Genomic DNA, 288,358 nt, shown 5'->3' with positions numbered 1-288,358 from the left:
ACCCAGCAATCCCATTACTGGGTATATATCCAAAGGACTATAAATTGTTCTACTATAAGGACACATGCACATGAATGTTCATTGCAGCACTGTTTACAATAGCAAAGACCTGGAACCAACCCAAATGCCCATTGATGATAGACTGGACTGGGAAAATGTGGCACATATACACCATGGAATATGATGCAGCAATCAAAAACGATGAGTTCATGTCCTTTGTAGGGACATGGATGAATCTGGAGAACATCATTCTCAGCAAACTGACACAAGAACAGAAAATGAAATACTGCATATTCTCACTCATAGGCAGGTGATGAAAAATGAGAACACATGGACACAGGGAAGGGAGTACTACACACTGAGGTCTATTGGGGGGAATAGGGGAGGGACAGCATGGGGGGAGCTGGGAAGGGATAGCCTGGGGAGAAATGCCAAATGTGGGTGAAGGGGAGGAAGGCAGCAAAACACACTGCCATGTGTGTACCTATGCAACTATCTTGCATGTTCTGCACATGTACCCCAAAACTTAAAATGCAATTAGAAAAAAGAAATTAAATAAATAAATAAATCTTGGGAAAAAAAAAGATATATATATATTCCTTAAAAAAGAGTAGTGGGATATTCATAATGAAGCACAGGTTTAAAAAAAAAGACTTCTGGCCTCCAGAACTGTGAAAAAAATAATTACTATTGCTTAAGGTATCCAGTCTGTGGTACTTTTTATGGCAATTCTAGCCAACTAATACAATCAATAACAACAAAAAACCCATCATTAAATAATGTAAAATTTAAAATGTCTAGCATTCAATCAAAACCTAAGAGCATAATAACCAGCTAACCACATGATGGCAGGAACAAATTCACACATATCAATACTAATTTTGGTAAATAGGCGAAATGCCTCCAATTAGAAGGCACAGAGTAGCAAGTTGAATAAAGAAGCAAGACCCAAAGATACACTGCCTTCAAAAGACCCATCTCACGAGCAATGACACCCACAGGCTGAAAGGATGAAGAACAATCTACCAAGACAACAGAAAAAAACAAGGATTGCTATTCTAATTTCAGACTTTAAACAAAGATCAAAAAAAGACAAAGGGTATTACATAATGGTAAATGACTCATTTCAACAAGAAGACCTAACGATCCTAAATACATATGCACCCAACACAGAAGCACCCAGATTCATAAAGCAAGTTGTTTGAGACCTACAAAGAGACTTAGATGATAAGTCTTAGATAACAATAACAGTGGGAGAGTTCTACACCCCACTGACAGTATTAAACATATCATCAAGGCAGAAAACTAACAAAGATATTCAGCACCTGAACTAGACATTTGACCACATTAACTTAATATGTCTACAAAACTCTTCACCTAAGAACAGAACACACATTCTTTTCATTTGCCCATGCCACATACTCTAAAATAAACCACACAATCAGACATAAAACAGTCCTCAGAAAATTCAAAGAAACAAAATCATACCTACCACCCTCATACCACAGTGCAAAAAAACAGAAATCAATATTAATAAAGTTGCTCAAAATTATATAATTACATGGATATTAAACAACCTGCTCCTGAGTGACTTTTGGGTAAATAAAATTAAGGCAGAAATCAAGAAATTATTTAAACGTATGAGAACGTAAATACAACATATCAGAATCTCTGGGACACAGCTAGGGCAGTGTTAAGAGGAAATAGTACTAAACAACCACATCACAAAGAAAGATCTCAAATTAACAACATAATGTTACAACTAGAGGAACTGGAGAAACAAGAGCAAACCAACCCCAAAGCTAGAAGAAGACAAGAAAAAAACAAAATCAAAGCTGAACTGAATCAAATTCAGATACAAAAAAAATACAAAAGATCAACAAATTCAGGAGTTGTTTAAAAAAATCATAAGACATATAGACCACTAACTAGACTAATAAACAAAAAAAAGATCCAAATACACACAATCGAAAATGGCAATGAGAACCCTACAGAAATACAAAAAAACCTCAGAGACTATTACGAACACTGCTATGCACACAAGCTAGAAAACTTAGAAGAAATGAATATGATTCCTGGACACACATAATCTTCCTGAACCAGGAAGAAACTGAATCCCTAAATTGACCAATAATGTTTTCCAAAATTGAATCAGTAATAAGAAGCCTGTCAATCAAGAAAAAAAAGCCTCAGGAATGACAGAATTCTATCAGATGTTTAAGAAGAGCTGGTATCATTCCCACTGAAACTATTCCAAGAAATTGAGGAGGAGAGACACCTCCCTAACTCATTCTGTGAGGCCAGCATCATCCTGATACCAAAACCTGGTAGACACACAACAGCAGCAAAAAAAAAAAGGAAACTACAGGTCAATATCCTTAATGAACATCTGCAAAAATACTCAACAAAATATTGGCAAACTGAATCCAGCAGCAAATCTAAAGCTAATCCATCATGATCACATGGGCTTCATCCCTGGGATGCAAGGTTGGCTTAACATACACAGATCAATAAATATGACTTATCACACAAACTGAACTAAAAACAAAAACCACATTATTATCTCAATAGATGCAGAAAATGCTTTCAATGAAATTCAATATTACTTCATGTTAAAAAAGCCTCAACAAACTAGGCACTAAAAAATCAAACTTCAAAATAATAAGAGCCATCTATGAGAAACCCATAGCCAACATCATACTGAATGGGCGAAAGCGGAAGCACTTCCCTTGAAAACCACAAAAGACCAGAATGCCTTCTCTCACCACTCTTACTCAACCTAGTACTAGAAGTCCTGATCAGAGCAATCAGGCAAGAGAAAGAAATAAAGAGCATCCAAATAAGAAGAGAGGAAGTAAACTATCCCTGTTTGCAGACAGTATGATTCTGTGCCTAGTAACTCCATAGTCTCTGCCCAAAAGCTCCTTGATCTGATAAACAACTTCAGCAAAGTTTCAGGATACAATACAAAATCATTATGCAAAAGTCAATAGCATTCTTATATACAAATAATGTTCAAGCTGAGAGCCAAATAAAAAATATAATCTCATGCACAATAGCTACAAAAAATAAATAGGAATACAATTAACCAGGGATGTGAAAGAGCTCTATAACAAGAATTACACAACACTGCTCAAAGAAATCAGAGATGACACAAACAATGGAAAAATATCCCATGCTCATGGATAGGAATAATCAATATTGTTAAAATGGTCATACTGCTCAAAGCAATTTAGAGATTCAATGCTATTCCTATGAAACTACCAATGACATTCTTTGCAGAACTAGGAAAAAAACTATTCTAGAAGGAATACGGAACCAAAAAAAAGAATCCAAATAGCCAAGGCAATCCTAAGCAAAACACAAACACACACACACACACACACACAAAACTAGAGGCGTCATACTACACAACTTTATACTACAAGGTTACAATAACCAAAACAGCATGGTACTATTACCAAAACAGACACATAGACCAACTGAACAGAATAGAAGGCCCAGAAATAATGCCACACACATACAACCATCCAATCTTTGACAGTCAGCAAAAACAAGCAATAGAGAAAGGGCTTTCTATTCAATAAATGGTGCTGGAATAACTGGCTAGTCATATGCAGAAGATTGAAACTGGATCTTTTCTTTACACTATATGCAAAAATCAACTCAAGAAGGATAAAGACTTAAATGTACAACCTAAAATTATAAAAATTTTGGAAGATAACCTAGAAAATACCATTCTGGACATAGGCCCTGGCAAAGATATTATGACAAAGATGGGAAAAACGATTGCAACAAGAATAAAAACTGACAAGTGGGACCAATTAAACTAATGAGCTTCTGCACAGCAAAAGAAACTATCAACAGAGTAAACAGAAAACCTAGGGAATGGGAAAAAATATTTGCACTCTATGCATCTAACATAAGTCTATTATCCAGCATCTACAAGGAACTTGAACTAATCTACAACCAAAAAACAAACAACTCTATTAAACAATAAAGTAAGCAAAGGACATAAACAGACACTTTTCAAAAGAAGACATACATGCAAGCGACAAGCATGTGAAAAAAAGATCAACATCACTAATCATTTTAAAAATGTAACTTAAAATTACAGTGAGATACCGTCTCACATCAGTATGAATGGCTAGTATTAAATAGTCAAAAAAAAAAAAAACACATCCTGGCTAGGTTGCAGAGGAAAGGGAACTCTCATACAGTGCTGGTAGAAATGTAAATTAGTTCAGCATTGTGGAAAGAAGTTTGGCAATTTCTGAAAGAACTTAAAACAGAATTACCATTTGACCCAGCAATCTCATTATGGGGTATATACCCAAAAGAATATAAATCATTCTATCATAAAGATACATGCATATAGATATTCATTGTAGCCCTAGTCACAATAGCAACATACAGAATCAACCTAATTCCCATTAACAGTATACTGGATAAAGAAAACGTGGCACACATACAACATGGAATACTATGCAGCCATAAAAAAGAATACGCTCATGTTCTTTGCAGCAACATAGATGGAGGTGGAGGCCATTATCCTAAGTGAACTAACACAGGAACAGAAAACAAAATAGTACATATTCTCACTTATAAATGGGAAATCAGCCTTTTTTTCTATTGAGGCTTCTGACTGACTGGATAAGGTCCATGCACGTTATGGAGGACAATCTGCTTTCCTAAATCCACCAATTTAAGCATTAATCTTATCCACAAAAAAAATAAACAAAACAAAAAGCCTCACAGAACATCAGAATAATGTTTTACAAAATATGTAGGCACCATGGCCCAGTCAAGCTAACACATAAAATTAACCACACACTGTTAAAAGTACATTAGGCACTACATTTAAAAGATCAAAGAACTGGAAGATTTAGTAATACAAACTACCTAAACTGAAGCAGAGAGAGAGAAGACAGGGAAGGGATTTTTTTTTTTTTTTTTTACAAAATTAAGTGATTTGTGGGACAACATTGAGCAGTATATAATTATAGTCTTAGAGGCAGGAGGATAAGAGCATGTATATATATATTTGAAGAATAATGGTCAAAATTTTTCTAAATTTGACAAAAACTGTAAACTTGCCAATTCCAAATGCTCAGTATATCCCATGCAATATAAACATAAAGAAAACCACACCAAGGTATACAACAAAATTGCTTAAGAGACACTGATAAGAAAATATAAAAGCAATAAAGGATGGGGGAGGGAAACATTACATACAGATAAACATGATAAGAATGATGTAAACTTCTAGTCATACATAATACAAGCCACAGTGACAGCTTTAAGGTAATTTTGAAAAAATAAAAACCTGTAAACTTAAAATTGCATTTGAATCTATTCAAAAATGATGGTAAAACAATGACTTTTTCACACAAATATAAGTTGTATTATTTTGTCTACAGTAGACCTGAAGTGCAAGAAAAGTTGTAAAAAGTTCTTCATACAGAAAATATATGAAATATGGAAATTGGAGAACTAATTTTCATATGGAAATTTTAATCTAACCCAAAGGAATTAAGAACTCCAGAAAAGGTAAATATATGGATAAGTATAAAGTCATTTCTCTCATTCTAAAAAAAAGTATTTCAAAATTATTTGACTTTTTAAAGCAAAAATAATACAATGTGTTGTGGGATTTATAATATATGTAGAAGTAAAATGCATGACCACAATAGAAAAAGGGAGGGGACTGAAGCATACTGAGAAAGTTTCTTATACACAAATTTGCAAATCCAAGAGCAACCACTAAAATACAAATTAAGGCTAAGATATTTCACTGCGAGGCCAATGGTGGTAAAAATAGAATATGAAAAACAATCCACAAGAAAGCAGGAAATAAGGAAAGAAGAATATATCAGACAACTAGAAAATAACTAGTAATATGGCAGATTTAAACATAACCATATTGATCATCATATTACATGTAATTAGTCTAAACACTTCATTTAAAACTCAGACTGCCAAGCAGGAAAAAGTGCAAGACCAATGATTTGCTGCCTACAATAAATCCAATTTTAATATAGAAACACAGGTAAATTAAAAGTACAAAAAAAGATGAACTATGCAAACACTAACCAAAGGAAAGCTTGAAATGATTATCTTAATCTCAGTCCAAAGAAACTTTAGCAGGAACATTGCTAGGAATAAAAAGGGGTATTTTGTAAAGATAAAGGAGGTATTTTATTGAGAAGATATCATCTTTTTTTTTTTTATTTTTGAGATGCAGTTTCGCTCTTGTTACCCAGGCTGGAGTGCAATGGCGCAATCTCAGCTCACTGCAACATCCGCCTCCTGGGTTCAGGCAATCCTCCTGCCTCAGCCTCCTGAGTAGCTGGGATTACAGGCACGCGCCACCATGCCCAGCTAATTTTTTTGTATTTTTAGTAGAGACGGGGTTTCACCATGTTGACCAGGATGGTCTCGATCTCTTGACCTCGTGATCCACCCGCCTCGGCCTCCCAAAGTGCTGGGATTACAGGATTGAGCCACTGCACCCGGCCTGAAGATATCATCTTAAATGCATATGTACCCAATAAGAAATCTGGAAAATACATGAACCAAAATGTAACAGACCAGAAGAAAAACAGATAAAACTAAAACTATCATTAGTGGTTTCAACACTCCTCTCTCATTAATTAAAATAGAAAAAAATTCTAGGGATATAGAATTTAAACAGCACTTTGAATCAATTTGACCTAATTGACATTTATAGACACATCAGCTAACAAAAAAAAATATATACATTGTTTCCAAGTGCTCATGGATCCAGATAGATCATCTGATCATAAAATAAATTTCAGTAAGTTTAAAGGAATTCAAATCATGCAAAGTATGCTTTTCTGACCACAGTGAAATTAGGTTAAAAATAAATCAGAGAAAATATCTGAGAAATCCTCAAACATTTAGAAGTTAAACAAATGTACTTCTAAGTAACCCAGGTGTCAAAAAAGAAATACCAAGGGAACTAAAAAATATTTAGAACTGACTGGATCTAAAAAAAATGAACATATCAAAATCTATAGGATATAGCTAACGGCAGTGCTTAGAGGGATATTTATCACTTTAAATACATATACAGGAAAAACAGAAAGGTCTAATATCAAAGATTTAAGCTTCCACCTTAAGAAACTAGACAAAGAACAGAAAAATTACACCCAAATTAAGTAGAATAAATGAGACTAAAAATGAAAATTAATAAAATACAAACTAACAAACAATAGAGAAAATCAATAAAACAAAAAGCTGGTTCTTTGAGATGATTAAGAAATAAATGGGTAAAAAGATGAAACAACAAAAATAGAAAGAAAACAACACTCAAAATGTTAACGGCTATTTCGTTTGGACAGTCAGATTATATGTGTTTAATTTTATTATTTATATTTGATTTTTATAAATATTTTTAAATATTATGCTCATAACTTAAGTCAAAATCCTATTTTTTTTAATTAGCACTCCTATGTTTTTGTCAGGAAAGCTGCAGTGTCTTGCTTTCCAATGAAAGCCGTAGGAAGCCTAAAGCTTATGGATCAGGTGAAGTTGCTGTTAGAGAGGGAACACTTCCCACTCGGGTTTCCATTTAAGGGAAGAGATCCCCACTCCTCTCCAGATGGCAATAGTACTGAAATGAATACCAGAGTTTCTGCCCATCACACCCACTTACCTCCTAGAGAGCCAGATAGCCACCTGGTCCTTGTAACCCACAGGCCCTTCAAAACTTAAGCTGATCTCCTTTCTCTGCCCTGTGCCTCTCATCCCACTCGCCCGCGTTCTCTAAACAGAGTGTATATTATCCCTCACTTTCTGCTTACTCTACCCCACTGCAAGTCAGATTTGCTGCTGTCTACCTCTGCCTCAGAACAGTTAAGTTCTGCTTGAGAGGAGCATACCCTGATGTATTCTGCAATTTATCTTTGTCAGTAACAAGGGTAATACTATGATCTGATTCCCACTTGGCATTGTGTGCTTCTTCCAAATGGTTAGAATCTTGAGAAAAGGAGAGGGGAGTTCTGACCTGGCCTAACTTCCTTTTAAGTATATTATTGGATTCATAATCTGCTCCTCTCAGATAACAGAAGATTTATCCTGGTTAAAGTTTACATGAGTGACAAATGAATTCACCAAATTAAAAATGTACAGCATAACCTTACTGAAGGGAAGGGGGAAGAATGGAGCTGATCTAAGTCACTCTAAAAAACAATGTTTTGTCTAGCTACTGAAGGGCTAAAGACATAAAGAACTGTACAATAACAAAGCACTCTAGTTGATAAATTTCCTTCTCACAAGAGCACAGGTTAGCAAGTTTAAAACTACATATATAACTAGGGTTGAACAATAAATATATGGTACATAATAAGAGCCAGCTTTTCACTATCGGAGACAAAAACAAACAAGCAAAGGTGGAGAGGGGGGTCAAAATGAGCCCTGTGGTGCTGGATTTGAGTCAGAGATATCAATAGAAATTCATGTTTTATTCAAGCATATATAAATGGATTCAGAAATAAATTTAGACATTGAATATTACATATATGTGCATATACGTGTGTGCTTTTATATATTTTCTAATATAAATTCCATATAATATTTAATTGTACATTTATAATATATATAAACATTCACTAGCTTTGTCCACTGAGAGGAACCAGTGGCCATCCCAGTAGCAACGAGCAAAACTAGCAGCAGATCTTGGCTTCTAACTACCATTTTGCTATAAAAGGAAATGGCTGGTTCCTAGTCTCAGGTCTGAAACACCCAAAAGCACAGAGAGAGAGAATATCAGTCAAAAGGGCACAGGAGCCAACCTGAAAGAGTTCCCAATGGCCACAGCTCAAAAAAATTGAGCAACAAGATAAGTAATAGCAGTAAGGAATTATAACCAAAAGAGTAACTGTTCATGAGTCCATAGTGATTAAGCGAATGAATGAGTGAATAAATGAGGGAAAAGAGACCATTTTTTATAGAAAAAAAATGTCCAATTTTTTTAAAATTGGAAGGAATGAGAGAAGTAAAAAATCACTATCAGACCATGCCACAGCAATAGTTACTGTGGGCAATCTCCACTGACGCATGCTAAGATTAATGGGTGAACTTTGAGAAACAGGATATTTGCAGAGCTTTCCACCAGCATTTATTGATTACAGTGAAGGTGTTAAAATGTTCACAAACTTTTTGCTACTCCTCCCTCCAGGGGACAGAGCTTACTTTCCCTCACCTTGAGTGAGGGCTGGACTTAGCAGCTGTTTTTTGATGAACAGAATATAGAAAGGGAGAAATCATCACTTTATAAGAGAGAAACCTGACAGACACCGCCTTAACTAAGTGATCCAAGTTAATATCAGTACTACCAGTACTACCTCATATTGATATTATATAACCCTTGATAGGAGGTAATGAGAACGAGCCATCATCTCTGAGGCATCCTTCCCCAGTCCATAACCTCAGTCAAATCATGAGAAAATAGCAGACAAAACCAAACTGAGGGACACGCTACAGAACACTGAACCAACATGCATTAAAAGTGGCAAGGCCATGAAGAAAAAAGGAAATACCAAGAAACAATCACAGACTGGAGAAGACTAAGGACATATCACAACTAAAGGTAGTGTGATATCTTACATTGGCTCCAGAGCAAAAAAAAAAAAAAAAAGGACATTAGTTGAAACCACTTGTGAGGATGGAAATAAAGCCTGCAGTTTAGTTAATAATATTTATTACACCAATGCTAGTTTTTTAGTTTATAGAAATGAATCACAGTTGTATAGGATGTTAACATTAGGGGAAGCCAAATAAAAAATATGTGGGAACTCTCTGTACTATCTTCAATTCTTCTAACTCTAAAATTATTTCAAAAGAAAACTTCTGAAGAAAAATATTTTTCCAAATATATATATATATATATATGGCTTCAATCAACAAAGCGTTCGAAGTTGGGACATTTAAAGATTAATAAAATGGATGAACTCGTAGGACAACTGATTAATAATAAAATAAATTAACAAATAGAAGATGTCTACACTAAAAACTACAAAACATTATTGAAATAAATGAAAGAAAATGCAAATAATGGAGGAATAGATCATGCTTATGAATTAGAAGACTCAATTTTGGAAAGATGTCACATTCCCATAGTGTGTAATCCTATTCTAAATCCTAGAAGGTTTTCCTTTCAAAAGTGACACGTGATTCTAAAATATATATAGATGCACATAACGCAAAATGTGGTGTTGAAGAATAGCAATAAAGAACTTACACCACCTGATATCGAATTTCCAGTGAGGTATTGGAATAAGCACAAAATGGCCAACAACACAGAAGGTTATCCAGAAACACAGAAAGATGGCATTCATCTGATCTGTGACAAAAGTGGAAACACAGGGCAGCAGGAGAAAGATGACCTTTTCAATAATGGACGCTGACTCGCTTAGCTATCTGTATGGGGAAACAATTAGTCTTGACCTCTACTACACACATACACAAACAGGAGTTTCAGATGAACTGTAGAACTAAATGCTAAAGACAATACCATAAAACCTTCAGAAGAAACCATGAGACTATTTTTAGTACATTAGAGTAGACAAAGATCTTGTCAAGAAACCACGAAATACACTAGCCAGAGAGGAAAGAATTGGTAAATCGGACCACATTAAAGTTAAGAACTTCCATACATCAAAAGATAGTATGAAGAGGATTTTTTTTAAAAAGAACTTGCCCAAAAATATATAAAACATTCTTACCATTAATAAGTAAAAGTCAGACAATCCAATAAAACAACGGGCAAAAGTCTTGAACAAGTGCTTCACGAAAGAGGATATCCAAATCAGCTAACAAGTAAATGAAAAGGTGCTCGACTTCATTAGTCATCAGGACAATGCGAAATTAAAACACTGCAATCACAGATACCACTACATCCCCAAGAGAACAGCTAAAATGAAAAAGGCAAGCATCAGCAAGTGCTGGACACAATGTGAAGCAGCCAAGGCTCTCATACACTGCACTGGTGGGAGTGTTTATTAGTACAAGTCCATTGAAACTATCTAAATTGCCACTAAAATTGCACATATGCATTCCCTATAATCCATAAATTTTATCCCTGCAATGTAACCAGCAGATACGTATATATATGTTAACCTACAGACATGTACAAAAATGTTTATAGCAGCATTACTTATAATATCCTGAAATTCAAATAACCAAACATCCAGCAATAGGATACATATTCATAAAAATACTACACAATTAAAATGTTTAAACTACAAATAAATGCAACAACAGGGATGAATCTCATAAACACAAAGTTGAACCAGAGAAACCAGAGACACACAAAATATGATTCTATATTTGTAGGTTAAAAACAGACAACCTGAACGATGGCATTAGAAGTTAGGATAGTGGGTCTCTTGGGGGTGGTGGGTGACAAGTATTGACTGGAGGAAATTGCAAGGGTAGCTTCTCGGGTGCTAGCAATATTCTGTGTTCATCTGGCTGTTGACTAGAAAGGCGTGTTCTGTTTCTGACTCTTCATCAAGCAATATACTGATGACTTGTGTGGTTTTCAAAATTTATATTATGTACTATAAAATTGCTGGGAAGGGGGGAAGAAAACCATATACATTGCTCTAAAAGATCCTCAGGAGCACTGCAAGGGAGGACGGTAGTAGGAGAGGAATATGAGCACCCTCAGAGCCTGCTTTACAGATTAAAGGGGAGTCCAGAGGCTATGTATGGGGCCAGGCAGTGCGAAAAAAATCGACAGGAAATAGGCTCCCACTCAGCATGGATTAAATCTCTGATCATGTATAGTTCCTTTTAGACAAGCAGTTCTTGACCCAGCTCTCTCATCTTTCCCACCAAATTGCCTATTTCTCTCTTTCCCTCTTCCTAACTCTTCAGCATAAGAATCGGGTCGGAGAGAGACTGCTCACTTTCCTCTTCCTCAACTGCCTTCCCTAATGACCTCACCAAGTCAGGATGCCAAGGTCAAGCAAGAAGGTTTCCAGATAGTTGTGACACCAGAGTCCAACTCTAAAGGCCAGAAAAAATGGAAGCAGGTCTCCGAAGTGTCCACTAGAACCCTCCATGGGATAAAAGAATGTGAGGACACCATGAAAAATGTAGAGTTCTTTTTGTCAGCAAGAAACTCGAAGCTCTGTGCTTCATTCTGCCATCAATCAAAGTAGCTCAGCGATTTCATCTCTAGATAAATATTCACTCTGATGACATTTGCATCTTGCCTCTGGACCATCAAGTCAAGATTTAAGAACAATGTGCTACGGGAAGCTTGGGGGCTAATTAGAATTGTCTGGAATTTGTCCTTAGATCACCAACTGAGCCTGATTTAATGCCAAGTTCTTCCAAGAGAGGGAAAAAGCAGTATCACGTGGCTGGTCAGTAGAAAATTTGAGCTGACCCTCTGTTCCTCTTGGACCATCTGTCTCTAAATGTCCCCTGCACCGTCTGGCCTCCCGTGGCATTTCATGAGTCAGAATGTCCCAGGGACTGAGCCACTTTCCGAGTTACTAACATGCTTGTGACCGTTTTGAATCTTTACTTGGCATAGAGCCGCCTTGTCATGGTCACTCTCTATGTGTCCTTCCAGACCACACTCACATCACCTTCTCTGCTACACCCTTCTATCCTCTACCCCACCCTGGCACAATGCTGCTGTGCCCCTTGTACATGGTTCTATCATTGCATACTCACATGGTGGTACAACTTGTTTGTGGCTTTCTCCCCTACTAGACTTTAACCTTTACAAGGGTGGGGTCTATAACCTATGCATTCTGCTCTCCCCAGCTCCCCACACAGTGCTTAATATCTTTATTGCTTTCTATGATAACACATGTAATAATAGGCAATATAAAATTGAAATCTATGGAAATACAAAGTGTAGGCTCCGAAATGTCCCCAGATTCTCACTGTCTCAAGATAACCACTGTCAGTTGGGTACATATTCTGCCAACAACTGGTACATTAAAAATACATAAGTTGGCCAGGCATAGTGGCTCACACCTGTAATCTCAGCACCTTGGGAGGCCAAGGCAGCCAGATCATCTGAGGTCAGGAGTTCGAGACCAGTCTGACCAACATGGTGAAATCCTGTCTCTACTAAAAACACAAAAATTAGCAAGGCATGGTGGCAGGCACCTATAATCACAGCTACTCAGCAGGCTGACGCAGGAGAATCACTTGAACCTGGTAGGCAGAGGTTGCAGCGAGCTGAGATTGTGCCACTGCACTCCAGCCTAGGCAACAGAGCAAGACTCTGTCTCAAAAAAATAAAAATAAAAAATAAGTTATCAATGTTGAGATTTTTCCTAAGGATGGAATCACTGTCTACATGCTGTTTTGCAACTTTTTTTTATCACTAAACAAAGTAGAATAGGAGCACAATTCCTTGATGAAACACATGGCTCTATCTTGTTCTTTTTAATAGCTGCATAGTATTCCATGTTAGGGAGGATTGTGGTTCATTTAACTACTTCCATATTGATGAGCTTTTATATACATTATGTTTGCTATACAAACTATACCACCATGAATTTTTGTGCACATCTCTTTGTGCCCATGAGGGGGTCTTTTACTGAGATAAAGTCTAGAAATTGGAACATTGGGTCCTTACAGCCTTCCTTCACCTCTGCACGCAGAACTGGTGCAGTGTCTATGACCAACGGTGACCCAAAAGCAATTGTTGACTGACCAAACAATGGGATTCAAGAAAAGAAATTATTCTGCAAAGACAATTCCTGATTTGGGATAACAGCTTTTGGAGACAGGCCCCTTCTTTTGTACTTGGTTCCTTACACAACGGTTCACATAATAAACTCTTCCCCTACTAGGCTGAGAGCAAGGATCATGTCTCATTTGTGTTTCTTCAGTTTACCCAATAGTTTCTGAGCCTACCCTAAGTTAGAAACTTGGGTAAAATTATCAGCAGTAATTGCTGGTGAAACACTGATGGTTTCTGATAAAATGCTGAGCATCTTTTACTCACTAATTTCCCTTTATGCCCTGTCTATACTCAGTGCTGGGTAGGAACTTCCTCTGGCCTAGAGCTTCGCTATCCGAAGGTGCTCTTCTGTCTTCTGCATTCTATTGCATTGCTTTGTTACTTTTTTTAACACATATTTCTACAGCTCTATTGTATATGAGTTTTATTACAAACTACCTCAAATTCCCAGTAAAGGTAATAACAATAACTAAGTTCTCTTTAAGGAATTCACACGTTATTTTATTTAATCTCTATTTTTTTAATTGTCATGAAGGTAGGATAGGGATTATCACTGTCATCTGAAATTTGTGGTAAAATCAATGAAGAGCGGGAAGATTAAGTGGCGCACCCAACATGATACAGTTAGGGAAAAACAGACTCACAAATCTAACTGGGTGTCATGACTTTATAACTTAAAGAAAAAAAAAGCAAATGAGAATGAACTGATTGCACTGAGTCAAATAAACACCTGCCTCTCCTCCCCTCCCCTCCCCTCCCCTCTTCTCCCCTCTCCTCCCTTCCCCTCCCCTCCCCTCCCCTCTTCTCCCCTCTTCTCCCCTCTCCTCCCCTCCCCTCTCCTCCCCTCCCCTCTCCTCCCCTCCCCTCTCCTCCCCTCCCCTCTTCTCCCCTCTCCTCCCCTCTCCTCCCCTCTCCTCCCCTCTCCTCCCCTCTCCTCCCCTCTCCTCCCCTCTCCTCTCCCTTACAGCTAAGTAAACTTGCCTCCTCTAACCTGGGGTCCCACATTCTCAAAGTAAACAAATAAGACATTCCTAGAGGAGGGATGGGGAAACAGAACCTGTCTTAGCATCAGTCCTGCGGCCAGATTTAAATTGCTGCTCCATCACCAGCACCACACACCTGGCACTGTCTTCCACCCAGATTTCATACTTTGCTTTATGACACAGTTATTTCTCCATTGTTTCTTTGGTATCCTAATTCTTCTGGAAATGTGAAACCATAAGACAAAAGGGATGAAGGAGGAGGGAGGTTAGGGTATAGGAGTGGAGGAGGAAGAGAGGGAGACAGAAAGAGAGAGAGAGAAGAGAGAGAATGTAAGAAAACAGGACTGCTGGATAGAACAGCTCATCAGAAAGCAATTCGAATATAAACAAAAGCCCTTGTTTTTCTTCTTAGCTGTTCTCTGCTTCTATTTTCCATTTTGATGGGGGTAGAGAAGATGGCGTTTTTATGCTATTGCTAAACAAATAGGACTATGGGCTACCTTTCACAACTTCTGCAGTGATTTCATGTCATTTTGGCACTCTACTCAAGTTCCAACAATTACGGTTTTTTTCCTCCCCTGGGAAGCCCTGCAGCATGGGCCTCCACCCTTCCCAGCACCACAAATTTGTTTATGGCCCCATGACCTGGGCATTCCAGAGTCTGGTTTCTACCGATTTTCCCACCAACCTCTCTGGACTCAAGGCTTTTCCCTGACCCCTGGTGTCCTTGATCTCCTTCCTTGGAGTTTGCTTACCTGACTCTCCATTGGCTTTTAAAACTCATGGGTTGTTCTCTAGCCTAGACATTCAGTTGTGCTATTCCTATCTGCTTCCTAGCTGATGACAAGCATGATACCACTGTGCCCGCTGCCATAGTTCTCTACACACTAGACTCCCAGCTGACCCACAAAAGTTGTAGAAATAGAACAGTGATAAGAGGCTTCCACTTTGAAGGGGTTTCATATACCAATTATTCAAAATGCAAGTTGGTAGAACAAACATCTGGCATTTTCGTGCATCCTGCACAGCAGCTGAATGTTCTCTAAGCAAGAGTCACTCAAAATCAAGAAAAATTTGTGCTAGCAAATGGTGAAATTTTAAAAATGTGTCTCTGGGGCAGAGTTGCTTTCTTGATGACTCACAGGCAGCTTCAACTTCAGAAGTGCAAAACTGAAGTGGTCATCTTCTCCCTCCCCAGCCCTCTCCAGGCTCCACATCTCAGGTGAAAAAAAGCACTTCTGTGTGTTCAAAAGAGAATTGCTGCAATCACTCTCACACCTCCTTCTCCCTCATTCATCAGTAACTACCTCCCAGACATTCCTCCAATATATTCATTACTCTCCAACTTCACTTCCATTATACCTTTCAAACCACCATGATCTTATTGGTAGAATATTTCTGTGGCCTCCTGGCTGGTCTTCTTGTCTCTTCAATTAATTTCAACACTAGAGGAGATTTAAGAACTAAGGCATCACATAAACACCAATGGCTTTCTTCTGCTTTTGAAATTAAGTACACTGACTTGGCTTTGGTGAAAGATGAGATTGGAAGATTGGCTACGTATCTTCCAATCTCATCTCTCACCATTCTGCACCATATTTGCCTTCCTTTAGTTGCTCAAATGCACCATGCTCTTCCCTACTCCAGGGCCTTTGCACATGCTTCTGGTCCATATTCCCATGGATGCTCAGTCCCTGCTCAATCTCACCCAGCCGACTCTTCCTCATCTCTCTTGTCTCAGCTTTAATGCCACCATCTCAGGGGCACCTTCTTGACCCTCTATACTCAGCTCCCACAGTACCCTGTATTTTTCATATTATTTAGGAAAATAGTAGTATTTTTATTATTATCTGTTGAATGCCTATCTCCCCATTTCTCATTTCAGTCCCAAAACTGCAAAGCTCAGTGAGGACAAAGACTATACAAGCTGCTATCCTACATTCTGGGGATGCAAATGTGAGTAAGACAGACTCAAAACAAATGCCCAGTAAAGGTCTGTGGAAGGAGACAGATGAAAAATGAAAGGGGAGAAAAGAAGACGATGGTTGGTTTCTTTTTTTTTTTTTTAACTGATTTCTCCTTTATGTTTGGAATAGAGAAAATAAGTTTCCTGTATGACTTGAAGGAAAGCTGTTTTTGAAAAATTGTGTGTATGTATATGTATAAATATAGTTTTTTCATTAGTAAAGGAAGTCCATAAAATCCAAGCTTAGACTTACACACAAAAACTTGGTAAAAAATGGATTCATTTGAAGAAGAGGTGTCAATTACAAACAAAAACTCTGTGTGGGGGAAAACTCAACTCAGTATGGCAAAATTCCATTTTCCTGGATTTGAAATGAGCAAAGAACTGAAGGCATCCCCTAGCGGTTATTTTGCTTTACCCTTTCTTTCCTCTTTCCAAAAATTGCACAAATCCCTTGGGGATAGTCAAGATTTCCAAATCTTTGCCAAAATCAGTGTAGCTCTAGAATCCATGGCTCTGGGACACCATCAACTCTCTCAAATGAAAATGGAAAGTGTCTAACCCAAAATGCTCTGCAGTGAAGCTCAGCACAAGCACCCCTCACATCAGTCGAGCTTTCCCTGGGCTCAGGGCTGCTGCAGAATAGAGACTACAGAGCAGACGTCTCCATTTCCCACAGGCAACATCCCAACCACAGCAGTCCCCCGGGAGACTGACCATGGATTCTAAACACAAAACTGTTACCCAAATTAATTTTGCAACTACCTTTTCCAGATATTTAGTGGTGGCAACTTTTCCTACTGAGATTCAAAGAATGACACATTTGGGGCTAAGCCTCATACACAACTGGAGAACCAAGCTGAGAAATGAGTTATTGGTTTTCAAAATACCTGCTGCTCTTATCATGGACATAGAAAGTCTCAAATCTCATTCAACCTTTCTGTAGGGCTTCCTGAAAAACTGTCATGAGCTGTAGCAGCACATCAGAAAACTGTCCTATGTGTTTCCCATGGCAGCGCAGGCTGCGGATCAGCTGCATCGGAATCCCAGGGTCGGGAGAGCTTGCTAAAAATGCAGATTTCTGAGCCCTGCCCTAAACCTATGAGGAAATCAAGCTGAATCCACGGACGGTGAATCACAAGGGAAACTGACAAGACCTAACAAATACAAGGAAGGATCATAGGAGAAGCAGGAGGCAGAGCACTCCAGACAGGGGGAACCACACAGGAAGCCTCATGCATGGGGAAATGCAGCATGGGGGTGTCCTTCAGAGACTGGAACAGAGTCCTGTGTGATGGGGTGGAAGGGAGGACTGGGAATGGGGAGCCAGTGGAGAATGCTAAGTGGGCCAGTGCCCTGGTGACTGGTGTTTTATAAAGACTGCTCAGATGCTATGTGAAGGAGACATTTGGAGGAGCAAAAGAAACGAGAAGACAATTCAGGTTTGAACTAGGCTGGTAAAGGTGGGATCGAGAGATGTATGAATTCAAGGTATAAGGTAAAATGGCACAAATTTATGGGCTGAAGGCCTGGAGTTGGGAGGGGAGATCATCTGGGATGAGCAGGTTTGTAGCTTCTACATGGTGGAGAACAGTGCTATTTGCTCTGATGGGCAAGCCTGGGAAGGAACAGGGGGATCCAAGAGCATCCCTTTGGACATGCTTACTGTAGTGTGTCTTTTCTTTACATTGGGAATAATTCCGCTTGCCTGCATGGGCATGGTTGTTGTGATGATTGGAGATAATATATGCACAGCACCTCAAAAAACATGCTAACAGCTCAATGAATGGTATCTATTTGTAATTACCGGTGTTGTTATGACAGATACAATGTGTTGGCACACTGAACATGTTTAAGTCAGTACTCATTTTTTACTGTTGTTATTGTTCTCCTGAAACGCCATTTGTTGAAGCAGGACTGAATGACAGCCTCCATGCAAACTCAAACTCAGAGACATCTTGCATAGAGATTTTCCCTGCCTCCCCTTAGCCCAGCAGAGGATATCTGACACTGCACAATTGATCCACTTTGTTCTGCTTAGTTAACAATAAACATCCAGAACTGTAGGAATGATGGTCTTAAGGACTTGTATGTAAAGGCAGTTTGTAAATTCTCAGTCTCACATGCCAATGCTTCTTTTCCTCTTGGATCCCACCTTTGCACCCTCAAGCCCATGAACATTCTCAAGCTTTCCCAGGACTGATCCAACCACAGCAATTTCACCACTCCTGAGAGTCAAAGATGTTGCAAAGAGAATTAATCTCACCCTGAAAATCCACAAGTCAAAGCAGCCCTCACTTGGTGAGGAGAGGAGGTGGGTGACAGCTGGGGAAATCAAATCCCTTAAGTATATTTTCAGTGCCTTAATGTGATCAAGGATGCAGCCATGTGGGCACAAGAATTCTGATGGGCCTCAAGGAATTAAGTGATTCTGGAAATCATTGCTGGAGGAATCCGAAAAGCTACTGGGGAAGCAAACAAAACATCACATCGAATAAACTGCTCCCCAACATCAGGTGACAGCTCAGCCTCTGAAGCCATTTATCATGTCTCATTGGGGGGTTGGGTGGAGCTAACATTAAAAATCTTATGTTTCCAGAGGTACAGGAAACTGACAAATGTGGCTAAAGGGACAAGTAAGCTGGGAAGTGAAAATTATTCAATAACCACAAAGTACCTACAGAACATGAATGAGGACACATTTGGAGCTCACCACACCAGCCTCAGCAAGGGAAAGTCAAGCCTGTCTGTGCCAGGACCACAAGCAGAGCGGGAGAGGGCTCACAGTAACAGTATCAGGAAATCTCAGGAACTGGAGAGCTCAATTTAAAGGCAGGAGCAGTCCTTACCAAGGGACACCATTACAGCCCAGCATTTCTGTTGAGTTATGGTAAAAACAATTCAATGCAAAGGAAAGGGGTGGTAAGGGGCAGAAAGCAGGCAAGCTGAGATGGTGTTGATGCAGTTGTCAGTCCCTCCCCATTTATCCTGGTAGAACCGGGCTTCCCCCAGCTCTCCAGACAGATTGCCTGCATGCTAGCCTCTCTAACAAGGGAGAAGGCAATCATCAGCTTGAAAAACTTTCAACATTACTGGGACTGGTACAAATGTCTGTCTATGGCTGCATTCACTGGCTAGTGGAATGTGAGAGTACATCACCCTCTCCCAGAAACTTTGTTCAAAGGGCATTTTTTTTTTCTTGAGATGGAGTCTCACCCTGTTGCCCAGGCTGGAGTGCAATGACATGATCTTGGCTCACTGCAACCTTTGCCTCCCAGGTTGAAGAGATTCTCCTGCCTCAGCTCCCAAAGAGCTAGGATTACAGGCATGCACCACCACGCCCAGCTAATTTTTCTTTTTCTTTTATCTTTTTTTTTTTTTTTTTTTTTTGGTATCTTTTAGTAGAGACTGAGTTTCACCATGTTGACCAGGCTGGTCTCGAACTCCCAACTTTATGATCCACCCACCTCAGCCTCCCAAAATTGCTGGGATTACAGGCACAAACCACCACACCTGGCCTCCAAAGGGCATTTCATTCAGGCCTTGACCCAGAATATTGCATCAACAGCACCAAACTAAACACATGGACACAGGGAAGGGAGCATCACACACTGGAGCCTATCAGGAGATGGGGGCAAGGGGAGGGAGAACATTAGGAGAAATACGTAATGCATGTGGGGCTTATAACCTAGAGGGTGGGTTGATAGGTGCAGCAAACACCATGGCACGTGTTTACCTACCTAACAAACCTGCACGTTCTGCACATGTATCCCAGAACATACAGTAAAATAAAAAATAAATACAACTTTTAAAAATTGAAAAAATAAGCTATATTCTAGCCATAGGCCATTCAAACAATCAATAATCTTGCCTATCCCTGTCAGGATTTCAAGGGAAGTAGATGAGCACCCAGGAGAGTGATGGTAGACACGAGCCTTTCTATTTACAGAGCTATTACCAAAGGATCAGGACTTACATCTCCTGAAAGGGAAGTTCTAAAGAGGTAGGGTCGAGGAGTGTTTAGTTTATTTTTCCTTTTATTTTTTTTAGAAACAGCAGGAAGTAACTTGCTTATGAATTAAATAGAGACACTTGTGTGGCTCTACCTGAGATCTCCCAGCTTGCTGTACAGAGCCCAGATTGCTTTTAATAAAGCAATAGGATAAAAAAGTATAAATACCACACCCACACATGAAATCGAGCAGCAAACCAGCTCTTCCTGCTGCCCTCCCATACCGCCCCTGCATGCTTGATTTTCTGCTACTCAAGAAGAGAAGCACTGCACTCTCAGACAGGTGCTTCTGCCTGCAGCCAGACTTGACCTACCTACATGCCACAGCGTCTGGAGGGGCAGGGAAGGGCAGCTTCAAAGAAAAAAATATCCTTCAAGATTGAAGTCTTCCCTGTAGTTCCCTGGCTGTGAATTCCCAGTGCCGGTGAAAATGAGCACAAACAGGTGCATAAAGAAATGAGCATGGTAATCCAAACAAAAAAGGAAAAGGGTGAGAGGGAGTCAGGGGGTGGGCACCTGCTATGAATATCAAGGAGGGCCACTCTGAGGGTACAACACTTGGGCCAAAACCTGGAGGATATGTGCAAGGCAGCTTCCAGCAAAGGGAGCAAAAAAGGCGGCATCAGCTGCCCACACCGCATGAGGCTGTTCCCAACCAGGTAAGGGGAAAGGAGAGAGTGGACCTTGGTAAGGAGCAGAGCACAAGGCAGTTCCGCCTCATCCGCGTGCCTGACATGGCAGGTGTGCATGCACATGTGTAGTTGTATGGAAGATGTTCCATGTTCCTTTCCCAGCCAGAGCTTCCCATCTGACTTTATTTAGCAAGCTCAAGGCAAGCCGAGAGCAGGGAAATAAATGACCAGATGGACATGTCAGCTGGTTCAGCAGGCCATGTCAACAGGCCGTAGAAAACAAACCATTCCTCACCAACATCAACTCTTGCTTTCCTTTTCACTCTGAGTGTAGCATTCCTCGGCTTTTCCTCTGTGCTCTGGGGAAACCTTCTATCAGTCACCCACAGAGTGCAAGGCACCTTTCCTTCCAAATGGTTTGGAGCAGACAGAACTCCCTCACATTTCACAATCAGCTCAGGCTGAGCTCAGGCGGGATTTGTGTTAGGTCATTGAGCTCCATTAACGTTACCATGGTTACCCCAGGCCTGTATTACCTGGACTTCTGATGTGCTGGATGCAGGGGCAACAATGCTTTGCTTCTTCTATAATTTGCCAGAAAGGTGGCAGAGAGACTCAAAAGGTAGAAATGCTGGACAAGAAAGGTGCTAGAGAGTTTAGAGAGATGGTTGGTGGAGAGAACACATCATCCACCAATGGGAAATGAGGCTCTTTCCTAAACCCACCAACCTGTGAGCTCCACCAGGGTAGGCCCTCAGATAAATCTTGGCATCCCCCAGCACCTAGAACAGGGCCTAGCACATAATAGATTCTCAATAAACGTGGTTGATTCATTTTGTGGCAAGAAAAACAAAAGTAGCCTAAGTATTCAAACAAAGAATCCATCTTGGACACGCCTGTTTAAGAAGTGAGGGGATGAGATTACAGGTAAAACTATGCCCCTCTCATTGCAAATTGAAGATCACAGACATGGAAAATTCTCCAGGTAAGAAAAAGGACATGAATATGTCCGAAGGAAGGCATGTCAGTTTCAGTCCTCCAAGAAGTAAACATCAACAGAGCACTAGATATGCAGGACCTTTATTTGGGGAAATATCTGTAAAAGATAAAAAGAGAAGGAGTGGAAGAGGAGAACACTTGGACCACGATGCAGGTCTAACACCAATGAGAGGAGACAGGGAAAAAGAAAGATTGGCTAGGAAGAGCCTAAAGTGCAGAGCAGCTCTGGTAAAGTCTCTGCCAGGTGGATCAAGAGGCTTTGAGCAAAGGTTGCCCATTCCAGGAGTCCCCTGAGCAGGAATGGCCAACTCTAGTGTCCTCACCATCTCAGTCACTGGCTGGGTGGGCCCCACAGGAAATATGGTCTCCGCGTGAACATACAGTGGACCCAAAGCTGGGCAGCTAGGCTCTTCATCAACTGTGCTCCCCACGGTGAGGAGATCTGAGCAGAGCATCTCCATGACTACCCAGGGGCTGCAGGAGTAGGAGGAGGTTGGGGAGGAAGGAGAGGAAGATCCTTGGGAGGCTGCAGGCTGGAAGGAATGTGGCTGGAGGCATAGGGAATGTCTTCAGGGCACAAGAGCAGGGCAACAGGTGGCTGTGCTTATCCCTGCTGGTTGTCTACCCAATGTCTGTTCTGCCTTTCTTGCTTAAGCACAAAACCTCTCTAGATCCCCTTGCATTTAGAAGCAGCCATGTGACTCAATTCTGGCCAGAGGTACAAACATGGAAATAGAATTCTGCTGGATGTTCCTGATAAAAAGAGACTGGCAAATGCCTGATGCCCTCCCTTCCTCTCCTCCTTCCTACCTGGACCATCAATCTGAAGCCAACAGGGAAATGTTATCTCATTTTCTACCATGAGATAACAAGCAGGGGAATAAAAACCACGTGCTAGAGATGGTGGCGTGCAAAGCTAGGTCACACCTGGAAAACGGACAGCAAGGCAGAGCTGCTGCTTGTGGCAATCCCACCTCCAGAATTCTTGTTAGGTGAGAAAAATAAACCCACGTGGACTTAAGCCATGGAATCAAGCTAGCGTACCATGCAGACAAATGCAAATCCTAAATAATCCAAAGGCGACTCAGGTGGAGGGCTGCTTCGAGGTAGCCACGAACCTACCTCCCCATCTTTCAGAAAAATCAGTCTTACTCATCACTACAGCTGAATATCCTTGGCAGGATCAGAGCTCTGGGAGGGGAGTGGGCGTGACAAAGTCACTCTTTCTTACGAAAGGACAAGTCCCAAACTCTGCCCTCAAGTAGTCTGCAATCTAATTGAGGAAACTGAGCAGAGAAATTCTACATTGGTCTTAGTATTAAACTTTACCTTCTACAGTTTCATCACTATCAGGTTGGCATTGCATTCCTGTGCCAGTCTTACCCACAGGCACACTGCCCCGTGACAGGCTTCAGTATGAGCGGCATCATCCTTTCCCGTTTCCACCCAGGAAAGGCTTGGTATCCTCCCTGCCCTCCAGGCCTCCCCTACCGCTCAGTTAAGGTCAGCCCTTGAAATGAGACCTATTTACCTGGCTTGATGTCATCTGCAAACTTGAATATTTCAGACCACAAAACAATAGAGTTAAAACATACCTTTTCCCATCTCAACAGACTTGCAACAGTTTACCTCTAGAGACCCTCAGAAAAGTATTTGCCTCCCAGATACCAGTGATAGCAAAGAGGCTTCCAAACCCACCCATCCCCCATCACTAACAATAGAAATTGATCAAATCTCTCAACTCCTCTAACAGCAGGAACTCCTGCTTCCAAAGCTCCAGGAGAGGCCTGGCATAAAGCAATTACCCTGCATCTAGAAGCAGTCATGTGACCCAATTCTGGCCACTGAGGTATAAACATGGAAACAGAATTCTGCTGGATGTTCCTAATAAAAAGAGACGGGCAAGTGCCTGATGCCCTCCCTTCCTCTCCTCCTGCCTACCTAAACCATGGATCTGAGGCCAATAGGGAAGGCAGTCATCTTGCTACCATGAGATAACAAGCAGGGGAATGAAAACCACGTGCTAGAGATGGCGGCATGCAAAGCTAGGTCACACCTGGAAAACTGACAGCATGGTGGAGCTGCTGCCCATGGCAATCCCCCGCCAGAGCTGCATCTTTCTTTCTCCTTTCCACCCAAGGAAGGCTTGGAATCCTCCCTGCTCTCCAGGCCTCCCCTACCGCTCAGTTAAGGTCAGCCCTTGAAATGAGACCTATTTACCTGGCTTGATGTCATCAACAAACTTGAAGATTTCAGACCATAAAAACAGAGAGTTAAAATATACCTTTTCTCATATCAATGGACTTATGACAATTTACCCCTAGAGACCCTCAGAAAAGTATCTGCCTCCCGGATATCAGTGATATTAAAGAGGCATCCAAACCCACCCATCCCCTATCGCCCCTCACTAGCACTAGAAAGTGATCCAACCTTTCAACTGGTCTACCAGCAGGAACTCCTGCTTTTAAAGCAGAGAAAGAGGCCTGGCACAAAGCAATTACGCTAACAAACAACTGTACAGTTGGCATTCATGGAAAAGAGATTTCCAGGCCACATTTCACCTGTCAGCATGTCAATCTCAGATGTCAGCAGCAACGTTGGCTTACCACCATCACTCTAAGGTCAGGCACTAGAAGTCTGATCAGCCCTCTGTGTTTCACGAAGACACAGCTCACAGTCCAGAAAATTAATTAAGGTCTCCATAGGAAACAGAAAATTCTAGCGTTTAAAAAGTAAAATCAACTTCTCTTCCCTCCACCTCCTGTCCCCAGGAGACTTGCGCAAAGTCAATCTTCTCAGCACAAGTTCTGTGTCCCTTTGTAATTGCCTTCACAGAAAAATTCCCTCTGGACCTTCCTAGTTGTTCCTTCAATCCAGAGAAAAAACATTTGATTAATAATTATGTAATTACATTTCCAATTCAGTGACCACTATCATTGGATGAGGTGACCTCAGAGCTGCAAAAATGAAGTCCATCAATAATTCTGACATCTAAGTCTTTGGTAAAGGGGGTACCATGGGAGATAGGGTGGGGTTGGGAGCATTGCAGTCACTGTGTGGTTAAATTATTGGAGTTCACTTTTTCAGGGACTTTAGCTTTTTCAGAGACTAAGAATAAACTTACCTCTATTAAGTAGAACAGATACTGGTGATGAAATCAGGACGATAGAAGCAAGCAAAAGCTGGTCCCTTGGAAAAGGGGCTGAAGAAGGGGAGGCAGAAAAGGCAGGATGATGTGTTCTGCTCCCTCCACTTCATCTCCATCCCCTACTGCCAACCCCAAGATTGCTGAAATATTCATTACCCAACATAGAAAAAGCCTCATTCTCAGGCAGACCTCAAACTTCTAGCTCCTTCACTCACAATCTAACATCTTAGCCATTCACCCTGCCTGCTGGGCTCAGGTTTGCCAGCTGCCCATCATTTACTAAACTCCACAGCCTCGGCCAGATGCTGTATCAGCTGCTATTATATAATGAGATGGTTTACAGGTTGACTTAGCTATCTACAGTTCCCAGTTATTCCATCAAACACCAATCTAGGTGTTGCTGCGAAGGTATCTTGTAGATGCGATTAAGGCCCATGATGAGCTGCATTTAAGTAAGAGTTTATCCTAGGTAATGTGGGCGAGACTGATTCAATCAGCTGAAAAGCCTTAAGAGCTAAAGTGAGGCGTCCCTGATGAAGAAGAAATGCGACCTGCAGACTCAGGATTCAGCCCATGCTTAGGAGTTCCAGACTGCCCTTCCAGACGGTCTGCAATGTGGATTTTGGAGCTGTCTAGTCAGACCCTTCACCCACCACCGGCCACATGAGCCAATTCCTCACGATAACTTTCTTCCTATATATATATCTCCTACTGCCTCTGATTTTTCTGGTAGGAAGAACTCTGACAGATACATATGATTAGAAAGTTTGCTTTCAATCCACTCACCTAATTTTACTAAAATAAATAAATTTTACACCCAAAATATACCTCCTTACTATAAGTAGAAAACTAGTACCACCTTCCATAATAGAAGGAAGCCGTAAAGAGAAATACAATAAAATCCAAAGCAACGCCATGGAATTCCAATCGGATGCTCCTGCCTGCCACAGGCCCCAAGCATTTGAAGCTGGCTCATCCTGCTAGTGTCAGAAAAAAAATGAAATTTGTTCTGGTGCTGGCAGGTATATACATCAAGGATGAAGTCTCAGGGAGATGCTTATCAGAGGGAGTGATGGAGAATTGAGAAGAGAATATGTTTCCCACCACGTGACCCCTGTTATTTCATGCTATACCCAGGTATGTCCCACCTGAAATCAGCTCAGGTGCAACCAGAGGTTTCCATCCAGCACTTGCAGATACAAGACTCCAGGGTTGCAGGCAAGTAAGTAGCCAGGGAGCAAATGAAAGGACTTCGTTCTCAGTATCTGGCGCAATTGCCTTGATATAACTGCAGGGAGCTGCTACTGCCAGAACAGACCAAACCCACGTCTTTACAATGCGCCCCGAGAACACTGCCCAGCAGAAGGCTTTTTCCTGACATATCAGTGTGGCAAGTTCATTCCCCTCCCTCAGTAAGGGAAGCAGCAGAAGCCACAATCGTGGCATCCCTTCCTGAGCAGTGGTAGGATGCCTCGCCTCAAAACTCTCGGGTTGGGGCTTCTGGGTCTCCCTGTACCACAGGAAAGGCAGGCCCCAGGAAGTGGTGTTCAGGAGGGAGAAGCCATTGATGACTTCCCTGCCTCCTGAGAAACACTGGCTCTGCGCCTATCTGCCATGACACTGTTCTTTGGGCTCCACTCCCCGTGAACAGGAACTGGATGAGTAGCACGTCCTTCAGAGCTCTTTTCTAATCCCCTGCCTGTGTTACTGGCTAACTTTTTGTTTCATAATTAGCTCCAGTTGCTCACAAGTTTACTTGTAGGAATCCAAGCCAACAGAAAGCCACAGTAGATACATCTGAGGCAGAAATTGGAATATCTTTGGAAACTCCGAAAATAAGCCAGATAATGGAAAGGAGATGAGTTTTAGGATACAACAGATGAGGGTTCAAATCCCAGCTGTGGCATTTTCCAGTGGTGAGATCTTGGAGCAAATTACATAAATCCTCTGACCCTCAATCTCTTCATCTGTGAAATGGTCCCAATAATAAGACAATGGTAGATGTCTGACATTTGTCTTCTTTGGGTTAAGTGGCCTCAGTTAACTCTCTGTATCCACTGAGAGTGAACGCTGGAGCCACTGGGCAAAAAGCACGTTCTCTCTACTTGGGTTTCTAAGCTGGTAGAGTAGAAGCTGGAGCTACTGGTAAACATGTCAGTCACTTCTTAGGGAATTCCTACTGAGAACAAAGACAATTTAAAAGAAGGCTAAGTAGTATGAGGAAAGAAGGAAGGGAGGAAGGGAGGGAGGGAGGGAGGAAGGGAGGAGGGAGAAAGGAAGGAAGGGAGGGAGGGAGGGAAGAAGGAAGGAAGGGAGGGAGGGAGGAGAGGAGGAATGGAAGGAAGGGAGGGAGGGAGGAAGGGAAGGAAGGGAAGGAAGGGAAGGAAGGGAGTCCTGATCTTATCATTTGAGCACCTGGATCCAGACAAGTCTAAAGTCATTAAGATCTAACCCAAGGACTTGTTTTTCATTCCATCAACCAATAAAATGAGTGTGAGCATCACAGAAATTGAGTACTGACTGTCTCTTCCATCCTAAACAAGTAACTGCATCTCACAAGAAAATATGAATGTCAAATAAAAATGCCATAAAATCACGTAGCATAACTTAGCCCACAGTGAGCTCTCGATTAATACTAGCTGTTGTTTAGGGAGCCTAAATGAAATAATGTATGGAAGCACGTTTCCAGTTGCCCCCACAGGGTAATCAGGTATTCAACACACGACAGTTGTTACTCCTCAGTGGCAGCCACCTTGAGCCCCAATTCATTCGTCCAAGAGCCCAACCAGCCAGTACGCTCAAATGAGCATGTTTTTAAACCTCACATTTTAGGCTCCAGAGATGTTAACAAACCTAAAAAACTTATTTTGGAAGCAGCAAAACTCCTTTCAGTAACCATTCAGCCCTGTGTGGTTCGATGGAGCTCAGCAGGGCTATTCAGATGGGAAAATGGGGGGAAATCTTTTCATTACCGGTTAAGTCAGGAAAGTCTCTGAAAAGAAACCATTAGGTTGCTGCAGAAGCTGAACCTTTTCAAAAGGAAGAAGTAAAATTAAAAGGCCAAGGGAAAAATGTATCTTGTTTCTAAAATCCAGATTTAGATGCTGCCAAGAGTCGTGCATGACACACAACCCCGCTACATCTTTAATAATTACTTTCTTTTTTTTTTTTTTTTTTTGAGACGGAGTTTCGCTCTTGTTACACAGGCTGGAATGCAATGGCACGATCTCGGCTCACCGCAACCTCCACCTCCTGGGTTCAAGCAATTCTCCTGCCTCAGCGTCCCGAGTAGCTGGGACAACAGGCGCACGCCACCATGCCCAGCTAATTTTTGTATTTTTAGGAGAGGCGGGGTTTCACCTTGTTGACCTCGTGATCCACCCGCCTCGGCCTCTCAAAGTGCTGGGATTACAGTGTGAGCCACCACGCCCGTCCGAATGATTACTTTCTTTAAAGGTTGATATACTTAACCATTCTTAACCAAAAATACTGCTGTGGGGTGGGGAGGAGAGGGGAGAGGGAAGGTGACAGATGGAAAGGGACAAAATGTGCCAATCGCTCGCATCACTTCACACCAGCGGTCAGAAGGGGAAGTCAGTCAGCAATAATGGAACTGCCATCTATGGATTCCACTACCTTTTGCAGAGTTCATGTGTACCCACTGCAGACAAGCCTTGGCCTACAAAAAAATGAAAATAAAAACAAATCTGATAAGAGGAAACATTATAAGGATAGATATTCCTGGTAAACTCTTTAAAAAATGATATTTTGATGACTTCCAAATTCTTCCAAAGTCTGTATCGGGGCAGGCAATTTATGACACTGGTTGTATCATGCTGGGGTAAGGGCAGGAGGGAGGTAAGAAATTAACACTTATTGAGTAGCTACCATATGAATATCCTCCTTTAAGCCTCACCCCCACACCGTAAGATAGGTGATTAGTAAGACCATTTTATAGATCTTGAGTTCAAAACGGCAAATGAACTTAAGCTCACACTAGAAATGATGAGGTCAGATCTGTCAGACTCCAAAATTTGTGTGTAATCCAATATTTCACGCACCACATCAATCTCCACTCAATGAATCATTCATTTCTCCCTCCCTCTCCCGTTTCTTTATTTTATCTATAATTAGGAGCCAGGTCTCTCTTGCTCAAAAAACACTTGAGGAAGGACACAGGAAAGAAGGAATAAAAACGGGTCCAGGCAGGCCATGGGTCTTCCAGGACTTGGTACTTGGAAGCTCCTAAAAACTAGTATGGGAACTCACACCTGCAATTATTATAATATTTATGTAATACCATTTTTTATTCTCTTTTATTCTTTCAACTCTTTGGAGTCCACGAAGAGTATATGCAGATTAGAACTTACCAACCAACCAAAGTCTAAATGAACAGGAGAATGAATCTGAAGTCACCATAATCATGGCTAACATTTTTTCTTGTTTTTTGACCTACATGTCAACTCTCTGCCTGGCATTCATCTAATCATTTCATGTAAATTAACTCAGAGAATCTCCATAGCAACGATATGAGGCAGATACTGTTATCCCCACAATACATATGAGCACCAAGGCTCAGAGATGAAGTCATGTGGCCGGCCAGGATCACTCAGCCGATGCAAACTGAAGCAGCTAGCTCCAGAGCTCATGCTCACATCTATCATGTTAGTCCCCAGCAGTTAAGGACGTCCCATAAACTATGTCTATACTAGACTTCAGCCACATCTGTCTGAGAAGGCTTTGCCTGAAGAAATAAGGAGTCCAGAAAAAAAGAGGAGTGGAGTTATCCAAGTCCTGTCCAAACACGACAAGTCAGTGTCAGGAAGGGGTAGAAGCTTCACATACAGCTGTCCATGAAACCGTATTCCAGCCCAGCCCTCAAAGACCCACGTGCACCCTGTCACTGGAGGGTAAAAAATGGCAGACTCATTTGTTACCGCAGGCAGCACCTTGATGATGCAGACATCATCCTCCTCCTCATGGGTGCTGGCCAGCTGGGCACAGACAGCAGATGGCAGGAACAGCCACGGAACTGGAGGCAGAGCTGCTGTTGTCTGCATCCCCTGAGTTGAGAAAGCCGGAGCTAGAGCAGCAGAGACAGCAGATGCCTTGGGTTACCAGCAGGAGAGCAGACATGCTCACCAGTCCTTTAAGGAGGGCTGACATTGCCATAGAATGCATGAGGTAGACACAGAGAAGTTCTTATTTTTCCTCTATCGTCAAGACCCTACTTTTAGCTCAGGCTGGTGTAATCTGGAAAGCACAGTGATCTCTATACAGAAAAAATAGAAACAGCAGATAGGCATATATGTACACACACATACACAGGCGTTTGTGTATGTGTATAGACACGTGTACTCACATCTTCATTTATGAATCCAGTGAGTATGTCCATTTTCTTCTCCCCTGAGTCACTGAGTCAATTGAAAAAGTACAGAAAAGACTCTTAACTCTTGATTTCTTCAATTTTCCTAAATGGAAAACTTCTTAGAAGAGTGTTTCAGGAGAAAACCACTGGAGCAATCCTCTGGGGCTCATAAAATGCATAGTGCCTATTTTTAAGACCTCATAGCAGCAGCCCTCCCCACGCCCCACACACATTGCTACAGCCCTCTGCCTTGATGTTCTTTCAATTCTCAGGGGTGCCTGCTTCACACTCTCAAACTGTTTGTAATTCCCTTTGGCTAAGGACTAGATGACTTACCTATTTCCCTCCCATTCTAGTGTCCAGCAAACGGCAGAGCCCAGCAAGCCTTTACTCCATGTTTGGAGGCTGAGAAATGAGGAGTAGACTCTCTCCATGTCATCGCCCATCCCCTTACCTGCTTCACTCCTAGGAACCAAAATTTCCAATTCTGAAATGATCTGTGGAGATGGAGTGAGCCAAGACCAGGGAATCAGTGTCGAAAGATCCCATGGAGGTCACTTGTTCCATCATTCAGTCAGCAAATGTTAATTGAGCACATAGAGAATGCCAGGCAATTCTTAAAACTTGATAGAAAGTCAAGCAACGGGATTAGCTGCTTCCTCAGTTGTCATCTCTTCTCTTCCTGTGCAGCTCTCAATTGTTAGAAGTTTCATTCTGTATTAAGTCAAAATCTTTCTCCTCATAACTTATCTCCTTTTATTTGGATATTACACTGCATTGTAATTGAACTGTGAGGATTTAAATGTAAAAACAAAACCTAAAATGTATGAGCAGGGGAATTTGGATGAACACATAATCTTAGATCAAGAGATATTTTTTATATGACACCAAAGAAAAATTAAGTAAAATTTTGATGAGTTTGCCAGTTGAAATGCACATATACTAAATCAAAGGCAAGAAGTAAACTGAAAAGAAGTATTTGCAACCTAGATGTCAGAAAAAAGGGCTAATAGTCTTAACATTTAAAACTTTCAAAGCAACTAAGAAAAGGAAAATATCAGCAGAAAATAAGCAAAAGACACAACTAGGTAATTCATAATATTTAAAATGTCAAATATAAAAGAAAAAATGTTTCACCTCACTAATCATTCAAACCATATAAATTAAAGCAAGATACCACATTTCACATATAAATCTGGCAAGACAGTTCAACATCATAGTGCCCAGTACTGGGGAAAATATGGAGAGACAGAGATACTCACACATTGGTTGTGGAGCCTCGGGAATGATTTGCCCAGACACATCAAAAACAAATCAGCAAACCAGTAAATCAAAACCTTCAAAATGTTCATAACCCTTTGAATTCTATACCTTTTACTTCTAGGGCTTTATATTAAGAAAATACTCAAGGATGTACACAAAAATTTATTTCCAAGGCTGTGCATCCCAGGATTCACTGTATTACAGAAAAATTGAGGAGAAATCAATGTACAAAACAGAATTTTATGAATAAATTATAGTAAATTTATAAAATAGAATATTTTACAACACTCAAAAATGGCATTATGGAAAAGCATTTAATGACTTTAAGAGTCATTTACAATATTTAATTATATAAAAAAGTCAAGTTGTGGACAGGTGCAATGGCTCACACCTGTAATCCCAGCACTTTGGGAGGCTGAGGCGGGAGGCTTCCTTGAGCCCAGGAGTTTGACACCAACCTGGGCAAAATAGAGAGACCCCACCACTACAAAAAATTTAAAAATTAGCCAGGTGTGGTGGCAGTCCCCTATGGTCCTAGCTACTCAGGAGGCTGAGGTAGGAGGATCACTTGAGCCCCAGAGGTTGAGGCTGCAGTGGGCCATGATCATGCCACTGTACTCCAACCTGGGCAACAGAGCAAGACTCTGTTTCAAAAAGAAAAAAAGGCCAAGTTGAAAATACATATTTTCAAAAATACAATTATAAATTAAATACATGCTTAGGGAAAAGAAATAGAAGGTTATAACCTAATGGATTAACAGATCATTGTCAGAGATGGGATTAAGTAATCTCCATACAGGCAGCTCTCTCTCTCTACCTCTGCCTCTCTTTCTCACTCGTATTTGTAAATTTTCAAGTTTTTTGCAATAGATATGAGTTTCTTTCCTAACAACAGCACTTTGTATTGTAAGCTTTAGTGTTTGGGTAGCTTTATCACACAATTAGTCCATGTTAAGTCTTTAATAAAAAATACAACTCAGAGATATTTTTGCTTGATCTTGGACAGTTGGCTTTTTGAAGCTAAATGCCAGCCTTTAATCTATCCCTGCAGAATGCCATCATTTTCACTCTGAATTCTGGCCTTCGGGTAGGGTCTTTTGATGCCTGTTGCTGTTAGGAGATGCCTGAGCATCCTGGCACTGCATCTTTGGGAAATTTAATCAGCATGCTTTCCCTTCCCTCCTCTACCAACTGTGGGTACAGAATAGAGGATGGGCCACTATGGGGTCTTTCCTCTGTGTCACTCCTGCATGGGCAGTGGGCCTGGAAGGATGAGAGGCAGAGCAGTTTACCATACCAATAGGCAGGGAAAACAAGGATCAGAATGGTAGAGGAGAGGAAAAGGTACCAAAACAGAGATTACAGGGAGGAGACACAGAAAAACATTCTGCCTCCAATCTGATTACACTGCCAAAGAAATAAGACCTCTGGGGCCAGCTCTCCTGGCTGCCTGCCTTGTCCACAGGCCCAGCCACTGTGACCGGCCCACACTGCATCACTCACTTAAGTGGCATCGATATCTGACAGACAGAGCACCAAGCCCTGGCCCCTTGTGTCCCTAATGTAGTTACAGTTGGAGAAATTATTCATCAGAGAATAGACTAAAGCGGTTAGCGTCCCCTGGATGCATTAGGGGCAGGTTCTGTCGGCCTCAGCAAAGCACCTCTGTGTGCTTATCCTGAAAACCCCTGAGCTGGTTCCACACTGGTGCCCTCATGGCTCATCTCCAGAACCACAGCCAGTCCCATGACTCACTGTCATGCCGTCTCTTCGCAGCCCCTTTCCTCTCCATTACCTTCCAGAACTCTTGCAGGCCACTTGCCTCCCTCATCCCTGGGAGCTCAACCCTCAGCTAAGAAGCAAAGTGCTCCCAGCTGCTGTCCCCACCCTTATCCCTCGCCCCCAATGTTCCCCATTCCCAGGCATCTCCATTTGTCCTTCCTGTCCTTTAGGGTCTAGCTGCAGCCACCTTCTCCTGAGGTCTTCCCAGCTCTCACTAGCCAGAATTACTAGTGCTCACGGGGCATTTTGTTTTATTTCTCTCTAGCATTTCCCAGACAGTGGGGGGCAAGGTAAGGATGTGGAAAGCCATTGAGAAGGAGGATGTCAGCTCCTACAGAGAGGGAAGAACACCACTTCCTCCACTCCCAGGCTTTGCACAGAGCACAAAACCACGTACATGGGCTTGGGGTGCATTGCCTTGACTTTCCAAGGTTCTCATTTCCCATTAAAAACAAGGGTTTTGTCAACATTCTCATCAACCCTTATTACATCAACATCTACCTACCTAATACTCTGAAGTCTGAGGTGAGGAAAAGATCCCTACTTGACAAAAGAAACCATAATTATCACAATGATTGTTATAAGTCACCTTCATTTACTATGCAGGGGCTATGAAACAGGGCCTATTCTGTGTTCTCTGAGTATGGTTTCTCATCTTCACAATAATTCCACAAGGTAGGTCCTAACTCTTCAGTGATGTGCCAGAAGTCTTCGAAATGTATGAAGTCAGGATTTAAACCACAGATCTAACTCCATATCCATACTCTCTCCATTATTCAGCGTTCCTTGGTAAATGTTAGGATTCTCGCTGCAAACTGTGAGCAACTGGGCTGGACTTAGGAGTTTTTGTTGGAGTAGAACAGCATCGAGGTTAAGAACAGGGTTCTGGCTGGGCGCGGTGGCTCACACCTGTAATCCCAACACTTTAGGAGGCCGAGGCAGGCAGATCACAAGGTCGGGAGATCAAGACCATCCTGGCCAACATGCTGAAACCCCGTCTCTACTAAAAATACAAAAATTAGCTGGGTGTGGTGGGATGTGCCTGTAGTCCCAGCTACTTGGGAGGCTGAGGCAGAAGAATTGCTTGAACCAGGATGCGGAGGTTGCAGTGAGCCGAGATTGTGCCACTACACTCCAGCCTGGTGACAGAGCGAGACTCCATCTCAAAAAAAAAAAAATTTATAAAAGAATAGGTTCTGCAAGCAAGCCAGCCAGGTCGCAATCCGGGCTCTGCCATTTGCCAGCTGTGCGTCCTTGTTCAAGACATTCGCCTTCACAGCTGAGCTTCCTCTCCTGTAAAACAGCAAGGTGGCTCCATGAAATCCCACTCTTTCAGTCCTATGCAGCTGGTACTTCTTAGCCATGAGCCGACTAAACCCTAGGCACAGCCTATGAAGGTAAAATCAGTTTGACAGGGAGGCTCGTGAGGTGAAGGGCTGAAAAGTGTTTTGAAACTAGTGCAAGTTGGAAGATCCCTCAGAAACTTTTTAAAATATCCAAAAGTATCCCATAGGTAATTTGTAAGTTATTTTATAGTTTACAGAATGCTTATGACAAGCACATTTTCAGACACACAGGTTTACCAATTTTGCTAGCATCATTGCCTGCTGAGAAAGGGTAGTCAGGGAATGAGACACTGAAAAGAGCCCTGTGTTCTCAATAACTCATTTAGCACCCTTCCTTGAACAGGTGCTCAGTGCCAGGAGATAGAATTTCAGATGCCTCAGCCCACCCTCTGTGAATCTTATCAAGCTGAGAGTCCAGCCACTCCGCACATTAACCTTCCATTTCTGCATATTGCAAGCTTCTACTCATCCTTCAATACCCCACTCCAATGTCCCTGCTCAGTAGAGCTTTTGCTGATCTCTGTAAGGTGAGTTCATTGTTACCACATCCCCGTTGCCACAGTACTTTGTACAATTACCTACCACAGCCCTTCTTACATTCCATGCTAGTTAAAGGTTTACATATCTGCCTCCACTGTTAGTTGTGAATAGTGAGCTGAGCAAGGGTCAGGGTCATATCCTGGTCAACTTTTAATTTTAAATCTCTAATACCTGGTACATATCAAGTACCAAGTCAATATTTTTAATGCAACATGTAGATTAATAGATAAGCTTAAATATTATTTTTTTAAAAATCACCCTGGCTAAGTAAATAATAGCTCCTTCATCAGTGTCTTCATTGCCAAGACCATCAGGGTCCCAGCAATACAGCCTATGTAACTGAAAAAGCGTGAGCAAGAAAACAGAATTGAAAACATAATATCTTTCCCAAGATAAGATTTTTAAATATTCAGGTCCTATTTCTAACTCAGAAAACCTTCTGTGGATAATCTTCTTTCACTGTTCTCCTAAATGGTCAGTGGTACTCAAGATGCTTTCATGGAGGTCTGAGATGGAACTATTTTCCTCACACGATCAATCTGTTCACAGTGAAATTTCAAAAGCACACAGGCCATTTGAAAGTTGACTCCTGCTTTTGGGCAACACTGAAGATTGCATTCACAGAGAAGGCACACAGTGGGCTCCTGGTAAATATTTGCAGCACAGTAAGTGTTTATCGTGTGAGGCACTCTCCTGTGGTGCTGCTTGAAGTCAACTTTTCACACGCCTCTGATCCAACCACCTCAGTTATAAAGGAACAGGCAATGTTGCAAGGAAGAAAAGCCTTCGGTCAGTTGACCCAAGTTTAAGTCCTGGCTCTGACACTAACAAGCTGGATGACTTTGGGCAAATCACTTGCCTCTCTGGGTAACAGTTTTCTCATCTGTAAAATTAGAGTATTTTCCCCGGCCTTGTAGGGGCTCCACAAGATCAATACTTCATAAGGTATAGTAGACCCCCTTATCCTTACTTTCACTTTCCACAGTTTCAGTTACCTGAAATCAACTGCAGTCTAAACATAGGCTGAATATAGTATCATTGATATTTTGTGAGAAAGACCGCATTTACATTACTTTTATTGCACTGTATTGTTATAACTGTTCTATTTCATTAGTTATTTTTGTTAATCTCTTACTGTGCCTAATGTATAAATTAAAGTTCATCATGGGCATGTATGCTTAAGAAAAAGCATAGTATATATAATATTTAGTACTATTTGAGGCCTCAAGCACCCACTGGGTGTTCTTGGAACATGTCCCCCTCAAGTAAATGGGGAACTGCTATAAGTCAGACAGGCCTGACATGGTGGTCAATGGATATCTGTAGTGTATACAGACCGCGCTTCTGTGGCTTTGCTAGAATTCTTCTCTGACCCAGCTTTGGGACCCAGAATTGTATTTGTATCTATCTCACAAACATCCAAAACAAGAGGATGAAGAGAGAAGAGAACAGAACTGAAGGATTAACTCTATGGCAGAAAAGGTGCCTTGTCTGAACTAGAGACAGGGCCAAGGGAAGGCATCTGGGAAAACCATCTCTCCCAAATGAGATGCTGAGTGTGACATGGGGAAATATTAACAGAAAAATTCCATTTATTTTGTTTATATAAAATTTGACAAGGTTCCTTTCTTTTTGTTAACCAGTTACTATTTGTGCCCAATTTTATGCAAATGCACATTATCAAATATCTGCTAGTTTCACCTGGCTATATGTCGCTATGCATACTGAGTCTTCATAATGTGTTGCTTATTTGTTGAAGTCAGATAGTTTTTATTTTAAAAAATTAAAAGATGTGTTAGCTCTTGTTCTTGCTGATATCCGTGACCAAGAAAAGAGCAACTCTTTAAACATATATAATATATATATGGTTTTATATATTTATATATATATATGGTTTTATATATTTATATATATGGTCTTATATATAATAGGTAATTATATATGTATGGTTATATATCTATATATGACTACATATATGGCTATACCTATTAGGATGGCAATTAACCAAGAAAAATGGAAAATAACTAGAGTTAGCAGGGAAATGAAGGAATCAGAACATTTGTGCTTTGCTGGTAGAAATGTAAAATAGTGCATCCATAGCCCACAGACACTGTATAGAACCTACACAATTAAGTTTACAAAACAGCCAGCTAACAACATGATGACAGGATCAAAATCTCACGTATCAACATTAACCTTGAATGCAAATGGTCTAAATACCTCCACTTAAAAGGCCGGGAGTTGCAAGTTGGATAAAAAAATAAGACCCAGCTGTCTGCTTTCTTCAAAAGACCTATCTCACGTGTAACAATACCCATAGGCTCAAAGTAAAGGAATGGAGAAAGATCTATCAGGCAAATAGAAAACATGACAGAGCAGGGGTCACTATTCTTATATCGTGTAAGGACTTTAAACGAACAGTGGAAAAGGACAAAGAAGAGTATTACATAATGATAAAAGGTTATATTCAACAAGAATATAACTATCCTAAATATGCACACACCAAACATTGGAGGACTAGATTCATAAAGCAAGTTCTCCTAGACTGATAAAAAGACTTAGCCACACAATAATAGTGGGAGGCTTCAACAACCCTCTGACAGTGTTATATAGATCATGAAGGCAGAAAACCAATGAAGAATCCTAGACTGAAATTCAGTGCTTGACCAATTGGACCTAATAGACAGCCACAGAATACTCCACCCAACAATCTCAGAATATACATTTTTCTCATCTGCACATGGGACATATTCTAAAGTCAACCACATGTTCAGCCATACAGCAAGTCCTAGTAAACTCAAAAAAATCAAAATCATACCAAGCACATTCTCAGACCACACTGCAATAAAAATAGAAATCAATACCAAGAAGATCTCCTTGGATGATTTTTGGGTAAACAATGAAATTAAGGTAGGAATCGAAAAATTTTTCAAAATTAATGAAAACAGAGACACAACATACCAAAATCTTTAGGATGTAGCTATAGCAGTGTCAAGAGGAAAGATTAGAGTGCTAAACACCTACATTAAGAAGTTAGAAAGATCTCAAACCAATCATCTATCATCACAACTAGAACTAGAAAAGTAAAAAATAAAATAAAATAAAGCTAGCAGAAGAAAAGAAATAACAAAAATCAGAGCAGAACTGAATGAAACCAAAATGCAAAAACTCCACACAAAAGATCAATGAAACCAAAGTTTGGTTTTTTGAAAGGTTAAACAAAATTTATACACCACTAGCAAGACTAACACCAAAAAAAGAGAGAAGATTCAAATAAGCACAATCAGAAATGACAAAGATGACATTACAACCAACACCACAGCAACACAAAAGATCCTCGGAGATCATTATGAACACCTCCATGCACACAAATTAGGAAACCTCAAAGAAATGGATAAATTCCTGGAAACACACAACTTTCCAAGATTGAATCAGGAAGAAATTGAAAGCCTACCAATAACAAATTCCAATATTGAATCCATAATAAAAAGAAAAAACTACCAGCCAAAAAATGACCTAGACCAAATGGATTCACAGGCAAATTCTACCAGGCATACAAAGAAGAGCTGACCAATCCTACTGAAACTATTCCCAGCATTGAGGAGGATCTCCTCCCTAACTCATTCTACAAAGTCAGCATCATGCTGATACCAAAAGTTGGCAGAGACACAGGAAAAAAACACTCCAGGCCCATATTCCTGAAAAACATAGATGCAAAAATCCTCAACAATATAGTAGTAAACTGAAGTCAGCAGCATATCAAAAAGATAATTCATCACAATCAAGTAGCCTTTATTCCCAGGATAAAAGGTTGGTTTGATATACAAAAATCAATAAATATGATTCATCGTATAAACAAAATTAAAAACAAAAACCATGTGATCATCTAAGATGCAGAAAAAGTTTTCAATAAAATCCAATATTCCTTTATGATACAAACCCTCAACAAACTAGGCAGCAAAGGAACATACTTCAAAATAAGAGCCATCTATGACAAACTCACAACCAACATGATACTGAATGGGCAAAAGCTGAACCCATTCCACTTGAGAACTGGAACAAGACAAGAATGCCTACTTTCATCACTCCTACTCAACACAGTACTGGAAGTCCTAGTCAGAGGGCTCACGGAGGAGAAAGAAATAAAAGGCATCCAAATAAGAAAAAAAGTCAATTATCTCTCTTCACTGATTGACTGTATACATAAAAAAAAACTCTAAAGACCCCATTAAGTGGCTCCTAGAGCTGAGAAATGACTTCAGTAAAGTGTCAAGATACAAAATCATTGTACAAAAATCAATAACATGTATATATACCAATAATGTTCAAGCTGAGAACAAAATCAAGAATGCAATTCTATTCACAATAGCCCCCGAAAAACTAAAATACTGAGGAATACAGCTAACCAAGGAGGTGAAACACCTCCACAAAGAGAATTACAGAACACTGATGAAAGAAATCAGAGATGATACAAATAAATGGAAAAACATCCCGTGCTCATGGATTGGAATAATCAAAATCATTAAAATGGCCATACTCCCCAAAGTAATTTACTAATTCAACATTATTGCTGTCAAGGTACCAATGTCATTTTTCACAGAATTAGAAAAAAAATCTATTCTAAAATTTATATAAAACCAAAAAAGAACCCAAAGAGCCAAAACAATTCTAAGCAAAAAGAACAAAGGTAAGCATCATATTACCTGACTCCAAACTATAGCACAAGGCTACAATAACCAAAACAGTATGGTACTGGTACAAAAATGCATACACTGATGGAACAGAAATAAAGCTGCACATCTATAATCACCTGATCTTCAACAGAGATGACAAAAATAAACAATGGAGAAAAGACTCTGTTCAATAAATGGTGCTGAGATAACTGGCTAATCACATGCAGAGAAATGAAACTGGACCCCTACCTATCACCATATATAAAAATTAACTTGAGATGGATTAAAGACTTTAATGTAAACCTTCAAATTATAAAAAGTCTAGAAAAAAAAACCTAGAAAATACCCTTCTCTATATTGGCCTTGGCAAATAATTTATGGCTAAGTCCTCAAAAGCAAATGTGACAAAAATAAAAACTGACAAATGGAACCTAATTAAACTAAAGAGCTTCGGCACAGCAAAAGAAATGATAAAGGGAGTAATATGACAACCTGCAGAATGGGAGAAAATATTCACAAACTATGCATCCAACAAAAGTCTAATATCCAGAAACCATTAGAAACTTAAATTAACAAGCATAAAACAAATAACCCCACTAAAAACTGGGCAAAGGACATGAACAGATACTTCTCAAAAGAAGACAGATAAGCAACCAACAAACATATGAAAAATTTTCATCATCATTAATCATCAGAGAAATGCAAATAAAAACCAAAATGAGATACCATCTCACACCAGTCAGAATACCTTTTGTTAAAAAGTCAGAAAGCAACAATTGTTGGTAAAGGTGTAAAGAAAAGGGAACGCCTATACACTGTTGGTGGTAACGTAAATTAGTTCAGCCACTGTGGCAACTAGCATTGAGATTTCTCAAAGAAGTGAGAGTTGAACCACCATTCAACTCAGCAATCCCATTACTAGATATATACCCAAAGGAAAATAAATCTTTCTACCAAAAAAATACATGCACTTGTATTTCCATCACTGCACTATCCACAAGAGCAGACATGGAATCAACCCAGATGCCCATCAACAGTGGATTCGATAAAGAAAATGTGATACATATACATCGTGGAATACTACACAGCCATAAGAAAGAATAAAATCATGTCCTTTGCAGCAACATGGATGCAGTTGAAAACCATTAACCTAAGAAAACTAATACAGAAACAGAAAACCAAATACTGCATGTTCTTACTTATAAGTGGGAGCTAAACATTGAGTACACATGGTCATAGAAATGGGAACTTATATATATATGTATATATATATATATAATGCATAATTATATGTAAGTATATATTATATACTTTTATATATACGGTATGTATTATATAACTGTATATATACTATACATGTATTATATATACATATATATATTATATGTGTGTATATATATGTATTATATATAGTATATATAAGTATATATATACATTTTATACAATATATAATGCATTTCAGTGACAACACAGTGATGGGGATGGTTCTCAATTTCCCTTTAATTGTTTCAATATAATAGCTGGTAAGCTGGCAATGAAGGACACTTCCCAAGCTGGCCAACTTTAGTTCTCTTCTGGAGACCTGCACTTGGAAGACTCTGAAGGGACATGATTTTCAAATCCTCCTCTGGAGTATCCGAAACCTTGCCAACGGAGTTGGCAAAATGTGGAACTAGGCCATTCTTCTCCTGAGCGTGGGACTTCTCTGGCAGGCCCTGGACTGAAACAACCCCACCCTGTAGTCCTGTCCTGAGTTTCCATATCCGGCCGCAAAAATGACCTGCTGGGGCTCCTGAAGATGGCATTGGGTAACCAGAACTAAGTCAACAAATTGGGATTATCGGTTTAATAGTTTAACCAGCTGACTCTCCCAGAAAACATATTTGCATTTTCACTACACTTTCTGGAGACAAAAGTTTAAATCAAAGAGCAAATCCCTTCTCTCAACAAATATTTGTTGATTATGGGACACACAGCTACATAATACTTTTCCTTTTAAGAATAGACAGTTCACATGTTGCAGGTGGCTGTAGTCAAGGTTTGAGTTAACCTGCCCCTGTCAAGAGAACAGAAAGCTGGGTGGCCACAGAGAACCAAGGGCCCATCTCTGAACACTGGTCACTTGCTTATGAAAGAGACTCTTGGACTTTCTGAGCATTGGTCCCCTGCCTTTTGTAAAGGAAATTCTCAGGCTGCAAAGGCCTTTTCTGTTCTAAATTGAAATTGAAATTCACCAGCTCAGCTCCACCCCACAAGCCTCTCAGGTTACCCACCTGAACCACAGTCTCCACAGGACTGATGGGTAAATAACACGGCTTTCCCACCCATTTAATCTCATAGGTTGCCTGAACAAAGGCAAGGCGTCTGCAGCTTTCCTCCTCTGTGTGTTGTGGTTATTGGATTACCCCCCACGTTCCCAGATAAATTCCCTTGACTTAAAACTTAACCTTTGAAACAAAATGAAATTCATTCCCAAGTGAGCTGCAGTAAGGCCCAAGAGGCACCTTGCTTTAAGCTGGCTAAAAGCAGGCATAGCATGCACATCCCAAGGTGGCTCTTTGTCCAAGTGGATGAGGGGTTCACTGCTCAGCACCCTTAAAGGAGGCAGAAAAGAACAGGGGAGGCAAAGGAGGAGCTATGGCAACCTGTCCCCACTCTGCCCAGCCCCTCGGGTAGCTCAGGCCCTGCCAGGCCCTGACAACAATTCTAGCACAAAGGACTCAAGATTCTCTAATAGAAGCATGAGAGAGAGGACTGAAAGAGAATGCTGGGATCAGGGTAGGACCCCTGCTACCCACATGGCTGACTGAATAAGCCCCCGCAAGAGCATGAGAATAGCTGCCCACTCTTATGTACTCAGGTGGGTCAAGCAAGTGCTGCTTGCTTTATGGGCACTAACACATTTAATTTTCAAGTAAGGCAGAAATTATCCTTTTCTCTTTATAAATGATGGAACCGAGACACAAGGAGGTAGATCCTGCAAGAAAATAAAGTGACAGCTTCCATCAGATCCAACTAACAGGCTGAAAACATTTTTCAGAGACTCGATTCACAGAATTCCTTTCACCCACTAGTCCACAAAGCGTTTCTCATTTTGCCAGTTAAAAGTGGTTGCGTTTTGGGAGGCCAAGCTGGGCAGATCATGAGGTCAAGAGATTGAGACCATCCTGGCCAACATGGTAAAACCCCATCTCTACTAAAATACAAAAATTAGCTGGGCTATATGTCGCATACCTATAGTTGCAGCTACTTGGGAGTCTGAGGCAGGAGAAATGCTTGAACCCAGGAGATGCAAGCTGCAGTGAGCCAAGATCATGCCACTGCACTCCAGCCTGGCGCCTGGTGATAGAATAAGACTCTGTCTCAAAAAAAAAAAAAAAAAAAAAAAAAAGGTGGTTGCTTTTCCGAAGCTCCCAACCTAGAACACTTTCCCCTGCCTCTGCCCTTTTTAGTACAGGTGTGAACACCCTTAATACCCCTCTGGACTGGCCTTGGAGGGCCTTGTCCATTGTGGATCCTAACTGCATTGAGCCCAGTGCTGGAGCCAGACACACATAATGACATATGAAAGACACACGAGGAAACCATGAGCAAACAGGATGTTTTGCAGAATGTCCTTCTCATGGATGCTAACAGTGAGAAGATGACCAAGTACCCTGTCCCCATCCTCCAGGCCAGAGGGCTGGCAGGGTTGACCCTTGCCTATTGTATCTAACTAACACCAAGGCTGGACCTTGCATCATATAAACCCATGTATTTTCTTAGTCTTATGGAGGCGTTTGCCTTGAAAATATCCAACAGCTGTGCATTCCACAGTCAATTGTACATTAATCACGCATCATAGGGGAAAATGCCATCATCACTTCCAAATCTGCTAATGTGCAGACGGGCACCCAGCTTCTGAGCTGCATGGGAACAGAGACAGGTCTCCAAATTCCAGCTGGCCCCTTTCGGCTTGCTGTGAAGCCTCAGACATCTGGCTAGGAAGATTGGCAAATGTGCTGTCCCTTAGCTGTGGCGTGCAATGATTACCTAAAGGTTTGAGCACCACTTGGCAAAGCCTCACTTGCTCTCTCCAGCCCTGCAGTGGTCTGAGATGCCCACCTCAGCTCACCTCTCTTCCTTCTTTTTTTCTCTTTCTTTTTCTTTCTTTCTTTCTGTCTGTCGCTTTTTCTGGCTCTCTCTTTCTCTCCCACTCCAACAATTCAGGGCAGTGTAAGTAAAAAAAAAAAAAAAGACCGGAAACAATAATTTTCAACAGTTCCTATTTGCTGAAGACCTATTATGCACCAGGGACTTTGCACACACTGATTCTAAGCCTTACCAAGGCTCTGCCAACTGAGCGGTATTATCCCCATTTGCAAATGAAGAAACCGAAGCAAATGGAAATTAAGTGACTTTCCCAAGTCATGCAGCTGGGAAGTGCCAGAGCCAAGATTCAAACCCTGATCTGGTTGCTTCACTCCTGACACGTTATTTTCTGTCCCATATTCCTATAGGGTTCTCCAATTGGCCCCGGGTGATTGCCTGGGTCAGCTTCCTTAAGTCCAGAAGTGAAAGATGACTCACTAGACAGGCCAGGCCAACTCAGGGTGGAGCAGGGGGCAGCGGGGAGGAAGGGGGAGGAAGGAGGGCTAGCAGAGCAGGAGAGACCTATGAGGGAGGTTTTGCAGAGGAAACTGTTTGTTGTGAAACGTTTAATTATTGCACTTGGGGGTAATTTATTATCAGGGAAATTAAGTGATTCCATTAGCCTCCTATCGCTTTCCAAAATAAATCTGTCAGGGCAGGGTGAGGGGAAAAAAGGAAATGAGAGCTTCTCTGTTTTAATTTGTTTTTCTACAGATTGCCAACTGGAGGTGCGGGCTCCATTGATCCATGGGAAGGGAGCTGGCGGCCGTCCTGGGTGAGCCTCCGCTACCCTCAGCCCCTCTGCAGCCACATTTCCATATTGGAACAAAACCCGAGCCCAGCTTGGGAAGGTGGGGCAAGTGCCCAGTCAATGCAGAAAGAGGCTAGAGGCCTGGGAACAAGAGACAGCTCTGCCACCAGCTGGATCTGGCACCTTGGACAACTCACTCCCCAGCTAATAAATGAGGCTCTCAAATGGCAATGCCCATTCGCCCCAACCTCCTCTAAGCACCAGCTGCACAAGCCTCCAATAATCCTGTGTCTCAGGTACCTTAACACAACATTGGGCTTATAATAAAGAGTTCAGTCAATGGCAGTGCTCTCCTTCTATCCTCACCACCAGATACTCTTGCTATCTCTGTCTAATAGATGTGGCTCTCAGGGAGCGAATTCTAGAGCCAGAACAGGAATCCAGGTCTGAGTCCTCAGCCAGCACACTAAGCCACTGTCCCACACTGTCATCTACTTCTACGCATGCCCAGGGATTACTCTATGTATACCTCAGTCGTCCACATGGCAGCGATGTAAATCCTGCCTCCCTGGACTGTGGGCAATTGAAGACAGGTCACTGTTGTTTCATTCTTTATATCTGAACCAACCCAGGGCCTAAACAAATGAAAAAAAAAAAAAAAAACCACTTTATTACTTTTCTTAGCCCCAGTGCTTGGCACTCAGCAGGTATCCAATATATATTTGTTGAATTAGTTAATAATTCTGTAACATGAGATTTCTCACTTAGCTGAATGGATAACTAGATCTTAACTGAGGGAGAGGGCACTGTGCCTTTCTTATGGAAAATCTAAAGGCATGGAAAGAAAAGAGCTAAGAATGGTCTGTAATTTTAGTAGGAAGAGGCCAAATTGTGCTCCCCTGCCTAAGAGCTTCAATTTCCTTAGCAAGTCCACTGTGGCTCTGCAGAGATGAATGCCATCAACCGATAAGAGTGCCAGAGGCCACGGGCCACTGGGATCTTCTTCCCACAGATGCTCACCTCCGGCCATGTCTGCAGGGAGCTGCAATCTTTCTCTTGGCACAGTTTCCTGCTCATTTCCTCATCTATAACATGATAGCAGAGTAGCATCACTCAGCTCCTGGAGATGGAAGCAGGAAATGTAGGATACTAAGATCTGTGTTCTGGCCGCTGGCAGATCCAGACAACATGCAAGGTCTTCTGGAAGATTTAGCACCCACTGGGGCACTTCAAGATCAAAGGCATCAAGCTCAATGCCAAGGGGACCCAATTCTGTCATCTCAGAGGCACCAAGACATGTGACTGCCATTATCAAGCTATTACCCCAGATCCCCAGTCATGTCAGGTATAGCGAGAGTGAGTCTTCCCCACTCTAGACCCAAGTCTGACTTCACCTCCAGTCCAGGACTGCTGTTTGTTCCACAGATCCGCAGCTGGAAGGAACACAACCCTAGACACATGGTTTGAGTCATTTTCTAAGTCAATAAATGGTCACAACCAACCATTCAAACTGGCTGAAGATGTATCTGCCAGGGGAGCCAATGAACACAAGCTGGAGGGAGATCAGATGCCTAACTCAAGTCCTGCATCCTGATTCCCACTCTCCCCACAAGGGACAGTAGGGCAGAGTGGGGATGCCATCCTGTCTCTTGAGCCATCACTGCCTGGGTCCCCTGTCTATGAGCTAGATAGAGATCAAGTGAACTCCTCCAATCAATGTGTCCCAAACTTTAATGTGCACACAAATCACCTGAGACACTGTCAAAATGCAGATTTTGATATAATAGGACTAGGAAAGGGTCCAAGATTCTTCATATCTAATAAGCTGTCAGGTGATACTGATGCTGCTGGTCTGCAGACTGTACTTCTAGTAGCAATGCCTTAAATTCTCTAAGTCTGTTTCATCTGCAAAATGGACTAGTTGCCTCACAAGGTTGTTGGAGAATTGATGCAATAACATACATGCAAAGTGTCTTGCACATAATGGGGCACGTACTATACATGAGTTTTACCTTTCCTGCATTTCCCTACCACTCCAGCTGATCCCTGAGCCAAGGTTCTTGATTCTATTTGGCTAATAGACTCCTCTGAGAACCTAAGAAAAACTTGGGACTCTTTCTCAGTCAGGATGGGCTAGGCTGTACAAACAAAATCTCCATGGTTTAACAGAGCCAAAGTTTAATTCCTGCTCCTGCTACATGTCCAGCATGGGCCAGTGAGTTCTCTGCTCACTGAAACCATTGAGAGACTCAGACTAATAGAGGCTCCATCTCAATATACAACCCGCAGTCATGATGCGATCGTGGTGGAGGGAAGGAGCATGGTGAATCATACACTTGCTCTTACGGTGTCTGCCCCAAAGAGACACACATCCCTTCCACTCACTTTTCAGAGGCCAAAACAAATCCCAGGACAATGCCTCATTTCAAAAGGGCCAAGGGAGTACAATTCTATCCTTTGCCCAGAAGATGGAGAGCCAGAAGCATTTGGTGAAGAACATAGTGATTACCACCAATCTACTTCCCAGGGGAAAGAATGCAAATATAGAAGGATGCCTGTAACTCCAAGAGATCCACAGACCTGCTCACCCCGCAAACCCTATCCACCTTTAATACTGTCTGAGTGTGACCAAGGAGATTTGGGGAGAAATGGTGCTCATTCATCAATTCAGCAAATAAAATTGACTGTCTATTCTGACTGGTACATGTTGTATGGGCAACAAGACCAGGTTCATGCTCTCATAGGGCTTCTATTCTAGAGAGAATACAAAGACAGTAATCAGGAAATTACAGCAGATAGTAAGTGCCCTCAAGGTGATGGACATAGTGTGATGTAATGAAGAGTTACTGGGATGTAGGAGGGACTGACTCCATCTGAACACAGCGAGGTCAGAGAAGGTCACTCTGACCAGTGAAACTCAAGGATGAGAAAGAGCCATACATGTGCTGAGCTAGAAGAAAATCATTCCAGACAAAAGAAATAGCCAGTGCAAAGGCCCAGTGGCGGAAAGCTATCAATGTGCTAGATGAATAGGCAAAGGCCAGTGTGGCAGGGGCTTCGTGAATGAAGTGGTCAGTGATAGGAGATGTGGCAGGAGGTGAGCTCAGAGAGGTCAGTGGAGGGCTGCTTGTGCAGCCCCTGGGTATGTGTTCATGCTGCCTGACCCACATCCTTGGGTATCCTTCCCCCATGGCAAGGGGAGTCTCAGATAATCCTGAAGCACATGGGGAAAAGGGAGCTGTACTCTCAGGACAACACGGCCTGAAGCTGAGGCCAAGGCCCTGGGGGTAAATGACACCAGTGCTAAACCCAGTAGCCTAAAGCACAAGATCCTCCATAAACACCCACTGTCCCAGTCTTCTCTCTCCCCTAGCAGGACCCAGCTTGAGAGCTCCCTCTGGAACTCAATACATCTCTCTTTTCTCTGGTACAAAGACCCACGCTGCCTTTCTCTCCTCCCCTGGTCTACAACAGACTGGCCTCCCTGTCTCCAGTTTCCTGCTATCTTCCTTCCAGGCCCTTAGCATGGTCTTTCTCTTAGAATACTGTTCCATGTCCTCCCTACCTGAACATGACTGCTCTTCCACTAGAAAACAGCACAGATCCCACCTCCTCTAAGGACCATTTGCAGCTGAGGCCAGCTGGCCTCTTAAATTGTTTTATTTCTCCCAAGCCACCTTGATTTGGCCTAGTGGCATTGGTTACTCTTACACCCAAAATTCTCATCTCTCCAAGGAAACTGCAAGCTCTTAGAAGTCAAGAATGATGTAACTGAGTTCACACACCCACCAGAATGCCTAGTTCAGAGTTGGTACTCAGGAAATGGCTTGACTCCTGAAGACAGAAGCAGCAGACCGGGAAATGTCTGCCCTCTGTGCCCAGGCCCCACATTTGTCCAGGCAGCTTGCTCAGCAGGGCCTGGGGCTGACAGGGGCTCCACCAGCACTGGTGGAATAAACCACCAGACCCATCTTGGCTCAGAGACTTGGGACGGATGAGCTGACACCTGAGCCTCAGTTTCTTCCTTTCTAAACTAGGAACTATGTGAGTTCCTTCCTGATGAGGCTGTTGTGAAGATCAAATGAAACATGAACAGGTTTTGTGAACTGTGGAGTCCTCACATATTGAGTGACTGAATGAACCCCAGGTCAACAGCCCAGCAGACACCACACCCAGTGGAGAAGAATGTGAACCAGTGAGCTGAGTGGAGCACATCCTGCTTCCGACCAAAGCAGGTCAATCAAGAGTAAAGACTAACAACAGGGGCACATTCCAGGGAAGGGTGTCTGAGCTTTGAAGGATGAGTGCCTTCTCTCCCATCACGTCTCACATCAATACTGCTTGGCCTCTGATGCCTTCTCTGGCCTTTTGGAAAGACAGGAAGGAGAGTTGGCCAGTCAGGTGGGGAGGGAGGCCTGGGAGGTGAAGCTTTATACTGCATTCTTGGTCCCCAGCCTCCTTCCACCTTTCTTGCTTTTTTAGGGAGCTTGTTTAAGTTGGGTTGCCCTCCAGAGGCCTTCTCTGGCTTCCTTCATATTCTGTCATTCAGAGGAGAACCTGGGCCCTGAGGAGCATCAGGAAAATGCTCAGAACAAGAGGTTCCAACCCTCCTAAGCAAAGAACAATGCAGAAAATGGATCAGGAGCCTAACTATTTTCTGAAGTCCAACACCGTTCTCAGCACCTCCACACCCAGGTAACATTCCACAGGCACACAGGCATGAGTGGAATTCGGGCTTTGCCATGTACCAACTCTGTGACCCTGGGCAAGTCCCTTAATCCTTCATAGCTTCTGTTTGCTCCTACTACCTACTTCTTAAGATTGTTGGAATAATGTATCGAGAGAATGCTTGCAGAACAGTTAACACAGTGCCTGGCAATATAGTTTAGCTCTTTTCACTATTATACCATCAAGGCAGAGTTGTAGGATTTGACCTACAGAGGACTGGAAGCTCCAGCCTTTGGTGTTCGCTCACAGACCCGCCCTCACCCTCAATAAGAAAAGAGTCACCATCCTGCAATGCCTGTCCCAGAGACACTTGGGAGTCTCTACCGTCACCGACGACCAATCCCCATATTCTCAGAGTAGCCACTGGATGAAGATGTCTTCATTCAGAGCAAACAGGAAAATGTCTACTCTGGCAAGTCCCCAGACCCTGATGGCTCACATAATGGCCACAGTTTGCCATTCCTCTTATAACTAGAAAGTAGGGGAGACGGCAGGGCAGAAGCTAGAGGTTTAAAACTCCTTTATCTGGGCCGGGCACAGTGGCTCACGCCTGTAATCCCAGCACTTTGGGAGGCCAAGGCGGGTGGATCACAAGGTCAAGAGATGGAGACCACCCTGGTCAACATGGTGAAACCCTGTCTCTACTGAAAAAATACAAAAAATTAGCTGGGCATGGTGGTGCGTGCCTGTAATCCTAGCTACTCAGGAGGCTGAGGCAGGAGAATTGCCTGAACCCAGGAGGCGGAGGTTGCGGTGAGCCAAGATCGCGCCATTACACTCCAGCCTGGCTAAGAGTGAAACTCCGTCTCAAAAAAAAAAAAAAAAAAATTCCTTTATCTTAGAAGCCATGCCCAAGTCCATGCACACACTCAATACCCACCATGGAAATCTCACTTTGTCAGCTGGTAAACCAAGAAGCACACGTGGCTCCCTCAACCTTCATGCAGAAAAGTGATGCTGTCTGGTCACCTATATGCCTCTCTGAATCTCTCAAAGGCAGAGGTAGGTTATGCCTATGCATCTTTAGAGACCCACACCTTCCAAACAGTACACATGCAATAAATGCTTGTTCAATTTAATGGCATTGAGAGAATCCTATTCTCTCCATAGGTACAGAGAGCAACAGCCCTACCTAGGAGAACAACTCCCTAAGAATCCCATTCCCTGGGGCAGATGCACATCCAGCCTGGTGACTGATCCTCTCTGCTCCTCACAGGGGTTTCGGTCTTGAGCTATTGGTTACCTGTTCACACCTGCCCCTCTATCTGGACTTACAAACTTCCAAAGAGTAGAGACACTCTGTCTTCTGCAGCAGATGGAGTTGAGGCATCAGTATGAAGTGCTGGCTACTCTCCAGTTGCCCCTCCAGAGCCTCCCTACACCTTTTTCTGCTCTGCTCTGCTCTGTGTCCAGGAAGGCCAAACTCCATGAAATGCATCAACAAGGTTTCCTTGGTGTCTGGCTTCCAGATGGTTTCAGCCAATGGGAGGTGCTAAGAGGAGATCAGAAGGTGGATGGAGAGACAGGTCAGGGCATTTATTTCCCCAACTCCCCCTGTGATGGGCCATGGCTTGTTTGGGCTGCAGTCCTCTACCCAAGGGCATAGCTCCTGTCAGGTAGCCCTCACCTTTGCTTTAGCTCTTCCTTCCCTAAACAGGCACGGGTGTAGCAATGGCTTTCTGTTATTACAAATCCTGGCATCCTTCATCAACCCTCGTTAGTGTCCTTTAACTCTGCCCACTCCCTTGTAAATAGTCCCCCCACTGAATTCTCCTCAATTGCAACCCATGTGACAGGTGCTTCCTGCCAGAATCTTAACAGATAGACCTGGAAATCTGAAAAGGTGAGTTCTAGTGCGGGCACTGTAGCAGCCATGTGCCTTTCGCGAGGCCACTCCCTTCTAGGTCAGTCTGTTCTTCTGCAAAATGGATGACATAACTCTCTAAGACCCCTCTAGGTAAAAAAGTTGTTTTTACATCTTCTCCCAGGGTCCCTAGGACACTACTGTACCCATTGATAGTGCTGGAAGCTACTTGATCAAACGCTGCTATCGTGGGGAGAGGAAAGAGTCTGGGAGTGCAGGGGTATCAAATGCTGCTATGGTGGGGAGAGGAGAGAGTCTGGGAGTGCAGGGGTATCAAACGCTGCTATGGTGGGGAGTGGAGAGAGTGTCTGGGAGTGCAGGGGTATCAAACGCTGCTATGGTGGGGAGTGGAGAGAGTGTCTGGGAGTGCAGGGGTATCAAACGCTGCTATGGTGGGGAGTGGAGAGAGTGTCTGGGAGTGCAGGGGTATCAAACGCTGCTATGGTGGGGAGTGGAGAGAGTGTCTGGGAGTGCAGGGGTATCAAACGCTGCTATGGTGGGGAGTGGAGAGAGTGTCTGGGAGTGCAGGGGTATCAAACGCTGCTATGGTGGGGAGTGGAGAGAGTGTCTGGGAGTGCAGGGGTATCAAACGCTGCTATGGTGGGGAGTGGAGAGAGTGTCTGGGAGTGCAGGGGTATCAAACGCTGCTATGGTGGGGAGTGGAGAGAGTGTCTGGGAGTGCAGGGGTATCAAACGCTGCTATGGTGGGGAGTGGAGAGAGTGTCTGGGAGTGCAGGGGTATCAAACGCTGCTATGGTGGGGAGAGGAGAGAGTCTGGGAGTGCAGGGGTATCAAACGCTGCTATGGTGGGGAGAGGAGAGAGTCTGGGAGTGCAGGGGTATCAAACGCTGTTATGGTGGGGAGAAGAGAGAGTGTCTGGGAGTGCAGGGGTATCAAACGCTGCTATGGTGGGGAGAAGAGAGAGTGTCTGGGAGTGCAGGGGTATCAAACGCTGCTATGGTGGGGAGAAGAGAGAGTGTCTGGGAGTGCAGGGGTATCAAACGGTGCTATGGTGGGGAGAAGAGAGAGTGTCTGGGAGTGCAGGAGTATCAAGTGCAGGGTATACTGTGTTGTCCATTGGCAGAAACAATCAGTGGCAGAGGAAACTGTTTTCCAGAAGCCCATGTTAGTTCTTTAAGAGGCTGAAATGGCAGAGAAGTTGGGCTGTAGATAGGTGCATAGAAACAAGAAAGCAATGGCTTAGAGCATGGGATGAGACGGAACAGTCTTGAGTTCAGGTCTCAACTGCCATTTCTTACTTTGTGACCACTGAAAGCCCTTTCACCCCTCTACATTCCCCTCCCTTACATGTAAAATGGGGGTGATATGAACACCTCCCTGAAAAGGCTGATATGAGAGTGAGAAATAGATACATAGCATTTACCACAATGCCTAGCATATAGTGAGTGCCACATAGTGGGAATAAAGACTACCTACCACATTTTTTTAAAAAAACAGGCCTTTGTGGCCAGGCACAATGGCTCATGTCTGAAATCCCACTGTTTTGTTTGGGAGGTCAAGATGAGAGGATCGCTTGAGGCCAGGAGTTTGAGATCAGCTAAGCAATACAGTGAGAGCCCCATCTCTATGAAAAGTGAAAAATTTAGCTAGGCATAGTAGTACACACCTTTAGTTCCAGCTACTCAGGAGACTAAGGTGGGAAGATTACAGTGAGCCATGACTAAACCACTGTACTTCAGCCTGGGTGGCAGAGTGAGTTCCTGTCTCAAAATAAAAAGGAAGGGGGAGTCTTGTGACCGACCATTCAGATGAACTGAAAGGCAAGATGCCATTGTGTGAGAACCAGGAAAGCCAGAGAAACTACTCAGTCCTATGGCCCAATATAAGAGATAGAAGATAAAAATTCAAACTTTACTAGGTGTTATGTTAGAGGAAACAAGGGTAATGCTCAATAACCATCCTACTCTCTTTCTAGGGAAATTTTCCAATTTCAGAGCAATGAATGAGTCCAAATAAAGCATGGCAGCACCAATGGACTAAGGAGGCAGAAAACAGACTTCTAGGCAGCTGGAGCAGCTGAGTGCTGCAGGACAGGGAAAAGCCAAGGACAGAACTCTAGAAGTGTTGCACCCTGGAAGCTGAAGACTGAGGAGTGGGCTGTATATGTACAGGGTGCAACTATCTAGGTCTGACCAGAGAACACCTACTACAAGTTTGAAAGCATAGTACAGAGGCTGAAGAGTGATGGAGACATTAGCACTCTGACCCACACCTCATTAACATGCTGAGTACCCAAATAAGATATGAGAGTTCAAGGAATTCAAGGAAAATATTATCCTAATTCATAAACAGATGGCTATGTCAACAGGAAGAAACATGAGAGCTGTACAATTGCTGACGCAAACATTTTACTGGATGGGTTTAGTATCAAATAGGAGATAGCAGAGGAAAGAGTCAAGAAACTAAAAATAAAATCCACTGAAAGTAGTAATCTGAAGAACAGAAAGATTAAAGAAAGATAACCAGTGCCTCAGTAACTAATCGGAAACTATCAAATGACTTTGTATGTCTATAATTTGAGTGCTAGAAGAAAAGAGAATGGGAATTTCTCCAGGAAAGTTTTTGGAGACATTAACAGGAAAAAAAATCCAAATTTGGTGAAAAATATTGGCTTACAGAACCAAGAAGCTCAGTGTTTTACCCTGTTTTTATTCAAGTAGGGTAAGAAAATTACAAATAAAATGACAAAACAGCAAAACCTGACACATGATAGTTGAATTGCTGAAAGCCTCCCTTGCCTCATCTGCCCCAACCCCTCTTCCTCCTAACCAGTCTGGTTGGGACATTGCTATGACCTCAGAGTTGCCCTGGACCAAGCAACAGAGTTGAAGGAGAGGTACCCTTAAGCTTGGTCGCCAGGGAAACAGGCACCAGGAGGTTCCAGAGCCATGGGAGCAGTGGGTTTGGGTGTAAGCATGTGAGATGTGACTGCATAACCCAGGTCTGAACCCAGGTATATACTGCTGACCATTTCTGCAGAGCAGAGCCCCAGTGAGAGTTATACGATGAGGAACACTATCTATTTCTTCAGAGAAATAAGGGTTGTTCCTTGGAAAAACATCAGCCAGCCTTCCCCTCTGTATTCATCCATCTCCACTGACCCCCAGAGCCAAGTCTGCTTCAAACTGTGAATTCTGACTGCAGAAAAGAGAAGGTGTATTAGGGTTCTTTAGAGAAAAAGAACAAACAGGAGAGGGGGAGAGAGAGAGACAGATAGATGGATATTAATAGAGAAGGGTGGGAAAGATTTATCTTAAATAATTGGCTTACATGAATGTGATAGGCTGGCAGGTTGGAGATCCAGGGAAGAGTTGCAGTTCAAGTCCAAATGCAGTTTTCTGGCAGAAATGCTTCTCCTTCAGTCTTTTTCTATTAAGGGGAAGGTCAGTTTTGTTTTTTGGGTTTTTTTTCTATTAAGGCCTTCAACTGATTGAGGGAGACCCACCCACATTATGGACAGTAATCTGTTTTACTCAGTCAACTGATTTAAATATTAATCTCATCTAAAAAATACCATCATAGAAATATCTAGAATAATCCTTACCAAATGTCTGGGTACCATGGCCTCACCAAGTTGACTCATAAAATTAACCATCATACTATCATTCTGACCAATGTGCCTTCTGCAGGAAGGGCCTGTGCAGGACAGAGATGAGCCTGAGGACAGCACCAACTCAGGGTGGAGAGAAGGGGCTGTGACACCGAAATCTAACGTGCTCCAAGGCAGCATCAGTGTAAGTAAAGGGGAGCATTTCCTTCCAGGGAGACTAGACCAGAGCTGCTCCAACTTGAGCATGTATGTGAATCACCCGGCCTCCCGATCCGGGACGTCTGGATGTGGGCCTGAGAGCCAGCAGTTCCCACAAGGCCCTGGTGGCTGCCTGAGCCACTGGTCTCCGGGCCATACTTTGAGTAGCAGGGTGGAAGGGCTCAGAGCCTAGACTCCTAGGTCTCATCCCAGCTCTCCTCCTCATTTGCTGTGTACCTTTGAGCAAGGGAGGTACTTAACCTTCCTGAATCTCAGTGTCCTCATTGACAAAGTGGGAGGTAACAATAATATTGATTTCAAAAGGTCCTTGTGACTTTAAAAGGGAAAATGAACATGAAGTATGTGGACAGCATTCAAGCTCAATAATAGCTCTTAGCTACTATCATTATTACGGGCACCTGAATTTTAAAGAGTACATGTTGGGTAGGATCTAAATAAATCTTATATTTGGTGATCAGCATGGGGAAAGGACCTACACATACAGCCACAGGAGGAAACGTTGATAAAATTGAAACTATTCACCCTAGAGAGGAACAGATGTAGGAAGGAGGTGGGAGGGAAGTGGAGGCCCAAAAGAGATGATGAAAGGCTTCCTGAACATACTTGAAATGGAGTGTTCATGGAAATAAAATGAGAATTATCCTGCGAGCCTCCATGAAATTCACAAAGACCAAGATACGGAGCTTCCTGGGAAGTCAAAATGAGATCCATAAAGCTTGGGAGTATCCAAGGTTATGGAGGAGGTTGTGTGGACTGAGTTGCCAATCTACCACCAGACGCACAGCGACAGACTGTGCCACCACCCCTTCACCAGAAAGCCAAGGGGCTGGTGCCACAAATTCGTGTGACAACTGCCCACACCCTCCAAGCACTTCCAGAACTCCAGAGTGGCTCAGTCGGTGGCTCTCCCTGAGCACAGCCTCCTTCCTGCTCGCAGAGTCCCAGCACTCCAGCCCTGCTGTCCAAGGGCCACTCCTGGGAGACACTTGGCACATTCTAAGCTTAGTCATGATGCATCAGACAATTCATTCAGATTTCTTCAATTCCATTACCAGGCCCTGTGGGAGCCAAATGGGAAAAAGAATCAATGCATGTGCTGGCCAGGGAAGCAGCAGTGTCCAAGCAGCCTGCCCCCCGTGAAAACACTGGCTGTCCTTTCCCCAGACCCCCAATCCAGGACTACCATGTGGCCAGGATGGTCAGACAGCCACACTCTCCCATCTGCTGCACAGGCCATCTGCTCCATGGCCTTGGGGTTGCCATTAGGCTTCCTCCCCAAGCCCCAGCAGTGACCCCAGGAGCAGCCCCACTCTGCTCCCCTCTCTGGGGCCTCCACACTGCTGTGCATTGCCCACATACTTGCGAGGTCACTGAACCTCTTGGAACCTGTTTCTTCATCTGAAAAACGAGGACAAGAATAAGAATAATACCTACCTCACAGGATGTCATGAGGTTAAAAGAGATCAAGATACGTAGAATATGTGACCTGATTCTTGGCATCTGGTACTGCCTCAGTGTGGGTGTCACACCCCATGAGATACCTGACCCTGCCACAGAGGACGCTATAAGCAAGGGTTCATCAAACTGAATCAACCTGGAGAATACTCGCGGCTCCTGGGTCTGAACTAAAGCAGATACCCGGTGGAGGCAGTGGCCTTCCTCACCACCTCACCCTTGTCAGCAGGAGCCAAGGCCAGGGAGCTGGAGCCTCACCCTCTAAGCCCTACCCAGAGAGACAGGAGCTCTGCAGGGTTGTAGAAGCCCACAGCTTATGCCAAGCAAGCTGCTTCAAATCACAGCTCCTTCCAGGGACCCCCCCTAGCAGGAATTCTCCCAGCTCTGTCAGGCTCAAGCAGCTTTAGCCTGAATGTTCTGGCCTCTGCCTGACTGTCCCCTGCCCTTGATTAAAGGGCCACACCACCCACTGTCTGACCTATGGATTGGGACAGACCTGTGAGTGGCTGTGGCCTTAAACCCCCTAATCCCCAGCCAGCCTTGGCTCCTGCCACTAGGCTTATTCTGGACAACTCAGTTCACAGTTGGACATCTGTCGTGTGCCAGGCTGAGTGCCAGGAACAGGGGAGAACCAGTGGTCGGTGTGCAGAGGGAGGGAGGGAGATGGCAGTGCCAATACCAGTGGCCTGGGGCACCCGGGCAGGGCCACAGGGACCTCTCACAGAGTCTGTAACAATTTGGACCCGTAGGGCTCCTGGAAATGCTTCTGTGGGGATACAGGGCATGTTCCTCAGAAAGGAGCTTACATACCCGTGGAGAAGTGCCTCCAGCAGATGATAGAGACAGGGGAACACGGGTCAATCCTGGTGGGGCGGCAGGGGTGAGCATCCGAAGCAGGGAGACATTTGTGGAGGGTCCTTCAGTGCGTGGAATCTGAAACTGGCAGCCCAGGGATGCTCAGGGAAACATTGACCAGGAAAGGAAGACACATGCCTGCAGGCGCTGGTGCGTCCTGGAAGCTTCCATGGAGTAGAGGGCAATCTTGAAGTTCACCACCCCTACCAAAGCCCACCCTTGACGGGAAGGGCATGTGTCATCTCAACCTCCTCCCTCCTTCAGAGCTGGAGATCCCACATTGTTCAGACACCCCACCCACTCCTCTCTGCACAGCCTACAGGAGGACCGCAGAGACAGGGCTCCTTGAAGGGGGGCTGGGCCATCACACCCACAGCTGGCTGCTGCACCCTGGGGATGTGCATCCCAGGGCAGAGCTGAGAGAGCCTCAGGGTGGGTGGAGCTGGAGCTCCAGAGCCTGAGGCAGGAGCCTGCCTGGCCCTGGCCTCCTTGCTATGAGCAATGATAAATTTCCTCACTGACCACGCACCTTGACTCAGAATTGTTACTCATACATTCTGAGAGATACAGGGCCTTCTGAGAGATATAGGGACCCCCATCTCCTCTCCTCTCCCTGCATAGTGCTTGAGAAACATCCAGAGCCTATCCAAACTAGGCTTGCCAAACAAAACTAGGGTTAGCAAATGAAAATGCAGGGTGCCCAGTTAGATTCAAATTTCAGGCAAAGAGTAAGTAATTTTTCTAATTTATTAACATTTCATGCTATACTTGATCCATACTTATACCAAAACATTCCCCACTGTTCATCTTAAATTCTATTTTAAGCAGGCACCCTGTATTTTATCTGGCAACCCTACCCCAAACCCCTCATTGCTCTTGCCTGAGAGCAGAATACCCTCCAAAACGGTCTGTCACCCAAGAGGCTTCTGAGATGGCAGCACCTGAGGTGGGCTGGGAGGGGTCAGACAGCCCCCCTGCCCACCCGGCACCTCCTCACTGCTGTGGGTTAGGGCTGGAGGGAGCCCAGAAAGTGGCCTCCTCTTGCCTACTAGGTCCTAGCAATTCTGAACAAAGAGAAGTGGAGAAGAGGAGAGATCTAAATATCACCTCAACAGCTGAGAAAGCTGACTTGGGGGAATAGGGCTGAAAGCTGCAAGCCCCTGGGTTTTCTGATATTGAACCCCAGAACTGGACAAACCCCCTATTTAGTTCCCGCAGCCCTGGACCCTCCCAGTCCTGCTTCATGGCAGCTGGGGCAGGGGAGGGAGGCTGCCATTCTCTGGCTCACTCTGTGACCAAGAACAGCAGTGACCGAGGCACCCTGCAGGCAGGAGCAGAAGGTAAGTGTTCATGAGACCTGTTTGTTCTCCCAAATTCAGCTAAATCATTCATCTACCTATCCCCTTGTGAGAAGAGAGGTCAGGAATATCGGGCTAATGATGGGACTCCACATGGAGGCATCCACCGCTGTCATCGGCAGCACTGAGGGAGCCCCACTGGTCCCCACTGGTGGCAGGACATTCACAAGAGAACCCTTTGATGAGCCAGCCTAGACCATCTGGACATGCAGTTACCAGTCAAAATAAATCCTGGCCAATAAACACAGCTCACTTCCCAACCTGTGCATGCTCAGTTTCCTCATCTGAGATGGAAGAAGAGCACTCACCTGGGTTCATTCGTGGATATGCCTGCAGCACGCCTAGCCTGGGATGCAGAGAAGGCTCACGAGGGCTGCAGCCATGACCAACCCTGGCCCTGACATGGAGGGGAAGTGGGGGTGACGAAGCAAGGATGAGGCCCTTGAAGGGGAGAGAAGAGAGGAAGAAAGGGGGAGTTTAGCTGAGCTAGTTTAAGATCTCTACTCGGAGGGCTGCTTGGGGTTGTACGGTTTCAAGGAGTAAGAGAGATAAACAGATGAAGATAGCAGGCTGGCCTCCCAAGTGAGGCTGGCGTGAAAACAATCAAAGCGGGGAAGCACCCTGTCTGTCCCTATCACACCCATAGAACCAGATGCTCTCAGGGTGCTGACAAGCTCGGGGCACAGGAACTGAGGCCACTTCCTGAAGAAGTGCAGAGACTGACATAGCTAGCCAGGAACTGGAACCCCTGCCAGGCAGGCTGTGACTCAGAGGGTGGCTCCAGGCCCAGCCGGAGCAGGGATGCTCACAGGTCCCCAAACAGAAACCACAGTAGCCCAATGGGCAGAGACAAGGAGGGAGGACAAAGGGCAGCGGCTGTCATGTGGATACCCCGAGTCCACACTAGATTTCAGGCTCACTAACACTTACCCTCCATTATCCATTCAATGAAAGTTGAATGTCTCATCTGCTGTGGGCTCTGGGCTAAGCTCTGGGGTTAGAAGAGTGAAGGTGGCAGCCACGGCCCCAGCGTCTGTGGGACAGCTTCCTTACACATGAAGCAAGCGCGCATCGTGGAAAGTGCCGTGAAGGAAACATAAGCTCTGAGATAAAGAAGCATGGGGAGTGTGGCTTTTCTGGTGGTCAGGGGCCTCATCAAGAGGTGACATGTGCACTAGGCCCTAATGGCAATGAAACCTTCAGCACTGGGAAGAACTTTTCGGGCAGAAGACGCAGCAAGTGCAAAGGCCCGAGGTGGAAAAGGACAGGAGGATGGAGGCAGCACGGCCGGGGCCCAGCCCTGCACTGGGGCTGGGTGAAGGGCCAAGGGGTTCAGGGGCATGGTCAGGACGGTGGCTCCTAAAGCATCCACTCATCTAGGGCAGTCAGTCATTGCAGGGCAGGAAGGCATGGTAGGACAAAGTGTCCCTGAGCACCAACTTGTCAGCCTGAGGTGCTCAGAGGAGGACAGGTCCCTGAGAGCCGGAGGTCTCCAGAAGGCTTCTTGTAGAAACCTCAGGGAGGGCCCCATTTGGACAGGCGGAGGTATCAAATGGACACGAGCAGCAAAAGACAGCAGTGGCCCCTGGCTGTCTGTGCAGCAGAGAAAAAATCTGGCTCACCACAGGGCAGGGATGGGGTCATGGAAGAAATCTTCCTTGTACTTTCGGAAGAAAAGAGAAAGGACAAGAAAAACCGCTGTGGGTGTTAGCTGCCCACTCATCTCCCAGCCCTCTTTCCCTCTTCCTAACTGAACCCTGGTTGGCCCTGGGACAGCCACCCACTTTGCATACATGCACACACACCCACGTGCTCTGGGGGAACTGATGCCTCCAGTTCAAGGGGTAGGCCCCACTGGCTCACATCAACCAGCATATTCCATCTCCTGGCCAGAGCCACTGGTCCCAAAGACAGCCTGTGACCGAAGCCCATCTACTCCGAGGGATCACCAGGCCCTGGCTCGGTCTATGAGCTCAGCATGGGGCGACTGGCAGTCTTTGTAATCAAGAACAGAGGGACAGAAAGAACTGCGTCTCTGGTGACATCGAGGCCCTGGACCAACCAATCCTGCAACCCACACACCTCTGGACTTGCCAGTTGCGTGAACCAGACCCTACCTTTCATGTGATTAAACCTGTTTGTGTTGAGTGTACCACTCCCTACGATGACAGCAACAGTCTGGGGACATCTGGTATGTACTGGGCACTGAATTCAGCTCTTGATACACAGTGTTTCATGCAGGAATCATCCTTCTCACTCTTCAGAGGGGAATCCTGAGGTTCAGGACATGCGGTAACCTGCCCCAGGTCACACAACTGGATGTAGTAGGCCTGACTCCAGGGCCTGGATCTGGGCCTGGGCTCCTACCCCACAGTTCCTTCAGTCCCTCAGGGACCAGCTTTCAGGGACCCATAACCAAGGGTCTGAAGCCACCCTGAGTCAGAGCCCGTACATCAGACACTGCCGAGGGACTTCAGACTGAGGACTGTGAGAGCTCTCAGCCTCGTTCAGAGAAAGTTGGGCAGGGCAGAGTCTAGGCTTGGGCAGCAGAGACCTGGGTTTCAATTTCAGAACCCCACTTAGTGGCCATGTAACCTTGGGCAAGTTACTTGCCTTCTTCAGCCTTAGTTTCCCCATGTGTGAAGTCAGGGTTGAATTAAGTCCTATCATCTCATCTACTAATCACTTTAAAATACTTAAGCATTAACAATGTGAAGTAAATGTAGACATGTGTATAAATATACTTTCATCTTCACCCTAAGGCAATTAGTTAACAGTTGAGGTTCCATATCAAGAATCCATGTTCTAGAAGGTGCTATCAAGGACTTCAACTATCTTTATCTAAATTCATACCATAGGATCTACAGCCTAACCTCATGTAGGTCAGATCCACTTGTCTTGGGTAAATAACAGGTGTCAAGAATCATGGCTGATTAGAAAGACTGTCCAGCATTCTGGCCTTTGCATAAACATGGTTCAAGCATGCAGAAACCAGAGTTCCCTTCGGTTCTGCGTGTCCCCACCCCTACTTAATGGAGGGGTCTGCCACCTGGTGATCCTAGAATGATAGCTGGTTCTGCCACCAAAACACTGTTTCCTTTGCCTGGAGTGTTCTTATGCACGGTGCTTGTCCAAATGCCAAAGACTCACTGCACTCACAGGCATGGGGGTGACGCTTTGATAGACACCTGCCTCTCATTCTTCATATGGTAGAATCTGGCCCGAGACTGACTCTCACTGCTGCACATCTCCAGGTAGCAAGAGGAAGATGCCAAGCTTCAGTCCCACAGGGTTTGTTGGAAGCCATGCCTTGAAACCAAAAATCCTGACAATTGTTGAATGGTCATGATGATTTTGATTCCTTCCCAGCTACTCCTTCCAAGTTACTGGGAAGATAAGAGACTCAAAATAGCAGCAAATGTTATTATCATCATTCTTGTTATTATTGAGGCCTCTCTCTTCTTTAATCAAAGAACCTATCTATGCTGAGGAGAAGTGCTGGGAAGCGGAGGGAGGAGGAAAGACGGGGGTTGTGTTTTGAGATTTAGAAGGACACAATGTGTCCAGTCAATACTCCCAGCCCCCAGAGGCTGCAATGTGTGTTAAATCTCAGGACACACGAGGCTCTCCCACTGGAGACAGGAGGCCACGAAGGCCCTCTACACCCAATCTCATGGTCCTATAGACAAGCTAAGCTACCAGAGCCCTTTCCTCTGCCACCCTCCAGTGACAATGACCTTGAGATATGGCTGTTTGGTGTGGGGACACTTTGTCATGGAGACGCTTGAATAATGACTGTGAGAATCACATCAGTAATAAGTGTATTGTGCCTGGTCCCTAGTAAATGAAGTCGTGTGCGCTGGGCTCCTTCTGTGGATGTTCCCATAACAGGATACTGTGTCCAGTATTCAATGGGGAAATTGAAGTTTTGAAAAACGAAGAAATTGGCCCACTCACAGAGAAAATGGCACTTGGGATTTGAGTGCAGGCAGTCTCTCATTCCAGCGTCTACACTCCTAACCACTGGTCCATAAAATACTAACACAATTAGGGGTGGAGGGTGAAGTTACAGGAGAAGACAAGCTGACTTTAAAGTTTGTATAGAAAAGTAAGCCAACGTATCTGTAGAAACTGAGAAAGAGGAGCGATGAAAAAGAGCATACTGTCTATTCCCAGTAATCAAATCAGAGTGCCACTGGCATACGCCCAGACAGATATCCCAATAGAATAGAATAAAAATGTGAGAAATAGACCCTGCTATGTGTGGAGCTGAGGATGTGATACATGTGGCATCTCAGATAGGTGAGGAAAATATAGTCAAATCAATAAACGGCCCATGTGGAGAAAAATACAGTCAGTTCTATACCCCACGCTGTATTTCAGGATAAGCTTCAAAGGGATCAAAGGCTTAAAACCAAAAGCTATGAAACTATAAAATGCCTGGACAAACACAGCAGAATTCCTATACAGCCATGTAACAGCTCTAGCCAAAACTCAAATTCCAGAACTCATAAAAGACTGATGCATCTGACTAGTAAATGTTAAAACTTCTGCATGGAAAAAAAGAATAATAAGCAGGCCAGGTGCAGTGTCTCATGCCTGTAATCCCAGCACTTTGGGAGACCAAGGCAGGAGCTTTGCTTGAGGCCAGCAGGTCGAGACCAGCCTGGGCAACATAGCAAGACTCCGTCTCTACAAAAAAAGTTAAAAATTAGCCAAGCATGGTGGCGCACGCTTATGGTCCCAACTACTTGGATGAGGTGAGAGGATTGCTCAAGCCTGAGAGGTTGAGGCTTCAGCAAGCCATGATTGTGCCACTGTACTCCAGCCTGGGTGACAGAGTGAGACCCTGTCTCTCAAATATAACAATAATAATAATAAGCAAGAAAAATCTAAGGGGGTATATTTATAAGCCATATCACAAATTGAGGGCTAATCTCTCAAAAATGTATAAGCTCTCACAGATTGATAAGAAAAGTACAATCACACAAATGGATGTGAGTAGACCAGTTCCTAGAAGTTTACTGTATCACAAACCCGCATGACACGGGTTTACCTATATGACAAACCTGTACGTGTACCCCTGAACTTAAACATTAAAAAAGTATAAACGACCCTTAACTATATGAAAAGATGCTTAACTTTATTCATAATAAAAATGCAAATGAAAACTACACTGAGATAATATCATTTGTCTAGCAAAGTTGGCCAAGAGCCAAAAGTTTAAGAACTCACTCTGTTGGAGAAGCTGTGGAGAAACAAGCTCCCTGTCACATTACTGGTGGAAGAACCCCCAGAGATGGCAATTGGGTAAAATGTATCAAAATTGCAAGGCTTATACCCCTTACCCCAGTAATCCCACTTCTGAGAACTTATCCCACAGATAGACTTGCAAACATGTGAAGTGACATATTTATAAGGTTATAGTTTATTATAGCAGAAAAAGATCCAGCATAATTTATTACAGCAGAAAAATATGGGAAACAAACAAACGTTCATCAATAGGGACTGGTCATAAATTACGACTTTATGTTACATCCACCCAACAGAGTACCATGCAGCTATTCAGAAAAAAAAAATAAGAATGAAGAAGCTCCCTAAGTGTTGACATGGAAAGAGCTCCAAGAGATACATTGTTTAGGGGCAGACTAGTGTTTATATTATGCTGCTTTTGGTGTAAAAAACTGGGAGGCGGAAAGGATTTTGTTTAATTTGCTTGCATTTTCAATGAAAACTAAAACTTACAAAACAAAAGTAAAAATAATTGCCAGTTAAGGGTAGGGGGCGGTAATTACACAGAAGTAAAACTGGGAAGGAGATTTTTCACTTTTAACCTCTTTCTCTAACCACATGAATATATTACCTATTCTAAAAAATAAATTTAAAATTTCTAATATTATGTTTTCAACTTTTTTCATGGTTTTCCAAATACCATGTGAAAACAAGCATCCTTCCCCACTCCCTCAGCCTCCTCCTATCCCAAATCCTGGAGTGAGGCTCAGGTACCATATAAGTTAAAAAAAAAAAAATGAAGGTCAAAAATAACTGATGGGTGTGTTACTTGGAAATTACAAGGAGGGCCAGGTGCAGTGGCTCACGCCTGTATTCTCAACACTTTGGAAGGCTCAGGTGGAAGGATCACTTGAGGCTGGGAATTCAAGATCAGCCTGGGCAACATAGCAAGACCGAATCTCTACAAAAAATAAAACATGGGCCGGGCGCGGTGGCTCACGCCTGTAATCCCAGCACTTTGGGAGGCCGAGGCAGGTGGATCACAAGGTCAAGAGATTGAGACCATCCTGGTCAACATGGTGAAACCTCATCTCTACTAAAAATACAAAAAATTAGCTGGGCATGGTGGCGCGTGCCTGTAATCCCAGCTACTCAGGAGGCTGAGGCAGGAGAATTGCCTGAACCCAGGAGGCGGAGGTTGCAGTGAGCCGAGATTGCGCCATTGCACTCCAGCCTGGGTGACAAAAGTGAAACTCCATCTCAAGAAATAAATAAATAAAACATTTTAAAAAATTAGCAAGGCGTGGTGGCCTGCCTGTAGTCTAGCTACTTGGGAAGCTGAGGTGGGAAGATCACTTAAACCCAGAAGCGAGTTATGACTGTGCCACTGCACTCCAGCTAGGGTGACAGAGCTAGGTCATATCTCTAAAAAATAAAAAAACAGCAATTTTTTTAAATTTTTATCTCTCTGCAGAGAACACCAAGGTATAGAATCCGAAGCATTCCCTCTCACCCAATTCCCACCCCCACGACACGCTCTCCCTCCACCCCCCACCTGCCCTGCCCCTACACAGGTGGGCCTCAGCTCTGCTTGCACCTTAGAGTCACCTGGAAAGCTTTAAAAAACAATGCCAACACCCTGACCACACCCCAAACCAAGCAAGCAGCTGGCCCTCCCTCGCACCCAGCACCGGCCTCAGTCGTAGTGGCACATTTGTTCGTGTGATTATTTGATTAGTGTCTTACCCTCTTAGACAGTAAGCTCAAGGATGCAGGGTTTACCACTATATATCATGTGCCAAGCGAACAGTTGGCATTCAATAAATATTAAATAAATGAAAGAAGGAAGGCATTGTGGAATCCACAAGACGATGAAAGGAAGCTGACAAGGAGGCAAGGCAAGGAACAGGCCCCTCAGGGAGACCCCATTAGGCCCAGCAGCCCACGGAGGGGGGCCCAGGACCAGGGCTGCCATCCACACCAAGCCCTGACCCCTTACCTGGCTGTGATAGGCCCCTTGTTTTCTCCAGGGAGCCAGTGGATCCCACCAAGGGCTGAGGAAACCTTAGTCTTCAGCCCTCATCACTGAAGGCTTTCTGATTGGCAGACAGTAAGTGCAGCCCAGGGGCAAGAAGCAAGGCTGGGCCCCTCTGCCCTGGACACCACAACTTCCAGAGCTCCCAGTGAGGACTGTCCTATACGCACATGACAGAAACTGGCCAAATGGCAAAATGCCATACAGGTTACCTTGCTCTGGGCTCTTGGCCAAAAGGAGTCAGGAGCTGCCACATGGATTTAATAAACTGGATACCCATTACACACACCGAGCTACCAAAGTGGTCCCCTAGGAGAGCAGAGGTGTGGTCCTCTCCTTTGGAAAACACCTCCCCCTCCATCCACCAGCATCACAGCTGGGCAGCTCGTTGCCCAGGGAGGTGTTGGGAGTCCTAGCGAGCCAGAAGGCAGGGACCAGTAGACTAAAGGGCAGTAAGAGCTGATGCTGAGGTGGACACGGGTCCAAGTTCAAGGAAAGTTGCTTCCCAAAGCCAAACTCAAAGTGGAAAAACTGCACAACCCCAACCCCACCTTCAACACTAGCAATATAAGGAATGAGCACTTACCAAAAGTTTTCCTGAGCCTGGGGCTGTGCTAAACGCTGTATGCACTATCTCTAGGTACCATTATCATCCCTGTCCATCAGATGAGAAAACTGAGGCACAGAAAGGCGAAATAACTTGCTTAAGTCTTTGAGGCTTTACCGTCCAATGCAATAGCCGCTGAGCACATGCTCCTATGCGCCCTTGAATGTGGCCAGTTTGAATTGGGGTGCGCTGTAAGCTCAAAATACACCACAGTTCAGAGTTAGTATTTAAAAAAATGTAAAACAGTCCATTAACAATTTTTATATTGCTTGCATGTTGAAATATTAACATTTCAAATAGATTGGATTAAATAAAATGTTTCACTACAATTAGCTTCACCTGTCTCCTCTTAGTTTTTGAATGTGGCTACTAGAAATTTTACAATTACATATGTGGCTGCCATTACATTTCCATCGGGCGGCGCTGCTTCGAGGCGTAAGTTAGGAAGGACGGGGCATGAGAGACTTTTTAGTCAGGCCGTATACTACTGGTGACAAACTAATTTCACACAACTTTCTGAGGATGTGCCTGTGTCCCAAATAGCTTCAGATTGTATCCAAACTGCATTATTTGCCTGTCAGTATTAATCTCGTTTCTCTACTGAGCTCTGAGCACATAGAGGACAGGTAAACTCCAGGGCATGGTGGAAGCCACTTCACATGGCTTTGGTCAGGGTCAGCAGAGAATAACCATGGCAGATCCCCAAGTGAATTCCTTGCTGCCTCCCAGGGGAGACTCTGTGGGGGCCAGATTGAATGCGCTGACCTTCCTCAGCCCTGTGAGATGGCCTCACCTGCTCAATCCTGTGGGAAGAGATGGAGGAAGGGTCTGGGGACACTTGGGATGTCCTGAATTCTTTCTGCTCTCTACACATGCTCAGCCCCAGAGGGGCCACAGACCCTCTTCAAACCCCAGCTACGCTTCTCAGGTTCTGCCCTTTCTGGCTGTGAGATAAGGGGATGGTGACTGCAAAGGTGGCTCGGCAAGGGTCATCCTCCCTCCCTGCCTTTCCAGTTAGCCAGAGAAGCCGGTGTATTAGTTCATTGTTACACTGCTATAAAAACACACCTGAGACTGGGTCATTCATAAATAAAAGAGGTTTAACTGACTCACAGTTCTACATGGCTCAGGAAACTTACATGGCAGAAGGCGAAGGGGAAGCAAGCACATTCTTCACAAGATGGCAGGAGAGAGAGAATGCACACAGGGAAACTGCCCCTTATGAAACATCAGATCTTGGGAGAACATCCTCACTATCACATGAACAGCCTGGGAAAACTGCCCGCATGATCCTATCACCTCCCACCAGGTCCTCCCTAGACTCACGGGGATTACAATTCAAGATGAGATTTGGGTGGGGACACAGAGCCAAACCATATCGCCAAGTGTGAGAATGGTGACAGGGTCACAGCCAACTCTGTAGGAAACCCTACAATACCAGTCACCTCCCAGAGATGCTATATTCCACACAGACACACACATTATGTCTACTAGCCACCCAAGAAAAGTAAAATCAACAGGCCAGTGAACACTACATTTTGGGAGGCAGCCTAGTGGAGCTGAGGATCTGGAAGAGAAAAAAGCAGGGAATGCCCGCCCCTCTCCCCCCACACCCGCTCAGCACAGCACCCTAGGTATGGTGGCAGTTAATGCACATGGCTCATGCTGTTCCCTGCCTCAAACAGCTGCCCCACCCCCGTAAACTCCCACCCTTGCATGTTGGGCTGAGGCTGCTCCTCAGTGGAACCATCCATGCCTCCCACCTCCATCCCACTGCCACCCCTTATACTGCCCCCATGACCGAGGCCAGACTGGTACCACCCTCCCCACCTCTAGGGAAAGATTAGAGATATGAGGTCCTGTTTGGAGAAGCCTATTCAGCACTGAAACGAGCACCCTTCTATCTCAACCTTCCCATTTTTATTCCAAACGCAAAATAGAGAAGTTTTATCAAGCTCATTTAATCACCGCTCTTCCTCCTTTTCTCACATTCCAACAAACGCGATTTAAGCCTTGGCAGGCTCCAACAAATGGGAATCAAAATTCAAGTCACTTTACAACACATCCTGGCATTCATTCATCCTCACGTTGATCGCCTCAGTGATCTGTCACCAAGCCTCTTCTGTGGGCCAGGGGCAGTGCTACACCGTGGCGTGCCATGGTCATCTCTGCCCTCCAGAGGCTGCTGGTCTAATGGGAAACAGCTTGCTGCGTCTTTAGTTGTCTATGATCCTGTGCTATGATACAGAAATGAACAGAACGCTGTGGGAATACAGATGATGGAGGGAAGGACTAATCTGTGTGGAGGGATCAGAGAGGACTTGACGGGGGAACTGACGTCAGCTGGATTTTTTTTTAAAATGAGAAAGCCGGGTTTATTGCTTTGGGTTAAATCTGTAGAGGCGGAGCCAGGGGAGGGGGACAGGGACAGATAAAGTTGATGACTGCATCTTCCTGGCCTTTGCTGGGTTCTCAGCACCCTAGGATCTGCTGCCCACAGGCCAGGCTCAGTGATGAAGACCCAGCGCTGGGGGACAGGGCCCTCTTCCTGACAGTGCAGCCTGTAGAGTCACCTGCAAGGTCCCATCATCGAGGTGGGGGCTGCATTGCTGGCCTACGCTGGGGCCAGCGTCCTCAGGAAAGCGTCTTGTTGGAAGAGGTGGCGGCAGCCGCCCCCTTCTTCTTGGCCAGGGCCTTCAGCGGTGCCAGCTTCTTGGGCAGGCTGTTGCTGACTTTCCTCACCACGTCATGTTCAATCTTCTTCCAGATCCCAACTTCTCGGTTCTTCTTGAGCTTTTGCTGCTGAACGACGCGTGCCTTCTTGGGAGCATAACACGACCTCCTTTCCTAGGGCCCTGGTCCCTTTCAGAGGCCGCCCCCGCTGCCTCTTCGATGGCTTGTGCGCCTGCAACTTACATTGCCCCTGTGCCATGATCCAGCAGAAGAGGGCAGCTGGATCTTAAAGGATAAGAAGAAAGGAAGAGACATTCGAGGCAAAGGGAACAACACAGGAGAATATAAGAATGTAGGAAAGGGCGCTGTGAATTCAGAACACAGAAAAATCCCACGTACCTGGACGGTAAGGGCTACATCTGTTGCTGTAGGTGGCAGGGAGCTGATGGCATCTATTTTGTAGAAAATTCACTCTGAAAGCTGGGTGGACATAAGACCATTCTGGAGTGCGTAAGATTCACAGCTGTGCACAGTGTACTGAACCCCTGTAGAAAAGGATTGACTTTTTATGTTAAAGGTCTACAGACTAGACAGACAGAAGTGGGAAATTAAATTAATTAATCTCCTAAATAGGGGATAGCAAGGTGCCCCCACTCCTGCCTCCTGTGGCCATGACAGGAATTGCTGATCAATCACAGAACTACTTTCTGCTGAGTCTGGTCTTGGCCCCAGATTCTTCCCAATACAGAGCTCTAGGTTGCCACCACGATTTAGCTGAGGCGGCACATGAAACGAAGCATGTTTTCCATTACTACCCCAGGAAAATAAGCCTCATATTGATGTTAGTCCAAACCAAGCAACATCAGCTAGGAAAGCTTAATGTAAAAGTTCCTGAGACGTACTATTCAAAGTAAACACAAGGGGAAGAATCAAGCTCACAGCCTTGAGAAAGTACCATTTAAAAGTGGCTGGGGGTGGGGCAGGGCGGGGCTTGAGCCTCAAGATTAATTTTTTTCCAAGGCAGTAAACTCACAGGGTAATCATCATAAAGCCGTCACTCTCCCCACCCTGCACTTGGAGATGATAAGCAATGTTCAAGGCCTTGCCGCCGCAGGTTTCACCTTCCAATTTCCTCTTTCACCTGCAGGAGAAGGGAGTTGCAAAGAGCAAAGTAAAAAAGAAATCAATTGGGATTCCTAAAGAGGGTGAGGGGCTAGCCATATTCCTGGTCCAGCCCAACACGTAGGCTGTGCCCTGGCTGGAAAAAGGCAAGAATCCATCTGGTCAAGGCCCCCTGCTCTGTCTGAGTCAGAATTCCAGAAAAACCGCAGGGCTCAAGTTCTGAAACTCGGGGCTTTGTGCTCCAGGGGTGGCCTTTGGCAAGGAAATGGGACAAGCAAATACCACATTGATCTTTTGATCCTCTCTACCTGACCTCTGCCCAGGGCCTGCATTTCCTTTTCACACCTCCCCAGACACTGCCCCAGGAAGCAGAAGAAAGACAAAACCCCACATTGTGGGGTTCCCACCACAAAGTCCCCAGGAGAGCTGGCAAGGTGCAGGGACAAGGAGTCCCACCCCATTCCCCTGAGCACGTACCACCTTCTGTGCAAGGCCCCACAAATGACTGCCTATTTGCTTCCTCCTCACCTGAGTAGGAGGCCCCAGCAGCTATGATTGGTCCCTAAGAGGGTGGGAGCCCACCAGCAGGCTGAGTTTGGAGTCCAGCTCCCCACACTGAAAGTCAGCAGGCATTCATGAGTCCTAAAGTGCCCTGACCCACAACGAAAACCCACAAGGATCCAGCAGGCAGGGCAAGGCCGCTGGAAATCTCATCCAGCGTGGACATTAGAACTGGAAGACATGCATACAGGAGGGAGGGTCCTTCTAGACCAGGACTGAGTCCCCAACCCACTACAGGCTGAGTCCTTAACGCCAGCCTCAGCTTCCTCCTCTGTAACATGGGAATTCTGACCTTGTAAGCTTATTAAAAACTGTGTACAGGAGGAGTCACCTAACAAGGTAACTGGCACTCAGCAGGGGCTCAGCACATGCACAGCTGGTTGTCTAGCTGGACCATCCTCCTAGCCCATGGGAAGAGCAAGCCATGGCTCATTTGTACTGGGTAGTGGGGAGGTTGTTGTTTTCACTACAAAGTAGAGAGGAAGCTTCTGACTTGCAGCACTCAACCCATCGGCCCATGATCACCCCTGAGGCCCATGAAATTCAAGAGATCATATAGGATTAGGAACAGACGGAACTGGGCCAGCCTCCATCCAGCCTTTGCCTCTAGGGCAGTGGCTTTTGTGAGATACACTCACTTCCAGCACCCTCACCTCCTGGGCCACCTGAATTCCTGTCAGGGTTTGTTTTCCTCTAAGCATGCCCAGGTCCACCCTAGAGCTGGGCACCCATTTAGGGAGTTCCCACAGCATCTGCCTAATATATGCACCCCTATCATAGCAACCCCCGGCTGGGGGGAGACAGTCTGGGTAAACGACTAAACAGCAGGACAGTCACATGCCCGATATTCATGGCACCTTCCTCCCTTTCCAGCTTTCCAGCCTCAGCCCAGACTCATGATAGAGAGACCCACGTATCCCCCGGCAAGGGGGTTCCCCAAACCATTCAGCTTTGGCTCCAAATATACCCAGCAAACTGAAAGCTCATCAGATGGCCATCTCCACCCTATTTAGGGACCATCTTAAGCTCTTGGTATTCTAGGAGGCTGCCGTTTCCCATACAGCTCATCCAAAAAGGATCTTCCAATTTCATCAAACTTTCCCTGAAAGCACTTGGGTAAACATGACCTGTGACATTTAAATTTCCAGTGGGTTTTTTTGTGTGTGCCCCCTACAGATGGTGCTCTAGAGAGCTGCCCAATGCTTAATAGTGCTGAGCTGCCAAGATAATTTCTTTCTTAGAAACTCACAGTCCCACAAATGCCAGCCATTGTCCAGACGATGCCAGGTCAGACTCCAGCCCATGGCGACAGCTTCTCTTACTCCCCTTTCACCGCTGAAAGGACACGCACATCTCCAGGTCGTTGCAGTTTACAACATGCTTTCCAACCTTTATTTCTTTTGGTCAAAGTTCTGGGAGTTAGGGTGGGCAGAAGGTATCATCTTCCTCCTACAACTAAGGAAACAAATGGGCAGAAGAGTAGCCCAGGGCCCCATGGAGCTAGAAGTGGCAGAGAAGTGGCAAGGATGTCTCTTGGCAGATCCAGAACAAACAGAGATATGTCTTCCATTTTTAAACTATTTACATATTCTTTAAGCTTTTTTGGCTGCAAGTTGAGGATGGGGCCCTCTTGTGAGGGGAAAGGAGAAGATTGGGCAAGGTACATAGAGAGATGGGACATCTGCAGCAAAAAATAGTATTACTGATAGTACAAACAGGAACTGTGTATTGAGCGCTTACTACATACTTCACTTCCATTATCACATAGTACCCAACTTATGAGAGGCTATTATCCCCATTTTACAGCTGAGGAAACTGAGTCTCAGAGAAGAGAAGTGACTGTGCAGAGACTCATCCAGTAAATGGAAAAGCCTGATACACACCCATGTTTGTCTGAACCCCTGACCCCTCACATCAGTCACTAAGCCCCTCCAGTTGCCACCCGGTTCTGCCACTTCTAGCTCCAAAGGGCCCTGGGCTACTTTTCTGCCCGTTTCTGTTTCCTCAATTGTAGGAGGTACATGATGCCTTCTGCCCACCCCAACTCCCAGAACTTTGACCAAAAGAGATCAAGGTGGAAAAGCATTTTGTAAACCTGCAATGCCAAGCATCTCCCAGCCTTCCTGCTGAATCAGAGCAGATTCCTTCAATGAAGGATGTTACCAGGGCACTGGCTCCTTCTCTACTTCTTGGAAATGCTTCTAAAATAAACAAGATCATCGGCATTGAGCCCCAGTCACGCCAACATTAGGCGCCTGAACCCTGAGTCCTGCGGGTCGGTCATTCTCATTGGCCCCCTCGCATGATCCAGAGCAATTACATCCCTCAAATTCAAAGCCAGGTTGCTCAGGGTCCCAACGTGGGAAAATGTCAAGATTTCTCCCATGTGAACAAGTAACACAAAATATGAAAATAGCAGAGGGACTCCACCCCACCACTGATTGGTTTCTCATAGCTAAAAAAGAGAACAGGGTTTTACGATGGGACAACATCAACAATGAATTGGCTTGTAGGGAGGAAAACAGATGATATAATATTTTCTTGAGCTAAAGGAACTAAAAATAGTGTGAGGTTTTCCAATAGTGGTGGTGGTGGTACTTCAGGATATGGCTGCGACAGCTACTGGCATGTACAGAGCCGTTCACGGGACTTGGCTGCCCGCCCAGATCCAGCAACAAGGAACAAGGAGAGAGCCACCTGTCCCCATTATTGCACCTTTGTTCCTGCAGTGCCCCTGCCTAAAATGCCCTCCCTCCAGCCAGAGCTGAGTCCAGACATCCCATGTCCTGAGTTCCAGCCGCCAGCTCCTCCCTGCAGCATTTCTCAAACTTTTTCCCCAAAGCACTCCAACAGCAGAGGAGAATTTGCAGGGGGCTAGGTGAAGGGTACAATTTGAGACTTGCCTGTGGAAACAAACACAAGCATGAAATTTCCTCCAAATCTCAGTCTTATCCTAAGAATTCATAAAAATATGTCATTTACATTAAAAGTTTAAATTTATTTTCGTATTTTAAAATGGGTTTTGTTTCCCGATGTCAGTTATATGGTTACTTAGGAGGGCTGTGTTTGCCTTATGCCCTTATGTGTTTGGATCGAGAGCTCCTTCACCCAATGCTGCCAGTATGGAATGCCCCATAGCAATGAAACAAAGCCTTTGTTGAGAAGCTCAGAGCTCCTATAGCCATTGAGGCAAATCAATCATTCATCCATCAGTTCATTCATTTATTCATCCAGTAGGTATTTACCAAACTCCTTTTAAATGCCTACTATCAGGAATACACCAGGATGGAGTCCAGCCCTCTAGGAACCCCATCTCATGGAGGAGACAGACAAGGAGACTGTGTGTCACAGCTTGGTGACAAGTGCTCCAGCAGAGACTTTGGCCACTGGGAACTGGGGCTCAGGAAAGCCTTCCTTGCAGGGAAGGAAGCTGCAAGCCAGGCTGCAACCCAGCCTAACAGTGAAGAGCCATGTGTCACTGGGCAAGCCAGTTAACCACTCCTTTCTTCATCTGTAAAATGGGTATAACAGAATCATATGGTTTTCATGAGGACTCAACGCATTTAATTAAAGCAGTGGAAGATGCTTTCTGTGGTACCTGATCCATACTAAGTTATCAGTAATATTACATATTGAGCTGGGACCTGAGGAATGGGTGGAATTGGGACATGGGGGTGAAGGAGGAGAAGGAGGGGAAAAAAGAAGAGTATGTTTCAAACACAGGGAACAGCAGACTTCAGAACAAATATTCAATAATATTTCTTGAATGAATAAATTCTATAAGGGAAATTCAAGTAACACAATCTTGATAAGTCACGCCCTTTGTCTATTGTTCCCTGGTGAGTGTGGGTAGGTGGCACCGAGTGGCACCTACGCCAGCCACCCAAAGACAAGCCCACTGCACTTTTCTAAGCAGGATGTGAACTCCTTAAGGGCAGAGATCATACCTTTCCCCTCTTGAGATCCCGCATCTCTGAGCCAGGGGTCTTACTTTTTTATCTCCAAGGGTGACTCGTTCACCCCCTCCTCTCTCTTTTGGCTATTTCACCACTGCTTCCATCCTGGGGAAAGGCCTTGGCCAAGAACCTTGGGGAGAGCCAGATGTCCCACTTCTTGGAAGGACTTGAGTGATGCAGGCTGGGGGCAAACAGCCCTGGATTTGTATTCAAGTACCAGCTCTGCCAGCAGAAGGCTCTGGGTCCTTGGCCGAGTCACCCAGGACACCAGTCCAGAGATGATGCTCCCCTGAGGAGCAGGCTTCCGAGGTTTTCATGGGAAAGGATGACCAACCATCCCGGTTCTCCCTGGACTGAGAGGTTTTCTGGGATTTGGGACTTTCGGTGCCGAAACCAGGAAGGCCGAAGGCAAACAGAGATGAACTGGTCACCCTACAAGGTGGCCACAGGGAAACCATCCTCACTCCCAAACTCATTTCTCCTATCCCGCATTCTACCCCCTCTATCTCCCCAGACCTGAGTTGCAAGTCAGCACCAAACAGCATCCTTTAGCTTCTTGGCTGACTCGTGGATCTGTGTCTTTGCAGGAGAAGGAGAGGGGATGAGGAAGAACAAGCATCTGGCATTGCCTCCATGATGTTTCCACACTTGAGGTTGGCATCAATCCGCTGTTTGAGGGGGAGGACTGGGCCACATTCTCTCAGAGAGTCCATGTAGGGCCAAAAGCAGCTAGCCAGGGTGCTGGCAGGGCAGGGGAATAAAAAGGTTGGTCCGTTCTGCTCTCAAGAGGTCAGGGTGATGGAATTTATGACCTCTGGTGGCATGGAGCCCACCACTCCTCCCCATGAGAGCTAATTGGACCAGTCAATCCGATGCTAACCCGCTAGGCAGAGTGTGGGCAGGAGGCTGCAGCGGAGTGCCCTCAGCCAGGCCCCAACCCCGCCCACACTGGGAAACCCAAGACAATCCCCTGGGGCCTCTTTTCAGATGCCCCTGGTGTGCCCGCCTCAGAGTTCGCAGAAGGCTCCCCGCCATCCCATCCAAGAGACCTCTCATGTTTTCAATTACCCGTCCCCATTTATGTCCTGGTTGGGGCTTGAATGCCAGGCTATATTAGGCCATGCAGAGCCAGGCCTGTGATGCTTTCTCATTAGCCACATCACATCTTATTTTTAGGGGCGGCCAATGCCAGGATGCCAGATTTCCTCCTGATTTTCCTAACACCACCTCCATAAAAAATATCACACTTGAAGGTCCAAGGGCCCCTGTAGTTCCTGCCACAGTCTGGAAAGGAACCCTCTGAGACCAGGGACAAAGAACTAGATAAATCTGAGACAGTGAGGGACCATGCCTATTTTTCCAACCCTGCAGCTCCTGCATCCAACAGCCCAAAGCCCTGCTGAGCCTCTGGTTCCTTGTGGCCCAGTGCAGGGAGACAAAGATCCAAGACTCTTGTGGGAACCAAATGCCCTTCCTTGGAGCAGCCGCTCCTGTCCCTTCTCATCCCTCTGCAGACAACCCAGCATTTCAGTGCGAGGCTCCTGTGCTCTGTCATCTGCCGTGTCTGTCAGCACTGTGGCAAGGAATATTAGAGTTTGCAAAGCACCACCTCACCTGCGGTCTCCTTAGACTTACCTTTGGAGGGAGGTGGTAGGATACCCATTTTATGGATGAAGAAGTAGAGACAACGGAAGAGGAGATGATGTGCTTGAGTCAGAAAGAGAGTAAATAGGAGGATCAGAGCCTCTTTGCATGGCCCTGGGAGATAAGCTCAGGGGCCAGGCCCAGCTGCCTATACAAGTCTACACAATTGGTAACACAGGAGGAGCTGTTGTATATTTGAGTTCCTTTCCCCAAAGCGCACTTCTGGAAGTGAGAAGCCCTGGAAGAATTATGCCCTCCAGACTGCACTCGATTCTCAGGTTCCTCATGTGCAGGACATCCAGCTTCCATAGGGCTGGGGACAGGGGCAGCCAAGAGGGGGGAAGTGCTCGCTGTGACTTTCCACCTGTTCTCCCTCACCAATTTTATAGTCTCTCTCTCTCTCTCTCTCTCTCTCACACACACACACACACACACACACACACACACACACACACACACGGAGGCAGATCTGGGATCCAGCAAGAGCCCCAGGCCATCTCAGGTGGGGGATGGAGGGGCAGGGCCACTCCTCTAGTGAGCTGTAAGTTTCTTCCCCAATCAACAGTTGAGCATGCTGACAATGTGCTGGGGTCTGAGGTTGAGGAGGGGCTCCCACAGAGGCACATCGGGCGAGCTAAGGCAGAGGTGGTAGGAATCGAGGCCTGCTGCTTTGAGAGCAAGGCTGGGTCTTCCTGCCTCCATGAGATCCTGAGGATACGGCTGTAGACAGCAGAGGATAGGGGACCAAGTCCAGGTGCCCTCCATGCTTCCCATCCAAGAAGAACAAGGGCATGTCCTTTGCCCATAGCTCTTTGGCTATTAGCCCCTCTGTGTCCTTCATATCCCATGGGAAAGGACACAGACCCCCTAACAGAACGGGCCCAAGAGAAGGGCTGGCCCAGGGGAAAGACCCCACATCAGCAGGGCAATGTACCTTGGTTAAACGGCAGCGGTTGCTTCCAAGTCTCCAGCTCCACTTCAAGCCATGAATCCAGATTCATTCTCAGTGAAGCTAATGGGCTACATGAACCTTCCTTGGACAAAGAAGCAAGGTTCTACCCTCCTTCTTTCCCCGGACCCTCACTCCCTGAGCCATGCCACCCGCACCTCCCCTCCCACCCCTCAGTTTTGCCTTCGGGGTCTTCCCCCAAACCTACTGGCCAACCCCATCAGCATGGCAGCAAAGGCCCAAGGGTCAGCAAAGCCATAGCAAACACCCTCAGCATGCAGACACTATGCCAGAACTCGGGTGGGGAGTGGCAGAGGCATAGCCTTGACCCCAGCAATTTCAGGCTAGAGAGGGAGGAAACACTTACAGAGACCAATAAATAAGTAATCAAATAATATGGCAAGACAAGGATCCAGGATACATCCCCTTTCGTGGTGTGATGAAGCCACCCAGAAAGACTGTGAGTGGGAGACATGGAGGAATTTGGGGAGTCAGGGACACTGGATCCATGTACACACACAGATGATTTACAGAGATGGTTGGCATTCACAGGGTCTTGTGCCCAAATACTGTTGCATAGTTTTGAAAGCTGAACTTCTATAGAAATGTGAGGGAAATAAAGCAGCATATTTAACTGCAGAAGGCTGGCAGTCCAAATGACCTATGTTCTCAGCTCATCTGGTTTCACTTTGCCAACTAGTTCAAGTAATATCCCCAAAATGCAATGCACAAAAATGCATACACATTCCAACAATGCCTAAACCCATTTCTGGAAGATTTCACCACAAAATAAGTCACTCAGTGGCAACAGCTCCTGTTACAGGACAGCAAGGATTTGGGCCATGCCTCTGGGACAATGACAGTATCATGCTGTTTGCAGAGACAGGAAATAGTTCTGAGAACAACTGTTCTGTCTCTTTAGAAACATGCAAATGGTAAGCTGGACCCTGAAACTGGAAGCCCAGATGGTCAGGAGTCCTTCACCGCCTATCCAGTAACATACAAGAATCCCAGAAATTGATGGATAACTGAAGGTTCCTCCCACCCCATCCAAGGAATTATTTCAAGTAACCTTATATACCCAACCTGTTGGCCCCCATAGGACAGCATGTGAGTTATGCGTTTCTGACCTTGGTTCGATGGACTCAATGTAAGTTCAAAGAACTTTTTAAGGCAGTGGATTACCAAATTGATCATAACCCAAGGACAATGTGACACCCAACTAAAGAAGCAAAACAAATAAACTCACTTCAAATTCATGCAATCTTTGAGCATATTAATGAGGTGACTTTGACCCAAAGGTCACAGGACTGTATCTGTCAGGCCTTTCTTGTTGCAAGTGACAGAAAACTCAACTCAGATTGGCTTAATTTAAAAAAGAGAAATGTATTGGCTCATGAATTTTCTAGAAGTCTAGAGATGGGTCTCACTTCACACACAGCTAGATTAAGTACTCAATTGGTGTCATTAGGGCTCCATGTCTTTTCCTCTTTCAGAGCTCTTCCATCTTCCATGGTAGCCCAGATTGTGGATGCACATGGCACATCCAGTGTGAAAAAACACTGCCTTTTTCTCAACAATTCCATCAAAAGTCTTCCAGCATCTTATAGGCTCTGACCAATTCAAAGATGGGCTCCTGGCTCAATCACTGCGGCCAGAATGGGAGATACACTGGCAGGCCACAAACTTGGGCTTAGCTCATAGAGTCACCTTGGAGCCCACCCCAAACACACTGATTGAGAGTAAAACATAGATGGAAGTGAGGCTGTTGCTAGAAGATGGAATGGTGGCCATGTATGGGGAGGCCAACCACAGACATTTACCACATAAGTGGGTTGATTTTCAGTCGTGGCCTCCATCCCACACATGACCCTGATGAGCTGCAGACCAGTCCAATACCATCACCATGGTTCTCTCTGCCAAGTGAAAAGAGGTTGCTGAGAGTGCTGCAGAAAAGCAGGGCATATGCAGAAGGAACAAGAAAGCCCCCAACCCCACAAAGAGCCTGGAGCTGACGCCTCACAAAGAGTGTCATAGGTCTACTGCTTCTGTCAATTTTGCTCCCATCCTGCTCCCAGCCAGGGGACCTGTCCAGATCACATCTGCAAAACCCAGACCATCAGAGTCTGAGTCATCCCTGCCCCATAATAGTAGGAGCCCAAGGCTGGGTTAGAGAAAATGTGCGTAAGACAATTCTCCACTGTATTCCTGGGATAGAGAGTGAGGAGTCATTATCACCAAACAGGTATCATCATCATCACTAAGAGGAGACAAGACCCAGAAGACAACAACAGCATGTACCAAATACAAACCAATTAGAAACCGAGAGAGCAAGTGACCACATCGATCGTCAGGACAACTGAGAGGAAGATTGGGCAGCACAAGGGCAGCACTCATTCAAACTGTGAGTGGACACTGGATAGTTTTCAATGCTTGCTAACATAAACAGCATTACTATGGGCATCTTTTTTCTCTTAATATTAGTTCTTTAATGAGTGTTTTTCAAGAGCGTGACAGAGGAGAAAAATAATATTGTACGTAATGTTATGGCTTTTCTTACAATATTGCCAGATTTCTCTCCAGAAGATAAGGCCCAATTTACATATCATACCCGGCGTGTATGAACACATGTGTTTCTAAGGGGGCTATTGAAAATACTGGCATCCAACACAGCACGAGCATGCAGCAGTCTGAATGGACACCTGCTGTCCAACTCCAGCCCAGCCATGGCTTTCCTGACCTTGCATTCTATGATTTCTCTTTTGGACTGTGATTTTAGTATTTTATGTGGTTTTACTATTTCCAGCATTTTCTTCTGTGAGATCTCCCACAGTTGTTCTCAGGCTCATTTCTTTTGTTGCTAGAAAGTTTTTCCATCAACCAAGTGGTGATGTATTTATTTTCCTAAGTACCAACTATCAACCTCAGTATCAGACTCCTCTTATTATAAGGAATCAGTCTTAAATGTTCAGGATTGGAAATTGTTCTGAATATTTTCTACCTAATGTCTTTTTCCATTGTGTTGATTTCCTTTTTGGTGAGGCTGGGATTTTCCTGCTGTCAACATCTATTTTTAAATTTTTATGAATTGAATATGTCCATCCTCTCTCATCCCAGCTTTCGTATCTTCAACAGACAATAATATGTCTTCCCTCTACACTGGAGACACTATAGTGTTTCCTTCTTGCTTTCAAAGAACTTTTAATCTTCCTACAAAAGTTATACATGATCATTACAGAAAAATGTAAGAAGAAAATTTTAGGAAAAAATTGACTGCAGCCCACTAAAGGTAACTACTAACAGTTTGCTGTTTCCAATTTTGTTTTGCTTTGTTTTAGATTTCTGTGAGGTCACGCTCTCTTGGTTATCATCTGTTTTTTTCTCTTAAATCTATATTATGAACAGTTTTTACATAGATTTGTTTTCTCCTTAGATACACAAAATATTCCACTATGTAAACATGTTGCAGAGTTAATGCCCTATAATTGGTGAGAACTACTGTTGCTAATTTCTTGTCTATAACACAGTGAGTAACTACAGTTGTTTATCTCCAACATGAAACTCAGGACAGGAATTAGATCTTTCCCATTTTGTATCCTCAGGACTCAGCATAGTGACGAATTCACAGTAAGTGCCAAATAAATAAGTAAATAAGAGCTAGCCATTATTGAGCAATTACTCTTCACAGACATTGTTCTAAACACTTAAATTGACACATTTCTTACCAAAAAAAAATTTTTCTTTAACGTATGAGTAAACCAAAGAATAAGGCAGTAAAGAAATTACCGCAATTAGTTCACTTCACTTCCTCCTATTTGCTCTGCCCTTACCCTGGGACCAAGACAGGGAACCCTGGTGCAGCCCTGAAGTGAAATATGGATCCGAAGGCCACATTCCACAAAGCTGGGGGACCAGGAAGCAAGTGTTGGAGATGGAATTGGAAGTGTCCAGAGATTACACAGAGGCAGCCCTGCCCCCATACCTACAGCTCACAGGACCAAAGCCACCCTCTGTGTCACATGCTGGGGGACCAGGAAGCAAGTGTTGGAGATGGAATTGGAAGTGTCCAGAGATTACACGGAGGCAGCCCTGCCCCCAGACCTACAGCTCACAGGACCAAAGCCACCCTCTGTGTCACATGCTGAGTTCTTACTGCAAACTCATCTCCTCATTTCGTTCTACAGCAGCCCCATGAGACAGGTAAGATTTTACCCATTTTTACCTGATGCCACAGGGAAAAGAACAACTTGTCCAGGGTCATGCAGGCTGCCAGAGATGAGGCCAGGATGCAAACCCCAGTCCATCAAACACCAAAATCTAAGCTCTTCTTAGCCCCGTGCTAGAGAGCTTGGGAGAATTCATGAGTTAGGGGTGGCTTAGAGGGGGAAAACCTTTCCCAGAGCAGAAAATCTACATTTCTCATGTTTTCCTTTAGGTTTATGTAGTTTCTTTTTTCTTTTTTGAGACAGAGTTTCCCTGTATCACCCAGGCTGGAGTGCAGTGACAGTCTCCACTCACTGCAACCTACACCTCCGGGGTCAAGCAATTCTTGTGCCTCAGCCTCTTGAGTAGCTGGGATTACAGACATGCACCACCACACCCAGCTAACTTTTGTATTTTTAGTAGAAACCAGGTTTCACCATGTTGGCCAGGCTCGTCTTGATCTCTCAGTCTCAAATGATCCACCAGCCTCAGCCTCCCAAAGTGCTGGGATTACAGACACGAGCCACCACTCCCAGCCCTTTTGGTTTAGGCCTGAAACTCTTCTGACTAAAAGCTCTCCAGTAGTGGGCACAGAAGAACTGGTGAAGATACCAGTCTCTGGCCCCAATGCATTTGAGTGAGAAGAAAAGACCCTCCCTCAGAACTTCGAGAATGGGAGGGGAGGGGGGCAAGCCCGTAAGTAGCTCCTCTTAGCAGCAGCATGGTACCCTCCATCATGCACCCCCATTGGGCATTTGCTACCTTTGGAGGTGGGCAGGGGAACTGACAGGAAGACAGACCCAAGGATTAAGCCTTTGTATAACTGATGCCGAACCCCAGGTTCTTTCCACTATTAACATTTTAATGTGTGGTGATATAGCTTGGCTTTAAAGTTTGGGTATGATTTTGGGAGGCAGCAGAGGGAGCATGTATGTGGCATTCTGCATGCAGGCAAATTGAAGCAGAGTTATGGAGGCAGAAACAAGCATTATGTTCAGGAGATCGTAAATCAACCTGGCGTGCAGCGAAGCTGCAAGGAGCACTAACTTGGCATCAGGAGACCTCAGTTTCAAGTCTAGAAATGCATCGTGGTTGTTTCAGGTCTCGTATGGGTCTTGGAGTTCTTCCAGGCCCAACCTCTTGTGCTACTGAAGACACAAGGTCTTCCATCAGGCTGGAAAGAGAGAAAGCTAAGACCTAAGGGGTCCAATCTCTGCCACAAATCACCCTAAAACACTGCCCTGCCCAGCCCAGCTCAGCCCAGAGCAGTTACAGGAGCAAAAGGAGCCACCCAGCTCCCAAACTGGAGATAAAATGTTAGCACTACTGAGCCTCTACCAGATGCCAAGCACAGGCCTGGCAACCCACTAAAACACTGGCAACTTCTTCTACAAGTTACACGTGGAGAAACTGGGGCTTAGCCATCTGTTCAAGGTTAAATTGAAGCTATGTGATGAAACCAGGATTTTAATTCAGATCGTCCTGATTCCAAAATCTTAGCTTTAAAGTGCCCTTGTCAGGAATACCAGACGTTCCCTCCAAGACCTGGACACCTCTCTGGGAACTCCTGGGAGGGACAGCTCCATTCCAAGTAAGTGTTCAAAATGGAAGGATTAGGTTTCAGGCAAACAAGCAAATGTGGAGGGTCATTGGAAAAGACCCACGCAAGGGCAGTGAGTTCGCTGCTGAGAGCTCCTCATGGCAGGCAAAGTAGACATCCCTGTCAAGTCACAGGTTTCCTAACTTCTTGGAAATGGATGACTTTTATCTCTGAGGGCCTGAACAGCCTGGCACAGGAGTCAGCAGGGAGAGTTCCAGATTTGGGGCTTTTCCGATCTTCTGATTCCAAGCAGAATCCATGGGGTTGGCAGGGGTGAGTCCTTGCAAGCTCTCATTCACCCTCGATAGTCAGCTAATCTTTGGGGACCTGACATGCTTAGGCTCCATAGTCTCTCCTCTAACCCTCCCTGGCCTGTTATGTGGATACAACAGGTGATGTTCAGAAATGAGAAGCAAGTCCAGGTCAGTTCCCATGGCCTGTTAAGTCAATGTGGTACACCATGGCCAACTGAATTCATGCTCCAGGAGATGGTTGCATTTGACCATGAATAGGAAGCTCTGAGCCAAGGAACCGCTCCCTAAAGATGGAAATTCACAGAGGGTGGAGGCAGTAGTGTATGGTATTTTGCAGGCAGGGGAAGCTCTAAAATCCCAATATCTGGGTTTGCACAGAGACTGGCACTGCCACTTGGTGACCTTGAGGGAGAAAGGGCCCCCTGACTTCCCTGTGGCGTCAGCACCCTAGTCAGGCTACTAATACCTCCGGCTTAGTTACTGCTCCCAATAACCCTCCCCCATCAGTCTCCACCCAGAAGCCAGAATGATTGTTCCGAACCAAAAAAAAATAAAATCTGATCATGTCCCTCTCCTAAGAAATCTCCCATGGCTCCCCATGCCTTCAAGGTACAATCCTTTTCCTGCGGCTACATGATCTGCCCTACCTTCCTCCACCCTCGCCACTCTCATTAAAGTGGACCTCATTAGTTGCTTGAACATACAACACCCCCCACACCTGCCCAGTCCCTTTGCTGGACCTATTCCTGCCCATCTCTCACCTCTCATCTGGCTGCATGCTTCTCCAGGCTCCCTCCCCAGTGCCTTCTCCTGGGCCAGCTTTCCCCATGGCACCCACATTGCTAGGCTTACCACTTGCTGGAGCCCACAAAGGAAGAAGCTTCCCTGCAAAAGAAGCTCTCCCCCAACAAAACAAGAAGCTCGCTCTCCCCCAACAAAACAAGAAGCTCTCCCCTCACAAAAGAAGCTCTCCCCCAACAAAACAAGAAGCTCTCCCCTCACAAAAGAAGCTCTCCCCCCACAAAAGAAGCTCTCCCTCCACAAAAGAAGCTCTCCCCAACAAAACAAGCTCTCCCCCCCAAAAGAAGCTCTCCCCCCACAAAACAAGAAGCTCTCCCCCCACAAAAGAAGCTCTCCCCCAACAAAACAAGAAGCTCTCCCCTCACAGAAGCTCTCCCCCGACAAAAGAAGCTCTACCCCCACAAAAGAAGAAGCTCTCCCCCTACAAAAGAAGAAGCTCTCTCCCGACAAAAGAAGAAGCTCTCCCCCTATAAAAGAAGAAGCTCTTCGCCCACAAAAGCAATCCCCCTGCAAAAGAAGAAGCTCTTCCCCCACAAAAGAAGAAGCTCTCCCCCAACAAGAGAAGCTCTCCCCCGACAAAAGAAGCTCTCCCCCCACAAAAGAAGCTCTCTCCCCACAAAAGAAAAACCTCTCCCCCAACAAAAGAAGCTCTCATCCAACACAAGAGGAAGCTGTCCCCCTCATAAAAGAAGCAGCTCTGTGGGGTAAAGACCCTAATTAGTTTGTTCCCCACTCTACCCCAACACCTAGTACAAAGAGAGGGATGTTAGTGACATTAGCTTGGGGACAGCTCCAAAACATAGTTGAATGCATAAAGGAAGGAAGGACTCTACCATTCATTCATTAAATGTCTCTGTGCCTCCCCTAGGGCAAGGGCATAAAAAGCAACCCCCTCAAGTGTGTCCAGGGAGCATGCTGAGAACAAAGCAGCAGACTCCCCAGTGTAACCGGGGGACAGGTGAGGACATCTGCCTGGGCCAGTCCTCATCTCCCCTCACCCTGGCCTCAGTCTCAGTGGCTATCACTGCTGGGCACCTCTGAGCTCTGTCTGAGCCACAGACATGTGTGGTTTGCCCAGAGAACTGTGGGCCAAGAGGAGCCAGCCACATGGGTTCCTGGGGCTCTCTCTCATTCTCTCTCTCACCTGATCAGGTGGCAGGGAAGACAGGGAAGAGGATTGTGTGTGTGTGTGTGTGTGTGTGTGCGTGCGTGTGCATGCGCGCACGCACACACACACATGATCACACAATCTGACCACACATAACAACCCCCACAGAGCCTTGCATCTGCATAGTCAGGGAGGAAGGAGGGCCTGTGCTTTTCTTCTAGATGCCCAGTGACCCAAGCAGCTGGCCCTTGGACAAACTGCAGAAAGCAGGCAGTTGGCCTCCCTCCAGCCTGTTCCCCAAAGTGCTATTACTCTGCCTTTCTCAGGCTTTGGGTTCTACACTAGATATTCTCCACTTGCCCCCCACCAACCCCCGGCTATAGTTTCTGCCCTTGTCCATGCTGGGCCCTAGAAGGCTGAGCCCTGTGAGCTGCTCCCTCTCTCTTTCTTCTGTGCTGAGTTCCAGCTAAGTGCAGCCACCAGCAGATCAGGGTGCAGGAGTGAGAGTGGAGAATGTGCTGATTCTCCCTGCTCTCCCCATCCGGACACAGCTTAGCAATGGTTGCAGGGGTCCTCTGCCAGCAGTGCCTTCCAGGTATCCTTCCCCAAAGTCCCAGTTCTAATAGTGTGGCTAGTGCCTCCCTCCCCTGTCCCCTTCTGAAGGTGCTGACAGCTTCCCACTGTGCAAGTCCCAGGGTCCTTCTCTGGCCCTTGTAGGTTTCTCTTAACCCCACCTATACCTTTCACATAGTCCGTTTTCAATTCCCCTTCTCTCATCCCTTCTCAGGGTGCCATCTTGTTTTTCTCAGGTATAGATTTTAAAGAGGTCTCAAGTTCCTGCCCTTGAAAAAGCTGGGGAGAACAGTAGTAGCCTCTCACCCTGGCCTCTCATCCCCTCCAGAGTTTCCCGTAGTCAGAGAAACTGCCCCTTTCATGGAGAACAGGACAGCCTGGAAGCTAAGAGTATGCCTGCCAGAGAAGCAGTGTTTTTTGGCTGCTCCAGAATGTGCACATTCCAGAATGCACATCATCCCATCTTCCTCCTAGAAGGGGCGTGGCATTCCACCTTGCGGGAGCAGACCCACAGGCAGGGAGGGGCCAACTGAAATGAGAACCAGCGACATGCACCACACTCCCCTTTAATTCCCTTTGTGACCTCTTCCTCTGGTCTGTACATGTATACCCTCAACTCCCCAGATGCTTCCACGCCTGGCCCAGATGAGCAAGGTGGTGCTCAGTGTCCATTTGTACCTGTTTACACACACACAGATACATACACACACCCATACACAATCACATGTTAAACACACACAGATGTAGGCTTAGCCTATGTTTGGAAAACACACCAAACCCTCACTTCTACCCCAGCCTCAGTGAGGCCCCTGGCCCCTAGACCAACTGACCCTACAGAGAACACATGGCTTGGCCATTCCCAGTGTGCCTCACCTATGTCCTGGGCAGAAGGAGAGAGCACACTCAGCATTTCATAGAATCATAAAACGGATCAGCAGAAAAGCCCCATGAGATCCCTTAACCCAGTATTACCCAACAAGTGTTCCAGCAAACATGATTCACTGAGATGCTCTGTAAAAAAACATGAAATTCCAGTCCAAGGAGTTTGGAAAACATAGCACACCATGTCGTCCTCTCTCAGACAATCACAAACCACATGGGCACATCAAAGTCCTGAGCAATCCCGAAGGAGAGGTTCCTACTGAAGACTGTTTACCCCAGCATCCCCCCAGACAGATGGCAGTCAGACAAGACAATACGTAGATGACAGACAGTAGAGGCAGAGAGAATGATAACAGTGATGGATAATGGAGATAATATAGATTTTTGTAGATGAATTAACTGCATAGAACACACTTTTAAATAGACCGACCACTTTCATTTCATAAACAAAGAAGCAGGGACTCAGAGAGGGGTTTGCTCAAGATCACACAGCTGGTAAAAGACAAAACTGGGCCTAGAACCCAGGCATCATAGTGCTCAGTCTAGGCTCTTCCCAACAGGCCGTGTTCTCTCTTTTTGTATTTAACTAACTCGAAGCCCCAGGATTTCTGGTAATCAAAGAGATCAACGCTATTCCCAAAGCAAATCCGAGTGTTAGTGATTTCGCCCCATGACTTGATGCGGCCTCCCCCTCGGGCATGCCCTCTACTGAGGAAGGCTCCCCTTCCTGCACCTTGAACTCTCAGGCCCATGGTGAGAGGTGGCATGGCCCAGGGCAGAGGCCCAAGGGCTAGCCTGGCACTCGGCTCTGGACCTGGGTACCTGGATCCTATTATGCTACTGAGTCAAGGAGATTAACTTCCTTACAGGTGTCCCCAAATGGGGACAGGACCTTGCCATGCCATCCCCAAGGATAAGGTTGGATGAAAGCTGAGGTCTGACCTGGGCCCAGGTGCCACTGCCCAGGCCTGGCAATGGTCCCACAGGACTTAGAGAAGAAGCTGCTAGAATCAGAGCTTCTTTTGTGGGCCTCACCTTCTCAGTCAAAGTGTTGGCATCCCAACTCCCACATCCTAAGCCCTGAGCTCCCAGCCACAGCCACCTCTTCCCACTGCTCACTCACAGTGCAGATGCCCATTACCCTTGGTGGGCGCACAGCATCCACTCTCCCACTGCCACACTGTCAGTGTGTGTGGCTATTTAGTGCTTTTCACAGGCACATCCTGTCTCCCCATGTAGCTCCAAAGCTTCCAGAGGGCAGAGGCAGGCCCTAATCTCATTTCACCGGGACAAGCGGTGAGCTTTGCACAGTGCATGCACCTAGCATGGTGCTTGACACAAAGCAGGCACACGGGGTCCTCTGGGGTTGATTAGCAAGTCACCACTCCCAAAACAAAATGGAATTCATGTTGGGTGTATATGGCATCAGACAGAGAGTCTCAGGGAGGAGTGGGCCCAAGGGCCCCTGGAATGCTGCATAACCAACAGCTTTTCTAGGTCTCAGGTCCCTTGATCTGCCAGTACAAGGTAGGCGTTAAGGACTGATGAGGATGCTTCTGGCTCTAAATCTTTGATTTGATTATAGACTCATAGACAGGGGAAAGCCCAAGCCATGTTTTCATCCTTCTCTCCCCCAGCCTTTTGGCCTAGAAGAAATTGAACAAAGCCTTGGGGAGGAGGAGATCGTGCTTGTGCACAGGTTCAAACGAAGGTACTGCCCTTTCCCCAACCCAGGGCACTTGCAGGAGCAAATCCAGCAAGACACACTTCAGACCCAAAAGCCAATGGCTTTCAATAAATATCCCAGCCAAAGTTACATAAAACAGGAGATTCTGCCACGCAGACAGACCCTCTTGGCCCAGATACTCGGGAACAGATACTATGGACTGGAGGCTATGTATGGGGTTAGAGTCTTATCTCCTGCTCTTTAAGCCAAGATCCCTTTAGGAGCTATTTTGCTTCAATTCCCCTCCCCACCCCACACCTTGGCAGACTGTTGAGTCCTTTGCAAATGAATAAACAGCGATTCCTACTGTGAAATCAGAAACCCACCCAGGGCTGGGCTCCAGCCCTCTCTCCCTCACTTTCTGCAGGCTCCATCCATCTCTGAGGCTTCTCTGCTTCTGTATCAAGGAAGAGGGAGCATGACACCAGAGGCCCCTCCGTGTAGCACCATGGCCCACGCTGCTTCTCCCTTTTCTGGGGAAGTGGGCCTCTGGGGGTGGAGGCAAGGCAAATACTTCCCTGGCAGACAGGACAGAGCGGAGAGTCAACAGCAAGCAGTGTTTGTACCTACTCCTGTGGCTGGGACACACAGCCTGGGTTCTGGGGGCCTGCCAGGCAGGCTATTGTCTGGCACTGTTTGCCTTTGGGGTGATGGGTGCCCTGGAGCAAGGAAGGAGAGGAGAGGCTGGGGTGAGGGTGGGGTGGGGAGCAGGCCACAGAAGCAGACCAGGGAGCTAGCCTTGGCGCCACAGGCCAGGAGGCTGGTTTGTGAAGGCTCTGAGCCAGGGTCACTGGAGCCCAGCACCTGGCCACCCTTCTGTCTGCCGGCTCAGAGGGCCAGGTGATGGCACCTCCTCACCCCCTCAGAGCTACAGTCATCCCTCTCCCAGACCTCTCAGTGCTCTCAGGGCTTTCCATCCTCCCCGCAATGCATATACAGACACCCTCTCCTGTACCAGGTAAGCAAAGGAAGATAAGGAGATGCTGCAAGTACTGCCCAGAGGGTGCAGAGGACCTGCTTCTTGGGGGGTGTCCAGAGCTGGTCTGAACACACTGCAGGGGGCTGGGCTCACAAAGTCTGGCCTCCCCCAAAACCCACAACCTGGCACTTGTGTTTGCCCCTCAAGCCCCCCTCCTCCATGCGCGGCTCTTCATCAGTACTGCATCTGATTACATGCACAGAACTACTTCTACATACCTCTCAGCTACTTCCTAGCCCAGGCAGCCTGGAGCCAGAGCCCTGTCACCTAGCGGGGGGATCCTGAGCAAGTCGCTCCCTCTTGAATCTGCATTTGCCTTTTCATCTGTCAGATGAGGGGTTGGACTCCTGGATCTCTAAGGCCCCTTCCAGCTTCAAAGTGCCATAACCAGAGTGCGAGGACCATAAGCCCTCCTAGACAGCAGAGCAGATTTTGATCTTACAGCAATGCAACATGAAGAATGCACGCCTTTTGGCCGGAGATAATTCAAACCACAAACTGATATACGGTTCTGTTCAGGTGTTTAGATCACACTTTGCATAACCACACTATGGCGTATACACTGCCTTTCATATATTATCATGCTTTAAGGTATGATACACATTCTGGAGAATATTCCACACTTGGTGCACATACCACACTTTTTGGAGTAGATATACACTTTGAGGTATATAGACACATTAGGGCATATAGACACTGGGGTATGTATACACCTGGTATATATTACATACTTGGGATATATCTCACACTTGGTGTGAATAGCACACTTTGCATAGACACCTCTCCACTGGGAGGGTTCTGAGAAGGGTTAATGCCAAAACTCTGGAAAGGTCCTGGGGTTCAAAGTACAGACCCTAGAAGCAGATAAAGCTGGGTACAATGCATTTCCACCACTTGTTAACCTTGAGCAAGCCACTTGCTCTGAGACTCAGTTGCTTCACCTGTAAAATGGGGATAGTAAAACTTACCTCACCAGGTGCTTGAGAAAAGTAAACAAGGCAATGCCTACAACTGGTTCACCACAGTGTCTAGCACATCAGGAACACTTAGTAAGTGGTAGCTTTGTTATTGATCAAACATTTTAAAAAATTTTATAATGTACATGTATTTTTTGTTTTTTAAAAATCCATAAAATCAGATATTCTGAGATTCTTAAAGCTTTTGAAAACTCAGATAACAGACAAGAGGGCCACTTCATTCATATTTATTTCACATTTGATCTGTAAACTTTTTTATTTAAAAAAATCCACTGTCATTAGCAACATGTGCTGACATTAGTTTTTCTTTAGTGAAATAAGAGCGCAGGCCTTAAATTGTCTCTAAAACATGTAGAAACGCAGATGTAAACACCAGGTCTCCGCCCTCCTCCCCTGACTTTGGCAGTTCATCAATGACATGATCTCAACCAGAAAAGCAGGGAGGGGGGAAAGGACAACACTTTGATACCTAATAGCTCTGGGGGCAGGAACTGTACAGCTTGGCAGGCCCATTTGTCTTTTCAAACTGTTTACCTTGGGCAAATTGTATCAGGTTTGCTTCTTCCACATAATTTCCACTCCTTGGTATCTAAAAACAGCAGCTAAAAGATTTCCCCATAGTCAGCACTTTCGGGGCAGGAGGGGCACGCATACATACAAAACAGAAACATACATATTCTTCTTCAAGCAGTGGCCCTGGAGGGAGAGCGGGAGCACTGGAAAGAGGTTTTAAAGTGAGTTACTGGGGCAAACAGTGCATCAGAGAAAAATGGCTTTATACAAAGGGCTGATGTGAGGCAGAAAGGTTCATTTACTTATGTCCGTCATCATAATATTTACATAGGAAAAGGCAATTATGCTGTTAGGCACAGGAAAAAAAAATGGACATGAATCTTTTCCTTGTCAGGAAATCTCAAAGCAGGTCCATATCTAAGGGACAGTCACCAGTTGCTGGTGAAAAGGACGACATAGAGGGACATCATAACACCAGAAAGGGCTTGCATTGCAAAGGGGCTTGGCCTGAACCAGACAGCTGTGTCTGCCTGGAAGGCATATCTCCCAAGGCCAGGATTCCAACATCAAAACCAAGGCCAAGAGATGTGGGGTCCCCACGTGTCCTATCAAAAATATATTTACACTGGGAGATGGGGAGGGCAGGCAGGGCTGCCCTGAGCATTTTTTAAAAAAGAGAGGGAGAGAGTTGGGGATGGAAGGTGAATTAGCCAGGGTTAGGTAACCCCCATCCATTAACCGTTTGTGAGCCATGCCCTTGTAGTCCAGTGCTTGCTCTGAAGAGCTGCGAGCGCTGTACCAGGGAAAGAGGGTGAAAATACCTTTAGGAAGCAATACTGATTAGGGGTGGCCCACCAGGAAGCTGCCTCCAGGTCAGGAGTGGCCAGACCAACAACTGGAGGGGCGGGGGCGTGGCAGCAAGAATGCTTCCCTCGTAGGAGCAGCAGACGCCCACCTGAAGGGGGCTGCAGAGCAACCCCAGGCGAGGAAACGCAGAGCAGGCAGGACCCGGGTCTCCGAGCGCCCTGGGGCTGAGCACCCCCCAATGCCCGCTGCCTGCGGTCGGCACGAGTCTACGCGAGCGCCCGCAGAAAGCTCACACGATCCGCTTCCTGTCCCCCCGGCAGAGGATCTTCTTGAAGGCGCGGCGGAAGTCGTGGTTGAAGATGGTGTAGATAACCGGGTTCAGCGAGCTGTTGCAGTAGCCGAACCAGAAGAAGAACTTGAAGAGCGTGCGCGGCACTGAGCACCCGACGGCCGTGAGCGTGTAGGTGAAGAAGAAGGGGAACCAGCACACCACGAACACGCCGATGACCACCGCCAGCACGAACGTGAAGCGCTTCTCGCGGTTCTGACGCCCGCGCCAGCGCGACGCCTTAGCAGCCCCGGCGCGCTCCTCCCCCGGCCCCGCCGCCGGCATCCCGAGCCCCGTGGCCCCTGGCCCGCGCCGCGGCAGGCTGTCCCCCGGCTTCACCTGGCTTGCCCGGGCCTTGCCCTTGGCCCGGGGGCCGCGCTCATGTCTGCGGGGCCCTGGGGGCCGCTCGGCGTGGTCCGACGACGAGCTCTCCTCCAGGTCCAGGGCGTCGGCGTCGCGCGGCCCGGCCGGCGCTGGCTCACCCGGGGCGCCGTTGAGCTGGGTGGGCAGCGGCTCGGCCTCAGCGCCCGCCAGGCCCGCGCCGCGCTCAGGGCCCAGGCCGTTGGGCCTGCTCTCGGCGCCCCCCGGCGGCGCGGCGGTGGCGGCGTCTGGACCCCGGCGGCTGGGCGGCACGCGGGTACGACGCTTGGCGATCTGGTAGATGCGCACGTAGACCAGGATCATGATGAGGCAGGGCGCGAAGAAGGAGCCGATGCACGACGAGATGACGTACCACTTCTGGTCGTTGATCACGCAGCGCGGCTCGGCCGGCTGCTGGCCGTCGCCGCCGCCCTTCTTCTCGATGGAGATGAGCGGCGGGAAGGAGATGACGGCCGAGATGACCCACACGGTGACGATGATGGCCTTGATGCGGCGCGGCGTGCGCTTCAGGTTGTACTCGATGGCCTGCGTGATGGACCAGTAGCGGTCCAGGCTGATGGCGCACAGGTGCACGATGGACGACGTGCAGAAGAGCACGTCGAGCGCCAGGTAGATCTCGCACCACGCCTTGCCGAAGTACCAGTAGCCCATGACCTCGTTGGCCAGCGAGAACGGGATGACGAGCGTGGCCACCAGGATGTCGGCCGAGGCCAGAGACACCAGGAAGAGGTTTTGGGGCGCCTTGAGCGCGCGGCTCGTGAACACGGCGATGATGACGAGCACGTTGCCGAACACGGTGAGCAGCATGAGCAGGCCGGCCAGGCACACCAGCGTCAGCGTCACCTGCAGGGAGTAAGGGGTGGCCCGGGCGCCGCCCCCCGGCGCCTCGGTCCCGTTCCAGCTTGCGTTGCCGGCGTCCGGCTGCAAGGAGCCCATGGGCGCAAAGCTGCCCTCGGACAGCGGCTGCTCCTGGCGGAACATGAACGCGGGTGCCCGCTCGCCTGGGCCTGCTGCCAGCTGCCTTCCGGCCCGGCGCCCGTGGGTCCTCCTCTTCCTCCGGCGCCCCGCTCGCCTGGCCGCGGCTCACATAGGGAGGGGGCCGCAGGGAGGCCGGGCCCGATCTAGGGGACCGCTAGCGGCCCATGGCCCGGATCCCGCGAACTGCGCCTGGCCCGCGCTTCGGACGCTCTCGGTGGGCGCCTTCTCGCTCGGAGATCCTAACACAGCCAAGTTTTATTTCTAAGCGGCGGGAGAGAGTAGGGCGAGCCGATGGGTTAAGAGAGATTTATTCTTCAAGAAGAGAGAACAAAAATCATCGGTGGCCTGATAACTTGGAAGGATGACAGGAAATTAAATATACATATACATATCAATATCTATATTTTGACTCTTGAGCCTGAGCGAAAGCAAGAGGTCTTACCGTGTGCGGGGCCCGCCCCCACCCCGGAGGCAGCTGAGGGGTGCTGATGCGAGCTCAGGGTCCTATGTCTGTCTCCTTAAATCCCCGAAGCGATTACCGACTCTCTGGCTTCCCCCAGACGCTGCGGTGCTGGCCGGGCCCGGCCCGGGTCTGAGGCGCTGACTCTGCCGCCTCTCGGAGCGCCGCGAGACTTCCAAAGTTGTGCGCCCTGCTGCGGCTGGGGCGCACTGTGCTGAGCTCGGGGGCGGCGGCGGCGGCGGGGTGAAGAGTGTGGGGGCCGCATGAAGGCACCCCGGTCCTCAGGCGGGCTGGGGCAGGTGAACGATCAGCTCTTCAGGAGCCGCGACGGAAGCAGGGGATCTCCTGGGCGTCGGCTTGGTGGGAGCCGAGAGCGGCTGGATGAGCCGGGGACCGAGGACAGCGCGAGTTGGGGCAGGAGCGCAAGGCTGGGGAAGAAGGCGCTGGAGTGGCCGGGCGGCGGCGCGCCGACTGCTCGGCGTCTGCACGGAGACGGGGCCGCTGCTGCTCCGCTGCGCTCACGGTGGACACGTTTTATAGCCCCAGGATCAAGCCGGCGTTGCTGAGCAGCCGGCGTCAGCCCCCACGTGGGAAGCCGACCCTCCCCCGCCCCTCGCACCACCCCTCCGCCAGTCTAGCGCCCGCGCCCAACGTGGGACCCGGGGAGCGTCGCCCTCAGGCGAGATGAGCCCTTTGGAGAGGCGGGTACCTTGAACCAGAGGCTTAAAGGGGGTGGGGTCAGAGAGTGGGGAAGCGGCCCCTGCTGGGAGTTGGCGGTGCAGCTCCGGGCCGACGGAGCAGAATGCAACGGGCACCCGTGAGTGCCCTCTTGGAGGTGGATCTTGGAAGAAAGGGGAAGAAAGAGTGGAGGGGAATCCCGGCCCAAATCGAGGGAAGCAACCTCTGGTGTGAGTCACAGCTGGAGCCTCCTAGCCCCGAGCCAGAGCGGACCGGGCCCGCCGGTGCTCCTAGCGGCTGGGGACAGAGGGGTCCTGGCGAGGGAGGAAGGCGCGGGTTCGGATAGAACGCCTGGGGCGGAATGGACAGCACCCATTACGCCCGGAGGCCAGAGTTCAGAACTCCGCTTAGGGGAGAAGTGGCTACGTGTCCTCCCAGCCGCCCAGCTGTCTACGGGACACGCGCGACCTGGGGTCTGGACTGCGCCCCTTAGACGAGGTGGGGAGGGGGTCCTGGAGCCGAGCGCCAGGGCAGAGCGAGGACGCACTGACACCTGCTGGCCGCTCGTGGTCACGGCTGGAAGCGACCCGCTGACGCCGGGCGCTTTCTCCCTTCTCTTCGATCTTCTGCCTACAGAGCCTTCTCCTATCTCAGAACAAATTGTGTTCTAAGCTCAGAAAAGGAGAACCCAGATTTTGAATTGCACCCTGCCGTGTTGCAGAAATCTTCCTAAAGCAGCGCTAGTGTGTCTACTCCTGGCGGGAGTGAGGGTTTGTCTAATAAAGAAGTTACATCAGGAAGGGCTCCGCAGGCACCGCCGGCCAGAACCAGCATCCTACCCTGGACCTGCACACCCCACCCTTCCTGCAGATCCGAGAGAGGACGGGATCCTGCCTCCTGGGTTGCCCAGCTCTGACCTGCTGGGAACCATTATGTTTTTGTTAAGGCAAGAAAGCTAGACTCCACCCTCCCACCCCACCCCCATTCAGATGCACATACACAGCATCCTTCAGTAAGGGGAGGAGGGAGTGGCCAAGGAACATTTTCCATGTTCTCTCTGATGGAGGTGGGGGCAGCAGAGAAAGGCAAGTTTTTCCGTGCGTGCTAGTTGTCCTAGGATTGATTCAAACGGTCACTAGAGCACTAGCTTGCACTCTGCTAGCTGCACTTTTCAGATGAGCCGCAAGCAGTTTAAAGGTAAAGCCCAGGAGGGTAGGAAATTTCAGCAGGAGAGAGATTAGCCTTAAAGAAACGTTGTCTTATTTAAGGAACCACTAAACCAAAATGCCTTATGTAGTGTCACCTAAGCTGGAATTCCAAGGATGGAACAGACTGCCTCTCTGTGCAGCCAGGTGCAGGCTTAGGTCTGGCTGGGGGCTAAGGGCTAAATTAAGGGCCCTGAGAATCACCTTCATTCCCAGCTGATGTCTGTAACCTGCATCAGTGATACAGTTATCGATTCATGTAATTAATCTCAAAATCTGTACTTTCCAAAGTATTTCATAGAAGTCTCATTTGACTTCAGTTCCTTTGTCTCCCAGTCTTTGCTCTAATGCTATAACCTCCCTTTCCAGTCTTAGTTCTGAGCAGCGTTTCTGGTCTCCCTTTCTGGACAATCAAAAGAAACTGAGAAGACAGCATTTCCTCACTCTGTTGAGTCATTCATTTTCCATCTTCTACTAAAGTCTCTGTTCTGAGGCTCTTGGCAGGGGTTGCAGACATCACCAGTAGGCTCAGTTGGAAACGTGGCTACACTCATTTTTGCACAGCAACTAGGAAGCCCACACCTCAAGTATGAATGCTAAGAGACAAAAATCAAAGCCTGTGCCAATCTGGGGTTTGCTGTGTTGCTGTTTGCAGAACTTAGGGACTGAGTCTTTGGAGACCATCACTCACCATCTCCACCCCAGCTTCCAGCACACTACTCTCCTTCCTATGTAATTTCAGAATCCAAAAGGGAAATAAAAACAAAGTTTACAGTAATTACCTTTCTTAAAATGTCTGCTGCTAGCCTGTGTATGACACCTCTTGTCACATTTTCTAAATGCTTCCCAAACAGCCATCTGGTTTCTTGATTCCCTGATTTGGAATCTTTTCTCCTAAAATGGGAACAGGTCTTTTCAGGAGCCAGGAACCCTGAGGCCAGTACACAATGAATATCAATAATAACAAGTGCTGCCCTTTATTAAGTACCATGAAATATATACCATGTGTACGGTGACATACAAGGCCCCTTTATACATAGAGTTCTTCCTGTCATACGTCCTTATCACCACAGGTTCTGCCTCCTCAGTTTGTCACACAGGATCAGAATCTCTGAGCTTTGAAAAGCTATGTGGACACCATTAATTTTTGCTAGAAAATTTCGTGCTGTGCCAGCTGAGTGAGACATTGCTGAGCAGAGAAACATCCACAAAGACAATAATTCTCAACCAGGCCTATAGATCAGTATTTCCTAGGAAGAGAAAATACACTTAGCAATGCCCCACCAGGGAAATTATTGCTTACCAAGTCCAAGGTGGGATGCAGAATGTGTATTTTGACAAAAATCCTTGAGAACTGCAGGTGTGCACACCCTGCTAAAGACTCACCACCCAAAGAAATAAATCTCAGTGGGAGACGGGCATGATGAGCAAGTGCCCTTGTGGGGACAGGAGGCGGTGTCCAAATTTCCTGGGGACTTTTATGAAGCCAACTTGAGCTAGAAAGAATGGGCCCCAGATTGAGAATCACTGCCCTGAGCCAGTGGGACTGCTATGACAGTGTCATAGCCCTCCAGGGAGCTGGGCCAGAGCAAATGGTCGAGAGCCACTGTTCATGTGGAGTTTGGGTTTGATGGCCTGAGAAGGAGTCATTTCTGGGGACACAAATGGGGTCCTGTATTATTTATATTATTTATGAAAATAAATACTTATTAGCACTGACCACATGCCAGGTGCACTGCCAAGCAGTTTATGTGCTAAACATTATATAATTCCCAAAACCATCCTGTAATGTAGTTATCATTATCTGCCTTCGCAGATGGGGGAAAGTAGGCAAGAGACTAACTGCCCAGCTAACAAGTGGCAAGGACAGAGCTGAATTCCATTTTTCCTGGTGGTAAGCCCAATGAGCTTTGTAAGTGCCTTACTGTGAAATCTCCAGCCTTGATCACACTACCAAAGAGAAAGCTGGAAAATGTTCATCAGAAATGAGAGCATTGACGAGTTGGCAAATCCTCCTTCTAGCCTCATCCTTTCAGTCCATTGTTGACTACTAGATTAGGACAGTCTAGGGCAAGATGCATTCCTTCTTTCCATATCTAATGCCCACTCTTGGAGGCAACATCACATAGACTCTAGAAGACTGACCATTCCCCAACAGCCAAGCTATGGAAGCAAGCACTACACCAACTGGTCAGGCAACCCCTGCATCACTGTCCTCTCAGTAGATGCAACTTCCCCTCATGGGTGTCGTACATATTTTATCATAGCTTAGATGGACATTTCTTGCTCTAGCTTATCTATTCATTTGTACAATGATCTAGCAGGGAGAAAGGGCTGGGCTTTTCATCTTTGTATTCCCCAAACACCTCTAAAACAGGCTTTTTAAAAATCATATTTCTAGAACCTACTCCTTGGGGATTCTGATTCAGTTGGATGAAGGTAGGGCCTGGGCATTTGCATTTTTGACAAGTCCATGAGTAACTCAATAAATACCAAAATATGACAGATGAACATGGATACTTGATGTTTGTGTGATGAATGAATGAATTCTACTTACAGTGAAGCTACCAAAGAGGCAAGAGGCGCTCAGAAGTTGGCAAAGTTGCTGACTACAATGGCTAACAGTTTATTTCAAAATCAGGATTTATTAATAGTTGAGGTAGCTTAAATAGTATAGGATTCTCTCATTCTCTTTTTTCCTAAAAGGAATATGTAAGTGGAAGAAGATATATTTATAACTATCAGCTAGGTCATTTACCAATAAAAGGAAGCTTCTTAAGATAAACCATCTGTCCTCAAATTATATCTGAAATTAAAGTGTCAGGCAATATCAAAATCTGTCTTGGCTTCTATATCTTTGATGGTGACTTCGTCTAACAGAAGTGAGGAAGCTGGCTGGGAGAGAATATTAATTGCTTACTTTTTAAGAAAAAAAGAGCTGAGGCGGGTGGATCACGAGGTCAAGAGATCGAGACCATCCTGGTCAACATGGTGAAACCTCGTCTCTACTAAAAATACAAAAAAATTAGCTGGGCATGATGGCGCGTGCCTGTAATCCCAGCTACTCAGGAGGCTGAGGCAGGAGAATTGCCTGAACCCAGGAGGCGGAGGTTGCGGTGAGCTGAGATCGCGCCATTGCACTCCAGCCTGGGTAACAAGAGCGAAACTCCATCTCAAAAAAAAAAAGAAAAAAAGATTTGACTGTCCAAGAAAAAGAAAACATGACTCATTTAGCCTGGACTCCTAGGCTGTGACAAAATCCTCACAAATAACAGCAATTTGGTCATACACATACACATAAACACGGGCCACCCCACATACACACACAGACACAGCCTGTACCTAAACACACACTCGCTAGTCTGAACATGATGAACAGCTGGAAAACACAATGTTCCTGCTACTACCCATGCCGTGCACACAGCTGGAACCAAATGCTGCAGGAAGCTACAAACATCTGTCAACTCACTCTATTGCTGACAAGGGGGAAGCGGGGAGTCAAGAGGGAAAAAAATCTATTGCTTCCTCTGAGCTATTATTTAATTCCTCCACCTCTTTGTACCTGTGCTGGAGCCCTTGGGAATCCCATGGTTATTGAAGCATCAACTCCAGGAGTGTTATAAGGAGCTGCCTTATTCACCACCTGCCATGTTCATCATTGACTGCTGGATCTGTCTTGCTCTACTTATAAAAATAAGCAATGAGTCCTGCCATTGCCTTTCTCTCTTTCTAAAGTGCTAGCCCATCCTACCCCAGCCTGGAAAATTAAGCCAGGTGTTTTCTATCTCTGCAAGGGCCTCTGGCCAATATCAAAAAGACTCCAGTTGGTACAAGGATTAATTTTACCTTGAGGATGCCAAAAAAGATTGGGCTCCCAGCTGGCTCTTCGCTGGTGTGCCACCCTGCAGGGCATGTTTGTGTTTCCACTACAGTGTGACTTTTGAGAGCTTGTGTGCACACAAAAAATTTAGCATCACCTACCACAGTCTTCCAGGCCAGTCCTCACAAAGCAGTAACCCTTCCCACCACATCGGGTGAATTATCTTGTCTGCTTTGTCCAGAAGCATGAAGAAAAGCAAACCTTGAACCAGTTATGGTGAGAAATGCCTACTTGTTCACAGGTATAATAGGTGAGCTAGAGCCACTGGGTATAAAGGAGATATTTGTCACCAACATTAATAACTCTTAAGCTAATATTCCATTAATCTAATTAGATAAGGTAGATCACCTTTCACATTTACTCAAAGAAACCATGGAGACAGCACGCCTGAAACATAAACATGCATGCACGCACACACACGCGAGCACACGAACATATTAAGAGATGGTCTGGCTCTCACTGCTCCCTGGAAGTGATCTGTTTTCCCCATTCTTCCTAGTTGATAACACCAAGCACAAACCCTTCCTTGGTAAAAGGAGCACTGCCTGATAGTTTCCGGGAGGCTTTCAAATAAAATCGTTAAGAATTTAGGCTTTAGAGTAAGAGAAGCCTGGATTCTGGCCCTGCTTCTGCTATTTCATAACCATATTTACTTAACTTCTCTAGACCTCAGTTTCCTCATAGGGATGATAGTTTCACACACCTCATGCATATCCTCAAAGATTAAATGTGTAAATACATGGAAAATACATAACATAATGTTGGGTTTAATAGGCCCTCAGATCACTTGAGCCAGGGAGTTTGAGGCTGCATTGAGCTATGATCGCACCACTGCACTACAACCTGGGAGATGGAGTCAGTTCCTATCTCAAAAAAAAAAAAAAAAAAATAGGTGTTCACTATGCATTAGGTATATCAGTTTATTTGGCAACACTTGCTCCTCCATGAATCTGAATCTCCTTCAGACAGATGCAAACAGATCCTATTATCTGCCCATCTTAAAGGTGGATTGTTAATAAATTAGCATAAGACATGGATTAAAACAAAATAAAATGAAAGTGGGAAATAATGACTTTAATATTTTTTTTTATTTTGTATTGCATTTTAGGTTTTGGGGTACATGTGCAGAACATGCAAGACAGTTGCATAGGTACACACGTGGCAGTGTGTTTTGCTTCCTTTCTCCCCTTCACCCACATTTGGCATTTCTCCCCAGGCTTAATAGGTTTTAAACAAGTATTTATTCCATTTGTGTGTGAGAGCAAGGGAGAGGTGGAAGTAGATGAGCTGTTCAGACATAATATGTAAGGAAGAAACACATCCAGTTACTTACATTATTAGCTATCAAAGAAGAGGCACAAACACCAGTAAGTTCAGAGAACCAAGAAAATTGGACTTAATATGGCAAGCCTCCCAACAGGGTCATGAAGTACTAAAATTTGTTACAGATGAACACTGAGAATTGCCTTGTTGGGAGGCAACTGAAAAGCAGGATTCATGTTTGTCTGTTGACTTGGAGTCAGATGTAGACCTAGACTGGGAGGTAGAGAAAGAAGCTAGAGGTTGAGCGCAGTGGCTCTCACCTGTAATCTCAGCACTTTGGGAGGCCAAGACAGGTGGATCACTTGAGATCAGGAGTTCGAGACCAGCCTGGCTAACATAGTGAAACCCTGTCTCTACTAAAAATACAAAACTTAGCCAGGCAAGGTGGCATGTGCCTGTAATTCCAGCTATTCGAGAGGCTGAGGCAGGAGGATCACTTCAATCCGGGAGGTGAAGGTTGCAGTGAGCCAAGATTGCACCACTGCACTCCAGCCTGGGCAACAGAGCAAGACTCTGCTTCAAAAAAAAAAAAAGAAAGGAAAGGAAAGGGGAAAGGGGAAAGGGGAAAGGAAAGGAAAGCAGAGGAGGAGCTAGAGAAATAGAAGGGAGTTGGAATCTCAAAGCTGATGGGACCTTAAATAGGATAAAGAGGAGAATGGTTTTTAGGGTGATTTCTTTTGCAATTTAATTCAACCCAAACTGCCGAAAATAGAATAGAAAATGGATTGATCACATAAAGGAAAATTTACTTTAAGCTAAGGCAGAGCTGGCTTTGGGCAGGGTTGATGCAGTGACTCAATGCTGTCACTAAGAAGCTGATAACTTTGTGGAGAAAGGAAAGAGGATTAAGCAAACACAGAGTAATAAATATAAGGAACCATGTAATCCCCCCCACACCACCAAAAACAACACACATGGGAAAGAAGCTGCCTTGGCTTCTCCCAGCACTCCAAATTCCAAACGTTGTTGCTAGGAAGTTGAGATGAACCTCTTGCTGCTTGTTCTTGGGTTCCATGAGATTTCAGAGCCCACACTACTTCCGCTTTCACTTCAGCCTCTTTGAGTTGTTCTCTCTTTTGTGCAACCAGAACACTTGACCAGAATGAGTGCTAGAGCACTCATTATTTAACTTTATAAAAATAATCATCATCTTCAATAAACCAGATTCCATGCTAGACATTAATCATATAATCATCAAGACATAACTTCCAATAGCTTCTATACAGTGCGAAGTCTTTGAGAGGAATCTTTTCTGTTAGTGTTACAGATATTCAAAAAATTTAAATACCAGGTTTTTGTTTTAGGCACCAAATATTTTCAGTTGATGATGGCACTCTAAGCTCATGCTTCTTCTTTTCCCAGACGTGGAGTCTTGCTATGTAGCCCAGGCTGGCCTCAAACTCCTGGGCTCAAGCAATCCTCCCAGGTAGCTGGGTCTACAGGCCTATGCCACTGTGCTTGGCTTAAACTCAGACTTTGAAGCACCCCTTTGTCCAATCATGCAGAAATGAAAGATAAAAGACATTCTAAAAGATAGACCCATTTCCAATGCCAAGCAAGATGGAGTAAGTCTATTACTGCCTCTAAACAGCAAAACTAAAACATCTGGACAATTCAAAACGCAGCTATATGAAAGGTAGACAGTAGCAGGCAAAGTGGGAAGGTAAAACAAAAATTAAGGAAGAAAGCCTCATGAGAGAGTTTCCTGTTTATTTTTTTTTCCTTTTTTGTCTCTCACATTTGGTCCACGGTAGGCGTCATTTGTGGAACTGAGCAGCCCAGCCAGTATGAGCGCCCTCTTTCAATAGAGAATGGTGGAGAGGTCCACTGTGAGCTCGAAATGTGGAGAAACACTCTAAACAACATTTTTTTCTTATTTATCTTGTTTATACTCTCCTCACCCTGCCACTCGAGTGGCCCCAAATAGGGAAATGTGCAGTTGCCATGTAGGCAGCTAAAACTTTGAGGAAGAAAAAAAAAATGTCTTTTCTGACAGAAGGAACATGCAAAGGAAGACCCTGTGCTCTGAAGGGCAGAGTAGAGGAAAGAGGTCAGGACTCTTACTGTCTTTTTCTTGCTCTTTTACCTTATCACTCTGCTCAGGGCCTGACTCAGTCATGCAAAGCTGGGTGGCAGAATCATGGGTAACTAAAACTCTAAAAGAAACCCATCTTTCTGTCCAGAGGAATGGGATAATGGGTCCCTGGGAGACCAAGAGTACATAGGGGAACCCAAAGAGAAAGAGCTGGAGAAGGAAATCCTCTGCCTCGTGTCTGATCAGGTGTAAGTCCCAGGCCCACCTGTGAGCTGCTCATGTGCGAGATCAATGGCAGGTAGGATAGCCAAGATTCATACCCCCAATGTCTAAACACTGGCTACAGAAGGAGAGATGAGACCTGTGATTTAAAACCAACTACTAGGTTTATTTCCTGTGAAGATAAACCAAACAGATTTTTATAAGACCAAGTGTAATATTCATAATGTTCAAGACAAAATCCAAAATTACTTAACATACAAGCAGCCAGTTAAGTTGGGAAGGGGGAAATGATGAACAGATGTTTAACCTGAGATGTTAGAATTAATTATCTGACAGAGTTTGAAGCAACTATTACAACGAGGCTGCAAGAGGTAAAGGTAAATATTCATGAAATAAAAGATAGAAGTTCTCAGCAGAAAAACAGACATGCCACAGAAGAAATGAATGCAAATTTTAAAACTAAAAAATTCACTTAAAAAATTAAATCTCACTGGGAGGGCTCTGTATAGGTCTCCTAGGGATGCTATAACAAATTACCACAAACAGAGTGGCTTAAAATAATAGACACATATTCTCCCACAGACTTGGAGGCTAGAAGTCTGAAATCAAGGTATCAGTAGGGTCACATGCCCTTCGAAAGTTCTACGGCAGACTTCTTCCTTCTCTCTTCCAGCTCCTTGTGGCTTCTTGCATTCCTTGGCTTGTGGCAGTATCAGTCTGATTTCTGTCTCCATCTTCGCATGGCCTTCTTCCCTCTATACTTTTCCTATCCGAATCTCCCTCTTCTTTCCTTATAAAGACAAAAAGTCACTGGATGTAGAGCTCACCCTAAATCCAGGATGATTTCATCCTGAGATCCTTAACTAATTACATCTGCAAAGATCCTGTTTCCAAATAAGGTCACGTGAGTTTGGGGAGAACTATTCAACCCATCACAGGCTTAATAGGAAAAACAGAGATGACAGAGGAAAAATTCAATGAACCTGAAGATAAATCAATAGAAACACTCAAGGAAACTGCTCAGTCTGAAGGGAAATAATACAAGGGAAGCTTGAGACCTCAGGAATGAGGTAGTAATAACAGAAATGGGAAATACTTGGCATACTTGTTAGCTAGGGCTGCCATAACAAAGTACCACACACTGGGTGGCTTAAGCAATAAAATAGTTTTGTCTCATCATTCTGGAGGCTACAAGTCCAAGATCAAGGTGTCAGCAGAGATGCATCCCCCAGATCTCTGCCTTCATCTTCACATGGTGTTCTCCCTTTGCTTGTATCTTTGTGCCCAAATTTTTCCTATTTCATATTGGACAGAAGCCTCCCTAGAGACCTCATTTTAACTTGATTACCTCTATAAAAACCTTATCCCCAGATAAGCACACATTTTGAGGTACTGGGTGTTAGGACTCCAACATATCTATGTTTGCAGGACACAATTTAACCAATACTTGGGTATCTATAACAAGGGTAAATATGTATTTTTCCTTATGAGTTCTTTAAAATATGATTGATTTTAAGATCAAAATTACTACATCTGGTAGAGCTTTCAATACATACATATATGACAATTATAACATGGAGAGTGTAAAGCAATTTATATAGTTTAAAGTCTTCTACATTTTAGTTTTCCCAGCTTTACTGAGGTATACTTGACGACTAAAAATTGTAAATAGAGATCCAAGATGGCCAATTACTAGCAGCTCAGGATTGTAGCTCCCAGTGAAAGCACAGAGACAAGAGGACGCCACACTTTCAGAAGAACGTTTGTTGCTCATGGGCCAGGAGATTCCCAGCAGAGGAGCCCAACGGGTCACCAGCGCAACTCTTGTGGCCAGCACAGCAGTTTTGCCAGCACCCTGGTGTGGAGGTTCTTGGTGTAGAGTAAACGGGACTGGCTCCCCTTTTGGTCAACGTTTGCAGCTCCGGGAAGGCAGAGTCACTGATTAAAAAAGGGACTAAGGAAGGAAGCCAAACCAAAGATTCCCAGGCAGAAAAGCACCACGAATCTTAATGCTGCTGTTTTAGCCAGTGCAGTGGGTTGCTCAGATTCTGGCGCTGGGAATCAACAAGTTGGACGTCCACTCAGACACCTAATTTGAAAGTCGGTAATTACAAAGGCAACGGGTGGGTAAATGTACAATGATGGGAAGAAACCAGCGTAAAAATGCTGAGAATACCCAAGATCAGAATGCCTCTCCGTCTACAGGGGATCACAGTCCCTCATCAAGGGAACAAGGCCTGATGGAGAACGAGTGCATTCAAATAACAGATTTAGGCTTCAGAGGGTGGATAATAAGAAACTTCTGTGAGTTAAAAGAACATGTTCTAGCCCAATGTAAAGAAACTAAGAACCTTGAAAAAAGGTTTGATGAAATCCTAACAAGAATAGACAATTTAGAGAGGAATATAAGTGAATTAATGGAACTGAAGAATACAACACGAGAAGTCCAGGAAGTATGCACACATTTTTAACAGTTGAACTGATCAAGCAGAAGAAAGGATATCAGAGGTCAAAGACCAACTTAATGAAATGAAATGAGAAGACAAGATAAGAGAAGAAAGAGTAAAAAGGAATGAGAAAAGTCTCCAAGAAATATGGGACTATGTGAAAAGACCTAATCTATGTCTGATAGGTGTACCTGAATGTCGTGAAGAGAATGAATCCAAACTGGAAAATATTCTTCAGGATATGATTCAGGAAAACTTTCCTAACCTAGTAACGCAGGACAATACTCAACTCCAGGTAATATAGAGAACACCATAAAGATATTCCTCAAGTAGAGCAACCCCAAGACATATAATCATTGGATTCACCAGGGTTGAAATAAAGGAGAAAATACTAAGGGCAGCTAGAGAGAAAGGTCAGGTTACCCATAAAGGGAAGCCTATCAGACTCACAGCAGATCTCTCAGCAGAAACCATACAAACTAGAAGAGAGTGGGAGTCAATATTCAATATCCTCAAAGAAAAGAATTTTCAACCTAGAATCTCATATCCAGCCAAACTAAGCTTCATAAATGAGGGAAAAATAAAATTTTTTGTGAACAAGCAAGCACTCAGAGATTTCATTACTACCAGGCATAATTTACAAGAGCTTCTGAAAGAAGCACTATACACAGAAAGGAACAACCAGTATCAGTCATCGCAAAAACTTACCAAAAGGTAAAGAGTATCTCCATAATGAAGAATCTATATCAACTAATGGGCAAAATAGCCAGCTAGTATTAAATGACAATACTAAACTCACAAACATCAGTATTAATCCTAAATTTAAATGGATTAAATGCCCCAAAGACACAGACAGGCAAATTGAATAAAAAGTCAAAACCCATCAGTACGCTGTATCCAGATCCATCTCATAAGCAAGAACACATAAAGATTCGAAAAAAAGGGTTGATGGAAGACTTATCAATCAAATGGAGAAAAAAAAAAAACGAGAGTTGTAACTTTCATCTTTGATGAAATAGACTTCAATAGTAACAAAGACTAAAAGAAACAAAGAAGGACATTACATAACTGTAAAAGGATCAGTGCAAAAACAGGAGTCAATGATCATAAATATGTATGTACCCAATATAGGAACACCCAGATACATAAGACAAGTTCTTAATGACTTATAAAGAGACTTGGACTCCCACACAATAAAAGCGGGAGACTTTGACACCACATTGTTAATATTCAATGGATCAACGAGATAGAAAATTAACAGGGACATCTATGATTTGAACTCAGACTTGGCACAAGTAAACTCAGCAAATATTTATAGAATTCTTCACCCCAGGTCTACAGAACATCCATTTTTCTCAGTATCACATTACACCTATTTTGAAAGTGATCACTCTTCAGCATTTGCATAGCATTTCACAGACTTAAATGAAATATTGCTTGGCTGCTTGTTTGTTATTTTCTTCCCTTATTCCTTCCTGTCTTTGCTGTTAAGCACAATTATCGGCATAAAAGAGGTTTTTAATACCTATTTTTAGACTGCATTCCAGGCTGGGTGATAGAACAAGACTCCTGTTCTCTCTCCCCCTTTCTCTTTCTCTTTGTTTCAAAATAAATAAATAAAATTGTAAATAAAGAGCAAAATGTGATTTTGATATGTATATATGTTGTGAAATGAGAATGACAATCAAGCCAATCAGCATATCTATCAACTCACATAGTTACAATTCTTTTGTGTACTGAGAACACTTAAGATCAATTATTTTAACAAATTTCAAGTATACAGTATTAGCTATAGTCATCACACTGTACATTAGATACCCAAAAATTATTCATTCTGAATAACTGAATCTTTGTACCCGTTGACTAACATCTCCCCATTTCCCCTACTTTCCGGTTTCTAGCAACCACAGTTCTTTCTTTATACTTTTTTTAATTGACACGTAGTAACTGTACTCATATATGGGGTATATAGTGATGTTTCTATACATACAATGTATACAAATTAGATCAGGGTAATCACCATATCCGTCATCTCAAACATTTATCATTTACGTTGAGAACATTCAATATCTTCCTTCTATCGATTTGAAACTATTTACTATTTTTAACTACAGTCATCCTACAATGGTATAGAATATAGAACACTAGACTTATTCCTCCTATCTAGTTATAATTTTGTATCCTTTAACAAATCTCTCTCCACCTTTTTCTTTCCCCTATCCTTCCTAACCTCTAGTATCTTCTGGACTACATTCTACTTCTATGAGATCAACTTTTTTTTTAGCTGCCACATATGAGTGAGAACACACTGTGTTCATTTTCTTTTCCTGGCTTATTTCACTTAACATAATGTCCTCCAGTGCCACGCCTATTGCTGCAAATGACAGATTTCATTCTTTTTTATAGCTGAATAATATTCCATTGTGTATGTATACCACATTTTCTTTCTCCAGACATCTGTTGTCAGACATCCAGGTTGACTCTGTATCTTGGCTATTGTGAATAGTGCTACAATAAACATGGGGGTACAGACATCTCTTCAACATACTGATTTCCTTTCCTTTGGAGAAATACCGAGTAGCAGGATTGCTGAATCATATGGTAGTTTTATTTGCAGTTTTTTGAGGAAACTTCATACTGTTCTCCATAATGACTGTACAAGTTTACATTCCCACCAAGAGGGTACAAGAGTTCCCCCTTCTCTGCATCCTCACCAGCATTTCTTATTTTTTGTCTTTTTGATAACAGCCATCCTAACAGGGTAAGATGATACTTCACTGTGATTTTGATTTGCATTTCCCTGATGATTAGTGATGTTGGGCATTTTTCTCTGTTAGCCATACATATGCCTTCTTTTCAGAAATGACTGTTGAGATTATTTGCCCATTTTCTCATTAAATAAACAGTAAGAGTCTTTATTATCATTTTGCTAATGAGATGTTTGAGTTTCTTCTATATTCTGGATATTAATTCCAAGTCAGAAGAATAGTTTACTAATATTTTCTTTCATTCCATAGGCTGCCTTTTCACTCTGTTATTTCTTTTGCTGTGCAGAACTTTTCAGTTTGATATAATCCCCATTTGTTTATTTTTGGTTTTGTTGCCTGTGCTTTTGAAGTCTTATTCATAGTATATTTTCTAACACCCATGTCCTGAAGCATTTCCCCTGTTTTCTCCCAGTGGTTTTATAGTTTCAGCTCTTACATTTGGGTCTCTGATCCATTTTGAGGTGATTTTTACATAGTGTAATTGCTGAGGGATATGAATGTTCAATTTTCTCAGCATCATTTATTGAATAGACTGTCTTTTCTTCAATGTCAAAAATCAGTTGGCTGTAGGTATATGAATTAATTTCTGGGTTCTCTATTTTGTACATTGGTCTTTGTCTGTTCTTATGCCAGTTCAATGCTATTTTGGTTACTACACCTTTGTAGTATATTTTGGAGTCTGGTAGTGTGATGCCTCCAACTTTTCTTTTTTCCTCAGGATTGCTTTGGCTATTCTGGGTCTCTTGTGGTTCCATACAAATTTTAGGAATATTATTGTCACTTCTGTGAAGAATGTCATTGGTATTTTTATAGGAATTGTACTGAATCTGTGGATTGCTTTGGGTAGTATGTTCATTTTAACAATATTAATTCTTCTGACCTATGGGCATGGGGTGTCTTTTCATTTGTTTGTATCTTCTTCTATTTCTTTCATCTGTGCTTTGTATCTTCCATTTTGAGGATCTTTTCCCTCCTTTATTAAATTTGTTTGGTAGTTACTGTAAATGTGATTGTTGATTTCTTTTTCAGCTAGTTCATTATGTAAAGAAATGCTACCGAATTTTGAATATTGATTTTGTATCTGCAACTTAACTCAATTTGTTTATTAGTCTTCAGATATTTTTTGTAGAGTCTTTAGGTTTTTCTATATATAAGATTATGTTGACTTCAAACAGGTACTATGTAGCTTTCTCCTTTCCAATTTGGATGTCCTTTATTTCCATCTCTTGCCTAATTTGGTCTGATGAGGGCTTTCAGTACTATGTTGAAAAAGAGTGGTGAAAGGCTGGGCACAGTGTCTCACACCTGTAATCCCAGCACTTTGTGAGGCTGAGGCAGGTGGATCATGAGGTAAGAAGTTCAAGACCAGACTGGCCAAAATGGTAAAACCCTGTCTCTACTAAAAAATACAAAAATTAGCTAATTAGCTGGACACGGTGGCTTGTACCTGTAATCCCAGCTACTTGGGAGGCTGAGGTAGGAGAATTGCTTGAATCAGGACCTGGGAGGTGGAGGTTGCAGTGAGCTGAGATAGTGCCACTGTACTCCAGCCTGGGCTGCAGAGTGAGACTCCATCTCAAAAAAAAAAACAAACAAACAAACAAACAAAAAAGGAGCAGTGAGAATGGGCATTCTTGTCATGTTCCAGTGGTTACAGGAGAAGCTTTCAGCTTTTCCTGTTCAGTATAATGTTTGTCATATTGGCCCTTTATTACACTGAGGTACTTTTTTATATCAAATTTATTGAAAGTTTTTAATCATGAAGATAAGTTGAGTTTTATCAAATGCTTTTTCTGCATCTATTGAGATGATTATATATGGCTTTTGTCCTTTATTCTACTTATGCAATATATGACATTTATTGATCTGTCCATGTTGAAAAATCTGTGTATTCCTGGATACTTCCCAGGAATGCACAGATAATTAGTCTTAATACATTATCATCACTTAATCATGATGTATCATCTTTTTGATGTGTTGTTGCATTTGGTTTGCTAGTATTTTGTTGAGGATCTTTGCATTCATGTTCATCAGAGAAATTTTATTGATTAATTGATTGGTGGAGTCTCACTATGTCACCCAGGCTGGAGTGTAGAAGTGCGATCTCTGCTCACTGCAACTTCCACCTCTTGGGTTCAAACGATCCTCCTGTTTCAGGCCCGCAAGTAGCTGGGATTACAGATGTGCACCACCACAGTGGGCTAATTTTTTTTTTTCATTGCTTGGCATTGTGTCAGTACATTTTTTAAGAGAAAAAAGAAAGAAAAAAAGAAAAAGAGAAGGAAAGGAAAGAATGAAAGAGAGAAAGAAAGAGGAAGAGAAACAGGGAGAGAGAATGGGAATCTTGCTCTCTTGCCCAGGCTAGAATGCAGTCTAAAAATGGGTAGTAAAAACCTCTTTTATATAAATAAATGTGCTTAACAATGGAGACAGGAAGGAATAGGGGAGGAAAATAACAAACAAGCAGCCAACCAATATTTCATTTAAACCTGTGAAATGCTGTGCAATTGCTGAGGAGCAATTTACTTCCAATTTTGTGGTCACTTTTAGAATAGGTGTGATGTGATACTGAGAAAAATGTATGTTTTATGGATTTGGGGTGGAGAGTTCTGTAAGTGTTTATTAAGTTTATTTATTCCAGGTCTGAGTTCAAGTCCTGGATATCCTTGTTAATTTTCTGTCTTGTTGATGTGTCTAATATTGACAATGTAGTGTTAAAGTCTCCCACTATTTTTATGTGGGAGTCTAAGTCTCTTTGTAAGTCATTAAGAACTTGCCTTATGTATCTGGGTGCTCCTGTATTGGGTGCATATATATTTAGGATCGTTAGCTCTTCTTGTTGCATTGATCCTTTTACTATTATGTAATGTCCTTCTTTGTCTCTTTTGGTCTTTGTTGCTTTAAGGTCTATTTTTATCAGAGACGAGAATTGCAACTCCTGCTTTCTCTCTCTCTCTCTCTCTCTCTCTCTCTCTCTCTCTCCATTTGGTTGGTAAATCTTCCTCCATCCCTTTTTTTGAGACTTTGTGTATCGTTGCATGTGAGATGGGTCTGGATGCAGCATACCGATAGGTTTTGGCTTTTTATCCAATTTGCCTGTCTGTATCTTTTGATTGGGGCATTTAGTCCATTTAAATTTAGGGTTGATATTGATATTTATGAGTTTAATACTGCCACTTAATGCTAGCTGGCTGTTTTGCCCATTAGTTGATGTAAACTCTTCATTATGGTGATGCTCTTTACCTTTTGGTATGTTTTTGGAATGGCTGATACTGGTTGTTCCTTTCTATGTGTAATGCTTCTTTCAGAAGCTCTTGTAAAGCAAGCCTGGTGGTGATGAAATCTCTGAGTATTTGCTTGTTTGCAAAAAAAAATTATTTTTCCTTCACTTATGAAGCTTAGTTTGGCTGGATAAGAATTCTGGGTTGAAAGTTCTTTTTCTTTAAGAATATTGAATATTGGCCCCCACTGTCTTCTGGCTTGTAGGGTTTCTGCTGAGAGATCTGCTGTGAGTCCTATAGGCTTCCCTTTATGGGTAACCTGACCTTTCTCTCTGGCTGCCCTGAGTATTTTCTCCTTCATTTCAACGCTGGTGAATCTAACAATTATGTGCCTTGGGGCTGCTCTTCTTGAGGAATATCTTTGTGGTGTTCTCTGTATTACCTGGAGTTGAGTATTGTCCTGCCTTGCTAGGTTGGGAAAGTTTTCCTGGATAATATCCTGAAGAATATTTTTCAGCTTGGATTCATTCTCTCTGTCACATTCAGGTACACCTATCAAACGTAGATTAGGTCTTTTCACATAGTCCCATATTTCTTGGAGACTGCTCATTCCTTTTTAGCCTTTTTTCTCTACCCTTGTCTTCTCGTTTTATTTCATTAAGTTGGTCTTTGACCTCTGATATTCTTTCTTCTACTTGATCAATTCAACTGTTAAAACTTGTGCATAGTTGTGAAGTTCTCATATTTGTGTTTTTCAGTTCTATTAATTCACTTATATTCCTCTCTAAATTATCTATTCTCTTTAGCATTTCGTCAAACCTTTTTTCAAGGTTCTTAGTTTCTTTGCATTGGGTTAGAACATGATCTTTTAGCTCACAGAAGTTTCTTATTATCCACATTCTGAAGCCTGATTCTGTCAATTCAACACACTCATTCTCCATCAGTCCTTGTTCCGTTGCTGATGAGAAGCTGAGATCCCCTGTAGGAGGAGAGACATTCTGATTTCGGGTGTTTTCAGCCTTTTTGTGCTGGTTTCTTCCCATCTTTGTGGATTTACCCACCTGTCAACTTTGTAATTGCTGACTTTCAGATTGGGTCTCTGAGTGGACGTCCAGCTTGTTGGTGATGAAGTTTTTTCTGTTTCTTATTTTTCATTCAGTGGATGCCCCTCCCCCACAGAGCTGGACCTTCCCAGGTTCAGCTGTGCTTGCTGTAAAACTCTCAATCTTCAGCACTTCCAATTGCTGTTTTTTTGTGGGGGTGAGACCAGCCAAGCCCAATCACCTGGCTCCCTGTCTCAAAGCCTCTTTTTTTAGTTGAACGACTCTCTCCCAGGTGTTCCAGTCGCCCACTGAAAAGGCGCCAGAATTTGTGTAATTTCCCCTGCAATGACCCATTGCACCAGCTGAAACGGCACGTTGAGATTCGTGGTGTTTTTCTGCCCAGGAATCTCCCAGTCTGGCTCCCCACTTCAGTCCCCTTTTCAATCAGCTGAATGGGCGACTCTGCCTTCCTGGAGCTCCAGACACCAACTAAAAGGGTGACCAATCCCGTATACTCCATACTGAGAACCACTGCACTGAGGCAATGGCAAAACAGCCGTGCCGGCCAAAAGAGTCACACTGGTGACCCATGGGGCTCCTCTGCTGGGAATCTCCTGGTCCATGGGGAACAAAAATTCATCTGGAAGTGTGGCATCCACTCACTCTCTGCACTTTCACTGGGAGCTACAATCCTGAGCTGCTGCTAATCAACCATCTTGGATCTCCTCCCACAGTGGGCTAATTTTTGTATTTTTAATGGAGATGGGGTTTCACCATGTTGGCCAGACTGGTCTTGAACTCCTGACCTCAAGTGATCCACCCACCTCAGCCTCCCAAAGTGTTGGGATTACAGATGTGAGCCACCATGCCCAGCCTAGTGTTCTCTATTTGTTATGTTCTTGTGTAGTTTTGGTATCAGGGTTATGCAGGCTTAGGAAGAATTCCCTCTGTTTCAATTTTTTTGGAAGAGTCAGAGAAAATGTGGTATTGTTCTTTAAAGATTTGTTAGAATTCAGCAGTAAATCCATGCAGTCCTGTACTTTTTTGTGGGGACACTTCGCGTTAGTGAGTCAATATCATTACTTGTTATTGGTATGTTCAAGTTTTCTACTTCTTGATTCAGTCTTGGTAAGCTGTGCATGTCCAGGAATTTATCCATTTCTTCTAGGCTTCTGAATTTATTGTTATATGGTTGTTCAGAGTAACCTGTAATGATCTTTGTATTTGTGTTGTCTGTTGTGACATGTCCTTTTTCATTTCTAGTTTTCTTTATTTAAACCTTCTCACTGTTTTTCTTAGTCTATGTAATGGTTTTTTCACTAATCTTTTGTATTGTTTTTCTAGACCCAATTGTATTTACTTCTGCTCAAAGCTTTTTTACTCTTTTCTTCTTCTAATTTTGGGGTTCTTTCTTTTCTAGTTTTTGAGATTCATCACTAGGTTGTTTATTTGAAATTATTCTCATTTTTTGGTGTAGGCATTTATTGCTATATACTTGCCTCTTAATACTGCCTTGGCTGTGTCCATTGGTTTTGGTAATGTTGTGTTTCTATTTTCATTTGTTTAAAGGAATTTTTCAATTTCCTTCTTAATTTCTTCTTTCACTCATTGGTCGTTAAGGAACATGTTATTTAATTTCCATGTGTCCATATAGTTTCTAATGTTTCTCTTATAACATTATGGCCAGATAGGATAGTTTGGATGATTTCAGTATTTTCTAATTTGTTTAGACTTGTTTTGTATCCTAATATATGGTCAATCCTAGAGAATGTGCCATGTGCTGGAGAAAAGAATGTGTATTCTGCAGCTGTTGGGTGAAAGGTTCCATAAATGTCTATTAGGTCTATTTGTTGTATGTTATAGTTCAAATTTGATGTTTCTTTACTGGCTTTCTGTCTAGTTGATTTCTCAGCAATGCTGAGAGTGGGATGTTGAATTTCTCAACTATCATCATATTGAGGTCTATCACTCCCTTTAAATCAAATATTTGCTTTATGTATCTGGGTGTTCTCATATTGGGTGCATATATATTTACAATTATATTTTCTTGAAGAATTTATCTCATTATTATTTATAATGTCCTTCTTTGTCTCTTCTCACAACTTTTGACTTGAAGTCTGTTTTCTCTGATGTAAGTATAGCTAATCTTGCTCAATTTTGGTTTCTGTTTGTGAGGAATACCTTTTCACACCTCTTCACTTTCAGTCTATGTGTGTCTTTACAATTAAGGTGAGTTCCTTATAAGCAGCATATAGTTATGTCTTTTTAAAAATTTTATGCATTCAGCCTGTCTATATCTTTTAAATGGAAGTTTTAATCCATTTATATTCAATGTTATTACTGATAGGTGAGAACTTACTCCTGTCATTTTATTTTATTTATTATTATTTATTTTGAGAACAAGTCTCATTCTGTCACCCAGGCTAGAGTGCAGTGGCATGATCTTGGCTCATTGAAACCTCTACCTCCCAGTTTCAAGAGATTCTCCTGCCCCAGCCTCCCAAGTAGCTGGGATTATCGGCATGTGCCACCACACCTGGCTAATTTTTGACGGTTAAGTAGAGACATGGTTTCACTATGTTGGCCAGGCTGGTCTCAAACCCCTGGCCTCAAATGATCCACCTGACTCGGCCTCCCAAAGTGCTGGGATGAGCCACCATGCCTGACCCTGTCATTTTATTTATTGTTTTCTGGTTATTTTGTGTATTCTTTGTTCCCTACTTTCTCTTTTATTGTTCATTTTTGTGGTTGGGTGATTTTTCATCATAATAAGATTTACTTCCTTTCTCTTTCTCCTTTCTGGGCTGGCTCTACTAGTGAGTTTTATACTTTCCCATGTTTTCATGATGTTAGTTATAGTCTTTTCACCTTCAGATGAAGGTAACCTTTGCGTATGTCTTGTGAGGCTGGTCTAGTGGTGATGAATTTTCTTAGTTTTTGCTTCTCTGTGAACAATTTTGTTTCTCCTTCATGCCTGAAAGGTAGTTTGCTGGGTATAATATTCTTGACTTGCAGTTTCATTTTGAATATATCATCCCATTCTCTCCTAGTCTGTGAGATTTCTGCTGAGAAATCTGCTGTTAGTCCAATGTGGATTCTCTTATATGTGACTAGATGTTTTTCTCTGGCTGTCTTGCTTCAGAGAGGACTTGTTTGGTTTGAATGTATTTGGGGTTCTTTGAGCTTCCTGGACCTGGTTGTTCACGTGTCTCCCAAGTTTTCAGCCCTTCTTCCATAGGATGCCTCTGATATGTATGACCCTTCCATGGGATGCCTGATAGCCCTGCACCAACATCCCAAACCTCAGAAATAGTCCCATGGGCCCCCCTCAGCAGACATACCCACAGGTCAGCTGAGAAGCCATGTGACCATATCCTGGGCCCAAGAAACAGCCTCAAAACTGCCCCAGCAGACACAACCCACCAGTTGAGAGTATGCCTGCACCTGGGCCTGAGAAACAGCTCCATGGGCCACTCCTGGGAGGTATGCCACAGGCTGACTGAACAACCATGTGCCTGTGCTCCTGGCCAGAGTATTAGCCCCAATCTCAGCAAGCCAGATCCCAAGTTGGCCAATGCACCAGGTGTACACACACACACACACACACACACACACACACACATACAATGTGAGAAACAACCCAGTAGCCCACTCTGGCACTACCCCCACAAATTCTCGGCCTAGGACACTGAGACATTCATAAATATCAGTAGTGTGTATTACAGATGAAGAAACTACATGGAGACTACACTATTGCATCCACCTAGAAGCAAGGCCAACACATCCCACCAAACCAACACTCTATGACCCACTCATATGAATAAGTATTTCCCTTCAAAACCTACTCCATAAAATTGGAAGAAGTGACTCATCCACCAGATGCATAGAAATCAATGTAGGGACACATCAAACATATAAAAGCAAGGAGATATGACACCTCCAAAGGAAAACAATAATTCTCCAGTATCAGACCCCAATCATAAGGAAATATGTAAAATGCCAGAAAAAGAATTTAAAATATTGATATTTACCATAAGGAAACTCAGTGAGATATAAGCAAAAACAGATAGTTAACTGAGATCAGAAAAACAATTCATGATTCAAATGAGAAATTATATACATATATGCATGTGTGTATATACGTATGTATGTATATATATAATATATACATACAAACATGTGTCCGTGTGTATGTAAAAAGAACCAAACAGAAATCCTAATGATGAAGAATGCAATTAATTAAATAAAAAAATACAATCAAGAGCTTCAGCAACACTAAACCAAGTAGAAAAAAGAATTTCTGAACTTGAAGACAAATCTTTTGAAATAGACAGACAACAAGATAAAAAGAATTAAAAACAATGAAGAAAATCTGAATGATTTATGGGACATCATTAAGCAAATAAATTGTCATATTATGGATGTTCCAGAAGCATAGAGAAGGAAAAGGGTAAGGGAAACACCATGTGGAGGTTTCTGCAGGAGGTCACCTATGGGGCTATGTCTCAGGCCTAGTAATGCAGGTACAGGACCACTTAAATGGCCCTAGGTTATGCCCACCAGGGGTGGCGTACAGGCCCGTTTCTCAATCTGGAGCATGAGTACAAGGCTGTTCAGCCAGTTCAGGGGTATGCCCACCAGCAGCAGCCTTCCAGGGCTATTTCTCAGGTCTGATATGTGGGTACAATGCTGCTCAGCCATTCCTGAGGAGTGTCTGCCAATGGGGGTACTTCAGGGCTGTTTCTCAGGTCTTCAGCATGAGCATGTGGCTGCTCCACGGCCCCACGAATATAGCATCTGTTCAGAGGCTCAGTGGTCTCTCCCACTTGGGGATGGGCACACAGTGGTTTGACTGGCTCAAGGGTGGGTTTGTCTCGGGCAGGGCTGCCAGACTATTGCTCCAGTTGGAAGTGCAGTAACAGGAGTTGTGCATGACCAGAGTTACAGCCAATCCAGGTCCTAGGCTCCAAGAACACTGGTATTCATCCATGTGTGGGTTTGGTGGAATGAAGATGAAGCCCTATTGCTGGAGAGGTATAGTCCCTACTGGCCTTCAGAGCAGGGTGCACTCCAGAGGTGGCTCTGGTCTCAAGATTATGCTATGCTACAGGACCATTACTCACAGATGGTGGATGAGAGATGTGGAGGATACCCTATCTGGGTAATGCAGCTGTGTAAATTTCTGGCAGCTCTCCAGACTGGACTCAGGCCTTGCAAGGACTGTGGGATCCTCCTGCAGTTAAGGACTATAGGTATTTGGCAATGGGAACTGGTGGGGATCTTCTGCTTACCTTTTCCCCAAAATGGGAAGTCCCTCCTGACTCTGGCCAGATATGATCTGGGAGAGACAGAGCTGCAGGATCCACATGCCTCCACACGCCTCCACACTGCCCTCGTGGAGATGCATCTCCACTTTCCCCCTGCACTTCTGCAGTCTGCCTTCACTCCAGGCAAATCTTAACTGTTTATTCATTGCCTTAGTCCTTTCTTGTGAGGAGAATGAGCACTGGCCATCTCTAGTTAGCCATATTCCTGATGTCACCTGGCAAACACAATTCCAATCTCTGCTTTTATGAGTTTAACCATTTTTATTTTTATTTAGACAGGGTCACTCTGTCATGCTGGCAGGAGTACAATGGCACAGTCACAGCTAACTGCAGCCTTGACCTCCTGGGCCCAGTGATCCTCCCACCTTAGCCTCCCAAGTAGCCGGGACTACAGGCATGCACCACCATGCCTGCCTAGCTTTTTGTAATTTTTGTAGAGACACAGTTTTGCCATGTGGTCCAGGCTGGTCTAGAATTCCTGAGCTTAAGTAATCCACCTGCCTCAGCCTCTCAAAGTGCTAGAATTAAAAGCATAAGCCACCTTGCCTGGCAAGTTTAACTTTTTAAAATTGCACATATAAGGCCAGGTACTGTGGCTTATGCCTGTAATTCCAGAACTTTAGGAGGCTGAGGCAGGTAAGTCACTTGAAGCCAAGAGTTTGAGACTAGCCTGGCCAACATGGCAAAAACCCATCTCTACAAAAAAAATACAAAGAATTGGCTGGGCATCGTGGCACATGCCTTTGGTCCCAGCTACTCAGGAGGTGAGGCAGGAATCGCTTGAACCGGGGAGGCCGAGGTTGCAGTAAGTCAAGATCATGCCACTGCACTTTAGCCTGTGTGACAGAGAGAGACCCTGTCTCAAAAAAAAAAAAAAATGCACATGTAAGTTAGATCATATAGTATTTGACTTTCTGCTTCTTGCTGAACTTAGCATAATGCCCTCAAGGTGTATCCTATGGCAGGATTTCTTTCTTTTTTTAAGACAGAACAATATCCCATTTTACATGCACACACACATATACACATGAGGGGACTTCAAAAATGTCATGGAGGTGAAATTAAGAGAAAAAACATATAAACTTTATTTCTCAACATAAGCTCCATCAAAGTAGGCATTTTTGTAAGCAATCATACCCTAAAAAACTAAGGTTCCTGGAAATTTAATCACATCAATGTAGGGTTGTTTTGTTTTACATTATTAACTTTAAAAAAAGGTGGGTGCCTTTAAAGATTTAAAAGAAAAACAAAAGTTAAAAGGAAACAAAAACACATCAAAAGGAATCAAATTTGGATGGTCAGGTGGATACCTAGTGATTTCCCATAGAAACAAAATTGACCTTGATTAGAGAGAAGAGCAGACCCATCGCTGTGCTGGAGAAGGAATTTCTAGTGAAGTTTTCTCAGATATTTTTCTGCTAAAGCTTTGGTTAACTTTCTCAAAACACTCTCATAATAAGCAGATGTTATCATGCTTTGGCTCTCCAGAAAGTTAGCAAGCAAAATGCCTTAAGTATCCCCAAAAAACTGTTGCCATGACCTTTGCTCTTAACCAGCCCACTTCCACCTGTTGGTAGCCATTGCTTCAGTTGTTGTCTGTTTTCAGAATCATACTGGTAAGGCCATGTTTCATCTCCTGTTACAATTCTTTGGGGAAAAAAAAAAATCCTTCAGGATCTTGACCCCACTTGTTTATAATTTCTGTTGAAAGCTCTGCTCTTGTCTGCAGCTGATCTAGGCACAACTCATCAAATAGAAAATTTGTTCAGCTTTAATTTTTGAGTCAGAATTATGTAAGCTGAACCAATTGAGATGTCTATGATAGTGGAGATTGTTTCAGCTGTTATTCATAGGTCCTCTTCAATCAGGGCACAAACAAAATGAATTTTTTCCTCACAAATTGATGAGGATGGTCTGCCACTGTGGGCTTCATCTTTATCACCATTTTATCCCTTTTTAAGGTGAGTTATCCATTTGGAAACTGCAGATTTATTTGGGGCACTGTCCCATTAAACTTTTTGTAAAGCATCAGTGATTTAATCCAGGCTTCACCATAAATTTGATGTTTGTTCTTGCTTCAATTGTAGCAAAATTCATGATGCTTTAATAGAGGCTCTTTTCAAACAGCTGTCCTTTTCTTCTTAGTATCTCAAGCTAGATCTTGTTCAGACATCTTATCACAAATTAGTACAGGTTTATTTTGCTGCAAAAAAATTGAAAACCATACATATCTCTTTTCATAGCATGCATTTTTCATGAAGTTTTGAAGACTCCCTCGTGTGTGCGTGTATGTGTGTGTATCTCATATTTTCTTTATCCAGTCATATGTTGACAAATTCTTAGATTATTTCTATATCTTGGCCATTCTGAAAAATGCTGTGGTAAACTTGGGGGTGCATATATCTCTTTAATATATTGATTTTGTTTCTTTTGGTTATTTACACAAGAGTGGGACTGCTGGGCATACAATATTTTTAATTTTTTGGGGAACATCCATACTGTTTACCAATATACATTTTATTTGAAGAGGTAAAACATTAACTCTAAGAAGACTATGAAAGGTTAAGGTATGTATTGCAATCCCTAGAATAGACAGTAGAAAAACAATAACCAAAAAATAAAATAAAATAAAAATTAAATATAAACAAAAGTAATTGAATAATCCAAAAAAGAGAGAAAAGAGAGAACAGAAGAACAAAGAACAGAAGTGACACACAGAAAACAAATAATAAAATGTAAACCTAAACTCAGCCATGCAAATAATTACATTAAAAGGAAATGGTCAAAATCCACTAACAAAAGACAAAGATCATCAGACTAGATCAATAAAACAAGAAGCAACCACATACTGTCTACCAGAAGCCCAATTTAAATATAATAACATAGATAGGTTAAAAGTAAAAAGATGAAAAAAAGATAAATGATGCAAACATTAAAAATAAATTCAGAGGGTCTATATTAATATCAAAGCCAACTTCAGAAAAAAAAATCAAGATAAAGATATTACATGATAATAGAATATTACATACATTAAGAAAATACAGGCCAGACATGGTGGCACACACCTATAATCGCATCACCTTGGGAGGCTGAAGTGGGAGGATGGCTTGAACTCAGAAGTTTGAGACCAGCAAGAGCAACATAGGGATACCCCATCTCTACAAAAAATTTAAAGTAGCCAGGCATGATGGTGCACACTTATGGTCCCAGCTATTCAGGGGGCCAAGATAAGAAGATTGTTTGAACCTGGAAGATAGAGGTTGCTGTGAGCTGTGATTATGCCTCTGCACTCTAGCCTGGGCATCAGAAAGAGATCCTGTCAGGAAGGAAAGGACAGGAGAGGGGAGGGGAGGGGAGAGGAGGGGAGGCAGGTGTTTATTTAATGGAGAAAAAGAATTTTTTTTTTTCAAAATGTAGTGCTCAGATAACTGGATTTTCACATGCAAAATAATGAACTTGGACCCCTACCTCACACCATATGCAAAAATAACCCAAGATGGAAAAAGGAGCTAAAAGCAAGAGCTAAAACTATAACACTCTTAGAAGAAAACAAAGATACAAGTCTCCATAATCTTGGATTAGGCAATAGTTTCTTAGATATTAAACCTAAAACACAAGCAACTACTGAGAACATAAATATATTGAACTACATAAAATTTAAAAACTTTTGTGTTTCAAAGGACATCACCAAGAAATTGGAAAAACACACAAAACAGGAGAAAACATTTGCAAATCATATATCTGATAAGAATCTAGCACTGAGAATATCTAAAGAACCTTTATAACTCAATAGTAAGAAGATCAAATTACTAAATTTTATGTAGGCAAAGGATTTGCATAGACATTTTTCCAAAGAAGACATTCAAGTGACTAATAGGCACATGAAAAGACTTTCAACAGCTTTCCATATGCAAACTTCAACTTTCCATATTTGGAAATGCATATTAAAACCACAAAACACCCAAATGTGGTGAAGTGCTCCCATAGTCTCAGCTACTTGGAAGGCTGAGGTAGGAGAATCACTTGAGCCCAGGAGTTCCAGGCCAGCCCTGGGCAACATAGTGAGACCTCATCTCTTAAAACATATGTAAATACATACACGCATATAATGAGATACCACTTCACACCCATTAGACTGACTCAAATTAAAAGACAGATAATGACAAGTATTAATAAAAATGTCACCTGCTTTGGGAAACAGTTTTGCAATTCCTAAAAATGTTAAACATAGTTACCCTGTAACTTAGTAATTCTAGCCTCAAATATATACCCAAGAAAAATTAAAATATATGTCCACACAAAAATTTGTACATTAATGCTCATAGCCATTCCTAATTATATATAAAAAGTCAAAACAACTTAATAACTTTTAACTGATGAATGAATGAATACATAAAATGTCATATATACATATATCCATACAATCAAATATTACTCAGCCATATAAAGGAATGAAGTACTGATATTTCATTTTCAATTTTTAGATAAAACTTGAAAACAGGCTTAGTGAAAAAATCCAGAAACTAAACGGCACATATTATATAATTCCATTTGTATGAAATGTCCAAAATATGCAAATCCATAAAGATAAAGTAGTTAATTACTTGCTAGGGGCTGGGAGGAAAGAATGGAGTGACTACTGTGGCTACAGGGCTTATTTTAAGGGTGGTGAAAAATGATCTGGAATTAAATAGAGGTAATAGCTGTGCAACCTTGTCAGTAAAGTAAAAACCACTGACCGCTATGTTTTTAAATGGTTAACTTAATGGTATGTGAATTATCTCTCAATAAAAATTAAAAATATAGATCACATGCTGGCTTATAAACAAACCTTACCAAATTTTAAACAACTGAAATTCTACATCGTGTATTATCTGACCATAATATAACCAAACTAAAAATCAATAACAGGAACTTATGTAGAAAATCTCCCAAATATTTGGAAACAAAATATCACATTTCTACAGAACACACATGTCAAAAAGGGAGTCTCATAAGTAATTAGAAAATATTTTGTATGGAATGAATCAAACACAACATACAAATTTTTTTGAATGCAGCTAAAGCTGTGTTTAATGGAAAATCAATAGCATTATATGCCTATACTTAAAAAGAAGCAAGTTCTCAGACCAATATTTTTTAAATAAATTAAACCCAAAGCAAGCAGAAGGATGGAATAATAAAAAGTAAACATTAATAAAAACAAAACCTATAGACAAAGGGCAATGAAACCAAAAGCCAGTTATTTGATGATATCAATAAATTGATCAATGTGTAGCCAAATTGATCAACGATACTTACACAGAGCTGACACCTATGGGCCACAAAGAACCAAAGCCAGTTCATTTACCCTGAATGGTTGCTCTTTGACTTCTCAGCCTGTTCGTGTTGAAAGCCAAAATTTTAAGTCAGGCAAAATAAAGCATGACAATACAATAATCATAATATTTCTAAGCTAATGGAAATTCTTAAAGCCTTTAGGTAAAAGAAACACCATCCCAACATTAAAAAGGAGATAGAGGTAAGGGTTATCTGGTTGTGCCTTAGAGAGAATTCTTGTGTCTATCAAGAATTTAAAGCCTTTTATTTTCCCAGATTTTAAATATTTTGGTTTCTAGTCAAGAAATCAATGAAAAATGCTTATTTTTTCATGTAGCTAAACTAGTTATTTATGGATATGTCAGGCAATCATGGAATAATTTTTTAACTTTTTATTTAAAATCATTTCGAACTTACCAAAAAAAGTTGCAAGAATAGAACAAAAAAAGTCTCATATATCCTTTATCCAGATTTACCTATTGTTAAAATTTTACTCCATTTCCTTTATCATTTACTCTCTCCCTACTCCTTTCTTCCTCTCCACATGCATGTGCATGTGTGTGCACGCGCACACACGTGCACACACACACACACACGAGTATTACTTTTCAGAACTATTTGAGAGTAAGTTACAAATGCCATGGCACTTTACCACTAAATACTTCAGTTTGTATTTCCTAAGAATATACCTGTTAACTTATGTAACTACAGAACAGACACCCATACATTGTTTTCAACAATCTACCATTGGTATTTCAATTTTACCAACTGACCCAATAATAATTTTTTCTCCACTACAAAAGCCATTTCAGGATTACATATCATATTTCATTGTCACTCACGTCTTTGTAGTTGGCTTTAATGGATCATTTTCACAGACTTCGTCTTTTATAGTAACATTTTTGAAGAACAGTGGTTTTTTTTTACATATGATTCCTCATTTTTGGTCTATCTGATATGTCCTCCTGATTAAATTCCAGTTATACATTCCCATCAGGAATACAAATATATGTGATATTGTATCCTTCTTAGCATATCACATCCAGAGCAAATGATGTTCATCTGCCTCCCCTTGGTAGGTTCATTTTGATCACATAGTCAAGGTGTTTCTTGGATTTCTTTCTATACTGACCAGGTTTTCCTTGCAACCAGTAAGCAATTTGTGGGGACTTTACAGTTATACAAATAATATCTTCCTGGATTTATCATCTATTGATGATTTTTGTTTTTACTATGGTTGAAAATTATTTTCTAATCTCAGTACTCTATCCTCTGAGTCTCTCTGAGTCAGTTTTTGGCATTCCACAAGGACCCTAATTTCTTCCCTAAGTATTTATGAATCCATCACTGATATGTATGTATGGCTTTCTATTTTTTCAATTATTTATAACTAATTATTGTTCTTAATTATTTTGGTGTCCAAATAATCTGGGATTTGGCCTCTGAGAGTCCCTTCCATCTGGTTTCTGTGTGCTTGTGACATGCTCTTGTCAATTTTTTGAGTACTTTCTTGCTTTGTCTTAAGAAGTTTCAGGGATTCTTCGGCCCTAGAATCAGCTGTTTCTCTAAAGAGCCCTGCTCCCTGCTAATGGAGTAATAGAAACCAACATCCAGACACTAGGAGCACTCATTGCTGCTTAGGTGTCTGGTTTTTTGGGTCCTTTCAGCAGATAGAGCTAGGAAATACATGAATATATACACATAGACATACTTAGATGTTTGTGTGTATATACACACACATAGACATACTTAGATGTGTGTGTGTATACACACACACACACACCCCTGTACATATACATGTACATACATAAGTAAATATATTTTAGAAATCATGAGTTTACATTGTTATCCCAATGCCTGTCCTTTACCACAGGGCTCTTTCTTGCCTTTCCCCATTCCAAATTTATATGACCCTTCTTTCACAATAAGGACCCTGACTTCTAACATAGTTCCTCATTTGTTCATTCTTATAATACATATAAAATATTAATAATTTAAGAGTTGCTTCGCTTGTCTCACTGACCAAAAAAGAATCTCCTACAAAGAGTTTAGAGATGCTAAGTATCCTAAATGAAAGAAGACACAAGAGTCACATACTGTATGATTCTATTTATAGGAAATATCTAGAGTTGCTAAATTCATAAAGGCAGCAGATTCATGCTTCCCAGGCACTGAGAGAAGAGGGAGATAGGGAGTGATTACCTTATGGGTATAGAGTTTTCTTCTGGAGTGATGCAAATGTTTTGGAACTAGATATAGGTGGTGGTTGCACAACATGATGAATGTACTAACTGCTACTGAATTTCACACTTCAACAGCTAATTTTGTGTTATGTGAATTTCACTTAAAATATGTTTTAAAAATTTGTATGCCAACCTCCTCCATCCTGCAACCCCCAAGACAGAGGAAATACAATCAAGTAAGATTGAGTTTGTATGTTTGTTTGCTTCCAGGTTTTGTTTTCTTCCCTCTCCCCTTCCTGATTTTATTTTTTGTTTGGTTGTTGTTTTCCAGAGTTACTACAGTATAACTGACAAACAAAAATTGTACATTGTGATATATAAAAATCGTACACTGTGATGTTTTGATATACTTATACATCATCAAATAGTATTACAATCAAGCCAATTAACACATCCATCACTTCATATCGCTTTTTTAAAATGGTGAGAATAACTAAGATCTACTTTCTAAGAAAATTCAAGTATGTGATAGAGTATTATTAACTGTAGTCACCATGCTGTACTAGATAATCAGATCATATTCATCTTATAATTGAAAGTTTGTATCCTTTGAACAACATTTCCCCCATTCCTCCAGCTCCAGCTCCCAGCACCTGGCAACCACCACTCTAGTCTCTGCTTCTATGAGTTCAACATTTTTAGATTCTCCAGACAAGTGAGATCAGACAGTATTTGTCTATGTCTAGCTTATTTCATTTAGCACAATGTCCTTCAGACTTATGTTGTCACACATGGTAGAATTTCCTTTTTTAAAGGCTCAATATTTCAAATACAGACAAGAAGAAAAAGATAGATCACATTTTCTTTATCCATTCATTCTCCAGTAAACACTGAGCTTGTTTCCTGGCTATTGTGAATACTGCAATAAACATGGCAGTGCAGATAATCTCTTCAAGAAACTGATTCCATTTCTTTTGGATAAATGCCCAGAAGTGGAATTCCTGGATCATATGGGAGTTCTATTTTTAATTTTCTAAGGAACCTGCATACTGTTTTCTATCATAGTTATGCTAATTTACATTCCAACCAACAATGCACAAGGGGTCCCTTTTCTCCACTTTTTATCGTTTATTTTATCTTATTTCTTACCTTAGCTTCACTTTTATATCTTATCCTTTTTAAATCTTATCTCTCATCATATCTCGTATCTTTTTGATACTTGCCATTGTAAATGCCAGGAGGTGGTATCTCATTGTGGTTTTGATTTGCATTTTCATATACCTGTTTGTCATTTGTATGTCCTCTTTGGAGAAATGTCTATTCAGGTCCTTTGCCCATTTTAAAATCAGGATAATTTGGGTTTTTGTTATTATTGAGCTGTGTGAGTTGCTTATACATTTTAGATATTAACCCCTTATCAGGTTTATGGTTTGAAAACATATCCTCCCATTCTGTAGTTGTCTCTTCACTCTTTTGATCATTTCCTTTTCTCTGCAGAAGCTTTTTTGTTTGGTGTAGTTTTACTAGTTTATTTTTGCTTTGATTGTGGGTACTACTGGTGTCATATCCAAAACAATCATTGCCTAGATAAATGTCAAGGAGCTTTTCCCCTAGGTTTTCTTCAGGGAGTTTTATGATTTTAGGTCTTATATTTACATCTATAACACATTTTGGGATATTTATGTGCAATGTAAGAATCCAATTTCATAATTTTCATGTGGATATCAAGTTTTCCCAACACCATTTATTGAAGAAGCCATCCTTTCCCTCATTGTATATTCTTGGCACATTTGTCAAAGATTACATGACTGTATATGTTTGGGTTCAGATCTGGGTTCTCTAGTATGTTCCATTGCTCTGTGTGTCTGTTTTTATATGCCAATGCCATACTCTTTTGATTATTCTAGCTTTGTAATATAGTTTAATAAAGTGTATGCCTCCAACTTTGGTCTTCTCACTTAAGATTGCTTTGGGTCTTTGGGGTCCTCTGTGGCCAACAAAAATTTTAGTATTTTTTTCTATTTCTGTGGGAAAAAAATGCCACCAGAATTTTGATAGGGATTGGATTGAATCCACAGATAACTTTGGTAGTATGGACATTTTAACAATATGAATTATTCCAAACCATTAACACTGGTTATCTAGTTGTGTTTCATTCAATTTATTTCATTTGTATCTTGTTTTTAATTTACAGATCTTTCACTTCCTTGAGTAAATTTATTCCTAAGTATTTTACTCTTTTTGATGTTATTGTAAATGGGATTTCCTTTCTTTTTCAGGGAGCTTTTTGTTAATGTATAGAAGTGCAAATTATTTTTTAACGTTGATTTTGTATCCTGCAATGTTACTAAATTTACTTATTCTAACAGTTTTTTTGGTAGAGTCGTTAGGGTTTTCTAGATATAAGATTGTGTCATCTGTAATTTAACTATTTAACATCTTCCTGATTTGTATGCCTTTTCTTTTTCTTGCCTAATTGCTCTGCCTAAAACTTCCAGTAGTGGGCACTCTCGTCTTTCTACTGATCTTAGAAGAAAAGCTTTCAATTTTTCAACTTGTCACTGTTAATTAACTGAGGGCTTGTCACATATGACCTTTATTATGTTGAGATACATTTCTTCTATACTTAATATGTTGGGAATTTCTTATCATGAAAAAATGTTGAATTAGGTCAAATTCTTTTTCTGCATCTATGAGATGATTATATGTTTTTTATCCTCAATTGTTAATATGATATACTATGTTTATAAATTTGCCTACGTCGAACCATTCTTGCATTCCAAGGATAAATTCCACTTGATCATGATTTCTGATCCTGTTAATGTGCTGTAGAATTTGGTTTGCTAGTATTTTGTTGAGGATTTTTGCATCTATGTTCCTCAGGGATATTGCCTATGATTTTCTTTCTTGTTATGTCTTTGTCTGGCTTTGATATGAAGGTAAAAATAGACTCATAAAATGAACTGAGAAGTATTTTCTCTACTTCAAGTTTTTTTTTTAAGTTTGAGAAAGGCTGTCGTTAACTCCTTTAACCCTTTTCCTGTTTAGAAAAAAAAAAAAGTACAACTTGCTGTCAGCACTCATTTAATCTTACATAAGCACACTTTTTTAGGCTGAAGCAAATAAGACTTATTTTCATTGTGAAAATAAAACGTAAAAACTGTTTTGGAGCTATTTCTAAACAGAACTAACACCAGAATCGTCTCAATCATCAGAATCATCCATTTTGGAAATATCTGATTCGTCAAATGAATCTTCAGTCAACAACTGTTCGAGAATGATGTTAACATCATGTGTAGGAATGCTGTGCTTTCTGGGATTTGAAATTTTCAGCAATTGAGAATTACTATACTTTGTAAATGGAGATATCCCTATTAAAAACAGAATGCTATAAATAGAATGATGTCTTTTGTTTCCAAAGTTGATATACTAGAGTAATGCAAAAATAATAAAAGCAGTATATTTGGTGACAAAGTTATCTCAGGGTAAATACTGCATCTGCAAGCGCCACTGGTGTTCCCAAGGCAAACAGGAAAAGGGTTAAATTTTTGGTATAATCCACCTGTGAAGTTTTCTGTTTCTAGGCTTCTCTTTGTTGGGAGATTTTTTTTTTTTTTTTTTTTTTTTTGAGACGGAGTTTCGCTCTTGTTACCCAGGCTGGAGTGCAATGGCGTGATCTCGGCTCACCGCAACCTCCGCCTCCTGGGTTCAGGCAATTCTCCTGCCTCAGCCTCCTGAGTAGCTGGGATTACAGGCACGTGCCACCATGCCCAGCTAATTTTTTGTATTTTCAGTAGAGATGGGGTTTCACCATGTTGACCAGGATGGTCTCGATCTCTGGACCTTGTGATCCACCCGCCTCGGCCTCCCAAAGTGCTGGGATTACAGGCTTGAGCCACCGCGCCCGGCCTGTTGGGAGATTTTTGATTACGACTTTAATCTCCTTACTTATTACTGGTCTGTTCAGATTTTCTATTTCTTCATGATTCAGTCTTGATAGGATGTATGTTTCTAGGAGTTTATCCATGTCTTCAATGATCCAATTTTTTGGTGACTGTTCATTGTAGTCTCTTCTGATTCTTTGTATTTCTGTAGTATCAGTTGTAATGTCTTCTCTTTCATTTATAATGAGTTTCTTTCATTAATCTAGCTAAAGGTTTATTTTATCCTTTAAAAAAAAAACAACTCTTGGTTTGTCTATTTTGTTTAGCCTTTCAAAAAAAAACCTTAGTTTCATTGATCTTTTCAGTTTTACTATCTTCATGTCATTTATTTCTTTCCAATCTTTATTATTTACTTCTTTTTCTAGTTCCTTGTTGCATGTGATTATGATACATCCCTTAGGCATTTATTACAATAAACTTTACTTTAAAAAAAGAAAAAAAATATTTTTTTGTTTTTGAGACAGTTTTGCGCTGTTGCCCTGGGTGGAGTGTAGTGGCATGATGTTGGTTCACTGTCATCTCTACCTCCTGGATTCAAGCAATTCTTGTGCCTCAGCCTTCCAAGAAGTTGGGATTATAGGCACATGCCAGCATGCCTAGTTAATTGTTGTGTTTTTGATAGAGATAGGGTTTCACCATGTTGGCTGGGCTGGTCCTGAACTCCTGTCTTCAAGCAATTCATCCACCTCAGCCTCCCAAAGTGCAGGATTTACATGTGTGAGCCACTGCATCTGGCCTTAAACTTTAATTTTATAATTGTTTTTGCTGCCTTACATAAGTTTTGATATATTGTGTTTTCACCGTTGTTTTTCACAAGATACTTTTTAACTTCCCTTTGATTTCCTTATTGACCTGTTTTTTTTTTTTTCAGGAGTGTGTTAATAGCCACTATGTATGCGGATATTAATTTTCTAATTTTTCTCGTTATTGATTTCTGGTTTCTTATCACTGTGGTTGGTAAAGATACTTAATATGATTTTAATATTCTTAAATTTCTTAAGACTTGTCTTGTGGCCTAAAATGATATATCCTGGAGAATGTTCTGTGTGCTTCAGAAGAATATATATTCTGCTGCTGCTGGATAGAATGTTCTATATATATCTGATAGTTCCATATGATCTATAGTAGTGTTCAAGTCAGCTATTTCTTATTGATTTTCTGTCTAGAAAATCTATCCATTGTTGAAAGTGAAGTACTGAAGTTCTCTACTATTATTGCATTGGTGTCTTTTTTTCCTTTCCAGCTTCTTCATATTTCTTTATATATTTAGGTGCTCTGATGTTGAGTGCATAGTTACTATTGTTATATACTCTTGATAAATTGACCCTGTATCATTAGTGACCTTCTTTGTCTCTTGTGATGGATTTTGACTTAAAGTCTATTTTGTCTGATGTAAGTATAGCCACCCCTGTTCTCTTTTAGCTACTATTTGCATGGAATGGTTTCATTTTTCACTTTCAGCCTATATGTGTCCTTAAAGCTAAAGTGATAAAGTGACTATCTTATAGGCAGCATATTGGTGAGTCCTGTTTTTCTTTTAATCCATTCAACCACTGTATTTCTTTTAAATTTGAGAATTTACTCCATTTAAATTTAAGGTAATTATTGATAAAGACTTACTATAAGTATTTTCTTGTTTTCTGTTTTGTAGCTCTTTTCTGCCTCTCTTGCTTTGTTGTTAATTTTTTTATAGTTATATGCTTTCATTCCTTTCTTTTTACTTTTTTGTGTATATATTATGAGGGTTTTCTGGTGGTTATCATGCTTATATAAGACATATTTTTAACAGTCTATTTCAATCAAATAACAACTTACCTTGAATTGCACACAAACATGCTACACTTTTACTTCTCCCCCCGCCCCAACATATTATGCTATTTGTCATACTTTACATCTTTTTATATTGTGTATGTATTCATTAACACATATAGCCACAGCTATGTTTAATTACTTTTGTCTTTAAATCTTTATACCAATTTTAAGTGATTTCTACACTATTACAGTATTTAAGTACAGTTGACCCTTGAACCACATGAGTTTGAATTGTGTGAGTCCATTTATAAGCAGATTTTCTTATACCCCTGCCACCCTTGAAACAGTGAGACCAGCTACTCCTTTTTCTTTCTTTTTTCAGTACAGAGTCTTGTTCTATCGCCAGGCTGGAGTGCAGTGGTGCAATCTTGGCTGACTGCAACCTCCAACTCCCTGGTTCAAGCAATTATCCTGCCTCAGTCTCCCAAGTAGCTGGGACTACAGGCACATGCCACCATACCTAGCTAATTTTTGTAGTTTTAGTAGAGACAGGGTTTCACCATGTGGGCCAGGATGGTCTCAATGTCTTGCCCTCGTGATCCGTCCACCTCAGCCTCCCAAAGTGCTGGAATTACAGGTGTGAGCCACCACACCCAGCCAGCTACTCCTTTTTCTATTCTCTTCAACCTACTCAACATAAAGACAATAAGAATAAAGACATTTATGATGACTCACTTCTACTCAATGAATAGCAAATATATTTTTCTTCCTTACGATTTTAGTAACAATATTTTTTCTCTAGCTTACTGTATAAGAATAGCATATATAATACATATAACATATAAAATATGTTAATTGACTATGTTAGCAGTAACACTTCCAGTCAACAATAGGCTATAGTAGTTAAGTTTCTAGAGAGTCAAGATTATACTTGACTTCAACTATGTGGTGAGGGGGTGGTCAATAAAAGGGTTGAAGTCAACCCTTTTATTCCTCTCAAGAGTCAACTATACACTGAATTTGGCTATACGTTTATCTTTACCAGTCATTTCTATACTTTCAAGAATATTTATGCTGTTCCTTGGCATCCTTTTATTTCAACTTGAAGAACTCCCTTTAGCATTTCTTGTAAGGTCTAATGGTGACTAATTCTCTCAGCTTTTGTCTGGGAATGTCTTTATCTTTCCTTCATTTCTAAGGGACAGATTTTCTGGGTATTATATTTTAGGTTTGCAGTTTTTTTTTCCCCTCAGTATTTTAAATGTTTTATTCCACTTCCTCCTGGTCTGCAAGTTTTTGCTGAGAAATCTACTAATAGCATTATGGAAATTGGCTTGTATATGAGTCATTTTTTTTCTTGCTGTTTTAAAATTTTCTTCATCTTTGACTTTTAGTAATTTGATAGTAATGTGTTTTGCTGTGGATTTCTGTTTAGTTCATCTTATTTGGTGTTCTTTGATTTGTTGGGTCTGGATGTACATTTCTTTCACCAGATGTGGGAAATAAGTTTTCTACTCTCTCTATATCTCTTACCCTTCTTAAACTACCATAATGCATATACTTGTTCATGTGATTGTATCCAATAGATTCCATATAGTTTCTTCACACTTGTTCAGTTTTGTTCCTCTAACTGGTTAATTTCAAATGACCTGCCTTTGAGTTCACTAATAATTCTTTCTTCTGCACAATCAGATCTGTTGTTAAAGTTCTCTATTAGATTTTTTTTAAGTTCTGTCAAAGAATTTTTCAGCTCCAGGATTTATATTTGGCTCTTTTCAATATTTCTTTATTAAACATCTCATTTTGTTCAACGAGTTTTCCTGATTTTATTCATTGTCTACCTCTGTTCTCTTGCATCTCAGTTACTTTGAATCCTTTGTCAGGCAATTTATAGATCTCCATTTCCTTGAGGTCAGTTACTAAAACCTTTTTGGTTTCCTTTGGAAGTGTCATGTTGGCCTGATTCTTCATAATCCATGTAGGCTTCAACTGGTGTCTGTGCATTTGAAGGAGTAAGCACCTCTTCTGGCATTTACAGACTGGTCTCAGTAGGTAAAGGTCTCCTGCTGGGTCCCTGAGCTGATAGGATTGCTTCTAGGATCACAATTGAGAACGTTTGAAGCTGAGTCATGTGGCTGCTGCTGGGATCACAGTTGGGTCTGCAGTTGGCAAACCTATTTCCAGAGGTGTAGATTCCTCTTTGTCCCTGAGTAAATGGGACTGCCACCAGAACTTTGGTCAGTAAGGTTGGCTCTGCAACAGGAGTTCACTTCAGGGTCTGTAGTTGTGTCTGCAGATGGTAGGCCTCTTGCCAGGTGCACAGATGAGTGTGATTGCAAACTGAATTTGACTATATGTTTATCTTTACCAATGATTTCTATACTTTCAAGTTACTTGCAGAGTTTTAAATTTTACATTGGTCCCTGGAAGGGCTAACACCAGATGTCTGGGTGGGTTTCTGGGTGGGCAGGACTGGCCTCAGACTGTGGCTGAAAGGAGTTGGAACTGAGTTTGGCTGAGTCACTCTTTAAGTGCCACAGCCAAAACTCAGGTCTGTAGGTCTGCCTCCACGTGTACAGACAGGTGTGAGTCTATGGGTGGGCAGAACTGCTCCCCAGACCATCACTGAGAGTTGCTGGAATTGGGTTACAGGGCCACTTCAAAATCAGCAGTTGGACCAGGATCACGAGGCATGTTAACCAACACATTGGTAGGCATAGCTCCTTCCAGATTCCTTGGTGACTAGTGCTATTGGTAAGACCAAGGCCAAATGGGGCTGTAACCAAGTCCACAGAGGGACAGAGTTGTTTCTCTGTCCTGTGGCCAAGACCACCCTTCCATCCTATTGCATCACCACCACTTGTAGGCAGCCAACTTCATTGCCTTCCTTTTATAAAGATAAGCAAATGTGTGTTTATTTCCTTTTATCACACAAAAGATAACACTGTATATGTTTATATTTTGCTTTTTATCCTGAACAATCTGTCTCCTAAAAATCACGCCATATCAGTTAGTAAAAAACTTCCCTTCATATATGTGTGTGTGTATATATAGTGTGTGTATATATATTTATTTTTTTTGAGATGGAGTCTCACTCTATCGCCCAGGCTGGAGTGTGGTGGTGCAATCCCAGCTCACTGCAACCTCTACCTCCTGGGTTCAAGGGATTCTCCTGCCTCAGCCTCCTGAGCTGCTGAGATTACAAGTGTGTGCCACCACACCTGGCTAATTTTTGTATTTTCAGTAGAGATAGGGTTTCACCATGTTGGTCAGGCTGGTCTCGAACTCCTGACCTCATGATCTGCCTGCCTCGGCCTCCCAAAGTGCTGGGATTACAGACATAAGCCACCATGCCTGGCCCCTTCATATATTTTTTATAGGTGCATACTATTTCATTTTGTGGCTATATCATAGCTTATTTAACTAATCCCCAAATCTGCTTTAACAATTATTTTTCAATATTTTGCCATTATAAATAATGCTTCAATGACTAGCTTTATGCATATGTACTTTCATATTGTTAGAGATGTATCTTCAAGGTAAATTACTACACATGGGACTGCTGGAGTGAAAAGAAACTGTATACACAGTTATATTAAATATTGCTAAATTTCCTTTTCAGTGGTTGTATAATATTGCTTTCACACCAGTAGGACTGGCACTGTGACAGAGGTTCACCTCAGGGCCTTCTCTACAAATCCTTGCAAATAGAGCATATGGTCAAACTTCTACATGTTGTCAAGCTGGTGGGTGAAAAATGCATTAATTTACATTTAACTTATGAGTAGAGCTGAACATCTTTTTAATATATTTTATGTCTATTTATGTCTTTAGCTTATTTTTCCACTATTCTATTAGCTACTTAAATCATAGTTTAAAAGGTTTTCCCTACACCCATATTAAAAAGGAAATCACTTATGTTATCTTCTAATTACTTGCACAATTTAAAATTTTACATTTAGGTCTCGGATCCATTTGGGGTTCATTCTTGTGTGTGGTGGGAAGAATGGATCTAATTTTTTCAAATAGCTATCCAGTTGTTTATACACCATTTATTTAGAAGACCATATTTTCCCAAGACCATTATTTTCACTTGGGAAATCTATGTAATCACCTTTATTACAAAGATTCCTACCCGTAATTTAGCCTATTGCTGAATTTTCTGCTCTAATCCATTGGTCTGCCTATACATGTGCCAATATCCCATTTTTAATTTTAGTATCTTTTAGCTTTGTTTTCAGTGTTTTCCTAGGTATTCTTGAATATTAATTTTGTCATAAAAACTTTAACATCAACTTGTTAAGTCCCATGAAAGCTCATTGGCATTTCTTTTTGCACCAAATTTGTAACTTATGGAGAATTAACATCTGGATGATGCTGAGATGTCTAAACTAGAACAATAATTATCTTTAAAATTCTTTCAGGAGCCTTTTATAGTGTCTGTGCATGTGTGTATTTTATATATATGTGTGTGTGTGTGTGTATATATATAGTGTGTATGTACATATGTATCTATATTTGTGTTTGCAGCTTTTGACCATTTCTTGTTAGGTAATTTGTTTTTCTTGCTAACATAATTGGAATTTTCTCATCCATTGCATCAACGAACTAGTTATTACTTGTATATGCCACACATCCTCAAAAGTGGCATTACTGCGCCTTAAAGACAAAAGTTGGTTTGGTAGAGTAAAAAAATAGTTGTGGGTCTCTAAAAGATCACAGTACATAAGCAGAATACACTATACCTCTGTTCAGGTTCTCAATTTTGTCACCTTATGCTATAAACACTATATTATATTCATTTTCTTTCTCTACTTGGTGTGTCCTTTCTTTTTAAAAATTTATTCAGGTATTAGAAAGGTTTGCCATTTTATTTGGATGGTTATCTTTGTATTAATAGTTTTTAAATAATGCCCTAGTCCTACAGCAAAACATTCATCATTTGCTAAAAAATAATGCTCTAGTCCTCTTATTCTCATTAACCTTTCATTATATATGTTGCTTTTAAGTATCTTTCATCTATACAGTGATTGATGATCTTATTTTTTTAACCTTTCTCTTTCCCTTCTCCCTTTTAGCAGCTTTATTGAGATATAATGCACATACAAGACAACTTATCTACCTAAAGTGTATAACTATTTTATATTTGAAGTTGTGCAGTCATCACAATCAATTTTAAAATATTTTAACACACCATTAGCAATCGCTCTTCATTTTCCTCCAAGATTTCCAGCCTTAGGCAACCACTATCTATGTTATATCTATGTTTGCTATACTGGATATTTTATGTAAATGAAATTATACAATATTTGGTCTTTTGTGACTTACTTAGCTTTTTCACGTTTTCAAGGTTTATTCATGTTGTAGCATTATCAGTATTTTCCTTAGTTTTCATTGCCAAATAACATTCCAATCTGTGGATATGCTACATTTATTTATCCGTGTATCAACAGATGGATTATTTTTGCCTTTTTTTGATATTGTGAATAATGTTGTAAAAATATTCATGTACAGATTTTGTGTACATTACATTAGATATATATCTGGGGGTGAAACTGCTAGGTCATGTGGTAACTCTAACATTTTGAGTAACTGCCAGACTGTTTCTAAAGTGGCTGCACCCTTTTACATACCCACCACAATTTACGAGGGTTCCGATTTCTCCACATCCTCACCAATATATATTCTTATCTGTCTTACTAATTATAAGCATCAGAGTGGGTGTGAAGTGACACCTTATTGTAGTGTTAATTTATATACCTCTCCTTTTTAGACTGCATTCTCTCTACTTGGTCAAAATATTTAGTGTTTATAATATTAGTCATCTGCCCTTCATTCCATCCTGGTTTTAATATTATTTCCGCCAATATACAAAATGCTCACAGTTGGTGTTTGTTTTCCCAGTCATCTTTTCTCCTACTTATACTCAATATCTAGTAGATTATTCAGGAAGGGTATATGTTTACCTCATGGCTTGAGATCTTGCACATTCAAAACTGCTTATAGCCTTAATACTTGAAGGTTAACTTTGATGGATATAATCTTAGTTCACACTAAACTTGAAAATGATGTTCCATTGTTAATGCTTGTGCTTTCATGTTTTTGAAAGTATAATGTCTCTCAATCTCTTGCCTTTTAAACATTTTTTTCCTGAAGAACTTAAAGATTTTTTTAAAAGAATCTTTAATAGTTTTACTATAGTGGGTCTCTGAGTCAACTGTTCCAGTCAGTTTTCTTGGGGAATCAACAGACTCTTTCAATGTGCATAGTCAGGTCTTCTTGTTTCTGGAAAATTATTTTCTCTGTAGCCAATATGGTGAAATAACAAGTCCCAACCTATATTCAGTATTTTGGCATTTCATGTCGAATTTTCTCTTTTGGGGTCAATTTGTTTATCTGAACAAAAATGGTGGAAGCAACACAAAGTTTACCACACCAACTTGGGCAAACTCTGATGACTTTTCCACCAACACCTCAATATCCTCCTAGGTTGGTGACTTTACTATATTGTTTTATTTTCGACAATTTTACCTCAACTCACCAAAATATTTATTTCCTGTTCTTCCCAACATTAGAATGTAATGAGTCAGAAGAATGTTACTTGTAGGGAGAAGAAGTGAAAGTTTAAAAATAGAAAAATCATAGAGATGAAGAAACACCACTGTAAGATTACATTTTTGTAAAGGCAATGAACAAGCTTTTAACAAACATTAACCAAAGAAAAAGAACTTAAGGCCGGGCGCGGTGGCTCAAGCCTGTAATCCCAGCACTTTGGGAGGCCGAGGCGGGTGGATCACGAGGTCAAGAGATCGAGACCATCCTGGTCAACATGGTGAAACCCCGTCTCTACTAAAAATTACAAAAAATTAGCTGGGCATGGTGGCGCGTGCCTGTAATCCCAGCTACTCAGGAGGCTGAGGCAGGAGAATTGCCTGAACCCAGGAGGCGGAGGTTGCGGTGAGCCGAGATCGCGCCATTGCACTCCAGCCTGGGTAACAAGAGCTTAAAAGTGACACAATTTTTGACAACATTAATTGCAAAATAAAATTACTTTAGAAAAACGTGCTAAAGAGGAGTTAACCATGCTCATTACCATGGTAGGATCCAATATACAGTATGTGGAGGGAAGTTAGCATGTTATCAAGGGTAATTTTGAGAGTTGCACAGTAACTGCATGCTAGGACTTTTATAAGTCAAATTTAGAGATAAGGATAAAATTGCAAAGAAAATGGTTTTCTAAAAGGATACTTTGAGGCTATTTATTGATACTTGGGGCATCAGAGGACTGCCATAATAATGTCATAAAGAGGTCACAGGAGTTGATTTCTTTCAAAAGGAGATAGCCACCAGAGAATTTCTGAGAATGATCATTTCGCAAAATTTTGTGAGGCTCATTATAAGTCCACTAGAATGGCAAAAATAAAAACATCAAACAATAGTAAATGTCAGGCAAGATGTGGAGCTATGGAACCCTTCCTTATGTATCGACTGGTAGAGGTATAAATTAATGCAACCACTTTGGAAACCTGTTCAATAGTGACACAGTTTGGCTGTGTCCTCACTCAAATCTCAACTTGAATTGTACCTCCCAGGATTCCCCTGTGTTGAGAGAGGGACCCAGGGGAGGTAACTGAATCATAGGGGCCAGTCTTTCCCATGCTATTGGTGTGATAGTGAATAAGTCTCATGAGATCTTATGCATTTATCAGCGGTTTCCGCTTTTGCTTCCTCCTCATTTTCTCTTGCTGCCACCATGTAAGAAGTGCCTTTCACCTCCTGCCATGATTCTGAGGCCTCCTCAGCCATGTGGAACTTTAAGTACAATTAAACCTCTTTTTCTTCCCAGTCTTCGATATGTATGTCTTTATCAGCAGCGTGAAAACAGACTAATACAATGAAAACTATAAAACACTGTTGAAATAAATTGAAAAAGGACACACACATACAAATATATCTGGTGTTCATGGATTGGAGGAATTAATATTGTTAAAATGTCCATACTACCCAAAGTGACCTACAGATTCAATGCAATCACTATTAAGATACCAATGACATTCTTCACAGAAATAGGGAAGAATTCCTAAAATTTGTATGGAATCACAAAAAACAAACAGAATAGCCAAAGCAAACCTGAGCAAAAAGAACAAACCTAGAGACATTCACAGTATCTGACCTCAAAATATATGACAAAGCTATTATTACCAAAACAGCATGGTAGTGGCATAAAAACAGACAGACTGACCATTGGAACAGCATAGAGAACTCAGAAATAAATTCATACATTTACAGTCAACTCATTTTTGACAAAGGCACCAATAACATATTGAGGAAAGGATAATCTCTTCAATAAATCATGTTGGGAAAACTGGATATCCATTTGCAGAATGAAAATAGACACCTCTCACTGTCTACAAAAATCAACACAACATGGATTAAAGACTTAAATATATGACCTAAAACTATTCAGCTACTAGAAGAAAACACAGGAAAACACTTCAGGCCACTGGTCTGGGCAAAGATTTCATAATGTCACAAAAGCACAGGCAACCAAAGCAAAAACTGACAAATGGGATTACCTTAAGCTAAAAAGCTTCTGCATCACGATGGAATCAATCAACAAAGTAAAGAGACAACCTACAAAATGAGAGAAAATATTTGCAAACTATTAATCCAGCAAAGAATTAATAACCAGGATACATGAGGAACTCAAAGAACTCAAATAGCAAATATTAATACTCCCATTAAAAAATGGGCAAAATATCTTAATAGACATTTCTCAAAAGAATACATACAATTGGCCAACAGATACATGAAAAAATGCTCAGCATCACTAGTCACCAGAGAAATACAAATCAAAACCACAATGAGATATCACTTCACCACAATTAAAACAGCTATCATCAAAAAGACAGAAAATAAATGCCACTGAGGATGTGGAAAAATGAGAATGCTCATACACTGTTGGTGGGAATGTAAATTAGCGGAGCCACTATGGAAAACAGTATGGAGGTTTCTCAAAAACACTAAACAGTGAAGTACCATATGGACCAATAACTTCTTTGCTGGGTATATATCCAAAAGAAAGGAAATCAGTACATTAAAGAAATATCCATAGTTCTATGTTTATTATAGCACTAATCACAATAGCCAAGATATAAAATCAACCTAAGTGCCCATCAACTGATGAATGGATAAAGAAAATGTGGTGCATATATACAACTGAGTATTATTCAGCCATGAAACAGAACTTTATCCTGCCATTTGAAGCAACATGGATAGAACTGAAGGACATTAAGTGAAATAAGCCAGGCACAAAAAACAAACATCACATGTTCTCACTTATAAGTGGCATCTACAAAAGTTGATCTCTTGGACATGTGAATAGAATGGTGGTTACCAGAGGCTGGGAAGGGCAGTGAGGGTGAGAGTTAAAGAGGGATTGGTTAATAGGTACAAAAATATGGTTAGATAGAAAAAATAAGATCTAGTGTTTGATAGCACAACAGGACAATCATAATTAACAACAATTTACTGTATTATTTCAAAATAGCTAGGAGATTTGAAGTGTTCTCAATACAAAGAAACAATAAATGTTTGAGGTGATGGACATCCCAATTGCCCAGATGTGATCATTACAAACTGTATCCTCATATCACTGCATGCATCCCATACATATGTGCAACTATTTTTTTTTAAGTTGATGGAATTTGTGTAATTCTAGGAACTCTGACTAAAAACCTTAAAATCATCCATCACTCTTCTTTACTCACACTTGCCATCCAACCCTTCAGGAAATACAAATTTAAGGGTATATCAAGAATCTACTTCTCACCATTTCTACTGCAATCACTCTTATCCAAGTAACTGTTTAATTATTGCACTCACCTTCTAATTGGTCTACTTGCTTTCACCCTTGTGCCACTCATCACCTCTACTCCTCACCACTACCTCTGTATGTTTAACACAGCAAGCAGCAGCATTTTAAATACCTAATCAAATAATATCATTCCCCTGCTCAAAGGAATGATACAGATACTAGTAACAGCCATATATATGTATATATATATATACATACACATATATGCATATGTGTATATATGTATTGTGTATCCTTTTAATGCTCATATTACACTAATAGCTTGGTATTCTTATGACCCCATTTTAGGTATTTGTACATTTGGAGCACAGAGAGTTAAATAACTTGCCTAAGGTAACAAAACTAGTAGTGACAGAGTTATATTTATTCATTTCATTCAGGATATACACTAAAATCCTTAAAGTAAATAGCACACAAAGCCTTGTGATCTGCTTTTCTCTTTCCCATCTCTCTGACTTCAACATCTCTTTACCAACTTGTTCTTTCTCACTCCAGCCATACAGGCCTCATTTTTCCTCAAATATTGGCTTTTTAACCTATAATGCCCTTCCCTCAGATATAGCCAAATATCCTCTGAGACTCAAATGCCACTTCCTTAGCCAGACTTACCCAGACCAATTTGCATTTTCACCAGAAATAAGTAACTCTATAGTGCCACTTTGATTTGTACTACCACAGTCTTAATTGCTATAGCTTTATAGTAAGTCTTGAAGTGGGGTGGTGTCCTCTGACTCTTCCTTCTCTTTACATATTTCACTGGCTATTCGGCATCTTTTGCCTCTCCAAAGAGATTTCAGAATCAGTTTGTCAATATCCACAATGACTTTCTGGGATTTTAACTGAGATCATGCTGAATTTATAGAACAAGTTGTGAATAACTCATTTCTTGACAATATCATCTTCCAACTCATAAACATGGACTCTTTTTTATTCCATCATTAGAGATTTGTGTTTTTTCTCATGTATATTTTATATTTTTTGATAATAAAGCATTTTATTTTGGGAAAGAGGTACTAATGTAAACAGTATTGTGTTTTTAATTTCAAATTACAGTAATTCTTTGTTCTGAGTGGGAAATTTACTTTTGTATATGAACCTTGTATTATGCAACCTTGCTGTAAACACTTATTTATTCGTTTTTGTCCATTCCTTTGGATTTTCCAATCATATCATCTGCAAAGAGTTTTATTTCATCCCAGTCTGTATAACTTCCACTTCCTTTCCTTGTCTTATTGCATTGGCTATCACTTCCAGTATGATAATGAGAAGAAATTGTGAGGGAGAACATCCTTTCCTTGTTCTTGGTCTTCGTGGAAAAGCTTTAAGTTTGTTTTGCTTTGAACCAGTAAGTATGTTAGCTGTAGGTTTTAGGTAGATGCTCTTTATCAAGTTGAAGAAGTTCTACTCTACTCCTAGTTTGCTGAGGGTTTTAACAAAGGAGTGCCAGATTTTGTCAAATGCTTTTTCTCCATCTATTAATATAATATGATTTTTCTTCTTAGCCTGTTAAGATGACGGATTACACTGATTGTGTAGTGTTCAGCCTTGCACACTGACATTAAACTTGTGAATTCTTAGTCATTACTACTCAAATACTTCTGTTTCTCTTTATTCTTCTGGTCTTCACATGAAATGTGTATTACATCTTTTATAGCTGTCCCACAGTTTTTGGCTATTTGGTTCCAGTTAGTTTTGCTTTTCTCCACTTTGGTTTTTATTTGGAAAGTTTTTACTGACATATTATCTTCAAGCTTCTTTTCACAGCTGTGTCCAGTGCACTCGCCAATCATTCTTTATTTCTAGCATTTATAGTTCTTTTGTGTAATTTCCCTTTCTATTAATATTCCCCACCTATTCTACATGCTATTTTCTCCATTAGGGCCCTTAGCATATTAATCCTAGTTATTTAAAATTCCTGGTCTGATAGTTCCAGCATCCCTGTCATAGCTAAGTCTGCTTCTGATGGTTGCTCTGTCTCTTCAAATGGTGTTTTTATCTTTTTAGGATGACTTTGTAATTTTTTTGTTGTTGAAAGCTAACCAAAACGTGCTGGTTAAAAGGAACTGAGGCAAATAGGCCTTTAGTGATGCAGTGCTAAGGTATGCTGGGGAGGGGAAGCATTCTATAGTCCCAAAATTAGGTCTCAGTCTTTTAGTGAACTTGTCATTCTGTACTGTGACTTAAACAAATGCTTTTTAGCTTTCCCTTCCCCACTCCCAATTAAGTCAGATAAGTATAGAATTACAGACTTTCTTTCTCCCACATGGAAAGCTAGAGGTGTCTAAAGTTGGGTATTTCTCTTTCCCTGAATTGAGTAGGCAGTAGGTTAGACTCTAGTAAAATAATTTCTCTTGAAGCCAGACTTTGTTATAAATATAGAATGCTCAGGTGTATTTCAAAATATTTCCTTTTCCTCTCCCCGTGCTGAAAACATGGTATTGTTTTTTTTTCTCTTCAGTTTACACCATGAGAACCTGGTAGGGGTCCTAGAGATAAAACTCAGAAAAGGGAGGGGATCCATTTTTGATACCCCTCCAAGGTTTTGTTTTAAAATTATTTGTCAAGACTGAATATATTCAAAGTGTACAAGGTGATTTAATATATTGTGTGATAATTACTACAATCAAATTAACACACTCATCACCATCCCTTCCCCTACAAGTTAACTCTCAAGATTTGTCCATATTGAGCTTCCAGCAGTTTGTCAATTATAGCTTAAGTTTTTCTACTCTGGCATTGGTTCCCATGAAGGTTTCTGCTTGCGGGTTTTTGTTCCAGTAACTTGCAATTCCGTCTACAAGTCTTTCTCCAATTTTGGGGGCTTTGTTTGGCTCTGAGACCTCCCTCCTCTGATGGATCTAAGAGTTGTTGATTTTCAGTTTGTCTGGCTATTTGTTAGGACAGAGTGACAACTTCCAAGCTCCTTACATGCTGGTTCAGTAACCAGAAGTCTTTTGTTGTTGTTGTTTTTAACAAATAGTATTTATCAACCTTTAATAATTAATAAAATGTACTTAATATATTTATGTTTTGCTTGCCTTGCTAGAATATAACTATGGTCTGTTATGTTTGCTAACATATCCCGCACTGAAATCAGTGCTCAGCATGTTGGTGAGTGCTCAGATATTTGCTGAATATCTGATTCTTCCTAGAAAACAAGATATAACAATTATCAGTTGGGCAAAGTGGTTCATGCCTAAAATTTGGAAGACTGAGGTGGAAGGACTGTTTGAGCCCAGCAGTTTGAGACCAGCCTTGGCAATATAGCAGGACCTTGACTCTCCAAAATAATAATAATAAAATAAGCTGACTGTGGTGGTGTGTGCTTGTAGTCTCCCCATTACTCAGGAGACAGAGGTGGGAGAAATCACTTGAGCCCAGGAGTTGCAGGCTGCAGTGAGCCAAGACGATGTCACTACACTCCAGCCTAGGTGACAGAGCAAGAAGACACCTAGAAAAATAAATAAAAAGGAGTAAAAAGAAAAAATATATCTTCCTAGGAATGTCATGAGATAGAAAAAAAAAGTGAACTTGAATGTAGACTTATACACCAACCATACTATAAAAGACAACTGCAGTAACTTTAATTTGCATTTATATATGTTGCAGGACACCTGGCTTCCTTGGTCTTGAAGGAAGGCAATCTGGCTGCAACACCTGTCATTCCTTTTCTCCCCCCGCCCCCCCCGGATTTATCTAAGCTGATCATGTTGGCTAGCCACGAGGCTTTATTTACTGCTGCACACACAGCTCCAATCTCCAACAAAGCTGAATTTTTAGAAAAGAGAATGTGATCATGGCTAAAGCATCACCAAGTCACAAAATCACAAAGTCAATGTGACAGAATCAAAAGAATATTATAGTAGGAGAGGTGGTCCCCAGCACCCCTATACTATGTATCAAGACAGATGGCTTAAAAACCTTTTGGTTTGGTTACTTTAAAATGGGATAATGTCTTATCTTCCTGAGAGAAAGGGGACACAACTTCTAAAGTCATTATCCAAGACAAAAATTGTGTTTTAGGTATTCTCCCTCTAAACAACAGGAAATATCCCAAAAATAATAGCAATTAAGCATGCAAATTATAGATTATATACTTAAATCTTGTACTCTGTGGTGTTAATCTTGCATTTGGCTTAAAAGGGTAAGGAGGAAAGAAACATGAAACTAATCAAATTTATGCTTTATTAGAGTATATGCTTTTTCAAGTTAGATGATTAATAGGAGAAAAGTTGTATCTGACATGGCTTTCACCTGGTTGGCCTATTTCAATCAGTGCAGATATCATGGTTTAGATGGTAAGGCAATACAGTGGAGTAGAAAGAGAATACTGATTAAAAAGTGAAAGACTAAGGTTCTAATTTCAATGCGGACAGGACACTGCATCAACATGTAACTCATTCACTTTCCCTGGATATTCCCTTATCTTGAAAATAAAGTTAGATTTGCATAGAAACCAAATAATGAGGAAAGAAAACATAAAATTAGCTTATTTGTCTAAAGCAAGACACAACTGATCCTTAAATAAACAAACTAAACATAACTAAAACTAAGGAAGTGTAAAACATGGCTACCAACATTGTCTTAACAACTTTTTAAAGGTTTAAAAGAGACCTAGGTCCTTAAAAAGCCTCGATTTAACTTGTGGTCCAAATGGAATGGTAGTAATACAAACTGTTGGTAAAAATTTGCTCTTGGGCAAATAATAGTATATATAGTAAAGCTGTAACATAACTGCCAAGGCATATAAGCACAAGCAAACTCTTGTTGAACTCAAATTGTTTTAAGGCTTTCCTTGGAAGAATTGCTTATAGTACAGTATTTTTAAAAGTGGATATTTAGTAAATGGTATTCAAATGTCCTATAAATGTAATTTCCATAAAGAGTGGTAAATGAAACAAATATACATATGTATGGGCATATGTAAATAAAATGAAAAACAGCAATACTTAATTCTTAGGTACCTCATCTATGCCAACACCTAATGAACATGTAACACTAATCATACCCTGAGAAAATTAACTGGATAAATTATTGTACAAAAACATAAAATTTGAAAAATTTTGCTTTTATGGTTCTCACCTGCAATCCAAATAAATTAAGGGTTACCCAGAATTATTGGCTGTACATTATTCTTTTGACAAATCAAAGGCTGAAATCTGTATATTTATTACTTGTCTTCTAAGTTGATGATCACAGAAAGAAAAAAAGTCATCTCCAAACATTTCATTAGAAAACAGTGATTACCTCAAATCTAGGTTCTTCCACGAATCTTCTTAACATTTTAGTCTCTATAAATCAAAGTGCATCAATCAGTATTTTTAAAAAGGCAATCAATGTTCTCACCTGCCCCAAAATGGCCTTTATTCTGAAGTCACAGGAGGTGCTTTAGAGGCTAGAAAAATTGAACTCTGAGTTAAATCAGATATTCTTACATTTTAAAAAGTAGATTACTCAAAATAGGTGTGAATTCCATTAATTTGTGATCAAAGGACAAAATTTTCTACGTGTCTATAGCGTGTGTTTGACAACAAAGGATATAGGACATTTAATTTTGCACTGATGAACAATGCTAATTAAAAGATATGGAATATATAATAAATAAAATTCAGCACAATATAATGATCCCAAATCAGGGAAAATCAGAGAGAAACTTGACAAACTGGTCACCTGCTTGAGTTGAAATACATGAAGTTCACTTATGTGTATATTTTCACCTTTGTGATTTTATACCTTTTCTCCTTTCATATATTCATATGTATGTACACATGAGTATACACATGATACATCTTTACACTTCAGATATTGAAAAACTAATTCCAAACACTGTGTGCTATTTCTGCCACAAGAAATGTGGCCATTTAGAGTCTAAAACACTGAGCATTAAAATCCACCCTCCCCTCTCTCTGTAGAAAATAAATTTCATTAAAATTGTGGTTTCCAACTAATTTTCAAAGTTAGTGATAAAATCTAGAGTAAAAAAAATACAAACATTTAGATTTTTATCTCTAATCTCAACAGGGAAATTATTCAATCAAGTAAAATACTTTTGTAAAAAAAGTTTGGACATTTATAATGTCTGCTTTGGAAGGTAACATGTATATGTTCTTAGAGGGTATAACTCAGGGATACAGCATTTGACTGCACACAAATTCTCAGATATATACACTTGTAATTTGAAGAAATGATTACCTAGTCTTTAAAAAAAATTCCCATAAAAAAGTCTGACAATCTAATCACTTCAGTCTACTAAAGCATTACAGAACCAATAATCTAATCACCTAAATGTAATCTATTTTCATATTTTATAACAGTATTCTTTTCAAGTCAGAATATTTTGTGTGTCTATTTTAGAAATGGGCCTCTACCAAAGGCATTCTCTTCCTAGGCCTAAATTTTGCTTACAAAGCTAAGACTATGAAAAAAAAAATCTAATTCTTTAACTGGATGAGGTAAGCCAGTCTGGATCACAGATGAGTTAGAAACTAGACCTAGTAGTTATATATTCCACAAGGTTAACCACAAAGTAAAGGAAGAGTTAAAGAGCAAAATGAAGAGGGAAAGACCAGTACAAACTGGTTAATTAAATAATTAAAAGTATGGAAAAGAGCAGTAAAAAAATTTTAAATGCAGAAAAATAAGCTCAATCTTTACATGTTACTTCTAAAGAAAAGATTTAAAGGAATTAAATTTAAATACAGAGTATGAGCAGTCCTATACTGCCCTTAACATTCTCCATCTGGCATCCTCCACCCCAATTCTTTTAATTGTCACCTCCACTACAGCTACTTCTTGATTTCTGGAGTTCATCAGGGATTCCATCTTTTTCCAATCCCTAGGATCTCCCTAGGGAATCCTTGCTTCAATTACCACCCATATGTTGGATCATCTGTTTCCAGGTCTAATTTTCTAACAAGATTTCAGTATCCAATTGCTTACCTGGTATCGCCACTTGATGTTCTACAAGTTCTAAAACACATTCTCTCCCTACCTCTAAACAAACCAAAAGAATCTGGTCCTCTGCCAAAGTTCCTTAGTTTAGTAAATATGCCCAAATGCTTAAGCCACTAACCTGGGAGTATTCTTACTCACTTTATCCAGTCAATCATTAATTCTTACTAATATGTCTTACTAAGGCTCCCTTAAGGGTCATTCTTTCCACCCCTATTGCTATAATTCCAATCAAAGCTACTGTCATCCATCATCTGGATTACTCCAAGAGTTTCCCATCTGGTCCCTTGGTCTCTAGTTGTGATATCCTTCAATCTATTCTTCTCAAGGTAGCCACACACAGTGGTTTTTAAAAATTCATATTAAAGAATGATACCAGGAAAGATGACATTTTATCATCTTTCTGTGCAAAGGATTAAAATTTGTCGCTTTCCTTAAGTTTTCTTCAGCCAATTAAATAGTTATCATTGGGTATTATCTTTTATCCTCACAGCTTGTGTTCTTGTAAAACATTTTAAAACACAAACTTACATAATTTTCTTCATTAGCCAATATTGCAAATTATTTTTCTAGGAAACCTGCACTCAATTCCCACCTTCAGTTACCCTGACATCTTAAACAGCTGAGTCAGAGCAAACTTTCTTATGAAAGTTTACAAAACAAAAAACAATCTCTTCACAGAACATGGGAGATCATGATAAAAATACTATTAGGACTAGAAGGCTCAGAGAACGGGAAAATCACTTCTAAGAATTCATGTCTCCATTATAGAGCAGTCTTCATTACAAGATATAACAACAACAAAACCCTGAAATCTAGGGTTTTAAAAATAGTAAATATAAACAACATAAACTACTATATTGAAGGACACCACTGCCCATATAAAATACTATGTTGCATTGTTTCTATGCACTTAGTTCTGTATACCTTTCTCCATGCCATTTGCTGCTTCAAAGTTTTCCAGAAGATTTCATAGCTGTGAAAAGTCATCTCTTTCAATTCCACATTTTTATGGCTTCATGACACTGTGAAGACTGATTTCAGGTCCAGTTTCAGTTACACATAGCATTGGAAATCTTTTTAAAAGACTCTATGGCAGAACATTTACAAATACATTATTTCCACTGAATAATAACACAAAATGACTTGCTAAAATGCCAATTTTTATAAAGTCAAAATAATCAACAATATAATTCAGGTTCAAAGTACATTATTTGAAGGCTGTTTACCTTGTAGCTTTGAATCATAATTCAGAATAGCTAAGTATTTAACACAGTACATGCCCTGTTAAACATCAGTGGAAACCTGATCTTTACCTGGAGAAAAATTCAAACTGTTAAATACATCATCATGTTCTTATTTAGCAATTATAACTTTCTGAACTAAGTTAAAAATGAGCTTTGAGGTGAAAGAAGAGACCAACAGCAAATGTGAAAACTGTGTATTAGTATAATTTTCTATTCAAGACTGATATTAAAATAAATTATCTGATCCACACATAAAACATTTTTAGTAGTGGACATGAGGTTTTACGTACTAGCTAAATGGACAGATTTACTGAACAATTATGTCTTCAAAATCATAAAAAGAGAATGGTATAGATGGGTGATGCAGATGCTACTTATATACTGTTTGATCAGAACAGAAGGTTAAATTCTCCATAATGCTTTAAAAACTGTATCTATTTTCATTTTAAGAAACATCAGTAATTATAAAAGCAAATTAAGTAACACAGGAAATCTAAATGACGATGGTAACTGATAAAGCACCCAAAAACTCTAATTAGATTGTCCAAGAAAGATGTTTTGGAGTACCTATAATATATAAAATGCTTCTAACACTATTTAAATATTATTCCATTATTATGATTCTTACGATGAAACTCTAATAATTTGCATAAAGACAGAATCTCCTCTCTAGCCAAACTGGAGCCATTTTGCAACAAACAAAATGAAAGCTTCTTCCTTAAGGTTTTTAATTGTCAGAAACTTGACATAATATACTGGTTTTGTTAGGATAGGAAACTTTACCGAAGCCTGCTAAAAAAACTGTGATAATAAAGATACAAATCTATGATGTGAATGAACAGCACCCCCAACATGTTATGCCGCTGTACTCTGCACAGACTGCAAAAGCTGTATATGGCATGCCCTGCCCCAACTACTCTGAACAGCAGAGGCTATGCCTCCTACCAAACTTGGAACTCTTTCCAGTCTGAAATATTATAAACTACTATCCAGATGAAGTCTCGATCACAAACAGGTGATTAAATTCAAACAGTTTATATTCAGAACTTACAATGTCAGTGGGATAATGAACAAGTGTATACAAAAGAAGGTATTTTTTAAGGGTAATGAGAACCAATTCCAGTTTTTTAAAAATCCCTTATTTTTAAAGTTATTTTTCAAAGTAAAAAAATAAACCCAGTAATGTTTTCTCAGAGTAGCATTCTATTCAATAACAAAGTACTGATAACTATTTAATAAAACATTCTCATGTTTTCCTAATATAACAATGTTCAAGATACTCCCTTAGATGCCAAATCAATGTCACAACTCTTGCATATTAAAATTCTCCAAAATTACATAATCAACCACAGATTGTCATGTGTTTCCCAATGAATCCTAAAGACTAAACTACTCAAAAGAATAAAGCAAGAGAAAAGTTTCAGATAAGACATTTGGAATGCTATTTTATCCTCTGATGAGGCAGAAGGAGACCTTTTCTTACAATAATTCATTTTAAAGTTCATAGACTTCAGGAATGTATACTTTTCCAGTTTATTTTGAATTATGTTATTTGCTTTCATCTAATTTTAATCATGCAAGAGTGATCATATATCCCGATTTCCTGAGACTGTTGTTCCCATATAACTATTGGTATTGCCCCCTTTTCATTTCAGAAGTGTCTCCTTTTATATACTTAGTTACTATACATTCTTAGTGAGAAACAATTATAAATTCTCCAAACTGAAATTTGGATCCAATACACATGGCTTAGAAATAACAGATAAAAAGCAAAAGGTTGTAACAGAAGTTTACAGAAAAATTAGATGAACTGTAATGTGTAACAACTTACCTATTTTAAATGATTCAGGCTGTACAATTAGATAAATTAGAATTTGCAATTACATTTTTTTAAAGATCATTCCCATTGCAATACCTACATTTTAATATAAGTACATATAAACATTTTATGTGTATTTTCTCCCTTCCTATATCATCTATTATTTTCATTTGTATCCATAAGGTTTTTAAATTATTTAGCACTTCTTCCTTTCTGTATGCAATAATCATGTGGGATTTAGAAAGTATGAAACTCTCACAAAAGGACAGCTTGACATTACCATTGCCATTTTTCTGCTACATATTAACCAAAACAAAGTTTAGAGCAATGTTTTTATAAGGTAACATCCTCTGACATTTTTATTTTATTTGCTGTGTCTCATGGAGAGACTAAATATAATTTCTTTAAAAGAAAGGAAAATTTTTCGATATGCCAATTAGTCCCATTGCAGTTTCAGGAAAAAGTATTAGCTCTTATGTAGTCTTATTATATTCAAACTATTTAAAGATTAAATATCTTGATTTCACAGGGATATCCTAATCAGAGTCCATGTTAGTTTCTTGGTAGAAGTAATGAAATGTGTGGGCTCTTACAAGGTGACAACCTATAGAGGACATATGTTTTATACTTTCTTTAAACTTTTTTATAACTTGTGATTATACTGTTTACATGTAGCATCACTTCCACATGTAAGACTGTGATCGTTTTACATTTCTGTTACAGATTAACATAAATAAAAGTAGGGGAACCAAAATGCTTTAAAAATTGTATCTATTTTCATTTTAAGAAACAATAACCATTTTTTTTTTTTTTTTTTTCAAAAAAAAGACATTTAGTTACTATCTTTAAAGTTCAAGTTCCATCATCTTAATATATAAACAAAACTAGATACCGGATTTAAAAAACCACACATACACACAGGCTCTAGGTAGAGCTGTAATAAAGAAATTCCTTTTATAAACAAAATTTTAACTGAAAAGCCACAGTAGACGGAAAAAAAAAGAAGAAAGGATATTACTTGGTAAAATCCAGTGACATCTACAATAGTTTTACAGCACATTTAAGCATTCTAGGGTTTTATATCTTCACCTGCCTTCCATTTCTCAACTGATCCTTATAAAACCTCCAATTACCAACATAGGTTTGACCTCAAATCTAATCATGATTTTGAGTGCCAGGAAAAGCAGAACAACAGTCCAAATTTCTTAGTATCATAGCCTTAATTCAAAAATAGTTTTGTGTAAAACACAACACCCAACTAAATGGGGAAAAAAAAAACAAGCAGCAATATGTAATTATACAAAATAGCTATTAATTATATGGGAAGAGTTTTTAAGGACATCTAGAACACAGTCGCTCTGAGTCTCCTCAATAATCAAACTGACTTAGACCAACAATACTGCTAACTACTAAAAGCAGTGAAGCAAAAGAAAATATATCAAATAGTACATGCACATCTTACAGAACTTCCACTGAACTCCCCAATGGCTTCTATGCAATGTGCCTCTTTTCCATAACTGTATGAACAACTACCAAGAAAGGAAAGATGAGATTAAAAGTAATGATACCGAACCGAATTGTTTGAAGCCAGTGTCCCACATGTGGGGAAAAGTGCATTTAGTTCAGCAGCAATACAGCACAGTGTGAAGATATTGTGCTTAGACACAGATATTCCAGAATTGAAAGATGTACAAGGCAAGTCAAGATATAAAACCATAGTACACTGTTAAATAACCTTGAAACATACATATATTGCAGTTTTCAAAGACATTCATGTCATTGTACAAGGATAGGAAGAAATCCTTAAAGTTACCTACTGTAGTTTATGATATAATAAATACATATCTATATAGCATTGTATATACATATATAGATTGTGTGTGTTTATATGTAATTTATTTATTTGCCAAATTAACCAGTTAGTTTTTGTGGATCTGCAACTTTCAGGAATGAAAAAAACTCCTTTCACTACAAGTTTCTCTTCCCCCAAACTTAAAAAATATTCATACTAGAAAAGGTCTCAATACCCTTCCCCTACCCAAAGACTCACTTCAGGTCTTTTGCTTCACAACTCATAAGAGAAGCACAATTAAAGAAATTCTAGATTTCTGACCATGTCTTTTCACTTTGCCAGCTTTTTTTTTTTTTAACAAATACCTTTCACTATTTAAACCAGCTGATGCAAATTCTTTAGCAGAGGATACAAACTCTAGATTTGACTGAATAAAACAGAGCAAATCAAAACAAACAAAAAAATCCAGTGATTTACTCTGACTGTAAACAATACATAAAATTTAAATCTCAAATCTCAAAATAAGTTAAAGAAAAATTCTACCTTCAGGGACTACAATACTAAAAAGATACAACAATTGGTAAGGGGAGTATATGAAAAGTTGCAACAAAATTATTTGCCCATTATTTTTCCTAACAGAAAGTATATCTAACTATACTACCTCTGTCCCTTAAATTTAATAACTTCATAATCTGTTGGCAAATGTTTTAAGCAAACTGGCATATCAGATTATACAACAGAAAAACATCCATCAAATTCAGCAAAGAAAACTTATATAAGCCTTTTGTACAGAATTTAAAAAAAATTCTAAATGGCTATGATTCCTCTATTAGCAGAAACACATAATGCAATCTTTATAAATCTGCCATATATCAATATCTACATAAATAGATACAGATATAGATAAGAAACATTAATGGCAGTCTATTTTTGAACAGTGTGTGGGATCAGCAGATTTGTATCAAACCATGGCACGATACGGACCCTGCATCTTTAGGAACTGAATGATGAAAGAAGGCCCCCCAGCAACAATCTGAGGTGGAAGGTGACTGAGTGGACAGTTCTCAATACTCATGATTGAAAGCTTGCTGCAGAGTGCCAGCTCAAAGGGAAGGCTATGCAGATTGGGGTTGTCATTCAAATACAGTTCTTCCAGGTTCTCCAGTGTACCTGTTTAAAGAAAAAATCCAATTACTATCACTGTTTTGTTTTTTTTTATGAAATGGAGTCTCGCTCTGTCACCCAGGTTGGAGTACAGTGGTGCGATTTCAGCTCACTGCAACCTCCACCTCCTGGGTTCAGGCAATTCTCTGCCTCAGCCTCCTGAGTAGCTGGGATTACAGGCGTCTGCCACCATGCCCAGCTAATTTTTTGCATTTTTAGTAGAGACAGGGTTTCACCATCTTGGCCAGGCTGGTCTTGAAATCCTCACCTTGTGATCTACCTGCCTTGGCCTCCCAAGTGCTGGGATTACAGGCGTGAGCCACCAAGTCTGCCAAATCAATTATTTTTTTAAAAAATTAGTTGCTGTTTTAAAAGTTCAACTGGGCATGATACTATTCTGGTCATTAAATATACTGAACATACACTTCCTCTTATTCTCCTTTCTTGGTTTTAAATTTCTACAACCATGGATCTCAAACTTTGTGCATATTCAAATCAATTGGGGAGACTTTTAAAACTCCTGATGACACACTCCACACAAACTAAATTAGAACCTCTTCCTTTATGGTAGGTCTTCAAGCTTGGAGAGCTTTTTAAAAATGCGTATGTTTTTCTTTGGAGAGCTTTTCAAAAATGCAAAGAGATTTTCTTTGACATATTTCTGACATTTATTTATATGTATTTTAAAATTCCAAAGGTGAGCTTATTATATAGACAATGTCTATAACCACTTTTCTGTTATAGATAATGTGACATTTTCTTAAATAAATTTCTTAAATACAAAATTTTTGTTACTTAATATAAACCTTTCACTAAGAGTTATCACATATATGGCAGTAAGCCAAAAATCAATTTAAATAGTCCTTTAAAAATTTTTTCTTAGATTGTCTTAGGATATCTGTATTCTCTAGTAAAATGTCTCAAACAATTTAATGAGGTCAGGTGAGTAAATATACCAGAAATAGAGGTATAAATTTGCCTGATGTGTTTCCAATTTTTAAATTTTAAAATTCAGAATATTTGACAGTGGAATTTATTAGAAAACTAACAGAAATAATAGCTAGTATGCAATCAATTTGTTTACATGTAAGATATTATTTAAGCTTTGGAACAACCCTATGAGAAATTACTATTATCATCCTTATTTTACAGGCAAGAAACTTGAGGCTTAGGAAGTTTACATACTGTGTCTAAAGTCACAAAGCCAGTAAGCAACAGAGCTAGATTTTGCATTGTCAATTATCTCCAAAACCATTCTTAACCACCAACCTATAGTTCCTACAGGACAGTGCACTACAGATGGGAGAACATAATGCACAGCATTACTAACTTAAAAGCGAACATTTAATTACTACGTGACCTCAATCAAGTAATTCTCTTTATAAAGCAAGATCACAACTTGCACTGTCTAAAATTCCAGGCGGTTATGTATATAACATAAAATAATATAAAATAATGGAAATGAAAACACTTAGAAAATGTTAAGTTTTCCCATATGTTAATACTAAATATTAATTCTAAAATATCATAAAGAAATGTTCTTTTCGCATAAAACATTACTAATTTAATTCAAGCCTGTGTAATTTTTAAATTCAGAAGAAATATAAAATGACTTCTAAATTGAGGTTTCATATAAAACCTACTGGAAATATAAGTATTCCAAAACATTCTCAAATACAGTATTAATCCTAAAACCAATCCTAACAGCCATTAGGAAAGTTAACCAAAACCAATCAACAAATCAACCACTGGTGCTCTATTTAAAAAAAAAATCTTAAGCCTGACATAACCTCAGTTTAAAAAAAATAAGGCATTTGACATATTTATCTGAAATACAGCTTCAATGCACAAGAGCAAATTATTAGTACAGAGTCAAGCATTCATAGGGTTCATACCAATTTCTTCAGGAAGGTGAGTAAGCAGGTTCTCTCCAAGGCCCAGATGTGTGAGATTGGTAAGATGACCAATGCCTCTGGGAAGAGTGGTCAACTGGTTGTTTGTCAAGACTAATTTCTGAAAGATTAACAAAATAAAAGACAGTTACAAATTTCTTTCCTACAATTGATGTAAACTTAAAATAATACATCTAAGCAATAAAATAAATTCACAGGGAAACTAGATTGGACAGAATAAGAGTCACTTAAGTTACAGATTTTTCTTTCACAAAATATCATTTGTTAGGAACACAAAGTCAGATTATATGAACATAAAACTCAGCCCTAATACTAGAATAGCAAAGTCTATCTGATCCAAGAATTACATCAAAATCTTAAGAAAAATGTGCAATTTGGAATGGATTCCAAAAACTTTAATTATATCTACAAAACCACCAGGATGATTACCTGTAAATCCTTAAGATATGCAATCTCATTTGGCAAGGATTCCAATTTGTTCTCTTCTAGATCCAACTCTCTTAACTTCCTAAGGTTTCCAAGACCATGGGGAAGCTTCTTTAGAAGATTGTTTGATAAGATAAGAACCTAATGAGAAATTATTGATAATGTTTGACAAATCATGAAATGAAATTTTATACTGTCATTGTGTGGCCTAAAATTTATTAAGCAATGCTAATTTTCCAAAGAATGAATATTAAAGATAACGTTTAATTATATAACATATAAAATATTTAACCTACTTTTCTAAAAAAAATCACTATAGTTATTAGAAAGCTTTATTTGATTATATCAAAACTAATGAAAACAGAAGAAGCAATTAAATTTTAACTAAATTTCAAAAAAACTACTGAATAGTTAAAATGTTTATCTAATAGGAAACTATTACAAACCATTACTTAAGGAACCATAACTTCTAAACTTGCTATATCAATCCACTATATTTATTATCTGTGGTGGCCTTATGACATTGAAAGGCATACTGGAAGATACTGAAGGGGGGAATAAAGGCAGAGGAAGATAACCTTTGTTCCAATAAAGTTACTAACTAGCAGAAAAGCAGGGAGACAATACTGGGTTACGAGAAAGAGCAATAGGTAAAACACATACGTAAGGTTCCCAGTAACTTTTAATGTCCATTTGTTTTCCCTAATGTTATACCAGCCATAATAAAGTAAATATATATAAGACTAATAAAATAATAATAGCAGTCACCACTTGATTTTACTATTTGTAAGACACTGCACTAAACGCATTATGTGCATTATTGCATTTAATCCTAATTACAACTCTACAAGGTAAATATTACTATTATCCCCATTTCACAGCCTAGGAAACTGAAGCTTGGGCAAGTTAAGTACATAAATATACAGAGATAATTACACTCAGCTTTGTTTGACTTCAAAGCCCATGCTTTTAGCCATTAAACCATACTATTTCACCTTATTAATTTTAAAAATTAGATCTTTAAAATACATGGATATGAAGAAAATTTTTTAAAACAATATATTTACTATTGGTGTTTTCACCAAGAGAAGAAAACTCTATGAACTTAGAAGCATGAGAGATCATCCTTAACTGAAGAGGTGAAAGTAAGATGGATCTTTAATTGCAGAAAAACATACCAAAAGAAGAAAATAAAGGGATGTAAGAGGGAATTCTAGATACAGAAAACAATAGGACTAAGAAGGCTAGAGCTATGCATACCAGATTTACAACGAAGATGATTCAACTTAACTAGCAAACAAAATAGCATACTTTATCATGAAAAAGTATGATAAAGTATTCTGAATGCCAGTCTGAGGAATCAAGAGTTTGGCAGACAATGGTGTAGCTTTTAAACAGAATGAAGAAAAAGAAAATTGTTCTAAAGATGCTTTTATAGAACTTTTCTTTTAGAGATATTAATGCTTTATGGTACTCAGACATACCAACTTTTAGTTGGCAAGAGTAATTGAGAAGCACTGAATCTGGACTACTTAAGTAAACATTTCATTATCCTATTATGGTTGTATGTTTAAGTGAGTTCTAACATTTCTAATTATGCTCTTAGCCCAAATACAAATTGTATATTTCAATTTGAAATTTTTAAGTGAGATAAGTATGGAAGGTTCTGAGGTACTCTAATTGCTCATTTATACTAACCTCAAGAGAAACGAGACCAGACACATCTTCTGGGATCTTTGTGAGCTGATTAGTGGCTAAATTCAATTCTACCATACTGGTCCAAGTTCCAAAATCCAAGGGAAGTGATGTTAACTGATTGTCCTGCCAACGACAAAAAAAGCATCCAAGGTAGAACCACAAAAACAAAGTTCCACATATACACCTGACATTTTGGAAAGAGAATTCTTAATTAAACAACATCTTAAAAAGATCCCTTACATGATTTGTTTGTAATGGAAATAGCAAAATACACCAGACAGTGAAACACTGGAGATTTCAAAGACCCTATGATAAATATGATGTTTTTACCATTTCACAATAATATGCAGAAATCACTGAATAAAAATTAAATGCTCAAGTCCTACAAACATACCAATAACATTTTTCACAGAAATAGAGAAAAAAATATGTAAGGTTTATACAAACCACAAAAGATCCAGAATAGCCAATGCTATCCTGAGCAAATAACAAAAGACAAAACAAAAAAAAAAGATATGAAAATAACAGAAGAAAATATCTAATCACAGCCCTTAAGGAAACCAGGATGAGCTCAGGAATTCTTGAGGTGCTGAACAGTAAAGTAGGAGAGGAAAAAATAGTCTTAAAAATACAACAAATTAAATCATAAAAACACTAAACAGGCATTTACCACTTCACTTTAAAAATCTGTAACAAAAAATGGCAAAATGTTTTCATCACTAAAACAGATGATAAAAACAGTAAATATGAACTTAATTTGGTTTAAAAACTAGACATGGCTATTCACTGAAAAAAAAGTATGTCAATTACTATCTTTCCAGCTTCCACTTATTCACTTACAAAGTACACTTTCATCAATAATGACTCTTACCACACTGTTACGTGTTAGGGGTAGTGGGAGAGGATAATCAATACCCTATCCAGCTAAATACCAACAATATATGCCAGTATGTTAACAGTGATGCTACCTCTCAGTGGCAATATTTTATATCCTTTATGTTCATCTGTATCTTTAAAATTGGCTGCATTGCACATGGATTACTCATCTCATTTCACACAAAATGACCCATAAAAGAAATCCCAAGTAGCAAACATCTATTTGAAAACCAACTTTTTCTTTTATTGTAATATTTAAACTTGTTTTCTATTTATTATGCTATGTAAGCTTATTGCCTATCTATGCCTAAACTACTAATACTTATAGTATGATTTATAAAGTATTTTCATTGTTTAAAATTTACTACTAGAGCTTATTTATATGCAAATGTATAAACTAATGAACACCTGAACCACTGTGTTTTAAGCCTATTACTACAAAATAAATGTTCAGAATCAACACCATTTCCACTGTTAAATCTCATAACCAGAGTGATTAACAAATTTTACAGTTATTAAAACTCTAAGAGTACCTTGAATTTCCATTAGTTTACTTATTATATACTTCCAAAGAATCATCATAAAAGATACATACCATATTTATGAACAAGTGGGGATGGAATTTAAAAATTATACATTTAAGATTACAGTTTAAAGAACCATAACTATGTTCAAATGGTTCATCATGACAGAAGAATACTATTAGCTAAGTGGCCAATTCAGTTATCTTCATTGGGTCTAAAGTACAAATTAAATCACTGAACTTGGTAATTTTCCAAGTGTTTTCTCCTTTTGCAATAAACTTCATTACAAATGTGAAACTCAATCACTGTAGACTATACAGATAAGCAAAAGGAAACTAAAGATCACCCATAAATAATTCTGATCTCTAAAGATAAACATTTTGGTAAAAAAACAGCTATATTTATAAAGATATTTAATATGTAATTAAGCATATTAAAAACAGCTTTCGAAAACTCTAGGCAGGAAGAGGTTTTTTTACATGCATTAACTTTCTTCTACTTGATGAAATGAGACTATTTCAATTAGTATGTAGTATTCTTTTAGACTGAAATATCATTTTTAATGACTACACTATTCCACTAAAGATAAATTAACAAAATTAAACCTCTATTAATAAGTTGGTACCTATGGAAATACAGTTTTGCAATACATATCCCTACAACTATACTTTCACAGACATTCATATTTCCTTTTTTGAGGGGATGGGGGACAGAGTCTTGCTCTCTTGCCCAGGCTGGAGTACAGTGGTGCCATCATAACTCACTGCAGCCTTGAACTTAAGGCTCAAGCAGTCCTCCTATCCCAACCTTCCACGTAGCTCATAGTACAGGCCAGCTAATTTTTAAAATTTTTAAAAGGTTTTTACGAGACAAAGTCTCACTCTATTGCCCAAGCTGGCCTTGAACTCCTAGCCTCCAGGGATCCTCCCATTTTAGGCTTCTGAAGCACTGGGATTACAGGCACATTGGCCACTAAGCTGGACCATGATTATTTTTTTAGGACAAATTCCTAAGGGTACACACAGTTCTAAGATATTTGTTATCGGATACAAATTGCTCGGAAATGTCTTATTATCAGTTTAGATTCATCACTGAGTACTCGCTCCACACACAATTAGAGAACACAAATATTACTGGAAGTACCAGTTAAAGCAATTCCTTCCCCTAATATAAATATAAGCTTACCTTCATATTCAGCTTACTTAATACTTTCGCTCTGGAGAAAATTCCAAATGGAATTTTATTGATTCGATTGTGTTCCATATTGAGGGAATAGATGGTGGAAAACTGAGATGGACCACCCACTGGATATAACTGGAAGCAATTTCTAGCTAAGGTCAAACTATTCAATTTCACAAGACTTGATAAAAGACTCTGTAAAAAACAAAATAAACATAAGAATTAGTACTGTGATGAGACTCATTTTATATTGAGAGCAGACCCAACACAAATGCTTCAAAGGGCTTTGTGGGTGACAAATGACAGAGACTGGTTGGGGAAGTTTGTAGCACCTCTCTAGGGGGACAATCACTACACAGCTCTAGCAGATTGGTGCCTCACAGAAATGTGGAATCAATGTAGATTTCCAGATTTTATAGGAAAAAAACAGAAAATTTTCCAAATTTTTATTCTTTGGCTTCAGTTTATTTAAAACACTGTATGAAGTAAGGAAAACATGTCTGTGTGTGAGAGGGGCCTCACAGGTGACTAATTTGAAACTTCTACATTGTAGAAACTTTGGTGTCAGACAGTCCCAGATCTGAGTCCTGTCTCTGCCAATGGCTGTGTGACTAATCCTACCTAGGTCTTAGTTATATACCTATCTCTAAATCATTAAGGTTAACATGATTCCTTTTAGGAACTGTTAAATTCAGTAGATGATTATGCTTCCTGATACTGCATAACACACTGCTTTTCTATATGGTAAAATTTCTGAGGGCATATATGGATCCATCAAACAAGTATTTACTTAGCACATAACCCCATCTTCCCCTACTTTAGCCTCCTACCAAAGTATTAAATGTTCAGGTATTACCAAGATATCTCTGTGGTTAAGAAGATTAAGCTCTATTTATAGAAGTAAAGTACATAGATAAGAAATAATGAGAAAATAATATATGACTGTATATAATCAATATACAGAATAGGCTCTTGCTATTCAAAGTCTGAGTCAAGGAAGAGCGGTATCAGCATACCCTGGGAGGTTGTTAGGAATGCAGACGCTTGGGCCCCACTCCCATTGAATCATAATATGCATTTTAACAAGATTCCCAGGTGATATGCATGCTCATTAACATCCGAGAAATACTAGTACAGGCTATAAACTGGTTTCTTTTTTTTTGAGACGGAGTTTCGCTCTTGTTACCCAGGCTGGAGTGCAATGGTGTGATCTTGGCTCACCGCAACCTCCGCCTCCTGGGTTCAGGCAATTCTCCTGCCTCAGCCTCCTGAGTAGCTGGGATTACAGGCACACGCCACCATGCCCAGCTAATTTTTTGTATTTTTAGTAGAGATGGGGTTTCACCATGTTGACCAGGATGGTCTCGGTATCTTGACCTAGTGAGCCACCCGCCTCGGCCTCCCAAAGTGCTGGGATTACAGGCTTGAGCCACCGCGCCTGGCCTTATAAACTGTTTTAATAGCTTGTGACTTCCCCAAGTTATTTTTCAGAACCTAGCGTATTCATTTTCCAAATAATAATATTCTATGGGTCACAGTGAAGACTAAAAGTGATAAAATACATAAATAACTTTACAATACCTATTAGGGAGTAAGTGCTTACATTTTAAATCCTTTCTCTATTTAAATTCAAAGCAAAGAATATTGGAATAACTGGAAAAACAGGATGAAGGCTGACAGTGAGCTAGATCTTGAAGGCCGAAAACATTTTAAAGTACTCAGAGAAACAGAAGAAACACTCTAGTTTCAAAGCAAAAACACAAGCACAAGCAGAAAGAAGCAAGCACTGTGTGAGATGTGTATGTTTTTAAATGAATGCTCACACTTCAGTTGTCCACTATCAGCAAATGGAAGACTTAGTACCTGAGGTGTCAGTGTAATTGACAAAGCCATCTGAAGGAATGAAGTAACTATATAATTGAGGATATAATTATAGAGAGAACTGAAACTTGTTCTTTATACTGAACTTTAAGAAGCTACCCTGAACATTTGTGTATTGTTGTACACACAAAAAGGAACAACACAGGTAAAACTGTGGCGAGAAAACTGCATGACAGTCAATTCAGGAAAAATCTCTACAGGCTACTCAACTGAAAATAAAGGAGTTTTATTGCGCCTCATGGCAAAATGTGATTCTTATTATTCTGACTTTATTGAACTGACTTATATGATAAAATGTTAATATCTGAGAAGGGGCAACAAGAAGGCAGCCCTTCAGGCGCTCACTTCCTAGTCACACCGTGAAACCAGTTGTTGTTGTTTTTTTCCTCCAGAATCAGACACATCTAGGTTCCTATTTTATATCTTCTACTTAGTTTTGTCAACTTTAGTGGATTAATTAGATAATCAATATAGCTCTTACCATACTTCCAGAAAAATATTTAAGGTAACAAATACAGCTAAAAATACAACTTCTCTTAAATCGCTGTTTGATGAGGATACTCCAGTAACTGGTAGGTTTATGGCAAAGATTAAATGAGATAATACATGTAGAGCACCTAGACTCATACCTTAGGAATATGTGGTTCAAATTCTTAAGTTCCTTTTCCTTATATGTATTTCTACATTAAAATAAGTCCATTTTCAGAGAATCTTCAAATGGCAAAACAGTCATTTTAGCAGCTCTGATTTCAGCTATTTATATGCCCTTATTGGAAACCACTTTCATGATTTCTTGCCTAACCCAGCTTCAGTATCTCATAAGTGCTGTCTAATGGATTTCGTTTTCCTTATTATAAATGCAGGTAATTTCATATTTTCATTGAGATTATGCTGCTTCCAAAGCATACTGATTATTTTCAAATAAGACTTCACACTTTCCCATGTTCAGTGGGACTGGGACTGGAGCCCCAAGAGGTCACATTACTATCAAGCTCCCAGGAAAACCCACATATCCTAACAGGTACCCAGTAATTATTAGTTTCATTTCACTGACAATAAGGCTGGATATATATCAATTAAATTTTTTTTATTATACTTTAAGTTCTGGGACACATTATGTGCAGATCTTGCTGGATTGTTACACAGTCATACACGTGCCATGGTGGTTTGCTGCCTCCATCCCCCCGTCACCTACATTAGGTATTTCTCCTAATGTTATCCCTCCCCAATCTCTCCACCCTCTGCTATCCCTTCCCCTAGCCCCCCCACCCCACAATAGACCCCCATGTGTGATGTTCCCCTCCGTGTCCATGTGTTCTCATTGTTCAACACCCACTTATGAGGACACGGGGTGTTTGGTTTACTGTTCTTGTGTCAGCTTGCTGAGAATGACAGTTTTCAGGTTCATCCATGTCCCTGCAAAGGACAAGAACTCGTCCTTTTTTATGGCAGCATAGTATTTTTTTTTTGTGGTGGGAGGGGGGGTGAGTGAGATGAAGTCTACCTCTGTTGCACAGACTTTACTTATAGAAGTAAAGTGCAATGGCGTGATCTTGGCTCACTGCAACCTCCGCCTCCTGGGTTCAGGCCATTCTCCTACCTCAGCCTTCTGAGTAGCTGGGATTACAGGTGCCCACCACTTAACCCACCTAATTTTTTGTATTTTTAGTAAAGACAGGGTCAGGCTGGTCTCGAGCTCCTGACCTCAGGTGATCTGACTGCCTCAGCCTCCCGAAGTGCTGGGATTACAAGCATGAGCTACTGCACCTGGTCTTAAAGAAACTTTATTCCTAATTTGATTACATACATACACATACTCACAAAAGCTATCAAGATAAAACATAGTAGGAGCAGTTATGTAAGACATTTTTGTTACAAAAAAGACTTTGCAAAACTAAATCCATAAGTCCACAATCCTTTTGTTATATTACTACAGTAAGATATGCTTGAACTATAAGCAAACATCCACTGCTGACATGCTGAAATAGGTAGGAAAAGAAGGAAATTCAATAGTAAAAGACTAATAATGCTGATAAAGTCAACTTTAAAAGAAGAGTATTATATTGGCCAGGTGTGGTGGCTCACACCTGTAATCTCAGCACTTTGGGAGGCCAAGGTGGGTGGACCACTTGAGGTCGGGAGTTCGAGACCAGCCTGACCAACATGGTAAAACCCCGTCTCTACTAAAAATACAAAATTAGCTGGGTGTGGTGGTGCATGTCTTTTATCCCAGCTACTTGGGAGGCTGAGGCAGGAGAATCGCTTGAACCCAGGAGGTGGAGGTTGCAGTTGAGCCGAGATTGCACCATTGCACTACAGCCTGGACGAGAACCAAATTCCATATCCAAAAAAAACAAACAAAAAAGTACTATATCTTACCCAATTAACTCCTAAGCAAAATAAGTGAAAATATTTTTCTAACAGAATCAACAAAACATAAAAATGTGTTGAAAAAAAGATTTTGGCAATTGTTATATATTAAATAGGCCTTAATATTATTGCATAAACTAGAGTCACAGGAGAATTGCTGCTAATATTAATTTTGATGACAAATAGTGCATTCTATATCATTTATCATCTTTCTTTTTTTTTGAGACGGAGTTTCGCTCTCGTTACCCAGGCTGGAGTGCAATGGCACGATCTCGCCTTACTGCAACCTCCGCCTCCTGGGTTCAGACAATTCTCCTGCCTCAGCCTCCTAAGTAGCTGGGATTACAGGCACGCGCCACCATGCCCAGCTAATTTTTTGTATTTTTAGTAGAGATGGGATTTCACCATGTTGACCAGGATGGTCTCCATCTCTTGACCTCGTGATCCACCCGCCTCGGCCTCCCAAAGTGCTGGGATTACAGGCGTGAGCCACCGCGCCCGGCCCATCTTTCTTTTTATAATGGAACTGAGGTAGTAAGATAGTTAAATTCTAAAACCAGCCATATAGCTTTTTCCTTAATACCTTTACTGCCAGTTCCCAAAATGGTCTGAGAAAGATTTACATGGTGCTAAAGTAGAATACAGCACACTTAACTTTTCTCCTGTTTTTTCCCTTTTTCTTAATAGGCTCATATATTCATTCTTTCTTGTTTGTAGTTACTTTAGAGGTGGTGGTACATCCACAGCATACTCATTAAACAATCTCAATCACCAAATTATTTAACCTGCTATAAAGATATACTAGCTTTCCTTGAATTATCTTGCAGACTCATTTCAAATCTTGTTTCTTCTAATCCACTTCTTACCTCTGGTAAAGTAGAAATGTTATTGTTCTCTAAATTTAATTCTTCAAGTGCACTGCATTTTGCTAATGATCTGGGTATTGCTGACAGTCTGTTATATCTCAGACCAAGACGACTTAAACTGGACAGGTTTCCTGTAAACACACACAAAAAAAGAAATTTATTTTTTACAAAATCTGATGAGCCTCTCGCTGTCACAGTTTATCTACTAACAATTTACAAATTATTTTGAAGTACTGTTTCAGCAAGATCCTTAACTTCTAGCACCAAGGAACCTACACACTACACTATCAATTAGGATGAAACTGAAATCACTTTTATGCTCACTTGTCTTGGAGAAATAATGAAATACACAGCTCTAAGTTAGTTTTTAAATGAATGATTAAAGTATTGGCATCCTTTAACAAGTTAATCTTTAGATAAGGTCTAACTTAACTGCATCAAAGCAGTGTATATTCAAAACTTATAATAATTATTCCATTTGTTCTACGTGACGATGATCCAACTTACAAGTAGTCATATATATGTACACGTAATTTTGGAAAAAAATTTCCAAATTTCTAAAATGGTATTGTTTAAAATACAAATTACTTTCTGAAATCAGAAAGGTTCAATACTGAAAAGTTGATTTGATGGCAAAAAATTTCTCAACCCCTCCCCAAAAATTAGAAACCAAAGTGAAAGTTATAGTCTCTTTTATCTAAGCATATCCAGCTTGAGCATAAACTAGCCATTATTGAATAAATAAAAAGCAGAGTATTTTCTTTTCTTTTCTTTGGAGACTGAGTCTTGCTCGATCGCCCAGGCTAGAGTGCAGTGGTGCAATCTCAGCTCACTGGAACCTCAGACTCCTGGGTTCAAGCAGTTCTCCTGTCTCAGCCTCCATGACTACAGGTGCATGCCACCACACCTGGCTAATTTTGTATTTTTAGTAGAGATGGGGTTTTACCATGTTGATCAGGCTGGCCTTGAACTCCTGACCTCAGGTGATCTGTCCATCTCAGCCTCCCAAAGTGCTGGGATTTCAGGTATGAGCCACCGTGCCTGGCCTAACGCAGTGATGATAACAATAGTAAATATTCTTGTTCTTATTGTTAACGTTTAAATTTTCTGGGGCTTTGGAAAGTCACCCAATCCTTTTTTTTCCTCTCTCTGCACAACTGACACATCTCATTAGAGTGTCATCAGAAAGACACTGATGAAGTCACTAAGTGAGGCATCCTTAGTTAATTTAGAAAGCATTTTAAAGACTAACTTGTCTTTGCTAAGTGGTAGCTTTTATTGCTGCTTTTGTATTCAACTTTACGCATGTTGGAATCTCAATTAGAGCCAGCAAACTCTTGGCCCAGTTTCCAAATACTATTGTACAAAATGTTTCCTAATATCAGTTTCATCCCTTCTAAGTCAGTCACAAAATTCTATTTGTATTCTCAAAATAAATTTCTCATGTTTGTCTCTTCTCCAATCCCACCCTCATCATTTTTTATTTTAGAGACAAAGTCTGACGACTCTGTTGCCCATGCTGGAGTGCAGCGATACAATCATGGCTTGCTGCAGCCTCAACCTCCCCAGGCTAAGGTGACCCTCCCACCTTATCCTCTGGAGCAGCAGGGACTACAGGCACATGCCACCACACCCAGCTAATTTTCGTATTTTTGTAGAGATAGGGTTTCACCATATTGCCTAGGCTAGTCTTAATCTCTGTGCTAAAGCAATCCACTCACCTTAGCCTCCCAAAATGCTGGGATTACAGGCATGAATCACTGCACCTGGTCAAAAGTATTAATACTAAAAACAAACTATTCCCTAGTGTATCAAATGTAAACACTCTTTGCTAGCTTCTAGGGTTCCCTATGATACACCTCCACCCTATGGATCTAGCTACTTATTGTTTAACTGCTGTATAATTGCACAGTGCCACACAAGATACAGTATGTCTCCTCTCAAGTGGTTTACAGTATAGCGATATATTTTTACAAATAACTATAATACTTTGTAGCCTATGGTAATACGCTAAAAGAGGTATGAACAAAATCTTTGAATGTTAAGAGATGGGGGAGACAACTTCTAACACAAAGGACCAAAGCTGGCTTTATAAAGTAGAAAAGGTAATCTTAGAAGGAACATCTCTGTCTCCAGGAACAGGAGGGAATGAACAAAAGATGAGCAAAGGGGGAAAATAAATGTAGAAATAAGAAGTTTGGGCACTTCACACTGTAAGGATCATCTTCTCCATAAAGTGAACACAAGCTAAATTGTGAGGAAAAAAAATGAGTATAGTGGTTTGAAGTTTTAGACAGCCATCCTGTGACATTTGATAAAAAGATAAGAGATGAAGAAGATATCTAGGAAGCAGCACTAACAGTCATCTGAGGGTAATTAGCAGGGACCTTACCATAACATTTGTGAAGCAACTTGTCACATCACCAGCTAGTCAATCAAACTTGGCTGGCTCCCTATCAACAAATTTTCCTTCAAGATCTTCATTGACTTTGCTCTACTTAGCTTGTACCCTTGACACAGAAGCCTGCTCATTCTCACCCCCATGCCATTTGACTGTCCATGCTGTTGTGCTCATGGACTGCATACTTCTTCCATACTGAGTCCAATGCATTTGTTTATTAAGCCATTCTTGGCCATTTTATCAAGATCTTACTGACCTCCTTGTAAACTGAATATACCAGCATACTGTTTTCACCACAGTTGGCAATTAATTTTATTTGGTCTCATTTGTTTCATGGATTAGCTATCTCCCTCACCAGTCTGAAAACCCAGTAAGTGAGGAGATTTGCTATTATTTCTCCCGATAGAATTTGTTTCAGTGCTAAGCATACAACAGGCATTGATTAACTTTCTTAATAATTATAGAAACTAAAACATTTTATTATTTGTTCTCCTTTCCATTAGGAACAAGATACAAAAAATTACGTTAGGCCCATAAAAATCTATTTTCTTCAACCCAGTCTCATATTATAAAACAGCATGTCTATGAAACATAGGTTTTATTGGACATGATTGAAAAATATATATATATTCATCTGGTCTGAATATAAATTAATTATTCTACTAATATTTGCAGAAAATTTTCTGGGATACCCAACTTCTGAGCAGTCCATGCTTAGATTATCAGCTGGAAAGGAACTGCTAACAATTCCAACTTTCTGCATTCCTCCCACCCCACCACATCATTTTTAGTTATAAAATATATAAATTTATCTTCCTATTTTCCTTAGATAACCATGGTTTATAGTCTGATACATTTCTACTGAGACCTCTCTAAGTACTTATTTATATATACACAAATATAGAAATTTCTTAGGTTTATATGTTTGCTTTCATATAAATAAGATCATTCTATATGCTTCTCCCCTCCCAAACGTGTAAACAGGTGACAGAAATATTTTTATGTTGAGTGAATACAGATATTATCACATTCTATTTAGTCACTGTAAAGTGTTTCACGGTATGTGTGTGCCATTATCTTGCTAATCACTGCTCAATTGATGGCATTTAATTTTTGAAACGAGGAATTCTGTAATAAATATCTTAGATATATATCTTTGTGCACATGTGAAAATATTTATGTGTCAGAGGATACAGATATTTAAAATTCTGGTAAGTTGTAACAAAAGGCTGTATCATTTTTATTTTCACCAAGAATGAAGAATAGCTCCCATTTACTCACATCCTTGTAAAAAGGGGAGGGATAGTATCAACATCTTATCCCTTGCCTATTCCAATCCTATGGCTACCACTACAGCAAGGTCAGCAGAAGCGAAAATTTTCCTGCAAGTAGTGATGTCTGATTATAAAAAACTTCAAAATCTTCTGATAAAATTTTAATTTCCTGTATGCAGCTGCAGATAAAAAGAGGTAGCCAACCTTTAACAAGACTATCGCTTTCTCTCCTTTACATCACTGCTTTCCCTATGGAAGAAAGTTGTTCCATTGTGACAAAATGGCTGAAATGTTCACCAAGGGGTCTTTGAAGTCTGCCAGAAAAGGGGAGAATTTATTAACAGTACGAAGTCTCTATAATTTTGCTCCATCAACTGATATGCCTCATTCAATAAACCCTTCACAATATCACAGTAGATGAATATAATATTTTAAATGTTTTTTATTCACTGAAAACTAAAATCTTTCTGTGGTAACAAAGATTAGTAGGGGAACCAAATTCTAAATGTCTGTCAATGCAAAAGCCTAGTAAATAGAAGCAGATTCTTGAAATTTCTCATCCAAAACCAAATAACTCTTAAGATTCTCACTTTTAAAACCAGAGTAGGTTCCTAGAATATAAAAATTACAAAATAAAAATAATGTAGCTAAATTGCTACATGACATTATCTACTATCAAAACCAGTCAGTAGTAATTTAAATTAAAAGGCACCTCCACCTTTGTTGGATCTCAACTTTTTGCTTTTTGGTGGGGCAAAAGGGGTTGAATTTCTAAAAATGTAATCTATGAGAATGCTCTATTCTGATGAAGAAATCTCACATTTGCAAAGGCCCTATCACTTGAGACCACTGGCATATTCAAAGAGTCATCCACATTTTGCCAAAGTCTATTACTCTCAGCTAAATAAAAGAGGTTTAAAAAATTAAGGATGAAATATCAAAACTCTTTTACACCAGAAGAAAACATCAGAAGTCTGGCATTTATTGTTTTCACCCTCTGCTGTGGTTTCAACTCTAACCTCTCTCAATGAGTGGTTTTAACCACAAACTAAACTGCAACCTAGAAATCAACACATAAAATCATTGTTGCCACACTTCTGTATATAAACGTAGGCTGATCGCTGCCAATCACTGGCATTTAGCTTTTGAGTGCTTAACTTTGTCTATAAATTGTTCTGTGCTCCACTTTGACAGCTTGCTTTCTTATGCTGTCAGATTTTTAAATATGATGAAATCAAATGACTATGAATTAAAATTAGATGCTTTCAATTAGAGCAAATATAACCAGCAACTTTAGGTTAATTTAGTATAACTTTTGAGTAAGACTAATTTAAATTATCTTAATCTTATTTTAACAAAGTCGCAAAAAAAAACTGTAGGAAAGACTCAGGGTTCGAAGGATGAAATGTCAAAGGTACAATTATTTTTTTGGAAACATTAAACTGAAAGCAAACTGAAAAGTAAGCAACACAGAAATTCCTGAATGTTAAAAACCTGAAGACCACCACCATTAAAAAGAAAACTAGTAAAGTTGTTATACATACACTGCACTGTAATTACCTAAAACCCAATTACTAAAATGACTAAAAGGCGACTTGTTGATATAACCATAATTACTGTAACATTTCTTCAGAGCCCAGTGCAACAAAAAGGCCTCTGTGAATTGTTCTGTGCTCTAGCCTCGAAGGCAAGGTTTTGTGGCATAGTTCTCTCTAAATCTCATTTTAAGAAGGAACAAAAAGTAAACTATTTTTTCCTGCGTTAGACCATTTCTTCCCTGGATTACATAGAAGTACCAGAGGTACCAGAAAGCTTTAAAAAACATCACATTCATACATTACAACAAAATAACTGTTGGAATGAAGCTTATATTTTCTTTTGTTCATAGCTAATTTCTGATCAGAAAATATTCATATACTATAATACATTTTTTTAATTCAACAAAGCAGGCTAACAGTTAAATCTAGAAGTGATAAATATGTATTTAAGCACTCACTTAACTGCAACTTGGTACCCCCCACACACATCACCACCACCATCCCATTTCCTTCTGTCTTTTCCTCACATCCTATAAGCTGTCAGTGATACTAGCTACTCAACCTGGAAGTAAATGGCACTCATTATCACAGGGAGTGACAGTTACTCCAGGAATGTTTATGTTAAATAAAGAAAAAGGCAAAAATATCCTGGTCTACTTATAAGAAAAAAAGAAAAGAAAGAAAAGGCAAGTAAATATAAAATGATTTCTGGAACGTGATTGTAAGATGATACAAGATTTGATTTTCAGTTATGAGTGTAGGGCCAGATTTTTTAGTCCAGGGAAAAGAGAGTGGGCAGCTGCTTCCAGACTAGCATCAACTCTGCAGAACAGGTGTTGGGCTTTCTGTTTGTTAGATTTTAAGTTATACTTTCTGAGAACCAGAACAGGATTTTAAAAAGGTAAAGTATCAGGAGAACCATAATTCAATTTAGTTTCCACTGACTATTTGGGTAAATTGTTCTTCTTCAATAAATAAGAGTGAAAATCTCAAAGGTTAATTAAGACTGTTGAAATTTGTAACAGACCAAGACTCAACTGTCAAAGTTTCCCACCAAACCTCAATATCTTGCTACATAATCAAAATACTGGAACTGAAAAGGATGGGGAAAGAGGAAATAATTATTTAATAAACATGGTAATTGATAAATGACTACAATATCATAAAGTTTCAATAAATATTTCTGAGTTGTATGTTATTATACTGGGTGTGGTCCTTTACTTTGCCATTTACTCAAAGTAACAGCTGTCCTATACTTGGCGACAACTATCAAAGCATATAAAAGTAAATGCAACGTAATTTAAAATTTTCTTGTTGTTAATGTTTCAGTTCTCCCTGATTTCCAATATGTAATAATACTGTGATCTGACCCTCCATGTAAGTTAGAGGTGAGGCATGTGTGTTATTCTGAGATAACATGTAAACCACAAGAGATTAATAACAAAATCAAATCTTTTCACATTAGTAAACACACTTATAACACAGAAGAATTACTTCTAATAGGACCCTGCACTCCAGCCTGAGCAGCAGAGTGAAACTCAGTCTCAAAAAAAATAAAATTTTAAAAATTAATTATTTATGACTGAAATTATGTAAACTGAGATGTAATTTTTCTAAATAAACATTATAGTATCCTTATACCACATTAATAACTAAAAAGGCATCAGAATTTTAAAAATTCCCTTTACTGGTATAAATTACGGGCAATCAAAAGAATAAACAAGACTACATAAACACACATCACAGCTCAATTCAATTTTCTGCAATTTGTCTAAGTCTTTGAAACCTATTTTGAACTTCAAGGCATCTCCTCACTTATCCCGAGTATTACAGATAAACAAACTTTACATTATATTGGCCGTGTTTAAAAACTAAACACCAATGGTTTTATTTTACAGTATGTACTTAAGCAAAAAAAAGGACCACACCCAGTATAATAACATGCAACTCAGAAATATGCAAAAGCAGAAAAAGCCACCCATTTTGCAATTCAAGCTATGATAGGATATATATACACACAACTTGATAGCTCTCTCTTTAAAATCCCATTGGGCTCATTTCCTTAAAACCTATTTTCTTTGTCAATAAAGGGAAATGAAAAGTGATTATAAAATATTACCTTAAAGTCTTACAACTTTAGTAACTGTGAATTTTATGAATTTTCATTACCAAATGGATCAAAAATAGTCCTGTTAATATCCAGTTAGCTATTAACCGCTATCAATATCTTCTTTCTCCTCTCATACCTATAGTATCTGGGAGGTCTAGCAGTTCATTGTGCTGCAAGTCAAGGTTGGTTATCTGTGTACAGTTTCCAATCTCCTTTGGAAGGTGTTCAAGTTGATTGTGAGCTACATCCAGCGTAATGAGGTTACATAATTCACCTGTAAATTGACCAACATAAAAATTCAGTAAGTATTCTTAAAAGACATACTAGATAATGTTTGTAAGCAAGAAAGAAAACTTTATAATTTCTGAACACGAATAACTGGAAACACAACCTTATTAGGTAGGCAACTTTTAAAATGTTAATTTGGTGAACATACTTGCATTGCAAGAAAATAAAAACTTCATTTTTCTATGTCACAATTTCATTTTCTTTCTCAAAAACTAAGTCAACCACAAATCTGAAACCATTACTTCAAAATGACATCTGATAAAATTAAAATGTTGTTCGTGAATGATTACTCTTCCAACCTGTATTACATACTCTTTTAAAGTAACAAATTCAATCACAAATGTTTATATATTCCAAAATTTGAAGTACTGATTTTGTTAACCAAATCCAGCACAGTAATACCAGTTATACCTTGAGTTCAGATTGAGGGTCATAAGCTACCACAAGATATGGAAATAAATGGAAATGGAAAAGTGATTTAAAAATATTATCTTAAAAGTTTTACCACTTTGGTAAATGTGAATTTTAGTCTTGAATTTTCATAACCAAAATGAATCAAGAATAGTCGTCTTAATATGCAGTTAGCTATTAATAGCTATCAATATCTTCTTTCTCCTCTCATAGTATCTGGGAGGTCTAGCAGTTCACTGTGTTGCAAAACAAGGCTGCTTTTCTGAGTACTGTTTTCAACCTCCTTTGGAAGGTGTTCAAGTTGATTGTGACCTACACCCAGCTTTCAAATATGAAATGAAACCTCATATATATTTTCAAATATGCATGTGTTCTGATGTTATATAAATGCATAAAGTGACATTTATAAGTAAAAATAGCTTCTCAATTTACTAGGACTCTAAAAGGACAGAAAATAAAGTATAGTTCTCCCTTTCTGTTCTGGTTGAAAGGTCTATACTGGCAATTTAAATTACCTAGTGTTATTTAGCCTTAAAAAACATTTTCATTTTTATTGGTCTTGTCATTGTTTTTCTATTTATTATTACTTTTTTAAGGCAGAGGTTGGAGATACAGAAAAGCACAAACTAGAGAACTCCTAATGAATGTGGAACACACTATTAAGCTAAACACAGTAAACACAGGCAACAAAAGAAAAATTGATAAATTAGATTTTATCAAAATTAGAAACTTTGGTGCATCAGAGGATACTAAGAAGAGTGAAAAGACAACCTATATAGTGGGAGAAAATATATCAAATCATGTATCTCATAAGGGATTAATATCCAGAATACATAAATAACTCCTACAATAAAACAAGACCACCATGAAAAACCTCAAAGAAGCCAATTTTAAAATGGGGACTGGATTTCAATAGATATTTCTCTAAAGATATATAAATGGCCAATAAACACATAAAAAGATGCTCAACATCAGTAATCATTAGGGAAATGCAAATCACAGTAAGACACCACTTCACACCCATTGCGATGGCTACTATCAAAACATAGAAAGTAACAAGTACTAGTGAGGATGTGAAGAAACTGGAAGCTTTGTGCACTGCTGTTGGGAAATGGTACAGTTGCTGTGAAAAACTGTACAGTGGTTCTTCAAAATATTAAACATAAAATTATCATATAATGAAGCAATTCAACTTCAAGGTATATACCCAGAACAATGGAAAGCAGGAATACAAACAGGTATTTATATACCAATGTTCATAGCAGTATTATTCACAATAGTTAAAATGTGGAAACAACCCAATTGTCTATTAAAGAATGAATACCAAAATGTGGTATGTATATATAATGGAGTATTATACAGACTTGAATACATTACTGATGTGCTAAACATGGATAAACATGGAAAACATTATATACCAAGTGAAATAAGCCACACGCAAAAGAACAACCTTATGATCCCTTTTGTATGAGGTACCTGAAATAGACAATTTCATAGACACAGAAAGCACAATCGTGGTTAGTAGGTGCTGAGGAGAGAGGGGAATGAGGACTTACTCAACAGGTACAAAGTTTCAGTCTCAAATGATGAAAATGTTCTGGAGATGAGTAATAGTAATGGCTGCACAGCAATGTCAATGTGCTTAATGCCAGTGTACAAGTAAAAATGGCTAAAATGATACATTATATGTTATGCATATCTTATAATAAAAATAACTTACAGGACATACTAAGAGGGAAGTTTATAGCACTAAATTTTTACATTAGAAAAGATGTAGAATCTCAAATTAGTAATCTAAGTCTCCATCTCAAGAAAACAGAAAAAGATCAAAATAAGTCCAAGCAAGCAAAAGGAAGGTAATAAAATTAAGAATAAATCAATAAAAATGAAAAGAGAATAGTTAATGTAAATACAAGTTGGTTCTTTGGGGGGAAGAAAAACAATGTTTATCACCCTCTGCATGACTTAACACAACGATAAAAAAGGGAGAAGACACATATTTCAAATAATAGCAATGAAATAAAGGAATACAGATTCTATAGTGTTGTAAAAGATAAAACGCTTATATTACAAAAATCTTTATAATTATAAATCATAAATTCAAAACCTTAGAAGATATAAAATAATTATTTCAAAGCCACAAACTACCAAAACTCAACCAAAATGAAACAGAAAACCTGCATCATACTATAATCATTAAATAAATATTTATAAGTAAAAAGTTTTTCAAAAAAGAAATTCCAGGCCCAGGTGGCTTCACTGCAAACTTTTACCAAATGCTTAGGAAAGAATTAACACCAATTTTACCCGATGCTTTCCAAAAAAAATAGAGAAGAAAACAAGTTCAAACTCATTTTGTGAGGTATTACCTTGATATTAAAATCAAAGACAGTACAAAAAGACAGTATAAAAAATAATAGCACTATAAATCAATGTCTCTCATGAGATTTATATGTCAGGAACTTAAGACACAAAAATCCTCAACGAAATGTTAGAAAACTGAATTCAGCACTATAAAAATAATTATACACCATGACCAAGTAGCATTAGGATTAATTCCAGATATACAATCAAGGTTTAATATATGAAAATCAATGTTATTTACCATATCAACAGTCTAAGGAAGTAAAAATCACTTGATCATTCATACAAGAAAAACTTTTAACAAATTCAAAATGTATTCACGTTAAAAACTCTCACCAATTTAGAAACAGTGGGGCATTACCTCAACTTAGTAAAGAATTTCTATAAAAACTTACAGCTGACTTCCAGTTTCCAATCTAACACACAAAAAATTTTGAAGTCATCACTCCTGTCCTCACAACAAGAAAAAGGTTGAACAAACTGAAGATCATCAATTCTTCTTACATCCTTTTGAGATCAGACAGCTAACCTCTGCCCCCAGAACTGGAGAGAAATGTGACAGAATTACCAGGAGTAGAAGCCACAGCTGGGAGCTTGGTAGGAACACCTACTGCATTAATTACTTCATTCAGACAAAAAAAAATATTGCTATGTACATTCTCTTTTCCAGGCACAAAACTGGGCACTGAAGAAACAGACTACAGTATACCAAATGCTTATATTCATGAAACTTAAAATTTGTAAAAGACTATAATGTGATTTGAGGGAGGCTAGAGTCTCTGCTCCAAATAGGTCCTTCAATGCCTGCTTAGAAAATTCCATCATTAAATAGCCATTCTTTTGGATCGTCATGGCCACTCACAAAGTTCTTTAAGGTGGTGACTGGTTTCACTGACTTGTCGATGAAAGAAAAACTTACTGTGCACCTTCTGGAGATTCAGCAGTGCAGGAAACAAAGCAAGTTTCCATCCACATGAAACTTAACACTGTAGTGTGCATGGAGTGGGGAATCATAAAATAAGTAAAGTTGTCAGGATGTGATAACTGCTGTAAACAAGAAGAAGAAAACACAAGGAAAGAAAGTTGGAACTGACTGTTGGCGGAAGCTGGAGTGAAAAAAAAAGCATGTTTGAACTGAGACACAGGGGATGGGAGGGGAAATAGTAAAGGAGAGGAGAAGTGAGAAATCTAGGATCTTAAGTATCAACCTATGGAATCTGGACCATTTTGACCAGATAATAAAGCACAATTTAAAGTTTTTAAGCAAACCATGATAATCAGAGTGCTGTTCTACAAAGTCTGTTTTCTCACGGATGTGAATGGATGGACTGGAGAAAGAGAAACAGAAAATACAGAGCCTAGGTTGAAGCTATTGCAATTAGCCCACAAGAAATAGTGTGAAGGTCTACGCTACATCAATGGCAGTGGAAATAAGTGAATGAACAACAGGCTTAGTATCAAAAGAGACAGAAAAAATGACAGTAATGGGGTAGAAAAACGCTCTTCAGACTATATATGGTGAAGATCTGTTTATCTTTTGTTTTTCCCAACCAGTTATAGATGAATATTTAAAACACAAACTCACACACTTGGATGTCTCAGCAATGTCAAATTCTAAATGCTTACTTTTAATTTCTGTTCTTAATTTGGACAGACTAGTAACAAACGGTTGGTGGCCAGTACCTGTCTAGTGAGTAGGCTACACCTTGATTAGAATTATAACAACAAAATCCTCTGATCCCAGATATTGAGCCTGGGTTGATAGAGAAGATAAGATGCAATTATGAGAAAGCAACCGAATCCACAAGGAAGAAAAATTGAGCTGAGTCAATTTTATAGTCTGGTCATGATGAAGGTGAGGCATCAGTTAGACATCTACATAAAATATTTAGTGGCTAATTAGGGGAACAAAACATGAAGAAGAAAATGTTATCATAGTAGAATATTTTTCTCCTATGAGAAAGTTGCAGTTATCATCTGCAAACGGTGAACTCTGGCTAAGGGTAATGGTGGATTCATGTTGATAATTTAAAACTGTGGATTAAATATTTAAAGGCACACAGGGAGAAAAAAGTTAAAACTTGAGGGAATTTAACCCTTACAAGAAGGAAACTGCAGTAAGCAGACTTCTAAGATAACCCCCAAAGGGCCCACCTCATGAATAATTGTATACATTATATAATTACCTCTCCCCTGAGTGTGGGCTAAACTTAGTGACTTGCTTCTTTCCAACAAAATATGGCAAAGGTGATAGGATGTCACATCTGTAATTCAGTTACAGAAGATTGTGACTTCCATCATGCTAGCACTTTATTGCACTCTTTGATGAGGCAAGTTGCCATGTTGAAAAGACCCATTTGGAAAGGAACTAAGAGTAATCTCCAGCCAACAGTCAGCAAGAAATTGAAGCCCTCTGTCCAGCAACCTGCTAGGAACTAAATCCTAACAAAAACTATGTGAACTGGGATGCGTATCCTTCCCCATATAAGCCTTCTCAAGCCCTGGCTAACACTGTGACTGAAAGACCTTGTGAGAGATCTTAAATAAGAAGGTCCAGTTATGTTGTGCCTGACACCCAAACCAAAGAAACTATAAGATAACAAACGATTGTTGTTTCATGCGTTCTTTTAGAGTAATTTGTTACACAACAATAGATAATATAGGAATCACATGAAATTTACTTTCATAAATGCCTTTTTATAAAGCTTTTACCATGAAGTTACTAAAAAAAAATCTACCTGAGAAAAGTAAATCTCAAGTCAAAAGCCAAGTCCTATTGGCCTAAGAAGCCAAAGGACAGGATTCAGGGTTATAAGAGTGACTGGAATTCAAGGTTGGATACTCTGTAAAGGAGGAAATCATAAAGAGCAGAGTCCTAAAATCTGCAAATACACACTGCTCAAATTCTTGCCTGACTCCAAAAATACATGTAGAAGAGGAGACTGCAAGGAGCCCAAGGGGAGAACCACAGCTAAAAGGCTAAAGGAAGTGAGCAGAGACTTCAACAGTTGCCAAATGTGGTCTTTAAGAGTTTGGATTTTCAATCTTGTCAAGTTGGAGGAGAGTAAGGAAACAAAATTCCAAAAGGGCTATAACATAGGACAGAAAAGACCGCATCTCAAAACTAAGGCATTTGCCCTAGTCTAAAGATATAATCAAATAGCATCACCCTAGGAGAGCTAAATCTAAATCTCTACGGTCAAGGTGACTCAAAAGCAATTTAACTGCCTAGCAGAACAAAATGTAATACTTTTCAGAGGATGATAATGAAATCCATAGTAGTTACAGTATTAGCTATTTATACTAGCCAATCAAGAATTACTAGACTGTCTTCTATTTACCACCATGATGCAAATAGAAAATGAACAAAGTGTTTGAGAAAACGGTTTGCAGACTGCAGACAACAGCCATGTATGACTGTTGCCTTGTATTACAGGAAAACAACAGGAGCCCTATGACTACCCTAAGTTACTGCCTGGAGGCAGGTTCCAGGTCACAAAAAAAAAAAAAAGAAAGAAAGAAAAACAGGGAAAGAATACAGAACAAGGGCCAACAGTTTTACTAAGTTAGGACAAAAGATTTCAGTTTAGGAAGGCCAAAATAGTTAGAATTCGGGAGGCAGAATTGGAGGCAGAAGAGAGTAGCAAATAGATTTGTGCAATCTGCAAGAAAGTCTCATTCAGCCTTTGCTTAAATTCTTATATCCATTCCGTGCAAACAAACCAACAAAGGCTAGGCAAAGACCTAGCCGCAGCAACCCAAACAATTCCCAGCAGTCACACAAGGTTGCAATTAACTTGAATTCCTACCAGCAACATCATCAAAACTTATAACCTTAGTAGTGGGGCTAAATTAGATGTCGACAAGAGACTACTAAACTATCAAAATGAAGCTTAAAAGTAAGCCATGAAAGGATTCAACTGACTACAGAGTAACTTATAACTGTATGCCAGAACAAAGTCCAGCACTTTTAAAAGACTACAACAAAATCCAAGACTCAACAATGTGAAAATTTTATAAAGCTCACATCCAATTAAAAATTACTAGACATGGTATGGTGGCTCATGCCTGTAATCCCGGCACTTTGGGAGGCTGAAGCAGGTATATCACCTGAGGACAGAGTTCGAGACCAGCCTGGCTAACATGGCGAAACCCTATCTCTAAGAAAAATACAAAAATTAGCTGGGCATGGTGGCCTATGCCTCTAATCCCAACTACTTAGGAGTGTGAGGCAGGAGAAGTGCTTGAACCCAGGAGGAGGAGGTTGCAGTGAGCGAAATCATGCCACCGTGCTATAATATATAGCCTGGGCTACAGGAACGAAACTCAGTCTCACCAAAAAAAAAAAAAAAGTGACTTGAAATAGAAATTCACATCTGCACAAATAACAAGTAACAGAAGTAGTAAGTTTTTTTTTATTTCAAAAATTTCTTTTAAAAATCACTGAAAAGGATGATGCCATATCAAAAAGCACAGAAACTAACCCAAAGAAGTTTGTAAGCAACCAATCATGGAACGATCTGAGCAATAAAATGTATAAAATATAGAAATATTGGTTTATAACCCATAGAAAACATGAGTCCAATCTCCATTTATTTGTAAAAAAAAAAAAAAGACTTGAAATAGAAATGCACATCTGCACAAATAAAAAGTAACAGAAGTAGTAAGCTTTTTTAAATTTCAAAAATTTCTTTTAAAAATCACTGAAAAGGATGATGTCATATCAAAAAGCACAGAAACTAACCCAAAGAAGTTTGTAAGCTCCATTTATTTGTAAAAAACAAATAAATGGAGCAGAAGGGACCAACTTATAGAATAATTACAATTAACAAATGCAAAAGAAATAGAATGAGGGTTATTTTTTAAAATTATCATTAGGACACAAAAAACCCTTCAAAAAAAAAAAAAAAATCAATAAATCCAGGAGCTGGTTTTTCGAAAATATCAACAAAATAGACAGACCTCTAGCCAGATTAATAAAAAAGAAAAGAGAGAATAATCAAATAGATAAAATAAAAAACGATAAAAGGGATATCACCACAGATTCCACAGAAATACAAACCATCATCAGAGATTATTACAAACAACTCTATGCACAGAAACTAGTAAACCGGGAAGAAATGGATAAATTCCTGGACACTTGCATCCTCCCAAGCCTAAACCAGGAAGAAGTCGAAACCCTGAATAGACCAATAATAAGGTCTGAAGTTGAGGCAGCAATTAAGAGCCTACTATCCAAAAAAAGCCCAGGTCCAGATGGATTCACAGCCGAATTCTACCAGACATCAAAGAGGAGCTGGTACCATTCCTTCTGAAACTATTCCAAACAATCCAAAAAGAGGGAATCCTTCCCAAATCATTTTATGAGACCAACATCATCCTGATACCAAAACCCGGCAGAGACTCAGCAAGAAAAGAAAACTTTAGACTGCACGGAGAAAATGTGGCACATATACACCACGGAATAGTATGCAGCCATCAAAAACGGTGAGTTTGTGTCCTTTGTAGGGACATGGATGAACCTGGAAACCATCATTCTCAGCAAACTCACACAAGAACAGAAAATCAAACACCACATGTTCTCACTCATAGGTGGGTATAGAACAATGAGAACACATGGACACAGGGAGGCAAGCATCACACACTGGGATCTGTTGGGGGGAAATACGGGAGGGACAGCGGGGAGTGGGGAGTTGGGGAAAGACAGCATGGGGAGAAATGCCAGATACAGGTGATGGGGAGGAAGGCAGCAAATCACACTGCCATGTGTGCACCTACGCAACAATCTTGCATGTTCTTCACATGTACCCCAAAGCCTAAAATGCAATTTAAAAAAATTACCATTAGGATATAATAATAATTGTAACAGAAAATTCAGCAATGAATGCTAAAATTAGTGAGCAAAGATTAGAGAAAAACAAGGTATCGGCGTAGTCTAAAAACATCTCCCAAGATAAAAGTATTAACTTTAAATTGGAGAAGAAAAAGATAAAACAAAAAAGTATTAACTTTAAAGTGCAGAAGCACAGCAGAAATCACATTAACCAACTGGTCAAGGTCAAAATCACCAGTAATGAGTCTTATCAATATGAATGGATATAATTCACTGGAAAAGGCATCACAATCACCACTGTAATATCGCTGACAAAAAAAAGCAAACTCAAACTAGTTAGGGAAAAAGAAAATTAAACAAAAAATGAGTGATATGCTATAAAACAGTGAATACTACTCTGCAAAAGTATAAATGCCGTGAAAGAAAAGGAAAGCCTTTAGTCTTTGCTTTCAGATTGTCAAAGATCAGAGAATACATGTGTCCATGACTAGTAAAAATATAACGAGATTCTAGAACAGAAAATGGACATTAGTGGAAAAATTGGTGAAATAAAATAAAATTTGTAGTTAATAGTATTGTATCACTGTTAATTTCTTGGTTTTGATCATTATACAATGGTTATATAGAATGTTAATTAAAAATCAGGAAGCTGAGTGAACAGTACATGGAAACCTTCAAAAATGGTTTTGAAACTTTTCATGTAGGCCTAAAATTTATTCAAAATAAAAAATTTTGAAACAGTTTTTAAAAAGATAACTTAAATCTTAACACAAAATAGTGTCAATATATTCTTATGAAGCTTACGATAATGTGAAGAAGTAAAATGTATGACAATAAGTGTACAAAGAATGGAAGGAGAGAAATAAGTGTTCTGTTGTGAGGTTCTTAGGATATATACAAAATAATACAATATTATTTCAATGTAAAATGAGTCAAGTTATGATATCTATCGTAAAAACTAGAGGAAACACTAAAAAACCCACAAAGATGTGTAACTAATATGCCAAAAGTTGAGATAAATGGAACTTCCATTCAAAAAATGCTTAATCCAAAAGAAAGTATGAGAGGAGGAGAAAAAAGGAACAAGTGGCTGTAAGGCAGGACAGAAACACACGACCTAACTATATGCTGTTTACAAAATCCATTTTAAAAAGATAGGAAAAGATCTACAATGCAAGTACTGTATGACACTGTTGCTTGTAAAACATTATCAACCAACTTGACCTTGCTGATGGTTTTACAATTCTCCAGAAAACAGCAGAACATATAGTCTTTTCAACTCCATTTAGTACACAAGCCATATTTTATAAATTAAAAAAAAAAAAAATCTGAAAACATCTCTCATATGTTTGGAAACTGAACAATCAACTTAATAATCCATGGATCAGACAAGAAATAACAAGGGATATTTAGAAAAATACTTTGAATAATGAAAACATAACTTACCAAAATTTGTGTGCTAAGGAAGTACTTTGAGGGAAATTTCCAGCTATGAAATACTTATATAATGAAAGAATAAAGGCCTGAAATCAATCTAAACCACCAATTTAAGAAAACAAAGAAAAGCATATTAAACCCAAAGTAATAAGGAATTTTGAAATAAAGACCAGAAAAACAAAATAAACATAAAACAAAAGAAGGTTTTTAAAAAGAACAATAATTACCAATTTCAAGAATGAAAGGGAAACATGACTATATAGGGAACATTAAAAGCATAACAAAAATATCAACTTTAAGCCAATAAAATAAATAAATTGTACAAAACAGACAAATGCCCTGACAGATCAAACTCAAAATTTTAATAGAGAATAGAAAACTTGAATAATTATGTCTATCTATTAAATAAAATGAATTTAAAATTCAAAACTTGTCCACACACACAAAAAAAACCTAGTCCCAGATTGTATGGCTGATAAATTCTACTGAACATTTAAGGAGAAAATAATACCAATTCTGCACAAACTCTTCTAGAATACAAAAAAGGAAGAAACATGTCTCAATTTATTCTATGATAGGAAGACAGTATTACCCTGATACCAAACTGTGACCAATATTTTTAAAAAAGAAAATAAAATCACAGATCAATATCTATGATGAATGCAGATACAAAAATCCTTAACAAGTTCAGTAAATTAAATCCAGAAATACATAAAAAGGCCTTTTGAAAATGAACCTAGTAGGCAATCAAAGATTGGTAGATGAGTAATTTAGGCTTCTTTTAGGTTTATAAACTTTCCTTTACTCTTAACTTGTCTCACACTTAGGATTCTTACATTCTAAAATAACTCTTGTTCTTTACAGGGATATTTTTCAAACATTTCAGAGTTTAGCTCTGTAAAAATCATAGCAAATCTTATTAAAATATATTTGTAAAACTACATAATTAAAAAGGGTTGGAAATACTTGTCCCACAAGTTTGAACAGATTTAGAGAGGTCAGAATTTATACCAGAACATTATTTAAACTTGTCTTAAAAGCTTAATTATCCCTTTTCATTGCAAAGAAACCTTCAGGGGCTCTTCTAGTGAAGTGTTTCTGTAACTAAGGGGCATAGACAAGTAACAACGTTCCTCTGATTTTGTAACATGCTGTCCTTAGGGTACAACCTCTGTCCTCTCTTTTCCATACCTCAGTCACATGGAAAGTAAATTGTCTCCCCTGATCCTATCAAGTCCTTCTAAAACAGTTAAAGTGCTATTTTTCTGTGTTCTTTCCCCCGAATCCCTCGCTCTGACATGGTCTTTGCCACCCAGGTTGGACTGGAATGGCGGGATCACAGCTTACTGCAGCCTCAATCTACCAGGCTCAGATGACTTTCCCACCTCAGCCTCATGAGTAGCTGGGACTACAGCCAGGCACCACCATTCCCAGCTAATTCTCTGTAGAGAAAGGTTTTGCTATGTCACCCAGGCTGGTTTCAAACTCCTGAGCTCAAGCAATCTACCCGCCTTGGCCTCCCAAAGTGCTATCTATGTTCTTTTTTTGCCTCCTTTAGCAATAATAACTTTACGGAATTTTGTTGTTTAGTGAAAAGCATGACAATTTCATAACAGTAAGTTAACAGTTCATCTGCAGGTTTCTGGTTTTTTTTTTTGTTGGTTCCCAGTCAAAAGGAGTTACTTATTAACAACTATGAATTCCCTTTACTGATTTCTCTTTCCTGCTTTAGTAAGTTACTTATTGGTATTTATGCAAACATTCGAATGAGATTTTTAAATGATGTTACCTGGGTTACATAAGCATATAAGCAATTGTATCACTCCTGGCAGTCCCAAGAGAATTTCAAGAATGTTAGTGATCAGAAGTTATCATTTTAGTTAATACTGAAATATTATTATAAAGCTGTGCTAAAGTAAAATATATAATACTAAAATATTGAAAATACTATAGTTTACATATATTATAATGTTATCATAATTATAATACCATATTATAATACTAAAATATAAAATAATAAAAATAGGTTAATAGTATTGGGCTTCATTAAATTTCCTTCAAGCCACATTTACTGAAAGCCTACCACTTAATGTCAAAAGTTGGTTCCCAGTCAAAAGGAGTTACTTATTAACAACTATGAATTCCCTTTACTGATTTCTCTTTCAATTTCTTAAAAAATTCACAGGAAAATTACATAGTAGGAGTTAAGCTAAATCTCTAAGGTCACTCAACTTTTTGAACAAGTTGCAGACTCTGTTCAATATGTTTTTACATATAGGTATTAATTACATATACATGTATATGTTGATTATATATACATTATTTGATAAAGTATCTGCAGAATAGTAAAAAACTGATTTTGTTTTCCATAAACGTTACTGAGTCAAATAGGTAATTTTCAAAACTGCTGATTCTTAAATGTAAATTCGAGGTGAAAAAGCTCTATGATAAAAACTGTAAAACAATGATGAAAGAAATTCGGTGGACCAAAAAATGGAAAGACATTCCATGCTCATAAATTGAAAGGACTAATATTGTTACAATAACCATTATTACCCAAAGCAATCTACAAATTCAACGTAGTCTCTATCAAAATACCAATGACATTCTAAAAAAAAAAAAAAATCCTAAAGTTCACGTGGAACCACATTAGACTCGAAAGAGCCAAAGCAACAGTGAGCAAAAAGGACAAACCTGGAGGCATCACATTACCTGACCTCAAAGTATGCACAAAGTTAGAGTAATCAAAGTAGCACAGTACTGGCATAAAAACAGATAATAGACCAATGGAATAGAGAATCCAGAAATAAATCCACATATTTACAGCCAACTGATATTTGACAAATGAGCCAAAAATATACATTGGAGAAAGGATAGTCCCTTCCAGAAATGGTGCTGGGAAAACTGGATATACAAATGCAGAAGAATGAAACTAGACCTTTATCTCTCACCACATATAAAAAAATCAACTCAGAATGAATTGAAGACTTAAATGTCAAGACCCAAAAATATAACACTAGAAGAAACATATGGGAAACACTTCAGGACAATGGTCTACGCAAGACTTTATGGGTAAAGCCTCAAAAAGTATGGGCAACCGAAGCAAAAATAGAGAAAAGAAATTATTTTAAACTAAAAACTTGTGCAGAGCAAAGGAAAAAAACAAAGACTAAAGAGACAACATGCAGAATGAAAGAAAATATGTGCAAACTACTCATCTAACAGATTAATATATAAGGAACTCAAACAACCCTACAGCAAAACAATAATCATCACCATCATTATGTGATTTAAAAATGGGCACACAATCTAAATAGACATTTCTGAAGATATACAAATGGTCAAAAGGTATATGAAAAAAATGCTCAACGTGACTAAACATAAGGGAAATGAAAATCAAAACTACAATGAGATGGTATCTGAATCCTATTGGAATGGAGATCATCAAAAAGACAAAAAAAAAAAACAGTTACTGGTGAGAATTTAGAAAGAACTCTTATACACTGTTGGTGGGTGTACCATAAACTGGTACAGCCACTATGGAAAACAGTATGAAAGTTAAACAAAGTAAACAAAAACCTACCATATGACCAAGTAATACCACTACTGGGTATATATATATACACACAAAGGAAAGGGTATCAGTATATAAAAAAGATATCTTCACTCTCATATTTATTATGACACTATTTATAATAGTCAAGATATAGAATCAACTTCTAACAGAAGAAAATTGTGATATATATATCACACACACATACACAAAATGAAATGCTATTCACCCCCAAAAAAGAATAAAATTCTGTCATTCACAGCAACATGAATGAGCCTAGAGGACATTATGTTAAATGAAATGAGCCAGGCACAGAAATATAAATACTGCATGTTCTCTCATGCTAAAAAAAAAAAAGTTGATCTCAAAGAAGTAGAGAGTAGAACTGTGGTTACTAGAGGCTGAGAAGGGTCTCGGGTTGGGGAGTGGCGGGATGGGGAGAGGTTGGTTAATGGATACAAAACTACAGCTAGATAGGAGGAATTCTATCTGTTCTAAATTCTACTATTCCGTAACACTGTAGGGTGACTTTAGCAAACAATTTATTATATATTTTCAAATAACTAGTAGGGAGGATTTTGAATATGTCCAATGAAAAGAAATGATAAACGTTTGAGGTGATATATATGCTAATTACCATGATTTGATCATCACACATTCTATACACGCATGGAAACATCACACTATAAACCATAAATAGGTACAATTATTATTTCTCAAACATATGAATGCTGTGAGAATTGCTTTGTAAATGAAGAAAATTATCTGGGTTCTCAAAAACCATATATTTCAAAGTTAGATAATATTTCTAAGCAAAGAAGGTTATTTTGACAACTAGACCCACATGAAATTGTATACTACATAAATATGTAGCATTTTATTGAACATACAATGTAGGAGGAACACATTTTTTAAAAACACTCTAACTTATGTTTTGATAAATAATAATAAAAGAAACTTTAAAGAAAGAGAAGAAATCCTAAACCCACAATTCAGAGAGAAAAGAAATCACAGGAAGATAAGCAAAATACAAAATGAAGTTTATATCTGGTTTCAATGAGCAACCATTCCCTTCCCAGAAAAACAAAATCCTTTAAAACTTCACTGTCCAGAGTTGCCTGGAAAAAAAAAATCCATTATTCAAACTGACTATCTGATGGCCCCTGCTCTAATCCACTCAGAAACAGAATAAACAAAAAGGACATTTTTAACAGGAAACTCAAAGGAACCAATCAATTGGGAAAGGGGGTAAAAAAGTGGTTATTTCCTGTTTTCCCTCTGAAAACATAAGTTCTTGACTTTCTTTGTGTAGAGTGAAGTCTTTTTTCAAGATTAGAAATGGGGAAAGAAAGGAGGACAGGAAGAATAGAACACTGATCTAAAAAGAAAGCAATGACTAAGGTTTCAATTTGTCTACTTAACCCAAAAACTCTATTTGTCCATGCTTTAACATACAAAAGGAGAAAAGTAAATGAACATTAACAAATGAAATGTTTTCCTAGCTACTTTCTGATATATTATCTCTGGCTCTGAACTGCCTGTTCCATTATATTTTTACTGTTTTCTGCTAGTCTTTACCCATGTGAATACGTATCACTTGTATCAAATCACATCACATTAATGAAAATGCCATAAAGGATAAATGTTCTAATTTTAATATTTTTTCCTATCCAGGCAACAGCAAAGCGCAACCATGTGTAGTGGTTAAATTCCAATTTTATTATTTAAACAAAATAGTAGGCTTTATTTTGAAAACTCCTAATTTTAAAAAATTTATTTTCACTTTTTAGAGACACCAGCTCTGTTGCCCAGGCTGGGGTGCAAGTTGCATGATCATAGCTGACTGTCCCTCTAATTCCTGGGCTCAAGGATTCTCCTACCTCAGCTTTCCCAGTATTTGGGATTTGAGGCATGAGTCACAGTGCCCAGCTAAAAACTTACATTCCTCAAATACTCTGAATACAAACTGGATGGCATGATTGAAAGTGATACATTTATTCAAACAATGAAGAAGAATAAGGAGCCAATATGATCTAAATCTAATATATATGTATAAATAGTGTAGCTCTAATATGCACAAATGAAAGTTTAACAAAATTATATTAGCATATATTTTGAACTAAAAATTCCCTTGTTATGGGTTTTTGCAGTATGTCAAACCATATTAAAAGTGTTTCATACTTTTACAATTGTCAAATTTCCATTTTACTTGATCACTGAACAACAGGTCTTATTTTATAAACATTCTCCTAGGAGCTCAGAATTTAAATAAAAAACCCATTAAAGCAAGATCTACGGCACCAAAAATAACTATTTCTGTCTTTCCGTTATGATAAAAGATAGCTTTCAAGAATTAAAAACAAATATATAGTAATCAGGGAACTGCAAATCAAAACTACAATGAGATACCAAATCATACCACAGAATGGCTATAATAAGAAAAGACAGATAATAACAAGGATACTGAGGATGTAGAGAAACTAGAACCCTCAAATACTGCTGGTAGGAATGGTAAAATGTTGCAGCCCCTTTGGAAAAGGGTCTAGTAGCCCCTCAAAAGGTTAACCATAGAGTTACCATATGACTTAACAATTCTACTAGGTATATACTCAAGAGAAGTGAAAACGAATATCCACACAAAAACTTGTACAGAAATATTTATAGCAACTATACTCATAACAGACAAAGCACAACCCAAATGTCAAACAACTGATGGATAAATAAAATGTGATATACCCATATAATGAAAAATTATTCTGTCACATGCTACAACCTTGATTAGACTTGAAAATATTATGCTAATTAAAAGGAACTGGTCACAAAAGACCACATATTATTTGATTCCATTTACATGAAACATCCAGAAAACACTAATCTATAGAGACATAAGGTAGATTAGTTATTGCCTAGGATTAATGAGTTAGGAGAAATTAGGAGCAAATGCTTAAGGGTATAGTTTCTTTTGGGGGTACTGAAAATATTCTAACATTATCTCTGATGGTTATACAAATCCGAATATTCTAAAAACCACCGGATTGTTTATTTTTAATGTGTAAATTGTATGGTACATGAATTACACTCCAATTAAGCTGTTAAACTCAATCCTCTCCCCCTAATCTTATGCAATGGCTTTCAACTGCAGTTGCACATAGAATAACAGGCTGTTCTTTAAAAGTACAGACCCTGGACTTACCAGAGAATCAAAATCTATGAGGTTGGTACCCACTTTTCTAGACTGTGGGGGCAGTACAGTGGAAAAGACCAAGACTTACATTTACATTCTGTGCCAACCTAGAAGCATGATCTTCAGTAAATTACCTAATTTTATACAGTGTCAGTTCCTTTTTCAGTACAAAGGAGAAAATACCTATTTCACTGGGTTACTGAAAGGATACAATGACACAGTATATTTAAAGTATATATGTATGGAACAATGCATATGGTTTTTGTGCTCAAACAACAGCCATTCTTATGATGATGATGTTATTTTTACTAACCTTTATTTTCTTGTTCCCTATAAAGAAAAAGATGACATAGACTTCTGAATGCTTGCCCAAGATCCATGCATCTAAGTTAAACTTCATAAATCATAATTCCTTATGAGAAACATTATACTTTTAAAAGCAGTTTACTTTCTGACACCCTGCTTAGAATGAAATAAGCAACATTTATGATATTACCATTTTTACAAAAGCACAGCAATTACAAAAACACAAAATTTAGTAATGTCACTAATGATGGGAAGGAGCTCATTAACAAATTCAATGGCTGTTTTGAAAAATTATAATTTAGGAATAAAGGTCAAAAGATTAGGTAGTTACAAATATAAGCCACGCAGTTACATAAAATATGCCAATTTTAAAAGATACATTCACTCTGTAGTAAAAATGCTAACTATATGCTCAAGAACATACACGTATTTTCTTATTTCCTAGGTAATTTGATAGCATTGCTATGGAAAAAGTCCTTAAAATTAAAGCCAAACTTTTAGGACTGAGTGTAACACATACACAAAACAACAAGAACAGAGAAAGGAAATAACTTTTATATTTCTATGTAGAAATTCAGTATTTATTTCTACAATTGCCTATAATTCTATTCCACAATGAGTCATACATATAGGTCAAATTCTGACTAAATACAATACTATAACAAGTCATTCACCAACCACCTTCCTAGCTGAAGACATGGAATGGAGCATTTTCGCCCAGAAATTCATGGGAATATTTTAATCTCTCTTAAGTCATAGTCTACATTACTTGAGAAAACCTATGATACATTTTTCTAAACACATTTAATTAAACTAAAATTTATTAATATTTGGCTTGTCTAGTTGAGTTAAATGTAACAGATCATACCTAAAATTTAAACCACATCTTTTTCAAAGCTGAACAAAATATTAAAACACCCACAGAATATCATATCTTTGAAAAGCTGCAAAGCCTAAAATAAGAAAGTTTATCACTCATTATAAGACCAATCCTAAAAAATAACAATATAATCTTTGTTTTATTTAGAATAAAATGGCCTTTAATACAAAAAGAAAACTTCCTTTAAGAAGTTTCATAATCAACATTTTATGACAATTTTTACAAATCTTATAGATAATAAAATACAAATCTTATTATCCACAACAGCAATACCTTTATCAATTTTTCAAAACTGATGTCAATGGATTACTATATTCCAAATGTTTCTGAATGTCTTTCCATTAATTAAAAATGCCAGAACAACTAATATTTTTTTAAGTGACACATTCACATGTCTATATGCCCTATTTTTTTTTCCTACTACCAGCCTTTAAAAAACATTTCCTGACTGGGCGCCATGGCTCACGCCTATAATCCCAGCACTCTGGGAGGCTGAGGCAGGTGGATAACAAGGTCAAGAGACGGAGACCACCCTGGCCAACATGGTGAAACCCCGTCTCTAAAAAAACAAAAATTAGCCGGGTATGGTGGCACATGCCTGTAGTCCCAGCTACTCAGGAGGCTGAGGCAGGAGAATCAATTGAACCAGGGAGGCGGAGGCTGCAGTAAGCTGAGATCGCACCACTGCTCTCCAGCGTGGCAAGAGAGCAAGACTCTGTCTCCAAAAAAAAAAAAAAATTTTTTTTTCCTTTGTTTCAGTACAAGTTAGCTTTATATACTGGAATGAAATCTACCAAAATGCTAATAGTGTTGCATTTACTATAGGTGACTTTTCTTCTACCCTTCTGAATTATTATGTTATTTTTAATAAACATGTAAGTACTTTCAAGGTGCAAAAAAAAAAAAAAAAAATTCTGCTTTCTTATGACACTGCTCATTCATAAGGCTGTGATTGTCAACCTTTTTTGGTAAATTAGGTAGAAAGTGATGTGAATTTAAACATCTTTCAGATAAATAAGGAAAAGCCAGAATGAGAAAATGAAGCTTTCAAATATCAAATATCTAATAAAATTGTATGAACGAATACTTTAAAAACAGGTAGCAACAACTTGAAAATCAGGCAAACTTCTTTTTTAAATTCACTTATTCTCCAATGAAAATTAAAGATTAAATTTGTTTGTGAAAGAAGAAGTAATTACATCTATTTTCTGACACACTTTTAAAGTCTGTGAAACAATTTCAAACTGTGTACTATTAACAGTGCTGAAAATGAAATCAAGTAAACCATAAACAAGTTGTAATTTAGAAATAAGCTGTCTTTAGGCAAATATCAAAGCATTTTTTGACATGAAAAAGCACTCAAAATTATTTAGCATAACAACTACTACAAATAATAATAATCCAAGGTCTCTTACCAATTTCAGCAGGTAGTTGTTTAATTTTGTTCTCTCGAATGCTAAGCATGCTGAGTTTTGACAAGTTTTTAATGTCCTTTTCCACAGTAGTTATACGATTAAAGCGAAGGTAAAGAGTGGTGAGAGAATCCAGCCTATACACCACTGAAGGAATTTCTCTCAGTTTATTATGCCGTAAATCAAGCATCCGCAGCTTCTTCAAGTTATCAAGAGAGTCAGGCAAACTGGTAAGTGAATTTTCACTTAGAGCCAGTGTCATGAGATTTACTAAACAGCCCACCTCTGCTGGGAGGGACTGCAATTTGTTACTGTATAAATAAAGTTCTGTTAATTGAGTCAACTCTTTGATTGATGATGGCAATATGTGTATAGATCTCTTGGATAAGTCCAAACGCATTGAATTCTCTTCTCGGCATTTGTTGAGCTCTTTAATCACCTCTGCATTGCTGGATTTTTTTCTAGTCCCAGGTGCTGGGTTTGGCCTTTTGATCGTATTGTCAACTGAAAATGCCACCCCTGGCTGGGCAGCACTAGAGTCCTTCTTTCCATCTTTGGCATCTTTCCCTTTGGTCTTAGGTTCTTTTTCTTTGCTTTCTTTCCCAAAACCTCCAGAGGCTTTTGCCTCCTTTTCTCTTTCCTTGGCTGATGGTACTTTGGGATCTTTTTCTTTAGAGTCTTTTTCTTTTCCTAAACTACTACTCATGGTGACTCAAGCCTGGACAAAAACTACATGAACTCCTTTTATTTTCCAGTAAGTGAATTCAAAGATGAAGAGATAAAGATCCTACACAATCAAAACAGTGTTGGCTTAAAGAAGTAATCAGCAAGGAGTAACATCCATCTGTTACATGTTGGATCTAAAAGTACTATGCCCATTTCTGATAATTCATTCCAACTGGTAAAATAGTGCTGGTCAATCAATGATTCATTAGAATGCCTGAAATATAATACAGAGAAAATATTAAATTACTTTAGATAATTTATATTAAGTAAATAGGTTCTGAAAAACAATCTTATTAGTTTGCCATTTTCCTATGATTTCATTCTTAAATATTTATGAACATCCTTTATTATATAAAAATCCATTTAAAACTAGAAAACTTAATAAGACCTTCAAGAATCTTGCAATCTAATAGGAAGAGGTAAGAATACCAGTTACTTTATTATAAAATTTTATAAGAACTAAAAAGTGGAAGAAATCACAACAAGCTTAATATTTATTAAGTGCTTTCTATGTACTAACATTATTCTGAGGAATTCACAAATATTAATATAAAACATAAAACAGCACTATGAGACATATTGTTATCCCCATTTTATACAAAGGAACACTAAAATACAGAAATATTTTTAAGTAACTAACTTGGAGACATTGGAAAAGTGACGGAGCCAATATTCCGAATTAGGTGGTATGTACTCATAGCTTATGTTCCTAAGTTACTACACTAAAACAGTTCTATCTACAATGAATGGGCAGATAGCTTTAGATAACAGAAAGGATTTCAATGGTGGTGACGATAGAAGGGAGAGCAGTCTGGCAAAAGAAAAAAAAATGAACCAAGTGAAATATATATGAAAAACAGCACAGTTCAGGGAAAGGGGCATTAAGAATCTGTACTTTAATCAGTACTCCAGATGATTCTGATGCAGGAAGACCTGGGGATCACCTTTGAAAACCAGTGACAAAGGGCAATATCCAATGATGTCTATATTCTAAGGACTGAAGAAGTGAGAAAGATCAATGGCACAGGGTTCTTAAAAGCAGAAAACGTTTGTTGGTAAAATGATAGGCCAAAAGGATTGAAAAAGGATAAAAAGATTAGTAAAATCTTTATGGGCTTTTCTGCCCGTGGACGCCACCGAAGCAGCATCGTTAAAGTCTCTCTTCTCCCCGCGATCATGTCTAAGTCAGTCTCCTAAAGAGCCGGAACAGCTGAGGAAGCTCTTCATTGGAGGGTTGAGCTTTGAAACAACCGATGAGAGCCTCAGGAGCCATTTTGAGCAATGGGGAACGCTCACAGACTGTGTGGTCATGAGAGATCCAAACACCAAGCACTCCAGGGGCTTTGGGTTCGTCACGTATGCAACTGTGGAGGAGGTGGATGCAGCCATGAATGCAAGGCCACACAAAGTGGATGGAAGAGTTGTGGAACCAAAGAGAGCTGTCTCAAGAGAAGATTCTCAAAGACCAGGTGTCCACTTAACTGTGAAAAAAAATATTCGTTGGTGGCATTAAAGAAGACACTGAAGAACATCACCTAAGAGATTATTTTGAACAGTATGGAAAAATTGAAGTGATTGAAATCATGACAGACAGAGGCAGTGGCAAGAAAAGGGGCTTTGCCTTTGTAACCTTTGACGACCATGACTCCGTGGATAAGATTGTCATTCAGAAATACCATACTGTGAATGGCCACAACTGTTAAGTTAGGAAAGCCCTGTCAAAGCAAGAGATGGCTAATGCTTCATCCAGCCAAAGAGGTCGACGTGGTTCTGGAAACTTTGGTGGTGGTTGTGGAGGTGGTTTCGGTGGGAATGACAACTTTGGCCGTGGAGGAAGTTTCAGTGGTCATGGTGGCTTTGGTGGCAGCCGTGGTGGTGGTGGATATGGTGGCAGTGGGGATGGCTATAATGGATTTGGTAATGATGGAGGCAATTTTGGAGGTGGTGGAAGCTACAATGATTTTGGAAGCTACAATGATTTTGGCAGTTACAACAATCAGTCTTCAAATTTTGGACCCATGAAGGGAGGAAACTTTGGAGGCAGAAGCTCTGGCCGCTATGGTGGTGGTGGCCAATACTTTGCCAAACCACGAAACCAAGGTGGCTATGGCGGTTCCAGTAGCAGCAGTAGCTATGGCAGTGGCAGAAGATTTTAATTAGGAAACAAAGCTTAGCAGGAGAGGAGAGCCAGAGAAGTGACAGGGAAGCTACAGGTTACAACAGATTTGTGAACTCAGCCAAGCACAGTGGTGGCAGGGCCTAGCTGCTACAAAGAAGACATGATTTAGACAAATACTCATGTGTATGGGCAAAAAACTCGAGGACTGTATTTGTGACTAACTGTATAACAGGTTATTTTAGTTTCTGTTCTGTGGAAAGTGTAAAGCATTCCAACAAAGGGTTTTAATGTAGATTTTTTCTTTTTCTTTTTTTGCACCCATGCTGTTGATTGCTAAATGTAATAGTCTGATCGTGACGCTGAATAAATGTCTTTAAAAAAAAATACATTTATGGAAGGAATCAGTCCTCCCTAAACATTCTGAAATTCAAAATTAGTAATTCTTATTTTTTGACTCTACTGTTAACTCTATATAACTAACTGATAATTATTTGGTACAAAGGATTAAAGATAAAGTAACATCTTACCTGACTAGCTTAAGAGGTTAAAACAATTATTAGAATTTCGTCAGGCTACCAAAAGGATGTGATGTTAAGTGCTAAGGATTCTGCTAAGAATTTTTTATAGGAGATGAACCCAAGTTTGCAGTTTAATTAGACAGCCAAAATACTCACATATAATTGATAAGACAGCATATTAAATCCTCAGAGTGGCATATGCTATAGCACTTTTGAGAAAATTGATCAGTGAGAATGGTTGACAAAAGCGTACCAGAAGGACTTAGGCTAACTAGTCCTTAAGGGTTGCCTTCAAGCAAATAAAGGAGAGGTGGCAAAGCATTACAGATGGGTGCCATGAAAAAGTTTTGCCTAGAATAGGGGATGGAGCTTACTTACACAGGACACTAAAAATGTGTCACTTTGCTAAAACAAAAGGTCAAATGTGTAGGAATAACAGGAACTGGGGTAGAGAATGAATAATCTGTAAATTTGAAACTGCACAGTATAAACTATATTGGTATATAAGATTGTACAATTAAACAAATATGTCATTATTTGCTAGCACACCAAGAGAGCTCTATCTCCCTACTACTCATCCCCCTTTCAAAAGAAAGAACTACTTTGCACTACAATGGAGAGAGACTAAGAAAAACTCTACAGATACTGATTCAGAAAGTAATGCTGATAAGCCAGTATGAACACACATTTACTAAAACCAAACAACTGTGAATAATAGGAAGTATGCATAGCTAAAGGGTTACAGGCACTGCTTATCAATTTGTATTTAAGAAATGTCATTATATCAAGTTTCTGGAAACCAAACCTCTATTTAACAAGATATGTATATCCTAAATTTAGAAGGACACCTCCTATATAAGGATAAAATGAGATATATAAGGTACAAAATCACATATATTAAGTACAGAGAACAAGATGATCCTATTAAAAGGTTAAGAAAATTCAGAAAGAAAAAAAAAAGTAAACTTCTCTAATAAGAACAAAAAAAGAAAATTCATGATCTGAGATATTTGTTTAAAAGTACAAATTCCCAGGCTCCATCACAAATCACTGAATCAAAATTTTAGGGAGAGGGAGTCTAGGTGTTTTATAAAAATAAATGCCTCAGCCAAAGCTTATCAAGTTTGGGAAATACATAATATGACCTAATGTGAGATCTAAATACCAGTATATTTATTATATTTTTCATATATAATTCAAAAATAATGAAGGACGAAGGTCATAGGTGGGTCAAGAAAGAAACTATATTAATGAAAAGACAAGTTATTAATAAAGTTCCCATTGAAATCTAAAAGGACTTCTCATAATCCACAATATCATACACTGTATCTGAAATTCAGACTGATACTTGAACTGTTGATGGGTTTGCTGCAGTAGTGATGAATTTGAACTAGTGACCCACACACTCATCCTGTAGCTCTTGTACTTAATGAGATCTGCTGATATATATTTCAGTAAAAGATCATAAAAAATATAACTAGTCAGAGAATAAAATTTTTGAACTCGACAAAATCACTATGCTTACTTGAAGGGAATTAACTAACCAGCCAGACTTGACTATTAACTAAAAATTTTTCACATCCAGTAAAAATATATTCTGGCCAAGAGAACAAACAAATTATCTGACAGTCAAAACTTAAATTCTGGATCTAGCTCAGACCTGAATCAGGTGACACCGTCAAACGTTTTAGATAAGAAAACATATTGAAAGTAAGCTTTCCTGTTTCTTGGAAAGAAGCTATTTATTCGATAGTTGTTTTTTAATCACTTCAACTCTACTGTTTTGGGGAAAGGCTAAGCTATATTTGCACACAATTTGAATCTTGTACCCACCTAGGTGATAGAATAGAAAGTAACAGTCTCAAAATGCTTGAAATCTAGATAAAAGCATAAAACTGCATCAATCATTAAGCTGAGGCTGGCAACGAGGTTTTCATCCTGGGATCTTTTCTGCCCCAGAGGACTCTTTTAGTCACCTCCACCCAGTAACTACCACATATGAAGCACCTGATATGTTAGCTTCCTTGAATACAGTTTACCAATAGTGACCCCAAACAAACTACAAATTTGGCCAGGCATGATGACTCACACCTGTACTCGTAGCACTTTGGGAGGCTGAGGCAGGCAGATCACTTGAAGTCAAGAGTTCAAGACCAGCCTGACCAACACGGTGATACTCCATCTCTACTAAAAATACAAAAATTAGCTGGGCGTGGTGGCAGGCGCCTGTTATCAGGAGAATTGCTTGAACCCAGGAGGCGGTGGCTGCAGTGAGCCACTGCACTTCAGCCTGGCAATGGAGAGAGACTCCTCAAAAACAAAAACAAAACAAAAAACTACAAACTTGTTGGTGGAGGTCTGAGTTGATATCATTTTTCTCTGGTACATAACTATATTCCAAATTATGAAAACTCTAAATTTCAAATTCCTAAGTAGAAGAGCTCCTCTAGTCCCAATTTAAAGATGAGAAAACTGAGGCACCAAAGATGGATACCTACTAAATGACTAAGGAAACATTCAAAACCAGGTCAGCCTCTTCAGGACTCTTCCCCACCCCATGCTGGATTTCAGAGATAAGCATCCAAATCATGATTATATGAGGGTGCTGATTACAATTAATTTAGGCTTCTAATAGCTTTTAAGTCGAGGGTCAGCAAACCTTTCCTGTAAAGGGCCAGACATTAAATACTTCAGGCTTTGCAAGACAGACTGCTTTCTGCTGCAGGTACTCAATTCTGTCATTTTAACATAAAAGTAGACAATATATAAAGGAAAGAGTGGCTGTGTTTAAATAAAACTTTACCAAAACAGATTTCAAATTGGATTTGGCCATCAGGCCATAGTTTGCCAAGCCCTGTCATAAGTTAGTGCCAGGTTTTAAATCATTCCTTTCAGGAACTATATTTTTATGCAAATTGGACACAAGAAGTAAAAAATGTAGGCTGTCAAATTTGGAAAGGCTGGTTATTCAAATTTAGTAATTTGGACTTTAGCATGCAGACATCATGATTCTTTACTCTCTAAACTCTGTTCCAGCAGGATACTCTCAGGGGCTGCCAAGAGTAAATATAAATAGCCAATAAAGGATTCCTGAAGGAGAAGAGGCTATGATTACAGTCATATTTTAACAAAATGTACCTGACACTGTTTAGAATGACTGTAAATGGTCAGGACTTCAGAAGGAAGGCAGAAAATTTACAAAGCAGTAATAATTTCATGTTTAATCAGTGCCAGACATTTTCAGCAAGAATCATCTGCGGAGCTTAGAAATCCTAGCCCCCTAATCCAAGAATGCTAACAAAGTAAGTATCTGTGGTAGAGAACAGTAAGCTGTCTGTTTAAAGTTTTCCAGGTGATTCTATGTAGAGCCAAATTTGGAAACCACTGTAACCTTCCATGCCAAACAGAATAAAGGTAAAATCTAACTATTTTTAGCTACAGTATTTTGGAATTTTGTAGGTTCACTTTAGGTTGTCTCAAAGTTTCAGGAAATACTACTGGCATTTAATGGGTCAGGTCTGGAGATGAGAACTATCCTTGCATACTGTACAACTTTCAAATATCTACCAAATATACAACTAGGTGAAATACCTGCTTATAATTGTGAGCAACTAGAATCTAATTCCATTTTAAACTGCAATATTTTTACACTATTCTCTAAGAGTCATTTGTTATTTGTGACAATCACTGACACCCACAGTGATCTTGGTATCCCAGTCACAAATATAACACATCTGTAACCATTTGCACTTCTAACAATTGCATGCATGACATTATGTACAAACTTTTGCTTTTCATTGCTTTCTGGTATCATGTCTGAGCACTTAAATACTGAAACATAAAATGCATAATAAATTCCTCAATGTTTTCTAATATCACTGTGCCTAAGCATTTACATAACATAAAATGTACAATATTTTTCTTACATATCTCCTTTAAGATATTACACTGATTTTTAACAATAATGTAGGTTATTATCATTTTAGAATAGTAAGGGTTACAGAGAATGTTACATAAATGGGATATTAGGTCTGATGCACTTGAGAACAACTGTGTTAAACTACACAGGTACTAGAAGACAGAAATAATTCTAGAGACTGAAAGCAGTTGGGGATGAATGGGAGTAAGAAGGAAGGGATTCAGGATAATATCTGAGTTGCTGGCTGAAATAAATCAGGTGGATGCAGCATGATTTTTCAAGACAGGGAACACAGAAAAAAGAAAATTAGTAAAATTTTGAACAAACTTATACTGAGATTCTAGTCTAGTCCACACTTGAAAATGTGATTTTAGAATAAAGGAGGGAGCTCGGGGCTAGAAATAAAGATACAGCTTTGGTGTCAACAGCAAACGTTTAAGATGAGAATATCCACAAAATGCATGTAGAAGATAAGATGTGGCGACCAGCTGAAATTAAGCATATTAGTCAGCGGAGGAAAAGAAGCTAACCAGGATTCCCTCAGTAATGGCGAGTGAACAGGGAAGAGCCCAGCACGGAATCCCTGCCCCTCGGTGGGGTGTGGGAAATGTGGCGTACGGAAGACCCACTCCCCGGCGCCGCTCATGGGGGGGCCCAAGTCCTTCTTATCGAGGTCCAGCCCATGGGTGATGTGAGGCCAGTAGCGTCCCCAGGCGCGCCGGGCTGCGTCTTCCCTGAGTCGGGTCGCTTGGGAATGCAGCCCAAAGCGGGTGGTAAACTCCATCTAAGGCTAAATACTGGCATGAGACCGATAGTCAACAAGTATTGTAAGGGAAAGTTGAAAAGAACTTTGAAGAGAGAGTTGAAGAGAGAGTTCAAGAGGGCGTGAAACCGTTAAGAGGTAAACAGGTGAGGAAGATAAATGGATGGATGGGCCAAGTGTGGTGGCTCACACCTGTAATCCTAGCACTTTGGGAGGCTGAGGTGGGCAGATCACAGGATCAGGAGATTGAGATCATCCTGGCTAACATGGTGAAACCCCTCTCTACTAAACATACAAAAATTAGCAGGGCATAGTGGTGCATACTTGTAGTCCCAGCTACCACAGAGGCTGAAGCAAGGGAATCGCTTGAACCCGGGAAGCCGAGGTTGCAATGAGCCGAGATCACACCACTGCACTCCAGTCTGGCAACAGAGCAAGACTCTGTCTCAAAAAAAAAAAAAAAAAAAGAAAAGAAAAAGAGAGAAACGGATGGTTGACAAAGCCCTCATAGAGAAATATAGATACACATAAAGCAGGAAAGAGTACTGTCAAAGCAGCAGCCAGATCTTCTATTTAAATTTCAGAAGGAAGGAGTACTCAAAAATACATAACATAGGAAGCAGAAAACTTAGCTTTAGAGAAGAAGGATCTTTTTTCCTTTCAATTAAAAAATGAGAATGGATTCAGCTACAGATAAGTTTGTTTGAATGGAGGAGAAATAAGAGAGACTTAGGTGAGATCATCATCTCCAGTTACATAAGAGATCATATTTGTTTGGAGAAACAGAAGCAAATTAATCTGTTGAGAGCAAGAAAGGCAAGGTTTCTTCAGGAGTTGATTAAAGAAGTAAAAAGGAATGGATGAGGACACAGAACAGAGATAAATAAAATTGCTGAGTCTGATAAATTTGTAGTGGTATCAATCTCCAAAACCGCATTTGGCAATCTAAATTGTATTCCTAAATTAATTTAAAGTTGAAGGGATTCACAGGGCAAGTGTGGCAGAAAAATAAGGGACCAGACAGTACAGTTTGGGCTGGTAAGGAGAAAAAAGTAAACCTAATAAGCATTAGTTTGCTAGATAATTGGAGGAAAAGGGAGAGATCAAGGAACTAGAAGAGTGACTTGGAAATTGTGGGGGTAGGAGGAAGGTATCTTACTAAGAATCTGATGTTCTTCCTGCAGGAGAATTTACACTTATCCACATGCACATACATACGGCATTATACACACCAGATTAAAAAAACTATGTTCAATTAAGTCAAAGGGTCGATATTAACAGGCAAGCATTAAAAATCCAAAAAGACAGTAATTTATGGTAAAACAAAACAGTAAGCTTTCAATCACAACACTCTTAAGAATTAGAGAAGTAAAGAAATTAGCTGATTTACTGATTTACTCAAGCACATATTGGAGTCACTGGAGTTGCTGAGACTCAAAATCCAGAGCTATTGATATTCAGGGCACTATTCTAACCAATTTTACTGACAACAATAATGTATTTTATCTTGATGAATCATTTAAATGGCATGAAAGCATGAAACAATACTATAACCAAAGGTATCTATTTATGAATATTACTATTTCCAAACTTAAATACAAAGTATTTAAGTTAATCTATTAAGTTAATGTTGCCTTACGGAAAATGCCCAATAAAGAGCTTGTTTTCCTGATCTCTGAACAAAGCTCCCTGTTCACCAGAAAAGGTGCACTGATGTATAATTCTGCAGTCAACTAAAACCTTTTCTTTCAATTATACAGAGGCTACAAATATACTTTACTTTCTCACAAGAAGCAGCTACTTATGAGATATTTCGCTAGCAGTATATATACATTAAAAGGAATACTTTGTTATTAAAAAAAGAATTTTTCCCTAGGGCCCAATCATTTATTTTTTATTTCTCATAAACATGAAATACATAATGATTCTATAAGGTAATGAGAGCAGACAATCTAAACCCAAGCAGATCAAGAGAAACTAAGATTTAAAACATTCATTTTACATAACATCATTTTGTAACATGTAAGAAACGTTTCCAAACTGGCAATCTTAAACTTTTGATTCCACAATTTCAATATATTTTAGGACAAGGAGCACTGCTGTGAAAAACAAAGATTTTTTAAAAAAGTATCACAGGCCATAAGGCAAAGAGACAGAATTGCAAGTAGTTATATCCAAAGAAGCAGAGTGGTCTTAAGATACGAAATGTAATATACGTATGTTCATTGCAGCCTTGTGTACAATAGCAAAGACTTGGAACCAACCCAAATGCCCATCAATGATAGAATGGACAAAGAAAATGTTGTACATATACACCATGGAATACTACACAGCCATAAAAAACGATGAGTTCATGTCCTTTGTAGGGACTTGGATGAAGCTGGAAACCATCATTCTCAGCAAACTTGACACAAAAACAGGAAGCCAAACACCGTATATTCTCACTCAATGTTGAACAACGAAAACATGTGGACTCAGGGAGAGGAGCAACACACACTGGGGGCAGTTCGGGGGGGCTAAAGGAGAGACAGCAGGGGGTGGGAGGGATAACATAGGGAGAAATGTCAGATATAGTATGCACCTAAAGCAAAATAAATTTAAAAAAAAAAGATATAAAATGTAGTCAGGAGTTCCAGACCATCCTGGCCAAATGGTGAAACGCAGGCTCTACTAATAATACAAAAAAAAATTAGCCAGGCGCGGTAGCACGCACCTGTAATCCCAACTACTGGGAAGGCTGAGGCAGAAGAATCACTTGAACCTGGAAGGCAAAGGTTGCAGTGAGCTGAGACTCAAGGCAGAGTGCAGTGAACACCACTGCACTCCAGTCTGGGCGACAAGAGTGAAACTCCCTCTTGGAAAGAAAAAAAATGGTATGAAATATAAAAAACCTGTTGGATCCACAGGACTCATTTCAGGCAATTAGGCATGTGCAGATAGCAGATGAAGCTATTAGCGGTAACTCTGCAAAGCCTATAGTTTAATTATCTACATGTGTTAGTGCCTGTGTTACCCATATGTTGCCATATATTTGGGTTGTGTGACCCATGTACTTAAAAAGCATATATTTAATAAGGTTTCCGTCATTTACAACTCTGTCATATTTTCCAATTTCGATGCCAATGACCTTTAAATTATCTAAAATTATTTGCTTGTTCCTTGTATGTCTTTACACCCTTCCTTCCCTCTAACTGTTCAATGAAAACAGGGAACTTTGTTCAGTGTTGAATGAAAATAAAACACGTAATTAAGTCATATAATTCAATTTCTACTCTAGGACAATGTGCTTCAGTAAAAAAGAAATTATAATATTTTGGTTGAAACAAAAATCATAGAAGACAGAGCAATGACATAAAGTCACATTATGTATTTCTTGGTTAAAAGAATTCTATTTTCCCCCTGAAGTTCCCTTTCACACTACTGGTTAACAGATGTTCCACACATGGTATCCCAAGTATGAATTTATTAAGTCAGCAGTTAATGGGTCTATACAAAACTCTGAAAACAGAGACTTCGAGACTTCAATAAATGTCTTTTACACTGAACAGAGATAATCAATAGATTCCCCTCACCAACTCTCTAAAAACCTCCTACCTCATTTGCATCTGACTTGATTTCCCTCACAAATCAGATCTTTATCCCAAACTGCTTTATTTCAGTGAAAGACAACATATGGTTAAGCAAGAAACTTAGGAGCTATTCCTACTCCTCCTTCCTCATTCCCCATATCCAAACTTTGGGCAGACGTTGTAGACTCTATGACAAAATGAACCACAAATCTTCTACCCTTCACATTCATTGCCTTCACTGTACTCCAAGCTCTCATCATCTCTCTCCTGAACTACTCTGTCTCCTACCTTGGCCTGCTGATTCCCGCATACTTTAAATCCATTCTCAAAAAAGTGAACAAAGCAATTTTTAAGCAAATAGTTCACATTACTACTCTCCTGCTCAAATTCTCTAACGGCTTTCCACTTTTCTTTATCTCTTATTAATCTCTCATTGGCTTACTATTCCCCAGTCACACTGCTCTTCCTATTCCTTGAAAACGTCAATTTCTTTCCCACCTCAAGCCCTTGTCCCTGTTCCTCTGCCTAGAATGTTCTTCCCCCAATCTTTGTATGGCTGACTCTTCATTAATATTAGGACAAACCTCAAGCTTCACCTCTTAAATAAAGCCTTCTCTGACCATCGACCCACTTTTATTTTCTTCATAACATTTATTAGTATATGAAATTACCTCTTTTATGTTTATTTGCTTATGATTCCCATTTCCCTGCAAGAATGTAAGCACTGTAAGACTTCCTTCCATAAGATAAGGGACCTTGTCTGTCTTGTTCACAGATAAACTGTTAACATCTGAATCAGTGACTGTCTTACAGTAGGTGCTTAGAACCTATGTTAAAACAATATTTAAACTTTAATTTCAAAGTCACTTTTAACTTCAAAGTGATTTGAGAATCTGCTGCAAAGAAGCCGATACTACCCCTTTATTTTGATGCCAACATAAACATTTTCTTACATAATTAGGCAGTAAATGAGATGATTCTAGATAACCAAGTCTTCTGATTCCAGTCAATATACTCCTGCCACCCTAACCATGCTGCCTCTCTCATGTTAAAAATTGTAGCATCAGAAAATAAAACATGTAATTAATTCAAATATTTCAATTTATATTTTAGGAAAATTTCTTTTAGCAAAAAAGAAATTAAATGTGTAATATTTAATATAAGTAAATGTTTTAACTTAATAGCATATATTATGAACACTAAATCGGAATAAAAATAAACATTAACAAATTCTACATAAAATAATTGATTTTTTTTCCTTAAAAGGAAGCAAACTAGCTTTTTCTGAAGATAAATTATTTAGAATTTAAGTATAATTTTTCAACAAATGTTTGGTCAAGGAAAACTAAATCAGTGCTTATAGATAAGCCAAATTAGAAAATAAAATGAACCAAGATAGATGAATTCACTTCAGGGTAAATATATCAAAAAGCAGTAATTGGCTGGGTGCAGTGACTCATGCCTGTAATCCCAGCACTTTGGGAGGCCGAGGAGGATGGATCACGAGGTCAGGAGTTCAAGACTAGCCTGGCCAATATGGTGAAACCCTGTCTCTACTAAAAATACAAAAATTAGCTGGGTGTGGTGGCGCATGCCTGTAGTCCCAGCTGCTCGGGAGGCTGAGGCAAGAGAATCGTTTGAGCCCGGGAGGTGGAGGCCGCAGTGAGCTGAGACCACACCACTGCACTCCAGCCTGGGAGACAGAGCAAGACTCCGTCTCAAAAAAAAAAAAAGAGATATCACCAGATATCCATTTTTAAAATATATTTACTTTTATATTCCTCTCAATCCATCAAATACGTGGCATAAGATGATGGGTTTAAATACATATATACATCAAACCTCTAAAAATATATACCTGTGTGTGTGTGTGTGTGTGTGTGTGTGTATCTCAAAGATTTACTGTAACTAGATATCAGTTATACAATCCATCAATTGTGCTCCTTGGTATTACCCAAATGAGTTGAAAACTATGTCCACAGAAAAACCTGTACACAGTTGTTTATGGCAGCTTTATAACTGCCGAAACTTGGAGGCAACCAAGATGTCATTCAATGAGTGAATGAATAAACTGTGGTGTATCATAAAATACTGCATTATTCAGGGCTAAAATGAAATGAACTATCAAGCCACAAGAAGACACAAAAGAATTTTAAATGCACATTTCTAAGTGAAAGAAGCCAATCTGAAAAGGCTACATACTGTATGATTCTAACTATGAGACTTTCTGGCAAAGATAAAACCATGGAGAAAATAAAAAGTTCAGTGATTATCATCATTAGAGAAATGCAAATCAAAACCACAATGAGATACTATCACACATCAGTCAGAATAGCAATTATTAAAAAGTCAGGAAACAATAGATGCTGGAGAAATAGGAACACGTTTACACTGTTGGTGGGAATGTAAATTAATTCAACTATTGTGGAAGACAGTGTGACAATTCGCCAAGGATCTAGAACCAGAAATACCATTTGACCCAGCAATCTCATTACTGGTTATACTCAAAGGATTATAAATAATTCTATTATAAAGACACATGCCCACATATGTTTACTGCAGCACTACTTCCAATAGCAAAGACATGGAACCAACCCAAATGCCCATCAATGATAGACTGGATAAAGAAAATGTGCTACATATACATCACAAAACACTGTAAGGCCATAAAAAAGAATGAGCTCATGTCCTTTGCAGGGACATAAATGAAGCTGGAAGCCAACATCTTCAGCAAACTAACACAGGCACAGAAAACCAAATACCGCATGTTCTCACTACTAAGTGGGAACTGAATGATGAGAACACATGGACACAGGGAAGAGAACAACACACACTAGGGCTTGCTGTGAGGTAGGAGGCCAGTGGAGGGAGGGCATTAAGACAAATACCTAGTACATATGGGGCTCAAAACCTAGATGACAGATTGATCAGTACAGCAAACCACCATGGCACATGTACACCTACGTAACAAACCTGCACATTCTGCATAAGTATCCCAAAACTTAAACTTACTGTACATGTTTCCCAAAACTTAAAGTAAACTTAAAAAAAAAAAAGTCAGTGATTGCTAGGGGTTAGGGGGAGAAAGGGATAAATAAGTAGAACACAGGAATTTTTAGGGCAGTAAAGCAATTCCCTGTGATACTATATGTCATTACACATTTGTCAAAATATATGTCATTACGCATTTGTCAAAATCCACTGAACCTACAACAGTAAACCCTAATGTAAACTATGCACTTTCGGTGATAATATGTGAATACAAGTTCATTAATAATAATGAATGTGCTTACTCTGATGCAAGATGGTGGTGACAGGGAAGACTTCGCTTGCAGGGAGGAAAAGGGAATAAATATATGGGAACTCTGTACTTTCAACTCAATTTTGCTATGAATCTAAAATTTACCTAAAGGTGAAGCCTGTATTTTAAAAAACGTAACTGGAAAAAAATCACTTAAAATATTGCTTTATTAAAAGCTAAAAAACCAAAACGTAAAAAGGCAAAAAAAATTAAGGTTAACAAACTAGTATGAAAGAGGGCAATATTCTTAAAGAGAAGCTAGTAGTTCTGTTGTCCATAACAATCTATAGAGGACCTCCTAAGTCTGTCCTAAATCAAGAATAAAAACAGCCCTGTGCCTGTAAGTTTTAATCAGTTGAAAAGACATTATTAAGCCAGGCCTGTAACCCCAGTAATTTGGGAGGCTGAGGCGGGTGGATCATTTGAGGTCAGGAGTTTGAGACCAGCCTGGCCAACATGATAAAATCCCATCTCTACTAAAAAATACAGAAAAATTAGCCGAGCATGACTAGCTACTCAGGAGGCTGGGGTGGGAGGATCGCTTGAACCAGGAGGAGGCAGTTGCAGTGGGCTCAGATCAGATCATGCCACTGCACTCCAGCCTAGGTAATACAGCAAGACTCCATCTTAAAAAAAAAAAAAAAAAAAAAAGAAAGACATTATGAATACCTATGTATCATAAATCCTGTTTTTGCAAAATAATTCCTAAAAATGTTTGAACAACAAAGATGTAAAATATGGGGGAAAAGAAGAAGAGAACTTTTTAAGAAGTTTTAAATCTCTAATTAGGTAATAGACGAATTAAAACTTTGACCTAAAATCTCACTGCTATAAAGTGAAATTAGAATTAAAACAGTCTGATGTCAGCAATTAGAGGACTAAAACCTTTTTGAATGACTTGCTACAAAATATAAAATGACCTGTTCCTTTCCATTCTACTGGTCTTGGCATTTTATGCCTAAGTTCAAATTTCAATTCTATCTGCGTAAGATCTTAGGTATTTCTGTAAATTCAGTTTTTCTATGTGAACTATTTTTTTAACTATCAGAAGAGAAAAACTTCCCACAATAAAATTAAAAGCAACGTCATGCATAGAATTTAAAAAATAAAGATATTTGGCATCTAGTACAATAACCTATTCTACAGATGAATTGATCTATGCCCAATTATAGGGTCAGTTAGTGGCAGAGGCAGGAATTAGCCAAATTTTTATAACTTCACAGTATTCTGTTACCTCATCCTATCTCCTCCAAATGATGTTATTTCCACGTATAATACAACAAATTGAGTAATTATAAATTCTCTCATTCACAAATATACAAGAAATGTTACTAAAATCATTTACAAAACTCATGAACAATTATTTGTATTTTCCCAAAGTTAGGTACCATTGTTAGCTTTACTGAATTATAATTGACAAATAAAAAGTGGATATATTAAGGTGTACAACGTGTTGTTTTGATATACATATACAATATAAAGTGAATACCACCATAGCCTAATTAACATATCCACTAAAACACAAAATTATTTGTGTGTTGTGAGAACACTGATATACTTTGTTAGCAAGTTTCCAATATAAGACACAGCAATAACTACAATCATGCTGTACATCAGATCTCTAGAACTTATCCTAAAAAACTCAAACTTTGTACCCTTTGACCAACATCTCCCCCATTTTCTCCAACCCCCAGAAACCACTATTCTACTCTCTGCTTCTGTGAGTTTGACATTTTAAAATTTCACATGTAAGTGACATTGCTAAGTATTCATCTTTCTGTGCCTGGTTTATTTCACTTAGCACATCACCCTCCAGGTTCATCCACGTTGTCACCAATATCAGGATTTTTTAAAGGCTTCATGTCCCATATTATCTATATACTCCTCCATCAATTAACACATAGGTTGATTTCATACCTTGGTTATTGTAAACAATGCTGCAATGAACATGGAAATGTAGATATCTCACAATATAATTTCATTTCCTCTAGATATGTACCAAGAAGTCAAATAAATGAGATTGATGGATCATATGGTAGTTCTCTTTTTAATTTTTTGATGAAACTCCATGCTGTTTTTCAATATGTGGCTGTACCAATTTACAACAGTGTAAAAGAGTTCCATTTTCTCCATATCCTCACCAACACTTAGTCTTATTGTCTTTCAAATAGGTGTGAGGTGACATCTAACAGGTGTGAGGTGACATCTAACAGGTGTGAGGTGACACCTAACAGGTACGAGGTGACATCACATTGTGGTTTCCATTTGCATTTCCCTGATGATTAATGATGCTCAGCATTTTTTTCACATACCTAATGTACACTGTATGCGGTCTTTTGAAGAACATCCATGCAAGTTCTTCGTACATCTTAAAAAATTGGGGTGTTTTGTATCACTGAGTTCTTAAATATATATTGGATATTAAACCTTTATCAAATGTATGGTTTGCAAATATTTTCTCCTTTTCTGTTGATTATCCATTCACTCTGTTGTTTCCTTTGCTGTGCAAAAGCTTAGTCAGTTACAGCCATATCACTTTAGTTTTGCTTTTACACCTTACGTTTTTGGGGTCCTATCCAAAAAAAATCACTGCCTAGACCAATGTCAAGAAACTTTTCCCTTTGTTATCTTCTAGTAATTTTAGTTTTAGCTTTTTAAGTAATCTATTTTGAGTTGATTTTTTGTATATGGTGTGAAATAATGATTTTCATGTGAGTTTTTATATATGGTACAGAAATAAAATTTTTATGCTAATGCTTCTGCATAGGGATATTCCGTTTTTCCAACACTATGAAGAAACTATCCCTTTCCCATTTTGTGCTCTTGATATCTTTGTTAAAGATCAACTGATTGTACACATGGTAAAAGCTTTCTGTTCTGTTCTATCGGTCTTTGTGTGTGTTTTTATGCCAGTACTACAGTTTGGATTACTAGGTTTATAATATATTTTGAACAATTCTGGAAGCATCAAGTAGTATGATGCTTCCAGAAATTGTTCTTGCTATGGCTGCTTGGGGTCTTTTGTGGTTACAAACCAATTTTAGGATTGCTTTTTCTATTTCTATGTAAAATGTCATTGGAATTTTGATACCTATTGTACTGAATATATAGATTGCTTTGGGTAGTATAGACATTTTAATAATATTAATTCTTCCAATTCAAGAACACAAGATATCTTTCCATTATGTGTCTTCCTCAATTTCTTTCATCAATGTTATATAGATCTCTGTGTAGATCATTCATCTACTTTGTTAAATTCATTCCTTTTTACTTTTATGCTACTGTACAGGGGATTGTTTTCTTAACTTCTTGTCCATTGTTAGTTTATAGAAACACAAGGTTTTTGTATGTTAATTTTGTTATTTTGCAACTTTACTGAATTCGTTAGTTCTAACATTTTTGGTGGAGTCCTTGGGGTTTTCTATATATAAGTTCATATCATCTACAGAAAGACAATTTTACCTTTTCCTTATTAATTTCCACATCTTTTATCTCTTTTTTGGGTCTAACTGCTTTGATTCAGATGTACAGTACTTTATTAACTAGAAATGATGAGAGTAGAAACCCTTGTCTTGTTCCTGATCTTAAGAGGACAAGCTTCCAGCTACCTTAGGGCTTATGTAACCTTTATGTTGTTCAGATACATACCTTCTATCGCTAATTCGTTGAGTTTTTATCACAATATGATAAACTTCGTCAAATTTATTTCTGCATCTATTGAGAGATCACACAATTTCTGTCCTTCATTCTGTTAGTGCGGTGTATCATTTACTGGTTCTTGCGTATGCTGAACTATCCTTGCACCTATGGGATATATTCCACTTGCTCACTGTGTGTGAACCTTTTAATGTGTTGTTGAGTTCAGTTTAGCTGTATTTTGTTGAGGATTTCTGCATCTATGTTCATCAGAGATACTGACCTATATATATATTTTTCTTTTAGTGTCCTTATCTGGCTTTGGCAACACAGTAACACCAGACTTTTAAGGTTTTGGAAGAATTTTACAACTTGTGCTATGTCTTCTTTAAGAGTTTGTTGGATTCACCAGTGCAGCCTTCAGGTCCAAAGCTTTTCTTTTCTGGGAAGTTCCTGATTACTGATTCAGACTCCTTACTAGTCATTGGGTGTAACTGGATTTTCTATTTCTTCATTATTGGTAGACTATGCTTCTAGAAAAAAATTTTCCATTTTTTCTAGGCTGTTTGTATATATTCCTTGTAGTCTCTTATTATCATTTGTATTTTTGTAGTATCAGCTGTAATGGCTTCTCTTTCATTTCTAGTTTTAATTGAGTCCTTTTTGCATAGTCTAGCTAAAGATTTGTCAGTTATTTAGAAAGATACACAAAACCAACTCTTAGTTTCATGATCACAAAAAAAAGCTCTGAGCTTCATTAACTCTTCTATAGTTGTTCTAGTCTCTATTTATTTTTGCTCTGATCTTTATTATTCATTTTTTTCTGCTAACTTTATGTCTAGTTTGGATTCTAGTACAGGGTTTCCAATCTTTTGGCTTCTTTGGGCCACAATGGAAGAAGAATTGTCTTGAGCCACACATAAAATACACTAACACTAGCTAATGAGCTTGAAATAAAAAACACAAAAAATCTCATAATGTTTTAAGAAAGTTTACGAGTTTGTACTGGGTCATATTCAAAGCCATCCTGGGCTACAAGTGGCCCACAGGTTGGACAAGCTTGTTCTAGTCCTTTGAGATACATAGTTAGGTTATTCATTTGATATCTTTTTTTAATGTAAACAGTTATCACCAAAAAATTCCCTCTTAGAACTGCTTCTGCTGCTTCATATAAGTTTTGCTATGTTGTGTTTCCTCTGTCTTTCGTCTCGAGATAACCTCTTCAATGTCCCCTTTTGTTTTTCCTTTGATCTACTGGTTGTTCAAGAATGTGTTAATTTCCACGTATTTGTGAACTTTCCAGTTTTACTCCTGTTTTATTGATTTCTAGTTTCATACTCATGCTTACAAAAATACTTGATACAATTTCAATTTTCTTAAATTTCTTAAGATTTGTTTTACGACCTAAGTATCTTAAGTTCTATGTGCACTTAAAAAGAGTGTATATTCTGCTACTGTTCAATGAAATGTTCTGTATATGTCTGTTAGGTCCATTTGGCCTATAATGTTGTTCAAGTCTGTTATTATTTTCTGCCTGGCTAATCTATCTATTGCTAAAGGAGGGTTACAAAAGCCTTTATTATTGTATTACTATCTACTGTTCCTATCATATCTGTTAAAATTTTAGAATCTCAATTTTCTCATTATAAAAAGTATTTAGGTGCTCTGATGCTGGATGTATATATATTTACAATTATTATATCTTCTTGATGAACTGAATTCTTTACAATGACTTTGTCTCTTGGCGACAGGTTTTGACTTAAAAGTCTATAGCCATTCCTATTGTCTTCTGGTTACCATTTGAATGAAATATCTTTTTCCTCCAGTTGTTTAACATAGCATTGCTGAGTAAAAAAAGAATAAAAAAAGGAGTATCTTTTTCCATTTCTTCATTTTCAGCCTACGTGTGCCCTTAATGCTAACATAAATCTCTTATAGGTATCATACTGTAGGATCTTTTTTAAAAAAAAATTTTTTTAAGACAACTCGGTCTTTTGATTAGAAAGCTTAATCCATTTACATTTAAAGTAATTGTGGATAAAGACTTACCATTGTCATTTTGTTGTTTTCTGACTATCTTGTAGTTCCTCTATTTCTTTCATCCTCTCTCAATGTCTTCCTTTGTGATTTTTTTTTTTTTTGGTAGTTAGATGCTTTCTCGTTATCTTTTGTGTATTTACTACAGGGTTTTTTTCCATGCGATGTATATAAGACATCTTGTAGTTATAATAGCCTGTTGTAAGCTGATAAAAATTTAATTTCAATCACATACGAAAACTCTAACTTCTCCACACCCTCTCCAAGTTTACAGTATTGAGGACACAATTTATATCTTTTTATATTATATATAAAAATTATCCAAGTGGCCAGGTTGAGTGAATGGTGACAGTTCCTCAATTTGTTCAAAAAAAAATCTAAATTAAAGACAATAGAAAACCATTAAATAACTAAGAAAGGAACTGATAAAATCATCAACAGTAAATAAAGATGACAAGAAACAGAAAGAATCAGTAAATTGAAATGCTCATAAATGAACATGACCCTAAATAATGTTAATAGATCCTCTATATAAAATTATAATTTAACTCACATATACGATATATGCAAAATCACACGTTAATATACTTTGAGCATTTACAGAACACTGAATGAACATTTTTATTATACACTATTTTCATGCATATGCTGACTTTTAAACCTAACCTTAAAAATGTGCCTTCTTCCTAATATGATTCATTTGCTTTTTTCTATTAAAAAAAAAAATAAAGGTATGTGAGAGTTACACATCTGTGGAAGGGGCACAGAAGAAGAAACGGAAGAACATACACTACAATTAATTTAAAGATTAGACACATAAACCCCAAAAAACTTTGATGAAACAAAATTAGAAAAGGCAGGATTGCTTTCTAGTCTTAGGAAACTGAACAAAATGAGTGGCCAACAAAATACAAAAATTCCAAATGTCTATCTCAAAAAAATTATTTTCTCCTATCATTTCAGTCCTGATTCTACAGAAAGCACTAATAATTTTGTCATTCCCATATTAAAAAAAGAAATTTCTTCCAATAATACATTATGTCTAAATGCAGAATTCATATAACCAAGAGGCCAATTACTTTCGGCTCGTATCTTTCTGAAAAGTATGTTAAAAAATATATATATTCTATAAATTTAAATTCAGGGCCTTAGAGATTAACTTCATAGTCATCTAAGCCCATTTTTCCATTAATAGTAGGATAAATATTTCCATAATTGACTACTAGGAAGGGATGATGTAGCTCAACTGAGAAAAAAATCTAACTCATCCATCCTTGGCCTGTGCACCAATTCTTAAAAACTAGCACTGATTATTCCTTAGTAGTAATACTGGAAAGGGTACATTGTTATTTTAAAACTATTTTTTCTCTTAGCTAGGAGAAAAATAGTGATTCTGAGAAATGATGGGGAAACGATGTCTAGAAACTTAAGTTCTATATATATTCAATTTGACATACCTCATAATCTAACATCAAAGATGATTTAACAACTTATCTCAACTCTCATGTTAAGTGGAGATACCACCTAGCTTTCCATCTCAAAAGTAAGGTGCTCAAAATTAATCCCAGAACTTTGGGAAGCCAAGGTAGGAGGACTGCTTGAGGCTAGAAGTTCGAGACCAACCTGGGCAACATAGGGAAACCCTATTTACAAAATACATTTAGAAAAATTAGCCAGGCATGGTGGCATGTGCTTCTGGCCCCAGCTACTCAAGAGGCTAAGGTAAGAGGATGACTTGAGCCCAAGAGACAGGGGCTACAGTGAGCCATGATTGTGCCACTGCACTCCACCCTAGGTGACACAGTGAGACCCTGTCTAAAAAAATAAATAAATAAATAAAACAAAATTAAAATTTTAAGGCAGTTATAAAAATATCTGGAATTGTGGGTTTTGGTTCCAATGTCACGTAGGCAAAGGTTACATTTCTAGGCCTCAGTTTTTACATCTGAAAAATAAGTCAGGAGGGCCGCAAGATTTCTAAAATTCCTCCTGCTAAAACTTAACAGAAAGGAGTTCCTAAGAAGAACAATTTTTGGTGTTTAATACATAGGAGGCACTTAAGAATTACTTTTAGTCTGGAAAATCAACTGTAACAAAATTTCCACGTCAAAAAACTCTCAGATTTATAGAAAACATACTACCATAATTAAATGTTCTGATTATATTTACATCCTGGGACAACAATGATCATTTATCCCTATTAAAAAGCAAATGTCATGCAAATACATGTTCTGGAATACCCTAACAGTACACTGATCTGAAAATATTCTATAATATATTCTCAGCATTTCCCAAAATGTGTTTCTTTCTTTCTTTTTTTTTTTTGAGACCGAGTTTCGCTCGTTTCCCAGGCTGGAGTGCGATGGCGCAATCTCGGCTCACCGAAACCTCCGCCTCCTGGGTTCAGGCAATTCTCCTACCTCAGCCTCCTGAGGAGCTGGGATTACAGGCACGTGCCACCATGCCCAGCTAATTCTTTTTTTTTGTATTTTTAGTAGAGACGGGGTTTCACCATGTTGACCAAGATGGTCTCCATCTCTTGACCTCGTGATCCACCTGCCTCGGCCTCCCAAAGTGCTGAGATTACAGGCGTGAGCCACCGCACCCGGCCCCCAAAATGTATTTCTGCAACTTCATTCACTATCAAATAGGTTTGGGATGTGTTTTCAATGTAATTACACTCTTTCTTTATAGCAGAAATTACTAGTGTTCTACACATTCTTCATAAAGTAATTATTTTGTTACATACAAGCTATCCCAAATTTATCTGGATCAAAAAACCCTTCTGGGGAATGTCTATCAATATCTCATAGTGTTTCAACTGCTCAAAGTACAATTATTTAGTAGTAAACACAGGCACTATTATCAGACAAAACACTGATCAAATTTTATTATTATAAATTATTAGAAAGGTAATTAAGATTTAAAAAATACTGGAATGATCAATAACTGGAGTAACAAAGGCTAAAAACTGAAAGCTCCAATAATCTACCAAGCATTGAAATTTTCCGTGAGGCTGCTAGATGTGCTTTCGTATTTGAGACTAAGAAAGTAATACATAGTCACATAAAAGAATGTGATGAAAAAAATACTTAGCTTCTCTCAGATGCCACTGGTAAAATGAAACTCAGTCAAATGAATATAAGAATATGTTCAAAAAAGAACAGAAGGAGGCTTGCCCAACAGCTATCAAAATTTTTCAAACATATTTCTTTTAACATACAGGTATTCAACATACAGGTATTTTATCATTCTGGTATTTAAAAGAGAAATTTCTTCCAATAAAATAGTGCCAATTAAGTGAGGAAAATAGATGGACATTTCCCATGAAAAACAAGATGCCATTCAGAATACCAGATTATTCCAGAACTAACTTTCATTAAGCCAAAGGACTTAAAAATATCCTAGAAGAAGAATTTAGTACATGAAAGTTTAATTATTAGATTCAGTTGAAAGAAGAATCTTCATCTAAGGCAAACTGAAGAACTGATGAGCACTCTAAAACCAATCCCTAACTTTAGTTATTAGTCTTTAACATTAGTCTCTAGTCTCATGCTTAATTCTTAATTTTAGACTTACTAATCTCATTCTTAATGCTTTCTAATGCATAAGACTTCATAACTACAAACTGATACAATCAAACTTATATGTCAAATTGTGATTTTGTTTAATAAAAAAAAATTTATCCAAAAGAGCCTCTATAAATAAACTATTTTTGGCTGTCAGAAAACATCAGCACATTTTATTCCTTCCAGTAAAGTTATCTTAATTCTAACAAAACTGGACTGACCTATAGCTCTTGGTATTTCTGATCTAAAATGGCAGGAGAAAGATGGTATGGTTCCCCTTTTCCTCTTAAAAATATCTGAAAACAACTAGGAGACGAGAGTGCAAAACAAACACAAACCACATCTTCAACAAACTAGGACATATCCCTAACCATACTATATGAGAAGAGCTACTAAATACAATGAAGGTAAAGACGGATGCTGGAAGAGCTCAAGCCAGGGAAACAGCTTGCATCTTCCACACCCAAAACTATCAGTTCAGCTATCTAAATTACATAACAGTCAGAAAAGCAAACCCAATAGTACCTTGCTGGAAACATTTGAAGCTTTCAGACCTCATTACTGAAACACAGAGTCAGGATTGGAACCCCTTCCCTGCAAAAAATGACATACCCCTCCCTAAGAAAAGCTGATGCAGACTAATGAAGATAAATACTGCAATAGCAAAATTGTTGTTTTTCAAAGATTTAAGTGAGGAATGCTTTGAGAATCTAGGCAAAAAAAAAAAAAAAAACCACTAACTTAAAATGTGAAGGAAGATGGAATCAATGCTTAAAAATCAGTGAAGCAGGCGGGGAGCAGTGGCTCATGCCTGTAATACCACCACTTTGGTCAGGAGTTTGAAACCAGCCTGGCTAACATGGTAAAACCCTGTCTCTCCTAAAAAAAAAATACAAAAATTAGCCAGGCTGGGTGCCGGTCGGGGTAGGGGAGGAGGGCTGTAATCCCAGCTACTGGGGAGGCTGAGGCTGGAGAATCGCTTGAACCCAGGAGGTATAGGTTGCAGTGTGCCGAGATCACGTCATTGTACTCCAGCCTGGGAAACAATAGCGAAATTCCTTCTCAAAAAATAAACCACTGAAGCAGTATCTAGAGTACTCAAAAATTTATCTCCAGTATAAAACCATCAGTTAAATATTATTAAATATACAAAACCATAAGGAATATTGTTTTCATAAACTTTAAGAACATACTCGATAAAGTTCAGCTATCTAAAAGAAAAAAACTATCAAAAAGAACAAACTTTGAGCAAATCCACCTAACTATTGATCTAAGACTATGGCTATGGCTACAGAAATAGTGTAATTATTACAATTCCTGACAATGTTTCTATATAACCAACAAAAACATGAGTAAAAAGATTGAGAAATGCTAACAGCTTTATACTGTACTGCTTTACATCTTTAAGTGTATTTCAATTGTTAACATATCTTGTCTTATCTCCTAGTCCATTAGGTAGAAAAGATGAGGCTATAACCACAATGCTATAATAAATATAAATGAGCTAAATACATTCATTTTTTAAAAAGTCTCAGATTAGATCTCAAAATAGAATGTAACTATATGAACACAAGACTCTTCTAACCCCCCATTTGGATGGATGAAAATGAAATAAAGGGCCAAGCACAATGGCACACATCTGTAACCCCAGCACTTTGGGAGGCTGAGGCAGGTGGATCACAAGGTAAGGAGTTCAAGACCAGCCTGGCCAACAAAGCAAAACCTCGTCTCTACTAAAAATATAAAAATTAGCCGGGTGTGGTGGCATGCACCTGTGGTCCCAGCTACTTGGGAGGCTGAGGCAGGAGAATCACTTGAACCCAGAAAATGTAGGCTCTGGTGAGTTGAGATCATGTCATTGCACTCCAGCCTGGTCAAGAGTGAGACTCTGTCCCCCACCAAAAAAGGAAAATGAAACAGATTTACATATTCAAATGACACAGGCATTTATAAGCACAAGAATATTCACACTAGCATCATTTGTAACAGCAATACATGGAAACACCTAAATGTCCACCAACCAGGACCTTTACATAAAATAACATAGTTATTAAAAAGAATGGGGCAACAACAATTGAGTCAGTATAGTATATCATAGAAAAGACTCGTAGCCAGACTGCTGAAGGCTGGAGTTCACCTTCCAGGTAACAACTTACGAGCATGTTATTTAAAGTTTGTGCCTCAGTTTCTTCATCTATAAGGGAATTATATTTACCTACTTCTCATACTTGTGATGAAGATTAGTAATCAATAAAAAAACATGTGCTAGAACAGGGCCTAGAACAAAGCATCATATAAGTGTTAGATATTATTAGAGTTAAATGAGAAAACGTGAACTGCCGAACAGCATAATATGCTACCATTTACAAAAAAAACTTTTAAATATATACTTATATATATATATGCATAAAACATCTGCAGAAGGATGAATAAACTCATAGTAGTTTCCCAGGAACAGAAATCAAACAGAAGAGGTTTCAGAGTGGGAGAAAGATTTACTTTACCTTTCTATATCTTTTGAATTTTATACCACATGCATGTATGGACTAGACAAAAACTACTACTTAAATTACCTTAAAAAAAAAATCTTAAGGAATCTAGGCTAACTAATCCAGTGCCACTTCTATGGTTAGTTCTCTGTCTACCATGTCTAAGGTATCTTTACTCAATTCAAGGGTCATACAAACAGCAAATTCTCGGTAAAGGTATGTCCCCAAGCTATACAGAGTTCAGATATGTAATGTTGTCACCATATAAAATATAAAAAAAACATATCTTAGGAGACAGCACTGCAAGGACACATGTAAAGGGAGTGTTCACTGCAATGTGCATACAAATAGCAAAATATTGGAAATAATGTACATCAAGACTAAATTACGGTACTAAGCAATATAGGGATATTAAAAATGACAGCATAACTTTATGTATATAAATTATAATTTTTGTATCTAAATAACAAATAGTAAATTCTAGACTCTTTCCACACAGGAATACAGATATATTTCATCTTTTCATTGACTATGACTTGTTATATGACTATATAATTTAATCATTCCTATTATCAATTGATATTTCGGTTGTTTCTATTTTCCTTTACATTTTTAAATGTTTTCACCAATATATATATAATGCTTTACTGAACATAAATCTTCACCCACCGGGACTAATATCTCTGTAAGGCAGATACCTGAAAGTAGAACTGTTAGGTCAAAACTAGTATGTGTTTTAAATTTTTGTAGGTAGTTCCAAACTGCCTTCTTCCAAAGAGCCTGCATCAATTTATACTCTCCCAACCTTACAAATTAGTGATCAGTCTCATCAATCTGATGTATAAAAAAGGATATATTATATTTAATCTATATAATATTAGTAAGAGTATGTAAATCTTTCCATTTCTCCACTGTCTGTAGTATTCATACAAAATATGCGTAAAAGCTATATTGTGCTCAACACACACTATGGCTTTTTTAATATGCCAGAATTTAATCTTTGGAAGCCTCACATAAAAATCCAAACTTCTCATTTAAAAAAAGTCAAAAGATACGGGCATCACTGGACTGGATCCACATTTCTTTTGTTTGTTTGGTGTTTAGAGACAGGGTCTTACTACATTGTCTAGGTTGGACTGCAGTGGCTCTTCACAGGTATGATCAGTGTGCACTGCGGCCTTGAATTCCTGGGCTCAAGAGATCCTCCCACCTCAGCCTCCAGAGTAGTAGGACTACAGGTGTATGCCACTGTGCCCAGCTCTGTATTTCCTAAAGACAAAAATCAAATGGCATTGAGAAGAAGCTGTACTCCACTATCCATATTGGAAAGATTGAGACAGAAAATTGACAAGGATATCCAGGACTTGAACTCAGATCTGGACCAAGCGGACCTAATAGAAATCTACAGAACTCTCCACCCCAAATCTACAGAATATACATTCTTCTCAGCACCACACTGCACTTACTCTAAAACTGACCACATAATTGGAAGTAAATCACTCCTCAGCAAATGCAAAAAACGAAAATCATGACCAACAGACTCACAGACCACAGTGCAATCAAAGTAGAATTCAGGGTTAAGAAACTCGCCGGGTGCGGTGGCTCAAGCCTGTAATCCCAGCACTTTGGGAGGCCGAGGCGGGTGGATCACGAGGTCAAGAGATCGAGACCATCCTGGGCAACATGGTGAAACCCCGTCTCTAACTAAAAATACAAAAAGTTAGCTGGGCATGGTGGCGCGTGCCTGTAATCCCAGCTACTCAGGAGGCTGAGGCAGGAGAATTGCCTGAACCCAGGAGGTGGAGGTTGCGGTGAGCTGAGATCGCGCCATTGCACTCCAGCCTGGCTAACAAGAGCAAAACTCCATCTCAAAAAAAAAAAAAAAAACTCACGCAAAACAGCACAATTATATGGAAACTGAACAACCTGCTCCTGAATGACTACTGGATAAATAATGAAATGAAGGCAGAAATAAAGATGTTCTTTGAAACCAATGAGAACAAAGACACAGCATACCAGAATCTCTGGGACACGTTTAAAGCAGTTTCTAGAGGGAAATTTATAGCACTAAAATGCCCACATGAAAAGCAAGGAAAGATATAAAATCAACACCCTAACATCACAATTAAAAGAAATAGAAGACCAAGATCAAACAAATTCAAAAGCTAGCAGAAGACAAGAAATAACGAAGATCAAAGCAGAACTGAAGGAGATAGACACACAAAAAAACCCTTCAAAAAAAAAAAAAATCAATAAATCCAGGAGCTGGTATTTTGAAAAGATCAACAAAACCGACCACTAGCCATACTAATAAAAAAGAGAGAATAATCGAATAAATGCAATAAAAAATGATAAAGGGGATATCACCACCAATTCCACAGAAATACAAACTACCATCAGAGATGACTACAAACACCTCTATGCACTTAATCCAGTAAATTGAGAAGAAATAGATCAATTCCTGGACACTTACATCCTCCCAAGACTAAACCAGGAAGAAGTTGAACCTCTGAATAGACCAATAACAAGGTCTGAAGTTGAGGCAGCCTACCAACCAAAAAAAGTCCAGGACCAGGTGGGTTCACAGTAAAATTCTCCCAGAGGTACAAAGAGGAGCTGGTGCCATTCCTTCTGAACCTGATCCAAATGATACAAAAAGAGGGAATCCTCCCTAACTCATTTTATGAGACCAACATCATCCTGATACCAAAACCTGGCAGAGACACAACTAAAAAAGAAAATTTCAGGCCAATATCCATGATGAATATTGATGCAACGATTCTTAATAAAATACTGGCAAACTGAATCCAACAGCACATCAAAAAGCTTATCCATCACGATCAAGTCAGTTTTATCCCTGGGATGCAAGGGTGGTTTAACATACACAAATCCATAAATGTAATCCATCACATGAACAGAACCAATGACAGAAACCACATGATTATCTCAGAGATGCAGAGAAGGCCTTTGACAAAATTCAACAGCCCTTTATGCTAAAAACTCTCAATCAACTAGGTATCGATGGAAGATATCTCAAAATAATAAAAGCTATTTACAACAAACCCATAGCCAATATTATACTGAATGGGCAAAAACTGGAAGCAATCCCTTTGAAAAGTGGCACAAGACAAAGGTGCCCCCTCTCACCACTCCTATTCAACATAGTATTGGGAGTTCTGGCCAGAGCAATCAGGCAAGAAAAAGAAATAAAAGGTATTCAATTAGGAAAAGAGGAAGTCAAACTGTCTATTTGCAGATGACATCAAACTTTGCATCAATTTGCAGATGACATGACTTATATTTAGAAGACCCCATTGTCTCAGCCCAAAATCTTCTTAAGTTGATAAGCAACTTCAGCAAAGTCTCAGGATACAAAATCAATGTGCAAGAATCACAAGTATTCCTATACACCAATAACAGACAAGAAGAAAGCCAAATCATGAGCGAACTCCCATTCACAATTGCTACAAAGGGAATAAAATACCTAGGAATACAACAAGAGATGTGAAGGACCTTTTCAAGAACTACAAACCATTTCTCAAGGAAATAAGAGAGGATACAAACAGATGGAAAAACATCCCATGCTCATGGTTAAGAGGAAGGAATGTCGTGAAAATGGCCATACTGCCCAAAGTAATTTACAGATTCAATACTATCCCCATCAAGCTACCATTGACCTTCTTCACAGAACTGGAAGAAACCACCTTCATATGGATCCAAAAAAGAGCACACATAGCCAAGAAAATCCTAAGCAAAAAAAAAAAAAAATACACAAAAAACAAAGCTGGAGGCATCATACTACCTGACTTCAAACTATACTATAAGCCTACAGTAATCAAAACAGCACGGTACTGGTGTGAGATATAGACCAATAGAACAAAACAGAGGCCTTGAAAGTAACTCCACACATCTATAACCGTCTGATTTTGGACAAACGTGACAAAAACAAGCAATGGGGAAAGGATTCCCTATTTAATAAATGGCGTCAGGAAAACTGGCTAGCCCTATGCAGAAAGCTGAAACTGGACCCCTTCCTTATACCTTATACAAAAATTAGCTCCAGATGGATTAAAGATTTAAACATAAGACTGACACCATAAAAACCATAAAAGAAAACACAGGCAATAGCATTCAGGACATAGGCATGGGCAAGGACTTCATGACTAAAACACCAAAAGCAATGGCAACAAAAGCCAAAATAGACAAATAGGATCTAATTAAACTGAAGAGCTTCTGCACAGCAAAACAAACTATCATTAGAGTGAACCGGCAACCAACAGAATGGGAAAAAATTTCTGCTATCTACCCATCTGACAAAGGGCTAATATCCAGAATCTATAAAGGACTTAAACAAATGTACAAGAAAAAAACAACCCCATCAAAAAGTGGGCAAAGGATATGAGCAGACACTTTTCAAAAGAAGACATTTATGCAGCCAACAAGCACATGAAAAAAGCCTCATCATCACTGGTCATTGGAGACACGCAAATCAAAACCACAGTGAGATACCATCTTATGCCACTTAGAATGGCAATCATTAAAAAATCTGGAGACAACAGATGCTGGAGAGGATATGGAGAAACAGGAACGCTTTTACACTGTTGGTGGGAGTGTAAATTAGTTCAACCACTGTGGAAGACAGTGTGGCAATTCCTCAAGGATCTAGAAATAAAAATTCCATTTGATGCAGTAATTCCATTACTGGGTATATACCCAAAGGATTATAAATCGTTCTATCATCAAGACACACACACACGTATGTTCACTGCGGCACTGTTTACAATAGCAAAGACTTGGAATCAACCCAAATGCCCATCAGTGATAGACTGGATAAAGAAAATGTAGCACATATATAACACGGAATACTATGCAACCATAAAAAAGGACGAGTTCATGTTCATGTCCTTTGCATGGACACAGATGAAGCTGGAAACCATCATTCTCAGCAAACTGACACAAGAACAGAAAACCAAACACTGAATGTTAGGAGTACTAAGTGGGTGCTGAACAATAAGAAAACATAGACACAGGGAGGGGAACATCACACACCAGGGCCTGCTGGGAAATGGGGGGGTCTAAGAGAGGGATAAGGGGATGGGGGGATTGAGGAGGGATAACATTAGGAGAAATACCTAATGTAGAGGACATGGGAATGGATACAACAAACCACCATGACATGTGTATGTATACCTATGTAACAATCCTACATAATTTGCACATGTACCCCAGAACTTAAAGTAAAATAAAAAAATAATAAAAAAGAAGCTGCCCTCTCCTAGTGTTCTCCAATTCAACCACCTCATACATTTCCCTCACTGGGTTCACTTATTTATGTTACCTGCCTGGTCTCCTGTAAGAATTTTAGTATCCCAGTTCTACTGGTTTATTTGGTTACATACAGGGTATTAAGATTCTTAGTGTGAATGATATTAATAATACGTTGTCTTGTACAAACGTAAATATTTCCTGTTGATTTTTCTTTTAACTGAATCATATGTAAATAATCATAAATAAAACTTTTAAAGTCTAGAAGAACATCCATAAAATGCTGGCAATGCTATCCTTCAATTACAGGTGATTTTCACTTTTTATCTCTGTATGTATATCTTTTAAATACATACAATGAGCAATCACTCCTTTCATAATTAGAAAGAAAGCTACTTTCATTTTGAAACAAAATATATGTAACACTGATAGTTAGGTTTACTTTTAAACTGATAAAGGATAAAGCCAATTAAGACTTTACCTATGAAGAAAACCTGAGAGCATAATACAAGATGAGGTCAATATAATAATCAAAGATCATTTAGTCTAGGATTACCCACAAAAAACTTAGTATCTACTACTTCCAGCCAGAATTACAATATAAACTGTTTTTACAAGTGGCATATCACTCTGTGTGAAATACAGAGAGTGATATGACTCACTCTGAAGTTGTAAAACAAGTTTTTGAATATTAGCAGTTCAGAAAACCAATTTTCTCCAATTATAAATATTTAAATTTTTATAAATATAAAAAGTATATTTTCATTTGGTCAACATTTATACTAAGTGTCATGCATTTAGTATACCTTGCACTTTGCAAGGTGCTAAGTATACAATAAAGCACAGTATTTGCCTGAAAGCTTATACACAAGTGAGTAAAGCAAGAAAAAAATCGAGTATGTGCTGTTGAAGCACAAAGGAAAGGCACTCAAATTAGCGTTGGAGATTAGGGGAATCAGGATTAAACCCAAATTTCTTCAAAGTAATTAACATGTCTTGAAGACCTGGCCCCTGCTTACTTTCGTCACAACTCTTACTATTTCCCATCTTGTACTATGGTCACATGAACTTCTTTCACATCCCATGGCAGAGTCTTCTATCTCCTGTGTCTAGCACTTACACAAGCTATTTTCTTCTGCCAGAAACAAAGATTTACAATTCTTCACTGAGCTAACTTACTCAGTAAGTAGGAACTTACTCTTCAGACCTCAGCTTAAAGGTCTGGGAAGCCTTTTCCTAATTATTTAAAAGCCTTTCTGCATACCACCTCCTCTGTATTCCCACTTAAAACTCCCCCTAAGGGAACACCTATCATACTTTTATTAGACGTGGTAGTTTAGTTGTCTGTCTCTCATTTAAAGGTAATGGGAAAATAGGAACACTACTGTCTTTTTCACAGTTGTATTCTAGTACTTAGGACAATACTTAGCATATGTAACACTTATATTTATTAAAAAAACAACCCTTGTTAATTTGGCTTTATCTGCCATTCTAGACAGCATGCTCATTACATAAAGAAGCAATTTTACTCTATAAAGTACTGTACAACATAAAAAATATTATGAACCTTTTATTGAGCACACAATAAATGCTCAATAAACACTGGCTAACATGATAAATAACCAATAAACGAGGTTTTACCTCATGCATGGAGTTCCCCTATCTACTACTTAAAATTAACTCCAGGTCACTCAAATTTTTACATGAATACCTAAAAATGACAAGATTTCAACTGTATTTCCTATTATTTATTAAAATGTAAAGGCTTCTTTAGTCTTTCAAATAAAGAGCTCTCCCACCTAAATCATGTAAAGCTATGTAATTTCGCAGTTTGAGAATTTAAAAAGGAACTTTCAAAATTAGATCAAAATATTGGTCCAAAGAATAAGAAAACACCCAAAATTAACATGCTCAAAAGAATGTTATTGTTTACAGAGAAATTGAAAAGCACATCTTTAAGCAGCAAAAGTGAACCTGAGGTAGGACAGAAGCTAAAGGCTGTCCATGAAAATAAAATAAAATGTTCTACACTGGTTCATTTAATTAGAATTACGTCAAGAGTCCACAACTCACAGCATCTTCAAATTCATTCATTCAACTTTTCCCTCCGTTAAGGAAGCAAAATGAAATACTTTGGGCAGACATGGAGACATGGGACTGACATAGTAGCAAATGGAGATTTTTAGGGAATCTGCATTACTTCTTCAGGGAAAGCAAAAGACTTTACACGTAATTTAGACTCTAAAAAAACAGGAGTTTAGAGAAAAGAACTGAAAATTCCTGTTTACCCAACCGACAATATAAACCATAATTGGGATTACAGCTCTTCTGTACAACACTTCAACTCACCATATGCATAAATGGCAAAATTCTTCACTAAAGTTTCCCAGTGAAAAGGCAAGGTAGGGAAAGGGGGATTTAATAGCCTCAAAATAACTAAGATATAATGGTAAATGTCAAATACCTTAACCAAAAATTATCTGAAAAGTTTTAATGCCACACAAACACTACCAAAAAAAAAAAAAAAAGATTTACTTGGGAATATTTGCTTAAATTGCCTTTCTTGCCAAGGAACTCCAAACATGCCATACACAACTTAAGTATTCCCAAGATCTACTTTTTATTTCCTATGCAAACTGGCAATAAAAAAAAAAAAAAGGCTAGTTATTGGCATAAAGCAAAAGAGAAAATATAACTGCTATATACACTAAGATGACTACAATATTCAATACAGTATTTTCAAAGAAAAAAAGATTTTCAGGTCTTTTAAGCTAAAAAATGTTAATTAAATGTACTATGTTTTTGTACATATAAACCCAAACATTTCTTCACTATAAATCCTTTTCATTACTCACTCTGTTAACTATCAGAAACTGTCAGAAAAAAAAAATAATAATAAATGCACTATCAATAACAAGACTAAGAATATATGGTCTCAAGGTATCTTATATCCAAGAATCAGTCAGTAGTAAGTTGCCATAATTATAAAACTGGCCTTTCTTACATTTATATAGTCCATTACTGAAACATCAGAGAAAGACCTCTACATTCAACTATTTATCTACTATCCTGACCGTTTGGTTTTTTAAATAGAACATATATATTTTGAGTTTTAAAAATATAATCTCACTTATCTCTGTATTACATTTAAAAAAATATCACAAAGCAAAAATCTTCTAAGATCAAAAGAAACATAACAAGCAGCCATACTCAATTTAATGGTAATAGGAATTTTTCCCTTCAGAAGTTACTCAAAATATTGAAAGGTAGCTCTTGCTTCTATTTTTTAATATATAAAAAGGAATATTATTTTTTTAAACACATTAAACACAACCCTACAATTCTCAACTGGTATATACTACCTACTATCTTTTGGGTATTTGAAGATGGGACATTTGGAAGGTAATTAGGTTTAGGTGAAGTCACAAGAGTGGGGTTTTCATAATGGGATTAATATCCTTGTAAGAGGAGACCAGAGAACTTGCTCTCTCACATTTTCTGCCAACTGCAGATACAGCAGGAGGACCACCATCTGTAAGAGACTCGTAATTTGCCATGAACAGAATCGGCTGGCACCTGGATCTTGGACTTTCTAGCCTTCAGAACTGAGAAATACATACTGTTGTTTAAGCCACACGGTCTATAGTATTTTATTATAGCAGTTTGAGCAGATTAAGAAAATCCCAAAATTAGATTCCCACATAGGTTACAGAAGCTTGAAATGAAAAAATTTCCATACCACAAACATGTAAATCAGGTAGTAATTTTCAGGTAGCAAGTGATACGTTATTTAAATAATGCCAGGAAAAAAAATGTTATTTGACAATAGTGATTTCTAGTTGTTCTTGGAAGCAACTCAAATATTATCAATTTGCATAGTTACAAAAACTCAATAATGGTCATAAGATATGCTAATGAAAAATTTTTATTTTTACCATATGAATCTACTATAGATGATCAATTTTCAAATAAATTGAATATAACAAAATATAAAAAAACTTCAATTATATTAAACAATTTCAGCTTTCCTTAATAAAACAAAAATCCTGAAGATCTTGCCACAGGATCATTGTTGTTATAGTATGGTATTTACATACATACACATAGACACATGCAAATACCAGGTATAACTGAGTTCCAATTGAGAAAAAGCCAGGTAAGTTTTTTCACACGCATTAAGGTATTACTTAGCGTTAACTCTCCAAGAGTTATACAGCTGACTTTTTTTGAGACAGGGTCTGGATCTGTTGTCCAGGTTGGAGTGCAGTGGTGTAATCTTAGCTCACTGCAACCTCCACCTCCCAGGCTCAAGCTATCCTCCCACCTCAGTCTCCCAAGTAGCTGGGATTACAGACGTGTGCCACCACACGCTGTTGATTTTTGTATTTTTGGTAGAGACAGGGTTTCACTATGTTGGCCAGACTGGTCTCAAACTAGTGAGCTCAAGGGATCCGTCTGCCTCAGCCTCCAAAGTCCTGGGATTACAGTAAGCCACTGCGCCTGCCATACAGCTGACTTTTAAAGCAAATTTCAGTCCATTCTTTTGTGTAACATAAAACCTTTTAACTAAAACATTTAATGTTAATCTATCTTTTACAACGAGTGTAGGCTCAACTTGGTCCCTTTATTAATAAGCTGGTAAAAATATGTTTCATCAAATTCCTTTATAACCATATTTTCCTGAATAAAAAAGTAAACTAGTGAATTTCTTTCTCTTTAATACTTTCTCATCAATTTCAGTATCTGGTTCTCATAGGCTGGAACAATGCCACAATGACTGCGTTGCACAACAGTCTGGGGGAAATATTGTTTGTTGCCCAGGCTGGAGTGCATTGGTGTGATCTTGGCTCACTGCAACCTCTGCCTCCCAAGTTCAAGCAATTCTCCTGACTCAGCCTCTTGAGTAGCTGGGACTACAAGCATGTACCAAGTCCAGCTACTTTTTGTATTTTCAGTAGAGTCAGGGTTTCGCCATGTTGCCCAGGCTGTTCTCTAATCCTGACCTCAGGTGATCCGCCCATGTCAACTTCCCAAAGTGCTGGGATCACAGGTATGAGCCACCACAGTTGGCCAGGGGACATATTTAAATAAAAATTATTTTCACTAAAAGCTTTAAGTATTGAACAAAAGCATCTCAGGAATATTTATATCAGTTATCAAACTTTTCCCAATAAAAGACTGTTCTGTTTTTAAAAGTGACTATTTTAAAAGTCGTTTTTCTCAAGCCCCCAAATAATTATTTTCATGAGCCTTATTTACAACCTAACACATTACTGCCTGATTTATTTCAAACATTCACTAACCATCATCATATCATCAGAATATCTTAAGGTGCCCAACACAAAGTCTGACACAATCTCACATCATCTTGCAGTTTCTATATGCTTTGTTCTTGTCCCAAATACTCATATTCTGTTGTACTACTATAAGCTATTACATAACAGGAGGTGGGGAAATTTTAAAAAATGCTGCAGCACTACCAGCCGTTTAGCATACTGAGTTCCCACAGTTGCTCAGTGGGTGTTCTGAAACTAGGCCATTTTCTAGTATTAAGAATTTCAAATCACTACTTTCAAAGTACAGAAATAAATGTCTTCAAGATTCAATCATAAAACCTTACTATTTTAAGCTGCCTAGTATATAAGCATCCCATTTATATGAGTCTAGAGTTGCAATTAGCACATGATTGATAAACCAGTATTTGTTTTAAGAGCAAAATAACTAGCTCTCCTACCTATTCTTATAGTCATAGAATTCAAGAGATCACAATATTAAAATAAGATGTAATTTGAACCAGAAATAAAGCTCTGGTAAAATTTTAAATTCTATATCCCAGATATATACAAACCCAAATTGAATTAAATATAATCTATTTCAGGTCACCCAATCTGTCAGACACCACATACTTTTAGCAAAGAACTATGACTTTCAACCTAATTTTCCCAGTCCAGGTGACCAGAAAACGCAAGAAATTGAAGCTTAGTCTCTCTAACAGAATCAAAGTTTTAATACTTATGCTATTTTGTCTTATCAATGCAACAGGTTATGTTTTCATTAAAAGCGGATCAAGAAAACTATGTTGCTACTCAGTTTTACATATTTCATAGCAAAGTAAATAAACATATGGTAAATATAAAATCTACCTCTACAAATTATAAGGTACCTTCAGGTAACTGTTTCAACTTACTTTGTTCAATAAATACTGGCACCTACTATGTTTTACCTCATTAAGCAAATCTTTCCAGTAAGAAAAGCTTAACAACACAGTGTTTTAAATTGTTTAATATTGAATGGCATTTTTTTCGAAATACGTGGTCTTAGGTTTTCTTTAACAAAATTTACTACTATCCAATAACCTCTTCTTCATAATTCTAGATCATTGTTTTTTATACTATTCTATGTATAAAACAGTATCTTCAAAGATTCTACATATGTTTGTTGTAACATTAAGTTGCCATAAACTGGTGTTTTTACAAAATGTCTTGCATCTGCCTTTTTACTGTTTTACTTCTGCTCTTATTTTCAACTCTCTTATGACTCTAGGAGTAATTTCAGTCCTTTTTACATTTGGTTACCAAACTTTTAAAACCTGTACACTAAGTGAGAATAAAAATGTCTGAATTAAGGCCTGAAGGACTTTAAGAACAGAAAATGCATGTTTCAAAACAAGAACGTTATGACATCTCTTTGACTTTCCTTTGGGCCTGTTCAGTTTGTTTTGGGGCTGTAGACTACTAATCTAAAACTAATTTTCTACTTGGAGCCTACAAGGTCTAGACATTTTTTATTGGTGGAACAGTAAAAAACAGACATACTCAATGCTCATCTTGAGGCTTACAGTCTAGCAATAAAGACGGACATCAAACATATTACGAAAATAGCGAATGTTATAAAAGAGTAAGTAAAAGTGCTTGGATACCTTAAAAGAGAAGAACCTAACTAGGGATCAAAGGATGGGACACAAAATTGAGGCCTGAAGGGTGATTAGAGTTTAGCCATGTGAAGAGTACCTGAGGTAGTAACCAAGCAGATGACACTAGAAAGTATTAGTGTCCTAATAAGTAATCTGAAGATAAATGAGGTCTAACAACAAGTTTAAGGCAATAGCTAAAATATGAATATTTAAATAAATTTCTCATATTTTAAAAAAATAATTAGAAGGATCAAAAAATGCAAGTAAGAGTGTTTTAACATAGAAAACGATGGCACTTTGCAGGGAATGGAGTTTGGGACATCAAAATTGGGCCTCACTGTGCCCTGTTACAAGTATTAAATTATACTACATGAAGGGTCATGCAGGGTGGCTCACACTTGTCATTCCAACACCTTGGGAGGACAAGGCAGGTGGATTGTTTGAGCTCAGGGGTTTGAGACCAGCCTGGGCAACAGAGCAAAACCTAGTCTCTACACAAAACAGAAAAATTAGCCAGGCATGTTGGCACGCACCTGTAGTCCCAGTTATTCAGGAGGTTAAGGTGGGAGGACAGGGAGGTCAGGGCTGCAAAGAGCCCAGTGACTGCACCACTGCCTGGGTGCAGAGAGAGAGATGCTGTCTTGAAAAAAAAAAAAAACGCTGTGTGAAAAATTACTCAATTCTCAAGTTCAGAGAACTTTTAAATCATACAAGCCTTCTTCCAGGACATAACAGCTGATCCTACAGTCTGACTTGCCTGAAGAGTGGCACTGTCAAGTATGTATGGAAAATGTTTTTTAAGGTGTACTCAAAGGAGTACATTTTAAACAATTATACAGAAACAAAAAAAAAAACCACTTTACCATGAATGCTAAGAGTCCATAAATGTTACTCTTAACATGATACATAAATGCAGAGAAAAGATATTTAAGTATGATTTTGAAACATTATCATTATCCAAGTTCTAAGCCTGGGTATTATTTCCCACATTAGGCTGACATAATTCTCCTTGTACTTAAAATTAAAATATTAATGAAAAATAACATGGGTAAAATTTTTTCCCTTTCTTTTCACAGGTATTGAAGGTAAAGTTTTAAATAATAGTTTGGAATAGCTCCTCAACATTAATACAGGTCTGCAGTTCAAAGCCCAAATAAAATTAGGAACACAAGAAATATTATTAATAACATAAGTGTTAATCAAAGTCTACCGTATGACCTAATATTACTAGAATCCAAACTGTTATTCTTCTCTAACTGTCCAAGTGGAGCCAAACATATCTAATCTTTCTGCTTTTACTACCCTCCCCTATCCTACTTATTCCTCCTGAGTTAGTTCCAGTCCTATCCTCCAACAGGCATTGCCAGTTACACATGCAGTCTGAGTCTGAACTCATCTGAGTTTGCCAGTGTATACTGCTGTTAAAGCATGTGTCACATTGTTTAACAATTAACTATTGACTTGTCCAGTTCATACAACAAACTCCAAACTTACAGAAAGAAGGAAACATATTTATCTCTGTATTCAGAGCCTGGGACACACATGGACACACACACAGAGCAGAAGTTCCATGATATTGGTTAATGTGAAACTGTAGTAAGAAATATTTATAGAACAAAATTGAAAAGTTAAAGACTATTTGCAAGATTGAGAAAGTACTGAAAGCAGGAAGAAGTGTTATACAACACAAAATTGGAAACTGAGAAAACTCAAATTTAACTGATCAAATTAACTCCAAGTTCTAGAAATTATGTGTCAGAACAGGCCATTTCCACTTTACTTCCAGGACATTAAAAGAACAAAAAGAAAAAAAGATCTACATTTGTCAGCTGTAAAATTACTTAAAATTATAGGACTTTTAAATAGTAATTGAGGGCAAATAAAGTAATTAAACATTAGAAGTCTTCCTAGTGCTGCCAGGCACAGTGGCTCACGCCTGTAATCTCAACACTTTGGGAGACTAAGGCGGCGGATAATGAAGCCAGGCATTCAAGACCACCCTGACCAACACGGTGAAACCACATCTCTACTAAAAATACAAAAATGAGCCAGGCATGGTGGCATCCACCTGTAATTGCAGCCACTTGGGAAGATGAGAGGAGAATCACTTGAATCTGGGAGGCGAAGTTGCAGTGAGCCAAGATCACACCACTGCACTCCAGTCTGGGCGACAGAGCGAGACTCCATCTCAAACCACCCCCCCCTCCCCCCGCCCCCCGACAAAAAGGAATTCCTAGTGCTATAAACAGAAGATAGTCATGCAGAAATAATTTATAAAAATATTTCAGATTCATTTCACATAGGGACCAATTATAGCCTTTTTGAAGGTCTCTTGTAATGTTTTAGCTACAAGCAGTATGTTCATTCTTATAAATGAATCCTTACCTTTTAGATTATATACTACTTTTTGCAATCAGTTCTGACCTTTAGAGAAGTTGGAATGAGATATAAGTGTGAAATTGAGTTAGTTTTCTTTTAAATCTTGATAATGGGAACTGCATACTTTCTCAAGAAGCACATATGCTACCATCATCTCAAAGGCTTAAGGATTGTTGGTAATCAGAATATCCTTTTGTGTGTATAAACTTTGCTTTGCTGAATGAAAGATGCTGTATTAAAAAGTTGAAAGCCGGGGGAAAATACCAAACAAAACCAATTTATATTAATGAACCCTAATTTATATTAAAGTAATTCAATTATATATTTTAGAACATAAACGTTTCTCAGAGTTATGCAATGTTTGTTTCAACCTGCAATGATTAACAAGCACTTTTAAGAACACTCAATAATATATGAAGTTCAAGCATGCCATAGGTCATCTGTAATTTAGAAATTATTCAGATTTCAAAAGTCAGTTTAGAGAGTTGGAAAATATAAAAATTTAACTACTATATTGAGAAAATATTTCAAAAAAGATCTACAGGGCACAACTTTGATGCAGTGTAACAAGTAAATGAAACAAAAATCAAAAGATTAAGCAGTTAAAATAGGGGATTACAAGGAGAGCAGATGATATATGTCCATAAATTAGTCTAGGAAAGATTCAGCCAAATTATGTCTAATGCATCACATAATGCATGAAATAAATATCCCATGTATACCTAAATTTCCTCTGTTAATTGATATTTTATAAACAAGTAGCAGAATTTTTCCAAGTCCAAGCTATAAATCTCAGAACTTACTGAAGGATTGGTGAGTTAACGTGTTTTGCTGTTTTTTTTAATTGTTTTGGGTTTTTAAAAATCTTGTTATAACAGAAATCTTATGCTTTTTTATACATGAAAGCTACATGACTGATATAGTAAACCAAATTCTAAAGATAAATTATTTCACTTAATCTTCAGCCTCCAAAAATACACATCCTTATATCTACATAGTTTATCTACATAGTTTATATCCTTTAGTCAAACACAGATTCTTATATTTAAATATTTTTACCAAAAAAAAAAACCCAAAATATTTAAAGGGTTTAAAGAACAGTCTTCCAAAAATATTAAATTGTACAACAAATACTGAAAATGAGCATCTTTTCAAGACGAATATGACTATAATTTATCCACCTGTATAATAAAGAATTTCAACTTTATTCACCCTTCGTCCCTAATTCATACAAGTAAGCCAAGGCAATAAATATACCAACCACTATTCAGAAGTCAATTTTGGAAATATTCCACATAGAATTCCAGTTTATGTCTCTGATGCGGAGGGAGAAAAGTCATTCTTCCCTTACCCAAGTCACAGAAAAAAAACAGTAACATATTAAAAGCTTAATTCCAGCAAGTGTGACAAAGGAATTTGTAATTTTCATGTACCTATTTAAAGTGAAATGTTTCAAATTTCCAACTGGCTTGTAGTTCACAAGTTGATGCATGGCCCTTACTTGCTACAACTACCAGAAAAACAGCTCTGATGAACTTTCTGAACACTAGTTTAAAAAACAAACAAATCTAGCTTCAAACTATTAATGTGTATTTTAACATCACTCTTTAATCCATAATTTGAGAAAATTTTTTAAACTTAAAAATAATGAGTGATCAGAAAACAAATATCAACTTTTAAGAAAAATGTAGCTCTTCAAAAACTGAAGGGGTTAAATAGGGATGGTTAATAGATATAAAAAACAAAATACAATCTAGTATTTGATAGCACAACAGGGTGACCATACTCAATATATTTAATTGTACACTTTAAAATAAGAGTATAATTGGATTGTTGTATCACAAAGGGTAAATGTTTGAGGTGATGGATACCTCATTGACTCTAATGTGACCATTATGCATTGTATGCCTATATCAAAATATCTCATATAACCCATAAACACCTACTATGTACCCATAAAAATTAAAAACTAAAAATAAGACTGAACAAGCGCCTTGGGAAAATGCAGTACCCTTAAAGAAAGGATATGTCCGTAATTTCAAACCGGCATTTCAATATTGTTTTAGATGTTAGCTTTTTATTAAATTTCAGCCATTTGAAAGTTACAAACCTGAGACAACGTCTTTATTTAGTTTTGTCTTTATTTTTGACTATTTTTCAAATGGATACTTATAATTACAAGAAAAGTTTACAATATATTTAATGTCTAAATAAAGATAAAAGTTTCTCACACTCAGTCTAAGTTCCAAGTGTGGAGAATGGTCATTTGCATACTTTATTCCTAAAATTCTTTTCACTGTCACATAGCAAAACATCAACACTTGATAAATTCAAATTATAAATATAACTTACTGAATGCTACAAATTCTATGCAATAGCTAAGTCTCTTCAAGTACACAGTAACAGTTCTACAGCCCACGGCATGGAGGATGAGGGTAAAGATTAGTACACTAATAAACTGAGGTCTTTAAATTAAAACTGTTTTTCAGTGGTGATGCTGCATTTAGTTACAAAAACACTTAACTACACAAGTGTACCTTATAATTCTGGAAAAAGGTAACCAAAAGCTTTTGATACAGGAGTCCCTCTTAAGAAACTAGAGGCATCTGGTATCTAAGAAGAGCATACGAAATGACACAGGTGTAAGCCTAGACACTGCTGGGAGTTATCACGCTGGAGACAAATACTATACAGTCCACATCTGCAACCTAATTTTGCTTCAGCATCCCCAGAGACTTCGAAAATATTTCTTAGGGTAGGTTGCAAAACAGTGCTTCCTCTTTTATTCTCATCACCCCCATTACGATACAAAGCAACACAGGCAAGAAAATCAAACGGCCAACTGCAAGGGCTTAAACACACACACAAAGCATCTTCTTTCTAGCGCCCAAATCGGTTATTTATTCCACCTGTTTGTAAATCCACAATTTCACAATAACACAAACTGCCTGCTGAAAGAAAGGAGGGAGGAAAAGAAAAGAAAAAGGAAAAAGAAAGAAAGAGAAAGAAAGGCAAATTAATGCTTTGGAGTCATTACCCTTCCACCTAGGCTTGGGGGGTGGGGGATGGTACAAAAACAATGGATATTGAGGGGCTAGGGGGAAAAAATCGTCTTGCCCCAAAGCCTCTTGTGTTAAGAACCTGAGGGAGTCGGGAGAGAGAGACTAGTTTTCCTCTCTCCGTAAAAGCTGGGCTATCACGGGGAGAGGTTGCCATCGGGCATGTTCTACCAGGCGGTCTCGAAGGGCTACAATTCGCTTCGCCAGGCAACACACCCAGAGCCGATCCAGCACACTTCACTCCGGGGTTTTTGGGGAGATGAGAACAGGAGAGCGCGGTGGGCTCTAGGGAAGGAGCGCGGAGACCCCACCCTGTATGACCGCCGCTGCGCCCGGGCCCTCGCCAACGATTTACACGACCCGGGCACCCCGCAGGCTGGGCCCGGGACCGCCGGGGGCCGAGAAGGGCGGGACCATCCGCCGGGCGCCCCCGGCCCGCGCCCTCGCGCCGGCTTGCCCTCGCCCAGGCGCTGTCCGGGCCGCCTGCCGCCACCGCAGGCCCAGCGCCGGCCGCTGTCAGAACCGGCCGCCTCCCACTCCGCGCCGGGCTGCGGGCTTCCAGGCGAGCCGGTTTCTAAGGCCCCGCACTCACAGACAGCACCCACGAAAGCGGCGGCACCTCCCCGGGCCCCGGCCCCTCGGGCCTCGCCCCGGCGTCGCCGGCTCCCGCCTGTCAGGGCGCGCGGGGCCTCCCCTTACCGACAACCAGCCTGACTGCCCGACGGACAGGAAAGCACGCAAGAAGAACCGACCAACACACACCCTCCGCCTCATCGGCCCCGGGTTACCGTCAGGAGCCCCGACTCCGCCATCCTCCTCGCTCACCCTCCTTCCTCCTCTTCCTCCTCCTCCTCCTCCTCCTAAGAAGCGACGCTGCCCAACCGCCGCCCCCCGCCCCTCCCCCACTCGCCTCGCCTCGCCTCGCCCCGCCCCGCCCCGCCCGTCCCTCCACTACTCTCGCTCCGGCCGCCACGCCCCACCCCTCCGGCGTGGGCCCGTCACTCGCTAAGCAAGAAAAATGGGCGGAGCCGGGGCAAGTGAGGCTGCCCAATTAGAGAGGGGCACTGTCGCCAGCTTCCCTGTCTCCGCCCTTTTCCTTTACTCAGCTCCTCTACGCCGTCTCCCGCCCACTGGGCGCCGCTGGCTAGCCGGGCTACAGAGTAAGCCTCCAGCAGGGTAGAGTGACGACTCCCCGACCGGAAGTTATTCTTGAAGCTAAGGTGGCCATAAGTGATAATGGCAACAGGAGTTTTTCTGGCTTCCTGTTTCCAGGGTGACGTAGATTTTTTTTTTTCCTTCGCCCCTTTCACCGTTACCCTGGGCAACAGCTGAGACGTCTGGGAAAGGATGCATCAGTAAGTAAGCCCAAAGAGGTGCCGTGGGTGACCAGGAATCCCATATTAGACAAGTTAATTCATACTCTGGACTACAGGTCCGGTTTCCTGGCCCTTATTTTACAGATACTTCTGGTCACTTACCTAGATGGACAACCGTTTAGAGCTCCGAAAATCCCTCTCCTGCCCGGAAGTTGTATTTGGCACTTCCGAATAGGGTCATGGCGGAAGGGTGTGAATAGCCTCGCCGCCCGTGCCCCAGGGAATGCCCATGCCTGACCTTAGTTGCGAAGTGAGGTGAGTCCCTCGGCCCCCACCAGTGGGGCAGGCCCGGGCCGGACAGTTGCTGTGGGACGGAGCGCTGAAATGGCGAGCGGGACTCAGAGCCGCTTCCGTTGGAAGGTGGTTTTCTTTCCGGGCTGGCCTGGCGGCGGCCAGGCCCGCCCCGCCTCCGCCCCACTGAGGCTCTCAGCGGGGTGAGGCCACTTTACCCGCCGCGCTAGCCTAGCCAGAGCCAGCCGGGCCGGGAGGGCCCCAGCGGGGAATGGGCGCGGACCTCGGGGCGGAGCTCCTAACTCCTGCAAAATGGAGCTCCTGACCACGCCTCCGCAAGTTCCTATTAAGTACTTTCGCTCCCAGGCCTTTGGAGGGAAGAGAATTCGGGAACTTGAGGAAATCATTTTACACTCTCAGCTGTGAAAGAAAAAGATGAGCCCCTATCACCAGGGCAAGACCTCAGTCTTTTTCCCCTGCCACTTGCCTTCCCGTTCTGATTTTCCCCGCTTTCCGCGTCTCTCCTTTGTTAGCTTTGACTGCGGTTCTGGGTGGAGGATATACTATCCTAATCCTACAGGTCTACAGTTTATTAAACAACATGGTGAATATTTAAAACTACTGTATTGCTTTTGTATGGCCCTTTACAAAGTTAATCATACATTATCTTGTAGTTTCTTCTGTATGCTTGAGTCAAGAACTCTGTCATCTTGGTAATACCGGGTTGGATGCTTAAAGCTGCAGCAAAAAGACCAGAACTTTCAGGTAAATGAAAATTGTTCCTATCCAGCCAGTCAACAATAAGGATGCAAACCTACCTTCTCTACTTGATTTCTACTTCATTAGTATTCACACTCCAGCCAAGATGAACTCGCTTGTTTCTTTGCGGTTAATTACTGAAATCGATTGTAGGCACTCTCCTTTTGTGATTCTCTATCTGATTCTGTTATTTGTTATCTGTGGGGATGTGTTTCCAGATTTTCCCCAGCAGGAAGTAATTTCCTCTGAATTTATCTAGCATTTTTTTGTACATCTTTTAGGACAATCAGTATTTTATATAATAGTTGCTTATGTTTTTAGCTTCAGTGCCATGTCTGCACCTAGATGGAATGGTTTGTATCAGATTCGTCTTCCTGTCATTTTCACCCTGCACATAATGTTATTTTGGTAAACACTTTCTGAAAGTTTGAATATATTGGGCATCTCTTGGATGCCCAAGACACTTCCAGCTGAGTTTAAGAGACCTTCAATTTATCAGAAATTCAGCAGAGCCCCTGCTACTCAACCTTTTCCTGCATTTCCCCATTAAGTCTTTTCTGACATGATTTTTCCCCAATGTTTTATAATTGAAAGTGTTGATATATTTAAAAGCTGAAAGAATTAAAGAATTCATGTATCCTTCTTCTATATGCAGCAGTTAACATTTTGCCATATATTTTTCATTCCTCCTCGCTTTTTCATTGTCATTGAACTATTTGGAAAAAAGTTGCAGACACCTGTTGTTAGGCAGACACCGTTAAGATTTCCAGCATGAATTTCTAAGAATTGTGAAGTTCTCCAGCAAAACACAATATCATTATTACAGCTGTTTTGTAATGTTTAAAATCTAGCCTAAGTGCAGATTTTCCTCTTACCCAGGAGTATATTTTATACCTTCTCCTTCACAGTTCTGCAAAAAATAAAAATCAAGATCCAGTCAAAATTTATATATTGTATGTGGGTATTGTAATTCTTTAGCTTTAATCTAGTAGAGGGCCCCCGTCATCCCCCCACCCACCCCCGTGACATTGGCATTTTGAAGAGTTCAAGCCATTAGTCTTTTTGGAAATGGGCCCCCATTTTCTTGTAAACGAGAAGTTAGTCTAGAGGGTTAAGTGGAACATTTTTTTTTTTTTTGAGAGGATATGTCACAGTATTCATACTTTTCCAGTCATGACTAAGCCTTCTGAAAGGCAACTATATGCACCTTTGCTGTGAGTTGCTGGTTAAATTCATCACCGTTCTCTGCACACTTACCCACCTCTGGTGTCCTACAAAGTAGTGAGTAGCATTTAATCCTGTGTGTGTAGAGTATGTGTTAATGACTTGGGTCGGCAACACAGAGTAACTACCTTTAAAAAAGTGTTGCTGCTACTTTGCCTATTCTTGGAGCTGATGCAATGTATTTCTGCAGTAAAGTGTACTGATGTCAGCATAGTTTCATGAGTTTCAACTCCTGGCACCCTGCAGACGTTGTTGAAAGATGTGTAGGCCCTGTAATTCAAATACGGATGAATCTTGATGTTATCAAAGCAAATACCAAGGCAACTGTTGGCCATCTGGTTACATTCCAATTTAGGCAATGTTATTTTTCTCCCTGAAATTCTCTTGCAAGTCTTAATTGGTCCTGGTGTTTTTGCGATAGCTTTTTGGTAGCATTAAGTAGAGTCTATTAAAAATTGCAAAATCAAGATTATACTTAACACTTAGTACATGAGATACATTCCCTGCCCAATGGATAGAGGAGTGTTTGTGGAATTTACTTCATAATCACAAGAGGAAAACTCTCAAGACTGCCAACCTCATAGACTCCTCCTAGCCTAGACTTATATTTGATCATGAAAGATAAGTGAAAGGAAAAAAATGCACATTCAGGGAGCAAAAGAAAATGCTCTGGGAGGGCAAATCTCTTAGATTGGTATAGAATGTTTTTAGCCATCATATTGAAAATACGTAATGCATCCCGTTAGTTGCTTCCTTTGTGTACAAGAAAATGTGCTTGTGTGAGAATACTCTAGATTTAAGTAAGGCAAAATAATATACCAATTAAGATCACAGGTTTTAACATCAGACCTGAGTTTCAGGAATAAGACTATTCAATAGCTGGATGATCTTCCACAGCCCTTCAGTCTATTTATTAAATGGGGTCTTGGCCAGGCATGGTGACTCACACCTATAATCCTAGCACTTCAAGAGGCCAAGGCAGGTGGATCACTTGAAGTCTGGAGTTTGAGACCAGCCTGGCCAACCTGGCAAAACGCTGTCTGTACCAAAAACGCAAAAATTAGCCTGATGTGGTGGTGTACATCTGTAGTCCCAGCTACTCGAAAGTCTGAGGCACCAGAATCGCTTGAGTCTGGAAGGCAGAGGTTTCAGTGAGCCAAGATCGCAGTACTGTACTCCAGCCTGGGCAACAGAGCAAGACCATGTCTCAAAAAAGAACATAAATAATTTTTATTTTAAATGGAGTCTTAAAACTGCTAAGGATTGTTGTACAGAATTCATTCAAATATGTATACAGTGCCATACCTTGGTTTATAGCACATGGAATACAGTCAGTGTATGGTGGTTAATAACTTCTAAAGCAGTCCAAATATTGACATCGAATATTTAGCGAGTAAAGGAATGAATCTTCAGACAGTAGTTCTCCAAGTTTAACATAGGAAACTTAATTAAAAGTTAGGGTCCAGCTGCCGTGACTCATGCCTATAATCCTAACACTTGGGGGGGCTGAGGTGGGCGGATCACTTGAGCCCAGGAGTTTGAGACCAGCCTGGGCAATATGGCAAAACCCTGTCTCAAAAAATACAACATATTAGCCGAGCAGTGTAGTGTGTGCCTGTAGTCCCAGCTACTTGAGAGGCTGAGGGAGGAGGATTACTTGAGCCCAGAAGGTCAAGGCTGTGGTGAGCAATGATCACATGACTACACTCTAGCCTGAGCAACAGAGCAAGACCCTGTCTCAAAAAAATAAATAAGAAAAAAAAAGCATTTTGATTTAACAATTCTAATTTCTGGAGAACTCCAGAAAAATCTGTATTTTTAATAATTGTACAGGGAGTTTTGATGCAGATGATCTGGGGACTGGGCTTTGAGAGGCACTATATAAAGTATCAAGCAACTTTTCGCTTTCCTTGCATATTGTTGAAATAGCTAACTAAATATTTCAGGAGCTGAGCAAATACTTTTTTAAAAAAGGTTAATAGCCAGCATTTTTAGGACCACCGCCTAGTACTGAATTTTGAAATAAGAAAGCTTATTAGAAAAAGACATTTTGCATAAGTAGGATGTATCATTACTAACTTAATAATAGTGTCTGCTGCTGGATTATCTCTGAGCCAGTGGCATCATCCAGGTTCACCCAAGAACAATTCCCATTCTTAGGCCCAGGCACATTTCAGAAGCTAGACACCACACATTTTATTCACATGAGCTTGAATTAATTAGCTAAATTGAACACATTGCAACATTTTTCTACCAGCAGATGCCAGATAGCAAAGCAGAATAGAATCTACTGTAGTCTCCAACATATGACATATGATGTTACTTGGCATCTCCAGATAAACATTATCAATCCATATTAAGCATTCTGCTAGCATGTGGGCAGTTGCTTGAGTAAGAGTGAGCATTACTACTTTATGTTTGCTGAAAAACGCATTCTTTCTGGGCTCCCTTTTTCACCTTTTTCTCATATTTACATTCCGAAATCTAGTATGTTTTTGAAAATTCATATATCAGTTAACCACAAGTCTTGGATAAGACAAAAGATAAAAATTTTATTATTCTCCCATTCTCACAACCAACACTAGGCAGGTTGAATTTAGTATAAAGGAGCTAACTTAATAAATATTCACAAAAGAAATACTCTTTACATACAGTATCCTTTACAGTCCATGGTCATGATTGCTCCTGACTACTACTTCAGTTTCCAGAGATTCTATTTTTGCATCCCAGTGCCCATTAATGATAAAATTAGACAGCTTGACCTATGTTCACAGTGGCTCTGTGTTTTACTGTAGTTGCAAAGTCAAATGCCTACAATGATTAGGCAAGTAAGGTAAGCAGTAGAAAGGACTGGAGAATTCCAGAGCATATGCTTACCTAAGTTAAGCATCACTTCCCAGCCCTAGCCAAATTTTGCCGTGTTGAAACGTGGGCTTGATGTTGCCAGATTTGTGAAATAGAGCTAAAGTTTGGATTTTGTGTAAAATGTCCTGATTTTTAAACGTTGGCTAAATACTTTTTAAGTATCTGTAAACCAAAAAATATTTAAGTAGATAGGATCAAGGGTTACCAGTTTATGACATGTTGTTTCTTAACATGAAAACATGAGTGGTGTTTTTGTTGAGAATCTCAAAATGCTTCAGAAGTGTTTTCTTTTTGCCATACATCAAGTGCATTGGTCAGGGTTCAGCAGCCAGTCACCTGTCATCTCCATTAGACATTCAACATAGATTCTTATATACAATGAGCTTCTGTTCCCTTGGATACAATTTTAAAGGTTTTACCCTTTGCTGCCCTTTTAAAAGTTTGTTCACATTTTCTCAATTAAGAGTTCTTTTATGAAATAGGTTTGCTCTATTATCATACTTTTTAAAACATTTAAGAACACAATTTGGCAGCACATCCTGCTTCAAAAGTAAGTTAAACAGGTTTTTAAAGAAAAGCACCTTTAAATAGATCATGCTGTTTTATAGGTACCATGATATTTATGAAGATTCAAAGATTTTTAGAGACAGAAGATACCTTATGGTAATCTAGGACAAGTCTTTATTATAGCAATATGAAAATTATTCCAGGTAACTTTTCCTGGAATAATAAATGTCATACTGTATTTCTAAAGACTTTTACATCTACTTATCACTTAAACCTTATAACCCAGTACAGATAATAAACATATTTTGTATGAGAAAACCAAGCCTCTGATTGGCTAAGAAAATATTCAAGGTCACACTGTTAGTGGTGTGGCCAGAGTAGAACCATGTACCCCATTTAAAGTATAAATGTGGGCCGGGTGCAGTGATTCACGCCTATAATCGCAGCTCTTTGGGATGCCGAGGCAGGCGGATCACAAGGTCAGGAGTTCGAGACCAGCCTGACCAACCTGGTGAAACCCCATCTCTACTAAAAAAGTAACCAGGCGTGGTGGTGCTTGCCTGTAATCTCAGCTACTTGGGAGGCTGAGGCAGGAGAATCACTTAAATCTGCTAGGTGGAGGTTGCAGTGAGCCAAGATCACACTATTGTACTCCAGTCTGGGTGACAGAGCGAGACTCCATCTCAAAAAAATAAAGCATAAATGTGAAATGGAGTACAACTAGTTAGCACCAGAGAGCAACCCTGTACTTCTTATAAAATATAAAGGTGAAATGGATTGATTAGAAAAAATGGCAGACTCTAGTGTAAGCTTCTGTTTTATTTAAGTCACACATTGGATTTTTACTGTCATAGTTTATTTAAAACACCTGGAATCCTAAGATATGCTCGAGCATTCTATTTCAAACTTTAAAACTGGGTCTTGTACAATTAATATCAGCTGATAAGTTTAGATACATTAATAGAGGGGGAAAGGAATTACAAGGAAGATACAGTGACAGGTTAGGAGTAGTAGGCACATGTTATGGAAGAAAACACATAGACCCATGGAATGGCTCCTTGGGGCTCCCAGCAAAGATCAGATATTAGATTAAGGAGACTTAGTGTGGGGAGGACAGTTTTAAAAACATCCGAATCCCATCCTGAACATTTTTAGAAATGAAGACTTGACATTGGCATCCTCAATATGTTTTCATGTTGATGTTTCTGATCCATATGTATACATTATGAGTTTGAATTTTAGTAATTTAGTCTACTTCTCTGTCTGTCCCCTGTGTGACCACAGCTTACATTTTCCAGATGGCTAGATGAAAATAGGTACAGTCTAAAGCTAATTGCTCTGTTCAGCTGTTTAACCCAAGATCAATATTTTTCTCATATGAGTCGTAATATATCATGATGAAGAGAATTTAAAAATGCCAAATTTGTAAGCTTTTAAAGTGTTGCATTTTAAGCTTGAGATTTGAAAGTTTCCGTGATAGTGTTTAAATAATATTGAATGCTATAAACAAAATCTAGTCAAAAAGCAGTTTTTCTTCCTAAGAGATTTATTTCAGAATGGCATCAAACATGCAACTGGAATGCTAAATCCTCAAATTAAGAAGAAATTTTTAAAAAAAGAAAAACTACATGTTGGTTAGAGCCATTTGTTGGTCCGATGTGACACAGTTCCCAAATCAAAGAGGAAGAAATGTTGTGCTTTAGTCAATATGCTGCACTTGTTATTTCATCTACCTCATTCCTGAGATTTGTTTGTCTTGTATTTTATTTTCACCCTCCTTTGCAAAGGTTGTTAGTAGCTTCAAAATTTCCCATTTCAGTAGAAATTGAAGATTGTATGTTACTTCAGCCTTTGTTGACTTCTGCACACCATAGTCTATTTTTATCTCTCCAATGTCTTCTTAAATGTCGTTGATAGTCCTTCAGTGAAGCACCATACTAAACCTACTTGGGACCTCCCTGTCAATCCTTCAGCATAGAGAAAACTGAAAAGAGACCTTGCTTTTGAGTAAGGCAGACCCGAGTTCAAAATTTGTTTCTTCACTTACTGACTATATGATGTTGGGCAAGGTAACTTTTCTTAAACCTTGTTTTAGTCTGTTAAATTTCATCATATACATATGTGTACCCAATTTATAATTACACATATACACATCCACCTCCCGATGCATCTCTCAATATTGGTAGTTCAATTCTAAAATCACCATTTATGGTGATAAATGTTATTTTCAAAATTACTGCAGAAAATTCCTTAAAATGTCTACATAGTTGAAATACATGCGTTACTTCATGCTAAACACTATGTTGCTATTGTTACTCTTAAGCAAACTAAAATTTAAGAGCCACAAAGCTAACTAAAGGAAAGAAGCTAAGGTAAATGTTTTGATATTTAAACTATTCTGCCTTTAATATAACTCTTAGAGTATGGGTATTGAGAGAAGAGGTGAAGAATTCTAAAATTTTTTTGCTTGTTATAGGTTTTTTATCATGCTTTTTTAGTAATAAGCCTCTGTAACTAATACATGTTAATAAACTTATTTTTTCTGAAAATCTGGTTTTATGCCAACATTATAATGGTACACTATGGTAAGAATTGCTGACATTCATTGAAGAACTCTTATGCCAGGGATTGGTCTTATGCCTTTATATGAATTATATCTTTAACACGCCAGCCATCCCAAGTTGATGCCATTGTAAGCTTTATCTTGCAATTAAGACTGAGGCTTAGAAAATTAAGTAACTTGTCTAAGTGACTAATCTACTTCAGCTGCTGCTTTCAACCACACTATACTCTTCTTTTTACCACCACTCCACCACCCACCATCTTGCCATATCTTTCTTGAGTGATTATATCCACCTTTGTAGCTTATACTACTGTACAGTTGACTCTGGGCCTCCAGTCCATTTTCCTTTCCTCTTAGACTTGCACACTCTGTGAATCTAAACCTAACTTATGGTCTTTACTCTTCCTTCTCACCCTTCTCCTCCTGTGTATTTCCAGTATTAATTAATACGTGTATATCCACAATCAGTGTTAGCTCACTTCAGTGATCTGTGATCATTTCCTTATCACCTACAGGTGGTTGGGGGTGGGAAGGTGGGGGATGTTTGAATCTCAACTTCTTGTACCCTAAATCACCTCTTATATCTTCTCCTCTTAGTGTCTGTTATCTCTGCTTTGGGTTCATACTTTCATCATCTTACCTAAACAATTAGAGCTTCCTACCAATCTCCTTTTCTCTAGTGTCTCTTCTCATTTTTCCTTTATTTTGTCTAGAATATGTGTTTCCAAAACAGGAATCATGTCACATAACTACTTAGAGCCATCCAATTAGCTCCCTCTTGACTATAGGATATGAAGTCTAAATTCAGTGTTGCAGACTGAATATGAACTGGTCTCTACTTGGTCAGTCCCACCACAATACCTGGTGCACACTGTCCACACACTACCCTCTAGCCATGTCCTCCAGCAGAACACTTTTTTTAATGTGTCTTCATTTGAACGTATTGTTCTCTTTGTCTAGAACATCTGCCCCTTGCTATGCATCTCCTTCTCTGCCTGGTAAACCCCCATTCAACTTTCTGGGACTAACTCCAATGTCATGTTTAATAATTCTTCTTCAGAGACCACCCATTGTCCCCTCTCCTGGGCCAAGTTTTTCATTTCTTTTTTTTTTTTTTTTTTTTTGAGACGGAGTTTCACTTGTTACCCAGGCTGGAGTGCAATGGTGCAATCTTGGCTCACCGCAACCTCCGCCTCCTGGGTTCAGGCAATTCTCCTGCCTCAGCCTCCTGAGTAGCTGGGATTACAGGCACATGCCACCATGCCCAGCTAATTTTTTGTATTTTTAGTAGAGACAGGGTTTCACCATGTTGACCAGGATGGTCTTGATCTCTTGACCTTGTGATCCACCCACCTCGGCCTCCCGAAGTGCTGGGATTACAGGCTTGAGCCACCGCACCAGGCCGGTTTTCATTTCTCAAGGCACAAGAGGCATGCTTCATTAAAGTACATTGTATTCTATTATAATTATCTATTTGTGTGTGTCTCTTTCTCTACCTCACCTCTACCAAAGAAAGGAATGGTTCTTATCCACTCTGTCTCCCTCATTTAGCCATGGCTGGTACATTATAGACATTTAGTGTGTTTGTTCAAAGAAAAAAAATATGTTCATAGTCAGGCACTTTATGATTCCAAATTCTTTTTATGTTACATTCGTTAGTTATCTACTCTGAAAAAGCAGTGCCTTTGTTGTCACCTAAAACAACATTCTAGTGTTTTTATCACTCTTGTCTTTACTATCCAGTGTTTATTTCCAAATAGAATACAAGGTGCATCATTAATTTTGACCTATCAACTCATAATTTCTGGCCACTTTAGAGATTTATAATTTCTTGAAGAAAGAACTGGGAGCTAGGCTCTTTTTCCAAATATGTAACGTGTGCAGGGAAGACAGAATTCTGTCTTTCACTAAGACTTTGACTTGTAGGTCTCATGCAAGTCCACAACATTTACGTTCGAGAGATGACATAAAAGCCAACCTTTTCATGACAAAATTATATAAATCTTAGTATTTACAGTTTGAAGTGTCCTGTTGTTGATTCCTTTTGTTTCTATGAAGTTGCTTGCCTGATTAATGGAAAATCTATGGAATGTTTTGCTGGCCTGAGTTAACCACCACCTCATCATGGCTTTTACTTAAATTACTGCTTCATATACTTCCCTTTGCCTATTGGACATTTATTCTGAAAGTCTCAGAAGCATATCTTAATTATTAGATTACAAAATTGAACTCCTGTCTTTCCCTAGCTTTATGATTTCACAGTGCTGCTAGTTGCTAAATTGAAGCACCCATTTTTCACCTGCATCTAAACTATTTGAATAGCCCTGTAATTGTCCTCCTGAATACATTTAGTTCTGTTCAGGTCATTCTCATTCTTAAAATATTTCAGTGGTTCCTTATTTCCTTCAAAATCAATTTGATTGCAGTTTGGTTTGGGTTTGTTTCCAGACAGGTGCTCTCGACTTTTTTTTTTTTTTTTTTTTGTATATATAGCCTTCCTGGCCTCCCCCATAATGCACATATGTTTTGTTGCCCATCTTCATGCCTCTGCACAAACGGTTGTTACCTGCACCTAAAGTTCCTCCCCCATCATCTGTAACTGACACAATTGCTCCCTATTTGTGTTCCCATGGCATTTTTACAAATAATTCTAAGTATAGAACTTACATTGCATTATGGTTCTTTGCTTATGTGCCAATTCGTTCTCCCTCCACCCCCATACTTCAAGATCCTCAAGCCTGGAGACTATGCCTTAATAAGTCTGACGCTGAATTAATTTCAATGTAAGATGACGTGCCATTTGAATACTTCAATTTTGTTCTTAACCTTTTCTTAGTCATGGATGTTCATGTAATAGAAAGTAGAAATAAAGCCCATAAATAACCATTAGTTAACATTTTGGCACAAAATACTGTACTTGTGTCACTAGAAGCCCCCACATCAGAATATCTTTGTGATAGGAAAAAAAATGACAAAGTCTTTTTTTGCCAAGTCTGCAACTCTTTTGCAAGATTTTATCTTTTTGTACTTAAATAATTCCTTTATAAAAAGACAGCTTTCTCCAGGATGGTCTAAGCTTTTCACCTAATAGAGAAGAAAGTCATTGTTCACTTGATTTTAAATAAATGTTACATTCAGAAGAAATAATAGCTTTTACTGATTTCAAAATTAGTTATTTGTAAATACTCTTATTTTCCTTAAATTTGCTTAATATATAGCATCTTACTATATATGCCATATTGAAAGTGACATTGCCCTAGGAATACAAAGTGTGTTCTAGGCAATACTGGTCCAATAATTGTACTTTTAAAGAATTCCAGAATCACATAACTTTAGGAAACAATATATACTCAGTTTTCCTGTTTGAAATTTATCACATACTTGAGCATATTAAAGTTTCTAAGCAGTCTTGCTGTTAAAAAGAAAGTTTAATTTTTTTTCCTTCCCAGGGCTTCTCAAATTTAATAACTATGGAATCTTCCCAGAAAGTCCATTAACATTTCAAAGAACAACAAACATGGTTATTGTATTGATCATCAGTCTTTTTACCAGCATTTGAATATCCTTGATGCCTGAAGACAGTCAGAGGGGTATATAAGCAAGCGAGATTAAAAACAATCAATTTTCAGATCCTAAACTTTTATATGTAGTGTCTGCTGATAATGCATTCCCGAGAAAATGGATCCGTGGATAAACCATCATGCTTCATCTCATTTCCTGTGTCCCCATTCACCATTTTCTTTATTTCTTGAGACAGGCTCTCTCACTCTGTCACCTAAGCTGAAGTGCAGTGGCATGATCATATCTCACTGCAACCTCAAACTCAGGCTCAAGCAGGACCCTCACCTCACCCTCCTGAGTAGCTGAGACTAACAGGCAAATGCCAACATGCCCGGCTAATTTTTTTTAATTTTTTGTAAAGATGAGGTCTTTCTTAATTTTTTGTAGAGATGAGCTCCTGAACTCATGCAGTCATCCCACTTTGGCCTCCCAAAGTGCTGGAATTCAGATGCAAGCCACCGCACCAGGCCCACAATTATTTTTCTAAGAATGTATGAAGGAAGGCATCTCTCTAACCCAGGTAGAATTTTACCATGACATATAATGCTCCAGGGAGTAAACATCTCTTAGGAGATAAACACAGAGACAAGGAAACATTGATAACTCTAGTAAGAAAGACTAAGGGCTTTACTAATTATTAAGTAAGTAGTGCTTTTGCAAGTCAAGAGACTGTTCTCAGCTTTCAACAATACTGAAGGAATACCTAATTGAGTAGTCTGCTGGTCATTTAAAATTATTTTTTGATGATAGGCACTACATGATTGTTAGCATAAAACTTAAGTTCAAAGATTGAAAAAAAAATGTCCCATTCTTACCTCAGTGTTTACATCTATAAAAATGAAAAATAGGGCTAGGCACAGTGACTCACGCCTGTAACCCCAGCTTTTGGGAGGCCGAGGTGGGTGGATCACTTGAGGTCAGAAGTTTGAGACCAGCTTGGCCAACATGGTGAAACCTCATCTTGACTGAAGATACAAAAATTAACCAGGCATGGTGGCACACACCTGTAATCCCACCTACTCAGGAGTCTGAGGCATGAGAATCACTTGAACCCAGGATGTAGAAGTTGCAGTGAGCTGAGATCATGAAACTACACTCCAGCGTGGGCAACAGAACAAGACTCTCTCAAAAAACAAAAGTAAAAGAATAGAATTGTAGCAGTAAGTACGTTTTCAGCCATGTATAAACATGAACTAATTGAGAAAATAAAGCTATATCCTTATTGACAGATACATGGCCAATCACTTTATTTTTTATGTTCAACAATTACTTTATCAGTGTATAATTCCTTTTGACCAATTTCATACCAATTGTAATAACTGAATCCAAAATATTTTAAAGTTTAAATTTATAAACATTTTTATAGCAAAGAAGTATGCTAGGAAGATCATTAAAATATCAGGGATGAAAATATGAAAATATTAGAATAAAGTGGGTGGGAAATAGAGGTCCAGGAAAAAAAAAAGATGATATAAAATTTCTAACTTAAAAATGAGCTATTTTTATTAATGGATGATGGTAGCTATCAAATTGCTATTATGTATAGATTATATTGGATATGTTTTTTAAAGACTGAGATGTTATTTTTAAATATGCCAGAAAGTACATCCTTTATAATTTAAATTTATGATAAAAAAATTTAAACATCAATTTAGAAATGTATGAAATGATACCTAGTTTTCCAAAATATCTTTGGGTGTATACAAGTAGAAAATTTGAGGACCACTGACGATATATTCTTAAAGTTCAGAAGTACACTTCAGTGATCGAGTCTGGTCTCACACCCGTTATGTAATTTGGTTATTCAACTAAATCACACCAGGGGTTTTTAACTTGCCAAATGTGTATGATTGATTTGGAGGCAATTATCTTCCCTAGACATGTCTTTTAACTCTCATTCCTAAAGCATACTAAAATATTTCATGACAAAGATTTGGTTCTCTTTCAAGTTTTTCTGCCTTAATTTTAGCTCAAATAGCAACAACAGGTTTGTGTACCTTGTCATGATTTTGAAATGCACTATCCATCAAAAAACTATTATCTCTGGGAAAAATTACAAACTAGAAACTACATAAGAAAAAGAAGCAGCAGATTATTTTCCATTTATCTAGAACAAGGGCTTCAAAAAAATGATGAATTGACACTGTGAACATTTTAAGTTTGGTTCTATTAATGTAAGAATAATTTCATTTTACTTCTGTAACTTAATGTTTTCTCTTAAAGTATACCTTGGCGAGCTGCATCATTTTTAAATTTGGCATAGTATTTCATTGTGTGAATTTTCCATGATTTATTTAACCTTTGACCTGTTGGTGAACATTAAGCTTCATCTATTGCTGAACATTTTGCCATTCAATGCAATGCTTTAATGAATATTCTTTTATTTTTATACATTTGTGCTGTTGTTTCTTTAGAGCCAATTACTGAGTCAAAGAAAATGTGCATATTTAGTTTTAGTAGATACAGTACTGCAAAATATCCCTCTAAAAAAGCTTAACAACAGTGCTAATTTCCCATCCCTACCTGTGGAAACTATCAGCCTTTTGACTTTTTGCAGTTTCAAAAGACATTACACGTGCATTCACAGACACAAAAGCAGTCTTTGCTTAAATGTCACCTTCTTAATGAGGTCATCATGATTTTCCTCTTAAAATTGAAATACCACCCCCACCTCCAGCATTCCTTAATCCCCTTTATGCTATTTTCTATAGTTCTTACTACCTTCTGGCATGCTGTTGTTTCTCTGTTCTTACTCCAGACTGTAGGCTCCAAAAAGGCAAAGGTTTGGGGTTTTATCCTGTTTATTATGAACAATGCCAGGCACATGGTAAAAAACTCACATATTTATTGAATTAAATGGCCATGGCAGTTGTAGAATACACATGAATTTCAACCACAGCTGTTATGTTTCTCCTTTGGTCCATCTGTCCCTGGTTTAAATACATCTCACCTGACAAAAAAGTTCTCTCTCTTTTTTTTTTTTGAGACAGAGTTTCGCTCTTGTTACCCAGGCTGGAGTGCAATGGCGCGATCTCGGCTCACTGCAACCTCCGCCTCCTGGGTTCAGGCAATTCTCCTGCCTCAGCCTCCTGAGTAGCTGGGATTACAGGCACGCGCCACCGTGCCCAGCTAATTTTTTGTAATTTTTAGTAGAGATGGGGTTTCACCATGTTGACCAGGATGGTCTCGATCTGTTGACCTCGTGATCCACCCGCCTCGGCCTCCCAAAGTGCTGGGATTACAGGCTTGAGCCACCGCGCCCGGCCAAAAAAGTTCTCTTAAAAGCAGCGACAACTCCTTAGAGCACGTTACTCTAAGCAAATCACCCATGTCTGGCTATTAGCAGGCCATGTGGGAGAAGGAAATACTGTCGTGCACTGTATAGCAACATGCAGTCAATAGTAGACTACATATGCAACAGTGATTCTATAAGATTATGATAAACCTGAAAAATTCCGTTGCCTAGTGATGTCATAGTGTTGTAACACTTGTGATGTTGTGGCAGAACACTTTACTTTTTCTGTGTTAAGATACACAAATACCATTGTGTTACAATTGCCTGCTGTATCAGTAAGGTAACATGGACATCTTTATAGCCTAGGCCCAGTAGACTCTACCATATAGCCTACGTTTATATTAGGCTATACCATTTAGGTTTGTGTAAGTACACTCTTAGGATGTTTGCACCATGACAGAACCACCTAATGATACATTTCTGAGAACATATCCCATCATTAAGAAACACATGACTGAACTCTTCCTACTCTGGACTCCCAGGGCAGCTGATTATCAAGAAAGTATAGCTCAGCCAGTGCTGGCCATCCAACCACCACCTTGCTTATTTTAGCCCTTCCCTTCCTGTTTCTTTCCTGCCAATGCCTAAGGGGGCCTAGAAACAAGAACCAACCCTATTAAAACAGAGATTCTACCCAGGTGAGTGACTGGCACTGATCTCCCCCCCCCCCCACTAGGCGCAACCCACTCCTACCAGCCCTTTGGCTCCACACCCTTTCCAGTAACAATGGCAGCTTAGTCAAACAGAACTGAGGTTTGGTAGAGCACCAAGTTTCATTGTTTTTGTCAGGCCAGATTTTGGATGTGAAAGAGGTTATCAGACTAAGAGAAAACAAAGAATAGTGACTGAATTCAGAGTAGCTGGAGTTACTTATGCTAAAAGTTGTTCACCTACCACTTTAGCATTTTGGTGATACATACAAAAATCCTTAGCTGCTATGTATTCCCTTCACATTTATCAACATCTATAATGTCCTCTCTTTCAGTGGCATACCATGTCAGATTTGCTTCAAATAAGGAAATTTGATCGTAATATTTTCACTGTGATGTCTTTAATGGAGAGGCTAGGTGGTGTTTTTGATAGCTCAACTCAAGGCTAATCAGGTCTGTAGTGTTGTTAGCCTTCATCCTAACCTGGAAAAAAGAAAAGCAGTGATCACTAGGTACCACTGGCAGACCTAAAAAGGAAAGAATATGGTAGGAGAAGCTGTGCAGTCTAAGGAAATTGCACATTGTATTTACTTCATATTCTATTTAAGTGGTGAGTTGCTTTATTCCTGGTCCATTACTTATTTCACCTTCTTGCTAGAACACTATAGGGGTGACACTTGATGATAAAGTTCTGGAAAGCAGATAGAGGTTTTCAGGAACTTGGACATTCCAGAATAAAAATCTGAGCAAGAGAGATGAAGAGACTTGGATACAGAGGAGAAAGCTTTTATTAGGAATGTCAAAGTAGTGGAGTGGGAATAACAAAGACCAGAAGCAGCTTCACTTGATTGTAATTAATTTGCAGGGGTTGTTAAAGGTAGGCACCAAGCCAGCATCACCACTTTATAAATAATAAATCTGTGGGGGTGATGTTGTGAAAGAGGCATGCTAAGGTTGCATCAGCAAGGTGAATCACTGAGTGGGTGGGACTGTCTAGAAAAGCATCTGTGTTTGGAAAGGGATCATTCTACAGTTTAGTCCAGAACACCTTGAGCATACAGCATAGCAGAATCTTGGCTGTAATACTTGAAGCAAATATCACTAGCAAAAACGGTATGTTTGCTGGGATGTTCATAACAAATACTCCTGGTTAAGTATTTGCTGGTCCTTTAGCATATAGAATCTCAGTATTAGAGGAAAATAGCAAGCTGAAAGCACACCATATTTCCATTCTTCAGTAGCCAATTTCACCTATTGCATTACTTTGTTACAAATTGCAGCTGTGTAGCCAGTAACTGATCCATAGGATGCTTTGTGTTAGGCACAAAGTAGAATCCAGCTGTTAGCTGTTTGTTGAAAGAAGTAAGAATCTTAGGAAATGTTTGCCTGCCACTTCCTCCTTTTCGTAACTACCTGCCTCACCCTCTCAACTGGTGGTCATGTTTTTTTTGTCACCCACCATTCAGGAGAAATGCTATCAATGAACCACGCTGGCTACACACACATACCTTTTCCTCAGATGATATTAATCATCTTTGCCTTAAAAACCAAAGCTCTACCAAGTTTTCACTATGAGAGAAAAATAAATTAGAACACCCGCCAGCCTTGTAGTTAACATAGCTGATTAATGAAAGTTGACAAGATGCTTATACAAACTATCCCAAGGTCACAGGAAATTAATGGCAATATTATGCAAGGGTGGTTCACTTTCTATAGGAATTTGGATTTTACTGCTTAAACTACAATGGAAATGTCTCAGGCAATCTGCTTTGGGAGTTTATACTTGAATAACACTGATTTCTCATTCAAGGGGAAAACACTGTATCCAACAACTCCAACATGGCAGAAGTGAAGCCAGTGTTCCGGGAAGTTCTTCCAAAACAAGGTAGTACATCACAAATATTGAGATCATTATTACAGAGACTAACCAAGTGATAGGCAGTGTCACATAGCAGGCTTAATAGCTAAACATCTGCAGCTGTTGTGTTCCATATTGTCTCATTTACTGTTTACTCTTAGTATATGCTTTTCTCATCAGTATATTATAAAGGAGGGATCCTCACTTTTTTCTTTCCAGTAAAAGGATAACAAATGAAGCATTGTTACTTATACCTAAAATTGCTAACTACAATATGAATTTTTTTTTAAGAGAACATGTTTTCACTCGGTCACCTAGGCTTGGATACAGTCGGCATAATCATAGCTCACTGCAGCCTTGAACTGCTGGGCTCATGTCCTGGCCTACCGATTTGCTAGTACAACAGACATGTGCTACTGTGCCTGGCTAGTTTTGTTTTTGTAGAGACTGGATCTCACTGTGTTGCCAAGGCTGTCTCGAACCCCTAGGCTCAAACAATCCAACCCCTTTGAGATCCCAAAGTGCTGGGATTACAGGTATGAGCTACCATGCCCGGCTCAATATGAAATTCAATGAAGGATATAATGGAATTTACTATAATGTTAATAAGGTCTGAAAGTGGAGAAAGAGAAACCTTAAGTGACAGAAAAGCTGAAGGTTTAAACAGGCATTTGAATATGTATGTTAAATACCATACTTTGCTATAGTTTTTGCACTACATATATATATCCTGCCCAATCTTATTTTAAAATAAAACTTCTGACACAAAGTTTTGTCTTATGATAACATAAATTCTTGGGTAGAAAGTTCAAAACTTATTTTCCTCAGAAACACCCCAGTAGTAAGAAATGCTGCCTATAGGGTGACTATGATCTTTCTGGTCCCACAGCAAAACTCAGTTTAGGTACAAGAGTTTTTCAGTGACAACGTATTAATTTTTTAGACCTTCATTCTAGCTGCAAATCCAACTACCAAACCACTGGGTTACTTTTCTTAATTCTTATTTCTTATTAAACTTAGGGCCATTGTTTGTGGAAGATATAACCACAATGGTGCTGTGTAAACCCAAACTTTTACCTTTAAAATCTCTGACTCTGGAAAAACTAGAGAAAATGCATCAAGCAGCACAGGATACAATTCGCCAACAAGAAATGGCAGAAAAGAATCAACGGCAAATAACCCACTGAACGGTAACTGAAGCACTTTAGGGAACAACCTGTCTTACCTACTGTTTAACAGTAACTAGAAAATCATATGCTTCTGTGTGCTGAAAGTAGTATTTGTTAATATTATCAATAAAATTGATAGTATTCATATAAATACAAATATACCTAAGATTGATGAAATTTGTATTGTGAGTGTAAACACTCTGGTTTGTATTGAACATAGTTACTATGAACCAAATTTTATGGGGTTTTTTACTCATGTTTTTAGAACTGTGTATTATTTGTTCACCATTCCTGTTGCTATCTCTTATAGATAACATTCTTGGGCACAAGGGACTAATAGATCTTTACACATTTATTAAAATCTGAATTGGAAGATATATTCCAGTGTTGCATAAAGTGTTTGTTGGGCTTTTACATTATTGAATTAAACAAATCAATTAAAAAAATTTTTTTAACCAATTTTAGGTGCCATGTCACATTTAATACTGTCATGTGTGACCAGATCCTACCAGTAATGATAAAACTGTATTAAATCTCATTTTGAAGAAACCCTCCCCTACTCTGTAATCAGCTAAGCTTTTAATTACATTAATGTTAAGGACTTGAGAATTACATAATGGTGTTTATCATCCAGGTGTCAATTAAAAACCTAAAAATGTTAACTGTATTATAAGCCTAGGTAATATGAGGTAAATATGAACATTAAACTTGGTTTTAATTCTAACAGACTGTATCTAAACTTGCAATCGGTATACTCCTAATAGTACCCACATAAATTCTGAATATAATTGTCGGTTTGCTGCATTCAATATTTGGCAGTTTAGCATACACCTTGAGGGCTTGCTGAGTTATTAGGCTATGTAAAAGTGGTTGAGGCCGGGCGCGGTGGCTCAAGCCTGTAATGCCAGCACTTTGGGAGGCCGAGGCGGGTGGATCACAAGGTCAAGAGATCGAAACCATCCAGGTCAACATGGTGAAACCCCGTCTCTACTAAATATATAAGAAAAATTAGCTGGGCCTGGTGGCGTGTGCCTGTAATCCCAGCTACTTGGGAGGCTGAGGCAGGAGAATTGCCTGACCCCAGGAGGCGGAGGTTGCGGCGAGCCGAGATCACGCCATTGCACTCCAGCCTGGGTAACAAGCGAAACTCTGTCTCAACAAAAAAGTGGTTTCAAAGTATGATCATTCTTTTGTTATTAATCGGTAGGTCATATTTTCTCAGACATTGGGTAAATGTCAAGCTTTCAGTCTTTGGAGAATAACTTTTTTTAACACTAGCCATTATTTGGTAACAGAATTTAGGAATGGAATGATGGAAGGTATTACATATTTCTAAAACTTATTTAAGCTCTAGATCAGGTAAGAGTGGAAGAAAGTGATACTGCATTTCTTTCCTGAGCGTATTCTTAATTTACTATTGTACTTTTGATTTAAAAGTTTGTAGGAAAAAAAAGTTTTCAAGGAACACTAAGATTAAATTCACTAAGTTCAAATATGCTTCCTTATGAGATTTAAAATTTGCTGTGTGAAATTAAAGTTTAAAAGATCTAAAATAAATGTACTCCCAATAAAGAATCAACACTGCTTCACATCTTTTATTTTGGTGTACATTCTTCTAGAACCAGGTTCATTTTTCCAGTTTTGTAGAAAAATAGATGTTCCAGCCACCATTTACTTCACTGTGTAGTCTTTTAAGACCAATCAGTATGTTCCCTAGAAAGATGAATAAGTCTCACGACTAATTTTTTTTTAATTCTTTAAGACAAATAACTTTCTTTTTTTTTTTAACTTCCAAAGCACAGTATTTCAACAGCAGCAGCCAACATGGGGTTTTAGCAGCTTAACTTTACCCCCTAAATAAAGCTTTGTATAAACCAGTGATTTTACTACAAAAAACACTGTCCTTGAAAGAAAGGAGTGGCAGTCAGACATCAATGCAAAACTTGGAATGATTAGGTCATAAACATGGCACTTAACAAAAGGTAGCTTATTAGAATATTCCACTTAAGGAGAGGTTTCTTTTCTGTCCCTCCTTTGCCCCTCAAAAAAAAAAAAAAGAAAGAAAAAACATTACCTTTAAAAATTCCCCTTAAATGTAGGTTTATAAAATGTCAGAAATGCCTTGTACCCAAAACAAGTGCCAAAAAAAAAAAAACTTGTGCTAACAACTCTTACAATTCAGATATATATTTTTATAATATCTAAGACTGCAAGAGTTCTTATATTCAGTAGCTCTCTGGTTTAAGACGACCTCCATCTCCTTCGCTTACAAAACGCTTTCTGCCCCTGTAATGAAGAAAAAAAAAACCCATGAAAACAGATACAATTTCTAACTATAGTCAATAAAAAAATTTAAAACTTGGTATTTTTTGGTTACATATTAGCTTTTAAAGGGTTTTCCTTTAAAAAAAAAAATCAGCATACCTCTAATTCCTTTGGAAAGGATTCCCTACTCTATAAAAGCATAAAAACATCAATGTCAAATCTGAGTTTGTTTTTTTTAGCACTATCCAAATAATCACATTTAAAAAGTTGATGTCAAACTAAAGCAAACATTTTATTTTATTTAGAAGTTTAATATTTATTTCTACATTATTATTATCTGTAAACTTAACAGTGAGCCAAATAGGAAACACTAACATAATTCAGAATTATGCAAACTGGAGCTGTGGAATCTATCAAAATATCCATGTTTGACAATTTAAAAAAATCTTGTATCAGCTATAGAAAAACGGTAACTTGAATGTGGGAAAAACAAATCAGAATTATAGCCTATGCTCCATTTAGAAGCCCTGCTCTATAATATATAAGCCCACACTCCAGCTACATGTAGTAGCAACAGCCCAGAAGGAACAGCTGGACAGTGGCCTAAAACAGTAAGTGGGAAATAGAACTTGGGCAACATTAGCCCTTACTCTCTGACTGCAGGCCAGTATGCACAAGCATGCAAAACCACACACAAATATGCACCTCACCCAAATAGGCTAAAAGATAAAGGACAAAAGTCAAAGCAGTATGGTATGTATAAACAGAAAGTTTAGTTATCTCCTCATGTGACCCTTGAGAATAAAGCCACACAGACTTTGAAACAGAGGCTGAAAAACTTTCAAAAGGCCAATGCCAGGGTACTGGCCACACACTTTCCAGTGAGAACATCCCCACACACAACCACACACCCACTTTCCAGTGAGAACATCCCCACATACACCCACACATACACTTTCCAGTGAGAACATCCCCACATACACCCACACATACACTTTCCAGTGAGAACATCCCCACATACACCCACACATACACTTTCCAGTGAGAACATCCCCACATACACCCACATATACACTTTCCAGTGAGAACATCCCCACACACAACCACACACCCACTTTCCAGTGAGAACATCCCCACATACACCCACACATACACTTTCCAGTGAGAACATCCCCACATACACCCACACATACACTTTCCAGTGAGAACATCCCCACATACACCCACACATACACTTTCCAGTGAGAACATCCCCACATACACCCACATATACACTTTCCAGTGAGAACATCCCCACATACACCCACACATACACTTTCCAGTGAGAACATCCCCACATACACCCACACATACACTTTCCAGTGAGAACATCCCCACATACACCCACATATACACTTTCCAGTGAGAACATCCCCACACACAACCACACACCCACTTTCCAGTGAGAACATCCCCACATACACCCACATATACACTTTCCAGTGAGAACATCCCCACACACACCCACACACCCACTTTCCAGTGAGAACATCCCCACATACACCCACACATACACTTTCCAGTGAGAACATCCCCACACACAACCACACACCCACTTTCCAGTGAGAACATCCCCACATACACCCACATATACACTTTCCAGTGAGAACATCCCCACATACACCCACACATACACTTTCCAGTGAGAACATCCCCACACACAACCACACACCCACTTTCCAGTGAGAACATCCCCACATACACCCACACATACACTTTCCAGTGAGAACATCCCCACATACACCCACACATACACTTTCCAGTGAGAACATCCCCACACACAACCACACACCCACTTTCCAGTGAGAACATCCCCACATACACCCACACATACACTTTCCAGTGAGAACATCCCCACACACAACCACACACCCACTTTCCAGTGAGAACATCCCCACATACACCCACATATACACTTTCCAGTGAGAACATCCCCACATACACCCACACATACACTTTCCAGTGAGAACATCCCCACACACCCACACACTTTGCAGTGAGAACATCCACACATAGACCCACTTTCCAGTGAGAACATCCAATTAGCCTCAATTCTCCAACCTGTAAAGAAGTCAAGGAAGCCACATACAGTACAGATAACAGCCTAGATCTTTAAAGCCAGAAAAGTCCTGGATTCATACTTGGCTTTTACCACATACTAGCCATGTGACCTCAGAAAAAGTACATTATACCTTCCTAAGCCTCAATTTTCTCATCTTATTACTGATAATACCTACTCTAAAATAACACTGAAACTACTTGTAACAAAGGAACTGCTCCACAAAATTAGTTTCCTTCAAATGAACTGGGACTTCATGAGGCAGTCCTGTACAGATTTACAAGGGGGCTAAAACAAGCTTCGCCCTTGTTTTTCCATGAACTCAAAACAAACACGAGTCACGCTCTTCAGTAACTTAAGGGAAGATATTTTTCTTAAAGAGCTGGAATGATAAACTATCTTAGCCCTTAACCTTCCCAAAGACCTCATCCACTATTTAATATTGAGAAAGTAGTATTTAAATAAAGTACCTTGAAGGACAAAGATCTCTGAGTTGTTTGGAAATTATTCCAACTTGAAAACATTCTTCTACAAACCGCTCCAGTACAGAGTATGAATGTGGGACATCCAGATTAATGTCCGGAATTTCATTGTAAATTCTCTCATAACCCTACAACAATGAAATTACACAAAGAACTGTTAGCCCATATAATACGTGTCATAAAACACAACCCATCACTATGTCATCAATCTACATTTAAGGCCAAATGTTCATATGGTTAAACTGAAGCCAGATTTGAATCCCGAGAAGCACAGAAAGTAGTAGATTTGTTACACTATTTTACTTTAAAACTGTTCTCTTTATTAAAGTCAGGAAATAACAGACATTGGCAAGTTGTAGAGAAAACAGAAGGCTTATACACTGTTGGTGGGAATGCAGCCCCTGTAGAAAATGGTTCGGAGATTTCTCAAAGAACTCAAGACAGAATTGCCATTCAACCCAACAATCCCATTACTGGGTGTATACCCAAAGGAAAAGAAATCATTCTACCAGAATGACACCTACATTTGTATATTTATTGGGTACTATTCACAAGAGCAAAGACATGGAGTCAACTCAAGTGCCCATCAATGGCAGATTAGACAAAATGTGGTACATATACGCCCATGGAATGCTACCCAGCCATAAAAAAGAATGAAATCATGTACTGTGCAGCAACGTGAATGCAGCTGCAGGCCATTACCCTAAGAAAATTATCATAAACATAAAACCAAGTAATGCATGTTCTCACTTATAAGTGGGAGCTAAACACTGGGTACACAGAGACATGAAGATGGAAGCAATAAACATTGGGAATTTCAAAAGCGGGGACAGGGAAAGAGGACAAGAGTTGAAAACTACCTATCAGGTACTATGTTTGCTACCTGAGGGACAGGATCATTAATTAGAAGCCCAAACCTCAGCATCACACAATATACCCATCTAACAAACCTGCACATATACCCCTCTGATATCTAAAATTAAAAATATAATAAGTAAAATTGGTTACATAGCGAAAAAAATGTTAAATACTGTTCTCTCAAAAGAGCTGCAGGCAGACATCAGATACTGAGCAAACTCCTTTGCCATCTACTTCTCTATATACATTTAGTATCTTTAAAAAAAATACAAGGCAAAAAAAGTAAAAACCTGACCAACATTTAAACAACAATACATAAAATTTTAAATAGGAAAAAAGTACTTTATAATGTGTTAAAAGTTCATGTTTCTCTCTAGATATAAAATAGAACTTGTCACATCTTAGAAACTGAACCTTTGAGGTAGAGTACATAATCACATTTGTTAAAGTAGGTAGAAAACCCACTGCAGTGTTAATTTCCAAGAAATGGTTGCAAAAGATTCAAACCTCAAACATTACTATTAAGAAAACACAAAACATATAGGCATAATAACACTAAATATACCTAAAGAAAATTTCATTGACAATTAATAATCTTTATTCAATCATATATTGAAAGCATAATCCTAAAAATTATTCAAAAATAATGTTATACTTACTCTTTTCATTTGGTCTACAGTAATGGTAGAAGACATCCAAAGGGACTTTAATAAATCCAAAATCATCTTAAATGTACTTTCTCCAGTTGACTCTAAAACCATTATAATAGCCTAAAAATTGAATGAACGAATGAGTGAATTTTTGGTTATTCATAGACAAAACTGCTCCTAAAATGTACCAGATGCCTTTTGTAATCATAAAAATTTAAAAACCAATTCCTCCTTTGACATTAAAAAGATGTATATTATTTAAAAAAGCATAAATCACTGTGGTACAACATGAAATACTTAATTCTTTTAGATATGGCAAGGTAATCTTACTTCATATACAAGCTCATGGTGAAAATGAGGTACTTCCAGTTCCTTAAGGCAATGTTCAGCTTCAGATATATCTCCAGAGAGTAAATATTCTTTCAGCAGCATATCAATCTATTAGATTTAAAAGTTGAGATGTGTTAGAATTCCTAACTTTTAAAAAAGTGTGCTTGCCTACAGGATTATCTGCTCTCATCCCAATATAATGAAATAGTAGGTAACAAACAGCTAATAATACACAGACTGGACATGGTACTATTAACAGAATTTTTCATAATTAAAAAATAAATCTCCAATTTTTAAATGGTTCATAATTATGATTCAAATGCGATGCTTCAGTGTGTCTGAATCTACAAGTAGGTTTATAATGCATGCATCCTGGGTTGTGACCAAAATGCTTTATTTAGTGTGCCCTATTAAAAATAAAGGATTTTTAAATACCACTAGAGGGCACTAACAAAGTTTCAATAAAGTGGCTTAAAATATTTCACTTCGATCAATATGCTCTTAATAGTGCGCTGAGCCAAAAACTGAGAAATGATAATGGGGCATTACTAGACAGGGCAAAGATTTCCATATAGTCTCTCTTCTCTACAACTGAGAATTGAAACTCATTATCTAAAATGCTCAATAATTCCATTTCCAGCTGTAGCTAAAGAGACAAGTCTTGATTTTCCTGCTCAAACTTGAACATCTCAAAAAAGTGGGAGTTTTCCAGCACAAGAACTTCAACTAGGAATATTTCTCCCTATATGCTATTTGTTAAAATCACCTTTTTATCTAGTGGGCACATATCTACTTGGCTGAATGTTGAATGTTGGCTGACTGAATTTTTAAAAAATCCTATTTAAGTATCCTCTGCTTCCAACTTCTACAATGTATTTTCATAAAAGGTAAAGTAAAATTTAATTGCTGTCATGCTCATGCTTTAGGATGTAATATTTACATGTAAATATTTAAAGCATAGCATTTGAATATTTTAACTTTATAATTACAAATTAATAAAGGGATACATTTTGTTTAATAGGGATACATTCTGAAAAGTGTGTTAGATAATTCTGTCATGGTGCAAACATCATAAGAGTATACTCACAAAAACCTAGATAGGATAGCCTACTACATACCAATGTTATCCTATTTTGTGAGTATACTCACAAAAACATTGTTGAATGATCTTAAGGCCTAAATAAATAGAGTGATATCCCATGGTTATGATTAGAAGACTTAATATTGTCAAGATGGTAATACTCTAATAGATTGTAATAATAATCTAATAGATTCATATGGTATAGCCTACTGCTCCTAGGCTACATATCTGTAGAGCAGGTCACTATATTGAATAATATAGGCAATTGGAACACAATGGTATTTGTGTATCTAAACATAGAAAAAGTACAGTAAAAATACAGTATAAATGATTTTTTTAAATGATACACCTGTATTAAACACTGGACATGAATAGCATTGTCAGGACGGAAGTTACTCTGGGTGATTCAATGAATGAGTGGTTAGTGAATGTAAAGGCCTAAGACATTACCCATACACTACTATAGACTTTATAATCACTGTATACTTAGGCTCCACTAAGTTTATGAAAAAATAAAGTAATTGTGCTACAACATACAACTGCCTCCATATCACTCAGTGATAGGAATTTTCCAGCTCCATTTTTAAACTTATGGGACCACCACCATCCCATGCAGTCCAGTCCATCACTGACCAAAACATCATTATGTGGCACATGACTGTACTTGTTATTCAAGTTACATTACTTAGTTTTAACATTTGTTACATAACTTTAAAAGTATTAAAAATATCTCCCATCAAATTCCATGCACTTCTCTGAGAATGATAAATTACAAATACATTTAGACATTTCTAAAAGTCTCCTTTGATCCAATTCTTCCATAAGTGAATGTCCAAATAATGTCAACCTCAAACCCATATACTGGTAGTTTTATTTCCATCTTCATCTTGTCAGTTTGTTTTGAGAGAGAATTCACACACCATAAAACAGGTTGTCAGTTTCCAAAAATACTAATTTTGGAGAGTATTACCATCTTAACAATATTAAGTCTTCTAATCATAACCATGGGATATCACTCTATTCATTTAAGTCTTAAGATCTTTCAACAATGTTTTGCAGTTTTCAGTGTACAAGACTTGCATTTGTCTTGTTAAATTTATTCCTAAGTATTTTATTTTTTATGCTATTGTAAATGCAATAATTTCATTTCAGATCATTCATTCCTACTGTATATAGAATTGAATTTTGTGTACTGATCTTGTATCCTGCAACCTTTCTGAATTCATTTTTTAGTTAATAGTTTGCTTTCAGTTTTGGGGAGCTAAAAAATGTTGTATATTAACTCAGATTTTCTGTATATAGATCATGTTATCTGGGAATACAACTAGTTTTATCTCTTCCTTTCCAATTTGGATGCCTTTTATCTTTCCTGCCTAATTGCCCTGGCATCTTGACTATTTTTATACTTCAATTTTTCTAATAATTGTTTAATTATTTTTAAAACAGCTACTGTAACCGTGACATTACAAACAATGACTCATCTATTTTAACATATATAAAAGCAAAATGGCCAGGGCTCTGACTACATTTTGAAGTCCTTAACACTTAAGCTAGATACACACACACACACACACACACACCCTTATTAAAAGACTAAAAATCAAAATTATAGTTACACGAAAAGATTGTACTCAAAAATCAGAACCACATGAACTATAAATCTAGTTGCATGCCTTTCCTTAAAGAGATCTGCAGATAAGTTTTGTTTTTTGGTTTCTTGTTATAGAATACCACATTACAGCCAGAAAAAAAAAAATCCCTAAGTAATAGGTCTGACATTTTAATGCAATAAATCATTTTTTGTTTTTGTTTTTGTTTTAAGACAGAGTTTCACTCATTACCCAGGCTGTGGAGTACAATGGCGCGATCTTGGCTCACCGTAACCTCCGCCTCCTGGGTTCAGGCAATTCTCCTGCCTCAGCCTCCTGAGCAGCTGCGATTACAGGCATGCCCCACCATGCCCAGCTAATTTTTTGTATTTTTAGTAGAGACGGGGTTTCACCATGTTGACCGGGATGATCTCGATCTCGTGATCCACCCACCTCAACCTCCCAAAGTGCTGGGATTACAGGCTTGAGCCACCGTGCCCGGCCTGTTTTTGTTTTTTGAAAGAGAGAATCTTCCTCTATCACCCAGGCTGGAGTGCTGTGGCACAATTTCAGCCCACTGCAACCTCTGCCTCCTGGGGTCACGTGATTCTGGTGCCTCAGCCTCCTGAGTAGCTGGGATTACATGGTGCATGCCACCATGGCCGGCTAATTATTTTGTATTTTTAGTAGAAATGGGTTTCACCACGTTGGCCAGGTTGGTCTTGAATTACTGGCCTCAAGCAATCCACCCGCCTCAGCCTCCCAAAGTGCTGGGATTACAATCAATTACTTTTTCTTTCAAAACATGCATACAGGTAGTGAACATCCTCACAAAAATCTAACACTGATCTACTCTAGTGCTCATAATTCCTAACTTAAGATTTAAGACTATCTAGTTTCAAATTGCTGATATAAGAGCATATTTATTGAATAGCTAAGACAGAAAATCTCATTTCAACATCATTTAAAAATTATTAAATAATATAAGAAAAATGTTAGGTATTCCTTTGAAGTTCACAGATAGCTTGCTTATAATTATTCATGAATACCCTTTTAACAATATCATTTTTAATCATATAATTTATAAGCGATTATAAAGCCAAATGTAAAATAATTATTTCATTTTTGAATTGCAGCTGTAAGAACGAACTTAATTTTTGTCCATAAAAATACCAGCTAGTAGTCACAATTTATTTCTTTCAGAGGAATACATATAAATTAAGTGAAAAATACTCAATTATTACCTCTTTAACAAGATGATTGACAGATTGCTGCCCCCCTCCAGAGCCCCACATATTATCTTTACGCTTTCCACCTTTAGACATACTCAGAAGGACGGTGGCCTTATCCAGAGCAGCTCTACAGAGAAAGAAAAGAATTTAATTTTGATAGCTGGACATACCTAAAGTTTACCATATTATGGATAAAGCTGACAAAATCCTATATGCCCAAAATCTTTCACATAACATAAAAGCAAAATAAAATTCAAAACACTTTTTCAAAACAAAACAGAGCAAAAAAAGTTGATTGTCAAGTTAATATTCTCATGCTCTATTTCATTTCTCATTCAAGAAAAATCAAAAGTTATGTCTTTTGATCTACACACTGAGAGGAAACACTTCACATATAATTAACTTTCACCTAGTTCCATGCCTTCCTACCCAGGGAAACCATTTCACTATGATCTGAAGTAGCCCTAGAAAATTAAGTTGGAAACCTAAGACATGGCTAAGTCCAAGTCCCCAAGAAATTAAGAAAAATCATACAGCGTGCATTTCTCACTCATAAGTTGGTGTTGAACAATGAGAACACATGGACACAGGGTAGTGAACATCACACACCAGGGTCTGTTGGGGGGTGAGGGGCTAGGGGAGGGATAACAGGGGGTGGGGAGATTGGGAAGGGATAACATTGGGAGAAATACCTAATGTAGGTGATGGGGGCATGGAGGCAGCAAACCATCATGGCATGTGTATACCTATGTAACAATCCTGCAAGATCTGCACATGTACCCCAGAACTTAAAGTATAACAATAATAAAAAAAAGGATCTAATGCTAAAAAAAAAAAAAAGAAAAATCATACAGTGTAACTCCCAAATATCACATTTAGAAATACCAAATATCATATTTATACTAAATCACAAGTGAAAAAGACATTTTCTGACTAAGATTTCTACAGTAGATAAATACAAAACTGTAAATGAGGCCTTTCTGTTAATGCCCATCTTATTAGAATATTACACTACTTACTTTGGAATGTTAGAACCTGAAAAGGGAACTTGAAGATCTGTCCAATGGTTTTGTTTTATAAATAAAGAAACTGAGGCCCAAAGAAGAGTGGCTTGACATGAAGGTAATTAATGAGTTAGCTAATTTCCAAAACTTTTGCATTATAGTACTGTCTTCTTCCTGGTAAATCATGCCAACAGTTTCTCCATTTTGTTGTAACGGTGGAGAATATAGACAAGTGACAAACAGATGTATAGAGTGTCTGATTAATGCAAGTGTCATTTCAATAGGATCCTGTAGAATTTTCCCTTATTTTGAAATTCTAAGTAGGAAAAGTAATTTACTTACCTAGCCTGTACACAATCTACAGTTCCTTTGTAACTATCAATGTAGGTATTACATAAAATTCCATCTCCAACAGCTCTAGCAATAAACTGGCCCACTAACTGTAATAAAAAGAAAGAGCTTGTAAAAAAATCTAAAATACCTTTTATAGAACACAATTTCTAAATACATAAATGATGAAGACTGGCCGAACTACCAGTCAATACTTAAAAAATGCTGGAATTTTTTTTTTAAACCTAGGTAGTACCTGTTATCCTTGGCATACACTCCCACATTTTAATCTTCAAGTTAATGGGGGACACATCTGTTTTGCTCACTACTGAATCCCTAACACCTTACACACTGCCTGAATATACAGTATATGATCAAAAACTATTTGGTAAACAAATGACTTAAGGTCAAGTGAAGTCTTCTCTTCTTAAAAAAAAAATGGAGCCAGGTGTGGTGGCTCATGCCTGTAATCCAGGACTTTGGGAGGCTGAGGTGGGTGAATCACTTGAGGTCAGGAATTCAAGACCAGCCTGGCCAACATGGTAAAACTCCGTCTCTACTAAAAGTACAAAAATTAGCCAGCCACAGTGGCATGTGCCTGTAACCCCAGCTACTCAGGAGGCTAAGGCAGGAGAATCGCTTGAACCTGGGAGGTAGAGGTTGGAGTGAGCCAAGATTGTGCAACTGCACTCCAGCCTGGGTGACAAAGCAGACCCCATCTCGAGGGAAAAAAAAAGGACTAGGTTCTCTCAAAAACTAATCAAAAGAATTTATCTTGTGGAGGAAAAAAGTTGTGTAGAAATAGTTTAAAGTATATTCACAGCATTATTTATTATAAAAACTGGAATTCAGTGTCCAAAAATAAAGGTATGGTTAAATGGTACATACATAAGATGGTATACTATGTGGCCATAGGGAACGATATTTACCATATTTTATGGTATGAGAAAAATCAAGTTTACAAAATAGCATACATGGTATGATTCCATTTTTTTAATCTAAAAAAATTAGGGAATTTTAAAAACCATACATTGATATATACCCACAGACAATAGAAAGGAAAACTTAACACCAGCAGTAGTTTTTGCTGGCCTTTCTTCTTTCTGGCTTTCTTTTTCAAAAATTCTATAATGAATATAAACTTATATAATCATTTTCTGAAAGCATGTGTATTGGTATAAAGAGGAAAAAATGTCTGCATTAGGATCACCACTCTATACCTCCTACAGACTACTGTCTGTCATAACAGAAATAGTATTTAGGAACTGACTTGCCTATATTCTATTTCTAAATTAACGTTTAAGTGATTTTACTTTGATTAAAAACTTTGACAATAGCAACAATTTCACGTTTTCAAAGCTACAAAAGGGAAGAGTCTTATTTATGCCTTTTTATAAAAAACATTAGTGAAGCATTCAATCATAACTACATTTTAAAAAATCTTAGCTAATAAAACCACCACATATAATAAACACTATATATATACATATAGCAAAAATAAAAATGACCTAAAAACTACATAGATCATGGGGAAAAAGTAGGCCATAACATTAAATGTATAGCATGATGAAGACCAGGTTTAAAAACCTAAAGAACTAGGAAATGTGGGCCATCCCCTTCCATCTACCACAATTTCCTAGGAGCATGTATTGCTTCTCTCATTAGCAGTGTAGTAGTGGGAGGGAATGAACAAAAAGAAGAATCATACAAACCTGCGGTGCTCTAGGAGTATCCAGTGCTAATTCAGGTAGATCTTTCAACAATTTATCAAATGATTTTTCCACATCACTTGTGCTCATTACTGTCCCACAAAGGTCAGAAAGAAGCTTAGATGTCATCTCTCTATGACTAGCCTTCCCCTCCAATGCTAAGGACACTGCCAACACCGGTACTCCACTTTTCATTTCACCAAGATTTAAATCTCTTAACATTTCCTATTCAAAAAAAAATAATTTAAAAACATTTTAAAAGTATATCACCACCTACAGTTCAATAAACTTTTATTGTTGAAAAATCAAGCTTTTATCTATGTATCTGTCCCTCTTTGGAAATAATCAAAAGATACAGTCATACTTTAGGAGAAGGGATAAATACACTTTTCCCTGTGCATAAATTAGACATTGATCCACTTGTAAATGCCTTAACGTCGCTAAATTTAAAAATGTGAAATACATTTAAAAACTGTCATGGGTCACTTAATGACATGGATATATTCTGAGAAATTCATCATTTAGGTGATTTCATCAATGTGCAATCATTATAGAGTATAGTTACACAAACCTAAATGGCATATCCTACATGTAGGCTATATGGTATAACTTATTGCTCCTGGGCTACAAACCTGTACAGTATGTTACTATACTGAATACTGTAGACAACTGTAACACAATGGTTACCTATGTTAACACAGAAAAGATACAGTAAAAAGATTATATGAGACCACCAGTGTATATGTAGTCTGTCACAGAAACATCATTAGGAGTTAACTAACCTTCTGCCTTACAATCTATTATTTTTAGAAATATTGTGTTATAAGAATTTGTGGACAAATTATTTTACATTATCATAAGCTATTTATATTCTACTTCAAAGCCTTCTCTTGAAATAAAAATTCACTTTACACTTCTGTATCAAATTTAAAATAAGATCTTAACTGTTTTTAAATGGGATTATTGATTTAAAATTCTAGGGTAAATTTAAAATTTCCTTTTAGAAATACAATAGCTGCAGCTAATACTAATGTATCAGGCAATATAATGGCCACCTTATTTATCTTAATACTTGAATAACCCTTTGAGTATTAAATGATCAGACCTATCATACTCAAAAGTACAGAATAGTTAGTAGCTGAGGGCACACAGCTGGAGTAGCCAAACTGAATGTGGAATACAGGCAGTCTGACTCTAGAAGCTCAATTCTAATTCAGTTAATAGTGTCCTCCTCTTTAATCAAAGTTTTCTTAGAATCCTTAAATCATCATATACTACTAAGAGAGTGCCAGAACTATTTTCACAGCCACCTAACTGGCGTCCTTATTAGTAATCTCTTCCCACTCACTGCATTTCATCTTCCTTAACTGCACTTTAACAACTAATCCATTACCCTCAAACATGATACTCCTCTTTCCTGGAAAAATATCTTAACTGGCAAACTCCTCACCATCCTTCAGACAGCTGAGAATCATCTCTACTATTCCTCTGTATTTTATGCTTTCCAAACACTACTGGCTAGCACTACGCAGTAATACATATGTAGTATACGATTGGTCTTATGCTATATAGATAACAAGATTTCAACAGTCCCTGCCCTCATAGGACTCAGTAAAATTTTTCCTCTATTACAGAATGTTTCACATACTTTAATAATCTGTTTATATATCATTTCTTTCACTTGACTGGGCTTCAAAAGGCAAGAATCACCTATTACAAATTCCTGCAGATGATATGTACTGAACAAATATTTGTCTTATATTAAAATCCTACAATTCCAAAGATACCAGACCTCACAGTATCAGACAAATCAATAAAGTTCAGTCTAAATTTTAGAATATAAATGTTCGAAGTCTTCTAAAGAGTTACAATTGTATTACTTTAATCAATAATCCTAACTAGACCAATGGTTTTATTTTATTCTAGATTTACTTTATGAACAACTCATAATTATTCTTATGGTTTCTGTATATTCTTTTTCAAATCTTTATTATTTGTACTAGGGGTTTTTGAACAAAGTACAAAGAGATTTTATCCTACTTCTGAACACATTTGAAATAAATGTCAAAAAAAAAGAAACTGTGTCAGGCATTCTTAACTGAGGTCCCTGAAGAGGTTTCAGGGGGCTCTTACAAGTGCCCTCAAACTGCTAAAATTATATCTTATAAATTATAAAAACAGATTTTATAAATTCATATAAATTACAAATTATCATTATACAAATTATAAAAATATTGTGTTGTCTGTGTCATTTTTCAGAGAAGAAAACAGCACATAGTTCTCATCATATCCCAAATATATGCAATGAGATTTTATTCCATTTCCTAGAAATTCATTTATGCAAAAGAAAATGCTTAAATTTATTCAGTGAACCAAGATCATTCTAGATGTATTTTGCTTATGAAAGATGTTTTCTCTCCTATATTAAATAAATTACACTTGCAACTTTAAACCTACCGCAACTTCATTAGTATCTCCATGCTCAAAATATTCCTGTATGATTGGTGTTAAAGTCTTCTCAAATGCCCTTTCATCCAAAGGCAAAACTACAGTTTCATAAACACAGTTCTCCTGTTAGAGGAAAAGGGAGTAAGAGTTATAAAAAAATAAGATGCAAATAAACTGAAATCGTTATGTGATTTTATTTTCCAAGTAGTTAATAATCCCCACTTAGCACAAGATAAAGACATGCTACATACACTGATCACTTATATAAAAATAGAATCCAGGCCAGGCACGGAGACTCATGCTTATAATCCTAACACTTTGGGAGGCAAAGACAGAAGGATCACTTGAGGCAAGGAATTCAATGCTAGCCTGCGTAAAATAGCAAGACCCTGTCTCTACAAAAAAATTTTTTAAATGGCCGGGCACGGTGGCTCAAGCCTATAATCCCAGCACTTTGGCAGACCGAGGCGGGTGGATCACGAGGACAAGAGATCGAGACCATCCTGGTCAACATGGTGAAACCCCGTCTCTACTAAAAATGCAAAAAATTAGCTGGGCACGGTGGTGTGTGCCTGTAATCCCAGCTACTCAGGAGGTTGAGGCAGGAGAATTGCCTGAACCCAGGAGGTGAAGGTTGTGGTGAGCCGAGGTCGCACCATTGCACTCCAGCCTGGGTAACAAGAGCGAAAAACTTCATCTCAAAAAAAAAAAAAATTTTTTTTTTAATTATCCAAGCATGGTAGCCTGCACCTGTAGTTGTAGCTACTCAGGAGGCTGAGGCAGAAAGGTCTCTTAAGTCCAAGAGTACGAGGCTGCAGTGAGCTATAATTCACTACTGTACTTCAGCCTGGACAACAAAGCTAGATCACCTCTAAAAAAAAAAAAATAATAGAATGTATAGGTCAATGCTCTTTTAAAAAATCAGAATACAATTAAGCCAATATATAGAAATGAAACAAGAACCAAAGCCTTCACGATTAGCATTGTCATAATAAAAAGTATAACACAAAGATCAATGCTGTAGTGACACAAAACTCTCTAAGGAAAAAAGCACTGTTCATTTGAAATTTCAAAAAGAAGATTAACATCCATCATCAAATCATTCTTCTCTCCCTACAAACAAAGCTCTGAAATGTAGTCTCCCCTCCTTTCTACGGGGTGTATGTTCCAAACCCCGCCTCCAGAGGATGCCTTAAACCACAGATAGTATCAAACCCAATACTGATAATCTAGACAGCTACCATATGACGAATGTGTGAGTAGTGTATACACTGTGGATACATGCTGGACAACGGAATGGCTCACATCCTGAGCAGAATGGAGTGGATGAAGCTGGGCAGCGGGAGATCTCATCACACTACTCAAAAGAATGACATGCAATTTTAAACTTAAGAATTACTTCTGAAATTTTCCATTTAATATTTTCAAACTACAGTGGACCATGGGTAACTGAAATTGCGGAAAATGAAACCATGGATAAGGGGGGACTGCTATATTTGCAACTTGTAACTGGCTCCACCCTAAAAACATATATTTGAAAGATTAACACATTTTTAGCAAAGATTCTACAGTTCTTCAATCCCACTGGTTTCATATCCTCTTAGAAATATTTCCGTGTCCAACTATTAGTTAAAATGATTAAATACATACATACAACACATAATAAAAACAACCTAACATATACTCTTGACATTTTTCTGTCTAAAATTTCCATCACTGTGTCTTTCTTACCTTATGCAAAGACACAGTTTTCAAAAAAACATAATCATAACATTTGGGATTTGCTTCAAAATAATCCAAAATAGGGTGGGGAGAGGGGCCAACAGAAGGTGAAAAGTAAATGGAATGAAACAAGATTGCCTATGAGTTTATAATTATTTAAGTCTGTAAAGCTAAGAGAAGAGTCCAAGCAGATTATACTGTTCTACTTTAAATTTTTTTCCATTAAAAAAATTAAAAATTTACTACTCGATCTATTAAAAATTTACATTTTCAGCATTATCCCTAAAAGAAAGATGCACATGTCCCCAAAACAAAATTTATTATATACTTACCATTCTAAACAGTAATATTTAAAAGGAACCTAATAGCTGTAACTCATAATATTCAAAAGATATTCTCAATTACCATTACTATAGAAACAAACTATATTAACAGAATTTATTGAAAAATGGCCAACTAAATAATCCTAAATGAATTTGTAAAGAGGTATTTTTGACTCACTTCAGAAACCAAGTGAAAATTATGCATGTATCACTGTCAGTTTACTTGGTTTCCTAATTCAAAACATATATCTATATAACTACAAACATGAAGTCAAAAAACTTTAGAAACATTTTAAATATTACAAAAAAGCAAAGCACTGATACCTGGTCATCATCGTAGTTAGGATCTTTCACATCTACCTCCTCCACATCATACACCTGTCCAGGTGTACCCCAGACACCTTTGCCTCCTGCACCACCTGAGAAAGTTTAGAGTTGAGAAAGAAAAAACACAAAGTTCATCAATTTTTGTTGAAATATAAAATAATCCTAAATATTCTGATGTTTATAACATCAGCTGTTAAATAACAGCTAAAAAACTGTATTTAATGTCTGTTAGTTTTTTTCCCCAGTTTTTCCCCCAGTGGTTTCCTTTTTGTTCAGACCACTTTTTCAGTAGTACTTCCAAAAAACAATAAGATGAAATAGCTTATAAAGTTAAAAACAAAAAAGTAGATGCTTTAAAATAAAAGCAAATCCAAATAAAGATTAAAAAAATAGCTATATTGAGGACCTCAAAGGAGATGGTATTGCAGCTGAGCTCTAAATTTTATTTGACATTTCTTAGGAACAAGACAAAAAGAAACATGCTGGGCCAGTAAAGCATAGCACAGAAAACTCAACCAGGGAAAAATTATTTAGTAACAAAGGACAGTAACCACCATCAAATATTTTAAAGTCAAATACAGTAATCTTTAAATATAAAAGTACATATTAAACTATACTTTACAACTAGCAATATGTTACAAATATAGAAAAGAATTCTGATTGCTTTTTAAGTATTAACAGTCCTGAAAACTCTATTTTCTAAATACAAAACAACCAACAGAAGAAGCTTAACAATTCCAACTTTCAAAGTTGCTTTTCTTTTTTTTTTGAGACGGAGTTTCGCTCTTGTTACCCAGGCTGGAGTGCAATGGCGCGATCTCGGCTCACCAAAACCTCCGCCTCCTGGGTTCAGGCAATTCTCCTGCCTCAGCCTCCCGAGTAGCTGGGACTACAGGCGCGCCACCATGCCCAGCTCATTTTTGTATTTTTAGTAGAGACGGGGTTTCACCATGTTCACCAGGATGGTCTCGATCTCTTGACCTCGTGATCCACTCGCCTCAGCCTCCCAAAATGTCAAAGTTGCTTTTCTACATCAACTTACTGAAATGTTTTAAGGACCAATACACTACATTATTTTTTAGAACTTTTACAGTGTCACCAACATTTCTGTTTTTAGAGGTTTCTATTTTGTACCTTGCCATCAGATCAAAACAGAATCTGATAACTAGGTTTCATTTTTACATAAATAATGATTGCAGAGCCATTCAACAAAAATAATTTTTGAAAGGTCACAAAAACATTTTACAAGAGACCTAGGCTATAAATCGAAGTTCCTGCCATTCAGAAACTGATGAAATCATTAGACAGAACTCTTATTCAAAAAATATTTGTCTACCATGTGCTAGTCACTATTTCAGGTAGTAAAGATACAGCAGTGAAACAGACCAATCCATTACAGAACCCAAAATAAAGAGAACTCAGAACCAGATCTAGGAAAATATTACAATTTAGATCTAGACATTATCAATCAAATTTATATTTGTTATTAGCAGTAATGGACAAATTATATTAAATAATAAGTATGATGGATTTCTGACTCCTTTCAAACTTAGAGAACATAAGCAAAACTCCTAACAGTGAAAAACATCAGTGTATATTTTGCTGGAAATAAACTGTAACATTCTGCTCAAGAAAATTAAACCTATTCAAACAAGAAAAAAGATCAACCTAAAGAAAAAGTGAGATGGTCCTCACAGTATCACTAAGCAAAAATATATACAAACTATAAAGCCTTATATTATTATATATTATTACTGTTTAAATTTCTCTCATTCCTAGAACAAGGAAATTGTAGTACAAGAACCAGACAATTTTTTTTTCCACTTGTTTATTTTCCATTTGTTGGACATGATATATACCAACCTTTCTTTGGTAGTCCCCTTCCTTTCCCAGATCTGGATCGCCTATCCAGCAACCTTCCCTTTGGACTAGTGGGCACAGTTACTCCACTTCTAAGGGCGTCACTCCCATTGTCGCTGACCGAATCACCTCTGCCAGAGTCCCGGGATGAGTTTTTCCTTAGCCGCCTTTTTGCCTTAGCATTAATTCTAGCTTCATTAATGGAGGATGCTGAAATCCAATTTCCATTTATTTCATTCTTAATTTCCTCAGTCCCAGTATTTTCTTCATCACCAGAAAAGAGAGAGTCACTTAAATTATCAGGATCTTAAACAGAAAAATGAAGAAAGAAAATTCTAAGTATTTTAAGTATCTACGGTTTTACAGATCTAGTGGTAAGTTAGATTAGGTTGAATCACATGACATTATCAATTTTGTAGGTAAATGACAGTCACATATTGGGAATTTCATCTACTTCAATCTAATAAACAACAACTAAATAAGATTACTTTTCACATTATCAAGAAAAGTAAACCAAGGTAGTGAATTTTAACAAAGTTTACTGAAAGAAGCATGTTATTTCACGTTTAGATCATAAAATCTCTGCTAACAGCAATATCAAATATAAAACCCTTTGACTTTTGTGAGCTGAGAGTTAAGCAATTGGAGACATTAAAAAAAAAGACAAAGCATCTTGAGAAGACAGATGAACTAATATTTATAGAATGCCTACTATTACTTATCAGGCACTGTGCTGGACACTCCATCATTTATTTATGCAAAAGTCTGGCAGTTAATTATTATAACATTGATACAGATAAGGAAACTAAGGCTGAGAATGTTTCAATGATTTGCCAAACATCCATAACCAGGTATACACTTATATCAGTAATCCATAAGAGAATGAATGGCATTTAGCAAATACTTAATCGCGTACAATCGTGGAGCTGAACTGCTGATGCTTTACTGCCTTCAAGATAAATTTTGCTTTCAAGAAAAGCCATCATCTCGAAGTCCTAATTCATCTCCCTTAACTTTTCTCGTATTAGCTACCATCCAGAAAATCTTCCAGCCTATATAAAATTGATTCTTCTTAAAGAAATCAATATACTGGAGTTCTCAGTGCTTCCCCTACTTAGAATGTCACCCTCATTGTTCTTTCCAGTTATTAAAATCCTTTAGGATAATAGCCCAAGTCTTACTCCCTCCATTAAAACTTCCCCTTCAACTCTAGCTACAGTAACAGTAATTGCTCACCTACTATTCATTCAACACATCATGGAAATCACTTTATTTCTTTTTATAAAGCAGTCTTTTTCTTCCAACTAAGTCTTACGCTTCAAAGGAGAAACCACAACTAGACTGTGTGTTCTTCTTTGTATCCCCATCACCTAGCAGTGTCCTTCATACTCAAATTCCATGGAGATCAAGTGGAGGCACTTGGCTTTGCCCTGAAAGCTCTTTAAGTCAGAAAGGCTACTGAATTAGCTACCACTGGGCCCGAGTTTTGTTCATTATGGTTAACTCAAATTAGAGCTGAATCACTCAAATCATTTTCTATATGCCTATAGATTATGAAAACATGTCAGGTCTACGTGCATGGACTTTAACATGTTTTAAGATAGGTTGAAATCAAAAATTTTCAGCAACCCATAAAAAGCATGCATGTGTTTAAAGTCTTCACAAAATTCTTGACATACTTAGGAAGTTAGGAATGTTTTGTTTTTAACAACATCATCAGAGACAAATTATTTCACTAGTTTCATAAGTAGTCTCCCTGACTCCACTATCCTAAATGGAGACTGATTTTCTCAAGTATGCCCTCACTGAAAATCCTTTAAAAGTATTCCCCATTATGTCACAAAAAATGTAAACACTTTACCTTGTAACTTAAGGTCCTTTATGATCTTGCCTCACCAGAATCACTGCTAACCACTCCCATGCTCAAATTGTCAGACCTTAGGTTAGATATCATAGGGATGAGATGGGAGGGATTCATTTGGCAGAAGAATACAGAATATATTACAAAAAGAGAAAGTATAAAGTGGGAGACCTGCTAAGAAAATGTTTCAGTAATTCAGTCACAAGCTAACTTAAAAATTTTAAGCAGAATGTATCTACGATTAAAGAGAAGTGAAACAATGTCTTAAAAGTTTTCAAACTGGTAAGAAACTGGTGTTAGGATGGTGTGTTTGAAGCATCATCATAACCATCAGTAGTAATTACAAACTTAGTGGTGGCAGTAGTAGTAGTACTGGTTCATCACTACCATTACTACTGTCATCTATTACATGCCAGGTTCCATACTACCTGGTACCTATTAGATACCAGGTTCTATGCTAAGCACTTTACATCTGTGGTCTATAAGCCTCAAAAAACTCTATAAAAAAACTGTTTATTCTCATTTTACAGAAGGAAGGTTTTTCACAGAGAAGTTACATATCTAGAAACAATTATGGCTAGGTTTCAAACTCACATTTTTAATCCCATATAACTACAGAAAGTTAAAAATTAGAATACAGCAGTGTTGACAGCTAAAGAGACAGAGATGAACAAGGGATTGAATGTAAACAAAGATAAACAAAAAATGATTAAGTGGAAGGAGACAGAAAGACCAGTATCAGATAAATTAGATGACATTTTCTTTTAAGAGTGAATGGTTGAGAAAAAAATTAAACATCTACCTGTAACATAGTGCTTTCATCATTGTACTACTAAGGTGAACCGCAAAACTGGTCCAGAAGATACAGGACTCAGAACTATAATAAACGGTCTTAAACTGTCCCTTGGAGTATTCAATTTAAATATATCTATTTCCCATAATTGAGTTTTCTTTTCTTAAACCATTTTAACATCCTTTCAAATATGTTTGTGTCTCTGCAGCAGTAAACATTCTCTCTCAGTATAATTTATATATTTGACCTTGTAATTTTTAACCCATGTTTATATTAATTGCTTTTTTATATTTTGTTATTCATATTCACCTAAGTGCTGGAGTTCCATAACCACTATTGAGCTGACTTTAAGAAAACCAAAATTAAAATGATAACCTAAATACAGAATGTGACTTCAAAATAGTTTTCTACTGTGTACTAATTCCCTCTTTCTGAATTCTGACATCCCAATAGTAACCACTCCAATTGTATATGACCACAGCACCAGAAAATCACATTTTCAATTACTGGTGTCCAATGAGTGGCATAATTAGAATAACAAGATTACCACCATTTTCGTGTATTACATACCTCATATGTGCTTCACAGATTTAACACACAAATCCTAACTGCAAATCTATACAGAGGGTATTTATATCCCACTTTTACACATGAGGAAACTGAAGGTCAGAATAAATAACCTACCTCCTCAAAGTAAAAAAGAGTGTGACTTGGACTATTTCCTATAGAAAGAATTTACTCAAAAGAGAGTTGGTCTTAGCCTATCCACATATTGAAGAATAAGTGTTTTAAGGCAGTGCTGGACAGAAAGCACTGAGAACAGGGTTAGAACTAGGTCTTACTGTAGATAGGAATCAAAAAGTATACATCTTAAAGCTATGCTTCTACTTCTAACAGAACTAGAATGCAAGCCACATAGGAAATTTCAAATTTTCCAGTAGCCACATTAAAAAGTAAAAACAGGGCGGGGCGCGGTGGCTCACGCCTATAATCCCAGCACTTTGGGAGGCCAAGGCGGGTGGATCACGAGGTCAAGAGATCCAGACCATCCTGGTTAACATGGCGAAACCCCATCTCTACTGAAAATACAAAAATGAGCTGGGCATGGTGGCGCACGCCTGTAGTCCCAGCTACTCAGGAGGCTGAGGCAGGAGAATTGCCTGAACCCAGGAGGCAGAGGCTGCGGTGAGCCAAGATCACACCATTGCACTCCAGCCTGGGTAACAAAAGTGAAACTCTGTCTCCAAAAAAAAAAAAAAGTAAGAACAGGTGAAATTAATTCAAATATCTTATTTAATCTAATATAATCCCATAATATCATCTCAACATCCAAACAATATAAAAAATTATTGAGGTTGTTGACCTTCACCTCAACTCAGAGTAGCCACATTTCAAGTACTCAACATGTGGCTAAGTGCAGTGGTACACACGCCTGTAATCCACCTACTGAGGAGGCTGAGGAGAGAGGATCACTTGAGCTCAGGAGTAATAACAACTACATGTAGCTAGTGGTTACCATACTGAACAGTGCAGAAAAGCAGCAATTACTTATATGTAAAATATATTCTTAAACTGTATTACCATCTCCATCTCAATTAAGTAGGTACATATTACCCATTTATAACCCTAAGGAATACTCACATAGCTATTGTACATAGCAGCACAGAAATGATCATTAATTACATAAAAAATTTTTTAATTTTTTAGCATACTTTAAAAAGATTTCTAAATAATGATGAAGAAGCTTCAATGTGTTTGTTCAGATCAAAGAAAACAATACACATTGTAAACAATAGTGAGTTAAGTCATTAAAGAAATAAAGATGTAGTATTTAGTCATGAAATAAAATGATAGAAAATAAAGAGCTTTCAATATTAATAAAATTATAAAGCAAAGAATTATCTAAAATATACCAATATGAACTATTCTTACTATTCAGATATTGCATAATTCTAATTAACTTTCTGGGGAGCTTATTCCGAAAACTATAAAGACATTTTAAGTTGTCTCGTGTTACTCGCATCTGGTCATCTATTCCACAAAATTTTCATTTTTACGATAACAACATGCTACTGAAGCACCAAGGAGAATTAGGGAAAATATCATAGGTAATTTAGAATATAAAAATTATTCATTAGGAAAGATAGGCAGGGCGCGGTGGCTCACGCCTGTAATCCTAGCACTTTGGGAGGCCGAGGTTGGTGGATCACCTGAGGTCAGGAGTTCAAGACCAGCCTGGCCATAATGGTGAAACCCCATCTTAAAAAAAAAAGGAAAGATATTAAAGATACCAGTAAGTGTATATTACAGATATCACTAACTAGCCTATGTGAAAATAAGTAGGCTCACTATTCTTCTCCATTCTGTACTGTATGCTTTATTATAAACAGTGGAGAATAGGAATGTATGGAATGTGAAAGGATAGGCAGAAAAAGAGGACATGTAATGAATTTCCATGAAAAGAATCGCAAACTTGACTTTAAAAATAACACAGCCTGTTTTCTCATAGCATGAATAAAACAGTATTTAAAGTAAAGATAGTTTTTCTATCATGTTTTTACAAAATATGGAATGGCCTGAAGCTTCCTCACAACATAATCAAGGTTCAAGATATTCAGCCTGGGCAACATAGTGAAATCCTATCTCTACAAAAAATAAAAAATTAGCCTGGGGTGATGGCACAGGCCTTTTGTCCCAGCTACTGAGGAGGCTGAGGTGGGGGAAAATCCCTTAAGCCCAGGAAAGTCAAAACTGCATTGAGCCATGATCACACCATCACACCACTGCACTCCAGCCTGAGTGACAGAGCAAGATCCTGCCTCAAAACAAAGGAAAAAAAAAGAAGAAAAGGATATTTTTACTTACCTGCAGGGTTTACATTCAGTATCTGCTCATTTTCTACATCCATTTTTCCTTAATTTCGTTTGCACTGATTAAACAAATTACCAAATGGAAATCTTCCTTCTGAATCTGTTTTTTTTTAAAAAAGAATAAAAGAAAGCTTTAACATCCTTTAAACTAATGTGATTTGGCTGAATTAAACTTATTTAAGCACATTGTAAAAAAAAAAAAACTTAATTTCATTAAATAAGAGTTCACTTTACTTTGAAAGACAACTTACCCTAATTAACATTTGGTTCCAATCTTCTTGATAAATTTATCTAAGTCAAAAAAAAAAATCCCAGATGTTTTCTATATATGTTTACTTCAGGTTAAAGAAATACACACACACATCCAAATCTTTTCGGAATACCAAGCCTCAAAATTAATCTGATATACACATATAGGAATATAAATACTGGATACTGGATAGTTCCCTACGAATGAATTATGAGAACTACTCCAAAATAAAGAAAAATACAGTTTTAGACATGACTGTGTTATTTTTCACATTACGGCACATCTGAAAGGCAGATAGATATATTTGCCACTCATTACCTAGGTTTCTAATTACTAGAATAAGACTTTGAGATCGAGAGAAACTTGTAAAATCAGCTTTTCTGATAATATCATTTATATGAGAAATCCATTTTTTTTAAATCTGATCATCTCAGAAAGAAGTAAGTACAATGACATAAGCATCTCAGTATTTCAGGCCTCAGTTTCAAAATGGCCTAAAAATTATTAATTCTGAAAGGTTTGATGAAATCAGTTACCTTTCAGACAATTCACTTAGTGATACAGATCCAATAATATTATATTAAAGAAATATCAAAAGTATTCAAAAAATATATTACTAGAACGTGTAAGCAAATTAAGATGTCAGAGTCTCTCTAGAAGTATTTTTTAAATAGTGGTTTAGAGTACTTAAGCGTATGTTTAAGTCACATAGGTGATATATTAAGTCCTTCCTGATTCATTTATAATCATGTTGCTAACAGTGTTCTCTTCAGAGATATAAAATGCACAAATTAGTGAAAAGGCCTAATAAATTAATTACAGAAAAGCACATTTTTTTTTCCATATAACATAATCTACTGTTAGATGTCATTTTAGGATAACAATACATGCGAAGCCTCCTGGGACTCAAAGGTGAAACTGACTTTTAAATTCCTCATTATAAACTATTATTTGTTAACCTAAGTTCATAGACCTTTTCTTCAGAAAAGGGTATTATTTTTTGAAACAAAAACAAATGGACCTTAGATTAAAATTATAAGCTTCTTACTATGGCATAATCCTCAGACTAACATGCTATCATATTGCTTGGGAACTTAAGAAAACGGTGAGACCATTCTCTAATTCTGTCTAGATTATATTCATATATGTGATTCTTTATAATCACTTTTCAATATAACTCTCACCAACTTTAGATTTGAAAAGAAATCTTAAAAATATGTATATGGAGATTCATATAGATACATGAACAAAAATGGTTTGCAGATTTAAACATTTAGCATCCTTGATGGCTGAAAAGGCTACATTCTGTTTCAATTCCATGCATGAATTACCTATAGGAAAGGAATAATGTCATATGATGTGTTTGAGTTTTTTAGAGTTCTATTATAGTCTTTTTCATTCTTGATGAAAGTATAACCTTTGAGAGAATATTTTCTGCAGAACCTAATAAGTGAAATGAATATAACTGATGTTTAAAAAGCCCCTTGCAATTCAAAAAGAATTTTACATGTATTATTTAGTACCTTACAGAACAATCTTCAGGTAGGTATTCCACTTTACACACAACTAAACAGATTCAGAGAGGGTAGGTAATATGTCCAAGGACAAACAGCTGCTTAGTTTGAGCCAGGATGAGAATCTAGACCTTCCAAATCCAGTACTGTCTGCACAAGTTCAATCCAAGATTTTAATATCCCATAGGAAGATTCTTAAAGAAGCTTATTAAAACAGACTTCTGCTGTTAAATCAAACTTTTTAAAATACTGTTTTCCAAACACTTAAAATAATTATTTTAAACTATCATACAGAAGGCATTCCATCAGACAAAGAAAACTGTCAGGAAATGAGTATCATCTCTTACCTAATAAAGTTATCTTAATAAAAAAAAAAAAGTCCTGTGTTTTTAGGCAATGATAACCCGATCGATAACTCAAGTCATATTTGAAAGCAGCCAACACACATTTTAAGAGTTCAGATAAAGATAAGACACGTTCCACGTTTTTACTCTCTTTAAAACTAGTAGGACTTTTTTTTTCCAATTTAACCGTTAACACAATTGGCCCAAACAGGAAAATACATGGCAAAAAATCCAAACCCTATTTCCTTCATACCATCCTATAAAAACGAATTTTCAATGAGAAAACTATACATACAAGTTAGAAGAAAACGAAGGCTGACATTAAACACTGTTCTTTTCTCCAGTGTGTTATTCAATTCCCAAGACATTTCCCTAAAAGACCCTCCACTCCCCCGCAAATGTGTGTGTGTATATGTGTATATATACATGTATATGTGTATATATACATATATATATATGTATGTATGTATATTTGTATGTATTTCCCGAAATATACCTCAGAAATTGCTCTGGCATTTTGGGGAGTCATTTATTAACTACAATTACTTATATTCATTCTTCGGCTACAGCCAGCTAATTAGCAGCTTAAAATCAGCTAAAAGCTTTGTACCACAATAATGCAAAAACGAGCACTACAGAAAATATTCAAGTGGCATTTATTTTTTTAGTCCTAACAATTATTTTTCCTTTCACATTAGTATCACGGAAAAAGCCAATCAATTAGAATTCAAAGGCACTTACTGAGTTATTAAGGTATTCAATAAACCTGTAATGAAGGAATATTAAGGACATAAATACCAATAACTACTTGTTTAAAAAGCACTTGGTGGTTTCCCAAAAAAACAGCCACGTTAAGAATATCAAAATTGTGGGTGGGGGGCAGAAAAAAAAGAATATCAAAATTATAAAAATTAACAGTAAAAATGCAAGTTAAAAAATAGGAGAAACCCTCTTTTCCCCGACACCTAGCAGCATTTCTGATCGTTTTTATCATTTGTAGACACTACACAGTTGCTGGCTACGTAGCAAGTTCTCACAAGAGCAAGGGGGAGGTGGGCTAAATCGACGTCTGCAGACAGTTTTAAAGCTCTTGCAAAACTCCATGTACGTTACAGCACCAAACTGACAAATGCAGCAGATGGCACGCGTTTCACAGAAAGGGGGCTCCCTTCCCGGCTTTGTTTTCTCCGGGAGATTTTATTTTACCTAAACTAAAAAAAAGAGACCCTTTGCCGGAGGGCTGGAGCGGCGAAGTTCGCACAGGGCAGGGGAGGCGGGCACGTGTACGCCTCCTAGCCCCCCGGCGAGGCGAGCGCGTGGCCCTTCCCCGCAGCGGCCGAGCCCGCTCCCTTGCAGAGGGCTCAGGCCCGGACCCCCGAAGTCCCCAGCCCTGGCTGGCCCCCAGAAACTGCTGGGCCGGGACCGGGTCTCCGGGGCACGCCGGGCATGGGGATGCATCTTCAGGGGATTCTCAGGAGGGCGCGGTGAGGATGCGAACCTTCCTCACAGGATTTCAGTCTCACCGGAAACACGCCTTCCAATCCTGACCCCCGAATTCAACCTCCGCCAGAGGGGGAGGAGGGTTGGGGGGGGGCCCTCGCCGGCGCGCGCCCCTCTCAGTGGGGAGAGGACTCCGGGAGGGGGCGGGCCCGCGTCGCCACGCTCCGGGCTGGGCCCAGATGGAGGGAACCGGGCCGGCGTCCCGGAGCGTTGGGGCGGGCGCGGCTGGACCTGTGGGGCTATGAGGAGGCAGCCGGACCCCAGCCTCGCAGGCCAGGACCTGACAGGGCCGCGGCCCCCATGCCCCCTCCCATCGTGCGGCTGCCCCGAGGGGGAATGAGGGAAAGGGAGCAATCTTCCCGAGCGTGCGAGCCGCGCCCACTGGTACTGACCCCTCGGGCCCCCGCCGCTGCTCGCCCAGGTCCCCGGTCTGCCGGCCCCGATCCCGCTCCTCTGCCTCCGCCGCCTCTGCACCTCGGAGAGTCTCTGGCCCCTCTCGCTCTGTTTGTTTTTGTTTTCTTCTACCCAGTAACACGGGGGCGAGAAGGCTGCGCTTATTGGCGGAGGCCCGGTGGCCGGTTGGCCAATCGTAGCGGCGGAGCCGGAGCTGGGGAGGAAAAGGGAGAGGAATGAAACGTGGAAAGTTGGGGAGGGGCGCGGGAGGGCGCATGCGCTTGTGGTTCCTGGGACTGGCTGGAGCGGGAGCTGAGCGGGAAGCCCGGGTGAGGGTACGTTGGGAGGCGTGGCGGGATGGGAGCGTCGGCCCACGGGCAGTGCTGGGGAATGGGGACAAAGAAGCTCCCCAGACCCAGCGCACCCATTCTCCTCGCACGGCGTGCTGCAAACTCAGCTGAAGCAAAGATTTTCAGCTTCCTGACGGTCCCTGCCTCCATTTCTAGACACTCCCAAGTGTTCAGCCTGTCGGATTCCTTCTCCCTCTGGC

At 39.3% G+C, this 288,358-nt stretch overlaps 4 protein-coding genes and 1 pseudogene across 16 annotated transcripts; 1 reads left to right on the top strand and 4 right to left on the bottom strand.

Annotated features, from left to right (window-relative positions):
• Positions 1-69,204: 69,204 nt before the first annotated feature.
• Positions 69,205-70,191, bottom strand: LOC103796812 (leydig cell tumor 10 kDa protein homolog pseudogene; annotated as a pseudogene). The gene has a single exon (XR_013525119.1). The product of XR_013525119.1 is annotated as a leydig cell tumor 10 kDa protein homolog pseudogene (transcript).
• Positions 70,192-91,478: 21,287 nt separating this feature from the next.
• Positions 91,479-95,245, bottom strand: ADRA2A (adrenoceptor alpha 2A). The gene has a single exon (XM_035269070.3). It carries the CDS (start codon positions 94,275-94,277, stop codon positions 92,877-92,879), a length of 1,401 nt encoding a protein of 466 aa, XP_035124961.1. The 5' UTR covers positions 94,278-95,245; the 3' UTR covers positions 91,479-92,876.
• A 57,653-nt stretch (positions 95,246-152,898) lies between these two features.
• Positions 152,899-239,633, bottom strand: SHOC2 (SHOC2 leucine rich repeat scaffold protein). 8 transcript variants are annotated; one of them, XM_078346486.1, is made up of 10 exons: positions 239,396-239,633; positions 214,256-214,449; positions 193,659-194,595; positions 174,124-174,261; positions 166,665-166,795; positions 161,554-161,742; positions 158,969-159,091; positions 157,274-157,411; positions 156,827-156,944; positions 152,899-154,937 (listed from the first exon to the last, which is right to left on the bottom strand). In XM_078346486.1, the coding sequence occupies exons 3-10, from the start codon at positions 194,359-194,361 to the stop codon at positions 154,729-154,731; spliced, it is 1,749 nt and encodes a 582-aa protein (XP_078202612.1). In that variant the 5' UTR covers positions 194,362-194,595; positions 214,256-214,449; positions 239,396-239,633; the 3' UTR covers positions 152,899-154,728. The 8 variants fall into 8 exon arrangements, with proteins under 8 accessions (XP_078202612.1, XP_035124956.1, XP_078202611.1 ...); XM_035269065.3 differs by lacking the exon at positions 239,396-239,633 and adding an exon at positions 238,680-238,760; XM_078346485.1 differs by lacking the exon at positions 239,396-239,633 and adding an exon at positions 238,706-238,760.
• On the top strand, positions 239,219-259,547 carry BBIP1 (BBSome interacting protein 1). 2 transcript variants are annotated; one of them, XM_009010275.4, is made up of 4 exons: positions 239,219-239,272; positions 240,199-240,289; positions 256,759-256,833; positions 257,827-259,547. In XM_009010275.4, the coding sequence occupies exons 2-4, from the start codon at positions 240,253-240,255 to the stop codon at positions 257,991-257,993; spliced, it is 279 nt and encodes a 92-aa protein (XP_009008523.1). In that variant the 5' UTR covers positions 239,219-239,272; positions 240,199-240,252; the 3' UTR covers positions 257,994-259,547. The 2 variants fall into 2 exon arrangements, with proteins under 2 accessions (XP_009008523.1, XP_054099286.1); XM_054243311.2 differs by lacking the exon at positions 239,219-239,272 and adding an exon at positions 239,457-239,548.
• PDCD4 (programmed cell death 4) lies at positions 259,544-287,903 on the bottom strand. 4 transcript variants are annotated; one of them, XM_078346488.1, is made up of 14 exons: positions 287,808-287,903; positions 286,657-286,681; positions 284,059-284,098; positions 283,803-283,907; positions 278,287-278,589; positions 276,421-276,515; positions 274,061-274,174; positions 271,607-271,828; positions 269,907-270,004; positions 268,573-268,687; positions 264,659-264,766; positions 264,338-264,448; positions 262,809-262,948; positions 259,544-260,261 (listed from the first exon to the last, which is right to left on the bottom strand). In XM_078346488.1, exons 4-14 carry the CDS (start codon positions 283,843-283,845, stop codon positions 260,201-260,203), a joined length of 1,410 nt encoding a protein of 469 aa, XP_078202614.1. In that variant the 5' UTR covers positions 283,846-283,907; positions 284,059-284,098; positions 286,657-286,681; positions 287,808-287,903; the 3' UTR covers positions 259,544-260,200. The 4 variants fall into 4 exon arrangements, with proteins under 4 accessions (XP_078202614.1, XP_078202615.1, XP_009008520.1 ...); XM_078346489.1 differs by lacking the exon at positions 284,059-284,098; XM_009010272.4 differs by lacking the exon at positions 286,657-286,681.
• Between the last annotated feature and the right edge of the window lie 455 nt (positions 287,904-288,358).

The sequence above is a fragment of the Callithrix jacchus genome, chromosome 12, assembly GCF_049354715.1.
Source record: "Callithrix jacchus isolate 240 chromosome 12, calJac240_pri, whole genome shotgun sequence".
In the NCBI taxonomy this organism is placed as follows: domain Eukaryota; kingdom Metazoa; phylum Chordata; class Mammalia; order Primates; family Cebidae; genus Callithrix; species Callithrix jacchus.
The sequence above is the reverse complement of the archived record's forward strand: the minus strand, read 5'-3'. Positions and strand labels throughout refer to the sequence as shown.

Excerpts from the sequence above, each read along its gene's own strand:
- ADRA2A (XM_035269070.3), bottom strand. The coding sequence starts at position 94,277 with ATGTTCCGCCAGGAGCAGCCGCTGTCCGAGGGCAGCTTTGCGCCCATG.
- SHOC2 (XM_078346486.1), bottom strand. The coding sequence starts at position 194,361 with ATGAGTAGTAGTTTAGGAAAAGAAAAAGACTCTAAAGAAAAAGATCCC. Across the intron at positions 166,796-174,123 it reads AGACCTCCCAGATACTATAG|GAAACCTGTCCAGTTTAAGT; the intron begins GTATGAGAGGAG and ends GTGTGTTTACAG. Across the intron at positions 156,945-157,273 it reads CATATCTTAAGGATTTACAG|AAATTAGTCTTGACAAACAA; the intron begins GTAATCATCCTG and ends TTAATCTTTCAG.
- BBIP1 (XM_009010275.4), top strand. The coding sequence starts at position 240,253 with ATGCTTAAAGCTGCAGCAAAAAGACCAGAACTTTCAG. Across the intron at positions 240,290-256,758 it reads AAAAAGACCAGAACTTTCAG|GGGAAAACACTGTATCCAAC; the intron begins GTAAATGAAAAT and ends TTCTCATTCAAG. Across the intron at positions 256,834-257,826 it reads GGAAGTTCTTCCAAAACAAG|GGCCATTGTTTGTGGAAGAT; the intron begins GTAGTACATCAC and ends TATTAAACTTAG.
- PDCD4 (XM_078346488.1), bottom strand. The coding sequence starts at position 283,845 with ATGGATGTAGAAAATGAGCAGATACTGAATGTAAACCCTGCAG. Across the intron at positions 274,175-276,420 it reads CTAACTACGATGATGACCAG|GAGAACTGTGTTTATGAAAC; the intron begins GTATCAGTGCTT and ends TTCCTCTAACAG. Across the intron at positions 262,949-264,337 it reads CTGTAGACCAAATGAAAAGA|GGTTATGAGAGAATTTACAA; the intron begins GTAAGTATAACA and ends TCATTGTTGTAG.